The following is a 232,500-nucleotide window of genomic DNA, read 5'->3' as shown; positions in this document are numbered from 1 at the left end:
ATTGTAATTTTTATGATTAAACGAGGAAGCTTGTTTCCAGAATAAATGTTTTCAGAAGCATTTCACAGCGCGCATATCTTACCAACGTTTCCAAGTTTCACAAAACTGGAAACATTGTTTCCAGCGTCAATTTTGGTTCCAAGATGCAAATTATGCTTCCGCTACACGACAGAGAATCTTAACAAAAATCTGAGCATGCGAGCAGCTGTAAAACGTTTTTGAGCACGAGCAAGCGAGCACTCATCTAATTTTTGCGAGCAATTCGAGCAAAGGCTAAATTATGCAAGTACTTTTAACCTGAATGGGACCAATTAATACCCCTACTAAGAAAATCGCAATTTGCTATAATTTTTTTATTCCATATACCGCCATTAATTTTAAAAGCGTGGGTATCCTGCTTGCAAAGTGCATATTATACTTTGACGAAGAAGTTTCACTTCGAATCCCGCCTGGAAATTAACCCCATCCAGAATTCAACCAAAAACCTGCGTAAGATGTGATCCCTTTTCTCGGAATTTCAGGAAAGGCGTCGAGTGTTCTGTAGTTTTCACTTTCGACCCTTTTTAATGCGAACATCACAGTGGTAAGTACAACTTATCTCTCATTTTGTGGCTTTATGTGACATCTTGTTACAATTGAAATGGAGAAGAATAGCATTGATCAAATCGTGAAAACCACTTGATGTAGTGACTGGCACATATATTAAGTTTACGATCTTCCGAGTATGTGAGATGAGCCACTTTGAAAACTCACACTCTTGTTCTAAGTAACCGTCCCGCAAAGGACTGCGAGATGAGCCGTTTCTAAAGCGAATTGTCATTTAACACTCTGAAATTTAAAAGCTTGATTAACAAAAGTATGCATTGGTCAAGGCGAAATTATTTCAACCGTTTTCTTTTTTTTTTTAATTCTTCTAACACAGAAAAAGAAATCTCTTTCGTTGTTTCCGCTTGTGACGTCAGATACGGTGAAACTGAAATGGTTTTACAGAAAGATCATTAATTTATGCGTTCAACAAAATTATGAACAGTAACACGTAGATGTCCCTGCTTTCAAGTTTTTCGTGAGGAGGACGGAAGGCTGTGCAACGGTAAGTTAGTCGTTGTTTTGTTTCAAACAATGTATAATTTCGGCTTCTGCTGATAACACTTTTAAAATACATCCTTCTCATTCGGGATATCACGAAAACCTCTTGAAATAATTACATGGCATATTGGTTAAGACGCGAAGGTCCCGCATAAAATCCTCAGCTAGCAGTAATCTGTGATGTAGTTTCATCCCGTATCCCGCTTTATTTGAAGGCCTTCCCGCATGCAGCCATACGTATGCGTGATAGCAACATCTGCTTTCTCAAAATTTCGGGGAACAGCCGAATGTTCAATTCGTGGTTTTCACTTTTCAAAGGGAACTCTGCTTTGCTAAGTAGCTAGAAACTGGAATTGTTTGCCTTCTCGGTTGACAATAATATGTAGTTTAGGTGTTCATAAAATCACGAAGCGAAGATTAAATAAATCGTAAGCCCGAAGCTGTTTTGTTAATTCGCCGATCTGTCGCAAAAGAAAGGAAGAAGAATGCTATGGATTACAACGTGCAAACTATATTATGTAGTTACTGATGTGAACAGTGAAAACACAGACTTAAATATCTTGAAATGTAAATGAAGAAAATCGAGCAATATCAGTTCCTCTCAAGTTGTCTCATTTGTTGTAAGAACACGTTATTCTTTCATGATTTGAAATTGAAACTCGAATCTACCATCAAGAGTCCACAACAAAATGGAATAATTAATTTAAAAGCTGTTGGACCGCTTTCTTGTCTGCATTTAGAAAAGAATGAACATAGCAAAGCACATGTAAGTCGCCTTAATAGAAATTGTTTCTTTGGTTAATTTGCACATATCAGCTGGGATCCCTCTTTCATCAAACTAGACAATTTACTTCCGTAAGTAACACGTTACCCTGCCGGGGGAGGAGGGGGGTGGCGGGAGGGGCACTTTGGATAGCGAGCAGTAAAATCCGAACAGTTTTATTTTACACGGCTGGCTCTGGAGGCGTACTCCGTGCTCCTGGAGCTAAAGGGCGTTGCTAAGAGATATCAGTGTGATGAAACTGTAGAGTTCACAGAGGAAGTGCAATTTGCTGTTCCCGCCATTAACTTTTAAAGCGTCGAACCCGCTTCTCGCTTGACGATGAGTGCAAATAATGTTTCCCCCGAGATAGTTTCATCCCGTATTCATCGCTGTAATTATTTAAAACCCACCTCCCATACCGCCAAACACATGAGAAGAAGATATAGTTCAAAGATATAGTTCAAATATTTATTAAATCACAAAACAATGATAAATCGCAAACTTGAAAATGGTTGATTCTGTAATTTGCCTGTCGGTTACAAGGTAAATGAGGAAGAAAGCCGTCGAACAAAACTTGTCAACTACTTTATATAGCAACTGATGCAAACAGTAAATTCACAAACTTACGTGTGTTAAATGCAAATGGAAGTTTCAAAAGGACGAGCGATATCAGTTCTCTTTAAGTTGCGCTTATTTGTTGTAAAGCACCATGACATGAAACTGAAAAGTCAATTGTATCATTCATCAAGAAGTCTACAGTAAATGGAGTGATGAATTTGAAAGCCGTCGTATGGGTATCTCGGTTTTTGTTGTTGTTGTTGTTGTTGTTTGTTTTTTTTTCAGAAAAGAATGAACATGAGAACGGATGTAAGGCGCCTTAGAAATGATTGGTTCTCTGGTTAATGTGCCTAAATCCGTTTGTACATAGAACAAACACATACGACAAAGAACTTTGTCGTTTTTCATAACCATTCCCTTCCATTAACTATGTTTTGTATCAGTCCTTGTTTCTCCTGTGTCTTGCAGGGGAAGTCCCTCGTGTTATTTTAGTTGATCGCCTTTTGTTTGAAGTTAATCTTAAGATCGCACAACTAACACTGTAAGTTCATGATTGCTAGATCGATCGTCCTTCTGTGTTTTTGTAAAGTATTGCGTCTGCAAATCGCTGCCTTGCGTTTTATGGGGCGTACTTGCTGATAAATGTCTCGAGAGTTGTTTGCAGAAACCAAAATGGAAATTTGTGACATTTCGCATTCATGGGTACAAAATCTATTCATGAGCAAAGGTCATAATGCCCTTATGCAAAATTCACGTGCCCACGACAATTTCTTTTTCATATTTTTCTGTTTCCGCTTGTGACATCAGATGACATCAAATGTTTTGAAACTGAAATGGTTTTATAGATCGATAATTTATGCGAATAACACGCTATATATGCAATGACACATAAACGCCCCTGTGCAGTTTTTCTTTCGAAGAACGGACGATTCATTTTACACTGGCTACTGCGAAACGGTAAGTTCGTTTTTATTTTGCTTTAAACATTATATCATTTCGGCTTCCAATGTTAACAGTTTAATATCATATCCATATGCTTATTCGGTATATTATGAACATGGCCTCAAATGGGCTCCTGATATGGTATAGTCTAGTTGTTACGGTGTAGATATCCCCAATGAAATCCTCTTGCCAGCACTAATCTGCTTGCGGTCTATTAGTAACCTGCTTTAGCTAGTGCTTCATAATGGTATAAGTCTGCCAACCGGTAATTAAGGAATACATTCGAGGTTGAGATAAGACTGTCATTGATCAAGAACACACCTTTATGATAGTCACTTTACAAGGACGTTGCTCATCTCCAAAGCCAAAGTAGAACCAACTCGATCACAGAACGGGTCTCTTTCAGTTACGAAATGCTGTATGCATACTGGGCTCACTGTAACGGCGAAAACTAATACAAATTTGCTATGCGTTGCAGGCACAAGATCACCAACCATTTAAACTCGAATATAATCATGATAATCGTTTGCATATAACTTGATTTAGCCCCGGCTCGGCAGAGACAAGTTCGATTCTCTTCGATTGATAATTTGGGTGTCTTCAGTGGATCAGACGAAACAATTTACACCCGCGCATCACGTTACCCTTCTGGGGGAGGGAGGACCCAGGGAGGCACCGAGGATAGCGAATAAACTGTGAACAGTGGTAGTAATATTTCTGTTTATTTTATATTTTATTTTTCTGTCCTCTAGAGGAGTACTCCATGCTTATTGAGCTAGTTCACGCTCCTTAGAGACTTTTTAGGTAAAACTGTAGAGTTCACGAAGAGAATGCGATTTCCTGGTTTTTGAAATATTTTTCCGCATCCCACCATTAACTATAAAATAGCCACACATCCCGCTTACCGAAGTGTGCAAATTAAATCTTTCCACAGGGTAGTTTCATCTTGTATACTTTTTTAAACCCATCCCAAATACCGACAATGAAATGCGTGATATGATGATCTATTTTCTTGGAATTTCGGGAAACACCGGAATGTTTCGTAGTCTTCACCTTTAAAACTAGAACCTTTCTGTGGAAAGTATAGCAGTATTGTTTGCCCTCATGACCACAGAATAGCTGCAAGGATGTTTATAAAATCACAAGAGAAAGATTTATCCCAAACTAATCAATGTCATCGATCAAGTCGTGAAAACTACATTATGTAGGCCAGTTAGTGACGGACACAAATAAAAGTTTGCAACCTCTCGTGTCTTGAAAATGATAATCAAGAATTACACAACACCAAGCGTTACCTTTTTTCTTGCGTTCCCTTATCTGTCTTTAATTCTAGGTTTTTGGGTTTTGTCGGTTAAGCTGCCAAATGTATCGAGGTTGCCTACAGAAACCACAATCATAAGTTGCATTCAGCAAGTTGGATTTCTTTTAGTTTTTCGCTTTATTTTGTTTTGTTTTGTTTGGCTTTTTTAATTCAAAACCCGGATTCACGAATTAGTGCCGAGGAAATTATTGTGCAAGTGATTATTTTTTTTTATTTGAGAACATGGCAAAGGTCATAAATCAGCTCATGCAACGATCACGTAGACAATAGACAGTCGTTTGAAAATGGAAAAAGTGTAGTCAGGAGATGTCATAAGTTACATGGAAAAAGGTACTTCCAGAAGCCTACAAAGGCATCGCGCGAGCATGAATTACATGGTCACGCGCACAAGCTTGGCGTTACGTTACTTTAAGGTCATTCCACTGAAATAGAATCTGTACTGAGAGTTTTGTGAAACTTTGCCCATTGATTGTTTATATTATAGGAACTTAAATTTTGAAATAAAAATGAGGGGTCCCCTGTTCGTTTAGGAGCTACAGCACCTTGTTTATACCCATATAAATCCTTATAATAGCACCATGATTGTAGTCAGGATTGCCTGCTAAATTCACGTTTCCGACGATTGCTTTTTGTTCTACACTGACAATTGGTCCATATTTATTTTACACAGAGAAATTTATTACTCAATTCAAAACAACAGAAAAAAAAAATGATGGGTCACCATACTCGTTTGCGAGAAAATGACGATTTACCTCTATGGGGAGGTCCAGCTGTAAAGAAAAAGCCGCCATTTTTTAATACGCGCGCGCTAATCACGCGTGAAATTATGCGCAGTAGGGATGCGCAATGCATTACTGGGGAATAACCTTAAATAGCGTATGACAACGAATTTCGCTTTCATATCACTGATGAGGGCTTAAGCATTAGCCGAAACGTCTATTGAAAAATTTCAAGAGACAGTGGCAACCTTTCTCCATAGAACTTAAGAGAGTAGTTTTCTCTGTTGTTTCTGCTTGTGACATTGGATTGTGTGTATTGATGTACAATATGCTAGCAACACGATTATCGAAGCTCAAAGTCGAATTAAGAGGTCAGCAACAACATTCAGCAAAAAAATGAAGATAGCAAAGGATGTAACACACATTAGAAGAACTCTTTTATTAAGTTGTTTCGAGGCTATTCTATTTGTATGTGCCATTGTTTGGTGCTAACTCACAGGGAAGTTCTATCACTGATATATTTCAGTTTCTTGGTTTTGGTTTCATGTTGATGTCAAGATGGTGTAACTAAACACCGTAAATTTTCACCGTGCTTCAAATATGAGCTTATAACTCTGACAGAAAGATCGGTATTAATTACTGTTAAATATTATTGAATAATTTCCGCTGTAAGAAATTTGCATGGATCGCGTGACAAACTTTATTTGGTTTGCGAGCTTCAACAATGAGTCACGCGAGAAAATACATGCAATCAAGCAATTGAACGCTCACTAAAAGTAACGCTTGTCGATGTAAATCTTGCTTAACTTCTTCTCTTTTATCATTGAAACAGTTGCTGTTGTTGACGCGGTTTGATTCTGGATTCGTCCTGTTAATTCAGACGGACTGGTGAGTAGATATTAATTTATAGAAGGCGTAGATCACTAAGTTCATCCTATTTGCAACAAGCAAAAACTAGGCTATTGTAGAACGTGCTGCGTTCTCTATTCTAGGCTTCATTAATCTACCCTACTTCTGTACAAATTCAGACGGTTTACGATCTCCATTTTGTTTTTTGAAAGTGATATGAATTAAATGCTGTTTCGTAGAATGAGACAAACGAAAATTCTACAACGTCAATTCGACAGCGACTGCACAGAAGTTTCCAAAGATTAGTGGTATGGTTCAGGTCTTTCAAAACAACATTGTTAGCCATGACACTGTTAGCATAAATTAAAGCTATCAACTCTTCTTCTTGTAATGCGTGACACGTACAGGCGTGCTTAGTCATCATAATCACGAGAAAGAAAAAATACATACCTTGCTATTTTACAGTGGAACCCCGTTAATATGGTCTCCAACGGGCCATGATCATAAAAATTTGGCCGTATTAACGGGGTGGGGTCAAATTTCATGACTGGTCTAAATTTAACTAACGTCATAACATACATATCACAATTGCACTTCTAAACAACTGCTCTTTTAAAAACATCCCGAATGCAGATATAATTAAAAAATAGAGAGATTTCACTCAGTGTATACCATATTAACAATAGAAAGAAGAACATAACTCTTTGAGTGGCCGTATACTGAATGGGGTAAAATTATCAAGGATTATACATGTTGGGATTTCAGAATGTAGCTGTTGGTCGTATTAGCGGGCTGGCGCTTTCTTATAAAGAAAAGTATGGACGTTTCACCGAGACATAAAAAGTGGTCGCTTTAACGAGGTGACCATAAGTCGGAGTTCCATTGTACCGGGAACAATTTTGGCAAAAACATTTCATTTATCCCTCTGTAAACGAAGTGACGTACGTTCAATATGCCTTTAAAGCTACTGGACTATTCCCTTAGTATGTTGACAAAAAATGGATCGAGATAGCAAAAAACGTAATAACACACTTACAAAGAAGTGTTTTAATTCGAAAGTTTTGAGCCGCCTTTGAAACGTTTGTATTTTTCCTTGACTTCCTTTTGCCTTACAAGGAAACTTTCACAGTGTTTTTTTCCAGTTTCCGGCACTTTTGGTTTCACTTTTATCTTAAGATCGACAAACTGAATACGATAAGTTTATAAACTGCAACCTGTCCGTGACTGATTGCGTTGGGTGCACATATAACATGGAATTAGTTCATTATTCATGTTTTAAATTTACTCTGAGAAAGGTTTACATGAATCACGTGACTGATTTTCCCCATGTTGCTATAGCTAATAGTGAGTCACGCGAATAAATGTTTGCAAGCATTGTTTGCGCAGCAATAATTTGTTTAACTTTTCCTTCTCTTCCACTTTTCAGAAGAAAAGGTCCTGTTACTGATACGTATTCATTTTCATTTCATTCTGGTCGACTCATTAAAACCAGTGAGTATAAATCAATATTCTAAAAGCTTTATTATTCATAGTAGGTTGAAATCGTTAAGTAAACTGTTCACAGTCAACCTACTTTTTGAACGCAAAGAAGGAACCCGAGAGAATTTGTAACCGTAATGTCGACCTTAGTCACAAACGTGATAAAAAATTGCAAGCTTCATAGTTTGCTTTTACATAGCCAGTTTTTGGATCTGTCAGATCTGATGTCTGTTACCATGGGGAAACGATAGTTTGAAAACGACCAAATCGCACAAAGTACATCATAAAGTGGAAACTGACTAAAAGTTAATCCACGCCCTTCCACATGTTACAACAGAACGATGGCAAAAGTAGTTTTCAATAGTTGTCGTATTTCTCTTCAGAGTAATTCAGTCTCTCTATGACAGGAAGGCTTGGAATGTAAATTCTATAATCTCAGCCGACACAGAATTCAATAGTAGACTGGAGTGGCTTTTAATTTACCCAAGGCAGTTCAAAAGAGCGAACAAAGATGCCAAGATTTATGTTGGAAGGTCCAGGACTGTGATTAATCTTTCGTTTTGCGATCACACGCAGTGCGTTAATTGCATAACGAGGCCCCGTTAGGGGGGGTAACTATGTCCCCTGTCTGAAATTCGCCACCAGCCATGTCGGCATTTCGCAAGGTTCCTATGTCGCCTGTCGGAATTTCGTCTGAGAGGAGTTGTGTCGGGAAGTTTGACCTCGTTCGATTAAAACGAAACTACACGTATAACAAATCGTGATACCTTTGTTTATTTAAAAAAAGAAAACCCACACAGTGCTCTCAAGTCTCACGCGTTGAGCATGAGGCTCACGCAAACGAATTCAATCTTGCGCTCTCACACTGAAACTATTATTTCTCACGCATTGAAGGTTCCTTGCTGTTTTAGTCAAGTACATATATAATTAAGTATCTCTTTGGATATAATTTACTCCTTGTACGCTTTGCACTTGCTTCGAATACTTTTCAGCAGTAGGAATTCTTATGCAGAGCCAGCATTTCTCCGGTCAGTGAGTTTAATGATTACTTTATGGTTACTTTTAAAGCATCACATTTCGACTCAGAATGAAGGAAAAGACTCCTTAGCTACTTCAATTTTTCAAAATTTTCTAAAGGGCTGGGGGCATGCTGAAGGCCTATTGGGGCATGCCTTCTAAAGGCTTGGGCATGCTTTCGAGCGCTGAAGTTACTAACTTCCGAGGGGATGTGGGGGCATGCTCCCCGCGGGAAATTTTGAAATTAAGACGCTTGGAATTGCCAGTCAGTGTTTGGACCTAAAGTACAATTGAACCTATGATCATTTTTTACCATGTTTATGTTTAACAACCGTTCTTTAACTCAAAATCTCAACGGCCTCAATCAGATAATCTCTGCTATCTATAATCTTCCTTTGAATTTAGCGTAACCCTTATCTTCTGCTGAAGACGATAAGACCTTGGTAACTTTCCCCGGTCTCTCTTTTCCTTCTATAATGCCATTTTTGATAATACAGCTTACTGGTGACCCGCTAATAAAAGTATGAAGCAGACGGTCGAAGATCTCTTTCCTTTTTCCTTAAGCGTGTTTTTAGGCGTTTGAGGGCACTGCTCACTCAGCTGATAGTGAGAAAAAATGCTCAGCAATGACGGACTCGATTTATTCCACGTGGACGTTTTAGCAAATATAAGAAAGCCTGGGTTTCACGACCTGTCGACATCGCGCGTGAGAGAGGAAAACACATTTAAAACTCTGGAAATGCGTTTTCACTTCGACTCAGAGGTTTAAAACAATCACTGCATTCTCAATTCCGAAATTCGTTGTCGGTCTATCTTGCCATTGGTGTCGCTTTCCCTATTTCGCTGTAGTAGTCTGTCGTCCGTCGCCAATTCATAGCTCTCATGTCGCCGTTTCAAGGCCATGTCGCTTGTCGGAATTTACCCTTAACAGGGTCTCCAGAACCAAAACGTTTCTGTTGGTTAATCTTTGAGAAACATAAAACACAATACAACGCCTTCCAAACTAAAATGTGGTGTTCCAATTTGATAAAATTCATAGTAAATACTGAGAACCACTTCAAAAATGGCTACTTTTTCGGTAGGAATTAGCAAGGAGTGACAGGCCTGCACAACTTCTAACAATGGAAACTTTTGTACCATGTAATATATGACCCCTTTATAGTTTTGCTCTTACGAGTATGTCTTTTAGGGATTTACCTCTTTTATACGATATTAGTGGTGGCTCTTTGAAAATTTGCCGTAGAGAAGGCTGATTTTGTATCAAGTGCCATTTTTCCGTTAAAACATTTTTGAGGTTGGGCACTGATGGTTGATATTGTGTTACAAAAGGCAAGAGTTCTTTCCGGCTTTCATGTTTTTGTCTTAGCGCCGATTCCCTTTCTGTGAATTTAATATCTGAAAGGAGTGTTTCGATCAGATTTTTTGGATAACCTCTAGCAAGGAGACGTGATTTGAATTTGTAAATGTTCTCTTCAAATGTTGCTCTTGAAGAGTTAGTTAGTAAGAGTCTTAGAGCTTCGCCCTTCACGAATCCCTTTTTGACACCCGGTGGGTGGCTAGAGGAAAAATGAGTGTATTGAAAGGTTTCAGTTGGCTTAAAGTGTGTTTTTATATCCAGGATGGATTGATCTCTAAATCGTTTGCCTTTGTATACAACTGTATCCAGAAATGTAGTTTCAGTATTTGAAATTTCAGCTGTAAATTTGATTGTAGGGTGATGTGAGTTTGCTTGTTCGATGAACTTGTCTATATCAGGTTGGCTGACATCCCACAAAGAAAAAATATCGTCAATATATCGTTTCCAGATTGTGGGTTTTGCGACACTATTGCTAAGAATCTCTGTTTCGATATTGGCTATAAAAATATTTGCAAAAGCAACGGCCATTTTAGTACCCATGGTGGTACCGTGGATTTGTAGATAATTCTTACCGTTGAATTGGAAAGAATTTTCTTTCAGTATTAGGCTTAGCATTTCTTTGAGATATTGTGTGGGGATAGGAGGGTTATTTCTGTGAAAGTTTTCGTATGCTCTGCATACTGTAGTTATACCCTCTTCTTGTGGTATATTAGTGTATAGACTTGTTACGTCCATTGATACAAGGAATGTTTGTTTATTCACTTTCGTCTTTTCAATGAAATTAATAAAATCTGTAGTGTCTTTTAGATAAGACGCTTGTGATATGGAAATAGGCTGAAGTAATGTGTCAACAAATGCTGATATTCGTTCTGTAGGCCCACTGCAGCCTGAGATAATTGGTCTTCCTACTAGAGTAGGTTTGTGGATCTTTGTAAGGGTATAGAATTCCGGAATCCGCGGTGGATTTGGTGTTTGAGATAACCACTTTCTAGTCGTGTCATCAATGTAGTTGCCACGGTGTAGTTCTGAGATCAAGCGTGACACCTTCGTATGTGTTTCCTTAACTATAGGCTTGTCAAGAGGCTTGTAATTATCTAGGTCATTGATTTGGACTTGGCCCTCTTGTATTTTATCATTTTTATCCATGACTACAAGTGTGCTTCCCTTGTCCGCTTTTTTGAAATGAAGATCTTTGCTTTGCTGTAAAACATTTAGCGCTTTACGTTCTTTGCGTGACAAGTTTGGTTTTTGTCTGGTTATTTTTATCTCCGCGATTTGTTGTTTAACCTCTTCCAGGTAGGTTTCTAATGTGACTGATGGTTGGACTGGCGGTTCCCAGTTTGATTTGACATTGAAGGGATGTATTGATTTGTTTTGCCCGTGAAAAATGTATTTTAAGCGCATTCGTCTTGCGAAATCCTTGTAATCTCGCAAGAGTTGGCGCCGTATTTTAGTTTTCGTTACTGTGGCGGTTGGTATAAATTTTAATCCCTTTGATAGCAATTTAATTTGGTTGTCAGTCAAATTCGCTTTCGATAGATTTTTAATAAATCTATCGTTATTTTTTGTAAGAGAAGAGGTTGATAGTTTTCTGCTTTCATTACGCTGTTTGGTTTTTATTTGTGTTTTTGTGTTTTTTGATTTTCCCTTCCTTTTATTTTTTCTGTCTGTGTTAGCAGTGTTAGAACATTCAGTGAACAGAGGTGTACTTTTCAACATCTTTATTGTTTACAACTTCCTTTAATGTTGACAGTAGTGTAGGCACATTTTCAGCATCGATTCCTAGTATAGCTGCTAGGTTTTTTACACTGATGTCCGCCGATAGCGGTTTAGGTTTGGATTTGTTATTTAAGCCTCTCTCTGGAGTTCCTTTTCGGAGAGTTTTACCTTTTTCTTTGCGAAACTTAATTTTTTGTTTCTCGAGGCGGCGGTAATTAAACCTAGTGAGTGCTGATAGAAAGCCATGCTCTGCTTTTTGTTTGACCGCCTGAATGTCTTTTTTGAACTGTTCGTCCGGCGGGATATTCGCCCGCGCTCTGTATCGTAACGACTTTGGACAGGTCTTATTGTCCAAGTGTGTCTGTAGCTTCTTTATGGACTCCTCAGTTCGTTTGATTTTATCCTCCAGCGAGTAAAGGTTTTCTGGTTCCGCTTTTCTTTTTCCATTTAGAATTATAAATAGATGACTGTTTTGCTCTGACGGGTTGTGGACTAGGGATCAGTTTTTTGAAACTATTAAAGTCTTGGGGGATCAGAAATTCTGAATCCTTTTAGAATCATAGATGGATGACCGTTTTATTCTGATAAGTTGTGGGCCCGGAGATCAGAAAATCTGAATCTCTCAAAAAAGGAAAGCGCGATGGGTGCATCTTTTTTACATTCATGATCTTTTTTACATTAAATTGTACATTTTGGTGAAATTGGATGTATTGTCCCTGGCGGACTCAACTGAACACTTCTTTTTCTCCTTCCAATAAGCCAAAACCTTTCGGAAACACAAACTTCTTCGGCATCAAATACCAGTACCCTTCGGAATTTTTCCAAATTGGAATGCCACATTTTAGTTTGGAAGGCGTTATACGTTAACAGCTATAGGGTTTTATGCATGGTTAAGACAAAGAGCGAAAAACAGACGAGGAACTTTGCCTAGCTTGATAACCATTTCACTGATTACAAGCTATGGTCACCCAGATATGCTTTGAAAGTTATTGGACATCAAGCCGTCAGTATTTAATAGCGACTGGAAATAGAAAAAAATGTAATTTACTTCCCAATGTTTCTATTTGATTGTCTTTTGAAACATATATTAATTTCAATTTGTTTCTCGGACTTAATATTGAACCTCCTATTGGCTCACTTTTGATTTCATTTTCATCAGAACACGGTAAGTTTATAAACTGTCAGTTGTTTTTGTCTAATAGCGTTGGGTGCACATATAACAAGTATAGTTGATGCTAAATACTTTAAACTTACACTGAGATAGGTTTTCATGAATACTTGCGACTTATTTTATTCTTGTTGTAAGAGCTACTTTTGAATCACGCAAAAAGTTAGATCACGCGAATAATTGTTTGCAAGCATCATTTGCGCAATAGTAATTCGCTCAACTCTCCTTCTCTTCTACTTTTCAGAGGAAAAGGTCCTGTTATTGACGCGTATTCAATTTGGTTCCATTCTGGTCGACTAACCAAAACAAGCGATTGTAAATCAATATTTTAATTACTTTGTTATTCATAGTAGACTGGAATCATTAAGTCAATAAACTCTTTGAACGCAAAGAAAGAACCCGGGAGAATTTGAAACAGTAACGCCTGCCACAAACATGTAGTTATGGACTAATTTGAGTCAGTTGTAGTTAATATGTGACGCTGGTGTGATCGAAACGCAATTGGCAAGCTGTTTTAAAAACCCTTACTCTTTAACTCATCAGTGTTTACAAACATTACCGAAAGCTAAATCAATTCCTCCAGTCACTGAGTAACCGCGTTTTGCTGTTTTTCATCCCGCACGCCGCCCCTCAATGTCAAATCTATCCCGCATTTTTTTGTTGAAATAAGCGCACGCTGCTCCCGCCAAGAGTTTAATCCCGTATCCCGCATTCAATATTGCACCTATAAACTTCCATGCATGACGTATTATTATAATCAATATTTCCTCACAAAGTTGCGAACCCCTTAAGCGATTTTCGTAGTTTCACTTTCCAAAGCAAGTTCCGTGGTGGTAAGTACAGCTCCAGCTAACTTTGCATCTCTGGTTTTTATCTTCACGAGTTATAATAATATAGAGCTTGATTATAATAGCCAGGTCATTCAGAACATCATTATGTGACGGTTAATTGCAAGCTCAGTCCACCGCTTGCTAGTTTTCAAAAAAGCTTTTGGCTCTGTCAGTTCTGATGTTTGTTACCATAAAAAAAGGAGAGTTTGAAATCGACCAAATCGTGCAGAGTACATTATAAAGTAGAAACTGCGGAAAAGTCAATTCACCGCCTTCCATATTTTACAACAGAACGATGGCAAAAGTAGCTTTCGTTGATGTTTCACTTGTCTCAGAGCAAGTCAGTCTGTTTATGACAGGGACCGGCGTGGAATGCAAATTATATTAATCAGCCGACACAGAGTGAAATAGTAAACTGGACTAGTTTCTAAGCCCTAGAGGCTTCAAAAGAGCCAAAAAAAAAAAAAAGTGACAAGATTTATAGAGGAAGGTCTAGGATTGTGTAAAATCTTTCAACAGTGTATTAATTACATGGTAATAGATGTCCAACAGTAGCAATCAAATCATAAAAGATATTTTCCAGTAGTGTTATAGCTGCACTCGCATCTTTCATTCTTTCAGTGTATTAATTAGATACCCGAAACGTGTCTGTTGGTTAAATTATGAGAGAGAACTGAGTTAACAGCTACTGTGTTTTATGCACGGGTCAGCCAAAGAGCAAACAACAACAGACAACAATTGAAAGAACTTTCTCTAAGTAAACACCATTTTACTGAGTATTAGCTATGTTAAAAAAACCCACTATGCTTTAAAAACTTGTATCCTTTACCGTCAGTATTCAACAAAGTATGGGAATAGAAAAATGTAACTTACTTTCGAATGTTTTTATTCGTTTGTTTTGACTTCTTATTGGAACTCCTATTATCTTGTAGGGAAACTCCCTCAGAGCTGTTTCAGTTGCTATCACTTTGCGTTCCACTTTTATGAGAAGACTGACATACTGTACACGGTAAGTTTATGAACTGTAAGCTATTTGTGACTAGTCGCGTGCGTGTACACAAGATCTAGAGTGTACACTTAAAGAGACGACACGAATCGCGTGACTGATTTTCTTCCTGCTGTAAGCGCCGATAGCGAGTCACGCAGAAAATTAAGTCACACAAATGATTGTTTAGAATCACCATTTTCTGCAGGAACAATTCAATTAACTTTCCCTTTTTGCTTACTTTTCAGGAGAAAAGACCCTGTTATCGACGCATATTGGTTTTGGTTAACTCAGGTGACTCACCGAAGCTAGTGAGTATGTATAATAATTTTAGCTTTACAATACAATACAATGCAAACTTTATTTAGACACGTCACGTCAATTAGCTGTACAAGCTCGTTCAAAATACGTACGTGCATTCCTAAAATACAAAGATTTACCTAATTTAATTTTGACATGACATATTCGTAGTAGACTAAAATAGTGATGTAAACCGTTCACAGTCAATTTCCTTTTTCAACACAAAGTCAGAACCTGAGAGAATTTGTGACAACAACGTCGACGCTAATCCCTAACTACTTTTAACTCTGACGTCATGTGTTTAAAGACTAATCAAAAGCAGTTATAAGTAGCGACGTTGGTGTGACCGAAACACTTTTGGCAAGCTGTTTTAAAACCTCCTTCTTTTTAACTCATTTGTGTTTACAGACACACCAGAAAGCTAAATTAATTCCGCCAGTCATTAAGTAGCCATGACTTGCACTTTTCATCCCCCATCCCGCCCCTCAATATAAAATGTATCCCGCGTTTCCTAGTTGAACGGAACACATGCTGCTCACGCCAAGATATGTTCATCCCGAATTCCGCTTTCCACATCCCGCCTAGATTTTCAGCTTATCTCGCATCCCGTCAAGCTGACGTTTTGACACTCCAGAAACTTCGAAATACATCTCCCATCCATGACGCATCATGATAATCAGTGTTTTCTCGAAATTTCTAGGAACCCTTTAGCGGTTTTCGTAGTTTCACTTTCCAAAGCAAGTTCCGACGTGGTAAGTACAGCTCTAGCTAACTTTGCAGCGTCTGGTTTCTCTCTTAACTAGTTAAAATGATATATAGCAGTATTATGATAGCCACGAAATTCAAACAATCATAGAGTGATGATCAACTGCACGCTCTATCGTTTGCCAGTAAACAACAAAGTTTGTGGTTCTGTCAGTCCTGATGTCTGTTGTCATCGAAAAACAGAGTTTGAAATCAATCAAATCGTGCAAAGTACACTGTAAAGTAAAAACTGACGAAAAGTAAATTCACGGTCTTCTATATTTTACAACAAAACGATGACAAAAGTAGCTTTCATTAGTTGTCTTATTTCTCTTCAGAGTAATTCAGTCTGTCTATGACAGGAACCAGCATGGAATGTTAATGTTATTAATCAGGAAGCACAGAGTTAAACAGTAAACTGGAGTGGTTGTTAAGCAATAGAAGCTTCAAAAGAGCAAACAAAAATGCCAAGATTTATATGGGGAGGTCCAGGATTGTGAAAAATCCTTCAACAGTGTAATAATTAGATAACCGATACCTTCCTGTCGTTTAACTTATGAGACAGAACTAAGTTAAGAGCTATTGTGTTTAATGCACGGGTAAGCCAAAGAGCGAACAGCAACATACAACAATTGAAAGAACTTTGTCTAGTTAGAAAACCATTTTAATGAATATTAGCTATGTTAAAAAACCCAATATGCTTTAAAAACTATTAGACTTTACCGTCAGTATTCAACAAAGTATGGAAATTAAAAAATGTAGCTTACTTTTCAATGTTTTTATTCGACTGTTTTGGGTTTTATTCGATTGTTTTTGACTTCTTATTGGACCTCCTGTTGTCTTGCAGGGAAACTCCCTAAGTGCTGTTTCAGTTTCTATCACTTTGGGTTGCACTTTTTTGAGAAGACTGACAAGCTAAACAGGGTAAGTTTATAAACAGTAAGCTATTTGTGACTAATAGCGTACGTGTACACAGGAGCTAGAGTTTAAACTGAATGAGACTTCATGAATCGCGTGACTTATTTTCTTCCTGCTGTAAGCACCAAATAGTGAGTCACGCAAATTGCTAAGTCACGCAAAAGATTGCTTGGAGGCACCGCCATGTATAGGTAATCATACGGTTTCGAGTTCAGTTTGGAATTAATTTGCACCAATGAGTTTTTCAAAAAGCTGAAATTGCACGAGCCGCTTCTTTTTGAAAAACTCATTTGATTAGTTATTGACTCATTGATTACTTATCAATAATATAAACATGAAAAAATTCGCGTGGAGGAAGTGCCAGAGGATTTTTCGTCATCATTCGACGTCATATCATTGGCTTAGAAAATTTCCTATTGTCTTTCAGCCAATCATAATCCAGAATTATGACGTGCAATTTGCACTGGTGTTACACTTTTTGCACTGTTGTTACATTTTTTGCACTGGTGTTACATTTGAACTGCACTGCTCTCAGCCAATCAGAATCGAGTAATTTTTTCATGTATATTATTAGTACAGTAATATTTCGCTTAACTATCTCCCTTTTGCTTATTTTCAGAGGAAAAAGTCCTGTTACCGACGCGTGTTAGTTTTGGTTTCACTCTGTTGACTCACCAAAACTAGTGAGTATAAAACAAGTTTAGCTTTGTTATTCATAGGAGGCTTAAATCATGAAGTTAACTGTGCTCATTCGATCTACTTTTTCAACACAAAGAAACAACCCAGGCCAACATTTTGATGCAGCTTTGGGAACCTTTTTTTTTTTGACAGTAATCAGAACCAGTTTGTAATCATGCATATTTGCTCTACGACTCTGGTGTAACTGAAACAAAGAGATGGAGCGCGATTGAGAAGCCGTAAAGGGTCCTTGGTGTCTCATCAAGGGTTCCAAATTACAGTAATGGTATATTTCTTAATATGTTCAGTCACTGCGTAGAAGTGATTAGCTAGTATTCATCCTGCATTCCGTCCCTCAACATCAAATTTATCCTGCATTCTCTGATTACAATAAGTACATGCTGCCCAGGTCCAGACGTTTTATCTCGAATACGGCATTTCGCATCCCGCATGAATTTTCAACTGACTACTCTCGCCTCCCGCCAAGCTTGTGTTTTGACACTCCAGATCGAAATACTGCATTTTTCATGCATGACGTTTTATGATAATCAGTGTTTCCTCGAAATATCTAGAACCCCTCGAGCGATTTTCATAGTTTCACTTTCCAAAACAAGTTCCGTCGTGGTAAGTACAGCTCTAGCTAACTTTGCATCGTCTGGTTTTTATCTTAACCAGCTAGAATAATATATAGCTCGATTATGATGGCCGCGATATTCAGATAATCATAAAGTGATGATTAAACGCAAGCTTCATGGTTTGCCTTCACATAGCAAAGCTTTGGCTCTGTCAGTTCTGATGTCTGTTACCATGAGAAAAAAAGAGTTTGAAATAAACCAAATCGTACAAATAATATTATAAAGTGAAAGCTGACGAAAAATTAATTCAATGTCTTCCGTATTTGACAACAGAACGATGGCAAAAGTAACTTTCACTACTTGCCTTATTTCTCTTTAGAGCAAATCATTCTGTCTATGACAGAAACTGGCGTGGAATGTAAATTCTATCAATCAGCCAACAAAAGATTCATTAATAAACTGGACTGGTTTTTAAGGCGGAGAAACTTTAAAAGAACAAACAAAGATGCCAATATTTATGTTGGAAGGTCCAAGACTGTGAACAATCTTTCGATTTGCGATCATACACGGTGCATTAATTACATAACCGAAACATTCTATCGGTTAATCAATAACACAGAACTCGACTGACTCCTGTTGTTTTTATGCGCGGTTAAGCCAAAGGGCAAACAACAATTCACAACAAAGAACTTTGTGTAGCTTGATAACCAGTTCACTGATTATTAGCTGTGCTAAAAAAACCCAATATGCTCTAAAAGCTATTGAACTTTATCGTCAATGTCTAGCAAGGAATGGTAAAAGAAAGAAATGTAACTTACTTTTAAATGTTTTTAATTGATTGTTTTGCGCAACGTTTAAAACTCATTGCAATTTGAATTTGTTTTGACTTCCTATATATTGGACCTCCTATTGTCTTGCAGGGAAACCCCCCCAGTGTTGTTTCAGTGTCTATCACTTTTGTTTCGTTTTCATTCTGGTCGACTCACCAATACCATTGAGTATAAATCGAGATTTAAATAGCTTTGATAATCCTTGTTAGACTGAAATCTTTAAGTAAACTGTTCACGGTCGATCTACCTTTTGAACCCAAAGAACGAACCCAGGAGAATCTGTAAGCGTAATGTTGATGGCAATCACTAACTACTTTTAACTCTAAAGTCATGTAGTTAAAAACTAGTCAAAACCAGTTGTAGTCAATGACGCTGTTGTGACTAGAAACCAAAACATATGCGCGCGATTGGGAAGCCTTTTTAAAACCTCTTGATTAGGTGTCACATCAGGGTTTCCGAGGTAGAAGTTCAGTCACTTAGTAGGCCTGATTTGCTGGGTTTTTTTTACCCGCATCCCGCCCATAAATATCAAATTTGTCGCGCATTTCCTGGTTGAAATACTGTAAGCAGATTCTGCACAGGCAAAGATTTTTTTATTCCAAATCCGGTATCCCACATTACATATCCCTCCCGGATTTTCAGCTTTTCTCGCATCTCACCAAACGTATGTTTTGGCACTCCAGAACATCGAAATAGATCTTCCATTCATGACGAGTATTGTGATAATCAGTTTTTCCTCGAAATATCTAGAACCCCTCAAGCGATTTTTGTAGTTTCGCTTTCCAAAGTAAGCTCCACCGTGGTAAGTACAGCTCTAGCTAACTTTGCATCGTCTGGTTCCTATCTTAACCTGTTAGAATAATATAAAGCTCGATTATGATACTGAGCCAAGACATTCAGACAGTCATAAAGTGAGGATTAATTGCAAGCTGCATCCTTTGCTTCTACATAGCAACGTTTGTGGCGCTCTCAGTTCTGATATCTGTTGCCATCGAAAACGAGAGTTTGAAATCAATCAAATCGTACAAAGTACATTATAAAGTGAAAAGTGACGAAAACTTAATCCACGGTCTTTTATATTTTACAACAAAACAATGGCAAAAGTAGCTCTCATTAGTTGTCTTATTTCTCTTCAGAGCGAGTCAGTCTGTCCATTACAGGAACTGGTGTGGAATGTTAATTTTTGTTAATCAGCAAACACAGACTTAAATGGTAAACTGAAGTGGTTTCTAAGCCCGAGAAACTTCAAAGAGCAAACAAAGATGCTAAGATTTATATTGAAAGGTCCAGGACTGTGAACAATCTTTCGATTTGCTATCATACACAGTGCATTAATGACATAATTGAAACGTTCTATCGGTTGGTCAATAAGACAGAACTGAGTTAACTCCTATTGTTTTTATGCACGGTTAAACCAAAGAGTGAATAATAAGAGACAACAAAGAACTTTGTCTAGCTTGATAACCAGTTCACTGATTATTAGCTATGCTTAAAAACCCAATGTGCTCTAAAAGCTATTGGACTTTACTGTCAGTGTTTAGCAAGGAATGGGAATAGAAAAAATGTAACTTACCTTTAAATGTTTTTATTTGATTGTTTTGCGTAACGTTTAAAACTCATTGAAATTTTAATTTGTTTTGACTTCCTCTATATTGAACCTCCTATTGTCTTGCAGGGAAACCCGACACAGTGTTGTTTCAGTTTCTATCACTTTGTTTTCGTTTTCATTACAAGACTGAGAAACTGAACGCGGTAAGTTTATGAACTGCAAGCTGTCCGTGACTGGTACCGTTGGGTGCACATATAATAAGTATAGCTGATTTAAATCAACAAATTTTTAGAAAAGGATTTCCCTAAAAAAAGTTGACGTTAGAAAGCAACGACGTTTCGACCGTTCGACGGTCATTTTCAAGTTAAAGAGTATCTTTAACTTGAAAATGAACGTCGAACGGTCGAAACGTCGTTGCTTTAATTTTTAACGTTAACTTTTTTTGTGTGTGAAATAGATGATTGAAGCAGGAAAATTAACGTAAGTAAAATTACATGACGTTTGGACGACTTCATGTCATTATTGTCGAATGAATAAATTAAAAATAACGGTTTCCATTGTTTTACTTGTCAAAGCAGGTTCCGCCGTGATAAGTACAGCTCTAGCTAACTTTGTATCGTCTGGTTCCTATTTTAAAGAGTTGTAGTAATAATATACAGCTTTATTATGATACTGAGCCACGACATTTAGACAATCACAAAGTGATGATTAATTGCAAGCTCCATCGTTTGCTTTTACATAGCAAAGTTTTTGGCTCTGTCAGACTGTTGTAAAAAGTACATTATAAAGTGAAAACTGAAGAAAAGTTAATTTACGGTCATCCATATTTAAAACAGATCGATGGCAAAAGTAGCTTTCATTAGTTGTCTTATTTCTCTTCAGAGCAAGTCAGCCTGTCTATGACAGGAACCGGCGTAAAATGTAAATTAATTTATCAGCAAACACAGAGTTTAATAGTAAACTGGAGTGGCCTTAAGACCAAGAAGCTTCAATAGAGCAAACAAAGATGCCAAGATTTATGTTGGGAGCTCCAGGACTATGGACAATCTTTCCACTGTGCATTAATTAGATAACCGAACGTTTCTGTTGCTAAATCTATAAGACAGCGCCAGTAGGCTGGTTGTCCAGCGGCACTCCGCTGTAGTCGGTCGGTCAGCGGCGTTCATTGTTATATAAAAGCCCGCGCGATCAGTCTTCATTCGTCCGCCATCTTGGTTGTATCTAGTTCTCGTTACGGGGAGATTTCGCTTGCATTAAAGGTAAAGCTTACAGTTCGTCGGGACCTAGTGTGTGTCCATTTAGACTACTGGCGTGGTGGCAGCGGTAAAGATTCGAATCGTCACGTTCCCGTCAGATCCAACGCACTTTATCGACAGATTCGTCGGGATTCCCGAGCAGCCAAGAGTCGGTTGTCGATATCGTCTTGTTCCGTAAGCTGCGATGTCTTCTAACAGAGCCCCCAAACAGTGGTGCCTCTCAAAGAACGAACCTTTAACCTCCTTCGAGAGTTGGAAACAAAATCTTCTCTAAACCTAGTCTCTGGACGCCAATTTCGCGCCATTTTTGGGCGAAGGGTCGTCGTGGCTGAAAAAGACTAGGGCGAGCCCGTTACGTGGTTACACTGATGATGGGGAGTCGGTTCCAGCTGCTCGAAGGCGAGCTGCTACCCAAAAGGTAAACATGCTCGAACTCATGCTAGGCCAGATTGCAAATTATTGCCCAATTATCTCTCGTAATACGATTGTCAAGAATTCTACTTGTATTGGGGACATATGGCAGACAATTAGACTTCATTTCGGATTCCAGACTACGGGGGGTCACTTTTTAGACCTGGATGACATTCATTTGAACCTCGATGAGCGCCCGGAAGATCTTTTCCAGCGTCTTATGGCTTTTGTGGAGGACAGTTTAATTAAACCTCACACCTTGCTCCACCACGGTTCTGTTCTTGAGGAGGAAGAGAAATTGTCACCGACGATAGAGAATTTTGTTATTTTAACGTGGCTGAGATTGATTAACCCTGCTTTACCTAAACTTGTTAAACAACGATATGGAACTGAACTTCGGTCTCGTACTTTGGCGTCCTTAAAGCCTGAGATCTCCCCGGCGCTGGGCTCACTCCTTGATGAAATCCGTTCTGCTGAAGACACAAAAGTCATGCGTACAGGAGCCTCATTTGCCACTCAGAACTCCTCTTTTCGGAGGGGTACACCGACCTACAGCAAGTCGTCTGCGAGGTTCCTGGGACGCTCCTCTCAAAAGGCGAAAGAATGCCCCCTCTGTAAACAAGCTGGCCGCGCTTCTCACAGCCACTTTTTAAGCGAATGTGGGTTCCTTCCTGAATAGGACCCTTTGTACCTTCTGAAAGCTCGTCAGATTGTTTCAATTCTGGATGACGACAGCGTTGAGTTAGACCTTTTGTCAAGTAATGTTGACCCGTCGCGTCATCAGAATCTGGTTGAGCAAAGTGATCCATTTACGTCTGATGCATCCAGGAGGGTCCTCGTACGTCAGTTCCCGTACATTGACACGTTTTTCGGCCATCATCAGGCTAGAGTCATCATTAACAGCGGCGCCACAGGTAACATGATCAGGCTCTCCGCTGTACAGAGGCTCGGTGCAGAGATTTGGCACAGTTCACAGTCAGCTCATCAAGCGGATGGCTCCTCTCCTTTGAAAGTCCTGGGGGAAACTCGCCTGAGCCTCACCTGTTTCAATTGTCTATCCAATCTGAATGCGCGGACCTACGTCGAACGCATGCCCACCTAATACAAGGGACTCGTCCTTGCAAGAAGCTTACTAACATTAAGGACGTGAAAAGGTACTTGTCTGTCGCCTCTATCTCCAGTGATGGCCTCTTAGTCGTGAAAAAGACTGAACCTTTGGCTCCTTCGCGTGATTGTATCGTAGTGCCCAGACAGGTCTTAGATGGTTTACTAACCGCCCTACACCTCAGGTTGTCTCATCCATCGTGTCTCCAGCTTAAGGAAGTTGTCAGCCGCTACTTTTACGCCCTTGACCTAGACAAGGCCATAGAGCGCGTTTCTCTTGGTTGTCATCCTTGCGCTGCACTTCGCCACGTCCCCCACGCTGTTAGTCCCCGCAGTGGGTGTCTCCTTCGCAGCCGATATCCTGAAGCAGTCTCGCCAACTTATTTTGGTGCTCCGCGAGTGCGTTACCTCCTATACTTCGACCCTCCTCGTCGTAGACGAGAAGCATGGGACCTTACGCGATGGGTTAATCCAATTATGCGTCGGCCTGCGACCCCTTGATGGGCCTAACGCTGTCATTCGGTGTGATCCAGCGCCCGCCTTCAGAGCTCTCGTGAATGACCAAGTCCTATTGCAACACAAGATTAGCCTTGAGATAGGCCGCGTGAAGAATCAGAACAAGAACCCTGTCGCTGAAAAAGCAATCCAAGAGTTGGAACACGAACTCCAGCGGTTGCAACCGGAAGGTGGCCCTGTCTCTCCTAGGACTCTGTCCGTAGTCACTGCCCACCTGAACTCAAGAATCCGCTGCCACGGCCTATTCTCTAGAGAAATGTGGACTCAGAGAGATCAGTTTACCAACTCTCAGATTCCCCTAACAGATCAGGCGCTAATACGCGAGCAGCATCTACAAATACTGGTAAACCATCCCCACAGTGAAACGTCGAAAGCCCCGCGTAGTGACTTGCGCAGCTCTCCTTCAATAACTGTTGGTGACTTAGTTTACCTCTACTGTGATCGTAATAAGTCCCAAAGTCGTGACCGATACCTCGTTGTCTTAGTGGACGGTGAGTGGTGCAATGTCCGCAAGTTTGTTGGCTCACAGCTACGAAACGTTTCGTACCGTGTGAAGAAGAATGAGTGCTATAAGTTCACTCCCATCCGAGTACACACGCCCTGGCGCCCCAGTGAAGAAGAGTCCAGCGACTGCGATCTTGACATCGGTGTCAACCAGAGCCCTCCTATTGATGATCGAGGACTTCCTAACGACGAGGAACCTTCCCCAGAAAGCCCCCCGTTACCTCCACCTGCCCCAGGGATCCCTATCGAGTTCTCGCCCCCATCTTCCGCTTTTGTCCCGGCAGAAGATGTCCCGAGATACGATGAGGATAGCCAACCCGGTTCGCCGGATGACGTCGAGGTTATACCTGCCCCCTCTCCAAGTGTTAGCCCTGCAGTGAACAAACGTCCAACTCGGCAACGGCGTCTCCCGCAACGTCTTCAGGACTATGTAGTAGAGTTGAAGTAGCCCGGTCGATTCTAATCCTTTAGCCGTAGCCGGACAGTTCTAGACATTTAGCTGTCTCTCAACATTTGCTTAGTTTTTTTTTTCCTCTTATCTGGTCCGAAACTTTAAGACTGCTCTTCATACAGTACATTTCTCGTACATAACCTGTGTGTGTATTTCATACCGATTTATCGCCTAGTGTTTCTTGGTTTGAATGCTTATTTGTTTAAGAAGGGAAAAAAGAAGCCACGCCAGTAGGCTGGTTGTCCAGCGGCACTCCGCTGTAGTCGGTCGGTCAGCGGCGTTCATTGTTGTATAAAAGCCCGCGCGATCAGTCTTCATTCGTCCGCCATCTTGGTTGTATCTAGTTCTCGTTACGGGGAGATTTCGCTTGCATTAAAGATAAAGCTTATAGTTCGTCGGGGCCTTGCGTGTGTCCATTTAGATTACTGGCGCAGAGCTGAGTTAACAGTTATTGTGTTTTATGCACGGCTAAGCTCAAGAGCGAGCGAACACATACAACAAAGAACTTTTTCTCCCTTGATAACCATTTCGGTGATTATTAGCTATTGTCAAAGTCTCAGTATGCTCTAAAAGCTATTGGACTTTACCGTCAGTGTTTAGCAAGGAATAGGAATAGAAAAAAAAATGTAACTTACTTTCGAATATTTTACTTTATCGGTTTGCACGACGTTTAAAACTTATTTCGATATTAATTTGTTTTGACTTCCTATTGGACCTCCCATTGTCTTGCAGGGAAACTCCCTCAGTATTGTTTCAGTTTTTGTCACTTTTGGTTTCATTTTCATGAGAAGACTGAGCAACTGAACACGGTAAGTTTATAAACTGTAAGCTGCCTGTTACTGAGAGCGTTGGGTGCACATATACCAAGTAGAGCTGATTTTTAATACTTTAAATTTACACTGAGAGAGGTTTCTCTGAATTGCGCGACTGCTTTTCCTTTTGTTTTCAAAGCAGCTATTAGTGAGTCACGCGAATAATTGTTTGGAAGCATCGTTTGAGCAGTGATAGTTTGCTTAACTTTTCCTTCTCTTCTACCTTTTAGAGGAAAAGGTCTTGTCATTGGCGCTTATCCATTTTGGTTTCATTCTGGTCGACTCATCAAATCCTGTGAGTATAAATCAATATGTTAATAGCTTTGTTATTAATAGTAGACTGAAATCATTAAGTAAACTGTTTACAATCGATCTACTTCTTGAACGAAAAGAAAGTACCTGGGAGAATTTGTCACCGTAACGTCGACTGAAATGGCTAACTACTTTTAACTCTCACGTCATGTAGTTAAAAGATTAAGCAAAACCATTTGTCGTTAATAACGCTTGTGTGACCGAAACGCGATTGACCAGCTCTTTTAAAAATTCCTTTTCTTTAACTCATCAGTGTTTGCAAACAATCTTGAACATGAGGTAAATTATTTTCTTCAGTTACTGAGTAACCGTAATCTGCTGTTTTTTTATCTTACATCCCGTCCCTTAATATCAAAATTATCTCGCATTTCCTGGTTGAAAAGAACACAAGCTGCTCAGGCCCAGTTATCTTTATCCCAAAACCCGCATCCCGCATTCCACATCCCGCCGGATTTTCAGTTCATCATGCATCCCGCTAAGCTTATGTTTTGACAATCCAGAAACTCCGAATACATCTTTTATGCAATGTTTCCTGCAATATCTAGAAACCCTCAGGCGGTTTTCGCAGGTTCACTTTCCAAAGCAAGTTCCGCCGTGGTGAGTACAGCTCTGGCTAACTTTGAATCGTCTAGTTTCTATCTTAACCAGTTAGAATAATATATATGCATAGCTCAATTATGATAGGCACGACATTCAGGCAACCACTAAGTGAGGATTAATCGCAAACTCGATCGTTTCCTGTAAGAACGGGAACGTTTTTGGCTCTGCGAACTGATATTCCTACCATGAGAAGTTTGCAGAAGGAAATCAATGAAATCCTGCAAAGTAAATTACGAAATGATCACTCATAGATAATAAATATGAAGAATTACAACAGACCTGTGACAAAAGCCCTGCTTTTTTACTAGTCTTATTTGTCTTCAGACAAGGCAGCCAGTTTCTATGATAGGAAGGCCAGCAATGTAAATTCTATTCGACGCATTTTCAGTGGACGGGAATAGTTTAGAAGCCCGAAAAAGCTTTAAGAGTGAATGCCTATAAAAATGGACCTAAATCGCCTATCAATGGCACAGGTCGAAAAATTGATTTCGCTTGTATTTTGTCCATAGATAGGTCCTAGTAAGAATAGAAACGGACCATAGTTAGTTTCTGCTAATACAGCTTTCTTTGGTAGAAATACGCCAAAAACGATTTCGACCCGACTGGGCTCAAAATCTACTTCCGGTTTTGCTGAATTTTCCGAATATTTGATTGCTTCGCGCTCCGCAGAACAACTACTTGAGAATCTTTCAATGGATTTTATATTCAGTTCAGGTCTTGGTAGTATGACTGAGCGAAAAATAAAATAAATCAAAGTTAGTTTTGAGCCCGAAAAGAGGTAAAACTGAAACGCAAAATTTTACAGTATGTCGCAAGAGAATTATTGCTTAAAAACATCGCCATATTTTTCTATGGGCTATAACTTTAAATACCATAAAAACACTTTCTACGGGTTAAATATACACCCACCTGTTAGGATATCAAAAAATATCTCTGGGCAAATGGTTTCAAGTCGCCCGCCTTGGCCTGTGTTTCTCATAGATTTTGCCCAAAATCCGCCGTTGGAATGTAAGCAATTGCGTGACGCGGATAGCCACTCTCGAGTAAAATATTCGTTTCCAGCAATCCGATGAAAGCAATTTTTGAAACGTTGTGTGGATAAAATAATGGAAAATGTTTTTTTTGTTGTTTTTTGTTTTTGTTTTTTTTTTGTTTAACTTAGTATAAATATATATGTTTTTTCATTTGCATTGCGACACCCACGACATCCATGATAAAGAACGTTACTACAGTACTCCGGGAAATGATTTTAACACTTGTTTATTTTATTGATTTCACTGATAACTTACAACACAGTAGCAGTTTCAGAGATACACTTAACCAATCCTCTATGATTTATGGCAACTGAATCATTGACTGACAAATAAAGTCAAGTGGAAATACCATAATTTCTATAGACTACTAACTGCGTGACGGCATCTCAGCTCTTCTAGCTGTGTAGAAAATTTGTACCTACACAATATGCTCAAACTCAGCTAGAAAACCCGGAATTTCTTGAATTGAATTAGCCGAGGAAGAAATTGCGTTTAAGTTTCAATCATACTGGGAAAAAAATCCATCTTTTCTACTTTGGTTGTTTGATCAATTAACTGAAATTTGCAGATCAAAACACTGGAGACAAATAAACATTACAGTGGTCGATCTAGGACTAGGTTTACAATAAAGGAGTTCCCGAATTCATCAATTTTAGAGTATTCGGATTAGTAGGGGTTTACAGTGAAAGGATATTCGGATTCTTAATCGTTTATACACGACGATAACTCCGGGAACATTCATGATGGAATGGTTAACAAGCAGTTTGTTGCCTCGACAACGAGAAACAAAATGCCTCCGAAAATAAGGCTAGGGGTAGGTTGAGACAGTCTGAAGTTTTCTTTCAACTCGCTGACCACGGTACTGTTGTCCATCATGCCAGGTTCCTCCAGGTATTTACTTAGGGTTTAGGGTCGAAAACCGTCGAGGTTTTCGATCGTGCCATCGTCGTCATCTGCGCAGTAAAGTATAAATTGGGCACGGTTTCTGAGGAGTATGGCATTACCCATTATAAAAGTGATTACCTACACCTGAAACAGCACGAGGTAATCACCCAGCGACCGCCATCAAATGGCCATCAATGCGTCTACGACTCGACTACGACTGGATCATGTAATCCGCCATTTTCGTTCCACCGCAAACTCAAAAGATCACAGGCGGAAAAATATCTGGATTCGAGAGAAAATCGTTCACACGACAAAACTCTCCGGATTCAAAAGTTTTCGGATTCAAAGTTCCCACTTTAAATTCCGGATTCAAAATCTCCGGAGACACGACCAAACCGGGGGGTTTTTATTTCGGTTTCGTCCACTTTTGTGTAAATGGCAAAATCAATCCGGCACTAAAACATTCTGGATTCATCACGAATCCGGAACAATTTCCTCTAGTGTAAACCTGCAATCCTGGCCATAAGTTGTTGGGACACCTCCCATTTTTGCGCGCTGAAACCCACGATTTCAACTACGTCCTTAACGTTTTAGAACAAAAGATGAATGGAAGTAAGTACAATTGACCCCCCTCTCCCCTAGCAATGTTGCATGAAAATGAAGCTATTCTGAAGACTAGATTGGATGTGGGAAAAAAGGAAAAAGGGACAATAGAAAGTGGTTAGACAGTTGTGTTGGAACCAAACGCGATTGCTGAAAAATCGCTATTATTGGAATAAGACGTGAATATCTATCTTATCGTCTCTTTAGTTCGAGAATACTGTTCTAGGAGGCGAACAACTCTTGAAACGAGGCTATTCTGAGGCTATTGTCAAGGATTTTTTTTCTTCAAGATTTTTATCAACATTGACAGGGGGAGGGGGTAGGCGGGCTTGCGCGGTTTTGGTCTTAAGAGAGGCTGCCTGTGAAGTCATCTGCCGTAACTGTCCCAACACTTTTGACCAGGATTGTAGTCTTAAATGAACAGCGAACATCCATCTTGTTTTGTTCGCGGAAGTCGGTCACAGAGGAGCGAATTTCAATGAAATATATATATAATTTGATTAAGCAATTAGCCAAAAATAGGTTGGCCGCCAAAACAGTTTAGGGTTTAGCCTAACTTTAACCTTAAGTTTTAAGACTGAAGAAAAAAAGGAAAAAGCACTGAGCATTTCAGTTGTTTGAAACAGAAACATTCGCGCACAATGAACTATGTATAGTACGTGGGTAACCAGGAAAGCAATCCGTCCAGCACAGTAATTGTTCAAATTAACAGCTTACCGAGACACTCGCACTGTCGATGCCTCTTATTTATGACTTTTAGGATTTGTTTACTTTACTTTTTCCGACTTTTTAGCAGGAGAAAAAGCACTAAATGTGCTGGCACAAATAAAAAGGTTTAACCGAAAATCGATCCGTCGAAATCAACAAATACAAATTTAATCACTGTAGCGTTCCTTCAGATCACGTAAGGCTACAAACCAACAATATCAACTTTTCATTACGCTTAACAAATGAACTTAGAACGATTTTCTTTCTAGAACTCGTTCTTGTAATTAAAATGATCAGAGAAAGAACGACAGCCTAAAACGACATAGCAGTAACACCCGAACTCCGAGTAAATTGCTTTTAATTGGCGTTTTTAATTAACGAAATTTCCAAAGCGATGACTTTCAAAATATAAAAGTTAAAAGTGGTCCATTATGTTTTTCTTTTTTCACCCAAATGCTCTAAGATAGCCATCTGCGGTTTGTTGGAAACGAATTATGTATTCAGGGTGACCGCCCGCGTCACGCAATTGTTTACATTCTCACGGCGGTTCAGGGAAAAATTCATGAGAAGCACAGGCCAAGGCGGGCGACTTAAAACCATTTGCCCAGAGATATTTTTTGATTTTCAAACAGGTGGGTGTACAGTTAACCCGTATAAAGTGTTTTTATGGCATTTAAAGTTATAGCCCATAGAAAAATATGGCGATATTTTAGTGCTATAATTCGTTTGAAACACATCGTAATATTTTCCGTTTGTGTTCGATCTCGTTTCAGGCTGAAACGAAGCCTCGATTTATTTTATTTTTCGCTCAGTCATACCATGAAGACCTGAGCTGAATGTAAAGACCATTGAAAGATTCTCAAGTAGCTGTTCTGCGGAGCGCGAAGCAATCAAATATTCGGAAAATTCAGCAAAACCGGAAGTAGATTTTGAGCCTAATCGGAAAAAAATCGTTTTTCGCAAATTTCTCCCCAAAAAGCTGCATTAGCAGAAACTAACTATGGTCCGTTTGTTTACTAGCTAGGGCCAATCTATGGGCAAAAAATGAGCAAAATCGATTTTTCGACTTGTGCCGTTGTTTGGTCCATAATTATGGGCACTGGCTCTTAAAAGAGCAAACAAAGATGCCAAGATTCATGCATATATATGTTGGAAGGTCCACGACTCTAAATATTCTTTCGTTTTACCATCATACGCTATGCATAAGTCACATAACCCAACCGTTTCAGTTGAGTTACATAGTCTTTGAAAGAGAAATAATTATCTATTGTGTTTTATGCATAGTTAAGGCCAAAATGAGGAAAAAAAAAACATACAACGAAGAACTTTGTCGGGCTTCATAATCATTTCAATCAATAATTAACCATGGTCAACATTGCGATATGGTTTGCAAGGTATTGGCCTGCACTGTCAGTCTTTAACAATAAAACGGAGACAGCAAAAAATGTTACATACTTTTGAAATAGTGATTAAACTCGATTGTCTAGCACAACGATTGAAACTTTTTCAATTCTAATTTGCATTTGCTCTTGTTTTTCAGATTCTATCACTTTTGATTCAATTTCGTCCGAGGATCGAGAGACTGAACACGGTAAGGTTATTAACTCCAAACTGTTGGTGACTAATACCGTGTCATCCACATATAAGATGTACAGTATATGTAAGCGATGTTTAATACTTTTAATTTACACTGGAAGAGATTTGCATCAATGAATATCGCGTAACTTTTTTTTTTTAGTTTTTGGGCACTATCTAGAACTCACGCGAATGATAAAGTCACGTAAATGATTGACTGCAAGAGCCGTTGGTAGAAAAATCAATCTTCTTAACTTTTCCCTCTTAATTATGTTGACAGGGAAATTTCCCGTTATCAGCCCATATTGGTTTTTGTTTTCATTCTGGCCACTCAGTAAAAGTGTTGAGTGCAAATCAGTGTTAACTTTGTTCCTCGGGCTTCTGTAGGAAAGCCCGAGTCATAAAATGCAAACGTTTTGGTCGCCAAAAGGGAGTCATGGTCCAAGGCGTTCCATGCCTAGACCATGGAAACTGGCGACATTGCTCGCTCTTCGTTACAGAACGCGGTGTTTTGCGACGAATGTTTTGGTGAGAATCGCGCCTTATACGTTCATCTCGCATACAAAGATGTCGATTGTTTTCGGAAAGGGTCGGTCCACCATTAATATTGCTTGAAAGCCAGCCACGTAAGCAAAGGTCAGACTCGAAACGTTCTCGTGAGATAACAACTGAGCCGATCGCGATAGGAGTTCAAACTACGAAAACACTGACAAAAAATAGGCAGTCAATGACTGCATGTGGCTACTGTTGTTATTGTTTAGAACATTTCACTAAAAATCATATTGCAATAAAACGAGCTAAATACGAAAACTTTTTGGACTGGTAGCTCATTAAAAACATGCAATTTGTTTCTTGCGAAATATGTGGATCTCCAAATTTGTAAAGATAAGACTTTTGGTAACTTGAATTAAATATCTTACCTCCAAGTTAGCTGGCTCTCTAGTAGGGTGCAGGAAAAAAATAACGTGTGATTTTTGAGGCAAATTGTGCGGGAAAATTAGAACTTCTATTGTGCGGGGAATTGTGCGAGATTATTGACGAACCAATGTTTTTGCCAAGTCCTAAGGAAAATCTGCATTGACGATAGTTTAGCCAGATTTATTTCACTGGTGGTTCAAATATATTTAGCAGTCTTAGAAATTGTCAATTCTTTTAGAAAACTGTGTCTGACTGCTTACGAAAATCATGTTGCGTGACATCAACTAGGCGAGTATGAAACCAAATTAAATAGAAAAACAGAATGCCGGATCTGTCCTTATAAATGAGTTCCTTTTTGAAAATACTCCTGTCTTGATTCAATAAAAATTGTAGGTTAAATATTTCTTCATAAACTGCGTTAAAGGGCGCAAATGTTCGGAAGTTATCCGCAAAAAACACAACTTAACACTTTATGCAAATTAAGTGCAATGCAATTTGCGCCTTGCCTTAGGACTGTTGTTTTCGCGAAGGAGTTTATCTATTCGCTCTAAAAAGAAGATAACACTCTTGAAAAGGGTTAAAGATCGCAACACGGCAAAGATGTTCAGATGCACAATTCACTCGGATCGCCACGAGTAGTAAATGAACTTCGTAAAATTTCTGCTAACATGTACAATGTAATCGCCATAAGTTGTAACTAAAAAGACCTGGGAAATTCTTTGCAAACAAGTTCTCCCTAAATGCGTAGAAAGCTGTGATTCATTCTTAAACGAAAATGGTTTAAACTCACAACTTGCGACTGGATTAGGAGGATACTCAACGAAGCAACTTGAATAGCAAATATCTAAGCGAAACTGTCGTGCTAAAATACCCTGATTCTTTTGTTTCCATTGTGTCCAATACGCGTATTAAATTCGTAAAGTACGATTTGATACTGCGATACGAAGCCCGAGTAAACGCTCTAAGAGCGTCTAGTTATTCATATTTGGTTGAAATTATCTCACAAACTGTTAAGAATTGCTTTACTTTATCAACGGAAAGAAAGAACCCAGGAAAGTTTTTGCGAATTCGATGATCGAAAAAAAAAAAAAACAGGGAACATTGATCAGTCCAATCATCACCATCATTTCAGCAGAGTAGAACAAAACTGGAAATAGTCACACATCGGAAATATGCTTTTGACATATATTAGACTAATTAAACTTTAAATGCGAGACTGTGTTCGGTTGTGTTCAGTGTATAGCTCTTTTACTGATCTGATTTAATCTACTCGGACACTTTGAAATGGATTCATGAGTGTGCCAGAGAAAACTAAGTTGAGTAATAATGTTTAAATTTTCATATTGGCCTTAATTCGGTTTTTATCGTTGGTTTGCGTTTGTTGGGGTATCTATTTACTAAAAAAACAGTTCTGTTTCTTCTTTGTCCCTTCTTTTGGAATGGGTGTAGCGTTACAATCTAATTACTCTTTTAGTTCCCTAAACTTGGTGAGCATTTTTTATGTATTATTAGAGTGCTCATTCCCATCAGTCTGGTCTCAATTTAATTTTGATAGGAAACCAGGCGTCATATGTGGTTAACTTTGTTGTCCCGTCCCTGCTCAGGTAATACGACTCCAAAACAAAACTGCTCTTACTGCTCTGAGAGTTAGGCAGGTGCAGTTGTAATTGCGCCTTGAGTGCGCGCAAAAGCGCCAAAAAACCAAATTTGTCTTAGGACTTTTGTACATGATTGTAGGTAAGGGGACGTTTAACAGAATAATATTACTCTAAATAACTAAAAGCCTTTATTTGTGTTATTTTTATTAGGGTACATAGATGAGGACGCCATGAACAATATAGACGACATTTTACAAGCCATCTTTATTGGGTTGGTTGTTGCTATTTTCCTTCTCAACACTGGTCGTGCTCTAAAAGGCATTGAGGTCTGCAAGGAATGTTTGACCTTCCTAAATAATAAAGTGCTAAAAACGAAAGGAGAAATTTTCAATTCAGTTCATATTGGTATCCACAAAACAATATTCAAGGCGTATTGCCGTATCCCTGATCATTCAAAAGCACTAATCTACGGCAGAAAACTTCTTGACATTTTCCGCGAACGTGGTAAAAAAGATGAGGAATGGAATCTTGCGGTAAAACTGGCCGACATATATCGACAGCAGTATAAATACCTAGAAGCAAGAGAACTTTATGAGAAAGCGATTGATATCACGAAAGAAATAGGAGACAGAAAGAATGAAGTATACATTGATGAACAGGCTGGAATTATATCTTATTATCTCGGTGACTACGAAAAAGCCAAAGAATACTTTAAGAAAACACTAGCCATCACATTACAACTTGGTGATAAAAAAGGGAAGGAAAAAGCTTACGCAAACTTAGGAAGTGTGTTCACATCTCTTGGTGAATATGACAAAGCTAAAAAATATCTTAAGAAAGCACTTGCCATCACAATACAAATTGGTGACAAAGAAGGAGAAGCAGCAGATTACGGAAACTTAGGAACTGTGTTCGCATATTGTGGTCAATATGACAAAGCTAAAGAATATCTTGAGAAAGCACTTGCCATCAGAATACAAATTGTTGACAAAGAGGGAGAAGCAGCAGATTACGGAAACTTAGGAACTGTGTTTACATCTCTCGGTGAATATGAGAAGGCTAAAGAATATCTTGAGAAAGCACTTGCCATCAGAACACAAATTGGTGACAAAAAGGGTGAAGCCATCGCGTACGGAAACTTAGGAACTGTGTTTAAATCTCTTGGTGAATATGACAAGGCTAAAGAATATCTTGAGAAAACGCTCGCCATCAAAATAAAAATTGGTGACAAAAAGGGAGAAGCGAACTCTTACGAAAACTTAGCAACTGTGTTCTTATCTCTTGGTGAATATCGCAAAGCTGAAGAATATCTTCAGAAGGCACTTGCCATCAGAATACAAATTGGTGACAAAGAGGGGGAAGCTACCTTGTACGGAAGCTTAGGAACTATGTTTACAGCTCTTGGTGAATATGAGAAGGCTAAAGAAAATCTTGAGAAAGCACTTCCCATCAAAATACAAACTGGTGACAAAAAAGGTCAAGCAGCAGATTACAGAAACTTAGGAACTGTGTTTACATCTCTTGGTGAATATGACAAGGCTATAGCATATCTTCAGAAAGCACTTGCCATCAAAATACAAATTGGTGACAAAGAAGGAGAAGCCAACTCGCACGAAAACTTAGGAACTCTGTTTTTATATCTTGGTGAATATCGCAAAGCTAAAGAATATCTTGAGAAAGCATTGTCCATCAGAATACAAATTGGCGACAAAAAGGGAGAAGCAGCAGATTACGGAAACTTAGGAACTGTGTTCAGATCTCTTGGTGAATATGACAAGGCTAAAGAATATCTTGAGAAAGCACTTGCATTTAAAATACAAATTGGTGACAAAGAGGGAGAAGCCACCTCGTACGGAAACTTGGGAGCTGTGTTTACATCTCTTGGTGAATATGAGAAGGCTAAACAATATCTTGAGAAAGCACTTGCCATCAGAATACGAATTGGTGACAAAAACGGAGAAGCAACAGATTACGGAAACTTAGGAGCTGTGTTCAGATCTCTTGGTGAATATGACAAGCTAAAGACTATCTTGAGAAAGCACTTCCCATTAGAATACAAATTGGTGACAAAAAAGGAGAAGCAGCAGATTATGGAAACTTAGGAACTGTGTTTACATCTCGTGGTGAATATAAGAAGGCTAAAGAATATCTTGAGAAAGCACTTGCCATCAGAACACAGATTGGTGACAAAGAGGGAGAAGCAGCAGATTACGGAAACATAGGAACTGTGTTTACATCTCTTGGTGAATATGATAAGGCTAAAGAATGTCTTGAGAAAGCACTTGCCATCAGAATACAAATTGGTGACAAAGTGGGAGAAGCCAGCTCGTATGGAAACTTAGGAACTGTGTTTACATCTCTTGGTGAATATGACAAGGCTAAAGAATATCTTGTGAAAGCACTTGCCATGAGAACACAAATTGGTGACAAAAAGGGAGAAGCAGCAGATTACGGAAACTTAGGAACTGTGTTTGCATCTCTTGGTGAATATGACAAGGCTAAAGAATATTTTGAGAAAGCACTTGCCATTAGACTACAAATTGGTGACAAAAAGGGAAACGCCAGCTCGTGCGAAAACTTCGGAACTGTGTTTAAATCTCTTGGTGAATATGAGAAGGCTAAAGAATATCTTGACAAAGCACTTGCCATCGCAGTACAAATTGGCGACAAAGAGGGAGAAGCCAGCTCGTACGGAAACTTAGGAAATGTGTTTACATCTCTTGGTGAATATGAGAAGGCTAAAGACTATCTTGGGAAAGCACTTGCCATCAGAACACAAATTGGTAACAAAAATGGAGAAGCAGCAGATTACGGAAACTTAGGAACTGTGTTTACATGTCTTGGTGAATATGACAAAGCTAAAGAATATCTTGAGAAAGCACTTGCCATAAGAATACGAATTGGTGACAAAGAGGGAGAAGCCAGCTCGTACGGAAGCTTAGGAAATGTGTTTAGATGTCTTGGTGAATATGGAAAGGCTAAAGAATATCTTGTGAAAGCACTTGTTATCAGAACACAAATTGGTGACAAAGAGGGAGAAGCAGCAGATTACGGAAACTTAGGAATTGTGTTCAGATCTCTTGGTGAATATGAGAAGGCTAAAGAATATCTTGAGAAAGCACTTGCCATTAAGACACAAATTGGTGGCAAAGAGGGAGAAGCCACCTCGTACGGAAATTTAGGAGTTGTGTTGAGATGTCTTGGTGAATATGAGAAGGCTAAAGAATATCTTGTGAAAGCACTTGCCATCAGAACACAAATTGGTGACAAAAGGGGAGAAGCAGCAGATTACGGAAACTTAGGAACTGTGTTTTTATCTCTTGGTGAATATGAGAAGGCTAAAGAATATCTTGAGAAAGCACTTGCCATCAGAATACAAATTGGCGACAAAGAGGGGGAAGCCAACTCGTACGGAAACTTAGGTACTGTGTTTGAATCTCTTGGTCAATATCACAAGGCTAAAGAATATCTTGTGAAAGCACTTGCCATCAGAACACAAATTGGTGACAAAAAAGGAGAAGCAGGAGATTACGGAAACTTAGGAAGTGTGTTTGCGTCTCTTGGTGAATATGACAAGGCTAAAGAATATCTTGAGAAAGCACTTGCCATCAGGATACAAATTGGTGACAAAGAGGGAGAAGCCAGCTCGTACGGACACTTAGGAACTGTGTTTACATCTTTTGCTGAATATGACAAGGCTAAAGAATATCTTGAGAAAGCACTTGCCATCAGGATACAAATTGGTCACAGAAAGGGAGAAGCCAGCTCGTACGGAAACTTAGGAACTGTGTTTGCATCTCTTGGTGAATATGAGAAGGCTAATGAATATCTTGAGAAAGCACTTGCCATCAGGATACAAATTGGTGACAGAGAGGGTGAAGCCAGCTCCTACGGAAACTTAGGAAGTTTGTTTACATCTCTTGGTGAATATGACAAGGCTAAAGAATATCTTGAGAAAGCACCTGCCATCAGAATACGAATTGGCGACAAACAGGGGGAAGGAGTAGACTACGGAAGGTTGGCAACTGTGTTTACATTTCTTGGTAAATATGTCGTGGCTGAAGATTATATTCAGAAGGCACTCTCAATAACTCGAGACATTGAGGACTTAGAGACTGAGTTTAAAATTCTGTGTCTTCTTACAGTGGTGAAGTTATCCCAATACAAGATCCAGGAAGCGTTTGACTGTCTGTTGAGTAGTATGAATAAAAGCGAATCTTTGCGAAAATTTTTACGGGAGAACGACCATTTTAAGGTATTGTCTTCAGACGTTCACGATTTTCCCTATCGGAATCTTAGTGCATTTCTTTGTTTTACGGCAAATCCAAACTATGCCCTTTATGTTTTAGAGCTGGCACGGGCTAGAGCATTAGCAGATTTGATGGCATCTCAGTACTCTGTTGAAAGCCACATCTCAGCTGATCCGCAATCGTGGTTTGGTATCGAAAGTATTATGAACAAAGAAAGAAACTCTTCTTGTCTCTACATTTCTTATCATGATCATGATCTGTTTTTCTGGGTTCTCAAGACAAGTGGAATCATTCATTTCCGAAGAATAACAGTAGATGAGAAGCTAGTTGGTGCCGAACTAGTTGACAAGTTAGATGATTTCTTCGCTAAAAGCTTTCGAAGCTTTGGTATTGCACCCGAGGAGGATTGCGAAGATCGATCTTTAAATGACGTTCAGAGCGGCGCAGCATTGAGACTTATAGAGGAAGAACAAGAAGAAAGTGGAAACTCCAGATCGAGCGTTTCTTTGTACTACAGAATGTTAATCAGTCCGGTAGCTGATCTACTTGAAGAGCTCGAGCTCATTGTTGTTCTTGATCGCTGCTTAAACCAAGTTCCATTTCCAGCGTTAGCGGATGAAGGCGGCAGGTATTTATCAGAGAAATTCAGAATCCGCATCGTTCCTTCTTTGACGACTCTAAAGCTCATTCAGGACAGTCCGGCAGACTATCACAGTCAGACTGGTGCTCTGATAGTGGGGGATCCAGCTGTCGGTACTGTGGGTTACAAAGGAAAGAAAATGTCCTTTTCTAGGTTACCATGGGCAAGAAATGAGGCAGCCATGATTGGACGACTGGTAGGTGTTCAACCTTTGCTAGGAGAGAAGGCCACAAAGCAGGCGGCACTTGACAGGTTACATTCAGTGAGTCTGATACATTTTGCAGCCCATGGTAATGCTGACCGAGGAGAAATTGCCCTTTCTCCGGTACGCCCTTCTGACAGCACTCCAGAAGAAGAAGATTATCTTTTGAGGATGTCGGACATTGCACAAGTTAAATTGCGAGCTAAGCTTGTGGTACTTAGCTGCTGCCATAGTGCTTGTGGGCAGATTAGAACCGAAGGAGTCGTTGGGATCGCTCGAGCGTTCTTAGGATCTGGTGCACGGTCCGTTTTGGTGGCTCTATGGGCCATAAGTGACGAAGCAACAGAGCATTTGATGCTTCAATTCTACAAGCATCTTGTTCGTGGTGAGAGTGCCAGTGAATCTCTTCACCAGGCCATGAAGTGGATGCGAGGTAACGGCTTTGACAGGGTTTCCGAATGGGCACCATTTATGCTGATTGGAGATAACGTGACTTTTGACTTTGGAAAATAAGAGTAAGTTTCCTTAAAGAGGTACTATGACGAAAATCGCATCTTTCCTATTTAAACCATTTAAAACATAGACAAGCAGTCTGCACGAAAAGAAAAACTCTGTTTACTATTTTTAATTATCTCTTACCGTTCCAGAGGTATTCAAGTTTTTAAAATAGGTGCTCCGCATTATGAAAATAAGATTTTGTTACCATGGCAACATAATGGGTTTCAGACCTCCCCGATATTAAAGACTTTTCTGGCCATCTGTAACGTTCGACATTGATATTTGCCAATGATACCTGATTAGCATGATCCAGCAAGCGTATAAATACGTTAGGTCGAGTTCATGGCCTTGTTTAATATTTTTTGAGCATAAAATCGTTAAAATATTGAAATCAGGCTGGAGAGTACTTGGAAAGTATGGGTTACTTTGGGAACCAAAATTTTTCTAGCCGTAGGTGTGTTGCATGTAGGAATAATAGCCTACCAAGTTTCAATGGTTTCTACCACAAATTGACCGAGATAGTTGTATCTATATACTATCTATATTTTACGCTATTTTCAAACTTACATCTCCGAAACCAATGCAGATATTTGCAAACGGTCAACGGAGTTTTTAATCTCTCGTAGAATTCTATTTTATTAGAGAGTGTGCAGTATAAGTGTTTAAGCGTAATCTAGGTGATGCTCTACTTAACATATAATATCGTTAAAAGTGATTTATTGGCATTTTTTCAATTATACCTTTGAGCTATAAAAACGCCTGAAAGCTCATAAAACTGTTGGAGGTGCACTATGAGTGCCTTTGGAGGCAGAGACATGGCAGCACTAAGGCAGACACTCGAGTATGCTAAAACTCTACAGAGAGTTACCACTGATAACATATCACGTTATTTTGCTAAAGCTGGTCCAATGCGTACTCTTCTCGAGCAAAACAAAATCTGCTTTCTTAAAGAAAGAAGAGATTTCATACCTTGGTTAAATCGAGGAAACCTTTGATCTTTTTTATATGAAGAAGTAAATCGTTTTATTTCGTGAGCATATCTCAGTCAGAGATACAGTGATTCATTATGTTTCTACTTTTGCAGGCTTGCTTTTCACCAGCGTCATACCCAGGGCCTGACATTAAAATTCAAGATGACGCCCAGCTGTTCCCTGATTATAGACACAGTTTGAATCAAAGAGATGATTTAATTTTTGCAAGGAGTAACTCCGTGACAAGACTGGTTAATGAGAAACGAAAGTAGTAGTAAATGATCAGTGAGTAATCAGTAGTCAGTAGCAAGTACTCAAGATATACTTCCTCCTTAGCAGGGTTACCCCTCCTCCTCCTATCCTTTATCGGTTATGTCGAAAACTCAGGCCACCCCAGATCTCGAGTTTGCCCATGCTCTTTAAGTCCTAATGTATCTCTGGTAGGGGTGGTGTCTACAACCTCCCTGCATTCAAAGCAACTTGTTCTCTACCCAGGGTCACCCAAGATTTCTCATGTAAACGGTTCTCTGCTATTTAAGAACTACCAAACAATTTTTTCTATATACAAAGGCTCTAATTTTATTTAGGACCATTTGTCAATGATTTACGTTGCAGAAGCACGGCAGTAGAAGTTAGAGGGAGCTTAAAATAGACTATCGTTGATTATAATTATCGCAAACTTCCTCGCGCCGGTTGATCATGTAAATGACAGTTGATGATAGTTAGGGAAACCAATCATTTTTCTCGAAGTATCACTGACTAAGATGCACCGTGCGACCACAGCACAGAGCTTTGATTTCATTTTTTAGTGTTTAAGTAGCTTCAAGTGCAAGTTCAGGTTCTCACAATTGTTTAAATTACAATAATTTGTCGTATTAAATAACAAACAACCAGAAAAACAAACAAAAGAAAAACTTAATAGTGGCTAAGGAAGCGGACGCTTTCGAGTTGGCAACCAAACCAGTGAAATCGGTTAAGTAGTAAGTTAGTCGAGTAGGTGATAAGAAATAACTTGATAAACAATACGTAACTAAATAGAGGTGTAAATAAAGTAGCTAATACGAGTGTTTACACTATTCATGTCTCACTAGCAAGTACGGGCATTGTACAGAGGTCCTTTGAACTGATTAAAAGACGTGCATTTAATATCAATTGATTTTTTTTTCTAGATTTACGGGGAATTTTCTCCTTTTAGTGTTGTACTTTAATTTGGGCTTTTACCGACGGTCAAATCAGAAAAGTTCAGGGCAATGAAAGAGACTTTCACCAAAGCGAAAGTAAGACCTTGATAAGTTTTAATTATAACTTGATATTTTAGGACTCGAAACCAGATGACAAATAACTAGTTCACTTCTTCAAAGGCTCTGAAGGGGATCATAGAAAGGAGGGCGCGTCATGCACCGCGCTCCTTCCATTTATCCCTACCCAGGCTTCCAAAGCGCGCTTCGAGGTAAATACATCAGTAACCTCTGAGAAGAAGAAACATTAACTGGTGTATTTTTTTCTAGTCCCATATTCAACTCCTTGGCCGCGCTTATAAATAGCAAACTGGTGTGCCTCCTGTCAGCTTGGATTCCCCATGTTACTTCATTAACAATCACTGAGTTTAGGCAATTCTTTGAAAAGCCATTACATGTTGCAAAACTTCTTACTTCTATATTTCTGGACAATTATTGAATCACAAAGCGAAGATTAACTGTTTGGGTCTATGATGTCGTGGTTTTGTTACGATACAAATGACGAAGAATGTCATTTGTCAAATCGTGCAAACTACATTTATTATCATTCCATGCATTTTTCTTCCTTTTCATTGGCCGAAAGCCCACCACGTGACCTGCAAATAACTGTCTCAAATAATGGTCTGCTCATGCGTAATACCGTCTAAATGTGTTTTGCTGCAAATAATATTTTACGTATGCGTAATATCAACCAGGCTCTCGGGTGAAAAACTGGCAGATCGCTTCCGTGAGCTGCCAGAGGTTGACTTAAATATGAAAACAAAGTTGGCGATCGAATGACAAAACAATATTGTAGGCCATCTCCAAATTACCTTTAGCCTCTTTCTTAAAGCGAGTCTTGATGCCCATCCTTTGATATGAAAATGAGATTTCATTCACATGCAAAGTAAACTCATTTTCATATGAATGGTTGTGAACCAGGCCTCGTTTTGATGAAGAGGCTGAACTTGGTTATCGCAAATCATGATCCATCAAATGTTTTTGCTGTCGCACAATTGCTCCAAATGCTTCACGTGACTGAATATTCCCCAGCTAAAACTGGGGAAACTCCGAGTGATATTCCCCAATTTTCAAAACTGTGCGTTTGCGGAAAATATTTGAAGGATAATAAACACCACAGCCTCCATTTGGCTTCGGCAGATAATTGATCTGCTCGCCACTGACAAATCACAATATTTTGCTCAACCTCGTCCAACAATTGTTCATTATGTAGCGACTGAAACAGATGAAAATCTCTCGGGTCTTACGGAATATGGTAATGAAGAGTTACACAGCGCCAAGAATTCTCAGTTTTCCTATGTTGCCTTATTTGTCTTTAAAGCACTTTTCTCTTTCTATGTCAAAGTATTTTCTGTCAAGGAATCCACAAACAAAATAGAAATGTTCTTGAAAGCTATTCGACCGCTTTTCTTCTCCTTATTTAGCAAAGAATGAAGATACGAAAGGATGCAATACACCTTAGATTTGTTTTTCTTTTGTTTCAAGAGGAATTTCAGTCTCTCGTTTTTAGCTTTACGCTGATCCTAAACACCTTAATTATGATTGATTGGTTCATTGATCAACCGTTTGCGGCTCACGGTGTCACGCTTGGAAACTGTTCAGAACGAAGTGGTTTGGATTTTATAGGTCGAGGTGACAAAAGTCTCGAGAGTTGTCTTCAAAACACCTCAACGTGAATTCTTGATATTTACGTAACTATGAAGTAAGATTTACAATTAGTACTAGGAAATTCGAGTGTGAAAGTGTATAAAAGTAAAAAACCATTGGTCAAGAATATGCTACTGCGCGAGTGGTCGGCTATCTTTGTAAATGTCATAAACGGCCTTGAAACAAAATCACGTAAACACAACAATTTAGTTTTCGTTTCCACTAGGCACGTCAGATGCTCTGAAACTGAAATTTTTTTAATGGATGAATAATGTTAATTAATACGAGCGATCCTCTGCAGTTTTTCTGGAGCAGAGCAGACCACTAAACATAGAAGCGTAATTCACCATCTTTATTAACTTATCATAGACTACTAGCTACTACTGTGCAACGGTAAGTTAGTCGATATTTGTTTAAAACAAAGAATTGGTTCATGCTTAGCGTGCGTATATCGAGTTATGGACGCACGCGGGAAGTTTGGAGAGCACGAAAGAAGCGTAAGAGTTGCTCGAGGCGATAGCCGAGAGCAACTCTAGCTTCTTGGGTGCTCTCTAAACTTTCCAAGCATCCATAATTCGATATACGCACAGCTAAAAGTATAAACCAATTCTTTTATAACATGGCGACAACATATTGGGCGCTAAAACATGTTTTATTTGCGATTAACTACAAAGTTCTCACAATGCACGGAGAAGGAAAACAAAGGTCATTAGGATCCTAACGCGCCACGATCAGTTGAACGAAAACGCTGAACCTGGTTTCTAAAACTGTCAACGAAAAATTCGCTTCTTCGATTTAATTATAATGAAAATGTACGCAAACAAAGTCAAAAATACTCAATGAAAATGTAGACAAACAAAGTCAAAATACTCAAGTTTAAGTAAACATCTTAGTTCGGCAAAAGTCAAAGGCTCGAAGTAGGGTTTGGAGTGTTTAGAATAATCTTCACATTGCCGAACCTTAACCAAAAGGAACTCGCACTAAACTCGAAGGAAATTTCACAGCTGAAATGAAACTGCACACGTCATTATATTGAGCACGGCTGTGTCTACATAAAGATTTTGTTCATGATGGCTCAATAGGAATTAGGAAGGACTAGCGCGCGCGCCATGTTACAGCAAGGTTTAATTTCAAGTTTGACTAAAAGCAATTACAATACACATTTTGCTTATTCGGGATATCGCCAAAACCTTCTCACATAATAATATAGCCTAGTGATTAAGAATGGAGGCCCCAAATCAAATCCGCTTGCCAGCACTAATCTACTAGCAGTTTATTACTGACCTGCCTTAGCAAATGCTATGTGTCCCTTCCAACTGGTGTTTTGAATTTCCCACATTCAGAGTTGAGAATAGACCGCAGTGAATTAAGAACGCACTTTTTGACAAAGAAACTGTTCACCTTCAGCCCCGAGTAGAACGTTAATCTATTCTCAACGAAAGTTTCTTTCGGCCACAAACAGATGCTCTATAAACACTGGCCTCACTGTACGGAAGAACAAAGAAAAAATTGGTTTTCGGATGTTTTCTAAAGGTAGCATTACGCACCGATAAAATTAGTCTTGAATTCGTTGTTTCTTATGTAGCTTGATTTATTAGCTGCATTAAAAAAACTTCTTTCGGTTTGGTTCGATTGATAACTCAGCTGTCGACCACACTAAAACTAGACAGATGAAAATCATGCCTATTGCGATACCCTGCTGGAAGGAGGGAGATACTGAGAATATCAAGTAACAAATCAGGAAAATTTTATCGTAGGCGGCCTCTCGAGACATCTGTTTCGTTCCTTGAGCAACTAATATCCACTTGAGCACTAATATCCTTGACAGTATCCACCTGAGCACTAATATCCTTGAGCACTTCGTCAATTTTCCGCTGGCCGGAATCTCTCCTTTATTAGAAGGAAACGTTGTTTTGCACCAAGTAATCTAACACGCATTTCGAGTTTCGGATTCGATGATCGGCAAACTGGTTTCAAGTTGATTGAAGATTCAACGCAATGAAAATTCATTTCGAGGCTTTTAGGATCTAACCAATGGCAGCCATTTAGATCTGAGAAGCTCTGAAGGTCGATTTCTAATAATAATATTTCTCATGTACTCATGTCTCTAAGTTACTTTCTACCTTTTCGGGTGCCTTTCGCGAAGAATTCTTACGCGCGCCGACGTGAGTTTCAATAAAACGAATTAGCATGTTTCCAGAATGAATATAGCCATAAGCATTCATAGCGCGCGCATGTCTCCCCAACGTTTCCCAGTTCCACAAAACTGGAAACATAGTTTCCAGCGTCAATTTTGGTTCCAAGATGCAAATTATGCTACCGCTACACGGCGGAGAATTTTAACAAGAACCCGAGCATGCGAGCAGCTGCAAAACGCTTTTGAGCAAGAGCAGGCTAGCAGCTAGCACTCATCTAATTTTTGTGAGCAGTTCTAGCAAGGGCTAAATTTTGCGAGTACTTTTAAATTGAATGGGACCTTTCAATACCCCTACTAAACCATCGCGATTTGCTGTATTTTTTTTATTCCGTACACCGCCATTAATTCTAAAAGCGTGCGTATCCTGATTGCGCAGTGCATATCATGCTTTGACGAAGAAGTTTAACTCCGTGTCCCGCTTTGAAATAAAGCCTATCCAGAATTCAACCAAACACCTGCGTAATATGTCATCCCTTTTCTCGGAATTTCGGGAAAGGCGTCGAGTGTTCCATAGTTTTCACTTTCGACCCTTTTTAATGCGAACCTCACAGTGGTAAGCACAACTTTTCTCTTATTTTGTGGCCTTTATGTGACATCCTGTTACAGCTGAAATGAGGAAGAATAGCATTGATCAAATCGTGAAAACTATTTGATGTAGTGACTGACACATAATAAATTCACGATCTTCCGTGTGTGTGAGATGAGCCACTTTGAAAACGATGTCACAGTATTGTCCGTAGTAACCGTCCCGCAAAGGACTGCGAGATCAGACGTTTCTAAAGCGAATTGTCATTTAACACTTTGAAATTTAAAAGCTTGATTTACAAAAGTATGCGTTGGTCCGGAGGGGAAATTATTCCAAGCGTTTTCTTTTTTTTAAATTCTGTGAACACAGAAAAAGAAATCTCTTTTGTGGTTTCTGCTTGTGACGTCAGATACTGTGAAACTGAAAAGATTTTACAGATAGATCATTGATTTCTGCGATCAACAAAATTATTACCACTAACACGTAGATGTCCCGGCTCTCAAGTTTTTCTTGAGGAGGGCGAAAGGCTGTACACAAACTATTTAATTGTGCAACGGTAAGTTAGTCGTTATCTCATTTCAAACAATGTATAATTTCGGCTTCTGCTGATATTAAACACTTTCAAAATCCATGTAGTTACTGATGTTAACAGTAAATACACAGACTTAATTGTCTTGAAATGTAAATAAAGAAGATCGAGCAATATCAGTTTCTTTCAAGTTGCCTCATTTGTTTTAAGCGCACGTTAGTCTTTCCATGACTTGAAATTGAAACTAGAATGTACCATCAAGAGTCCACAACAAAGTGGAATAATGAAGTTTAAAACCGTCTGACTGCTTTCTCGTCTGCATTTAGAAAAGAATGAACGAAACAATGGAAATGGATTGGATAGCGAGCAGTAAAATCTGAACAGTTTTATTTTACACGGCTGGCTCTGGAGGCGTACTTCGTGCTCCTTGAGCTAATGAACGCTGCGAAGAGATATCAATGTGGTGAAACTGTAGAGTTCACAGAGGAAGTGCGATTTGCTGTTCCCGCCATTGACTTTAAGAGAGTCCCGCTTCTCGCTTGACGATGAGTGCAAATAACGTTTCCCCCGAGATAGTTTCATCCCGTATTCATCGCTGTAATTATTTAAAACCCATCTCGCATACCGCCAAACACATGCGTGGTGTGATCTTCTTTATCTTGAAACTTCGGGAAACACCGGAACATTTCGTAGTTTTCACTTTTCAAAGGGAATTCTAATGTGGTAAGAAGCTAATCTTGTATTGTTTACCCTGTCATTTTGAGAAGAAGATATAATTCAAAGATATAGTTCACATATTTATTAAATCAAAAAACAACGATAAATCGCAAACTTGAAAATGTTTGATTCTGTGATTTGCCTGTTTGTTACAAGGCAAATAAGGAAGAAAGCCATCGAACAAAACTTGTCAACTACTTTACATAGCAACTGATGCAAACAGTAAATTCACAAACTTACGTATGTTAAATGCAAATGGAAGTTTCAAAAGGACGAGCGATATCAGCTCTGTTTAAGTTCCGCTTATTTGTCGTAAAGCGCGTTAGTCTTTCCATGACATGAAACTGAAAAGTAAATTGTATCATTCATCAAGAAATCCACAGTAAATGGAGTGATGAATTTGAAAGCTGTCATATGGATATCTCGGTGTGTTTTTTTTTTTTTTTTTTTAGAAAAGAATGAACATGAGAACGGATATAACACGCCTTAGAAATAATTGCTTCTCTGGTAAATGTGCCTAAATCCGTTTGTACATAGTTCTTAATAGAGGACAATAGCTATAAAGCCCGGCAAATATCAAAGGAGCAAACTAAGATGCCAAGATTTATGTTGGAAGGTCCACCACTGGGCACAATCTTTTGTTTTGCGCTCATACACTATCCATGATTTACGTAACAAAAACGTTTCTATTGATTAGTTCTTCACTCAGTAGTAGACAACAACTTTGTTTTCCGCACTGTCAAAGCCATAAAAAAAAACAAACACATACGACAAAGAACTATGTCGTTTTTCATAACCATTCCCTTCCATTAACTATGGTTTGCACCAGTCGTTGTTTCTCCTGTGTCTTGCATGGGAAGTCCCTCGTGTTATTTAGTTGATCGCCTTTGGTTTGAAGTTAATCTTAAGATCGCACAACTAAACACTGTAAGTTCATGATTGCTAGATCGATCGCCCTTCAGTGTTTTTATAAAGTATTACGTTCTCAAATCGCTCAGAATTAACTGCCTTGCGTTTTATGGGGCGTACTTGCTGATAAATGTCTCGAGAAGTGTTTGCAGAAACCAAAATGCAAATTGGTGACATTTCGCATTCATGGGTACAAAATCTATTCGTGAGCAAAAGTCATAATGGCCTTATGCAAAGTTCACGTGCCCACGACAATTTCTTTTTCATATTTTTCTGTTTCCGCTTGTGACATCAAATGCTTTGAAACTGAAATGGTTTTATAGATTGATAATTTATGCGAATAACACGCTATATAAGCAATGACACATAAACGTCCCTGTGGAGTTCTTCTTTCGAAGAACGGACGACTCATTGTACACTGGCTACGGTGAAACGGTAAGTTAGTTGTTATCTTGTTTCAAACATTATATCATTTCGGCTTCCACTGTTAACAGTTTAATACCATATCCATATTGCTTATTCGGCATATCATGAACATGTCCTCAAATGGGCTCCTGATATTGTATAGTCTAGTTGTTACGGTGTAGATATCCCGATTGAAAACCTCTTGCCAGCACTAATCTGTTTGCGGTCTATTAGTAACCTGCTTTAGCTAGTGCTTCATAATGGTATGTCTGCCAACCGGTTATTAGGGAATACATTTAGGGTTGAGATAAGACTGTCATGGATCAAGAACACACCTTTATGATAGTCACTTTACAAAGACGTTGCTCACCTGCAAAGCCAAAGTAGAACCTAACTCGAACACAGAACCGGTCTCTTTTAGTTACGAAATGCTGTATGCATACTGGATTCACTGTAAGGGCGCAAACTAATACAAATTTGTTTTGCGCGCAACATCACCAACCATTCAAAATCGAAAATAGAAGCGTTCGCACTTAGCTTTATTTAGTCTCAGAAAAAACAAGTTCGATTCTCTTCAATTGATAATTTGGGTGTCTACAGTGGATCAGACGAAACAATTTACACCCGCGCTTCACGTTACTCTACTGGGGGAGGGAGGACCCAGGGAGGCACCGAGGATAGCAAATAAACTCTGAACGGTAGTAGTAATATTTGTGGTTATTTTTTATCTTTCTGTCCTTTAGAAGAGTACTCCATGCTCATTGAGCTAATTCACGCTCCTTAGAGATCTTTTTGGTAAAACTGTAGAGTTCACAAAGAAAATGCGATTTTCTGGTTTTTGAAATATTTCTCCGCATCCCACCATTAACTACAAAATAGCCACACATCCCGCTTATCGAACAGTGCAAATTAAATCTTTCCACAAGGTATTTTCATCCTGTATCCTTTTTTAGACCCATCCCAAATACCGACAAAGGAATGCGAGATATGATAATCTATTTTCTTGGAATTTCGGGAAACACCCGAATGTTTCGTAGTCTTCACTTTTGAAACTAGCACTTTTCTGTGGGAAGTTTAGCGGTATTGTTTGCCCTCGTGACCACAGAATAGCTGCAAGGATGTTTATAAAATCACGAAGGGAAGATTTATCTCAAATTCATCAATGTCATCGATCACGTCGTTAAAACCACATTATGTAGGCCACTTAGTGACGGACACAAATAAAACTTTGCAATCTCTCGTGTCTTTAAAATGATAATTAAGAATTACACAACACCAAGCATTACCTTTTTTTATTGCGTTCCCTTATCTGTATTTAATCCTAAGTGTTTTGGGTTTTGTCGGTTAAGCTGCCAAATGTATCGAGGTTGCCTGCAGAAACCACAATCATAAGTTGCATTTAGCAAGTTGGATTTCTTTTAGTTTTTCGCTTTATTTTGTTTTGTTTTGTTTGGCTTTTTTAATTCAAAACCCGGATTCACGAATTAGTGGCGAGGAAATTGTTGTGCAAGTGGTGAATTTTTTTTTTTTTTTTATATTTGAGGACATGGCAAAGGTCATAAATCAGCTCATGTAAAGATCACGTAGACAGTAGACAGTTGTTTCAAAATGGAAAAAGTGTAGTCAGGAGATGTCATAAGTTCTATGGAAAAAGGTACTACCAGAAGCCTACAAATGCATCGCGCGAGCATGAATTACATGGTCACGCGCACAAGCTACGCGTTACGTTATTTTAAATACTGTATGACAATGAACTTCGCTTTCATATCACTGATGAAGGCTTAAGCATTAGCCGAAACTTCTTGTGAAAAATATCAAGAGTCAGTGGCTAACCTTTCTTCATAGAACTTAAAACAGTAGTTTTCTCTGTTGTTTCTGCTCGTGACATTGGATTCTGTGTTTCGATGTACAATATGCTAGCAGCACGATTATCGAAGCTCAAAGTTGAATCAAGAGGTCAGCAACAACATTTAGCAAAAACATGAAGAACTGAAACGGTTTACGATTTGCATTTTTTTTTTTGGAAGTGATATAAACTAAATGCTATTTCGTATAAAAGACAAGCGAACTTTCTACAACGTCAATTGACAGCCACTGCACAGAAGTCTCCAAAGATTAGTGGTATGGTTCAGGTCTTCCAAAACAACATTGTTAGCCATGACACTGTCAACATAAATTAAAGCTATCAACTCTTCTCTCATTTTTTTCTTGTTTTCGTAATGGGTGACACGTAGAGGCGAGCTTAGTCATCAAGATCACGAGAAAGACAAGAAATTCCGAGGATATCAATTTTCATATATACCTTGCTATTTTACAGTGGAACCCCGTTAATATGGTCACCAACGAGCCATTAGACTGTCCACAGTCCCCTATTTTTCCGTGAGATCGTAGATGTCAATCGTCGAGTTCGATGGGCGGCCATCTTGGTCTCTTGATGCGAGCGAAACTGTTGGAAGGTCCAGGACTGTGATTAATCTTTCGTTTTACGATCACTCGCAGTGCGTTAATTGCATAACGAGGCCCCGTTAGGGGGGGTAACTATGTCCTCTGTCTGAAATTCGCCACCAGCCATGTCGGCATTTCGCAAGATTCCTATGTCGCCTGTCGGAATTTCGTCTCAGAGGAGTTGTGTCGGGAAGTTTGACCTCGTTCGATTAAAACGAAACTACATGTATAACAAATCGCGATACCTTTGTTTATTTAAAGAAAAGAAACAGACACAGTGCTCTCAAGTTTCACGCATTGAGCATGAGGTTCACGTAAACGAATTCAATCTTGCGCTCTCACACTGAAACTATTATTTCTCACGCATTGAAGGTTCCTTGCTGTTTTAGTCAAGTACATATATAATTAAGTATCTCTTTGGATATAATTTACTCCTTGTACGCTTTGCACTTGCTTCGAACACTTTTCAGCAGTAGGAATTCTTATGCAGAGCCAGCATTTCTCCGGTCAGTGAGTTTAATGATTACTTTATGGTTACTTTTAAAGCATCACATTTCGACTCAAAATGAAGGAAAAGACTTCTTAGCTACTTCAATTTTTCAAAATTTTCTAAGGGCTGGGGGCATGCTGAAGGCCTATTGGGGCATGCCTTCTAAAGGCTTGGGCATGCTTTCGAGCGCTGAAGTTGCTAACTTCCGAGGGGATGTGGGGGCATGCTCCCCCCGGGAAATTTTGAAATTAAGACGCTTGGAATTGCCAGTCAGTGTTTGGACCTAAAGTACAATCGAACCTATGATTATTTTTTACCATGTTTATGTTTAACAACCGTTCTTTAAGTCAAAATCTCAACGGCCTCAATCAGATAATCTCTGCTATCTATAATCTTCCTTTGAATTTATGTAACCCTTATCTTCTGCTGAAGACGATAAGACCTTGGCAACTTTCCTCGGTCTCTCTTTTCCTTCCATAATGCCATTTTTGATAATACAGCTTCATATTCTTTTACTGGTGACCCGCTAATAAAAGTATGAAGCAGACGGTCGAAGATCTCTTTTCTTTTTCCTTAAGCGTGTTTTTAGGCGTTTGAGTGCACTGCTCACTCAGCTGATAGTGAGAAAAAATGCTCAGCAATGACGGACTCGATTTATTCGACGTGGACGTTTTAGCATATATAAGAAAGCCTGGGTTTCACGACCCGTCGACATCGGGCGTGAGAGAGGAAACCACATTTAAAACTCTGGAAATGCGTCTTCACTTCGACTCAGAGGTTTAAAACAATCACTGCATTCTCAATTCCGAAATTCGTTGTCGGTCTATCTTGCCATTGGTGTCGCTTTCCCTATTTCGCTGTAGTAGTCTGTCGTTCGTCGCCAATTCATAGCTCTCATGTCGCCGTTTCAAGGCCATGTCGCTTGTCGGAATTTACCCCTAACAGGGTCTCCAGAACCAAAACGCTTCTGTTGGTTAATCTTTGAGAAACATAAAACACAATACGTTAACAGCTATAGGGTTTTATGCATGGTTAAGGCAAAGAGCGAAAAACAGACGAGGAACTTTGTCTAGCTTGATAACCATTTCACTGATTACAAGCTATGGTCACCCAGATATGCTTTGAAAGTTATTGGACATCAAGCCGTCAGTATTTAATAGCGACTGGAAATAGAAAAATTTACTTCCCAATGTTTCTATTTGGTTGTCTTTTGAAACATATATTAATTTCAATTTGTTTTGACTCAATATTGGACCTCCTATTGTCTCGCTTTTGGTGTCATTTTCATCACAACACGGTAAGTTTATAAACTGTCAGCTGTTTTTGTCTAATAGCGTTGGTTGCACATATAACAAGTATAGCTGATGCTAAATACTTTAAATTTACACTGGGATAGGTCATGAATACTTACGACTTATTTTATTCTTGTTGTAAAGGCTACTTTTGAATCACGCGAAAAGTTAAATCACGCGAATAATTGTTTGCAAGCATCATTTGCGCAATAGTAATTCGCTGAACTCTCCTTCTGTTCTATTTTTCAGAGGAAAAGGTCCTGTTATTGACGCGTATTCAATTTGGTTCCATTCTGGTCGACTAACCAAAACAAGTGAGTGTAAATCAATATTTTAATTACTTTGTTATTCATAGTAGACTGGAATCATTAAGTCAATAAACTCTTTGAACGCAAAGAAAGAACCCGGGAGAATTTGAAACACGGTAACGCCTGCCACAAACATGTAGTAATGGACTAATCTGAGTCAGTTGTAGTTAATATGTGACGCTGGTGTGATCGAAACGCAATTGGCAAGCTGTTTTAAACCCCTACTCTTTAACTCATCAGTGTTTAGAAACATTACCGAAAGCTAAATCAATTCCTCCAGTCACTGAGTAACCGTGTTTTGCTGTTTTTCATTCCGCACGCCGCCCCTCAATGTCAAATCTATCCCGCATTTTTTGTTGAAATAAGTGCATGCTGCTCCTGCCAAGAGTTTAATCCCGTATCTCGCATTCAATATTGCACCTATAAACTTCCATGCATGACGTATTATAATAATCAATATTTCCTCAAAAAGTTGCGAGCCCCTCCAGCGATTTTCGTAGTTTCACTTTCCAAAGCAAGTTCCGTGGTGGTAAGTACAGCTCCAGCTAACTTTGCATCGTCTGGTTTTTATCTTCACGAGTTATAATAATATAGAGCTTGATTATAATAGCCAGGTCATTCAGAACATCATTATGTGACGGTTAATTGCAAGCTCAGGCCACCGCTTTCTAGCTATCAACAAAGTTTTTGGCTCTGTCAGTTCTGATGTTTGTTACCATAAAAAAAAGGAGAGTTTGAAATCGACCAAATCGTGCGGAGTACATTATAAAGTAGAAACTGAGGAAAAGTCAATTCACCGCCTTCCATATTTTACTACAGAACGATGGCAAAAGTAGCTTTCGTTGATGTTTCATTTGTCTCAGAGCAAGTCAGTCTGTTTATGACAGGGACCGGCGTGGAATGCAAATTATATTAATCAGCCGACACAGAGTGAAATAGTAAACTGGACTAGTTTCTAAGCCCTAGAGGCTTCAAAAGAGCCAAAAAAACAAAAAACAAAAAAAGTGACAAGATTTATAGAGGAAGGTCTAGGATTGTGTAAAATCTTTCAACAGTGTATTAATTACATGGTAATAGATGTCCAACAGTAGCAATCAAATCATAAAAGATATTTTCCAGTAGTGTTATAGCTGCACTCGTATCTTTCATTCTTTCAGTGTATTCATTAGATAACCGAAACGTTTCTGTTGGTTAAATTATGAGAGAGAACTGAGTTAACAGCTACTGTGTTTTATGCACGGGTAAGCCAAAGAGCAAACAACAACAGACAACAATTGAAAGAACTTTCTCTAAGTAAACACCATTTTACTGAACATTAGCTATGTTAAAAAACCCACTATGCTTTAAAAACTTGTATCCTTTACCGTCAGTATTCAACAAAGTATGGGAATAGAAAAATGTAACTTACTTTCGAATGTTTTTATTCGTTTGTTTTGACTTCTTATTGGAACTCCTATTATCTTGTAGGGAAACTCCCTCAGAGCTGTTTCAGTTGCTATCACTTTGCGTTCCACTTTTATGAGAAGACTGACATACTGTACACGGTAAGTTTATGAACTGTAAGCTATTTGTGACTAGTCGCGTGCGTGTACACAAGATCTAGAGTGTACACTTAAAGAGACGACACGAATCGCGTGACTGATTTTCTTCCTGCTGTAAGCGCCGATAGCGAGTCACGCAGAAAATTAAGCCACACAAATGATTGTTTGGAATCACCGTTTTCTGCAGGAACAATTCAATTAACTTTCCCTTTTTGCTTACTTTTCAGGAGAAAAGACCCTGTTATCGACGCATATTGGTTTTGGTTAACTCAGGTGACTCACCGAAGCTAGTGAGTATGTATAATAATTTTAGCTTTACAATACAATACAATGCACACTTTATTTAGACACGTCACGTCAATTAGCTGTACAAGCTCGTTCAAAATACGTACGTGCATTCCTAAAATACAAAGATTTACGTAATTTAATTTTGACATGACATATTCGTAGTAGACTAAAATAGTGATGTAAACCGTTCACAGTCAATTTCCTTTTTCAACACCAAGTCAGAGCCTGAGAGAATTTGTGACCGCAACGTCGACGCTAATCACTAACTACTTTTAACTCTGACGTCATGTGTTTAACGACTAATCAAAACCAGTTATAAGTAGCGACGTTGGTGTGACCGAAACACGTTTGGCAAGCTGTTTTAAAACCTCCTTCTTTTAAACTCATTTGTGTTTACAGACACACCAGAAAGCTAAATTAATTCCTCCAGTCATTAAGTAGCCATGACTTGCACTTTTCATTCCCCATCCCGCCCCTCAATATAAAATGTATCCCGCGTTTCCTAGTTGAACGGAACACATGCTGCTCACCCCAAGATGTGTTCATCCCGAATTCCGCTTTCCACATCCCGCCTAGATTTTCAGCTTATCTCGCATCCTGTCAAGCTGACGTTTTGACACTCCTGAAACTTCGAAATACATCTTCCATCCATGACGCATTATGATAATCAGTGTTTTCTCGAAATTTCTAGGAACCCTTTAGCGGTTTTCGTAGTTTCACTTTCCAAAGCAAGTTCCGACGTGGTAAGTCCAGCTCTAGCTAACCTTTCATCGTCTGGTTTCTCTCTTAACTAGTTAAAGTAATATATAGCTGTATTATGATAGCCACGAAATTCAAACAATCATAAACTGATGATGAACTGCACGCTCTATTTTTTGGCAGTAAACAACAAAGTTTGTGGCTCTGTCAGTTCTGATGTCTGTTGCCATCGAGAAACGAGATTTTGAAATCAATCAAATCGTACAAAGTACATTCTATAGTGAAAACTGACGAAAATTTAATCCACAGTCTTCCATATTTTACAACAGAACGATGGCAAAAGTAGCTTTCACTAGTTGTCTTATTTCTCCTCAGAGCAAAGTCAGTCTGTCTATGACAGGAACTAGCGTGGAATGTAAATTTTATTAATCAGCCAACACAGAGTTTAGTAGCAAACTGGTCTGGTTTTCAAGCCCAAGAAGCTTCAAAAGAGCAAACAAAGATGCTAACATTTATATTGGAAGGTTCAGGACTGGGCACGAACTTTCGATTTGCGATCATACACAGTGCATTAGTTACATAACCAGAACGCTTCTATGGCTAATCTATAAGACAGAACTGAGTTTACAGCAATTGTGTTTTATGCACAGTTAAGCCAAAGAGCGAACAACAACAGAGAACAAAGAACTTTGTCTAGCTTGAAAACTATTATATCGATAATCAGCCATAGTGAAAAGCCCAATATGCTTTGAAAGCTATTGGACTTTACCGTCATGCATTATTTAACAAAGAATGGGAATAAAAAAAATGTAACTTACTTTCGAAATCTAGCATTTGATTTATATGCACAACATTTGAAACCCTTTGTTTTAATTTAATTTATGTTGACTTCCCATCGAACCTCCTACTGTCTTGTAGACAAACTGCTTCAGTGTATTTTTAGTCTCTACCTCTTGTGGTTTCACTTTCATCAGAAAACTGAACACGGTAACTTTATAATCTATAAGCTGTGTGTGACTTATAGTGTAAATGTACATTTAGCGTGATCTAGTTTACACTGGAAGAGACTTGCATGAATCGCGTGACTGATTTTCTTCCTGCTGTAAGCTTTAACAATGAGTCACGCGAAAATTTAAGTCACGCAAATGATTGTTTGGAATCACCGTTTTTTGTTTTTTTTTTAGTAGTAACAATTTGTTTACCTTTCCCTTTTTGCTTACTTTTTAGGGGAAAAGGTACTGTTATTGACGCGTATCGGTTTTGGTTTCACTCTGGTGACTCACCAAAGCTAGTGAGTATAAAAAATAATTTTATCTTAGCTACAATATATTGATAGCAGACTGAAATAATGATGTAAACTGTTCACAGTCAATTTCCTTTTTCAATGCAAAGCCAGAACCTCAGAGAGTTTGTGACCGCAACGTCGAAGCTAACCACTTACTACTGACGTCATGTATTTAAAGGCTAATCAAAACCAGTTGTAAGTAGCGACGTCGGTGTGACCGAAACACGATTGGCAAGCTGTTTAAAAATATTCTTTCTCTTTAACTCATTAGTGTTTCCGAGCACTCACAAAAGGTAAATTAATTCCTCCAATCACTTTGTAACCGAGATTTGCAGCTTTTCATCCCGCATCCCGTCCCTAAATTTTAAATGTTTTTAGACTAATCAAAACCAGCTATAAGTAGCGACGTTCGTGTGACCGAAACACGATTGGCAAGCTGTTTTAAAAACTCCTTCTTTTTAACTCATTTGTGTTTACAGACACACCAGAAAGATAAATTAATTCTTCCAGTCATTAAGTAGCCATGACTTGCACTTTTCATCCCCCATCCCGCCCCTCAATATAGAATGTATCCCGCATTTCCTAGTTGAACTGAACACATGCTTCGCAGGGTAAGATATGTTTATCCCGAATCCCGCTTGGATTTTCCTGTCAAGCTGACGTTTTGACACTCCAGACACTTCGAAATACATCTTCCATCCATGACGTATGATAATCAGTGTTTTGTCGAAATTTCTAGAAACCCTCAAGCGGTTTTCGCAGTTTCACTTTCCAAAGCAAGTTCCGACGTGGTAAGTCCAGCTCTAGTTAACTTTGCATCGTCTGGTTTCTCTCTTAACTAGTTGAAATAACATATTGCTGTATTATGATAGCCACGAAATTCAAACAATCATAAAGTGATGATCAACTGCACGCTCCATTGTTTGCCGGTAAACAACAAAGTTTGTGGCTCTGTCAGTTCTGATGTCTGTTGCCATCGAGAAACGAGAGTTTGAAATCAACCAAATCGTTCAAAGTACATTATAAAGTAAAAACTGACGAAAAGTCAATTCACAGTCTTCCATATTTTACAACAAAACGATGACAAAAGTAGCTTTCATTAGTTGTCTTATTTCTCTTCAGAGTAATTCAGTCTGTAACAGGAAGGCCTGTAATATACATTCTATTCACCAGCGACACAGAATTTAATAGTAAACTAGTGTGGCTTTAAACTAATCCAAGAAACTTCGGAAGAGCAAACAAGGATGCCAAGATTTATGTTGGAAGGTCCAGGACTGTGATTAATCTTTCGTTTTGCGATCATACACAGTGTGTTAATTACATAACCAAAACGTTTCTGTTGGTTAATCTATGAGAAACATCAAACACAATACGTTAACAGCTATTGTGTTTTATACATGGTTAAGCCTGAGAGAACGAAAAACAGACAGAGAACTTTGTCTAGCTTGATAACCATTTCACTGATTATAAGGTATGGTCACCCAAGTTTGCTTTGAAAGCTATTGGACTTTACCGTCTGTGTTTAGCACAGAACTGATATTATTCGATTGTTTTGCACAACTTTTGAAACTTATTTCAATATTAATTTGTTTTGATTCCTATTGGACCTCCCATTATCTTGCAGGGAAACTCCCTCAGTGCTGTTTCAGGTTCTATCACTTTTGGTTTCATTTTTATTAGAAGACTGAGAAACTGAACAAGGTAAGTTTATAAACTGTAAGCTGATTTTTAAGACTTTAAATTTACGCTGGGAGAGGTTTGCATGAATCGCTTGACTGATTTTCTTCTTGTTGTGAGAACTATTAGTAGGTCACGCCAAAAATTGAGTCACGCCAAAAATCAAGTCACGCGAATAATTGTTTGGGAGCATCGTTTGCGCAGGAGTCTATCTTTTTGTCGAGGGTCGAGGGTCCCGTGTCGAGGGTCGAGGGTAACATATATTTTTTTTCTGAGTTTTTTTTTTGTCAAATGTCATAAATCGTAGGAGTCGTGAATCCAAGGCTTGTCAACCCCATTTTACATGACCATTCAGTACATTTGAATGTGTATTTGCACATTATATTTGCTTTGTCATGACACACAAACGAAGAGCCCGGTGGGGGAAAGGTTTTCTAGTTCTTACCGTCGCTTGCAACTTCCGGTCAATCAATCACTTGGGAACGTTTTGGCGCCACTCCGCAAACACTTGAAGAGAAACAAAGTCAGCAACGCATACGGGCATTTTGTCTTTTGCAGTTTTGAAAATAAGAATGAGTGATAGGAACTTAGTAGAGGATTTTCTGTCGGATATCAGTTACTTAGCCCATGTGAAAGGTTCATCGAAGAAAAGAGGCAAGAATTAAAGTTCAAGCTTGAGGAAGCAAGCGCTAAAAGAATTAACAAATAAAGAAGCCTCGACTGTGCTCTGTTCTGTTGTAAAGCATGCAGGAACCGGTAGAGCACGAAAGAAGTGTAGGGGAAAACACGAGACGTAGTCGAGTGTTTTTCCCTAATTCTTGAGTGCTCTACCGCTTCCTAAGTGCTTTACAACAGAACAGAGCACAGTCGAGGCTTCTTTATTTGTTTTATGATAAAGAATCCGATAATTTCCCCACGCATTTGGCTGAATTTTCAAACCAAACTTTATTTTCCAAACGAGCAAAAGTGGCGTCAGCCGTGAACTGTTCTCCGATAAAGGACGCTAAAATAAGCCAATCATAATCCTTGTTAGAATTGTTCATATAATTTGATTGGCTAACGAAGCGACAGCTATCGATCATAAACTGGACTTCAACTAAGCTTACAGTTTCGAGTAGTTTGAGCGGCTTTCAAGAGAAGAACGATGCCTTCAAAGTTCGCTTTTAAGTTAATTTTTAAATACGGATCTAAAGGCAGGTCAAGGTTTATAGTCCAGAGGAATCCGGCCGTATCGTGGCCCATGAAAACGTGCACTTTTCCAGTGCAAACGCGGAGCTCAAAGCTTGCGGATGAAAATGCAAAATGCCGATTTGAATTTGAAAGGAGCCACAGTTATTTACGGCTTGTAGGCGCATGCAACAAGATTGCCCGAACTAGCTTAGAAGTTAGAAAGACTAGACGGCTCCCAGCACCACTACTCCGAGCACAGAAAAGAATATCCGAGCAAGCTTTGCACTGACCACTCGTCGGTTCACTTCACTGAGATGACCGGAGAACGAGCGTTACTACACTACATGTAAGTGTTGTTTGAGCAATTGAGCATGTTTACAAAAGTAAAGCTTCTCATCGTAAACAGAGACAGTTCAGTTGTTGTTTTCTGCCGTTGTTTTACTTCTTAAGTATAATTTCTGCCTTCGTAACAAATATAATGTCTTTTATCGAAGCACTGTTTAGGTTGAGAATTTGTTTATTTCGCTGTGTTTTGTTGGCGGGAATCTAGCAAAACTTGTTATTTTCGCGCAGTTTTAACACTACTGTTGCTAACAATGGTCTCTGTGAGCCATATTTACAACAGAAAAATAGCTCGTTTCCATTGATGCGTTTGTCTGAGTCACAGGGGATGTTTTATTTGGGGCAAATTTGTCAAAATTCCGAAGCAAAAATTTGAAAGCCAACTTACCGTCATCAACCCGTGCTCTGTTCTCTGATAAAGCACGCTCTTTCAGCCAATCAGAGCGCGCGTTCTATGGAAACTTTATTATAAAAGAACTTGAAGAAACCCCTGCCAAGGTAAGAGACGTAGCTTTCGCGCTTGGAAATACCGGTCAACGCTATGTAATTGTCATGTAAGAAAGCACACAGTGCGCACCTGCCGAATGATAAAATGTGAGTCAGTGTTTTTCTGCGGAGAGTTGAGTAGGCATCCAGATGAAAAACAGGAGTCTCAGGCGAAAAAAAGGGAAATAGCAGCATTAGAGACGGCCGCCGCGAAAATAGAACTGGATTTGAACTGGCTTTCTCCCGAGTAAAAATAGTTCTTGGAATAAACACATAGAGGAAATTTTACCCGAAAAGTTTCCCCATTGATTTCTATCATTCATTCTGACTAGGTATAAAATACTAGGTGGAAGATTGTATTTAACAAGTTTGAAGGATGTAGCTTAGCTAGAAGACGCTCAGTTAATTTGTATAATTTTCCATGCATTTGTCTTTTTTTTTTCCCGCGAACCGCGTCCACCCAGCCAAATTTACAGACAAATGTATGGAAAATTAGAAAAATAAACTGAGCGTCTTCTAGCTAAGCTACATCCTTTAAACGTGATGAATACCATTCTCTAGCTAGTATTTTAACGTTACGATCCACAAATTCTGTAAAATTCAATTTTGGAAAAAGTTATTTGCCATCGGATTCCCATACAAACACTGCAATTTCTAATATGTAGTCTATTTAAGCTCGCAAAACTCACAGATATTTTTCATCGCGACCCATCGCAAACACCTGCAAGTTTACCGAAAGAGAGTGGTAGTTTAGATCGCAAATGAGATTTTTTTTTTAACAGCGAATTTAGCGGAGGAGGAAAACAGCCTTAAATTTGCTCCCATCGCCTCCCGGAGGGGGCGGGGGGGGGGGGAATCCCTTATATGGGCTATGTAGGTATGTGCGGCCCCAAGGGGTATGGTTTTTCAGCCGTTTTGGTCATAAATACGGTATCGATTTTAGCCATTTTGGTCATAAATAGGGTATGGATTTTGCACTCTAGCCTTGATATGGGTATGTCTTTAAGAATAAGCCACTTTTTCATCATTATCGAAAAGAAAATCAACCACCCCTTCACAAATTATGTTTAAAGTAACTTAACATTGGTCTGAACTAAGGAACTAATTGTTAGCAGGTCTGAAAAAAGGTTTTGATTTAAGGGTCAGGTCATAAATAGGGTTTAAAATTTATGGTCGGGTCATAAGTAGGGTAGGGAATGTCGCAGATTTTGGTCATAAATAGGGTAAGGGTTTTGGGAAGCGGGCTGCACACCCCCACCCAATTTTTCCGGGTGTACCCTCCCCCTCCTCACCCCCGGGCATCGCCTCCAGATTTCACCTACAGTTCCTGTTTGATAGATGGCAAACGAATATTTCTCATCGCGCCCGTCAATATCACTGGAAAACAATGAAGCCAACACTCCACGAAATCGCATTGGCAGTAACACGACCTAAACCATTACAACGAGATAGAAAAAGAGGTACACAAACGAAGCCAGGGAAGGCGTTTTTATTTGTTTTCCACAATGAAAAATTTGAGTGAAGCTAAAAATGTGAAATTCGAAGCGAGTGGGGTACTTTGACACAACATTGTCATGATCAATACAAATGTTAACGCGAATCACATTCCGTTATCCCTGTATGTTATCTTTTTGTTGAAGAAATTAGAAGTGTAAAACTGAATGCTTGGATTTATTTCTACGCGGATAGCCACTCAAAAGTTGATGGCATTAGTACATCGGCCAAAGCATCCAGCGTGATGAAGTCACATGAAAATCGGACTTTGAATGCTATAGAAGGTTATAGATAAATAATCAGGGCTGTGATATATTATTAAAACCTCGACATGGGACCCAAAAAGATATCTGAATCGAGTAGACTACATAAAATATCTTTCTCGCTGTAGCAGAGACGTTTGTGATATGAAGTGCGATCATGTTAGCAGACATTAAACTAAATCGGGGAGGAACATGTAGACCGGTTCGACTAAGCGGCGGAAATTTAGCCTACAGTAAAGAGTAAAAGAACAAACCCAGAAAAAATATTACCCTCGACCCTCGACATGGGACCCTCGACAAAAAGATAGACTCGAAAAAAATATATATTAACCTCGACCCTCAACCCTTGACCCTCGACCCTCGACCCTCGACATGGGACCCTGGACCCTGGACCCTGGACAAAAAGATAGACTCTCCAAAGAAAGAACCCAGGAGAATTTGTAACCGTAATGTCGACCGTAATCACTGATTACCTTTAACTCTGACGTCATGTAATTTATGACTGATCATAATCAGTTCTAGTTGATGACGCTGGTGTGACCGAAACGAGATTGGAAAGCTGTTTTAAAAACTCCTTGTCCCTTTCACTCATCAGTGATTCCAAACACTCCCGAATGGTAAATTAATTTCATTTCTCAAATCACGGTGTAACCGTGCTGTTTTTGCTGTTTTTCATCCCGCATCCCGTCCCTCAATTTCAAAGCTATCCCGGATTTGCTGGTTGAACTGAACACATGCTGCTCAGGCAAAGATATGTTCATCCCGAATCCCGCTTTCCACATCCCGCCTGGATTTTCAGCTTGTGTCAAGCTTGTGTCAAGCTGACGTTTTGACACAGTAGAAACTTCAAAATACATCTGCCATGCTTGACGTATTATGATAATCAGTGTTTTCTCGAAACTGATCGAGAGTTCCTCAGGTGGTTTTCCTAGTATCACTTTCCAAAGCATGTTCCACCGTGGTTCATACAGCTCTAGCTAACTTTATATCGTATAGTTTCTATCGTAACCAGTTAGAATAATACATAGCTCTATTATGAAAGCCACGACACTTAGACCGTTATAAGTGACGGTTAATTGCAAGCTCAGTCAGTGTGTCTATGACAGGAACCAGCGTGGAATGTTACTTATATTAATCATTAAACACAGAGTTTAATAGTAAACTTGAGTGGGTTCTAAGCTCGAGAAACTTTAAAAGAGCAATCAAAGATATTAAGACTTATATTGGAAGGCTTCGGAAGGAACACAAGCTTTCGATTTGCGATCATACACAGTGCATCAGTTACATAATCGGAACGTTTCTGTGGACATTCTTTAAGACAGAACTGAGTTAACAGGTATTGTGTTTTATGCACGGTTAAGAATAAAGAACTTTGTCTAGCTTAGTAAATATTTCACCGATAATGAGCCATAGTAAAAAACCCAATATGCTTTGAAGGCTATTGGACTTTACCGTCATGCAGTATTTAACAAAGAATGGGAATCGAAAAAATGTAACTTACTTTCGAATGCTTGCATTTGATTGTTATGCACAACATTTGAAACTTTTTGTTTTAATTTAATTTGTGTTGACCTCCCATCAGACCTCCTATTGTCTTTTAAATAGATTCATGAGTGTATCAGAGAAAACTAAGGTAACTTTGTGGCTACCCTTGGTAATGATGATACTGGCCTTGATTTGGTTTTTATTGTTGGTTTGCGTTTGTTGGGGCACCTATTTACTAAAACAACAGTACTGTTTCTTCCTTGTCTCTACTTTTGGAATGGGTGTATTGTTACAATCTAATTACCCTTTTAGTTCCCTAAATTTGTTGAGCATCTTGTATGTATGGTTAGAGCGCTCATTCCCATCAGTGTGGTCTCGATTTCATTTAGATAGGAAACCAGGCGCCATATGTGATTAAGTTTCTTGTCTCGTCCTTGTTCAGGTAATGTAACTTCAAAACAAATCCTCTGACTGCCAAATTGAACTCTAAACAACAAAAATGAGAAGTTAGAGAAAAGATTTGTACGCGGCCTAAACCTTAACGGTGACTCCTGAAGGAAAAAAAACGGAACAACAAAAAATTATACGCTTACAAACGGAAACGGACTCACTTCGGTCGGCACGAATAACTCTGAAGTCATGAACTAACTGTACTTAATGACGCTTGTGTGGCCCAATAGATAGGGCGTGATTGGGAAGCCATTCAAAAACTCGCGTTCCGCGTTTTATCAGGGCTTCGAGATACTAGAAAACAATAGCAGGACTCAGCTAACGAACTCGTCCTTTCATCATTAATTTCTCGCGTTTGGATCAGCACTATTTGTACAGACGAGATACTAGTCCAAAGCAGGGTTACCCTACCGTTGCATTTTCTAGTAACCACTTATACACCTACCTCTATAATCATGGACAAAAGTCCTTGGGACACTTATGTAATTTAACGAATCGTATTTTTTTTAGCTACGGAAGTTTGAAAAATGCGCTGTTTCCAGCTTTTGAAACCACGTTACTGTTCCCCCTCCCCACCCAATAAAATGTTGAAAATCAGAAGAAATTGCAGGTAGTATTTTTCAACATTGTATGGGTGGGGGTGGGGCGGTAATTGAGGGGGAAGATTTAGGCAGGTGAAGTTGTATTCGCGTCTTGGGCAAGACTTTTTTATCTGATGGTGGGTAAGAGGACTTACGACCGACTATTATTACTTTAAATAACTAAAAGGCTTGATTTGTGTTATTTTTATTAGGGTACATAGAGGAGGACGCTATGAATAACATATATGACATTTTACACGCCATCGTTATTGGCTTGGTTGTTGCTACTTTCCTTCTCAACACTGGTCGTGCGCAAAAAGGCATTAAGGTCTTCAAGGAATGTTTGATCTTCCTAAATAACAAAGGGCTAAAAACGGAAGGAGAAATTTTCCATTCCCTTCATATTGGTATTTATAGAACAATCTTCAGGGCGTACTGTCTTATCCCTGATCACACAAAAGCACTAATCTACGGCAGGAAACTTCTTCACATTTACCGCGAGTGTGGTAAAAAAGAAGAAGAAGGGAATCTTATGGTAAAACTGGCCAAAATATATCAACAGCAGTATAAATACCTAGAAGCAAGAGAACTTTACGAGAAAGCGATTCCTATCACAAAAGAAATGAGAGACAAAAAGAATGAAGCATACATCGATGAAATGATTGGCGTTATATCTTATCATCTCGGTGACTACGACAAAGCTAAAGTATATCTTAAGAAAGCCCTTGCCATCAGATTACAATTTGGTGACAAAAATGGAGCAGCCAGCTCGTACGGAAACTTAGGATGTGTGTTTCAATCTCTTGGTGAGTATGACAAGGCCAAAAAATATCTTGAGAAAGCACTCGCTATCAACATACAAATCGGTGACAAAAAGGGAGAAGCCACCTTGTACGGAAACTTAGGAGCTGTGTTTACATCTCTTGGTGAATATGACAAGGCTAAAGAATATCTTGAGAAAGCACTTGCCATAAGAACACAAATCGGTGACAAAGATGGAGAAGCAGCAGATTACGGAAACTTAGGAACTGTGTTTCAATCTCTTGGTGAATATGACAAGGCTAAAGAATATGTTGAGAAAGGACTTGCTATCAAAATAGAAATCGGTGACAAAAAGGGAGAAGCCAGCTCGTACGGAAACTTAGGAACTGTGTTTAAATATCTTGGTGAATATGACAAGGCTAAAGAATATCTTGAGAAAGCGCTTGCTATCAAAATACAAATCGGTGACAAAAAGGGAGAAGCCAGCTCGTACGGAAACTTAGGAACTGTGTTTACCTCTCTTGGTGAATATGACAAGGCTAAAGAATATCTTGAGAAAGAGCTTGCCATCAGAACACAAATCGGTGACAAAAAGGGAGAAGCCACCACGTACGGAAACTTAGGAGCTGTGTTTGAATATCTTGGTGAATCTGACAAGGCTAAAGAATATCTTGAGAAAGCACTTGCTATCAAAATACAAATCCGTGACAAAAAGGGAGAAGCCAGCTGGTACGGAAACTTAGGAACTGTGTTTACATCTCTTGGTGAATATGACAAGGCTAAAAAGTATCTTGAGAAAGCACTTGCCATCAGAACACAAATCGGTGACAAAGATGGAGAAGCAGTAGATTACCGAAACTTAGGAACTGTGTTTCAATCTCTTGGTGAATATGCCAAGGCTAAAGAATATCTTGAGAAAGCACTTGCTATCAACATACAAATCGGTGACAAAAAGGGAGAAGCCACCTCGTACGGAAACTTAGGAACTGTGTTTACATCTCTTGGTGAATATGACAAGGCTAAAGAATATCTTGAGAAAGCACTCGCCATAAGAACACAAATCGGTGACAAAGATGGAGAAGCAGCAGATTACGGAAACTTAGGAACTGTGTTTAAATCTCTTGGTGAATATGACAAGGCTAAAGAATATCTTGAGAAAGCACTTGCCATCAAAAAACAAATCGGTGACACAAATGGAGAAGCCACCTCGTACGGAAACTTAGGAACTGTGTTTACATCTCTTGGTGAATACGACAAGGCTAAAGAATATCTTGAGAAAGCACTTGCTATCAAAATACAAATCGGTGACAAAAAGGGAGAAGCCACCTTGTACGGAAACTTAGGAGCTGTGTTTGAATATCTTGGTGAATATGACAAGGCTAAAGAATATCTTGAGAAAGCACTTGCTATCAAAATAGAAATCGGTGACACAAATGGAGAAGCCACCTCGTACGGAAACTTAGGAACTGTGTTTACATCTCTTGGTGAATATGACAGGGCTAAAGAATATCTTGAGAAAGCACTTGCCATCAGAAGACAAATCGGTGACAAAGATGGAGAAGCAGCAGATTACGAAAACTTAGGAGCTGTGTTTCAATCTCTTGGTGAATATGACAAGGCTAAAGAATATGTTGAGAAAGGACTTGCTATCAAAATAGAAATCGGTGACAAAAAGGGAGAAGCCAGCTCGTACGGAAACTTAGGAACTGTGTTTAAATATCTTGGTGAATATGACAAGGCTAAAGAATATCTTGAGAAAGCGCTTGCTATCAAAATACAAATCGGTGACAAAAAGGGAGAAGCTAGCTCGTACGGAAACTTAGGAACTGTGTTTACATCTCATGGTGAATATGACAAGGCTAAAGAATATCTTGAGAAAGAACTTGCCATCAGAACACAAATCGGTGACAAAAAGGGAGAAGCCACCTCGTACGGAAACTTAGGAGCTGTGTTTGAATATCTTGGTGAATATGACAAGGCTAAAGAATATCTTGAGAAAGCACTTGCTATCAAAATACAAATCGGTGACAAAAAGGGAGAAGCCAGCTCGTACGGAAACTTAGGAACTGTGTTTACATCTCTTGGTGAATATGACAAGGCTAAAAAGTATCTTGAGAAAGCACTTGCCATCAGAACACAAATCGGTGACAAAGATGGAGAAGCAGTAGATTACGGAAACTTAGGAACTGTGTTTCAATCTCTTGGTGAATATGGCAAGGCTAAAGAATATCTTGAGAAAGCACTTGCTATCAAAATACAAATCGGTGACAAAAAGGGAGAAGCCACCTCGTACGGAAACTTAGGAACTGTGTTTACATCTCTTGGTGAATATGAGAAGGCTAAAGAATATCTTGAGAAAGCACTTGCCATAAGAACACAAATCGGTGACAAAGATGGAGAAGCAGTAGATTACGGAAACTTAGGAACTGTGTTTCAATCTCTTGGTGAATATGACAAGGCTAAAGAATATCTTGAGAAAGCACTTGCCATCAAAATACAAATCGGTGACAAAAAGGGACAAGCCAGCTCGTACGGAAACTTAGGAACTGTGTTTACATCTCTTGGTGAATATAACAAGGCTAAAGAATATCTTGAGAAAGCACTTGCTATCAAAATACAAATCGGTGACAAAAAGGGAGAAGCCACCTCGTACGGAAACTTAGGAACTGTGTTTCAATCTCTTGGTGAATATGACAGGGCGAAAGAATATGTTGAGAAAGCACTTGCTTTCAAAATACAAATTGGTGACAAGCAGGGAGAAGCCACCTCGTACGGAAACTTAGGAACTGTGTTTAGATCTCGTGGTGAATATGACAAGGCTAAAGAATATCTTGAGAAAGCACTTGCCATAAGAACACAAATCGGTGACAAAGATGGAGAAGCAGTAGATTACGGAAACTTAGGAACTGTGTTTCAATCTCTTGGTGAATATGACAAGGCTAAAGAATATCTTGAGAAAGCACTTGCCATCAAAATACAAATCGGTGACAAAAAGGGACAAGCCAGCTCGTACGGAAACTTAGGAACTGTGTTTACATCTCTTGGTGAATATAACAAGGCTAAAGAATATCTTGAGAAAGCACTTGCTATCAAAATACAAATCGGTGACAAAAAGGGAGAAGCCACCTCGTACGGAAACTTAGGAACTGTGTTTCAATCTCTTGGTGAATATGACAGGGCGAAAGAATATGTTGAGAAAGCACTTGCTTTCAAAATACAAATTGGTGACAAGCAGGGAGAAGCCACCTCGTACGGAAACTTAGGAACTGTGTTTAGATCTCGTGGTGAATATGACAAGGCTAAAGAATATCTTGAGAAAGCACTTGCCATAAGAACACAAATCGGTGACAAAGATGGAGAAGCAGTAGATTACGGAAACTTAGGAACTGTGTTTAAATATCTTGGTGAATATGACAAGGCTAAAGAATATCTTGAGAAAGCACTTGCTATCAAAATACAAATCGGGGACAAACAGGGAGAAGCCACCTCGTACGGAAACTTAGGATCTGTGTTTCAATCTCTTTGTGAATATGACAAGGCTAAAGAATATCTTGAAAAAGCTCTTGCCATCAACATACAAATCGGTGACAAGCAGGGAGAAGCCACCTCGTACGAAATCTTAGGAACTGTGTTTCAATCTCTTGGTGAATATAACAAGGCTAAAGGATATCTTGAAAAAGCACTTGCTATCAAAATACAAATCGGTGACAAAAAGGGAGAAGCCACCTCGTACGGAAACTTAGGAACTGTGTTTACATGTCTTGGTGAATATGACAAGGCTAAAGAGTATCTTGAGAAAGCACTTGCCATCAGAACACAAATCGGTGACAAAAAGGGAGAAGCCAGCTCGTGCGGAAACTTAGGAACTGTGTTTAAATCTCTTGGTCAATATGACAAGGCTAAAGAATATCTTGAGAAAGCACTTGCCATCAGAACACAAATCGGTGACAAAGATGGAGAAGCAGCAGATTACGGAAACTTAGGAACTGTGTTTACATCTCTTGCTAAATATGACAAGGCTAAAGAATATCTTGAGAAAGCACTGGCTATCAAAATACAAATCGGTGACAAAAAGGGAGAAGCCGCCTCGTACGGAAACTTAGGAACTGTGTTTCAATCTCTTGGTGAATATGACAAGGCTAAAGAATGTCTTGACAAGGGTCTTGCCATCACAATAGAAATCGGTGACAAAGATGGAGAAGCAGCAGGTTACGGAAACTTAGGAACTGTGTTTACATCCCTTGGTGAATATGACAAGGCTAAAGAATATCTTGAGAAAGCACTTGCAATCGAAATAGAAATCGGTGACAAAAAGGGAGAAGCCACCTTGTACGGAAACTTAGGAACTATGTTTACATCTCTTGGTGAATATGACAAGGCTAAAGAATATCTTGAGAAAGCACTTGCTATCAAAATACAAATCGGTGACAAAAACGGAGAAGCCACCTCGTACGGAAACTTAGGAACTGTGTTTACATCTCTTGGTGAATATGACAAGGCTAAAAAATTTCTTGAGAAAGCACTTGCCATCAGAACACAAATCGGTGACAAAAAGGGAGAAGCCAGCTCGTACGGAAACTTAGGAAGTGTGTTTCAATCTCTTGGTGAACATGACAAGGCTAAAGAATGTTGTGAAAGAGCACTTGCCATCAGAATAGAAATTGGTGACAAAGAGGGAGAAGCAGCAGATTACGGAAACTTAGCAGCAATTTATCAATCAGTTGGTGAATATGTCATGGCTGAAGATTATATTAAAAAGGCACTCTTAACTGCTGGAGAAATCAAGGACTCAGAGAGGGAGTTTCAAATTCTTTGTCTTCTTACTGTGGTGAAGATTTCTCAAGACAAGATCCAGGAAGCGTTTGACTGTCTGTTTCTGAGTATGAATAAAAGCGAATCTTTACGAAGTTTTCTAAGGGACAACGACGATTTTAAGGTATGGTCTTCAGACGTTCGCGATTTTCCCTACCGGAATCTTAGTGCATTGCTTTGCTCTTGGGGAAATCCAAACCATGCACTTTATGTTTTAGAGCTGGCACGGGCTAGAGCATTAGCAGACTTGATGGCAACTCAGTATTCTGTTGAAAGCCACATCGCAGCTGATCCGCAATCCTGGATTGGTATTGAAAATATTATGAAAAAAGAAAGCAACTCTTCTTGTCTGTACATTTCTTATCAGCATCACAATCTGTTTTTCTGGGTTCTCAAGAGAAGTGGAATCATTCCTTTCCGAAGAATAACAGTAGATGAGAAACTAGTTGGTGCCGGACTAGTTGGCAAGTTACATGATTTCTTCGCTTCAAGCTTTCGAAGCTTTGGTATTGTACCTGAGGAAGATTGCGAAGATCGATCTTTAAATGACGTTCAGAGCCTCGCAGCATTAAGGCTTATAGAGGAAGAAGATGAAGAAAGTGGAAACTCCGAATCGAGCGTTTCTTTGTACTACAGAATGTTAATCATTCCGGTAGCTGATCTACTTGAGGAGCCCGAGCTCATTGTTGTTCCTGATCGCTGCTTAAACCAAGTTCCATTTCCAGCGTTAACAGATGAAGGCGGGAGCTATTTATCGGAAAAATTCAGAATCCGCATTGTTCCTTCTTTGACGACTCTCAAGCTCATTCAGGACACTCCTTCAGACTATCACAGTCAGACTGGTGCTCTAATAGTGGGGGATCCAGCTGTCGGTACTGTGCGTTACAAAGGAAAGAAAATGTCCTTCTCTAGGTTACCATGGGCAAGAAATGAAGCAGCCATGATTTCACGACTGCTAGGTGTTCAACCTTTGCTAGGAGAAAAGGCCACAAAGCAGGCGGTACTTGACAGGTTACATTCAGTGAGTCTGATACATTTTGCAGCCCATGGTAATGCTGACCGAGGAGAAATTGCCCTTTCTCCGGTACGCCCTTCTGACAGCACTCCAGAAGAAGAAGATTACCTTTTGAGGATGTCGGACATTGCACAAGTTGAATTGCGAGCTAAGCTGGTGGTACTTAGCTGCTGTCATAGTGCGTGTGGGAAGATTAGAACCGAAGGAGTCGTTGGGATCGCTCGAGCGTTCTTAGGATCTGGTGCACGGTCCGTTTTGGTGGCTCTATGGGCCATAAGTGACAAAGCAACAGAGCAGCTGATGCTTCAATTCTACGGGCATCTTGTTCGTGGTGAGAGTGCCAGTGAATCTCTTCACCAGGCCATGAAGTGGATGCGAGGTAACGGCTTTGACAGGGTTTCCGAGTGGGCACCATTTATGCTGATTGGAGATAACGTGACTTTTGACTTTGGAAAATAAGAGTAAGTTTCCTTAAAGAGGTACTATGACGAAAATCGCATCTTTCCTATTTAAACCATTTTAAAACATAGACAAGCAGTCTGTACGAAAAGAAAAACTCTGTTTACTACTTTTAATTATCTCTTACCGTTCCAGAGGTATTAAAGTTTTTAAAATAGGAGCTCCACATTATGAAAATAAGAGTTTGTTACCATGGCAACATAATAGGTTTCAGACCTCCCCGATATTAAAGACTTTTCTGGTCATCTGTAGCGTTTAACATTGATATTTGCCAATGATAGCTGATTTACATGATCCAGCAAGCATATAAATACGTTAGGTCGAGTCCATGGCCTTGTTTAAAATTTTTTGAGCATAAAATCGTTAAAATATTGAAATTAGGTTGGAGAGTACTTGCAAAGAGTGGGTTGCTTTGGGAACCAAAATCTTTATAGCCGTAGGTGTGTTGCATGTAGGAATAATAGCCTACCAAGTTTCAATGGTTTCTGCCGCAAATTGACCGAGATAGTTGTACTTATATACTTGATATAGTTTTTGGTTGAGTGTATGATGTCATCAGCCCTCTCATTTGCATATTTTACGCAATTTTCAAACTTATATCTCCGAAACCAGTGCAAATATTTGCAAACGGTCAACGGAGTTTTTAATCTCTCGTAGAATTCTATTTTATTAGAGAGTGCTGTATAAGTGTTTAAGCGTAATCTAGGTGATGCTCTACTTAACATATAATGTCGTTTAAAGTGATTTATTTGCATTTTTTCAATTATACCTTTGAGCTATAAAAACGCACGAAAGCTCATAAAACTATTGGAGGTGCACTCTGAGTCCCTTTGCAGGCAAAGACATTGCGAAATTTTTCCAGCACTGACACAGACACTTGAGTATGCTAAAAATCTACAGAGAGCTACCACTAATAACATATCACGTTATTTTGCCAAAGCTGGTCCAATGCGTATTCCTCTCGAGCTAAACAAAATCTGCTTTCTTAAAGAAGAAGAGATTTCATACCTTGGTTATATTGAGAAAACCTTTGATCTGTTTTATATGAAGAAGTAAATCGTTTTATTTGGCGAGCATATCTCAGTGAGAGATACAGTGATTCTTTATGTTTCTACTTTTGCAGGCTCGCGTTGCACCAGGGTCATACCCGGGGTCTGACATTGAAATTCAAGATGCCGCCCAGCTGTTCCCTGAATACAGACACAGTTTGAATCAAAGAGACGATTTAATTTTTGTAAGGAGTAACTCCGTGACAAGACTGGTTAATGGGAAACGAAAGTAGTAGTAAATGATCAGTGAGTAGTCAGTAGTCAGTAGCAAATCAGGATATATTCCTCCTTAGGAGGGCTACTCTTCTCTCCTATCCTTTACCGATTATCTCAAAAACTCAGGTCCCTAGATCTCGAGTTTGCTCATGCTCTTCAAGTCCCAATGTATCCCTGGTAGGGGTGGTGTCTACAAGCTCCCTGCCTTCAAAGCAACTTGCTCTCTACCCAGGGTCACCCAAGATTTCTCATGTAAACGGTTCTCTGCTATTTAGAAACTATCAAACAAGTGTTTTTTTTCCATATACAAAGGCTCTAAGTTTATCTAGGACCATCTGTCAATGATTTACGTGGCAGAAGCATGGCAGTAGAAACTACAGTGAGCTTGAAATAAACTATGGTCGATTATAATTATCGCAAACTTCTTCGGGCCGGGTAATCATGTAAATGACAGTTGATGATAGTTAGGGGAACCAATTATTTTTCTCGAAGTATCATGAGTAAGATGCACCGTGCGATTAGGGCACAGAGCTATGACTTCATTTTTTAGTGTTTAAGTAGCTTCAAGTGCAAGTTCAGAAAACAGAAAAACAAACAAAACAAAAAGAAGTCTGTAGTGGCCAAGGAAGCGCACGCTTTCGAGTTGGCAACCAAACCAGTGAAATCGGTTAAGTAGTCAGTTAGTCGAATAGGTGATAAGAAATAGCTTATAAATAATACGTAACTAAATAGAGGTGTAAATAAAGTAGCTAATGCGAGTGTTTACACTATTCATGTCTCGCTAGCAAGTACGGGCATTGTACAGAGGTCCTTTGAACTGATTAAAAGACGTGCATTTAATATCAATTGAATTTTTTTTTCTAGATTTACGGGGCATTTTCTCTTTTTAGTGTTGTTCTTTAATTTTGGCTTTTACCGACGGTCAAATCAGAAAAGCTCAGGGCAATGAAAGAGACTTCCACCAAAGCGAAAGTGAGACCTTGATAAGTTTTAATTATAACTTGATGTTTTAGGACTCGAAACCAGATGACAAATAACTAGTTCACTTCTTCAGAGGCTCTGGAGGAGATCATAGAAAGGAGGGCGCGTCATGCACCGCGCGCCTTCCATTTATCCCTACCCAGGCTTCCAAAGCGCGCTTCGAGGTAAATACATCAGTAACCTCAGAAAAGAAGAAACATTAACTGGTGTACTTTTTTCTAGTCCCATATTCAACTCTTTGGCCGCGCTTGTAAATAGCCAACTGGTGTGCCTGTTGTCACTTTGGATTCCCCATGTTACTTCATCAACAATCACTGAGTTTAGGCAATTCTTTGAAAAGCCATTACATGCTGCATCACTTCCTACTTCTGTTTTTCTGGACAATTTATTGAATCACAAAGCGAAGATTAACTGTTTGGTTCTGTGATGTCGTGGTTTTGTTACGATAGAAATGAGGAAGAATGTCATCTATCAAATCGTGCAAACAACATTTATTATTATTCCATGCATTTTTTCTTCCTTTTCATTGGCCGAAAGCCCACCACGTGACCTGCAAATAACTGCCTACAGATAATGGTCTGCTCATGCGTAATACCGGCTAAATGTGTTTTGCTGCAAATAATATTTTAGTTATGCGTAATTGTAACCAGGCTCTCGGGTGAAAAACTGGCAGATCGCTTCCGTGAGCTACCAGAGATTGACTTAAATATGAAAACAAACTTGGCGATCGAATGGTAAAGCAATAATGTAAGCCATCTACGAATTACCTTTATTCTCTTTCTTAAAGCGAATCTTGATGCCCATCCTTTCATATGAAAATGAGATTTCATTCACATGCAAAGTAAACTCATTTTTATGTGAATGGTTGTGAACCAGGCCTCGTTTTGATGAAGAGGCTGAACTTGGTTATCGCAAATCATGATCCATCAATTGTTTTTGCTGTCGCACAATTGCTCCAAATACTTCACGTGACTGAATATTTCCCAACTAAAACTGGGGAAACTTCGAGTGATATTCCCCAATTTTCAAAACCGTGCGTATTGCTAAAAAATAATTGAAGGATAATAAACACCGCAGATTCCATTTGGCCTCGGCAGATAATTGATCTGCTCGCCATTGACAAACCGCGATATTTTGGATAACCTCGTCCAACAATTGTTAATTACGTAGTGACTGAAACAAATTAAAATCTCTCGGGTCTTACGGAATATGGTAATGAAGAGTTACACGGCGCCAAAAATTATCAATTTTCCTACGTTGCCTTATTTGTCTTTAAAGCACTTTTCTCTTTCTATGTCAAAGTATTTTCTGTCAAGGAATCCACAAACAAAATAAAAATGTTCTTGAAAGCTATTCGACCGCTTTCTTCTCCCTATTTAGCAAAGAATGAAGATATGAAAGGATGCAACACACCTTAAATTTGTTTTCCTTTGGTTGCAAGAGGAATTTCGGTCTCTCGTTTTTAGCTTTACGCTGATCCTAAACACCTTAATTATGATTGATGTAATATATCAACCACGAGAGACAGTGTTTCATCGGGATATCGAAACACCGAGAAGAGAGTTGAAAATACGACGCGCAGCGGAGTATTTTTGACGAAACTCGAGGTATTTGGATAGCCGATGAAACACTGTCTCGAGTGTTTGATATATCTTCTCAATCGAAACAAAAACTAAGGAGTAAAATCGTCAAAATCTATGCTAATTAAGACCTGGTATCCAAACCTCCTTCACGGTTGTGATTTTCTTTGTTTTAACTTTATGAATTATTAATGAGTTTGAGAATGGTTGATCAACCGTTTGCGGCTCACGGTGTCACGTCTGGAAACTGTTCAGAACGAAGCGGTTTGGATTTCATAGGTCGAGGTGACAAAAGTATCGAGAGTTGTCTTCAGAAACCTCAACGTGAATTCTTCATATTTACTATGAAGTAAGATTTGCAATTAGTACTAGGAAATTCGAGTGTGAAAGTGTATAAATGTAAAAAAACCATTGGTCAAGAACATGTTATTGCGCGAGTGGTCGGCTATTTTTGTAAATGTCATAATCGGCCTTATATAAGAAAATCACGTAAACAAAACAATTTAGTTTTCGCTTCCACTAGGCACGTCAGATGCTGTGAAACTGAAATTTTTTAATGGATGAATAATGTTAATTAATTTGAGCGATCCTCTGCAGTTTTTTTCTGGAGCAGAGCAGACGGCTAAACATAGACTACTAGCTACTACTGTGCAACGGTAAGTTAGTCGATATTTTGTTTAAAATAAAGAATTGGTTCATGCTTAGCGTGGGTATGTCGAGTTATGAACGAACACGGGAAGATTGGAGAGCACGAAAGAAGCGTAAGAGTTGCCCGAGGCGATAGCCGAGAGCAAATCTAGCTTCTTGAGTGCTCTCCAAACTTTCCAAGTGCATCCATAACTCGATGTACGCACAGCTAAAAGCATGAACCAATTCTTTTATAACATGGTGTCAACATATTGGGCGCTAAAACATGTTTTATTTGTGATTAACTACAAAGTTCTCACAATGCACGGTGAAGGAAAAAAAAAAGGTTGTTTTGCACCAAGTAATCCAACACGCATTGCGAGTTTCGGATTCCATGATCGGCAAACTGGTTTCGAGTTGATTGACTGAAAAAGATTCAACGCAATGAAAATTTATTTGGAGGCTTCTAGGATCTAACCAATGGCAGCCATACAGATCTGACAAGCTCTGAAAGTCGATTAGTAATAGTGATATTTCTCATGTCCTCATATCTCTAGGTTACTTTCCACCTTTGCGAGTGCCTTTCGCAAAGAATTCTTACGCACGTCGACGTCAGTTTCAATAAAACGAGTTAGCATGTTTTCAGGATGAATATTTCCAGAGGCATTCATAGCGCGCGCATGTCTCCCTAACGTTTCCCAGTTTCAGAAAACTGAAAACATTGTTTCCAGCGCCAATTTTGGTTCGAAGATGCAAATTATGCTTCCGCTACGCGGCAGAGAATCTTAACAGGAATCCGAGCATGCGAGCAGCTGCACGACGTTTTCGAGCACGAGCAAGCGAGCACTTATTTAATTTTTCCGAGCAATTCGAGAAAAGCCTAAATTTTGCAACTACTTTTGAATTGACTGGGACCATTCAATACCCCTACTTAGAAATCACGATTTGCTATATTTTTTTATTCCGTATTTCGCCATTAATTTTAAACACGTGTGTATCCTGCTTGCGCAGTGCATATCATGGTTTGACGAAGAAGGTTCATTTCGTATCCCGCCTCGAAATTAAGAGTGCCTGCCTGCAAAAATCAGACAAATTCTTAATTTCGCGGGAAGGGTCGAAAATTCGACTTCGCTCATATTCCTATGGTAGATAGGCTAGGGCATGACAAAAACTACTGGGTAGTTTTTTTTGGCAAAATATCCTTTTATTTCAAAGAAATATGCAAATTACCAAATTCCGTTAAAATCGTCATTTGACGCACCATTTTATTGAACAAGTTTGAGAGCCTCGCATGCAAAACCACATCATTCTTCCGTCTTTAAAACACTCAAATATTTTTGTGCAATATTTAATTGTGTACTGGGTTGATTTTAGGGAATGTTGCTGTTTTTGTTGGGTGCAAAATAATTAAATTTCTAAGACATGTATTTCATTCACTTAAAAGTACTTCGTAAAAATAATTGATTTTCACCATGTGCGAAAACTTCAAATGGATTAAGCTTCTGGTGGTTGAATTGCAGAAGGATGGTCTACAGATTCCTGTAAAAATTTCCTTGGGCAAATGATTGTGAGCGACGCGAGAGCTTTTCAAAGTACGTTAAAAATGCAAATATTTGACCGTCCGTCGTCAAATTTCAATTTACGGGTTAGACATATATTTTAGCACGCGCCACATGTCTTGAGCTATATTAAGTTGAAATGGACACAGAGCTGATAATTTCGAAATGTTCTAACCTTATTTGCTGTAAAAGGCAGGTCCAAACGCCGATTTGACGTGTTTCCGTCATCATTCGTCGCACATAAAGCAGAAGTTTGCTTTTGTTTACACAACGTCCGATGTACATCGCAAACTGTCAACTTATTTAATGGTCGAATACCATGAATCAATGACCCTCTTTCGACACATATGATCACCACTGCATCAAAGTCAAAAACGGCGAAGTGATTTGTAGATAGTTGCTTGCTTTGCACTCCACCAAAACATTACGTTTGATCATCGTTTGATCTATTGCTGCTTGAATCCTTGCTTGCAGCGGTTCGTTGTTTGTTCGTCACGCAATGCTGTCATCCCATTTTAGTGGGTAGGGGTAGGACAATTTCTATCCTAATACGTAAGGGTCCGAAAGGCTTGGAACCACAGGGAGCACACAATCTTGTTGAGTAGGAAGAGAGTAAATTAAGCAATGAAAAGAATGAATAGTTAACCATTGCCCGTGTTGTCATCTTTTACTAGACAACCGCTACCTACACGCCCTGCCCTGAATTGACTCCATGTTCACTAAGAAATTTATAACCCGATGGTGAAAAAATATTCAAGGTACACAAACCTCTATGAAGTGGCCAGCCCCTATTAAGCGGCCACCTCCCATTTCCCCGAGGGCAGCCCAAAAATAATTGCACAGCGCGAAAAGACCTAGGTACGAGTTGAGCGTTACAGTATTTACGCAGGGCGTGCAGGTAGCGGTTGTCTAGTAAAAGATGACAACACGGGCAATGGTTAACTATTCATTCTTCTCATTGCTTAATTTACTCTCTTCCTACTCAACAAGATTGTGTGCTCCCTGTGGTTCCAAGCCTTTCGGACCCTTACGTATTAGGATAGAAATTGTCCTACCCCTACCCACTAAAATGGGATGACAGCATTGCGTGACGAACAAACAACGAACCGCTGCAAGCAAGGATTCAAGCAGCAATAGATCAAACGATGATCAAACGTAATGTTTTGGTGGAGTGCAAAGCAAGCAACTATCTACAAATCACTTCGCCGTTTTTGACTTTGATGCAGTGGTGATCATATGTGTCGAAAGAGGGTCATTGATTCATGGTATTCGACCATTAAATAAGTTGACAGTTTGCGATGTACATCGGACGTTGTGTAAACAAAAGCAAACTTCTGCTTTATGTGCGACGAATGATGACGGAAACACGTCAAATCGGCGTTTGGACCTGCCTTTTACAGCAAATAAGGTTAGAACATTTCGAAATTATCAGCTCTGTGTCCATTTCAACTTAATATAGCTCAAGACATGTGGCGCGTGCTAAAATATATGTCTAACCCGTAAATTGAAATTTGACGACGGACGGTCAAATATTTGCATTTTTAACGTACTTTGAAAAGCTCTCGCGTCGCTCACAATCATTTGCCCAAGGAAATTTTTACAGGAATCTGTAGACCATCCTTCTGCAATTCAACCACCAGAAGCTTAATCCATTTGAAGTTTTCGCACATGGTGAAAATCAATTATTTTTACGAAGTACTTTTAAGTGAATGAAATACATGTCTTAGAAATTTAATTATTTTGCACCCAACAAAAGCCGCAACATCCCCAAAAATCATCCCAGTACACAATTAAACATTGCACAAAAACATTTGAGTGTTTTAAAGACGGGAGAATGATGTGGTTTTGCATGCGAGGCTCTCAAACTTGTTCAATAAAATGGTGCGTCAAATGACGATTTTAACGGAATTTGGTAATTTGCATATTTCTTTGAAATAAAAGGATATTTTGCCAAAAAAAACTACCCAGTAGTTTTTGTCATGCCCTAGCCTATCTACCGTTAAAATATGAGCGAAATCGAATTTTCGGCCCTTGCCGAGTTATTTTCCATATTTATGGACAGGGACTCTTAAGCCCATCCAGAATTCAACCAAACACTTGCGTAATATGTCATCCCTCTTCTCGGAATTTCAGGAAAGGTATCGAGTGTTCCATAGTTTTCACTTTCGACCCTTTTTAATACGAACGTCACCGTGGTAAGTACAACTTATCTCTTATTTTGTGGCTTTATGTGACATCCTGTTACAATTGAAATGGGGAGGGATGGCATTGATCAAATCGTGAAAACCACTTGATGTACTGACTCGCACATATAATAAATTTACGATCTTCCGTGTATGTGAGATGAGCCAGTTTGGAAACGATCTCACAGTCTTGTCCCTAGTAGCCGTACCGCAAATGACTGCGAGATCAGGCGGTTCTAAAGCGAATTGTCATTTAACACTTTGAAATTTAAAAGCTTGATTAACAAAAGTATGCATTGGTCAAGGCGAAATTACTCCAAGCGTTTTTATCGTTTTTAAATTCTGTGAACACAGAGAAGAAATTTTCCGTTGTTTCCGCTTGTGACGTCAGATACTGTGAAACTGAATGGTTTTACGGATGGATCATTAATTTATGCGATCAACAAAATTATTACCAGTAACACGTAGATGTCCCGGCTCTCAAGTTTTCTCTTTAGGAGGGCGGAAGGCTGTACACAAACTATTTAATTGTGCAACGGTAAGTTAGTCGTTATCTTATTTCAAACAATGTATAATTTCGGCTTCTGCTGATATTAAACACTTTCAAAATCCATGTAGTTACTGATGTGAACAGTAAATACACAGACTTAATTGTCTTGAAATGTAAATAAAGAAGATCGAGCAATATCAGTTTCTCTCAAGTTGCCTCATTTGTTTTAAACGCACGTTAGTCTTTCCATGATTTGAAATTGAAACTCGAATGTACCATCAAGAGTCCACAACAAAATGGAATAATGAAGTTCAGAGCCGTTGGACCGCTTTCTCGTCTGCATTTAGAAAAGAATAAACATAACAAAGGATATGTAAGTCGCCTAAATAGAAATTGTTTCTTTGGTTATTTTGCACATATTAGCTTGGATCCCTCTTTCATCAAACTAAACAATTTACTTCCGCGCGTATCACGTTACCTTGCCGGTGGAGGAGGTGGGGAGGGGGCACTTTGGATAGCGAGCATTAAAATCTAAACAGTTTTATTTTACACGGCTGGCTCTGGAGGCGTACTTCGTGCTCCTTGAGCTAATGAACGCTGCTAAGAGATATCAATGTGGTGAAACTGTAGAGTTCACAGAGGAAGTGCGACTTGCTGTTCCCGCCATTGACTTTTAGAGAGTCCCGCTTCTCGCTTGACGACGAGTGCAAATAACGTTTCCGCCGAGATAGTTTCATCCCGTATTCATCGCTGTAATTATTTAAAACCCATCTCGCATACCGCCAAACACATGTGTGGTATGATCTTCTTTATCTTGAAATTTCGGGAAACACCGGAACGTTTCTTAGTTTTCACTTTTCAAAGGGAATTCTAATGTGGTAAGAAGCTAATCTTGTATTGTTTACCCTGTCATTTGAGAAGAAGATATGGTTCAAATATTTATAAAATTACAAAACAACGATAAATCATGAAAATGGTTGATTCTGTAATTTGCCTGTCGGTTACAAGGTAAATGAGGAAGAAAGTCGTCGAACAAAACTTGTCAACTACTTTATATAGCAACTGATGCAAACAGTAAATTCACAAACTTACGTGTGTTAAATGCAAATGGAAGTTTCAAAAGGACGAGCGATATCAGTTCTGTTTAAGTTGCGCTTATTTGTCGTAAAGCTCCATGACTTGAAACTGAAAAGTCAATTGTATCATTCATCAAGAAGTCAACAGTAAATGGAGTGATGAATTTGAAAGCCGTCGTATGGGTATCTCGGCTCTTGTTGTTGTTGCTGTTGTTGTTTTTCTCAGAAAAGAATGAACATCACAACGGATGTAACACGCCTTAGAAATGATTGGCTCTCTGGTTAATGTGCCTAAATCCGTTTGTACGTAGTTCTTAACTGGATGAGAATAGCTATAAAGCCCGCAAATATCAAAGGAGCAAACAAAGATGCCAAGATTTATGTTGGAAGGTCCACGACTGTGCACAATCTTTTGTTTTGCGTTCATACACTAGCTATGCATGACTTACGTAACAAAAACGTTTCTATTGGTTAGTTCTTCAGTCAGTAGTAGACAACAACTTTGTTTTGCGCACTGTTAAAGCCAAAAAAAAGAACAAACACATACGACAAAGAACTTTATCGTTTTTCATAACCATTCCCATCCATTAACTATGGTTTGTATCAGTCCCTGTTTCTCCTGTGTCTTGCAGGGGAAGACCCTCGTGTTATTTTAGCTGATCGCCTTTTGTTTGGAGTTAATCTTAAGATCGCACAACTAACACTGTAAGTTCATGATTGCTAGATCGATCGCCCTTCTGTGTTTTTATAAAGTATTACGTCTGCAAATCGCTCAGAATTAACTGCCTTGCGTTTTATGGGGCCTACTTGCTGATAAATGTCTCGAGAGTTGTTTGCAGAAACCAAAATGGAATTTTCTGACATTTCGCATTCATGGGTACAAAATCTATTCATGAGCAAAGGTCATAATGCTTTTTAGCAAAATTCACGTGCCCACGACAATTTCTTTTTCATATTTTTCTGTTTCCGCTTGTGACATCAAATGTTTTGAAACTGAAATGGTTTTAAAGATCGATAATTTATGCGAATAACACGCTATATAAGCAATGACACATAAACGTCCCTGTGCAGTTTTTGTTTCGAAGAACGGACGACTCATTGTACACTGGCTACTGCGAAACGGTAAGTTCGTTGTTATTTTGTTTCAAGCATTATATCACTTCGGCTTCCATTGTTAACAGTTTAATACCATATCCATATTGCTTATTCGGCATATCATGAACACGGCCTCAAACGGGCTCCTGATATTGTATAGTCTAGTTGTTACGGTGTAGATATCCCGAATGAAATCCTCTTGCCAGCACTAATCTGCTTGCGGTCTATTAGTAACCTGCTTTAGCTAGTGCTTCATAATGGTATAAGTTTGCCAACCGGTTAACAGGGAATACATTCAGGGTTGAGATAAGACTGTCATGGATCAAGAACACACTTTATGATAGTCAGTTTACAAAGACGTTGCTCACCTGCAAAGCCAAAGTAGAACCTAACTCGAACACAGAACGGGTCTCTTTTAGTTACGAAATGCTCTATGCATACTGGATTCACTGTAAAGGCGAAAACTAATACAAATTTGCTATGTTTTGCGCGCGCAACATCACCAACCATTCAAAATCGAAAATAGAAGCGTTCGCAATTAGCTTTATTTAGCCTCAGAAAAAACAAGTTCGATTCTCTTCGATTGATAATTTGGGTGTCTAAAGTGAATCAGACGAAACAATTTACACCCGCGCTTCACGTGACCCTACTGGGGGAGAGAGGACCCAGGAAGGCACCGAGGATAACGAATAAACTCTGAACAGTAGTAGTAATATTTGTGTTTATTTTATATTTTACTTTTCTGTCCTCTAGAGGAGTACCCCGTGCTCATTGAGCTAATTTACGCTCCTTAGAGATTTTTTAGGTAAAACTGTAGAGTTCACAAAAAAAAAATGCGATTTCCTGGTTTTTGAAATATTTTTCCGCATCCCAACATTAACTATAAAATAGCCACACATCCCGCTTACCGGAGAGTGCAAATTAAATCTTTCCACAAGGTAGTTTCCTCCTGTATCCTTTTTTAAACCTGTCCCAAATACCGACAAAGGAATGCGTGATATGATAATCTATTTTCTTGGAATTTCGGGAAACACCCGAATGTTTCGTAGTCTTCACTTTTGAAACTAGAACTTTTCTGTGGCAAGTATAGCGGTATTGTTTGCCCACATGACCACAGAATAGCTGCACGAATGTCTACACAGTCAAAAATGGAAGATTTCTCCCAAACTCGTCAATTTCATCAATCAAGTCGTGAAAACTACATTATGTAGGCCACTTAGTGACGGACACAAATAAAAATTTGTAATCTCTCGTGTCTTGAAAATGATAATTAAGAATTACACAACACCAAGCATTACCTTTTTTTCTTGCGTTCCCTTATCTATCTTTAATTCCAGGTTTTTGGGTTTTGTCGGTTTAGCTGCCAAATGTATCGAGGTTGCCTACAGAAACCACAATCATAAGTTGCATTTAGCAAGTTGGATTTCTTTTCGTTTTTCGCTTTATTTTGTTTTGTTTTGTTTGGCTTTTTTAATTCAAAACCCGGATTCACGAATTAGTGCCGAGGAAATTATTGTGCAAGTGGTTACTTTTTTTTATTTGAGAACACGGCAAAGGTCATAAATCAGCTCATGCAACGATCACGTAGACAATAGACAGTAGTTTGAAAATGGAAAAAGTGTAGTCAGGAGATGTCATAAGTTCCATGAAAAAGGTACTTCCAGAAGCCTACAAAGGCATCGCGCGAGCATGACTTACATGGTCACGCGCACAAGCTTCGCGTTACGTTACTTTAAGGTCATTCCACTGAAATAGAACCTGTACTGAGATTTTTGTGAAACTTTGCCTATTGATTGTTTATATTATAGGAACTTAAATTTTGAAATAAAAATGAGGGGTCCCCATGTTCGTTTAGGAGTAACAGCACCTTGTTTATACCCTTATAAATCCTTATAATAGTACCACGATTGTAGTCAGGATTGCGTGCTAAATTCACGTTTCCGACGATTGCTTTTTGTTCTACACTGAGAATTGGTCCATATTTATTTTACACAGAGAAATTTATTACTCAATTCAAAACAACAGAAAAAAATGATAGGTCACCATACTCGTTTGCGAGGAAATGACGATTTACCTCTATGGCGAGGTCCAGCTGTAAAGAAAAAGCCGCCATTTTTTAATGCACGCGCGCTAATCACGTGTGAAATTATGCGCAGTACGGATGCGCAATGCAATACTGGGGAATAACCTTAAATAGCGTATGACAACGAACTTCACTTTCATATCACTGCTGAAGGCTTAAGCATTAGCCGAAACGTCTGTTGAAAAATATCAAGAGACAGTGGCAACCTTTCTCCATAGAACTTAAGAGAGTAGTTTTCTCTGTTGTTTCTGCCTTTGGCATTGGATTGTGTGTATTCATGTACAATATGCTAGGTCAGCAACAACATTTAGCAAAAACATGAAGATAGCAAAGGATGTAACACAGATTAAAAGAACTCTTTTATTAAGTTGTTTCGCAGCTATTCTATTTGTATGTGCCAGTGTTTGCTACTAACTCACAGGGAAGTTCTCTCACTGATATATTTCAGTTTCTTAATTTTGGTTTCATGTTGATGTCAAGATGGTGTAACTAAACACCGTAAATTTTCATCGTGCTTCAAATATGAGCTTATAACTCTGACAGAAAGATCGGTATTAATTACTGTTAAATATTATTGAATAATTTCCCTGCAAGAAATTTGCATGGATCGCGTGACAAACTTTATTTGGTTTACGAGCTTCAACAATGAGTCACGCGAGAAAATACATGCAATCAAGCAATTGAACGCTCGCTAAAAGTAACGCTTGTCGATGTAAATCTTGCTTAACTTCTTCTTTGTTATCATTGAAACAGTTGCTGTTGTTGACGCGGTTTGATTCTGGATTCGTCCTGTTAATTCAGACGGACTGGTGAGTAGATATTAATTTATAGAAGGCGTAGATCACTAAGTTCATCCTATTTGCAACAAGCAAAAACTAGGCTATTGTAGAACGTGCTGCGTTCTCTATTCTAGGCTTCATTAATCTACCCTACTTCTGTACAAATTCAGACGGTTTAAGACCTACATTTTTTTTTTTTTTGAAAGTGATATGAACTAAATGCTGTTTCGTAGAATAAGACAAACGAAAATTCTACAACGTCAATTCGACAGCGACTGCAATGAAGTTTCCAAAGATTAATGGTATGGTTCAGGTCTTTCAAAACAACATTGTTAGCCATGACACTGTTAGCATAAATTAAAGCTATCAACTCTTCTTCTTGAAATGCGTGACACGTACAGGCGTGCTTAGTCATCATAATTACGAGAAAGAAAAAATATATACCTTGCTATTTTACAGTGGAACTCCGTTAATATGGTCACCAACGGGCCATGATCATAAAAATTTGGCCGTATTAACGGGGTGGCAGTATTAACGGGGTGGGGTCAAATTTCATGACTGGTCTATATCACAATTGCACTTCTAAACAGCTGCTCTTTTAAAAACATCCCGAATGCAGATATAATTAAAAAAATAGAGAGATTTCAATCAATGTATACCACATTAACAATAGAAAGAAGATCATAACTCTTTGAGTGGCCGTATACTGAATGGGGTAAAATTATCAAGGATTATAGATGTTGGGATTTCAGAATGTGGCTGTTGGTCGTATTAGCGGGGTGGCGCTTTCTTATAAAGAAAAGTATGGACGTTTCACCGAGACATAAAAAGTGGTCGCATTAACGAGGTGACCATAAAGCGGAGTTCTATTGTACTGGGAACAATTTTGGCAGAAACATTTATCCCTCTGTAAACGAAGTGAAGCACGTTCAATATGCCTTTAAAGCTATTGGACTATTCCCTTAGTAGGTTGACAAAAAATGGATCGAGATAGCAAAAAACGTAATAACACACTTACGAAGAAGTGTTTTAATTCGATTGTTTTGAGCCGCGTTTGAAACCTTTGCATGTTTCCTTGACTTCCTTTTGCCTTACAGGGAAACTCTTACAGTGTTTTTTTTCCAGTTTCCGGCACTTTTGGTTTCACTTTTATGTTAAGATCGACAAACTGAATACGGTAAGTTTATGAACTGCAACCTATCCGTGACTGATTGCGTTGGGTGCACATATAACATGGAATTAGTTAATTATTCACGTTTTAAATTTACTCTGGGAAAAGTTTGCATGAATCACGTGACTGATTTTCCTCATGTTGTTATAGCTAATAATGAGACACGCGAATAAATGTTTGCAAACATTGTTTGCGCAGTAATAATTTGTTCAACTTTTCCTTCTCTTCCACTTTTCAGAAGAAACGGTCCTGTTACTGATACGTATTCATGTTTATTTCATTCTGGTCGACTCATTAAAAGCAGTGAGTATAAATCAATATTCTAAAAGCTTTATTATTCATAGTAGGTTGAAATCGTTAAGTAAACTGTTCACAGTCGAGCTACTTTTTGAACGCAAAGAAGGAACCCGAGAGAATTTGTAACCTTAATGTCGACCTTAGTCACAAACGTGATAAAAAATTGCAAGCTCCATAGTTTCCTTTTACATAGCAAAGTTTTTGGATCTGTCAGATCTGATGTCTGTTACCATCGGGAGACGAGAGTTTGAAATCGACCAAATCGCACAAAGTACAATAGTTGTCGTATTTGTCTTCAGAGTAACTCAGTCTGTCTACGACAGGAAGGCTTGGAATGTAAATTCTATAATCTCAGCCGACACAGAATTCAATAGTAGACTGGAGTGGCTTTTAATTTACCCAAGGCACTTCAAAAGAACGAACAAAGATGCCAAGATTTATGTTGGAAGGTCCAGGACTGTAATTAATCTTTCGTTTTGCGATCACACGCAGTGCGTTCATTGCATAACGAGGCCCCGTTAAGGGGGGGGGGGGGGGGTAGCTATGTCCCCTGTCTGAAATTCGCCACTAGCCATGTCGGCATTTCGCAAGATTCCTATGTCGCCTGTCGGAATTTCGTCTGAGAGGAGTTGTGTCGGGAAATTTGACCTTGTTCGATTAAAACGAAACTACACGTATAACAAATCGTGATACCTTTGTTTATTTAAAAAAAAAAACCGACACAGTGCTCTCAAGTCTCACGCATTGAGCATGAGGCTCACGCAAACGAATTCAATCTTGCGCTCTCACACTGAAACTATTATTTCTCACGCATTGAAGGTTCCTTGCTGTTTTAGTCAAGTACATATATAATTAAGAATCTCTTTGGATATAATTTACTCCTTGTACGCTTTGCACTTGCTTTGAACACTTTTCAGCAGTAGGAATTCTTATGCAGAGCCAGCATTTTTCCGGTCAGTGGGTTTAATGATTACTTTATGGTTACTTTTAAAGCATCACATTTCGACTCAGAATGAAGGAAAAGACTTCTTAGCTACTTCAAATTTTCAAAATTTTCTAAGGGGCTGGGGGCATACCTTCTAAGGGCTTGGGCATGCTTTCGAGCGGTGAAGTTGCTAACTTCCGAGGGGATGTGGGGGCATGCTCCCCTCGGGAAATTTTGAAATTAAGACGCTTGGAATTGCCAGTCAGTGTTTGGACCTTAAGTACAATCGAACCTATGATTATTTTTTACCATGTTTATGTTTAACAACCGTTCTTTAACTCAAAATCTCAGCGGCCTCAATCAGATAATAATCTGCTATCTATAATCTTCCTTTGAATTTAGCGTAACCCTTATCTTCTGCTGAAGACGATAAGACCTTGGCAACTTTCCCCGGTCTCTCTTTTCCTTCCATAATGCCACTTTTGATAATACAGCTTCATATTCTTTTACTGGTGACCCGCTAATAAAAGTATGAAGCAGACGGTCGAAGATCTCTTTCCTTTTTCGTTAAGCGTGTTTTTAGGCGTTTGAGGGCACTGCTCACTCAGCAGACAGTGAGAAAAAATGCTCAGCAATGACGGACTCGATTTATTCGACGTGGACGTTTTAGCATATATAAGAAAGCCTGGGTTTCACGACCCGTCGACATCGCGCGTGAGAGAGGAAAATACATTTAAAACTCTGGAAATGCGTCTTCACTTCGACTCAGAGGTTTAAAACAATCACTGCATTCTCAATTCCGAAATTCGTTGTCGGTCTATCTTGCCGTTGGTGTCGCTTTCCCTATTTCGCTGTAGTAGTCTGTCGTTCGTCGCCAATTCCTAGCTCTCATGTCGCCGTTTCAAGGCCATGTCGCTTGTCGGAATTTACCCCTAACAGGGTCTCCAGAACCAAAACGTTTCTGTTTGTTAAGCTTTGAGAAACATAAAACACAATACGTTAACAGCTATAGGGTTTTATGCATGGTTAAGACAAAGAGCGAAAAACAGACGAGGAACTTTGTCTAGCTTGATAACCATTTCACTGATTACAAGCTATGCTATATGCTTTGAAAGTTATTGGACATCAAGCCGTCAGTATTTAATAGCGACTGGAAATAGAAAAAATGTATTTTACTCCCCAATGTTTCTATTTGATTGTCTTTTGAAACATATATTAATTTCAATTTGTTTTGACTTAATATTGGACCTCCTATTGTCTCGCTTTTGGTTTCATTTTCATCAGAACACGGTAAGTTTATAAACTGTCAGCTGTTTTTGTCTACTAGCGTTGGTTGCACATATAACAAGTATAGTTGATGCTAAATACTTTAAATTTACACTGGGATAGGTTTTCATGAATACTTGCGACTTATTTTATTCTTGTTGTAAGAGCTACTTTTGAATAACGTGAAAAGTTAAATCACGCGAATAATTGTTTGCAAACATCGTTTGCGCAATAGTAATTCGCTGAACTTTCCTTCTCTTCTACTTTTCCGAGGAAAAGGTCCTGTTATTGACGCGTATTCAATTTGGTTCCATTCTGGTCGTCTAACCAAAACAAGTGAGTGTAAATCAGTATTTTAATTACTTTGTTATTCATAGTAGACTGGAATCATTAGGTCAATAAACTCTTTGAACGCAAAAAAGAACCCGGGAGAATTTGAAACAGTAACGCCTTCCACAAACATGTAGTTATGGACTAATTTGAGTCAGTTGTAGTTAATATGTGACGCTGGTGTGATCGAAACGCAATTGGCAAGCTGTTTTAAAAACACCTACTCTTTAACTGATCAGTATTTACAAACATTACCGAAAGCTAAATCAATTCCTCTAGTCACTGAGTAAGCGTGTTTTGCTGTTTTTCATCCCGCACGCTGCCCCTCAATGTCAAATCTGTCCTGCATTTTTTTGTTGAAATAAGCGCATGCTGCTCCCGCCAAGATATTTTAATCCCGTATCCCGCATTCAATATTGCACCTATAAACTTCCATGCATGACGTATTATAATAATCAATATTTCCTCAAAAAGTTGCGAACCCCTCAAGCGATTTTCGTAATTTCACTTTCTAAAGCAAGTTCCGTGGTGGTAAGTACAGCTCCAGCTAACTTTGCATCGTCTGGTTTTTATCTTCACAAGTTATAATAATATAGAGCTTGATTATAATGGCCAGGACGTTCAGAACATCATTATGTGACAGTTAACTACAAGCTCAGCCCACCGCTTGCTAGCTATCAACAAAGTTTTTGGCTCTGTCAGTTCTGATGTTTGTTACCATAAAAAAAGGGAGAGTTTGAAATCGACCAAATCGTGCAGAGTACATTATAAAGTAGAAACTGAGGAAAAGTCAATTCACCGCCTTCCATATTTTACAACACAACGATGGCAAAAGTAGCTTTCGTTGATGTCTCATTTGTCTCAGTGCAAGTCAGTCTGTTTATGACAGGGACCGGCGTGGAATGCAAATTATATTAATCAGCCGACACAGAGTTAAATAGTAAACTGGACTAGTTTCTAAGCTCTAGAGGCTTCAAAAGAGCCAAAAAAAAAAAAAAAAAGGTGACAAGATTTATAGCGGAAGGTCTAGGATTGTGTAAAATCTTTCAACAGTGTATTAATTACATGGTAATAGATGTCCAACAGTAGCAATCAAATAATAAAAGATATTTTCCAGTAGTGTTATAGCTGCACTCGCATCTTTCATTCTTTCAGTGTGTTAATTAGATAACCGAAACGTTTCTGTTGGTTAACTTATGAGAGAGAACTGAGTTAACAGCTATTGTGTTTTATGCACGGGTAAGCCAAAGAGCAAACAACAACAGACAACAATTGAAAGAACTTTCTCTAAGTAAAAACCATTTTACTGAATATTAGCTATGTTAAAAAAGCCACTATGCTTTAAAAACTATTATCCTTTACCGTCAGTATCCAACAAAGTATGGGAATAGAAAAATGTAACTTACTTTCGAATGTTTTTATTCGTTTGTTTTGACTTCTTATTGGAACTCCTATTATCTTGTAGGGAAACTCCCTCAGAGCTGTTTCAGTTTCTATCACTTTGCGTTCCACTTTTATAAGAAGACTGACATACTGTACACGGTAAGTTTATGAACTGTAAGCTATTTGTGACTAGTCGCGTACGTGTACACAAGATTTAGAGTGTACACTTAAAGAGACGACACGAATCGCGTGACTGATTTTCTTCCTGCTGTAAGCGCCGATAGCGACTCACGCAGAAAATTAAGTCACACAAATGATTGTTTGGAATCACCGTTTTCTGCAGGAACAATTCAATTAACTTTCCCTTTTTGCTTACTTTTCAGGAAAAAAGACCCTGTTATCGACCCATATTGGTTTTGGTTAACTCAGGTGACTCACCGAAGCTAGTGAGTATGTATAATAATTTTAGCTTTACAATACAATACAATGCAAACTTTATTTAGACACGACACGTCTATTAGCTGTACAAGCTCGTTCAAAATACGTACGTGCATTCCTAAAAATACAAAGATTTACGTAATTTAATTTTGACATGACATATTCGTAGTAGACTAAAATAGTGATGTAAACCGTTCACAGTCAATTTCCTTTTACAACACAAAGTCAGAACCTGAGAGAATTTGTGACCGCAACGTCGACGCTAATCACTAACTACTTTTAACTCTGACGTCATGTGTTTAAAGACTAATCAAAAGCAGTTATAAGTAGCGACGTTGGTGTGACCGAAACACGCTTGGCAAGCTGTTTTAAAACCTCCTTCTTTTTAACTCATTTGTGTTTACAGACACACCAGAAAGCTAAATTAATTCCTCCAGTCATTAAGTAGCCATGACTTGCACTTTTCATCCCCCATCCCGCCCCTCAATATAAAATGTATCCCGCATTTCCTAGCTGAACGGAACACATGCTGCTGAGGCCTAGATATGTTCATCCCGAATCCCGCTTTCCACATCCCGCCTAGATTTTCACCTTATCTCGCATCCTGTCAAGCTGACGTTTTGACCCTCCTGAAACTTCGAAATACATCTTCCATCCATGACGCATTATGATAATCAGTGTTTCCTCGAAATTTCTAGGAACCCTTAAGCGGTTTTCGTAGTTTCACTTTCCAAAGCAAGTTCCGACGTGGTAAGTACAGCTCTAGCTACCTTTGCATCGTCTGGTTTTTCTCTTAACTAGTTAAAATGATATATAGCTGTGTTATGATAGCCACGAAATTCAAACAATCATAGAGTGATGATCAACTGCACGCTCTATCGTTTGCCAGTAAAAAACAAAGTTTGTGGCTCTGTCAGTCCTGATGTCTGTTGTCATCGACAAACAGAGTTTGAAATCAATCAAATCGTGCAAACTACATTGTAAAGTAAAAACAGACGAAAAGTAAATTCACGGTCTTCTATATTTTATAACAAAACGATGACAAAAGTAGCTTTCATTAGTTGTCTTATTTCTCTTCAGAGTAATTCAGTCTGTCTATGACAGGAACCAGCATGGAATGTTAATGTTATTAATCAGGAAACACAGAGTTAAACAGTAAACTGGAGTGGTTGTTAAGCAATAGAAGCTTCAAAAGAGCAAACAAAAATGCCAAGATTTATACGGGGAGGTCCAGGATTGTGAAAAATCCTTCAACAGTGTAATAATTAGACAACCGATACCTTTCTGTCGTTTAACTTATAAGACAGAACTAAGTTCAGAGCTATTGTGTTTAATGCACGGGTAAGCCAAAGAGCGAACAGCAACATACAACAATTGAAAGAACTTTGTCTAGTTAGAAAACCATTTTAATGAATATTAGCTATGTTAAAAAACCCAATATGCTTTAAAAACTATTAGACTTTAGCGTCAGTATTCAACAAAGTATGGAAATTAAAAAATGTAACTTACTTTTCAATGTTTTTATTCGACTGTTTTGGGTTTTATTCGATTGTTTTTTACTTCTTATTGGACCTCCTGTTGTCTTGCAGGGAAACTCCCTAAGTGCTGTTTCAGTTTCTATCACTTTGGGTTGCACTTTTTTGAGAAGACTGACAAGCTAAACAGGGTAAGTTTATAAACAGTAAGCTATTTGTGACTAATAGCGTACGTGTACACAGGAGTTAGAGTTTACACTGAATGAGACTTCATGAATCGCGTGACTTACTTTCTTCCTGCTGTAAGCGCCAAATAGTGAGTCACGCAAATTGCTAAGTCACGCAAAAGATTGCTTGGAGGCACCGCCATGTATAGGTAATCATACGGTTTCGAGTTCAGTTTGGAATTAATTTGCACCAATGAGTTTTTCAAAAAGCTGAAATTGCACGAGCCGCTTCTTTTTGAAAAACTCATTTGATTAGTTATTGACTCATTGATTACTTATCAATAATATAAACATGAAAAAATTCGCGTGGAGGAAGTGCCAGAGGATTTTTCGTCATCATTCGACGTAATATCATTGGCTTAGAAAATTTCCTATTGTCTTTCAGCCAATCATAATCCAGAATTATGATGTGCAATTTGCACTGGTGTTACACTTTTTGCACTGGTGTTACATTTGAACTGCACTGCTCTCAGCCAATCAGAATCGAGTAATTTTTTCATGTATATTATTAGTACAGTCATATTTCGCTTAACTATCTCCCTTTTGCTTATTTTCAGAGGAAAAAGTCCTGTTACCGACGCGTGTTAGTTTTGGTTTCACTCTGTTGACTCACCAAAACTAGTGAGTATAAAACAAGTTTAGCTTTGTTATTCATAGGAGGCTTAAATCATCAAGTTAACTGTGCTCATTCGATCTACTTTTTCAACACAAAGAAACAACCCAGGCCAACATTTTGATGCAGCTTTGGCAACCTTTTTTTTTGACAGTAATCAGAACCAGTTTGTAATCATGCATATTTGCTCTACGACTCTGGTGTAACTGAAATAAAAAGATGGAGCGCGATTGAGAAGCCGTAAAGGGTCTTTGGTGTCTCATCAAGGGTTCCAATTATACAGTAATGGCTTATTTCTTAATATGTTCAGTCACTGCGTAGAGGTGATTAGCTAGTATTCATCCTGCATTCCGTCCCTCAATATCAAATTTATCCTGCATTTTCTGATTAAGATAAGCACATGCTGCCCAGGTCCAGACGTTTTATCTCGAATATGGCATTCCGCATCCCGCATGGATTTTCAACTGACTACTCTCGCCTCCCGCCAAGCTTGTGTTTTGAAACTCCAGATCGAAATACTGCATTTTTCATGCATGACGTTTTATGATAATCAGTGTTTCCTCGAAATATCTAGAACCCCTCGAGCGATTTTCATAGTTTCACTTTCCAAAACAAGTTCCGTCGTGGTAAGTACAGCTCTAGCTAACTTTGCATCGTCTGGTTTTTATCTTAACCAGCTAGAATAATATATAGCTCGATTATGATGGCCGCGATATTCAGATAATCATAAAGTGATGATTAAACGCAAGCTTCATGGTTTGCCTTCACATAGCAAAGCTTTGGCTCTGTCAGTTCTGATGTCTGTTACCATGAGAAAAAAAGAGTTTGAAATAAACCAAATCGTACAAATTATATTATAAAGTGAAAGCTGACGAAAAGTTAATTCAATGTCTTCCGTATTTGACAACAGAACGATGGCAAAAGTAACTTTCACTACTTGCCTTATTTCTCTTTAGAGCAAATCATTCTGTCTATGACAGAAACTGGCGTGGAATGTAAATTCTATCAATCAGCCAACAAAAGATTCATTAATAAACTGGACTGGTTTTTAAGGCGGAGAAACTTTAAAAGAACAAACAAAGATGCCAATATTTATGTTGGAAGGTCCAAGACTGTAAACAATCTTTCGATTTGCGATCATACACAGTGCATTAATTACATAACCGAAACGTTCTATCGGTTAATCAATAACACAGAACTCGATTGATTCCTATTGTTTTTATGTGTGGTTAAGCCAAAGAGCAAACAACAATTCACAACAAAGAACTTTGTCTAGCTTGATAACCAGTTCACTGATTTTTAGCTATGCTCAAAAACCCCAATATGCTCTAAAAGCTATTGGACTTTATCGTCAATGTCTAGCAAGGAATGGTAAAAGAAAGAAATGTAACTTACTTTTCAACGTTTTTAATTGATTGTTTTGCGCAACGTTTAAAACTCATTGCAATTTTAATTTGTTTTGACTTCCTATATATTGGACCTCCTATTGTCTTGCAGGGAAACCCCCCCCAGTGTTGTTTCAGTGTCTATCACTTTTGTTTCGTTTTCATCAGAAGACAGAGAAACTGAACACGATAAGTTTATAAACTGCAAGCTGTAGGTGACTGATACCGTTGGGTGCACATATAACAAGTATAGCTGATTTTTAATATTTTAAATTTACTCTGAGAGAGGTTTGCATGAATCGCGTGACTGATTTTCTTTTTGGTGTAAGAGTTATTAGTGAGTCACGCGAAAATTTAAGTCACGCGAATAAATGTTTGGAAGCATCGTTTGCGTAGTAATAATTTGTTAAACTTTCCCTTCTCTTCTCTTTTTCAGAGGGAAAGGTCTTGTTATAGACGCGTATTGAGTTTGGTTTCATTCTGGTCGCCTCACCAATACCAGTGAGTATAAATCGAGATTTAAATAGCTTTGATATCTTTGTTAGACTGAAATCTTTAAGACCGAGTTTAGCAGAGGACCAGGCAGGAGTGATACATGCCATCTCTCCTTTTTGGATGAAACTTTGCCAGATTAAAGGTACTACCCAACAACTCTAAAAGACAAAGTGGGCCGGCTTTGTGATTTTTCTCTTAGGAGTTAACAAAGCTGTTCAAACAACATGACAAGAGGCTAGTTTTAACAAAGAGACAAGGGCGAAATCTAAAAATATTAGATATTATAGAATCAGTTTATCAAAGTTATTTCTATGTTAATGTCATTAACAAAGTCTTTGAATATTATTTTGGGCAGTGGAAGCTCAATGAATGCAAAACTCTTTGCAATATCCCTTAACCCTCGGACGTACAAGGCGGGGGGTTGGGTGGCTGCCATCCCACTAAGAAGGTATTTTCAAAATTTTGAAAAGACGGTTTACTCTAAGGGGCTGAAACTTTCATTAGCTGTTCATTCATCCTTCGCGGATATTTTGATATGTCAATTGTGTGTCCATCATTTTTTATGTTTCCATGGCAACCACTAGTTTCATGTAGGTTTGGCCAAAAATCAACTTTTTTGACATAATTCTGTACTTTTTCCTGTTTTCTTTATCAAATTCCGGAAATTCACCAATTTGTACATTTCATAAGCATTCTGGCTTGATTTTGTATCAATTTCCATTATTTCTTGACTTTTTAAGAAAAAAGTAAAATCCAAGATGGTGGATCCACAATGGCGGGTCAAATGACGTCATTTGGCATCATATGACATCACAACCAACAAAATTATGGTATCATTTTGTGGAACAAGCTCAGAGCTATCTAATCAATGTAAATTTATTTCGCTGTGCCTAAACAGAGCGCAAACCCAAGAGGGTTCCATGCATTTCCCCCTTATAAGACAGTGGGGGTACGAGTTAGCTTGTACATCCGAGGGTTAAAATAACAGTGCAAAACACCTAAATTCTAATTTGTAGAATTTAAATATGGGAATAAAGGGCCGTGATGTTTACATTCTAAAAAATTGACTAGTTAGATGAGAGTTTTTCGGGGCAAATCTTACTTTTTAGATTACCCTTGAAACCCTGCTCGAGCATCATGGGCGGGTCACATGCTTGATGTTGCAATTGATTATTGTCAACTCTTACTTTACACTTGGCATACAAACTCATCAATCCTGAGAGGTATTCTTTGCTGACATTCTTGTTTGCCCTCATATATTAACTCTTGAGCTCAACCAATGAATATCCATTTCATGCGAATCGAGTTAAAAAACATCTATGGTTTTTTTACTTTGCTGCATCAGGCAGGCAAGTAAATCTTAATTAGTATAAAGATAAACATTGTGCATATAACTTTGAAAGCATGGGAACAAGAACCAAAGACCTTGATCAGCAGCAAATAATATCACTAAGTGATAATTAATAGTCTGTTGTTGTTATTGCTATTATTTATTATATTTATTTATGTTTATTGCTGTTATTATTTATTATTTATTCCCACTGCGTAAGGAATTTCAATCTCTATTTATAGATGTGCACACTCCAATGATAAGAATGGCTTCAATGATTTGCTCAATTGTAACTTTTTTGAAAGAAAAGCTCGACAATACCGGACGTTATCTTTGTTCTCATTTCATCCACTCACTTGCCAGCCTTAGAGAGCGCACAGGCATTAAGATCGTCAGATATGATTTCAGTGATCCACAGGCTGGAAAGGACCTCTGTGACAGAGAAATTGCCACAGTGCAGAGCCATGTGCGTTGTAACATAAATGAAGGCCACGACATTAAAAGTGCTAGTGATATCCTATGGCGGGTCAAGGGTTGTCAGGCATCAAAAATATTGTTAAGACTCAAGAGTCAGGCCAGAACTTGAAGCACACAATGTTCGGAATCTGTCTCTAAAATTTTTTAGCTTCAAGTCCGGAGGTTTGAAAGTGTAGAAGGCTTATGATATGGGCCCTGGTAAGCGTTTCACACCTGCACACGAGGAATGGATTTGAAAGACCTCAAGAGGCTACAGACTTATGCATAGAGCAGCCCTCAAATGTACTGCAAGAGAGACTGCTACTTTTACAGCCAGGGGTTTGACAAGTGTTAGCTCCAACAGCCTCAGTCTAGGCATAGTTAATAGAAGGGGATTATTATGAAACTCAACAAAGTTCTTTGTTGTATATTTTTGTTCTCTTTTTTGGCCTTGACCGTGCACAAAACATAATTGTTGTATACTGCTGACCGAGTAACTGACCAATAGAAACGTTTTGGTTACGTAATTCATGCATAGCGTATGAGTGCAAAAAAAGATTTTGCACGGTCGTGGACCTTCCAACACAAATCTTGGCATCTTTGTTTGCTCCTTTGGTGTTTGCCGGGCTTCATAACCATTCCCCTCTATTAACTATGGTCTAAGACCTTGCAATCTATTGAAGAAGAGTCCCAAGTTGTTAAAGCTACAAGAGTGTATTCCTCCTACCCTGAAGAGGGATTCATAAAAGCATAGCAGTCTTTTGCATTCTGCAGAGACACTTGGATGCGGGCAAACACGAAATGAAGTTAGAGAGGGAAACGACGTAGACAGCATCAAGATAAAATGGGTTGAAATCCCAAACATCCTTTAGTGATCATGATCCACGTGAGTAATCTCAAAGGGATGGGTCTGAAAAGATCATGAAGAGAAACCCGAAAAGAACATTCTTGGAAGGTGAGGGGACAGGACGAAAGTGTAGTGAATGAGTGCAATAAGATGAGACTGTGCAAGACAGTAGTGGCATGAAAATGTCCAGCAAAGAAGGGTAGCTTGCTGCAGACCAAATAGCCCAGTACTTCAGCATCTTGTCTGTAATGTACAGAAGTGGCCGACTAGCTATACACCAGGTGTATCTGAATCCGTCTCAAGATGAAGCAGAAGAGATCTTGAGCAGGCTTGCAGTACGAAGACAGTACTACTTGCCAGCTACTTTACCATCCACCATATAGAATATGTAACATAGTCTTGTGACCAGAAAAAACAAATCACTTATTTCACAGCGCCATGGAGCTATGGATATACTCAGGAGGTTACTGAGCAGAAAAGAAAACGATAGCCAAGAGCCACTCAAGTTTGTTGAGTGCCTAGAAAAATTTAAAAAGTTCAACTGGGCCAAACCTTGTTAAACCTAAGACACTGGTCGGCCGTGTATGTTGTCATGTGTGCTCGCTTGGACGCTAGGTTTCAGATAATTTCAGCTACTAGATCTTCTCGAGGCTCAATTTTTCCTCAGAATTGCAATTTTTTCAGACATCTTCTTACTCGCAGACATGCAATCATTTACAATGTGTTGTGCTAACATCTTTGAGGTATAACCATTATCTGCAGTTAATACAGTATAGGAACTTTCAGAAGAAAAACGCATTTTCATAAAAGCTAGCTAAAGCTAAATCTCACAGTTGAAGTATTAAATACAAACTGTACGTGTTTACCAAGATTTACTTGCATGCCTGATGCAGAAAAATGAAACTTTCAAGGGGTTTTTGAACTCGGGATGGGGGCAAACAATAATTTCAGCGAAGAATACTTCTCAGGATTGATAAGTTTGTATGCTGAGTGTAAAGTAAGAGTTGACAATAATCAATTGCAAGATCAAGTATTTGACCTGTGATGATTGAGCAGGGTTTCAAGAGTAATCTAAAAAGCAAGATATGCCGAGAAAAACTCTCATCGAACTAGTCAATGTTTTAGAATTCAAACATCCTGGCTGTTCATTCCCATATTTAGATTTTACGAATAGAATTTAGGTGTTTTGCATTGTTATTTAACCCTTGGACGTACAAGCTAACTCGTACCCCCACCGTCGTATAAGGGGGAAATGGAAGGAATCCCTTCTTGTTTTTGTTCTGTTAATGCACAGCGTACTAAACTTACATTGATGGATAGCGCTGAGATTGTTCTACAAAATGATACCATATTCAATGGCTGTGATGTCGTAATGTCAAATGACGTCATTTCACCAGCCATCGTGGATCCGCCATCTTGGATTTTACTTTTTTCTTAAAAAGTCAAGAAATAATGGAAATTGATACAAAATCAAGCCAGAATGCTTATGAAATGTACAAATTGGTGAATTTCCGGAATTTGATAAAGAAAACAGGAAAAAGTACAGAATTATGTCAAAAAAGTTGATTTTTGGCCAAACCTACATGAAACTAGTGGTCGCTATGGAAACATAAAAAATGATGGACACACAATTGACATATCAAAATATCCGCGAAGGATGAATGAACAGCTAATGAAAGTTTCAGCCCCTTAGAGTAAACCGTCTTTTCAAAATTTTGAAAATACCTTCTTAGTGGGATGGCATCCACCCAACCCCCCGCCTTGTACGTCCGAGGGTTAAGGGATATTGCAAAGAGTTTTGCATTCATTGAGCTTCCACTGCCCAAAATAATATTCAAAGACTTTGTTAATGACATTAACATAGAAATAACTTTGATAAACTGATTCTATAATATCTAATATTTTTAGATTTCGCCCTTGTCTCTTTGTTAAAACTAGCCTCTTGTCATGTTGTTTGAACAGCTTTTGTTACCAAAAAATAACAGATGCCAAAGATTTTATTCTTGATTTCATCAGACGAAGGGTAACTCTAAACTGTGATGAAATTAGTTTTGATTTTGAAAGTTGGACTTAAGCAATATTTGAATCAGAATTTCAGCTAATTTGCCTTATAGCTAAATGTTGCGTGACATGGGTAAGAAATGACATTCTTTGATTGGCACCTCTCACTTCAAATGACTTGAAATTCCTGGTGTAAACTAGGATGGGTCTAATCTTTATTTGTGTGAAATACCAATAAAATGCAATGTATTCTGTAAGCAGGAGCAGTGTTTAAATTTGATGCTTATTTTAGTGACATTTTGGGGATTTGGGACAAAAAACCAGGGGGGTGGTCTTACTCCTAAGGGAAATATCACAAAGCCGGCCCACTTTGTCTTTTAGAGTTGTTGGGTGGTACCTTTAATCTGACAAAGTTTCATCCAAAAAGGAGAGATGGCGTGTATCACTCCTGCCTGGTCCTCTGCTAAACTCGGTCTTAAGTAAACTGTTCACGGTCGATCTAACTTTTGAACCCAAAGAACGAACCCAGGAGAATCTGTAAGCGTAATGTTGATGGCAATCACTAACTACTTTTAACTCTAAAGTCATGTAGTTAAAAACTAGTCAAAACCAGTTGTAGTCAATTACGGTGTTCTGACTAGAAACCAAAACATATGCGCGCGATTGGGAAGCCTTTTTAAAACCTCTTGATTAGGTGTCACATCAGGGTTTCCAAGGTAGAAGTTCAGTCACTTAGTAGGCCTGTTTTGCTGGGTTTTTTTTACCCGCATCCCGCCCATAAATATCAAATTTGTCGCGCATTTCCTGGTTGAAATAAGCAGATTCTGCACAGGCCACGATTTTTTTATTCCAAATCCGGTATCCCACATTACATATCCCTCCCGGATTTTCAGCTTTTCTCGCATCTCACCAAACGTATGTTTTGGCACTCCAGAACATCGAAATAGAACTTCCATTCATGAGGAGTATTATGATAATCAGTGTTTCCTCGAAATATCTAGAACCCCTCAAGCGATTTTTGTAGTTTCGCTTTCCAAAGTAAGTTCCTCCGTGGTAAGTACAGCTCTAGCTAAGTTTGCATCGTCTGGTTCCTATCTTAACCTGTTAGAATAATATAAAGCTCGATTTTGATACTGAGCCAAGACACTCAGACAGTCATAAAGTGAGGAATAATTGCAAGCTGCATCCTTTGCTTCTACATAGCAACGTTTGTGGCGCTGTCAGTTCTGATATTTGTTGCCATCGAAAACGAGAGTTTGAAATCAATCAAATCGTACAAAGTACATTATAAAGTGAAAACTGACGAAAACTTCATCCACGGTCTTTTATATTTTACAACAAAACGATGGCAAAAGTAGCTTTCATTAGTTGTCTTATTTCTCTTCAGAGCAAGTCAGCCTGTCCATGACAGGAACTAGTGTGGAATGTAAATTTTATTAATCCGCAAATACAGACTTAAATGGTAAACTGGAGTAGTTTCTAAGTCCGAGAAACTTCAAAGAGCAAACAAAGATGCTAAGATTTATGTTGAAAGGTCCAGGACGGTCAACAATCTTTCGACTTGCGATCATACACAGTGCATTAATTACATAATTGAAACGTTCTATCAGTTAGTCAATAAGACAGAACTGAGTTAACTCCTATTGTTTTTATGCACGGTTAAGCCAAAGAGTGAATAACAACAGACAGCAAAGAACTTTGTCTAGCCTGTTAACCAGTTCACGGATTATTAGCTATGCAGCTATGCTCAAAAACCCAATGTGCTCTAAAAGCTATTGGACTTTACCGTCAGTGTTTAGCAAGGAATGGGACTAGAAAAAATGTAACTTACCTTTAAATGTTTTTATTTGATTGTTTTGTGCAACGTTTAAAACTCATTGAAATTTTAATTTGTTTGACTTCCTATATATTGAACCTCCTATTGTCTTGCAGGGAAACCCCACACAGTGTTGTTTCAGTTTCTATCACTTTGGTTTCGTTTTCATTACAAGACTGAGAAACTGAACACGGTAAGTTTATGAACTGCAAGCTGTCCGTGACTGATACCGTTGGGTGCACATATAATAAGTATAGCTGATTTAAATCAACAAATTTTTAGAAAAGTATTTCCCTAAAAAAAGTTAACGTTAAAAAGCAACGACGTTTCGACCGTTCGACGCTCATTTTCAAGTTAAAGAGTAAAATTTTACTCTTTAACTTGAAAATGACCGTCGAACGGTCGAAACGTCGTTGCTTTTTAACGTTAACTTTTTTGTGTGAAATAGCTGATTGAAGCAGGAAAATTAACGTAAGTAAAATTACATGACGTTTCGACGACTTCATGTCATTATTGTCGAATGAATAAATTAAAAATAACGGTATGGCATATTTATAGTACTTAGGATGTGAGAAAATGAAATTAGCAAACGTTACGTGAAAACATTCATCTAAAAAGTTTCGCGCGAATGGAATCCGCTTGCGTGTTCAGTTTGGGTCTTTTGTCCTTAGTCAACAGCGTTTCAAAGATTAAACATTCGAGTTTACCACGGAATTTCTTGAGAAGTTTAAAGTTATTAATTAGCTGATTTGTAATACTTTAAGTTTACGCCGGGAAAGGTTTCCATAAATCGCGCGACTGATTTTCTTCTTGTTGTAACAGTTATTAGTAAGTCACACGAATAGTTGTTTGAAGTATCCTTTACGCAGTAATAATTTGCTTAACGTTTCCTTCTTTTCTACTTTTCAGAGGAAAAGGTCTTGCTACTGACGCGTATTCAGTTCGGTTTCATTCTGGTCGACTCACCAAAAACCAGTGAGTATAAATCAATATTCTAATAGCTTTGTTATTCATAGTAGACTGAAATCGTTAAGTAAACTGTTCACAGTCAATCTACTTTTTCAACGCAAATAAAGAATCTAAGAGAATTTGTAACCGTAATCACTAACTGGCAAACTGTTTTGAAATCCCCTATTCTTTAACTCATTAGTGTTTCCAAAGACTCCCGAAAGGTAACTTAATTTCTCCAGTCACTAAGTAACTGTGAATTGCGGTTTTTCATCCCGCATCCCGTCCCTCATTTTCAAAGTTATCCCGCACTTCCTGATTGAAATGAGCGCAGTCATCACAGGCTAAGATATTTTTATCCCCAAATGCCGCATTGCACATCCCGCCTGGATTGTCAGCTTCGCCTTCCACCTAGCATATGTTTCACACCCCAGAAACTTTGACATACATTTTCCATGCTTGACGTATTAGAATAATCAGTGTTTCTTTGAAATATCAAGAACCCCTCAAGCGATTTCCATTGTTTTACTTTCCAAAGCAGGTTCCGCCGTGATAAGTACAGCTCTAGCTAACTTTGTATTGTCTGGTTTCTATTTTAAACAGTTGTAGTAATAATATACAGCTTTATTATGATACTGAGCCACGACATTTAGACAATCACAAAGTGATGATTAATTGCAAGCTCCATCGTTTGCTTTTGCATAGCAAAGTTTTTGGCTCTGTCAGACTGCTGTACAAAGTACATTATAAAGTGAGAACTGAAGAAAAGTTAATTTACGGTCTTCCATATTTAGAACAGATCGATGGCAAAAGAAGCTTTCATTAGTTGTCTTATTTCTCTTCAGAGCAAGTCAGCCTGTCTATGACAGGAACCGGCGTAAAATGCAAATTAATTTATCAGCAAACACAGAGTTTAATAGTAAACTGGAGTGGCTTTAAGACCAAGAAGCTTCAATAGAGCAAACAAAGATGCCAAGATTTATGTTGGGAGCTCCAGGACTATGAACAATCTTTCCACTGTGCATTAATTAGATAACCGAACGTTTCTGTTGCTAAATCTATAAGACAGAGCTGAGTTAACAGCTATTGTGTTTTATGCACGGCTAAGCTCAAGAGCGAGCGAACACATACAACAAAGAACTTTGTCTCCCTTGATAACCATTTCGGTGATTATTAGCTATTGTCAAAGACTCAGTATGCTCTAAAAGCTATTGGACTTTACCGTCAGTGTTTAGCAAGGAATAGGAATAGAAAAAAAAAATGTAACTTACTTTCGAATATTTTACTTTATCGGTTTGCACGACGTTTAAAACTTATTTCGATATTAATTTGTTTTGACTTCCTATTGGACCTCCCATTGTCTTGCAGGGAAACTCCCTCAGTGTTGTTTCAGTTTTTGTCACTTTTGGTTTCATTTTCATCAGAAGACTGAGAAACTGAACGTGGTAAGTTTATAAACTGTAAGCTGCCTGTGACTGATGGCGTTGGGTGCACATATACCAAGTAGAGCTGACTTTTAATACTTTAAATTTACAGTGAGAATTCGTTGATCGAAAAAAAACAAGGAACATTGATCAGTGCAATCATCACCATCATTTCAGCAGAGTAGAACAAAACTGGAAATAGTCACACATCAGACATATGCTTTTGACATATATTGGACTAATTAACCTTTAAATGCGAGACTGTGCTCGGTTTTGTTCAGTGTATAGCGCTTTTACTGATCTGATTTAATCTACTTGAACACTTTGAAATGGATTCATGAGTGTGCCAGAGGAAACTAAGTTGACTTTGTGGCTGCCTTTGCTACTAATGATGTTTAAATTTTGATATTGGCCTTAATTTGGTTTTTATTGTTGGTTTGCGTTTTTCAGTACTGTTTCTTCTTTGTCCCTTCTTTTGGAATGGGTGTAGCGTTACAATCTAATTACCCTTTTAGTTCCCTAAATTTGGTGAACATCTTGTTTGTATGATTAAAGCGCTCATTTCCACCAGCCTAGTGTTAATTTAATTTATAATGTTAATTGAACTGAGTGGAGTGCAATTTGGTCTGAAATCATACGCGTGATTTCAAAATCGAACGAGCGCGCAGCGCGAGTTCGATTTGAAATCACAAGTATGATTTCAGACCAAAATTGCACGACACGAAGTTCAATTGCCACTTTATTAGATCTATTTTGAAATCGCACAATTTTATCGCCTAACATTTTAGATTTTGGTGTATCGTTCCAGTATCCGGTTTGTTGAAAATAACGGTACCGGAAACGCCTTTACGTCTCATTAGTATGCAAAACGATGTCATGTGAAGAAAACTCCTTCAAGCATGACAAAGAAACAAGCAGTTCTGAATTCCGAACGAAAATAGTCTACTTCAGGCATAAAAGTTCAATTCTCTTCCCCTGAATCAATGATGGAAGGCCTTCCTTTCTTCTGTGGTTGAGGCTGAGACTTTTCGTTGTCTTTGGAGAAGGAATTTGAAGGTGCATTCTGTGTAATTCTGCGAAGGATTTCACTCCCTCGGTTCCCACGAGTGCACGATGCCCAGCGGATAGTACGTTTTGTTTTCTTTTAATACCGTTCAATGGCATGATTTTAAGAAGTCCAGCTCGTTATCATGCATCTCCGTTTCTTTTTGTGACCTCGGCGTAGGACTCATACTCGGGACCTTGCCAAGTTCTTGCGGCGCCATTTGTTTTAAGATATTTTCAAGATATTTTCAAGATGGCGGGACTGGCAGCTTCGTAAGACATTTGTTCATTCACTGTTTTGGGGCGTATTTTGACTATGTTTATTCACAGCGCCAGAGCTGAGCTCTTATGTTGCTTCGTCTGAAACTACCGGAAACCTGGAAACATCTACGTTCTTGAGATGGCTCTGAATTTGTTGTTGTGTGGTTTTCGTTTGTTTACTGATGTTTTACTGGACTCGGTATCATACGGATCTTGAGCAGATGTTAGAAGAAAAATCGCCAAAATATTCGTCAAAATGAAAGTGGGAAACTCCCATTAAGGTAGGTCTTCAGCCTGGAGAAGCTCATGTTCGTCATTCAGAAACTGTAATTAATTAAATTTGTCAATTTTTTTTGGAACAAAACAACAATAACAACAAATAGTGGTTGCAAAATTCTCCACACAATGGCTTTTTCCCTTTCATTTTCCTGAAATTTTATTGATTACTTTAAACTAACCTTGAAATCTGATTGCTTGTTTCGTTTTACTGTTCCATTCTTATTGGCTGAGAAAAAGATGCGATTTAGAGCAAAAAATAGTGCGATTCGTGAATGAATCGCACCACTGAGAGCCAATAAGATTGCACGGATAACCAGTGATTTCAAAATGGATTTAAAAAACATACGAAACCAGGCGTCTATGTGGTTAAGTTTCTTGTCCCGTCCTTGCTCAGGTAATGCGACTCCAAAACAGAACAGCTCCGACTGCTCTGACAAATAGGCAGGTGAAGTTGTAATTGCGTCTTGAGTGCGCGCAAAAGCGCCAAAAGTGCAAATTTTTCTCAAGACTTTTGTCCGTGATTTTAGCAAGAGGACGTTCAACAGAATATTATTACTCTAATTAACTAAAAGGCTTGACTTGTGTTATTTTTATTAGGGTACATAGAGGAGGACGCCATGAACAACATATACGACGTTTTACAAGCCATCTTTATTGGCTTGGCTGTTGCCACTTTTCTTCTCAACACTGGTCGTGCTCTAAAAGGTATTGAGGTCTGCAAGGAATGTTTGATCTTCCTAAATGATAAAGTGCTAAAAACGAAAGGAGAAGTTTTCAATTTACTTCATATTGGTATCCATATGAGAATCTTCAGGGCGTACTGTCTTATCCCTGATCACACAAAAGCACTAATCTACGGCAGAAAACTTCTTGACATTTTCCGCGAGCGTGGTAAAAAAGATGAAGAAGGGAATCTTACTGTAAAACTGGCCGACATATATCGACAGCAGTATAAATACCTAGAAGCAAGAGAACTTTATGAGAAAGCGATTAATATCACGAAAGAAATGGGAGACAAAAAGAATGAGGCAAACATTGTTGAAGAGCTTGGAGTTATATCTTATTACCTCGGTGACTACGAAAAAGCTAAAGAATATCACAAGAAAGCCCTTGCCATCACATTACAACTTGGTGACAAAAAGAGAGAGGCAACAGTTTACGCAAACTTACGAGCTGTGTTTATATCTCTTGCTGAATATGAGAAGGCTAAAGAATATCTTGAGAAAGCACTTGCCATCAAAATACAAATTGGCGATAGAGAGGGAGAAGCCGGCTCGTACGGAACCTTAGGAACTGTGTTTACATCTCTTGGTGCATATGACAAGGCTAAGGAATATCTTGAGAAAGCACTTGCCATGAGAATAAAAATTGGTGACAAAAAGGGAGAAGCAGCAGATTACGCGAACTTAGGATCTGTGTTGACATCTTTTGGTGAATATGACAAGGCTAAAGAATATCTTGAGAAAGCACTTGTCATCGGAATACAAATTGGTGACAAGGAGGTAGACTCTAGCTCGTACGGAAACTTAGGAACTGTGTTTACATCTCTTGGTGAATATGACAAGGCTAAAGAATATCTTGAGAAAGCACTTGCCATCAAAATACAAATTGGTGACAAACAGGGAGAAGCCAGCTCATACGGAAACTTAGGAACTGTGTTTACATCTCTTGGTGAATATGACAAGGCTAAAGAATATCTTGAGAAAGCACTTGCCATCAAAATACAAATTGGCGATAGAGAGGGAGAAGCCGGCTCGTACGGAACCTTAGGAACTGTGTTTATATCTCTTGGTGAATATGACAAGGCTAAAGAATATCTTGAGAAAGCACTTGCCATCAAAATACAAATTGGCGATAGAGAGGGAGAAGCCGGCTCGTACGGAACCTTAGGAACTGTGTTTATATCTCTTGGTGAATATGACAAGGCTAAAGAATATCTTGAGAAAGCACTTGCCATCAAAATACAAATTGGCGATAGAGAGGGAGAAGCCGGCTCGTACGGAAACTTAGGAACTGTGTTTATATCTCTTGGTGAATATGACAAGGCTAAAGAATATCTTGAGAAAGCACTTGCCATAAGAATACAAATTGGTGACAAAAAGGGAGAAGCCAGCTCGTACGGAAACTTAGGAACTGTGTTTATATCTCTTGGTGAATATGACAAGGCTAAGCAATATCTTGAGAAAGCAATTGCAATCAGAATACAAATTGGCGACAAACACGGAGAAGCAGCAGAATACCCAAATTTAGGAGCTGTGTTCAAATCTCTTGGTGAATATGACAAAGCCAAAGAATATCTTGAGAAAGCAATTGCTATCACAATACAAATTGGTGACAAAGCGGGAGAAGCCAGCTCGTACGGAAACTTAGGAAGTGTGTTTACATCTCTTGGTCAATATGACAAGGCTAAAGAATACATTGAGAAAGCACTTGCCATCAGAATACAAATTGGTGACAAAGAGGGAGAAGCCAGCTCGTACGGAAACTTAGCAACTGTGTTTGAATCTCTTGGTGAATATGACAAGACTAAAGGATATCTTGAGAAAGCACTTGCCATCAGAATACAAATTGGTGACAAAAAGGGGGAGGCAGTAGATTACGGAAACTTAGGAACTGTGTTTACATCTCTTGGTGAATATGACAAGGCTAAACAATATCTTGAGAAAGCAATTGCCATCAGAATACAAATTGGTGACAAACAGGGAGAAGCAGCAGATTACGGAAACTTAGGAACTGTGTTGGCATCTTTTGGTGAATATGACAAGGCTAAAGAATATCTTGAAAAAGCACTTGCCATGAGAATACGAATTGGTGACAAAGAGGGAGAAGCAGCAGATTACGTAAACTTAGCAGCCGTGTTTACTTTTCTTGGTGAATATATCATGGCTGAAGATTACATTCAGAAGGCACTGTCAATTACTCGAGACATTAAGGACTTAGACAAAGAGTTTCGAAGTCTTTGTCTTCTTACAGTGGTGAAGTTATCCCAATACAAGAGCCAGGAAGCGTTCGACTGTCTGTTTGTGAGTGTGAAAAAAAGCGAATGTTTACGAAGATTTTTAGGGGACAACGACGATTTTAAGGTATTGTCTTCAGACGTTCGCGATTTTCCCTACCGGAATCTTAGTGCATTTCTTTGTTTTGGGGCAAATCCGAACCATGCCCTTTATGTTTTAGAGCTGGCACGGGCTAGAGCACTAGCAGACCTGATGGCATCTCAGTACTCTGTTGAAAGCCACATCTCAGCTGATCCGCAATCGTGGATTGGTATCGAAAGTATTATGAACAGAGAAAGAAACTCTTCTTGTCTCTACATTTCTTATCATGATCATGATCTGTTTTTCTGGGTTCTCAAGACAAGTGGAATCATTCATTTCCGAAGAATAACAGTAGATGAGAAACTAGTTGGTGCCGAACTAGTTGACAAGTTAGATGATTTCTTCGCTAAAAGCTTTCAAAGCTTTGGTATTGTACCCGAGGAAGATTGTGAAGATCGATCTTTAAATGACGTTCAGAGCGGCGCAGCATTGAGACTTATAGAGGAAGAAGAAGAAGAAAGTGGAAACTCCGGATCGAGCGTTTCTTTGTACTAGAGAATGTTAATTATTCCGGTAGCTGATCTACTTGAGGAGCTCGAGCTCATTGTTGTTCCTGATCGCTGCTTAAACCAAGTTCCCTTTCTCCGGTACGCCCTTCTGACAGCACTCCAGGAGAAGAAGATTATCTTCTCAGGATGTCGGACATTGCACAAGTTAAATTGCGAGCTAAGCTGGTGGTACTTAGCTGCTGTCATAGTGCGTGTGGGCAGATTAGAACCGAAGGAGTCGTTGGGATCGCTCGAGCGTTCTTAGGATCTGGTGCACGGTCCGTTTTGGTGGCTCTATGGGCCATAAGTGACGAAGCAACAGAGCAGCTGATGCTTCAATTCTACGCGCATCTTGTTCGTGGTGAGAGTGCCAGTGAATCTCTTCACCAGGCCATGAAGTGGATGCGAGGTAAGGGCTTTGACAGGGTTTCCGAGTGGGCACCATTTGTGCTGATTGGAGATAACGTGACTTTTGACTTTGGAAAATAAGAGTAAGTTTCCTTTAAGAGGTACTATGACGAAAATCGCATCTTTCCTATTTAAACCATTTTAAAACATAGACAAGCAGTCTGTACGAAAAGAAAAACTCTGTTTACTATTTTAAATTATCTCTTACCGTTCCAGAGGTATTCAAGTTTTTAAAATAGGTGCTCCACATTATGAAAATAAGATTTTGTTACCATGGCAACATAATGGGTTTCAGACCTCCCCGATATTAAAGACTTTTCTGGCCATCTGTAGCGTTCTACATTCATATTTGCCAATGATACCTGATTTGCATGATCCAGGAAGCATATAAATATGTTAGGTCGAGTTCATGGCCTTGGTTAATATTTTTTGAGCATAAAATCGTTAAAATATTGAAATTAGGTTGGAGAGTACTTGGAAAGAGTGGGTTGCTTTGGGAACCAAAATCTTTATAGCCGTAGGTGTGTTGCATGTAGGAATAATAGCCTACCAAGTTTCAATGGTTTCTGCCGCAAATTGACCGAGATAGTTCTATTTATATACTTGATATAGTTTTTGGTTGAGTGCATGATGTCATCAGCCCTCTCATTTGCATATTTTACGCAATTTTCAAACTTATATCTCCGAAACCAATGCAAATATTTGCAAACGATCAACGGAGTTTTTAACCTCTCGTAGAATTCTATTTTATTAGAAGGTGTGCAGTATAAGTGTTTAAGCGTAATCTAGGGGATGCTCTACTTAACATATAATGTCGTTTAAAGTGATTTATTGGCATTTTTTCAATTATACCTTTGAGCTATAAAAACACACGAAAGCTCATAAAACTATTGGAGGTGCACTCTGAGTCCCTTTATAGGCAGACATTGCGAAATTTTTCCAGCACTGACACAGACACTTGAGTATGCTAAAAATCTACAGAGAGCTAGACTAATAACATATCACGTTATTTTGCCAAAGCTGGTCCAATGCGTACTCCTCTCGAGCTAAACAAAATCTGCTTTCTTAAAGAAAGAAGAGATTTCATACCTTGGTTATATTGAGAAAACCTTTGCTCTGTTTTATATGAAGAAGTAAATCGTTTTATTTGGCGAGCATATCTCAGTCAGAGATACTGTGATTCTTTATGTTTCTACTTTTGCAGGTTCGCTTTGCACCAGGGTCATACCCGGGGTCTGACATTGAAATTCAAGATGCCGCCCAGCTGTTCCCTGAATACAGACACAGTTTGAATCAAAGAGACGATTTAATTTTTGCAAGGAGTAACTCTGTGACAAGACTGGTTAATGAGAAACGAAAGTAGTAGTAAATGATCAGTGAGTAGTCAGTAGTCAGTAGCAACTCAGGATATATTCCTCCTTAGGAGGGCTACTCCTCCCTCCTATCCTTTACCGGTTATCTCAAAAACTCAGGTCCCTAGATCTCGAGTTTGCTCATGCTCTTCAAGTCCCAATGTATCCCTGGTAAGGGTGGTGTCTACAAGCTCCCTGCCTTCAAAGCAACTTGCTCTCTACCCAGGGTCACCCAAGATTTCTCATGTAAACGGTTCTCTGCTATTTAGAAACTACCAAACAAGTGTTTGTTTTTTTTCCATATACAAAGGCTCTAAGTTTATCTAGGACTATCTGTTAGTGATTTACGCGGCAGAAGCATGGCAGTAGAAGCTAGAGGGAGCTTAAAGTAGACTATCGTCGATTATAATTATCGCAAACTTCTTCGCACCGGTTGATCATGTAAATGACAGTTGATGATAGTTAGAGAAACTGATTTTTTTTTCTCGAAGTATCATTGACTATGATGCGCCGTACGACCAGGGCACAGAGCTTTGACTTCATTTTTTAGTGTTTAAGTAGCTTCAAGTGCAAGTTCAGGTTCTCACAATTGTTTCAATTACAATAATTTGTGGTATTAAATAACAAACAAACAGAAAAACAAACAAAACAAAAAAGAAGTCTGTAGTTGCCAAGGAAGCCGACGCTTTCGAGTTGGCAACCAAACCAGTGAAATCGGTTAAGTAGTAAGTTAGTCGAGTGGGTGACAAGGAATAACTTATAAATAATACGTAACTAAATAGAGGTGTAAATAAAGTAGCTAATGCGAGAGTTTGCACTATTCATGTTTCGCTAGCAAGTACGGACATTGTACAGAGGTCCTTTGAACTGATTAAAAGACGTGCATTTAATATCAATTGAATTTTTTTTCTAGATTTACGGGGCCTTTTCTCTTTTTAATGTTGTTTTTTAATTTTGGCTTTTACCGACCGTCAGATCAGAAAAGTTCAGGGCAATGAAAGAGACTTTCACCAAAGGTAAACTAAGACCTTGATAAGGTTTAATTATAACTTGATGTTTTAGGACTTTAAACCAGATGACAAATAACTAGTCCACTTTTTTAGAGGCTCTGGAGGGGATCATAGAAAGGAGGGCGCGTCATGCACCGCGCGCCTTCCATTTATCCCTACCCAGGCTTCCAAAGCGCGCTTCGAGGTAAATACATCAGTAACCTCTGACAAGAAGAAACATTGACTGGTGTATTTTTTTCTAGTCCCATATTCAACGCCTTGGCCGCGCTTGTAAATAGCCAACTGGTGTGCCTCCTGTCAGTTTGGATTCCCCATGTTACTTCATTAACAATCACTGAGTTTAGGCAATTCTTTGAAAAGCCATTACATGCTGCAATACTTCTTACTTCTATTTTTCTGGACAATTCATTGAATCACAAAGCGAAGATTAACTGTTTGGTTCTATGATGTCGTGATTTTGTTGCGATAGAAATGAGGAAGAATGTCATCTGTCAAATCGTGCAAACTACATTTATTATCATTCCGTGCATTTTTTCTTCCTTTTCATTGGCCGAAAGCCCACCACGTGACCTGAAAATAACTGCCTAAAAATAGTGGTCTGCTCATGCGTAATACCGTCTAAATGTGTTTTGCTGCAAATAATATTTCAGTTACTTATGCGTAATTGTAACCAGGCTCTCGGGTGAAAAACTGGCAGATTGCTTCCATGAGCTGCCAGAGATTGACTTAAATATGAAAACAAACTTGGTGATCGAAGAGATAAAACAATAATGTAGGCCATTTCCGAATTACCTTTACCCTCGTTCTTAAAGCGAGTCTTGGTGCCCATCCTTTCATATGAAAATAAGATTTAATTCACATGCAAAGTAAACTCATTTTCATATGAATGGTTGTCAATCATGCCTCGTTTTGATGAAGAGGCTGAGCTTGGTTATCGCAAATCATGATCCATCAAATGTTTTCGCTGTCGCACAATTACTCTAAATGCTTTGCGTGACTGAATATTCCCCAGCTAAAACTGAGGAAACTCCGAGTAATATTCCCCAATTTTCAAAACCGTACGTATTGCGAAAAATAGTTAAAGAATAATAAACGTCACAGCCTCCATTTGACTTCGGCTGGTAATTGATCTGCTCGCCACTGACAAATCACGATATTTTGCACAACGTCGTCCAACAATTGTTGAAATGAAAATCTCTCGGGTCTAACGGAATATGGTAATGAAGAGTTACACAGCGCCAAGAATTATCAATTTTCCTACGTTGTCTTATTTGTCTTTAAAGCACTTTTCTCTTTCTATGTCAAGCTATTTTCTCTCAAGGAATCTACAAAAAAATTAAAATGTTCTTGAAAGCTATTCGACCGCTTTCTTCTCCTTATTTAGCAAAGAATGAAGATACGAAATGATGTTACACACCTAAGATTTGTTTTCCTTTGGTAACAAGGGGAATTTCAGTTTCTCGTTTTTAGCTTGACGGTGGTCCTAAACACCTTAATCATGATTGATTGGTTGATCAACCGTTTGCGGCTTACGGTGTCACGTTTGTAAACTGTTCAGAACGAAGTGGTTTGGATTTTATAGGTCGAGGTGATAAAGTCTCGAGAGTTGTCTTCAGAAACCTCAACGTGAATTCTTGATATTTACGTAACTATGAAGTAAGATTTAAAATTAGTACTAGGAAATTCGAGTGTGAAAGTGTATAAAAGTAAACACCCATTGGTCAAGAAGATATTATTGCGTGAGTGGTCGGCTATTTTTGTAAATGTCATAAACGGCCTTATTAATGTTAATTAATACGAGCGATCCTCTGCAGTTTTTCTGGAGCAGAGCAGACGGCTAAACATAGACTACTAGCTACTACTGTGCAATGGTAAGTTAGTCGATATTTTGTTTAAAACAAAGAATTGGTTCATGCTTAGCGTGCGTATATCGAGTTATGGACGCACGCGGGAAGTTTGGAGAACACGAAAGAAGCGTAAGAGTTGCTCGAGGCGATAGCCGAGAGCAACTCTAACTTCTTGGGTGCTCTCTAAACTTTCCAAGCGCATCCATAATTCGATATACGCACAGCTAAAAGCATGAACCAATTCTTTTCTAACATGGCGACAACACATTGGGCGCTAAAACATGTTTTATTTGTGATAATCTAAAAAGTTCTCACAATGCACGGTGAAGAAAAACAAAGGTCATTAGGATCCTAACGCGCCACGATCAGTTGAACGAAAAACGTTTAACCTGGTTTCTAAAATTGTCAACATAAAATTTGCTTCTTCGATTTAATTATAATGAAAATGTACGCAAACAAAGTCAAAAATACTCAATGAAAATGAAGACAAACAAAGTCAAAATACTGAAGTTTAAGTAAACATTTTAGCTCGGCAAAAGTCAAAGGCTCAAAGTAGGGTTTGGAGTGTTCAGAATAATCTTCACATTGCCGACACTTAACCAAAAGGACCTCGCACTAAGCTCGAAGGAAATTTCGCAGCTGAAATGAAACTGCACACGTCAATAACAATTACCATACCAATTTTGCTTATTCGGGATATCGCCAAAACCTTTTCATATAATAATATAGCCTAGTGATTAAGAAAAGAGGCTCCAAGTCAGATCCGCCTACCAGCACTAATCTGCTAGCAGTTTAATATAAGTGACCTGCCTTAACAAATGCTACGCGTCCCTTCCAACTGATGTTTTGAATTTCCCACATTCAGAGTTGGGAATAGACCGCAGTGAATCAAGAACGCACCTTTTATCAAAGAAACTGTCCACCTTCAGCCCTCAGTAGAACGTTAATCTATTCTCAAGGCAAGTTTCTTTCGGCCCCGAACAGATGCTCTGTGAACACTGGCCTCACGGTACAGAAGAACAAAGAAAAAATTGGTTTTCGGATGTTTTGTAAAAGTAGCATTACGCACCGATAAAATAAGTCTTGAATTCGTTGTTTCTTGTGTAGCTTGATTTATTAGCTGCATTAAAAAAAAACTTCTTTCAGTTTTGTTCGATTGATAACTCAGGTGTCGACCACACTTAAAACTAGACAGGTGAAAATCATGCCTATTGCAATCCTCTGCTGGGAGGAGGGAGATACTGAGAATATCGAGCAACAAATCAGGAGAGTTTTTTCGTAGGCGACCTCTCGAGACATCTGTTTTGCTCCTTGAGCTAATATCCTCTTCTTACAGACCCTTTTAGTGATACCGTGAGTTCACTAACAGGAGGATCGAATCAGGGCCTTTGTGAGCATGCGAGCTGTGCGTTTAGTTTTGCGAACACTTTAGAAACTACAAATGGCGAGTAATGAGCACTTCGTAAATTTTCCTTTAGCCGGAATCTCTCCTGTATTAGAAGGAAACGTTGTTTTGCACCAACTAATCCAACACGCATTTCGAGTTTCGGATTCCATGATCGGCAAACTGGTTTCAAGCTGATTGACTGAAAAAGATTCAACGCAATGAAAATTCATTTGGAGACCTCTATGGTCTAGCTAATGGCAGCCATACAGATCTGACAAGCTCTGAACGTCGATTAGTAATAGTAATATTCCTCATGTCCTCATTTCTCTAACGTACTTTCTACCTTTGCCGGTGCCTTTCGTGAAGAATTCTTACGCGCGTGGACGTCAGTTATGGTAATAGGACTGAGTGGAGTCCAACTCGGTTTGTTATCATAAGAGTAATAACAAAATCGGACGACCGTGCAGCGGGAGTCTGATTTGTTTATCACGTTTATGATTACAGACCGAATTGGACAACACGAAGTCTTATTGCCAATTAATCATAAAAATTACAATTTCCGAGAAAAGAAGAATAGCCAAGTTATGAAAGAAAGGGAAAATTTGCATTAAAATACTTACAATGGAGATGTAAACATTCTAAGGCCACCGCACCTCCTACCGGTAATTAGGCATCAAAAACACAAAAGCAAGCGCGCGCACCCACGCACGCACGTAACTACAACTTTGAATGTGACTGGCTTATTGAACTGTTAAATAACAAACTCTCTAATAACAAACTTTATTATATGGCTAGCTCCGTGAGCGGGCAAGATGAATCAAATCCTGCGCTGTGATTGGCTACCCGAACGGGCAAGATGGAGCTATCTTGCCCGCTCGGCACTACCCGCCGTGTCCCGCAAGAAAAATTTCCCCGAAAGTCATATAATAAATCCTTTATTGACCAAGCTTGTTCGGTCAAGATGGCTGGATATTGGCCTCGTTCTTTTTTTGCGAGTTTATGGACCTCGACTCCGTCTCGGTCCATAAACACGCAAAAAAGGAACTTGGCCAATATCCAGCCATCTTGACTTCACACTTGGTCAATAAGCCATACGTCCGATAACAACTTGGCAAGTGAATTAGTGGAAAATAGGAGTTGTTTAAACCAATCACAATCGAACAAATTGTAATTTTTATGATTAAACGAGGAAGCATGTTTCCAGAATGAATGTTTCAAGAAGCATTCATAGCGCGCGCATATCTTCCCAACGTTTCCCAGTTTCACAAAACTGGAAACATTTTTTCCAGCGTCAATTCTGGTTCCAAGATGCAAATTATGCTTCCGCTACACGGCAAAGAATCTTAACAAAAATCCGAGCATGCGAGCAGCTGTAAACGTTTTTGAGCACGAGTAAGCTAGCATTCGTCTAATTTTTGCGAGCAATTCGAGCAAAGGCTAAATTTTGCAAGTACTTTTAAACTGAATGGGACCAATTAATACTCCTACTAAAAAATCGCAATTTGCTATATTTTTTTTATCCCGTATACCGCCATTAATTTTAAAAGCATGGGTATCCTGCTTGCGTAGCGCATATCATACTTTGACGAAGAAGTTTCATTTCGTATCCCGCCTCGAAATTAAGCCCATCCAGAATTCAACCAAAAACCTGCGTAATATGTCATCCCTTTTATCTGAATTTCAGGAAAGGCGTCGAGTGTTCTGTAATTTTCACTTTCGACCCTTTTTTATGCGAACATCACAGTGGTAAGTACAACTTATCTCTTATTTTGTGGCTTTATGTGACATCCTGTTACAATTGAAATGGGGAAGAATAGCATTGATCAAATCGTGAAAACCACTTGATGTAGTGACAGACACAAATAACAAGTTTACGATCTTCCATGTATGTGAGATGAGCCACTTTGAAAACGATCTCACAGTCTTGTCCCTAGTAAACGTCCCGCAAAGGACTACGAGATCAGACGTTTCTAAAGCGAATTGTCATTTAATACTTTGAAATTTAAAAGCTTGATTAACAAAAGTATGCATTGGTCAAGGCGAAATTATTCCAAGCGCTTTTTTTTTAAAAAAAATTCTGTGAACACAGAGAAGAGATTTCTTTTGTTGTTTCTGCTTGTGATGTCAGATACTGTGAAACTGAAATGGTTTTACAGATGGATCATTAATTTATGCGATCAACAAAATTATTACCAGTAACACTTAGATGTCCCTGCTCTCAAGTTTTTCGTGAGGAGGGCGAAGGCTGTACACAGGCTATTTAATTGTGTAGCGGTAAGTTATAATCGTCATTTTGTTTCAAACAATGTATAATCTCGGCTTCTGCTGATAACATTTCAAAATCCATCCGTATTCGGGATAACACGCAAACGTCTTGAAATAATTGTATGACATACTGGTTAAGACGCGAAGGATCCGAATCAGTAATAGGAGTAATCTGCAATGTAGTTTCATCCCGTATCCCGCTATATTTAAAAGCCATCCCGCATGCAGCCATGCGTATGCGTGATAGCAACATCTGTTTTGTCGAAATTTCGAGAAACACTCGAACGTTCAATTCGTGGTTTTCACTTTTCAAAGGGAACTCGATTTTGGTAAGTAGCCAGAAACTCGAATTGTTTGCCTTCTCGGTTGACAATAATATGTACTTTAGGTGTTCATAAAATCACGAAGCGAAGATTAAATAAATCGTAAAGCCGAAGCTGTTTTGTTTTTTTAATTCGTCAATCTGTTGCAAGAGAAAGGATAAAGAACGCCATGGATTACAACGTGAAAACTACATTATGTAGTTACTGATGTAAACAGTAAATACACAGGCTTAAATATCTTGAAATGTAAATGAAGAAGATCGAGCGATATCAGTTCCTCTCAAGTTGCCTCATTTGTTGTAAGAGCACGTTATTCTTTCCATTACATGAAATTGAAACTCGAATCTACCATCAAGAGTCCACAACAGAACGGAATATTGAATTTAAAAGCCGTTGGACCGCTTTCTCGTCTACATTTAGAAAAGAATGAACAAAACAAAGGATATGTAAGTCGCCTGAATAGAAATTGTTTCTTTGGTTAATTTGCACATATCAGCTTGGATCCCTCTTTCATCAAACCAAACAATTTACTTTCGTGCGTATCACGTTACCCTGCCGGGGGAGGAGGGGGCGGGGGGGAGGGGGCACTTTGGATAGTGAGCAGTAAAATCTGAACAGTTTTATTTTACACGGCTGGCTCTGGAGGCGTACTTCGTGCTCCTTGAGCTAATGAACGCTGCTAAGAGATATCAATGTGGTTAAACTGTAGAGTTCACAAAGGAGGTGCGATTTGCTGTTCCCGCCATTGACTTTTAGAGGGTCCAGCTTCTCGCTTGACGATGAGTGCAAATAACGTTTCCCCCGAGATAGTTTCATCCCGTATCTCGCTGTAATTATTTTAAACTCATCTCACATACCGCCAAACACATGCGTGGTATGATCTTCTTTATCTTGATATTTCGGGAAACACCGGAACGTTTCGTAGTTTTCACTTTTCAAAGGGAATTCTAATGTGGTAAGAAACTAATCTTGTATTGTTTGCCCTGTCGTTTGAGAAGAAGATATAGTTCAAAGATATAGTTCAAATATTTATTAAATCACAAAACAATGATAAATCGCAAACTTGAAAATGGTTGATTCTGTAATTTGCCTGTCGGTTACAAGGTAAATGAGGAAGAAAGTCGTCGAACAAAACTTGTCAACTACTTTATATAGCAACTGATGCAAACAGTAAATGCACAAACTTACGTGTGTTAAATGCAAATGGAAGTTTCAAAGGGACGAGCGATATCAGTTCTGTTTAAGTTGCGCTTATTTGTTGTAAAGCACCATGACATGAAACTAAAAAGTCAATTGTATCATTCATCAGGAAGTCTACAGTAAATGGAGTGATGAATTTGAAAGCCGTCGTATAGATATCTCGGTTCTTGTTGTTGTTGTTGTTGTTGTTGTTTTTTTCAGAAAAGAATGAACATGACAACGGATGTACACGCCTTAGAAATGATTGGTTCTCTGGTTAATGTGCCTAAATCCGTTTGTACGTAGTCCTTAATAGATGAGAATAGCTATAAAGCCCGCAAATATCAAATGAGCAAACAAAGATGCCAAGATTTATGTTGGAAGGTCCACGACTGTGCACAATCCTTTGTTTTGCGCTCATACACTAGCTATGCGTGACTTACGTAACAAAAACGTTTCTATTGGTTAGTTCTTCAGTCAGTATTAGACAACAACTTTGTTTTGCGCACTGTTAAAGCCAAAAAAAAAAACGAACACATACGACAAAGAACTTTATCGTTTTTCATAACCATTCCCTTCCATTAACTATGGTTTGTATCAGTCCTTGTTTCTCCTGTGTCTTGCAGGGGAAGTCCCTCGTGTTATTTTAGTTGATCGCCTTTTGTTTGAAGTTAATCTTAAGATCGCACAACTAACACTGTAAGTTCATGATTGCTAGATCGATCGCCCTTCTGTGTTTTTATAAAGTATTGCGTCTGCAAATCGCTGCCTTGCGTTTTATGGGGCGTACTTGGTGATAAATGTCTCGAGAGTTGTTTGCAGAAACCAAAATGGAAATTTGTGACATTTCGCATTCATAGGTACAAAATCTATTCATGAGCAAAGGTCATAATGCCCTTATGCAAAATTCACGTGCCCACGACAATTTCTTTTTCATATTTTTCTGTTTCCGCTTGTGACATCAAATGACATCAAATGTTTTGAAACTGAAATGGTTTTATAGATCCATAATTTATGCGAATAACACGCTATATAAGCAATGACACATAAACGCCCCTGTGCAGTTTTTCTTTCGAAGAACGGACGACTCATTGTACACTGGCTACTGCGAAACGGTAAGTTCGTTTTTATTTTGTTTTAAACATTGTATCATTTCGGCTTCCACTGTTAACAGTTTAATATCATATCCATATGCTTATTCGGTATATTATGAACATGGCCTCAAATGGGCTCCTGATATTGTATAGTCTAGTTGTTATGGTGTAGATATCCCGAATGAAATCCTCTTGCCAGCACTAATCTGCTTGCGGTCTATTAGTAACCTGCTTTAGCTAGTGCTTCATAATGGTATAAGTCTGCCCACCGGTTATTAGGGAATACATTCGAGGTTGAGATAAGACTGTCATTGATCAAGAACACACCTTTATGATAGTCACTTTACAAGGACGTTGCTCATCTCCAAAGCCAAAGTAGAACCTAACTCGATCACAGAACGGGTCTCTTTCAGTTACAAAAAGCTGTATGCATACTGGGCTCACTGCAACGGCGAAAACTAATACAAATTTGCTACGTGTTGCAGGCACAAGATCACTAACCATTTAAACTCGAATATAATCATGATAATCGTTCGCATATAACTTGATTTAGCCCCGGCTCGGCAGAAACAAGTTCGATTCTCTTCGATTGATAATTTGGGTTTTTTCAGTGGATCAGACGAAACAATTTACACCCGCGCTTCACGTGACACTACTGGGGGAGGGAGGACCCAGGAAGGCACCGAGGATAGCGAATAAACTCTGAACAGTAGTAGTAATATTTCTGTTTATTTTATATTTTATTTTTCTGTCCTCTAGAGGAGTACTCCATGCTCATTGAGCTAGTTCACGCTCCTTAGAGACGTTTTAGGTAAAACTGTAGAGTTCACGAAGAGAATGCGATTTCCTGGTTTTTGAAATATTTTTCCGCATCCCACCATTAACTATAAAATAGCCACACATCCCGCTTACCGGAGAGTGCAAATTAAATCTTTCCACAGTGTAGTTTCATCCTGTATACTTCTTTAAACCCATCCCAAATACCGACAAAGAAATGCGTGATATGATGATCTATTTTCTTGGAATTTCGGGAAACACCCGAATGTTTCGTAGTCTTCACTTTTGAAACTAGAACTTTTCTGTGGCAAGTATAGCAGTATTGTTTGCCCTCATGACCACAGAATAGCTGCAAGGATGTTTATAACATCACAAAAGAAAGATTTATCCCAAACTAATCAATGTCATCGATCAAGTCGTGAAAACTACATTATGTAGGCCAGTTAGTGACGGACACAAATAAAAGTTTGCAATCTCTCGTGTCTTGAAAATGATAATTAAGAATTACACAACACCAAGCGTTACCTTTTTTTCTTGCGTTCCCTTATCTGTCTTTAATCCTAGGTTTTTGGCTTTTGTCGGTTAAGCTGCCAAATGTATCGAGGTTGCCTACAGAAACCACAATCATAAGTTGCATTTAGCAAGTTGGATTTCTTTTAGTTTTTCGCTTTATTTTGTTTTGTTTTGTTTGGCTTTTTTAATTCAAAACCCGGATTCACGAATTAGTGCCGAGGAAATTATTGTGCAAGTGGTTATTTTTTTTTATTTGAGAACATGGCAAAAGTCATAAATCAGCTCATGCAACGATCACTTAGACAATAGACAGTAGTTTGAAAATGGAAAACGTGTAGTCAGGAGATGTCATAAGTTCCATGGAAAAAGGTACCTCTCGTCTAAATACTCTCCACATATTCCAGCCGAGCGCAACAGCAATAACGCCAAAACAGATCATAAAAACACAACTTTATTTGCTATCGTGTGCTCACTGGAGGCCGCACGGACAAGGACTCAAATATCTACAAAGGGAAAGTAAACTATGGTCACGAGAAAAATCTAGGCGAAAAACTAAGAGGGTACCAACGAGCATCCATAGGATGAAAAAACCTCGCCGCGCTCGCTGCGGTAATGCAGAGGAAAAACCCCAGCCCTATGGATAGAAACCCTCCGACCTGCTGGGCTCGGTCTTATTAAATTAGATTCCTAATGATTTCGAGACTGAAAGTAGGGACTGAACATTGTCTTTAACATAACCATCTTTGGCATTTTCACTCTGCCAACGACCGTGTCTCTTAAAAAGTCTATCAGCGATGCCTGCATTGGCGGCAGCTGTGGCTCCTCCGGCCCTAAGACTGTGAAGACTTATGCAGGAAACGTCAGTAATGTCTTTGAAAGCGTCCTTAACGATCTCCCTGGCTCTGCTGTAGCTTAAGCCTTGACGTCGAACTTTAGATGTACATCGAGGAGACAAGAGGGCTCTGAATAACGGTAAATCCTCACTAAGATCAATTTCAGCGGCAGCAATGTATTGCTCTAAAGCCTTTACGGGACAGGTTTCCAGGTCTGATCGCGCTATTGTTGTCCACGCCCCATCACGGTATTGGTCTGTCTTGGACGACTCTAAAAATATGGACACATAAGTAGGAAAAAAAAAAACTTTATGTCACAAGCTCGAATAGAGCATAGCTCACTGAAACGAAAAAACCCAGCATATCCTATGAGACATAAAGCTACTGTTCTCAAATCCGATAAGGAAGGAGACTTATCTGAAATCTTGGAGGATGCAAGCGCCCTCAGCATCTCGGGAGTGATGGGTTCTTTCTTCGATTTAGCCTTCCCCAGAATCCTTTGAGACGCGCTAACCATGGCAGAAACCATAGGATGCACCGAGACCTTGGGCAAAGCGGCCAGCTGTTGGGCCCAGTCGATACTGTAAACAGCATTAAGAACTGGAGAAGGAGAATTAGCTTCCAGGATTAGGTACTGCAGGTAAACTGAAACTTGAAAGGGGTTGGCGGGCATGTGGCGAATACAATTAGACGACGCCCAAAACTTCCAACGTCTAAAACCAGCCAGGTAAGTGCGAATAGTGCCATCGGCTCTGGAAGCGAGCACGGTTTCCTGGACTCGACTAACCAAGGGCTGGAGATGGTCGGGGATAGCGGCAAAGAATTCGGTCCACATCTCTGATTGAAACACATCTAAAATCAAAATAAAACTGACAAGCAAATTAGCAAAATAACAAAGAAAACATGACGTGAACAAAAAGGTAATAGCAATGCAAAAAAGACATAAACGGGCTCGAGAAAGAGCCCAAAAAATACGTCTCGGCTACACAAATAGCTACCCACTTTCGCCACAAAAGAGCTTCTATATATCGGGCACAGATCGTCCCATACTTCATGGTGGCACACAGCCCAACCATTTGGATACAGAAAGACCTTAATTCCCAGGGCGCAAAAAACAAAAGGGGGGCACAGATGGTCCCATTCATTCTCAAGGGCAAACAAAGGCCCCTAACATTTGGGCACAGATGGTCCCATTCATTCTCAAGGGCAAACAAAGGCCCCTAACATTTGGGCACAGATGGTCCCATACTTCATGTAGGCACACCGGCCCTAACAATTTAGATACAGAAGTTCCTGAATTTTTAGGGCGCAAAAAAGGCCCCATTCTTCGGGCACAGATGGTCCCACTCATACTCATGGGCAAGCAATCTCCCTAACAATATAAGCCCAGAACGTCTCATACTTTTCGGGGGTAAAAAACCTAAAGTTCAGGCACAGGTGATCCCATATTCCTAGGGAACAAGAAAGGCCCTACCTACTGGGCACATGTGGTCCCATACATCTCGTGCACAAATAGGCCCTGGAATCTAGAGCTCAAAAGAACGAACCCTAAATTTTTGGCCCTGATAGAAATAAATGATAAATAAATAAATAAACGATTAAATCATAAGAAAAAGAGAGTAAAAATAAAAATAAAATAAAAGCGAGTCACCTCCAGAAAAGAGCACCAAGAGGACGAATTAGCATAAAACCACTCCTAAATACCCTGTTCAAAACCCCTAGAGAGTTCATACCGACGAGAGAATATTTTTCCGCTAATTTCCAAACCGCGGAAAAATTCTATTCCAGAAGCCTACAAAGGCATCGCGCGAGCATGAATTACATGGTCACGCGCACAAGCTTCGCGTTACGTTACTTTAAGGTCATTCCACTGAAATAGAACCTGTACTGAGATTTTTGTGAAACTTTGCCTATTGATTGTTTATACTATAGGAACTTAAATTTTGAAAAAAAAAAAATGAGGGGTCCCCTGTTCGTTTAGGAGCAACAGCACCTTGTTTATACCCATATAAATCCTTATAATAGCACCTTGATTGTAGTCAGGATTGCTTGCTAAATTCACGTTTCCGACGATTGCTTTTTGTTCTACACTGACAATTGGTCCATATTTATTTTACACAGAGAAATTTATTACTCAATTCAAAACAACAGAAAAAAAAAATGATAGGTCACCATACTCGTTTGCGAGAAAATGACGATTTACCTCTATGGCGAGGTCCAGCTGTAAAGAAAAAGCCGCCATTTTTTAATGCGCGCGGCTAATCACGCGTGAAATTATGCGCAGTAGGGATGCGCAATGCAATACTGGGGAATAACCTTAAATAGCGTATGACAACGAACTTCGCTTTCATATCACTGATGAAGTCTTAAGCATTAGCCGAAACGTCTATTGAAAAATGTCAAGAGACAGTGGCAACCTTTCTCCATAGAACTTAAGAGAGTAGTTTTCTCAGTTGTTTCTGCTTTTGGCATTGGATTGTGTGTATTGATGTACAATATGCTAGCAACACGATTGTCGAAGCTCAAAGTCGAATTAAGAGGTCAGCAACAACATTCAGCAAAAAAATGAAGATTGCAAAGGATGTAACACACATTAGAAGAACTCTTTTATTAAGTTGTTTCGAGGCTATTCTATTTGCATGTGCCATTGTTTGGTGCTAACTCACAGGGAAGTTCTCTCACTGATATATTTCAGTTTCTTGGTTTTGGTTTCATGTTGATGTCAAGATGGTGTAACTAAACACCGTAAATTTTCATCGTGCTTCAAATATGAGCTTATAACTCTGACAGAAAGATCGGTATTAATTACTGTTAAATATTATTGAATAATTTCCACTACAAGAAATTTGCATGGATCGCGTGACAAACTTTATTTGGTTTGCGAGCTTCAACAATGAGTCACGCGAGAAAATACATGCAATCAAGCAATTGAACGCTCGCTAAAAGTAACGCTTGTCGATGTAAATCTTGCTTAACTTCTTCTTTGTTATCATTGAAAAAGTTGCTGTTGTTGACGCGGTTTCATTCTGGATTCGTCCTGTTAATTCAGACGGACTGGTGAGTAGATATTAATTTATAGAAGGCGTAGATCACTAAGTTCATCCTATTTGCAACAAGCAAAAACTAGGCTATTGTAGAACGTGCTGCGTTCTCTATTCTAGGCTTCATTAATCTACCCTACTTCTGTACAAATTCAGACGGTTTACGATCTACATTTTGTTTTTTGAAAGTGATATGGACTAAATGCTGTTTCGTAGAATAAGACAAACGAAAATTCTACAACGTCAATTCGACAGCGAATGCAAAGAAGTTTCCAAAGATTAGTGGTATGGTTCAGGTCTTTCAAAACAACATTGTTAGCCATGACACTGTTAGCATAAATTAAAGCTATCAACTCTTCTTCTTGTAATGCGTGACACGTACAGGCGTGCTTAGTCATCATAATCACGAGAAAGAAAAAATATATACCTTGCTATTTTACAGTGGAACCCCGTTAATATGGTCACCAACGGGCCATGATCATAAAAATTTGGCCGTATTAACGCGGTGGGGTCAAATTTCCTGACTGGTCTAAATTTAAGTGACGTCATAACATACATATCACAATTGCACTTCTAAACAGCTGCTCTTTTAAAAACATCCCGAATGCAGATATAATTAAAAAATAGAGATTTCAATCAGTGTATACCATATTAACAATAGAAAGAAGAACATAACTCTTTGAGTGGCCGTATACTGAATGGAGTAAAATTATCAAGGATTATACATGTTGGGATTTCAGAATGTGGCTGTTGGTCGTATTAGCGGGGTGGCGCTTTCTTACAAAGAAAAGTATGGACGTTTCACCGAGACATAAAAAGTGGTCGCTTTAACGAGGTGACCATAAGGCGGAGTTCCATTGTACTGGGAACAATTTTGGCAGAAACATTTATCCCTCTGTAAACGAAGTGACGCACGTTCAATATGCGTTTAAAGCTATTGGACTATTCCCTTAGTATGTTGACAAAAAATGGATCGAGATAGCAAAAAACGTAATAACACACTTACAAAGAAGTGTTTTAATTCGATTGTTTTGAGCCGCGTTTGAAACGTTTGCATTTTTCCTTGACTTCCTTTTGCCTTACAAGGAAACTCTCACAGTGTTTTTTTCCAGTTTCCGGCACTTTTGGTTTCACTTTTATCTTAAGATCGACAAACTGAATACGGTAAGTCTATAAACTGCAACCTGTCCGTGACTGATTGCGTTGGGTGCACATATAACATGGAATTAGTCAATTATTCATGTTTTAAATTTACTCTGGGAAAGGTTTGCATGAATCACGTGACTGATTTTCCTCATGTTGTTATAGCTAATAGTGAGTCAAGCGAATAAGTGTTTGCAAGCATTTTTTGCGCAGTAATAATTTGTTTAACTTTTCCTTCTCTTCCACTTTTCAGAAGAAAAGGTCCTGTTACTGATACGTATTCATTTTCATTTCATTGTGGTTCACTCATTAAAACCAGTGAGTATAAATCAATACTCTAAAAGCTTTATTATTCATAGTAGGTTGAAATCGTTAAGTAAACTGTTCATAGTCAATCTACTTTTTGACCGCAAAGAAGGAACCCGAGAGAATTTGTAACCGTAATGTCGACCTTAGTCACAAACGTGATAAAAAATTGCAAGCTCCATAGTTTGCTTTTACATAGCAAAGTTTTTGGATCTGTCAGATCTGATGTCTGTTTCCATGAGGAAACGAGAGTTTGAAATCGACCAAATCGCACAAAGTACATCATAAAGTGGAAACTGACTAAAAGTTAATCCACGCCCTTCCACATGTTACAACAGAACGATGGCAAAAGTAGCTTTCAATAGTTGTCGTATTTCTCTTCAGAGTAACTCAGTCTGGCTTTGAAAGGAAGGCTTGGAATGTAAATTCTATAATCTCAGCCGACACAGTATTCAATAGTAGACTGGAGTGGCTTTTAATTTACCCAAGGCACTTCAAAAGAGCGAACAAAGATGCCAAGATTTATGTTGGAAGGTCCAAGACTGTGATTAATCTTTCGTTTTGCGATCACACGCAGTGCGTTAATTGCATAACGAGGCCCCGTTAGGGGGGGGGGGGGCTATGTCCCCTGTCTGAAATTCGCCACCAGCTATGTTGGCATTTCGAAAGATTCCTATGTCGCCTGTCGGAATTTCGTCTGAGAGGAGTTGTGTCGAGAAATTTGACCTTGTTCAATTAAAACGAAACTACACGTATAACAAATCGTGATACCTTTGTTTATTAAAAAAAAAGAAACACACACAGTGCTCTTAAGTCTCACGCATTGAGCATGAGGCTCACGCAAACGAATTCAATCTTGCGCTCTCACACTGAAACTATTATTTCTCACGCATTGAAGGTTCCTTGCTGTTTTAGTCAAGTACATATATAATTAAGTATCTCTTTGGATATAATTCACTCCTTGTACGCTTTGCACTTGCTTCGAACACTTTTCAGCAGTAGGAATTCTTATGCAGAGCCAGCATTTCTCCGGTCAGTGGGTTTAATGATTACTTTATGGTTACTTTTAAAGCATCACATTTCGACTCAGAATGAAGGAAAAGACTTCTTAGCTACTTCAATTTTTCAAAATTTTCTAAGGGGCTGGGGGCATGCTGAAGGCATATTGGGGGCATGCCTTCTAAGGGCTTGGGCATGCTTTCGAGCGCTGAAGTTGCTAACTTCCGAGGGGATGTGGGAGCATGCTCCCCCCGGGAAATTTTGAAATTAAGACGCTTGGAATTGCCAGTCAGTGTTTGGACCTAAAGTACAATCGAACCTATGATTATTTTTTACCATGTTTATGTTTAACAACCGTTCTTTGACTCAAAATCTCAACGGCCTCAATCAGATAATCTCTCCTATCTATAATCTTCCTTTGAATTTAGCGTAACCCTTATCTTCTGTTGAAGACGATAAGACCTTGGCAACTTTCCCCGGTCTCTCTTTTCCATCCATAATGCCACTTTTGATAATACAGCTTCATATTCTTTTACTGGTGACCCGCTAATAAAAGTATGAAGCAGACGGTCGAAGATCTCTTTCCTTTTTCGTTAAGCGTGTTTTTAGGCGTTTGAGGGCACTGCTCACTCAGCTGATAGTGAGAAAAAATGCTCAGCAATGACGGACTTGATTTACTCGACGTGGACGTTTTAGCATATATAAGAAAGCCTGGGTTTCACGACCCGTCGACATCGCGCGTGAGAGAGGAAAATACATTTAAAACTCTGGAAATGCGTCTTCACTTCGACTCAGAGGTTTAAAAAAATCGCTGCATTCTCAATTCCGAAATTCGTTGTCGGTCTATCTTGCCATTGGTGTCGCTTTCCCTATTTCGCTGTAGTAGTCTGTCGTTCGTCGCCAATTCATAGCTCTCATGTCGCCGTTTCAAGGCCATGTCGCTTGTCGGAATTTACCCCTATTAGGGTCTCCAGAACCAAAACGTTTCTGTTGGTTAATCTTTGAGAAACATAAAACACAATACGTTAACAGCTATAGGGTTTTATGCATGGTTAAGGGAAAGAGCGAAAAACAGACAAGGAACTTTGTCTAGCTTGATAACCATTTCACTGATTACAAGCTATGGTCACCCAGATATGCTTTGAAAGTTATTAGACATCAAGCCGTCAGTATTTAATAGCGACTGGAAATAGAAAAAATGTATTTTACTCCCCAATGTTTCTATTTGATTGTCTTTTGAAACATATATTAATTTCAATTTGTTTTGACTTAATATTGGACCTCCTATTGTCTCACTTTTGGTTTCACTTTCATCAGAACACGGTAAGTTTATAAACTGTCAGCTGTTTTTGTCTAATAGCGTTGGTTGCACATATAACAAGTATAGTTGGTGCTAAATACTTTAAATTTACACTGGGGTAGGTTTTCATGAATACTTACGACTTATTTTATTCTTGTTGTAAGAGCCACTTTTGAATCACGCGAAAAGTTAAATCACGCGAATAATCGTTTGTAAGCATCATTTGCGCAATAGTAATTCGCGAACTCTCCTTCTCTTCTACTTTTTAGAGGAAAAGGTCCTGTTATTGACGCGTATTCAATTTGGTTCCATTCTGGTCGACTAACCAAAACAAGTGAGTGTAAATCAATATTTTAATTACTTTGTTATTCATAGTAGACTGGAATCATTAAGTCAATAAACTATTTGAACGCAAAGAAAGAACCCGGGAGAATTTGAAACAGTAACGCCTGCCACAAACATGTAGTTATGGACTAATCTGAGTCAGTTGTAGTTAATATGTGACGCTCGTGTGATCGAAACGCAATTGGCAAGCTGTTTTAAAGACCCCTACTCTTTAACTCATCAGTGTTTACAAACATTACTGAAAGCTAAATCAATTCCTCTAATCACTGAGTAACCGTGTTTTGCTGTTTTTCATCCCGCACGCCGCCCCTCAATGTCAAATCTATCCCGCATTTTTTTGTTGAAATAAGCGCATGCCGCTCCCGCCAAGAGTTTAATCCCGTATCACGCACTCAATATTGCACCTATAAACTTCCATGCATGACGTATTATAATAATCAATATTTCCTCAAAAAGTTGCGAACCCCTCAAGCGATTTTCCTAGTTTCACTTTCCAAAGCAAGTTCCGTGGTGGTAAGTACAGCTCCAGCTAATTTTGCATCGTCTGGTTTTTATCTTCACGAGTTATAATAACATAGAGCTCGATTATAATGGCCAGGTCATTCAGAACATCGCTATGTGACGGTTAATTGCAACCTCAGTCCACCGCTTGCTAGTTATCAACAAAGCTTTTGGCTCTGTCAGTTCTGATCTTTGTTACCATAAAAAAAGGGAGAGTTTGAAATCGACCAAATCGTGTAGAGTACATTATAAAGTAGAAACTGAAGAAAAGTCAATTCACCGCCTTCCATATTTTACAACAGAACGATGGCAAAAGTAGCTTTCGTTGATGTCTCATTTGTCTCAGAGCAAGTCAGTCTGTTTATGACAGGGACCGGCGTGGAATGCAAATTATATTAATCAGCCAACACAGGGTTAAATAGTAATCTGGACTAGTTTCTAAGCCCTAGAGGCTTCAAAAGAGCCGAAAAAAAAAATGACAAGATTTATAGGGGGAGGTCTAGGATTGTGTAAAATCTTTCAACAGTGTATTAATTACATGGTAATAGATGTCCAACAGTAGCAATCAAATAATAAAAGATATTTTCCAGTAGTGTTATAGCTGCACTCGCATCTTTCATTCTTTCAGTGTATCAATGAGATAACCGAAACGTTTCTGTTGGTTAACTTATGAGAGAGAAGAGAGTTAACAGCTATTGTGTTTTATGCACGGGTAAGCCAAAGAGCAAACAACAACAGACAACAATTGAAAGAACTTTCTCTAAGTAAAAACCATTTTACTGAATATTAGCTATGTTAAAAAACCCACCATGCTTTAAAAACTATTATCCTTTACCATCAGTATTCAACAAAGTATGGGAATAGAAAAATGTAACTTACTTTCGAATGTTTTTATTCGTTTGTTTTGACTTCTTATTGGACCTCCTATTATCTTGTAGGGAAACTCCCTCACAGCTGTTTCAGTTACTGTACACGGTACGTTTATGAACTGTAAGCTATTTGTGACTAGTCGCGTGCGTGCACACAAGATCTAGAGTGTACACTTAAAGAGACGTCACGAATCGCGTGACTGATTTTCTTCCTGCTGTAAGCGCCGATAGCGAGTCACGCAGAAAATTAAGTCACACAAATGATTGTTTGGAATCACCGTTTCCTGCAGGAACAATTCAATTAACTTTCCCTTTTTGCTTACTTTTCAGGAGAAAAGACTCTGTTATCGACGCATATTGGTTTTCGTGAACTCAGGTGACTCACCGAAGCTAGTGAGTATGTATAATAATTTTAGCTTTACGATACAATACAATGCAAACTTTATTTAGACACGTCACGTCTATGAGCTGTGCAAGCTCGTTCAAAATACGTACGTGCATTCCTAAAATACAAAGATTTACGTAATTTAATTTTGACATGACATATTCGTAGTAGACTAAAATAGTGATGTAAACCGTTCACAGTCAATTTCCTTTTTCAACACAAAGTCAGAACCTGAGAGAATTTGTGACCGCAACGTCGACGCTAATCACTAACTACTTTTAACTCTGACGTCATGTGTTTAAAGACTAATCAAAAGCAGTTATAAGTAGCGACGTTGGTGTGACCGAAACACGTTTGGCAAGCTGTTTTAAAACCTCCTTCCTTTTAACTCATTTGTGTTTACAGACACACCAGAAAGCTAAATTAATTCCTCCAGTCATTAAGTAGCCATGACTTGCACTTTTCATCCCCCATCCCGCCCCTCAATATAAAATGTATCCCGCGTTTCCTAGTTGAACGGAACACATGCCGCTCACGCCAAGATATGTTCATCCCGAATTCCGCTTTCCACATTCCGCCTAGATTTTCACCTTATCTCGCATCCTGTCAAGCTGACGTTTTGACACTCCAGAAACTTCGAAATACATCTCCCATCCATGACGCATTATGATAATCAGTGTTTTCTCGAAATTTCTAGGAACCCTTAAGCGGTTTTCGTAGTTTCACTTTCCAAAGCAAGTTCCGACGTGGTAAGTACAGCTCTAGCTACCTTTGCATCGTCTGGTTTCTCTCTTAACTAGTTAAAATGATATATAGTTGTATTATGATAGCCACGAAATTCAAACAATCATTGAGTGATGATCAACTGCACGCTTTATTGTTTGCCAGTAAACAACAAAGTTTGTGGCTCTGTCAGTCCTGATGTCTGTTGTCATCGAAGAACAGAGGTTGAAATCAATCAAATCGTACAAAGTACATTGTAAAGTAAAAACTGACGAAAAGTAAATTCACGGTCTTCCATATTTTACAACAAAACGATGACAAAAGAAGCTTTCATTAGTTGTCTTATTTCTCTTCAGAGTAATTCAGTCTGTCTATGACAGGAACCAGCATGGAATGTTAATGTTATTAATCAGGAAACACAGAGTTAAACAGTAAACTGGAGTGGTTGTTAAGCAATAGAAGCTTCAAAAGAGCAAACAAAAATGCCAAGATTTATATGGGGAGGTCCAGGATTGTGAAAAATCCTTCAACAGTGTAATAATTAGATAACCGATACCTTCCTGTCGTTTAACTTATAAGACAGAACTAAGTTAAGAGCTATTGTGTTTAATGCACGGGTAAGCCAAAGAGCGAACAGCAACATACAACAATTGAAAGAACTTTGTCTAGCTAGAAAACCATTTTAATGAATATTAGCTATGTTAAAAAACCCAATATGCTTTAAAAACTATTAGACTTTAGCGTCAGTATTCAACAAAGTATGGAACTTAAAAAATGTAACTTACGTTTCAATGTTTTTATTCGATTGTTTTGAGTATTATTCGATTCTTTTTGACTTCTTATTGGACCTCCTATTGTCTTGCAGGGAAACTCCCTCAGTGCTGTTTCAGTTTCTATCACTTTGGGTTCCACTTTTTTGAGAAGACCGACAAGCTAAACAGGGTAAGTTTATAAACAGTAAGCTATTTGTGACTAATAGCGTGCGGTACACAAGAGCTAGAGTTTACACTGAAAGAGACTTCATGAATCGCGTGACTGATTATCTTCCCGCTGTAAGCGCCAAATAGTGAGTCACGCAAATTATCACGTCACGTAAAAGATTGCTTGGAGGCACCGCAAGGTATAGGTAATCATAGGTTTCGAGTTCAATTTGGAATTAATTTGTACCAATGAGTTTTTCAAAAAGCTGAAATTGCACGAGCCGCTTCTTTCTGAAAAACTCGTTTGATTAGTTATTGACTCACTGATTACTTATCAATAATATAAACATGAAAAAATTTGCGTGGAGGAAGTGCCAGAGAATTTTTCGTCATCATTTGACGTGATATCATTGGCTTAGAAAATTTCCTATTGTCTTTCAGCCAATCATAATCCAGAATTATGATGTGCAATTTGCACTGGTGTTACAGTTTTTGCATTGTTGTTACATTTTATGCACTGGTGTTACATTTGAACTGCACTGCTCTCAGCTAATCAGAATCACGTAGGGGCCAAACCACCCCCCCCCCCCAATGTTTCATGAAGGCTATATTTGCTTGGTTAATATATTTCTGAACCAAGTTTGGCAGATGAGCTTTCTTTGTTCTCCAGTTTATTTTAATTTAGAAGTTGTGACAAAATGTCAGATTATGACGTCATAATTGATGACGTCACCAAAACGTGTTATAAGTTTTTGTAAAATCTGATGTAAAGATTATGTCATTGGAAAGGCCTTGACTTGAGAAGCAAAATGCCGGAAACCGTTTTTTGCTATGATGATTATTTTTTGAGATATGGTAAATTAAATATTTTTTTGCTGTCTCCACCGGAATTTGCTTAATCATACTGTCCTTCTTAAGTCAGTGTCTCTGGTTTATTTTTTTCAGTTTTTTTCTAGGAAGGCTAATAATCTAGCAAAATAGAAAGCTTGATGTTGTCAAAAATCGTATGGTTTTAGAAATTTGATTTTGGGTTTTGTTAGGATGGTATTAACAGTAAAAAAAACGGGTGGTGTCACAGGTTATGACGTAACAAAACTAATTTTAACGCAACAACACTAGAGGGATAATTTTTTATCCCGATTTTCTTCTTTATTTTTGCTTTAGTCATCTGGCACATTACATGTGCAACATAGCTGCATTTGCTGAGACAAAATTGCGGCTCCAATTTCGGGATTTTTCTCAAGGGGGGACCCCATATTTGCAGGGTTATTTTTCATATTTAAAAATGCCATATTTCATTTAATTTTTGTGATATGGACAAAATTTTTTCAGATTTCAACTCCCCTAGATGTGCTCTTTCGAACACATTGTAAAACATACATATTAAAAACTTCAAAAGTGGCAAAAAAACATGACGTCATCACTGTGACGTCACAACTTTGACATTTACTGACATTTTTCACGCAATTTAATTTACAATAGGTCTTCTGCCCATCTGCCAAGTTTGGTGTAGAAAGAGTCAATACTTTTTAAGTAATGCGAAATAATGTGAAATACCGAAGAACTGACGAAACATTTGGGGGGTGGTTTGGCCCCTACGTGATCGAGTAATTTTTTCATGTATATTATTAGTGCAGTAATATTTCGCTTAACTATCTCCATTTTGCTTATTTTCAGAGGAAAAAGTCCTGTTACCGACGCGTGTTAGTTTTGGTTTCACTCTGTTGACTCACCAAAACTAGTAAGTATAAAACAAGTGTAGCTTTGTTATTCATAGGAGGCTTAAATCATAAAGTTAACTGTGCTCATTCGATCTACTTTTTCAACACAAAGAAACAACCCAGGCCAACATTTTGATGCTGCTTTGGCAACCTTTTTTTTGACAGTAATCAGAACCAGTTTGTAATCATGCACATTTGCTCTACGACTCTGGTGTAACTGAAACAAAAAGATGGAGCGCGATTGAGAAGCCTTAAAGGATCCTTGGTGTCTCATCAAGGGTTCCAATTGTACAGTAATGGTATATTTCTTAACATGTTCAGTCACTGCGTAGAAGTGATTTGCTAGTATTCATCCCGCATTCCGCCCCTCAATTATAACCTGGGGAACGTCATTCACATTTTAGATGACTTCTTTATCGCCGAGGCATCCCGCTTGCAATGCTTGTCCAGTTTCAGCACCTTACTACGCCTTTTCATGTCGGTTCGTGCCCCTGTAGTCACGTCAAAGACCCTGGGCCCCTCCCAAGTACTGGAATTCATGGGTATTGAGCTCGATAGTACTCGTATGGAGGCCCGTCTTCCCGAGGACAAACTTCTTCGCACCCGGGTACTCTTAGATTCTTTTACGGGTCGCCGTTCAGTGCGTTTGATTGAACTCCAATCACTTATAGGTACCCTGCAGTTCGCATGCAAAGCAGTCGTTCCAGGGAGGACTTTCCTGCAACGTATGATTGACCTTACCAGGGGCGTACCCAACCGTTTCCATCACATCCGTCTTAACAAGGAATTTTTCAAGGACCTTAATATGTGGAAAGCCTTCCTTGCCGGGTGGAATGGGCGTTCCTTTTTCCTCGACTCTACCGTCACCCCGTCTCCGGACATGAATTTGTACACCGACGCTTCGGGTACTATCGGTTTTGGGGGATATTTTAATGGGAAATGGTTTCAGGGTAGGTGGCCTCCCCATATGCAACTTAACAAAGACCGGGGCATAAGCATCGAATGGCAGGAACTCTTCCCCATAGTTGTAGCTTGTGCTCTATGGTTTCCCCATTTTTCCGGGAAACGTATCCAGTTCTGGTGCGATAACGAATCAGTGGTCGCCATCTTGAACTCGGGTCGCTCAAGAGCTCCCCGTATTATGGACCTCCTGCGGTTTCTTGTCCTTATATCTATGAAACATAACTTCTTTGTCAGGGCCCGCCATGTTCCGGGAATCTCCAATGAGATTGCTGACGCTCTCTCACGCTTTCAGGTATCTCGTTTCCGGGCAGCTGCTCCAAGAGCCGAGCGAACCCCTTACACCATCCCGCCTTCGCTCATGACCCTCTAAAAGAAGAAGTTACGAAGTACGCAAACTGGGGCCTGACCTGGACTACTAATCGTACGTACGCTTCTGGGGAAAAGCAATTTATCCAATTTTGTCTCATGAACAGGCTCATCTCTAGCGATGGGGATATCCTTCCAGCCTCGGAGGGCACCTTAATATATTTTTCCACTTACCTGGCTAGAAAAGTTAAGCATAGCACCATAAAACTTTACTTGGCCGCGGTACGCAATCTTCACATTTCGTGTGGGTATGGCGACCCCCTCCTGGGTAAACTCTTACTAAAAAAGGTCCTTAGGGGCATTCTCCGCTACCAGGGTCATACCCGTGTTCTAAGGCAACCTGTTACCCCGAGGGTTTTATTAACCATACGCCCCATTTTGCTCTCCTGGTTGGGTGAGCGGGACTTTTCTATGATTTGGGCTGCCTTCACACTAGCATTCTTTTGTTTTCTTCGCTGCAGCGAATTTACATATCAAGGGGTATCTAAGTTTCGCCCTCAATTTGACCTATCGGCCGATTGTGTGGTATTTCATCCCTCTCTGGCCAGCCCGCGGCAGATGTCAATCATTCTTAAATCTTCTAAGACCGATGTCTTTCGGGAGGGTCACCGGCTTTTAATTGCGTGTTCACCCTCACCGCTCTGCGCAGTGACTGCCATGCGTTCATACTTCCTCGCCGCGTGCCCTCGGGGACCCTTATTCTCATTTCAGTCTGGCCGATACCTTACTAGGTCGGCGGTAGTACACCTTCTTAGGGACACAGCCCGGTACGCCGGTCTTCCTTATAAATCCCTTAAGGGTCATAGTTTTCGCATCCGCGCTGCCTCTACGGCAGCTGCTGCTGGTCTCCCAGACTGGTTGATTAAAGTTCTTGGCAGATGGTCTTCAGATTGTTACCAACTGTACATCCGTACACCTCAAAATGTCCTATTGTCCGCTGCGCCACGTATGGCCAGCGTTCTCTTTTCTTAATTTGGCACTTCTTTTGCTTGGGGGGATACCTGCTCCGCAGGTATCAGTGGCGGTTAAGTCTTGCAGCGACTTCCCCAAGCTTCGTTTTCGCTAATTTAGTGGCGCTATTTAACGCTCTTTTATGCCTCTTCTTGTCCGATCCAGCACGTGCCGGCGGAGTCGGCTCGTAGTGCTGGGGAGATAAGTAAGGCTTGAGAACTGTCTACACTCTAGCACGATGCTGACCGGAGGTCAGCTCGTAGTGCCGTTTAGAGTTACGCTACTAGGACGCGCAAGCTTTTGGCCTCGCCGACTTGTCCGATCCAGGGCAGAATTAACCGCTGGGGAGATAAGTTTGGCATTTGGTCACACAATGGAAGTTCGTCTGTCACGCCGATTGCGGAGCGGTGTTCCCCCCCTTTACGCCATAGAACGCGTGTTTATTGCTTGTGTTTGTCGGGATAATTAAAGCATTACTCCCTAGGAACTGCAACATTAATAAAGCTTTAAAGTCAATCGTTAAAGCGCAGTTAATGGAGCGTGACGCTATTTACGTACAGTCACTAGCTTACTGTTGTTAAACGTAACGCAATAGAACTGTTACGCGTTAGAACATTATAGAAGTCTTTCTTGTCTAGTTTAAACAATATTCACAATAGCCTTTCACGTATACATGTTGCAACAACGTCCGGTTTAACTATATCATGCTTTTTGTATGGCTAGTCTTTTAAATAGCCCCATTCTTGTTTCGTTCAAGGCCGCATGGACTCTGTACGTTTCATGGTACACGATTTTATATTGGTTTAAACCTAGACATCAGTCTACCTATAAAAGAGGCTTAGCTTGGACTTTAGCATCATTCGCTCGTTATATCACTACTGTAACTTTTAGTTAGCCCTCGAAATTGTAACTCCCACCCTTCCCTCCCTTTGGAGGTTTATTGTCGTTGTTCATTAATATAAATAATAAACTGGGGTTCACCTCTCGTGCCACGCTATCGGTTAAGTCTTGCAGCGACTTCCCCAAGCTTCGTTTTCGCTAACTTAGTGGCGCTATTTAACGCTCTTTTATGCCTCTTCTTGTCCGATCCAGCACGTGCCGGCGGAGTCGGCTCGTAGTGCTGGGGAGATAAGTAAGGCTTGAGAACTGTCTACACTCTAGCACGATGCTGACCGGAGGTCAGCTCGTAGTGCCGTTTAGAGTTACGCTACTAGGACGCGCAAGCTTTTGGCCTCGCCGACTTGTCCGATCCAGGGCAGAATTAACCGCTGGGGAGATAAGTTTGGCATTTGGTCACACAATGGAAGTTCGTCTGTCACGCCGATTGCGGAGCGGTGTTTCCCCCCCCCCCCCCCCCCCCTTTACGCCATAGAACGCGTGTTTATTGCTTGTGTTTGTCGGGATAATTAAAGCATTACTCCCTAGGAACTGCAACATTAACGTAATGTTGACGGCAATCACCAACTACTCCAAAGTCATGCAGTTAAAGACTAATCAAAACCAGTTGTAGTCAATGACGCTGTTGTGACTAAACACCAAAACATATGCGCGCGGTTGGGAAGCCGTTTTAAAACCTCTTGATTAGGTGTCACATCAGGGTTTCCAAGGTAGAAGTTCAGTCACTTAGTAGGCCTAATTTGCTGGGTTTTTTTGTTTTTTTTTTTACCCGCATCCCGCCCATAAATATCAAATTTGTTGCGCATTTCCTGGTTGAAAGAAGCAGATTCCAAATCCGGTATCCCACATTACACATCCCTCCCGGATTTTCAGCTTTTCTCGCATCTCGCCAAACGTATGTTTTGGTACTCCAGAACATCGAAATAGATCTTCCATTCATGACGAGTAATATGATAATCAGTGTTCCTCGAAATATCTAGAACCCCTCAAGCGATTTTCGTAGTTTCGCTTTCCAAAGTAAGTTCTTCCGTGGTAAGTATAGCTCTAGCTAACTTTGCATCGTCTGGTTCCTATCTTAACCTGTTAGAATAATATAAAGCTCGATTATGATACTGAGCCAAGACATTCAGACAGTCATAAAGTGAGGATTAATTGCAAGCTGCATCCTTTGCTTCTACATAGCAACGTTTGTGGCGCTGTCAGTTCTGATATCTGTTGCCATCGAAAACGAGAGTTTGAAATCAATCAAATCGTACAAAGTACATTATAAAGTGAAAACTGGCGAAAACTTAATCCACGGTCTTTTATATTTTACAACAAAACGATGGCAAAAGTAGTTTTCATTAGTTGTCTTATTTCTCTTCAGAGCAAGTCAGTCTGTCCATGGCAGGAACTAGCGTGGAATGTAAATTTTATTAATCAACAAACACAGACTTTAATGGTAAACTTGAATAGTTTCTAAGCCCGAGAAACTTCAAAGAGCAAACAAAGATGCTAAGATTTATGTTGAAAGGTCCAGGACGGTGAACAATCTTTCGATTTGCGGTCATACACAGTGCATTAATTACATAATTGAAACGTTCTATCGGTTAGTCAATAAGACAGAACTGAGTTATCTCCTATTGTTTTCATGCACGGTTAAACCAAAGAGTGAATAACAACAGACAACAAAGAACTTTGTCTAGCCTGATAACCATTTGACTGATTATTAGCTATGCTCAAAAACCCAATATGCTCTAAAAGCTATTGGACTTTACCGTCAGTGTTTAGTAGGGAATGGGAATAGAAAAAATGTAACTTACTTTTAAACGTTTTTATTTGATTGCTTTGCGCAACGTTTAAAACTCATTGCAATTTTAATTTGTTTTGACTTCCTATATATTGGACCTCCTATTGTCCTGCAGGGACCCCCCCCCCCCCCTCCCCAGTGTTGTTTCAGTTTCTATCACTTTGGTTTCGTTTTCATTGGAAGACTGAGAAACTGAACACGGTAAGTTTATGAACTGCAAGCTGTCCATGACTGACACCGTTGGGTGCACATATAATAAGTATAGCTGATTTAAGTAGGGAAATTAACGTAAGAAAAATTTACATGACTTTTCGACGACTTCATGTCATCATTGCCGAATGGATAAATTAAAAATAACGGCAAGGCATATTTATAGTACTTAGGATGTGAGAAAATGAAATTAGCAAACGTTACATGAAAACATTCATGTAAAGAGTTTCGCGCGAATGGGATCCGCTTGCGTGTTCAGTTTGGGTCTCTTGTTCTTAGTCAACAGCGTTTCAAAGATTAAACATTCGAGTTTGCCAAGGAATTTCGTGAGAACTTTAAAGTTCTTAATTAGCTGATTTGTAATACTTTAAATTTACGCCGAGAAAGGTTTCCATAAATCGTGCGACTGATTTTCTTCTTGTTGTAAGAGTTATTAGTGAGTCACGCGAAAAATCAAGTCACGCGAATAATTGTTTGGAAGCATCCTTTACGCAGAAATAATTTGTTCAACTTTTCTACTTTTCAGAGGAAAAGGTCTTGTTATTGACGCGTATTCAGTTTGGTTTCGTTCTGGTCGACTCACCAAAACCAGTGAGTATAAATCAATATTCTAATAGCTTTCTTATTCATAGTAGAGTGAAATCGTTAAGTAAACTGTTTACAGTCGATCTATTTTCTCAAGGCAAATAAAGAACCTGGGAGAATTTGTAACCGTAATCACGAACTACTTTTAACTCATGTAATTAAAGACTATTCAAAACCAGTTACAGTCAATGACACTGGTGTGATTGAAACGCGATTGGCAAGCTGTTTTGAAATCTCCTATTCTTTAACTCATTAGTGTCTCCAAAGACTTCCGAAAGGTAAATTAATTTCTCCAGTCACTGAGTAACTGTGAATTGCGTTTTTTCATCCCGCATCCCGTCCCTCATTTTCAAAGTTATCCCGCACTTCCTGATTGAAATGAGTACAGGCATCACAGGCTAAGATATTTTTATCCCAAATCCCGCATTGCACATCCCGCCTGGACTGTCAGCCTTTCTCGCCTTTCACCAAACATATGTTGCACACCCCAGAAACTTTGAAATGCATTTTCCATCCTTGACGTATTAGAATAATCAGTGTTTCATTGAAATATCGAGAACCCCTCAAGCGATTTCCATTCTTTTACTTTCCAAAGCAGGCTCCGCCGTGATAAGTACAGCTCTAGCTAACTTTGTATCGTTTGGTTTCTATTTTAAAGAGTTGTAGTAATAATATGCAGCTTTATTATGATACTGAGCCGAAATTTAGACAATCACAAAGTTATGATTAATTGCAAGCTCCATCGTTTGCTTTTACATAGCAAAGTTTTTGGCTCTGTCAGACTTTTGTACAAAGTACATTATAAAGTGAACGCTAAAGAAAAGTTAATTTACGGTCTTCCATATTTTACAACAGATCGATGGCAAAAGTAGCTCTCATTAGCTGTCTTATTTCTCTTCAGAGCAAGTCAGTCTGTCTATGACAGGAACCGGCGTAGAATGTAAATTTTATTTCTTAGCAAACACAGAGTTTAATAGTAAACTAGAGTGGCTTTAAGACCAGGAAGCTTCAATAGAGCAAACAAAGATGCCAAGATTTATGTTGGAAGCTCCAGAACTATGAACAATCTTTCCACTGTGTATTAATTAGATAACAGAACGTTTCTGTTGCTAAATCTATAAGACAGAGCTGAGTTAACAGCTATTGTGTTTTATGCACGACTAAGCTAAAGAGCGATCGAAAACATACAACAAAGAACAAAGACTCAATATGCTCTAAACGCTATTGGACTTTACCGTCAGTGTCTAGCAAGGAAACAGAATACAAAAAAAAAAAAAGTAACTTACTTTCGAATATTTTTACTTTATCGCTTTGCACAACGTTTAAAACTTATTTCAATATTAATTTGTTTGGACTTCCTACTGGACCTCTATTGTCTTGCAGGGAAACTCCGTCAGTGTTGTTTCAGTTTTTGTCACTTTTGGTTTCATTTTCATCAGAAGACTGAGAAACTGAACACGGTAAGTTTATAAACTGTAAGCTGCCTGTGACAGATAGCGTTGGGTGCACATATACTAAGTAGAGCTGATTTTTAATACTTTAAATTTACACTGAGAGAGGTTTGTCTGAATTGCGTGACTGCTTTTCCTTTTGTTTTCAGAGCAGTCATTAGTGAGTCACGCAAAAAAATCAAGTCACGCGAATAATTGTTTGGAAGCATCGTTTGAGCAGTAATAATTTGCTTAACTTTTCCTTCTCTTCTACCTTTCAGAGGAAAAGGTCTTGTCATCGGCGCTTATCCATATTGGTTTCATTCTGGTCGACTCATCAAATCCTGTGAGTATACATCAATATTTTAATAGCTTTGTTATTAATAGTAGACTGAAATCATTGACTAAACTGTTTACAGTCGATCTACTTTTTGAACGCAAAGAAAGAACCTGGGAGAATTTGTCACCGTAACGTCGACTGAAATGACTAACTACTTTTAATTCTCACGTCGTGCAGTTAATAGATTAAGCGAAACCAGCTGTCCTTAATAACGCTTGTGTAACCGCAACGCGATTGGAGAGCTCTTTTAAAAACTCCCTTTCTTTAACTCATAAGTGTTTCCAAACAATCTTGAACATGAGGTAAATTATTTTCTTCAGTTACTGAGTAGCCGTAATCGGTTTTTTTTTTTTTTTTGTCTCACATCCCGTCCCTTAATATCAAATTTATCTCGCATTTCCTGGTTAAAAAGAACATAAGCTGCTCAGGCCCAGTTATCTTTATCCCAAAACCCGCATCCTGCATTCCACATCCCGCTGGATTTTCAGCTCATCATGCATCCCGCCAAACTTATGTTTTGCCACTCCAGAAACTCCGAACACATCTTTTATGCATGACGATTACAATAATCAGTGTTTCCTGCAATATCTAGAAACCCTCAAGCGGTTTTCGCAGGTTCACTTTCCAAAGCAAGTTCCGCCGTGGTAAGTACAGCTCTGGCTAACTTTGAATTGTCTAGTTTCTATCTTAACCAGTTAGAATAATATATATGCATAGCTCAATTATGATAGCCACGACATTCAGGCAACCACTAAGTGAGGATTAATCGCAAACTCAATCGTTTCCTGTAAGAACGGGAACGTTTTTGGCTCTGCGAACTGATATTACTACCATGAGAAGTCTGCAGAAGCAAATCAATGAAATCATGCAAAGTAAATTACGAAATGATCACTCATAGATAATAAATATGAAGAATTACAACAGACCTATGGCAAAAGCCCTGCTTCTTTACTAGTCCTATTTGTCTTCAGACAAGGCAGCCAGTTTCTATGATAGGAAGGCGAGGAATGTAAATTCTATTCGACGCATTTTCAGTGGAGGGGAATAGTTTTGAAGCCCGAAAAGCTTTAAAAGAGCAAACGAAGATGGCAATATTCATGCATATATATGTTGGAAGGTCCACGACTCTAAATATTCTTTCGTTTTACCATCATACGCTATGCATAAGTCACATAACCGAACCGTTTCAGTTGAGTTACATAGTCTTTGAAACAGAAATAATTATCTATTGTGTTTTATGCATAGTTAAGGACAAAATGAGGAAAAAAAACATACAACGAAGAACTTTGTCGGGCTTCATAATCATTTCAATCAATAATTAGCTATGGTCAACATTGCGATATGGTTTGAAAGGCATTGGCCTGTACTGTCAGTCTTTAACAATAAAACGGAGATAGCAAAAAATGTTACATACTTTTGAAATAGTGATTAAACTCGATTGTTTAGCACAACGATTGAAACTTTTTCAATTCTAATTTGCATTTGCTCTTGTTTTTCAGATTCTATCACTTTTGATTCAATTTCGTCCGAGGATCGAGAGACTGAACACGGTAAGGTTATAAACTCCAAACTGGTGGTGACCGATATCGTGTCATCCACATATGAATATCGCGTAACTTTTTTTTTTAGTTTTTGGGCACTATCTAGAAGTCACGCGATTGATAAAGTCACATAAATGATTGACTGCAAGAACCGTTGGTAGAAAAATCAATCTTCTTAACTTTTCCTTGTTAATTATGTTGACAGGGAAATTTCCCGTTATCGGCCCATATTGTTTTTTGTTTTCATTCTGGCGACTCAGTAAAGGTATTGAGTGCAAATCAGTGTTAACTTTGTTCCTCGGGCTTCTGTAGGAAAGCCCGAGTCATAAAATGGAAACGTATTGGTCGCCAAAAGGGAGTCATGGTCCAAGGCGTTCCATGCCTAGACCATGGAAACTGGGTACGAGAAAGGCGACATTGCTCACTCTTCGTGACAGAACGCAGTGTTTTACGACGAAAGTTTTGGTGAGAATCGCGCCTTATACGTTCATCTCGCATACAAAGATGTCGATTGTTTTCGGAAAGGGTCGGTCCACGATTAATATTGCTTGAAAGCCAGCCGGGTAAGCAAAGTCAGACTCGAAACGTTCTCGTGAGATAACAACTGAGCCGATCGCGGTATGAGTTCAAACTACGAAAACACTGACAAAAAATAGGCAGTCAATGACTGCATGTGGCTACTGTTGTTATTGTTTAGAACATTTCAGTAAAAATCATATTGCAATAAAACGAGCTAAATACGAAAACCTTTTTGGACTGGTAGCTCATTAAAAACATGCGATTTGTTTCTTGCGAAATATGTCGATCTCCAAATTTGTAAAGATAAGACTTTTGGTAACTTGAATTAAATATCTTACCTCCAAGTTAGCTGGCTCCCTAGTAGGGTGCAGGAAAAAAAAATAACGTGTGATTTTTGAGGCAAATTGTGCGGGAAAATTAGAACTTCTATTGTGCCGGGAATTGTGCGAGATTATTGACGAACCAATGTTTTTGCCAAGTCCTAAGGAAAATCTGCATTGACGATAGTTTAGCCAGATTTATTTCACTGGTGGTTCACATATATTTAGCAGTCTTAGAAATCGTCAATTCTTTTAGAAAACTGTGTCTGACTGCTTACGAAAATGACGTTGCGTGACATCAACTAGACGAGTATGAAACCAAATTAAATAGAAAAACAGAATGCCGGATCTGCCCTTATAAATGAGTTCCTTTTTGAAAATACTCCTGCCTTGATTGAATAAAAATTGTAGGTTAAATATTTCTTCATAAACTGCGTTAAAGGGCGCAAATGTTCGGAAGTTATCCGCAAAAAACACAGCTTAACAGTTTATGCAAATTAAGTGCAATGCAATTTGCGCCTTGCCTTAGGACTGCTGTTTTCGCGAAGGAGTTTATCTATTCGCTCTCCAAAGAAGATAAGACTCTTGAAAAGGGTTAAAGATCGCAACACGGCAAAGATGTTCAGCTGCACAATTCACTCGGATCGCCACGAGTAGTAAATGAAATTCGTAAAATTTCTGCTAGCATGTACAATGTAATCGCCATAAGTTGTAACTAAAAAGACCTGGGAAATTCTTTGCAAACAAGTTCTCCCTAAATGCGTAGAAAGCTGTGATTCATTCTTAAACGAAAATGGTTTAAACTCACAACTTGCGACTGGATTAGGAGGATACTCAACGAAGCAACTTGAATAGCAAATATCTAAGCGAAACTGTCGTGCTAAAATACCCTGATTCTTTTGTTTCCATTGTGTCCAATACGGGTATTAAATTCGTAAAGTACGATTTGATACTGCGATACGAAGCCCGAGTAAACGCTCTAAGAGCGTCTAGTTATTCATATTTGGTTGAAATTATCTCACAAACTGTTAAGAATCGCTTTAATTTATCAACGGAAAGAAAGAACCCTGGAAAGTTTTTGCGAATTAGATGATCGAAAAAAAAAAACAGGGAACATTGATCAGTCCAATCATCACCATCATTTCAGCAGAGTAGAACAAAACTGGAAATAGTCACACATCAGACATATGCTTTTGACATATATTGGACTAATTAACCTTTAAATGCGAGACTGTGCTCGGTTTTGTTCAGTGTATAGCGCTTTTACTGATCTGATTTAATCTACTCGGACACTTTGAAATGGATTCATGAGTGTGCCAGAGGAAACTAAGTTGACTTTGTGGCTACCTTTGCTACTAATGATGTTTAGATTTTGATATTGGCCTTAATTTGGTTTTTATTGTTGGTTTGCGTTTGTTCAGTACTGCTTCTTCTTTGTCCCTTCTTTTGAAATGGGTGTAGCGTTACAATCTAATTACCCTTTTAGTTCCCTAAATTTGGTGAGCATCTTGTTTGTATGATTAAAGCGCTCAATCCCATCAGTCTAGTCTCAATTTAATTTGCATACGAAACCAGGCGTCATATGTGGTTAAGTTTCTTGTCTCGTCCTTGCTCAGGTAATGCGACTTCAAAACAGAACAGCTCTGACTGCTCTGAGAGATAGGCAGGTGAAGTTGTAATTGCGTCTTGAGTACGCGCAAAAGTGCCAAAAGTTCAAATTTTTCTCAAGACTTTTGTCCATGATTTTAGCAAGAGAATATTTTTAGCAACAGAATATTATTACTCTAATTAACTAAAAAGCTTGATTTGTGTTATTGTTATTAGGGTACATAGAGGAGGACGCCATGAACAACATATACGACGTTTTACAAGCCATCTTTATTGGCTTGGTTGTTGCTACTTTCCTTCTCAACACTGGTCGTGCTCTAAAATGCATTGAGGTCTGCAAGGAATGTTTGATCTTCCTAAATGATAAAGTGCTAAAAACGAAAGGAGAAGTTTTCAATTTACTTTATATTGGTATCCATATGACAATCTTCAAGGCGTACTGTCTTATCCCTGATCACACAGAAGCACTAACCTACGGCAGAAAACTTCTTGACATTTTCCGCGAACGTGGTAAAAAACATGAAGAAGGGAATCTTACTGTAAAACTGGCCGACATATATCGACAGCAGTATAAATACCTAGACGCAAGAGAACTTTATAAGAAAGCGATCAATATCACGAAAGAAATGGGAGATAGGAAGAATGAAGCATACATTGATGAAAAGATTGGAATTATATCTTATTACCTTGGTGACTACGACATAGCTAAAGAATATCTTGAGAAAGCCCTTGCCATCACATTACAACTTGGTGACAAAAAGAGAGAGGCAACAGTTTACGCAAACTTAGGAACTGTGTTTAAATCTCTTAGTGAATATGACAAGGCTAAAGAATATCTTGAGAAAGCACTTTTTATCAGAATACAAATTGGTGACAAAAAGGGAGAAGCCACCTCGTACGGAAACTTAGGAACTGTGTTTAAATCTCTTGGTCAATATGACAAGGCTAAAGAATATCTTGAGAAAGCACTTGCCATCAGAATGCAAATTGGTGACAAAGAGGGAGAAGCAGCAGATTACGGAAACTTAGGAACTGTGTTTACATCTCTTGGTGAATATGACAAGGCTAAAGAATATCTTGAGAAAGCACTTGCCATCAGAATGCAAATTGGTGACAAAGAGGGAGAAGCAGCAGATTACGGAAACTTAGGAACTGTGTTTACATCTCTTGGTGAATATGACAAGGCTAAAGAATATCTTGAGAAAGCACTTGCCATCAGAATACAAATTGGTGACAAAAAGGGAGAAGCCACCTCGTACGGAAACTTAGGAACTGTGTTTACATCTCTTGGTGAATATGACAAGGCTAAAGAATATCTTGAGAAAGCACTTGCCATCAGAATGCAAATTGGTGACAAAGAGGGAGAAGCAGCAGATTACGGAAACTTAGGAACTGTGTTTACATCTCTTGGTGAATATGACAAGGCTAAAGAATATCTTGAGAAAGCACTTGCCATCAGAATGCAAATTGGTGACAAAAAGGGAGAAGCAGCAGATTACGGAAACTTAGGAACTGTGTTTACATCTCTTGGTGAATATGACAAGGCTAAAGAATATCTTGAGAAAGCACTTGCCATCAGAATGCAAATTGGTGACAAAAAGGGAGAAGCAGCAGATTACGGAAACTTAGGAACTGTGTTTACATCTCTTGGTGAATATGACAAGGCTAAAGAATATCTTGAGAAAGCACTTGCCATCAGAATGCAAATTGGTGACAAAGAGGGAGAAGCAGCAGATTACGGAAACTTAGGAACTGTGTTCACATCTCTTGGTGAATATGACAAGGCTAAAGAATATCTTGAGAGAGCACTTGCTATCAGAATACAAATTGGCGACAAAGAGGGAGAAGGCAGCTCGTACGGAAACTTAGGAACTGTGTTTACATCTCTTGGTGAATATGACAAGGCTAAAGAATATCTTGAGAAAGCACTTGCCATCAGAATGCAAATTGGTGACAAAGAGGGAGAAGCAGCAGATTACGGAAACTTAGGAACTGTGTTTACATCTCTTGGTGAATATGACAAGGCTAAAGAATATCTTGAGAGAGCACTTGCTATCAGAATACAAATTGGCGACAAAGAGGGAGAAGCCAGCTCGTACGGAAACTTAGGAACTGTGTTTACATCTCTTGGTGAATATAACAAGGCTAAAGAATATCTTGAGAAAGCACTTGCCATCAAAATGCAAATTGGTGACAAAGAGGGAGAAGCAGCAGATTACGGAAACTTAGGAACTGTGTTTAAATCTCTTGGTCAATATGACAACGCTAAAGAATATCTTGAGAAAGCACTTGCCATCAGAATGCAAATTGGTGACAAAGAGGGAGAAGCAGCAGATTACGGAAACTTAGGAACTGTGTTTACATCTCTTGGTGAATATGACAAGGCTAAAGAATATCTTGAGAAAGCACTTGCCATCAGAATGCAAATTGGTGACAAAGAGGGAGAAGCAGCAGATTACGGAAACTTAGGAACTGTGTTTACATCTCTTGGTGAATATGACAAGGCTAAAGAATATCTTGAGAAAGCACTTGCCATCAGAATGCAAATTGGTGACAAAAAGGGAGAAGCAGCAGATTACGGAAACTTAGGAACTGTGTTTACATCTCTTGGTGAATATGACAAGGCTAAAGAATATCTTGAGAAAGCACTTGCCATCAGAATGCAAATTGGTGACAAAGAGGGAGAAGCAGCAGATTACGGAAACTTAGGAACTGTGTTCACATCTCTTGGTGAATATGACAAGGCTAAAGAATATCTTGAGAGAGCACTTGCTATCAGAATACAAATTGGCGACAAAGAGGGAGAAGGCAGCTCGTACGGAAACTTAGGAACTGTGTTTAAATCTCTTGGTGAATATGACAAGGCTAAAGAATATCTTGAGAAAGCACTTGCCATCAGAATGCAAATTGGTGACAAAGAGGGAGAAGCAGCAGATTACGGAAACTTAGGAACTGTGTTTAAATCTCTTGGTGAATATGACAAGGCTAAAGAATATCTTGAGAGAGCACTTGCTATCAGAATACAAATTGGCGACAAAGAGGGAGAAGCCAGCTCGTACGGAAACTTAGGAACTGTGTTTACATCTCTTGGTGAATATAACAAGGCTAAAGAATATTTTGAGAAAGCACTTGCCATCAAAATGCAAATTGGTGACAAAAAGGGAGAAGCAGCAGATTACGGAAACTTAGGAACTGTGTTTACATCTCTTGGTGAATATGACAAGGCTAAAGAATATCTTGAGAAAGCACTTGCCATCAGAATGCAAATTGGTGACAAAAAGGGAGAAGCAGCAGATTACGGAAACTTAGGAACTGTGTTTACATCTCTTGGTGAATATGACAAGGCTAAAGAATATCTTGAGAAAGCACTTGCCATCAGAATGCAAATTGGTGACAAAAAGGGAGAAGCCACCTCGTACGGAAACTTAGGAACTGTGTTTACATCTCTTGGTGAATATGACAAGGCTAAAAAATATCTTGAGAAAGCACTGGTCATCAGAATACAAATTGGTGACAAAAAGGGAGAAGGCAGCTCGTACGGAAACTTAGGAACTGTGTTTAAATCTCTTGGTCAATATGACAAGGCTAAAGAATATCTTGAGAAAGCAATTGCCATCAGAATACAAATTGGTGACAGAGAAGGGGAGGCAGGGGATTATGGAAACTTAGGAGCATTGTATCAATCGGTTGGTGAATATGTCATGGCTGAAGATTACATTCAGAAGGCACTGTCAATTACTCGAGACATTAAGGACTTAGACAAAGAGTTTCAAAGTCTTTGTCTTCTTACAGTGGTGAAGTTATCCCAATACAAGATCCGGGAAGCGTTTGACTGTCTGTTTCTGAGTATGGATAAAAGCGAATCTTTACGACGTTTTTTACGGGACAACGACGATTTTAAGGTATCGTCTTCAGATGTTCGCAGTTTTCCCTACCGGAATCTTAGTGCATTCCTTTGTTTTTGGGGAAATCCGAACCATGCCCTTTATATTTTAGAGCTGCCACGGGCTAGAGCATTAGCAGACTTGATGGTAACTCGGTATTCTGTTCAAAGCCACATCTCAGCTGATCCGCAATCGTGGATTGGTATTGAAAGTGTTATGGAAAAAGAAAGCAACTCTTCTTGTCTGTACATTTCTTATCATGATCATGATCTGTTTTTCTGGGTTCTCAAGACAAGTGGAATCATTCATTTCCGAAGAATAACAGTAGATGAGAAGCTAGTTGGTGCCGGACTAGTTGGGAAGTTGGCTGATTTCTTCGCTACAAGCTTTCGAAGCTTTGGTATTGTACCGGAGGAAGATTGCGAAGATCGATCCTTAAATGACGTTCAGAGCCTCACAGCATTGAGACTTATAGAGCAAGAAGATGAAGAAAGTGGAAACTCTGAATCGAGCTTTTCTTTGTACTACAGAATGTTAATCAGTCCGGTTGCTGATCTACTTGAGGAGCCGGAGCTCATTGTTGTTCCTGATCGCTGCTTAAACCAAGTTCCATTTCCAGCGTTAAAGGATGAAGGCGGGAAGTATTTATCAGAGAAATTTAGAATCCGCATCGTTCCTTCTTTGACGACTCTAAAGCTCATTCAGGACAGTCCTGCAGACTATCACAGTCAGACCGGTGCTCTGATAGTGGGAGATCCAGCAGTCGGTACGGTCCTTTACAAAGGAGAGAAAATGACCTTGTGTAGGTTACCCTGTGCATTAAAGGAAGCAGTAATGATTGGACGAATGCTAGGTGTTCAACCTTTGTTAGGACAGCACGCAACAAAGCAGGTGGTACTTGACAGGTTACATTCACTGAGTCTAATACATTTTGCAGCCCATGGTAATGCTGACCGAGGAGAAATTGCCCTTTCCCCAGTACGCCCTCCTAACAGGATTTCAGCTGAAGAAGATTACCTATTGACGATGTCTGACATTGCAAAAGTTCAACTGCGAGCTAAACTGGTGGTACTTAGCTGCTGTCATAGTGCACGTGGGCAGATTAGAGCCGAAGGAGTCATAGGGATCGCTCGAGCGTTCTTGGGATCCGGTGCACGGTCCGTTTTGGTGGCTCTATGGGCCATAAGTGACGAGGCAACAGAGCAGCTGATGCTTCATTTCTACAAGCATCTTGTTCGTGGTAAGAGTGCCAGTGAATCTCTTCACCAGGCCATGAAGTGGATGAGAGGTAACGGCTTTGAAATGGTTTCCGCGTGGGCGCCGTTTATGCTGATTGGAGATAACGTGACATTTGACTTTGGAAAACAAGAATAAGTTTCCTTAAAGAGGTACTATGATGAAAATCGCATCTTTCCTATTTAATAAGTAGTTCCTTAGAAATCGATTTTGAAATAAAAACTAGCGGTAAAAATTCACGTCTCGATCTCTCCAAGGTCATTTTCAAGTGAGTAAAATTTCCAAGTTAGCATAAATATGTTAAAAAAACAAGTTATAATAGATAAAATGGCGAAAGCTAAAATGTGATAAAATATGTGAAAAAGAGAAGGAAACATGTATGAACAAGTGGACGCTGTAGCTATGGGAACACCACTGGGTTCCCTCATAAGAAACGCCTTTACGTGCTAAATCAAGATACAGCTAGAAATATCTTCTACAAACGCTTTGTAGATGATACACTCAGCGCGATGTCGGAACCGTAAGCAGCCTCAGAATTTCTGGAGAGATTAAACAAAAGTCATCCCTCTATCGATTTTACAATGGAGCTCGAAGAAAATGGCAGGCTTCCCTTTCTCTGATGTTATCAGGAATGGCTGCCGCCTAGACACCACGGTCTACAGAAAACAGACGGCCAAAGGACTTTTGCAACACTACCACAGCCACGTTGACGCCAGATACAAACAGTAACTGCTGAACACCAAGCTTAACCGTGCGTTTCAACTCTCGTCTACGTGGAAGTTTTTTCACGAGGAATGTGAACGACGAAAACAGATCTTCTCCCGACTGCGCTATCCTGACGACCTTGCACAGTCAACCATTCGCAGATTCACTGAAACAAAAGTGTCCGAGGAGTCACATACCCGAGTGGCTGATAAAAGAGAAGCCCCAATCAGAATCGTGTTGCCCTACAAGGACCAGAAATCTGCAAACGTAGTACGCAAACAGCTGGCTGACCTCAGTCGGAAGATCAACGCAGATATTAGCCCAGGTTACACAAGTAGAAAGATCAAGGATGAAATTAAGGTCAAGGGAGACAAACCGCCTCTTGTGAGTCAACAATGCGTGGTGTATTCATTTCAGTGTGGCCTGTGTGATGCAGGCTATGTCGGCTACACGTGTCGACACCTACACCAACGAATTGAAGAACACAGAGGTTCTGTAATCGGAAACCATCTCAGAGAGCAGCACGATGTGGAGCCAGAAGACATCGCACAGAGCTTTCGAATCTTAAGAAAGTGTCAGAACAAATTTGATTGCCTTATTTTTGAAATGCTTTTTTTACCAAGGAACTGAAATCAACGCTAAACAAACAGTGCGATTCAATTCGCGCCAAATTATTTGTTTCAAGCAAGTCTTGCTAAGATTATTTTATTTTTCCATCGTATATTTTTAACACTTTTTCACATATTTTATCACATTTTAGCGTTCGCCATTTTTATCTCTTATAACTTGTTTTTTAACATATTTATGCTAACTTACAAATTTTACTCACTTCAAAATGACCTCGGGGAGGTCAAAACGTCGTGACTTTTTAGCGCTAGTTTTCCTATTTAAGTCATTTTAAAACATAGACAAGTAGTCTGTAGGAAAAGAAAAACTCTGTTTACTATTTTCAATTATTTCTTATCGTTCGAGATATATTCAAGTTTTTAAAATATGCAGACTAACTAAGCGATGACGTCATAAACTCAACCGGATCTTGTTTAAATATTATAAACAAAGATATGTCAGCCAATTTGAATCAGAAATGTTTAATTCTCGGCAGTACGATTCCAGTAGAGGTGCTCCATATTATGAAAATAAGATTTTGTTACCATGGCAACATACTGGGTTCCAGACCTCCCCGATATTAAAGACTTTTCTGGCTACCTTTAGCGTTCTGTATTGATATTTGCCAAGGGTACCTTATCTGCATGATCCAGCAAGCATATAAATATGTTAGGTCAGTTTATGGCCTTGTTTAATGTTTTTCAAGCTGAAAATCATTAAAATATTGAAATTAGGTTCGAGGGGACTTGGAAAGAGTGAGTTGCTGTGGGAATCAAAAGTTTTATAGCCGTAGGTATGTTGCATGTAGGAATAATAGCCTACCAAGTTTCAATGGTTTCTGCTGCAAATTGACCGAGATAGCTCTATTCTTGGCTTGCACGTGACGTCATCATTTTCTCAAATCGAAAACTAAAGAGCCACCAAAGTTGTTATCCTCATCAGGCATAAGAGGGCGAACATTTATATCTGTTTACAACTTTTCAGCTAGTAGCCTGCTTCGTCTGGAAACCAGTGCATTTTGAATTTCAGAGTTATGTTGGTGCGTGACATAAAGCTACCAACGCGTTTCTCGAAACATATATACTTATCTCGTGATTTTTAGCCTATTCAGAAGTTAAAGTATTAGAAAAAGTGCTTATGTAAATGCTTGTCTTTGTCAGTACAGATAATCAGTCGCCTTAATAGCCAAAGTAAGTTCCACGTGTTTACCCTATTTTCCGGCCGCCATGTTGGTGTCCCACGGAGGTACATCAACATGGCGGCTCCATACTGGACTCTAAAAATTTGTGCAAAATATTTCGTCAAATATTTGAAGTTTAGGAAAACGCGCAGACTTAAATCTTGGACAAGTGTCTTTTTTATCAATCTCCTATAGCATCACAAATTCTTAACTTTATCCGCTAAATGGTTTTCGCATTACGTTTAAATTGCGTGACGGTGCAAGCCAAGAATTTATACACTTCATGTAGCATTTGGCTGAGTGTATGACATCATCATCCCTCTCATTTGCAGATTTTACGCAATTTTCAAACTTAAATATCTCCTGAACCAATGCAAATATTTACAAACGGTCAACGAGTTTTTAATTTCTCGTAGAATTCTACTTGATCAGAGAGTGTGCAGTATCAGTGTTTAAGCGTAATCTAGACGATGCTCTACTTAACATATAATGTTGTTGAAAGTGATTTACTGGCATTTTTTCAATTATACCTTTGAGCTATAAAAACGCGCAAAAGCTCACAAAACTATTGGAGTCGCACTCTGAATGCCTGTGTGGGCAATCACACTACCAAATTTTCCCAGCACTGAGGCAGACACTTGGGTATGCTAAAAATCAGCACAGAGCTACCACTAATATCACGTTATTTTGCTAAAGCTGGTCCATTGTGTATTCCTCTCGAGCAAAACAAAAATCCGCCTTCTTAAAGAAAGAAGAAATTTTATACATTGGTTATATTGGGAATACCTTTGACCTGTTTTATATGAAGGAGTAAATCGTTTTATTTGGCGAGCATATCTCAGTCAGGGATAAAGTGATTCTTTATGTTTCTACTTTTGCAGGCTTGCCTTGCACCAGCGTCATACCCAATGTCTGACATTGAAATCTAAGATAGCGCCCAGCTGTTCCCTGAATACAGACACAGTTTGAATCAATGGGACGCTTTAATTTTTGCAAGGAGTAACTCCGTGACAAGGCTGGTTAATGAGAAACGAAAGTAGCAGTAAAGGATCAGTTGTGACGAAAGGTTTTTCCTGCAAGCACTGTAAATTTCGGACTAAACGGACACTTGAACTGACAACTGGGGGAATCTAACTCTGGAGAGCACTGCTTACCTGCGGGAACGGAAATTCGTCACGATTTCCTGGTACACGAGGATCTACTTCAATAGTCTTCACTACGGACGTCGAGGAAGAGACATAACTTGGTCCGACAATAGTTTAATCGTAATCCATGTAATTGATCTAATCGAAAGAGCTTTACAAACGTACTTGCTTATATATCATCCTTAACACGTCAAGTGTTTACAATATGATAATGCAACCTCTAGCGTACAATACGAGCGGAAAGTACTTAAGACTGAGTTTGCCAGAGGACCAGGCAGGGGTGATACATGCCATCTCTTCAATTTGGATGAAACTTTGCCAGATTGAAGGGACCACCAAACAACTCTAAAAGACAAAGTGGGCCGGCTCTGCGATTTTTCCCTTGGGAGTTAGACCCCCCCCCCCCCTTTCCACTGGTTTTTTGCCTCAAATCCCAAAAATTGCATTAAAATAAGCATCAAATTTAGACTCCACTCCTGGTTACAGAATAGAATGAATTTTATTGCCATTTCACACAAATAAGGATTGGACCTATCTTAGTTCACAACACGAGTTTCAAGGGATTTGAAGAGACAGGTGCCAATCGAGAGTTGTCATTGCATACCTATGTAACGCAAGATTTAGCAATGAGGCAAATTAGCTAGAATTCTGACTCAAATATCACGTAAGTCCAACTTTCTTTTTTAAAACTAATTTTACCAAGGTTAAGAGCCACTCTTGGCCTGATGAAATTACTAATAAAATTTTTGGCATCTGTTAGTTTTTGGTCACAAAGGTTGTTCAATCAACGTGACAAAAGACCAGTTTTAACAAAGAGAGAAGGGAGAAATCTAAGGAAATTAGATATTATAGAATCAATTAATTAACGTTGTTCCTACATTAATGACATCAACAGTGTCTTTGAATATTATTTTTGGCTATTGAAGGTAACTGAACGCAAAAGTCCTCGCAATAATCTTTAAAATAACAGTGTATCACGAGCATAACACCTGAATTCTATTCGTATGATCGAAATATGGGAATGAACTGCCGTGATATTTAGATTCTAAAGCATTGAGGTGTTAGATGCGAGTTTAACAGAGCATATCTTGTTGTTTAGATTGCTCTTAAAACCCTGTTCAATCAACGCAGGCCAAGAGCTTGACCTTGCAGTTTGTCAATGTCAACACTTACGTCACACTCTCGGCAGACGAACTCTATTCCATTCTGAGTTCAAAAAAACCTTGAATTATCAGGCATGCAAATTAATCTTGTGTAACGCCGTAGATAGAGTCCACCACGATTACATGAGCCCAGAAAGTTGGTCAGCGGTTTTATCAACTGGAGTAAGCAAAGACAATTTTTCATGTACCACAATACGTAAAGAGAGCACTCTGATTAACTCAACGTCTACCATTTGTCCTATTTTCCTACTCAGATACCTCCTCTGGTTGGAACATCTGTCGAAGTCGATGGAGCTCTCCAATGAACAAAATCATCATTTGCGTGCGGATGATGCAAATTTCTCGTCTTGCACGTGCGTGCATACTTTGGCTACCGTGAAACTTCATTACTTTTGAGCAATTATGAAAATACGTTTTTCTTCTGAACGTTTCTATTCTGAATTAGCAACAACAAAGATTGTACCTTATAGCAAAACCATTTTAAATAATCATGTCTGCGAGTAATAAGATGCTTGAAGAACTTTGAAATCAGCTGAGCCAAAAGAGGATTTAGCTGAGGTTCCCTTCGACCTGGCGCCCGCACAAGCGCACATGGCCGCATACACGTTAGCAACGCCTCCGCTCTGCTCAAACATTTTGAATTTTTCTGGGCACTCGACCTAGAAACTAGACTCGCTCTGGGCTATTCGTGACTGTTTAGCAAGCTCCCACGTACATGCATAACTGACGCTACATTGCTGCGAAATAAATAATTTGCTTTTTTTACAAGACTGCCTAATCCTGATTCTCCTGGAAGGACAGTAAGAAGTAGTAGAGGCAATATTACATATGTAATTAACTTATTCGTTGTATCATAATTCCAGCTGCCTTCAAATTTCAAGCCTGGTTGAGATCTCTTCTGCCTCTGCAACAAAGTCCTCCTCTATGGCTAGTCGGCCACTTCTGTACATCACAGACAATCTGCTGAAGTACCTAGCTATTTGGTCAGCAACAAGCCACTCTTCTTTATTGAACATTTTCCTGCTATTACCATCACGCAGAGTTTTAATTTTGCTGCACACATCCACAGCACTTTGCTTTCTCCCTGTCTCCTCGCCTTCCAGGAATGTTCTTTTTGGATATGTCTTCACCTTCTCGGAAAAGCGAGTTGCTTTTCGTGATGTTTTCAGAGCCCATCCTTTAGCAACTTCACATGCGGGATCAGCACAGGCCGTTTGGGAGCTCGACCCTGTTTCTTTGTGTATGTAGCTTCCAGACACCTCCTTGCACGTCTCGGCTCATTTTCTCTTGATGCTGTCATATGTAGTTTCTCTCTCTAATCTCACAAGGCGTTTTCCAACGTCCATGTGTTTCAGCAGATTTACAAAAGACTGATATGTATTTGTGCATCCCTCCTCGGGGAAAGCGAAATAAACTCTCGTAGCCTCGACATTTGGCAGCTTTTCTTCAACAGATTGTGCGGTGTTAGGCTGAGGCTGTCGGTGCTCACCTCTCAAAGTCGTGGATCTAAAAGCACCAGCCTCCTCTCGCAGTACACTGAAGGGCTGCTGAAACGCTTACCTGGGCCCACATCATAAGCCCTCCACACTCGCAGACCTCCAGACTCAAAACTAAAATTATTCAAAGACTGAATCCCAGACATTGTGTGCTTCTTCATGGTCTGGATTGACTCTTGAACCTTAACAACTGCTGCCTGGCACCCTTTAACCCCGCCATAGGGATCGATCACCGCCTTCATATCACTAGCACTTTTAATGTCATGACCTTCATTTATGTAACGCCGCAAATGGCTCTTCAGTGTGGCAATTCGTCGGTCACAGACGTCCTTTCCAGCCTGCGGATCGCTGAAATCATATCTGAGTATCGTAATGCCTGGGCGCTCTCCAAGGGTAGGAAGAGAGAGGATTAGATAAGCACAATGGTAACATCCTGCATTATCGCTGCGCAAAAATGCCTCTTGAATGTTTGGGTTTGCTGCTTTCAGTGTCGTCAGTGTGCGTTCTATGATTGAAGCGACTGCGAACCAGTTTTTAACGCAATCCTAAAACAAATGGATGTAAGTTCGGGCCTGGAACACAAGGAAAATAACACAGTTAGCTCTAAAATAACTAGAAACAACAGTAATATGTGTACAGTACAGTTTGACATACATCCCAGACCCTTTTGTTAATCCGGCTCTGACAGTTAGGATGTTGCCCTGCCTAAGGGACTACTCTGTTAGATTGACGGGGGTGCTCATCTTTCATTTTCATGTGCCGTCGATCGGTACCGCTAAAGTGACAGGGTTAGAGTTATCACGGCACCTTTTTAGGTAAAAGTGGAAAAATTCAGCACCTATTTGTTACTCAACTATTTGAAATTTTAAGTTTATGTGGGCATTTTTATTGCTTTAGAAATGTCAGTGTCAGCTGATACGTTCTCAGAGAATTGGTACCCATTAGGGGTTGAAATGTGTTTGGGCCACGCCCATAAAACGGGATTAGGGCATCGTTTCTAACGCGTCTTTTTGCTACATGCATTTTCTAAATTATAGCAAAACTCAATTTTGAAGTAATTACCTCAATGTCATAACAATCGCTTCTTGTCACTGCAACTGTCACATGCCATGATTTGCCCTTTTTGCCAAACCAGTCACGCTGGGTTTCTCGAAAGCTGAATGGCCCAATCCATTATCAGGAGAACCTGTCGTGGTGACAGATTATCGATTATCTCTCTTCGCAGAACCTGGTGAGCCGCTCTAAGGATGTGAGCTTTCCATTCGTCAAGTTTAGGGAGAGCTGAGTCTACATCGTGTATGATTTCTTCTTTCAGATCACTACCGCTTGACAACAAAACAACACAAAAAACGAATCTTACCAAAGTGTACAATGCTAATAAAAACAGGAACGAAAATGACAACCAACCGACAAGTCCTTACCTATAGATAACAGTAGGAGACGATCACGACATTTGTAGATCCACAACAGCATCCCTGTAATTATCACATCTGTCAGAGACTATGTTGTGCTCATGGTCGCAGTGCCCTTGGTAATCGGGGTCATCGGTGCTCAGCGCATACACATTGCAGTGATCAGCGCAGGGATCAGCTCTAGACACGTGAATTTTATAGTCTGTCTTAAGATAGGTTTTTGACGACTTTAGACGGACACTGATGTCTCTGGCTGTTAGCTCACACAAACCTGAAAAATGGGACAGACATACATGAGTGTGCTATAGTCTTGATTTACATTTCCTTTTTTTTTCAAACATGTATTATGGGCTCTAAGAAGCATTTTTTTAACAGTGAGACATACATACCCAATGTACAAAGTTTATTAGTTGCCTCATCCAGAGTACTGAACGCTGTTACTCCATCGGTTTGTGTGCTGTCTAATCCAGCTAACGATTTCTTCTGGGAAGCAGCGCATATCTGGGCAAAGCAGTTGAGAAATAGTTATCGATAAAAAGCCAGATAGTTTGTTCACACAATTCGTCCAGTTAGTAGGCTAATAAGATCTTAGCGAGCCCCAAAACCTGTCCACGTAACCATTTCTTAAAAATGAATTATTTATATCGAATCCTTTTCTTAGAGATAGAATCAAAGGCGTAAACATGTTCCGGGAGTGAAACTAGATATATTAATATTCGTCCTCGTTACCTTGAGGATGCTCAACAAGGTTGATCTTCCCATGGGTTCGAATCCAGACTCAGAGCAGTATGACTGGTACAAATGAGTAAGACAGGATCCCACAACTGTCCTCACCCCATTTGGAATTTCTATTGTCTCACCATCTGACAATCTTAGGGTCTTCGTCCCGTAGGCTGCGTCCTGGAGAAAGGAGGGGCTTGAAATAAAATCAAGAAAGTGATCCACTTTAACTGGATCACGCCTGCATCGCTGCAAAACAGGGGTTCAATAATGTGGCCTGGGCTAGTACGGAAAGCATGTTTTCTGGCCTCATCTATCCTCCACAAGGTCAGACCTGGAATAAAGCTCAGTAACTCTGTCTTAGAGTAATCGGCCACAAAGACAGAAAGAATTTGCTGTCTGGTATACCAATTTGTAGCTTTATTGTATGGGGTGACAAGCCTGGAACGTAATGTTTTCTCAGGGAGGTTCACGTCCGAGTCGGTGGACTGGCTGTACGCCTCTAGCACTTGCTGCAGAAGCCATTTAGACTGCCCTGGGGCTATAGCATCTAGACTCGCCTCAACAACGTGCATTCCTTTTCGCTCGTATTAGCGTGTAGTGGATGATGAGACACCTTCCGCGTTTGTGTTGAGCTGAGATCGTACTGGGCTCACTCTACCATCAGCTTGTCTTAGAAAATTGTTGAGAGAATGAAGTTTCATTTGTATCTGTGGCGTTGCCTGCCATTCCATTGATGTTTCTATGGCCGTTGAGGATTCTTGTGAGCCAGAGGAAAATACATCTGAGCCATCATCACTTAGCAGGGCTTCACCTTTACGCAAGGGCAACCCCTTACAGGATTTGGTTTCTCGCTGAAATTAGAAAATAGCAATAGAGTGTTAGTCAGACTACTAAATAAAGACTGTCTCAAGTACTTCTCCAACAAAGGGGAAAATGATTCTCCATGGAAAAGCTAATTAGCACTGATTCTTCTTTAATGTTAGGAACCTCAGCGGGAGCCTGATTGGTTTTCTGGGAAACATTTCTTTAGACTATGAATCTAAAAATAACTACGGATCTTTCCTTATTTTATAACTGACCACCTTACGTTTAAAAAGTCAGGAACACTAAACTTCCGTTGCAGCATATCTGTTTGTGTTGCATTCGACTACCCTTGACAGGACAAGGCTCAATTCTAGAATTTACGAGATTGTGTGTATCTTCACGGCTAGTAGAGGTTATATGGTTTAGCTTTTTCCTAACGATTCCGGCGTTTAGTGTCCAGGCCCCAGCTTGCGTCCTCAAACTCACCAAATTGGGTAACCAGACTAATTAGGCTGCAGCTGTACACCAAGAACGGAATGTCAGTGTTCTTATTTCTAGTACCTTAGTGAGTGTGCTTACGAATATCTAATTAATAACTCGTAGGTAAATAATCAATAACTCAGTGCAATGTTCGATGACATTGTATCTGGCAAGCTTCCGGTAGTGTATCCTTGGGGAAACAGATGAAGTACTTTAAACTCTGCAGTGAGTGTTGCGTTGGTTATGTGCACCTTATTCACAGCTGGAGTCCGCTGCCTTTTGGATTGTTTTAAAGATCCTATCGACAAGGCAGCAATGCGAAACATACCTCCAGCTGACTTCCAGAATCACTCGATGCGTGCAGTTGTTAAGGGAGGAACTAGTGTTTGGGTTCTGGGGCTCTAGTGAACTCTTCAGATTGCATTACAGCTGGCTCTTCAGATTGCAACGTGAACGAATCTTCACCTGGGTTCACGACTCGTACAGCGGCAAGGTGGTCATTTCTACAAAGTTTGCAAATTCCTGTAAACAGTCAAACATTAAGTAAATACAACATACGCGAAGTTTGAAAAATGTACAGTGATTAACGCATTTTCTTGAATATCCTTTCGCTCAAATAACGCCCACCCGCCCCAAAAGAAAATGAGTCCTTGTGCGATCAAAACTACTGCACCCACTTATGACGACGATACATTTTTATGTATTTGCGTTGCGCTTTGAGTTCCCATGGTTCTTGTCAGAGATCGTCTTGTTCGTTGCCCTCTTCCTGGTTGTAGCTAACCCTCTGATATAGGGATAATGAGAATTGCATCCCTTGAATAATAGCCCCTTTTGGGCCAAACAAATATCAGTCAGGGCGACCAACTTGGTACATCTGTTCATTTGCATAATTTAGCGGCCTCGTAACAAGATCTGTAAGTTGGAAACTACTCTTGATCCTGGTTTAAAAAAAATTTCCGTTTTATTCTAGATTTCGGCTTTGATCCATGATCCCATCGATGTGATTCCTGATCTTGAGCCTGGATTTACTGATTCCAGACTACAGAAACTTTGATGCCAAGCGAACGACACCTGGGTAACACTCGCTACAATGGACTAGTTTAGGGGGATTCAGCTTGAAATGGGTACTATTTTAAGATCTGAATGATGATTCATAAAAAGGAACGGTTTGTACTTCGGGCGTAGCCTCCTATGCAGACATTCTTTGAGCTCGTCTCGCAATCTTCCTTCTCCCCGTTGTAGGGGACGGAAGATTACGTGACGAGCCGAGAGAACGTCTGCGTAGGAGGCTACGTCGGAAGTTCAGACCGTTCCTTTTTTCATAAATCATCATTCAGATCTTAAAATGGTAACCTCCCCAATAAAACTCTGTTGATTACTTCCTATCCCCACCCACCCCTCACTCAGGTTACGCCCCCGACATAATGTTTGAACCAAGGGCATCGTGAAATTTTAAAATGCGGTAGGCAAGTATATATTCCTCCCTTACCTGCTCCGACTGGAACGAGTGTGTTCCACTTTGACATGATTTCTTTCCTCATCTCCAACGTCGCTCCCCTCTCTGGCTTGCCCTTGCGATTACCATGAAGAGGATACGCACATTTTTAATAATTAGGTAATTATTATCAGCTGCAAATTTTTATGTAAACTAGATTACATCTTACATTGTAAATTTGTTTTTAATTCTTATTTTGTAATTATTCTTTATTGTTTATTCACACACGACCCCACAAGCTGCAAGCTTAATTACTTATCGTGTTTAAATAAAGGTTACTTACTTACTTACTTACTTTTCTCATCGGTCGCCAAAATATGCCATGTTCAACTCGGTGTCTCGGACATATTGTCATGTTAGTACCATCTTCATTAAACTGACCCGTGCGAGCGAGAATCAAATCCTTCTCTGTGAGAATATTAGTCTGTGAAACTTTGACTGTCCTCAGATGGGACCGGATGTCTTTTTTACAAGAGGTCAAGGGAAAATATTCTGTGACCCCCAGATAGCGTGGAGATATATTGGACATTTTTTTTCGAAAAAGTTACAAACGAGCAAAAAAGCGAAGCCATGCTTAACTTTCCGATGTGTGAAAATCTATAAATAGAGATGTATAAATAGGGAAATCCCGCCCGTAAATGTTCTAAGCTATATCACGTGACTAGTTCAAGTGTCACGCATACGCAATTAATCCGAGTTATATAACATAACTTGCGATAAAGTGAATGCACATTCACTGAACTGCGCGCAACACAGTTTTCTGGACATTTCTACAACGCAATGTCCCTTTTCAGGTTAATATATTAACTAGCTAATCAACTACCGATTATCAATTTGGTAAATTTATTTACCGCTGACCAAGGTCTTCGGCTCTTGTTCCCACGCATTCCAAATTATATTGACGATGTTATCTGCCCGGGGGGGGGGGGGTGACTCTCATATGGAGTGGACGAGGATGCTCGTCGGAAATTTTGAATTTAACCCCTAAAAGAGACCAATCTGGGCGTGGCCGAAGCTTATGCAGACCCCTAAAAGAGATCAGTTTATAAAACAGACAAATAAAAAGTACAGTGACTTTTAATGATGGCGAAGACCTTATCATCGAATACTTTTGCCTATAAGTAGTCTATAAAAGTATTGTCATAAGTCTTCATCTTTACCATTTAACTAGTATCATTTCTTCGCGTGCAACCCTTAGCGAGACCTTGACGGCTGAAAATAATGACATTTTGCCCAGAACACCCTAAGCGAGACCAAAATCGGGTTATCTGAAGATCGGGAAGATTAATTTGCATGCCTGATGCGGGAAAATCAATAATTCAAGGTTTTTTTCAACTCAGAATGGAATAGATATCCATGTGTGAGCTCAAGAGTTAGCCCGTGAGCGCAAACAATAATTTCAGCGAAGAATATGACTTAGGATTGATGCGTTCGTATGCCGAGTGTGAAGTAAGTGTATAACAAACTGCAAGGTCAAGTTCTTGAGCTGCGATGCTTGAACAGGGTTTTAAGAGCAATCTAAACAACAAGATATGCCCACTAAAACCTCGCATCTAACACCTCAATGCTTTAGAATCTAAATATCACGGCAGTTCATTCCCATATTTCGATCATACGAATAGAATTCAGGTGTTACGCTCGTGATACACTGTTATTTTAAAGATTATTGCGAGGAATTTTGCGTTCAGTTACCTTAAATGGCCATAAATAATATTCAAAGACACTGTTAATGTCATTAACGTAGGAACAACGTTAATTAATTGATTCTATAATATCTAATTTCCTTAGATTTCTCCCTTCTCTCTTTGTTAAAACTGGTCTTTTGTCACGTTGATTGAACAACCTTTGTGACCAAAAACTAACAGATGCCAAAAATGTTATGCGTGATTTCATCAGGCCAAGAGTAGCTCTTAACCTTGGTAAAATTAGTTTTCAAAAAGAAAGTTGGACTTAAGCGATATTTGAGTCAGAATTCTAGCTAATTTGCCTCATTGCTAAATCTTGCGTGACATAGGTATGCAATGGCAACTCTTGATTAGCAACTGTCGCTTCAAATCCTTAAAACTCGTGTTGTGAACTAAGATAGGTCCAATCCTTATTTGTGTGAAATGGCAATAAAATTCATTTTATTCTATAACCAGGAGTGGAGTCTAAATTTGATGCTTATTTTAATGCAATTTTTGGGATTTGGGGCAAAAAACCAGGGGGGTGGTCTAACTCCCAAGGGAAAAATCGCAGAGTCGGCCCACTTTGTCTTTTAGAGTTGTTTGGTGGTCCCTTCAATCTGGCAAAGTTTCATCCAAATTGGAGAGATGGCATGTATCACCCCTGCCTGGTCCTCTGGTAAACTCAGTCTTAATTAAGATAGCGAAATCTAATTAACAACACGAAGTTTTCAAAATTAAAAATAGAGAGCTTAAGATTAAAATTGACAGGTTGGAATTAAGATAGAACAAACTTAGGAAATTAAGAGTGAGATACTTAATTTGAAATTCTAAATTGGTGTTACGGATAGGAAGGGAAAATTATCCGGTGAATAGAAAGTAATAAAACTTCATTACTGAAAAATAGTTCAGCTGGCTAACTTCCGAGGAAACTAATAAAACTTTGTTACTGAAATGTAGTTCAGCTGGCTAGCTCCCGAGGAAACGGAAGGTAGATTTTAATAATGAAAAGAAACTCAAATGACCCGATAATGAACTATTTGTTTTCTAAATGAAAGTTAGTGAAACGGCGTTGCACATGTTCAGGTGTACAAAGAATCGGCAACGTACAAAGTAGAACAATAACTTAAGGTTTCTAGTTGTTAACTGAAAAGAGGCTACTGTTGGCTTTTCCATATTTTTCTGTTGGTTACAGTGTTTCTTGAAAGCGATTACATGCATTCTAAATCCTAACAATGAATAAACTGGTGAACAAAACTGAGATCCACAAGTTCCCCATTACTAAACCAAATTACATCTTAAGGGCTCGGAAGCGAGCGATTTACAATATTTTCATAACAATACTCGGAGTGAACTTAAAATAACAATAATGCGGTCGCGGTAAAGAACGGTTGGGACTACTTCGCCCATTGTTCCGTAACGCAGTGAGTAGTCAGTAGTCAGTAGCAAGTACTCAAGATATAGTTTCTCCTCAGGAGGATTATCCCTCCCCCTCCTACCCTTTATCGGTTATGTCAAAAACTCAGGCTCCTCAAATCTCGAGTTTGCTCATGCTCTTTAAGTCCCAATGTATCCCTGGTAGGGGTGGTGTGTACAAGCTCCCTGCTTTCAAAGCATCTTGTTCTCTACCCAAGATCACCCAAGATTTCTCATGTAAACGGTTCTCTGCTATTTAAAAACTACCAAACAATTTAGAAGCTAGAGGTAGCTTAAAATAAACTATCATCGATTATAGTTAACGCAAACTTCTTTGCGCCGGTTGATCATGTAAATGACAGTTGATGATAGTTAGGGAGACCAATTATTTTTCTCGAAGTATCATTGACTAAGATGCACCGCACGACCAGAGCACAGAGCTTTGACTTCATTTTTTAGTGTTTAAGTAGCTTCAAGTGCAAGTTCAGGTTTTCACAATTGTTTTAATTACAATAATTTGTCGTATTAAATAACAAACAAACAGCAAAACAAACAAACAAACAAACAAACAAAAGAAGTCTGTAGTGGCCAAGGAAGCGGACGCTTTCGAGTTGGCAACCAAAACAGTGAAATCGGTTAAGTAGTAAGTTAGTTGAGTAGGTGATAAGGAATAACTTAATAAATAATACGTAAATACAGGTGTAAATAAAGTAGCTAATGCGAGTGTTTACACTAGCAAGAACGGGCATTGTACAGAGGTCCTTTGAACTGATTAACAGACGTGCATTTAATATTAATAATAATTGAAGTTTTTTTTTCTCTAGATTTACGGGGCATTTTCTCTTTTTAGCGTTGTTCTTTAATTTTGGCTTTTACCGACAGCCAAATCAGGAAAGCTCAGGGCAATGAAAGAGACTTTCACCAAAGCGAAACTAAGACCTTGATAAGGTTTAATTATAACTTGATGTTTTAGGACTCGAAACCAGATGACAATTAATTAGTTCACTTCTTCAGCGGCTCTGGAGGGTATGTTAGAAAGGAGGGCGCGTGATGCACCGCGGGCCTTCCAATTATCCATGCCCAGGCTTCCGAAGCGGGCTTCCAGGTAAATACATCAGTAATCTCTGAGAAGGAGAGACATTGACTGGTGTATTTTTTTCTAGTCCCATATTCAACTCCTTCGCCGCGCTTGTAAATAGTCAACTGGTGTGCTTCCTATCAGTTGGGATTCCCCAAGTTACTTCATTAACAATCACTGAGTTTAGGCAATTCTTTGAAAAGCCATTACATGTTGCAACACTTCTTACTTTTATTTTTCTACACAATTCATTGAATCACAAAGCGAAGATTAACTGTTTGGTTCTACGATGTCGTGGTTTTGTTGCGATAGAAATAAGGAAGAATTTCATCAATCAAATCATGCAAACTACATTTATCATTATTCCATGCATTTTTTCTTCCTTTTCATTGGCCGAGAACTCACAACGTGACCTGCAGATAACTGTCCACAAATAATGGTCTGCTCATGCGTAATACCGTCTAAATGTGTTTTGCTGTAAATAATATTCCACTCATGCGTAATTGTAACCAGGCTCTCGGGTGAAAAACTGGCAGATCGCTTCTGTGAGCTCCCAGAGATTGACTTAAATGTGAAAACCTACTTGGCGATCGAAAGATAAAATAATGTAGGCCATCTCCGAATTACCTTTAGTCTCTTTCTTAAAACGAGTCTTGGTGCCCATCCTTTCTTCTGAAAACGAGATTTCATTCACATGCAAAGTAAGCTCATTTTCATATGAATGGTTGTACACCAAGCCTCGTTTTGATGAAGAGGCTATTACTGAACTTGGTTATCGCAAATCATGATCCATCATGTTTTCCCTGTCGCACAATTGCTCCAAATGCTTCACATGACTGAAAATCCGAGCGATATTCCCTCAGATAATTGATCTGCTCGCCACTGACAAATCACGATATTTTGCTCAACCTCGGCCAACATTTGTTAATTATGTAGTGTTAGAAACAAATGAAAATCTCTCGGGTCTTACGGAATATGGTAATGCAGAGTTACACAGCGCCAAGAATTATCAATTTTTTTTTACGTTGCACGGAGCTTTGACTTCAGTTTGTAGTGTTTAAATGGCTTCAAGTGCAAGTTCAGTTACTCACACTGTTTTCAATTACAAAAATTTGCTGCAGTAAAAAAAGAAACACAAACACAAACCAAAAAAAGAGAAGTGTTTAGTGGCCAAAGAAGCAGACGCTTTCGATTTAGCGACCAAACCAGTAAAATTAGTCAAGTAGTAAGTTGGTAAAGTAGGTGATAAGGAATAACTTATAGATAATAAGTAACCAAATAGGAGTTTAAATAAAGTAGCTAATGCGAGTATTTACAGTATTCATGTCTCACTAGCAAAGAGGGACAGTGTACATTCTTTTTTGAATTGATGAAAAGGCATGTATTTAATCTCAATTGTAGTTTTTCCCCAAGATTTACGTGCATTTTCTCTTATTTTTTCTTTTATTTTGGCTTTTACCACCGGTTAAATCAAGAAAGCTCAGGACAATGAAAGGTACTTTTACTCAAGCGAAACTAAAACCTCCATAATTTTCAACAACTTGGTCTTGTAGGACTCGATAACTAGTTCACTTCATGGACTCGAGGGGATCATAGAAACGAGGGCGCGTCCTACACTCCGGGCCTTCATTCTATCTCTCTTCCCAGTCTTCTCAGACGTAATCTGCGTGACTATAGCAGATGCCCCATGTTTTTTCTTTATTTGCTCTTTGCACCATCAGCTATTTTTCGAATCTACAAATTGTTTGACTGACAGAATTTGCAATATGTAACAATCACTCAGTTTAGGTAGTGATTTGAAAAACTCACACATTTTAGAACACTTTTCGCCACCATTTTACTATTGATTAATAATTTGGGGACGGCATCATTTCTATGATTGCAATGAAGTTGCGATGATACGTTTGTATTTAATTTCGATCAACTTCTGCTTATCTCTGTTGCATATTGTAATATTCTTAATCCGTTTTATATTTCACTTTAGTTATTTGTTTGAGGGCCACTGATTTCTAGCGGAACTGTAATGTGTAGAATTAAGGTAAATAAAATTCATTGTTTTTATCACACACTGTGGTCATTATCTCTTTTCTCATTGGCTAAGAATCTACAGTTCACTCTGGAAGTCATTCACTCCCAGTATTTCATTACTAATATGATCTGCTCGCGCAAAGAGCAAATTAGCAAATGCATGCCGGGAAGGAATGCATGATTTTCAGGAGTTCGAGCCTGCCAGTAAATCTTGAAATGTTGTCTTGCAAATATGACAAAACCACAGAAAACACACAGAGGAAATGCGCGCAGGAACGCAAATTGCACATGGGGTAACGCGCGTTATCAGGGGTTCAAAATGCAGGGACGAATGCACAGAGTTAACGGACCAGGGGAGGCAATTAAGAAATATCACCACACCCAACCAAAGTGTAGAGGGCGTAATAACTTGGATTCACGACGAAACAAGCGAGGAAATGGGAAAGAAACGCAAAATATTGATACAGTGTAGCCCCCCCCCCCCCCCCCCCAAAAAAAAAAAAAAAATGGGGTACGAAATGCTTTGAGTAATCTACAGTGGCAGCATTACCGATTAACGGACCAGGGAAGGCGGGATAGAAACCACAAGGGACCCGTCCAGAGGGATAAGAAGGAAAATTAAATTATACCATGCTATTCATTTACAGCTGCAAATTACATGACAAACCAGTTTTCCTTTAATACGATTTAATTAACAAAATACTGTTTAAATAGAAAGCATAGACCCTAAACAGATATGAAAGCCCCTTCTCCCGAAAATGTATCATGACTTACACCCTTCTCTTAACCTAACAATAATAAGAATACTAAAGTTTGTTAGGTTAGGATATACTGCAAGGAAACGACGGCAGATAAGCAAAACACCGATACAGTGTAACTCTCTCGACAATGCGGGAAAACAAGGCACAGAAAGTAGGAGAAAATGAAGAGTGGCGAAATTACGGGTTAACGGACCAGGGAAGGCATGGGAAGAGTCTCAGCGAAATCGCAATAAGCTTTACCACTTGAGTTTAGGACCAATCGTACAAAGAAACGCGCACGAGGAGCGGAAAATCTCGATACAGCGCAACCCACAGAAAAAAAAAAAAACAGAAACAGGAGTACAAAATGCCGGTGAGGGATTGACAGTGACGTACTAACAGGTGAAAAGAACGTCAAAGTCACGTGACAGAGTGCCTCCGTATATACATACAGTAATATGAAAACACTCAAACTTTATCCGGTTTGTGCTTCACCAACATGACATGGTTAAGTCGACATAGTGCTTCACAAATTGCACTGCGCGGACAGTCTTGTGCTAAAGTGTATGTCAAGAAACCGTGTGTTCTGGAGTGTCAAGTTGCCGCGAGTTTTGATAAGTCGAGAGTGAAGCGGTCTGCATTGAAAGGTTTGTAAAGTCTATCAGGAGACAGTAAACTTTCTAGAGCAGTTCGTTTGTCGCAATGGTTAAGAATCCAAAGAAGCCGTTCCTAAAAAAAAAATACAAATAATAAATGGTTCTTCTGGATGGTTCAATATGGTAATGTACATAGGCATGTCATACGGTCTGATCCACAAATTTTTAGAGAAAACACCTTCCTTGGTAAGCTTTCCTGATCCAAGTCAAATAATACTGAAAACCATCCAGTTATCTGATATAAAATACGTTTTTTGAATTTCCACAGGAGAAGTAGAGACACTCCTATTCCCTTCATGCGACAGACATTAGAGTCTTGGGCAGCAACCGAGAAGGAAATAAATGCATCAGTTTTTTTGAAAATGAGAAAACAATGGCCTCACCTTTTGTCTTTCGTCGTTACCCTAGATGTACGGTGGCAATTCAGCGGAATTTAATATTGGGAAAACACTGTCCATGCAAACCTGCCTGAAGAATCTCCGCATGTGCGCTCCGTCCCTCTAAACAAAACAACAAACCACCGATTGGATATGAGAACAATATTAATAAAGAAAAGCACAAATATCTGTACGGGTGCCGTAAAAGAGAACGTACAGAGTGAAATACTATTTAACAGAAGTTAAACAGTAGTGTCTAACAAAAGAAATTGAATAAGTCAGAAAATAAATTGAGTACAACTCTTAGCGATATTGATTTGTAAGGATCCATTTCCTTCACTCAAGAGACATTTCCTCGTGGTTCTTAGTCACGTGTCGGGTTGTAGCGTGATAGATAGACGATAAATTAGCCACCAATTCTAAAATGAGGGACTCTATCACAAAAAGGCGGGCAAACTGCAGCATTTTTGCGGCATTACTTACTCGTTGTTGAGATCGCTTCAGCTCTCGATTGTTCTTCTCGTCCCAGCAGCGCTGTAAAAATTAAAGTTATGGTAATGTTTTTTGCAACTTTTCAAAGCTTCATATGAAGCCACAGTTATATTTCAATATTTATAAAATACATGCATCGTTTGGAAAACACGATTTTAAAGTTTGAGACTTATAGGGCGGAAAATTGACAATTTTGCCAGCCCTCAAAGTTGTGCCCTTCTGCCCTTACAGATGGTCAGGGGAATGATTCGAATTAAGCCAATATGTTGTATTAGTAGAATTTCTACCAGTGTACTAATGCAAATGCTGCAATCTGATTGGATGAGCTACTCCTATACTATCAGCCATTAGAATGCAGGGCTGGAGGGTCGTCTGTAAAATAGTGACGTTTTCTCGTTTTTGGCAGGGTCTTTTTCCGAATATCCTGTCACAAAATCACATTTCATAAACTGTAGCTTTCTACTATCCTTTTAATCTTGTACTTTTTCTCCAAATGCTTGCTTCCTTTGGGATTGTTAATGTGTGCTCACGTGATAGTCACGCGCGTACCTTCAGAGCATCCATGACGTCACTGGTATAAAGAATTTTGCAAAATGTAGATATCACAGGATCCACGATAAAGCCTGAAACACGAAATACAATCATTGCTTAGTAAAATGAGAGTTGAAATTAAGTTAATGCTTACTTTTAACTTAGTATAGTAATGTTTCTATTAAAGACTTCTACAATCTCGTATTAAATATTAATACCAATGCTTCCCTCATGGAAAGAACATGAAAGAAGCCAGAAACACGAGCAAGAGGTTTCGTTATTGCGCATGTACCAAACAGTCCAAAAATTACCTTCAACTTGTGAGTCGCGCCCTTCGCCCATTACAACCTCGGTCAGCAGTTGGTGGTACAAAGAAATGAATTGAGCGTACATGTGACATGTTAATAAAGTGTCCGGTAACATGCTGCAAAGAGATACAAAATAACAACTTATGAAATATTGTCACTGCTCAATGACAACAAATAGAGGAGAATAAAATAAAAATTAGGGCATTGAGATCAAAACTTGGATTCTCATTCTTGCATAGAACTTTAAGTCAAACATTAAGAGATATCATAAAACAAAGACAACTACTGTATACGACTGTAAATTGTGGAACCGATGAACCGGAAGTGAACCAACGTGACAAGCACCATCCTTGACAAACGTCATGTAAGCGAAACCATGATTCGTTGAAATTTGCATCTGAGTGATTGATAATCTTACTAGTTATAAATAATCAAACGCTGAAGAGTTTTTAAAGCTAATCGTTCAGCTCCTTTGAAAGTCAACAAAGTCAAGGAAAACAGTGTTTTATAACCTGTTGATTGGTAGGTCTAAATAAGATGCGGCGTCAGATATTAGTTATTTTATCGAAAAGACATGTACGGATCTCATCATAAGTAAATCTCAGTCGCATCAAATGAGGTTAGTTTAACAAGAAAAACGGATACATACAAAATGATGGGATTTACTCATATATTTCTCTTTTTTGATGGGAAATCAGCTTCACTGTCAGCCCTGGCTGGCGATTAGAACGAACAACTTGCTGGAAACGGCTACTGCTTGCTAAGAAGAAAAAACAACAAACAGAAACGATGTCAGAACATGAAAGAAAAAATAACACAAGACAAAACAAAAACAATAAAGAAATAAAACCAACACAAGAATTTATCGGTTTTTTTCCCAAGTTCCATTCAGGTCGAGGGAACTTTGCTTCCCTTGCAAAACAAGACGTGTTCCCATTTATGTAACAAGTCCATTTCTTAACGACCAAAGCTTGTTCACAAGCACGAGAAATACAAATACTGAGAATTTCAAACCCAAGCAGATATATCATATTTCTATGGCTGTCCTTTTGCAGGCATTTCGAAATGTACGTTTGGACTGTTGTGACTGGACCTAATGTTGATTAATATTTATTTTAGAGTCAAATAAGAACTCTCAGCTCTTATTCTTTCATATAAAAAACTGTTAGTAGAAGCCTCGTCCGCAGTTTTTCATCCTTTTTATTTGGTGTTCCTGTTTAACTGAAATTTAGTAAAACAGGATCCAGTTTACGTCACTTAAAGAATATGGACCTTTTTCGCTTGGGCGGTTTGTTTTGCCATTACAAACCACGTGATATTATCAAGAGAATTGTTTTTTAATTCATCTAAAAATTATTTATTTATACGCACGCGACTATTTGAAAATTTGAAAGGAAGAATTCTCAAGAGTATCATCACATGGTCTGAAATGGGGCAACCGCCCAGTCGAAAAAGGTCTATTGACAAGAGGGTGATTGGTTACCTTTTAAACTGATGGAGGGGTCCAAGTCCACACCAGTATCAAATGGAGTTCCTCCATTAAGTAGAATCTCAGATGTTCTGTCAAAGAACAAGCAAACGGTGTTTCGTCACACATAGCTAAACTTTTCAAACCAAGCCTCGTTTTAAATGATGCAGAATATGTGCCAACTGGACACACTACAGGCAAGCGCACTATCGGAGGGGGAGGGGGGAGGGGGAGGGGGAGGGGGAGGGGGAGGGGGAGAAGGAGAGAAATGTTCTTAGACCCACTCGTAAAATTTACGATATTTCTTACCCAATCTGAGAATAGCACGAGCACTCGAAAGCACTCCGAAAGTTATCGCGCCAACATGTCGCCAGCTGTTGCTTCGAAACTTCGAGACAAAAACTGCGGGCTTAATTTGGCCTGAGAAGCTGGAATTCGCCAATGCTAAATGGCATTCGCTATCATAACTGCATGTTATAATGGTGCGTTTCACTTTCATTTAACAGGGGTTTATACTCCATCGTCTACATGTTAAATAATAACTAATTTTATATATTTTTAATCGCCTTACTTGTTAGGTACTGGCGCTCCATTTTCTTCAAACAGTCTCACCACACACCAGCCACATGATACTTCACTTTTCTCGCCGGTGGACTGCAAGAAAAAAAAAAAGACAGGGAGGTTAAACAAAGACTACTGTTTAATCTATAAATCATGGAAAACTTGACGTTCAAGAGCAGTTTAACGACGTGTATGGATCAGCGTAAAGTAAGGACGAAAAATCCTGGCTGTACTTGTGAATAGGAGGGTCCAAAGACAGTACATGGTACAAAACAAGAAAGTTCAAGATTGAGGAATGTTACGACGGACTGTAAAAGGGTCTTCCACATAGATTCAATTCAGCATCCATGACATTGTTTCTTTAGACCACGGGTAACTTTAATTGCTACAGTTGACGTCCGCGGTGACGCAAATCTCGCGCTAACTAGAATCAAAATTTGGTTTACCTGGACCTGCTTCTAAAAATTAACGGTAATTTTACCCTGGATAACTCGAACTTCTGGCTAAGTCGAGGTAATTTTTTTTCTCCTCAGGTCATTTTCTTTATAAGTTTACCTTCGATAACTTGAACCTTATTTGTGAAAGTCAACGAGAATGACCCAAAGCCCCCCAGAATAAAGGACAGAATATGATTGGCTGTAAAAGGCTAGGGAGTATTAACGGACTACTTTTGAAAGAACAGTACATCGCTGCAAGTCTTTTTTACAGTAGCCCACCATAGAATTCTTCTACTGCTTTGTTTTGCGTAGTTTATTCCCTTCAGATCTGTTATTAATTTCTAAGTAGGAAAAGTATCGTTCACGAGCTGCTCCTATTTTATAATAAGCCTGATTGAAACGCCTGACGTTTTCTATCCTAATTTTCTGTCATTTAGTTTTCGCCAAGTATATTCGAATTATGACATTAAAAGCTTGCCGTCCCGTGAATGAACGAGAAAACTGAGGAAAACCAAAACTACTGAGTAAATTCAGGTTTAAAGTAGAATGGTATACATGTAGTAAAAGCAAAGTGGCACTATGATTGGCCAAGATTTGACATCACTTAACATTGTGAAAGTCAAAGCAACCAGACTTGTCAGATTGGAAGTTTCTCCTCAAAATATTACATTTTACGCAAAAACTCCCAGGCGCACAACTCGGTCAACGCCCATCCAGAAATGTAGGCAAGAAAACAGTACTTACCGTTCTTCTGTAAAGCATGTTCAACTCAAAAAGAATAACTAGGAGAAAGAAACGAAGATCAGTAAAACCATGATGTCGACTTATACATTTAGCCTCATAATTGTCTCGTAAAGTCTCGCTGGACCATTACTTATAAGTCTGATATCTCCTCTAAACGGTTCTATTTGGTTAAAACTACAGAAGCAGTCTCAGTCAGTATCCTACGTTTTCTTCTCCCCGACCCGACAGGGTGCAACATCTTATTGATCCTTATTCAGGGCGGCGCGTTTTTTCTTATGCAGACCGCAACACAAACACCCACTCGTCAATGAAACCATTAATACAATGCCACACTGCAATGCGGCAAAATTCACCGCCGTTGAGCTGACTAAAAAAATGAGGTTTTTTGGCGAAAACAATATAAACAGTACAACGGCACTCACCTAGAGAATCGTCACTAGAATTTATACGAGCCAGGCACTCTGAATCAAACACACTGGTGGCACACTACAAAGACAAAAACAACATGCATTCATTCTATGCCATCAGGTGTTTCTTAAAACTTAATTTACTCATTGTTACAATACAGTCAAACCTCTCCACACGGAACTGACCATAGTGCAGAGCTTTATATCAATTATTGGAAAAAGAGATGTAACCCCATCTTTGACTCGTAGGGCAAGGTAAGACTCAAGTTTTGCCACTAATGTAGCTATCATATTAAACTGACTTAAATAGCATTTTGCATTTCCTAACATTTTAACCGGACATTTTCTCTTCTGAAGCATAAAAATCAGCTTAATGATAAAGCAACGCTACATGTACTCTGTAATGGTTTTTAGAAGACACAGTGACCGAGTTCTTCTTTAGCTTAGAGGACTGGATGCTGAGTCACAAGACGTTCACTCAAATGCAAGCTTTTGAGTATCCTTTATTTCTTCAAGCAGTTTTTAACTATTTTTCTTGATAATTATCAGCAACATGCAAAGAAAGTAGTATCCGATAGCCCGCGGCTAGTGGATTTTGCAGTACATACATACATACATACTTTATTGGCTCGTCCCCACGGGGCTTTTCAGAGTCAATTTTACATCACAAAATTAAAAACTAAGTACATGACAATGATAAAAGAAGATAAAGGTTACTAAAATTAAATAAAGCAGTCATTAAGAAGCTTTTGCCTGAGTAAACGCTTGAAATCGTCACAGATGGGCTAAGTTTAAGCGCAGGCTGCAACTCATTCCACAGAGAAGTCGCTCTATATTAAAAGGTTCTTTGGCCTCTAGCAGTGCGGAAGAGTGTTATGTTCAAAAGTTGAGAGTTTCTGGTATTCCTTGTCGAGACGGCGGATCTTCTGACGAGCTTAGATGTCAAATACACCGGAGCACAACTCGTCATGCACTTAAAAACCAGAACAGCAAAACGGAAAAAGTTGTTGCCTGATTGGTAGGCAGCGCAAGTCTTGTAGCAAAAGAGTTATGTGATCGAACTTTTTAGCGCCGCACAAAATGCGACAAGCAAAATTCTGTACTGCTTGGAGCTTGTCCAGATTAGCTGGAGTAGTATTGCTCCAAACAGAAGAGCAGTAGGATAATTTACTAAACACTAGGGCATTTATAATAATAATAAAGGCGCTTTTACCAAAAATATGCTTAACGCGGTTAATTTGGCCTAATCGTGACATGCATGAGGATACAGTATGCTCATTATATGTTAAATTAGAGTCCAGTGTGACGCCAAGGTCTCTTGCAGCGTTAACGGGCTCGAGTTCCTTCCCCAATAGAAATAGCCTAAAGTCGCTAACCTTAACAGTCATTTACCGGCTGTCGAATATCACCAGTCTTGTTTATCTGGGTTGAGTAAAAGTTGATTATCAAAGCACCTATTCCGAAACCTAACAAGTCCTTATTCACCTTCGTGCTCATCGTGGAGTTGAAATGACATGAGTAGGTTGGTATCGTCGACGTAACACCGCGATGAACAATTTTTTGGCACAGAAGGGAGGTCATTAACATAGATGTTAAAGAGTAATGGGCCAAGGATGTTCCCTTGTGGAACGCCAGAGCTAACAGGTAGTTTGGTCGACAGAGTTGTATTTATTCGCACAAATTGGTATCGAGAGGTTAAGTAACTTCCGAACCATTCTATCGCAGGTCTGGACGCACCAATGTCCTGTAACTTAGCGAGAAGTATTTGATGGTCAATACTGTCAAAAGCTTTGCTTAGATCAAGAAGGACAACTGCAGTTAGTTTCTTTTTGTCAATGGCATTTAGGATTTCGTCAGTTGTTTGAATGACAGATGTTTCCGTTGAATGCCACTGTTTATTTCCGCTTTGTTAGGATGATAAACGGCCTCTCGAGAGTAGATATGACGTAAGCTGATTGTGAGCGACACGCTCACAGACTTTAGAGAGGACAGGGAGTAGTGAAATTGGTCTATTATTGTTTGGAATGTCGTGGTATCCAAACTTGGGTATCGAGGTCACTTCAGCTGTTTTCCAGGCCAAAGGGAAGGTGTCAAACTCAAAGGTAGCGTTAATAATAGACATTAATGATGGCAAGATAGCAGGTAAACGATTTTTGATCACATGGATTGGAATTTTATCAACCCCAGGGGCTTTACCACTCGCCATTGATGTGACTATTTTTTGTACTTGTTTGCACTTCACTGCGTTGAGGGTGAACTGCTCTGACAATGGGTAGATTCTCGGAATAAATAAACATTGATTAAGAGTATAACTCGATTCCTCTGCCAATTTAGCAATTCTATTGATGGTACTCTTTCCCACGCAGGAAAAGAAATTATCTTTGGAATAATTAATTCGAGCGAGCGGAGTACTTTTCGGGAATATTTTTGATGACATTCCAATTACAGATGTGCCTTAAGAGATTATATTCGTAAGAAACCTTTAGGGTCCAGTGGGAATGACAAAGTTAGTTTTCTTTGCACGCCGTTATACCGTTTCCTACGATTTCAAAGAAAATGAAAACACAAGCAATGGAAAGGTAAACACTTCTAAGGACGTTCGATATTTGTGAACTTCCAGTATCACTTAACATCCACAGAGAACTCAGCTCATAGATTAACAAGTAGTGTATAACAATTATTCACCTGTTTGTTGACGGGATCCCAAGTAATGTCTCGAAAAGCTACATTAGACTGACTTAGTTTCGGCATCACCCAAGAGCTAGTTTGCCAGTTTTCTATAAACAGAAACAAACAATAAGTCAGTCATGCAGCATTAGACAAAGTAAGAAACTACGGAATTTAAATATGGAAAAGGAAATACCACGTGGTAAATATCCCCTGGAATATAAGTCGAATAAAAGTTCCCCCACCCTCTAAAATACCGCCCCCACTCTATGACAGTTTCATGGAGAAATCAAAATTTTCTTTGCAGCGCTTTCATTTATTTTTTCAGATACAAGAACGATAAACAACGAACAGAATATCTGCTAATCAAGAGCAAGAATTACATTTCTAAAGTGGAGCTGAAATAGAGAGCAACTTGCCTTCTTTCGCCATTATTCCAAGCGCAGTTGAGCGAAATCCACTGGGCATCGCGCCCATGGCTTTAAGCACATCTGTGGTGCCTGTCTGAGAAGATAAAATTATCATACTTGCTTACAACAGGTTTGTTTTCCAACAGACAGTCAAGTAACAGATGATCAAACCGGTTTTGATATAACGCGAACTGAAAACCAATAACATAACAGGTTTTTATTTTTCCAACAACTTTGACGGCAGTTCTTCCCAACAGAAATTGGCATATAGAGATAAAATTTACTACAATCAAAATTGACATTTCTTTCAAAAGCTCGTTCACAAAAGAAACGGTCGCGACTTTACTTTGTTTTGTGTCTGTTTTTACAGCTGCTTTCGATGTAAATTAAATTCTGTCTACTCTTCTTGCAATTATCTCACAATATGGTTATTTGGATAAAAATCGATTTTTGTTTGCAGCATTTAGCACAAAATCCGTTTAAAATCCAACGCTTAAATACAATGCCAAAGTGGCAATCGACAAAGAGTTTTGCAAATGCAGATTTTACGCTTTGCAAAACAATTATTTCATTCTGATTTGAATTTAAAAGAAAACGTCTCAGTCGCTGATATTTTATTTGTCGTTTGATACAGGTGTAAATATCGCTGTAGAAAAACAAAATGCAATACACCATAGTAAAAATAAAGTTGTTTAAATTCATGACTAGACTAAGAAAACAGATTATTTAAAATAAAATAAACTGTCTCTGATCGTTTACATTGGCTCTCGTAAGTTGTATTTAATGGCCAGCGCAAAGCGATAGTGGTGATTTGTTTTCAGTTTAACGAGAGGAATTATTTTGATGTTTCACTTCGATAGGGCTAGCTTTAACTTAGTTTAAGGTAGTCCACGTTTGAAAATTTAGGAAAACCGATTTTTCAGTTCTCAAATATCGCTTTCATAGCCACTGAAAGTAGCGAACATCACATAAATACAAATTTTGGTTTCAAAGCAAGTTGAACTCCAGTAATTTTTTCGCCAACAAAATGTGGATCTTCTCGCTTCCCAGCATTTTGACAAACATATATTCTTTCGTTTTAGCACGAGGCTCAAGCTACAGACGGGCTTTATTCGGAAAAAGTGCAATAAAATTTGAACCAATCATTAACATAATTGAAAAGAAAAGAGCAGTTTTTATGACATCTGCGAGGAAAGCAACATAAGATTTGGGACGAAAACTGAGAGACAAACAACGACAGCGCTGCTGTCCCGTTACATAAAAGATTTGTACCCAGTTGATGTCAAAGCGTGCATAGCCGTTGAGAAAAGCCGACTAAATTCACTCCCAAACTTGCAGTTCATAGTGTAATAAAATACGGTAGCTTCTTAAGAGTAAGGTTTTCCTCAGACTAAACCCAAATAAATAAATTTTAAAAAAGTTGAAAATACCTCTTCGAATGTATTAATTGTAGCGCAATAAGCCATTTTCCGTTTGCCAGTGATCAGCTGCGGAAAGCGGAAGCCAGAAATGATAACCAGAAATATAGGAAAGAAAAAATACCGTTGTGTTTTGAAAGTAAGCGGTCGATAATATTACGTCACAATTGAACAGCTCGCGCAGATAATGAGCGCGCGCTCCAAATCCAGTGTGCACATAAACAACGTCCGAGTAACATGCACGCTGTCCTCAGAACACATCATCTGAACTAGTAAGAGAGTCTCAGGTTCGACACCTAGCTGGAGAAGTTGGAGTTCTTCTTTATTATTATTATTTTTTTTTTCTGAGCACGCATGTGTCAAAGACGGACTGAAAATCATCTTCTGATATCCTCCTTTGTCCTCGGAAAAAAAAAAAGTCATTTAACTTTTTCTGCTAAAATAATTAAAGCCACGAGAACTACGTTATTAGAAAGATCTTTTTCCATTTTCTTCGGTTTACATAGTCAGGCTACACGAACAGTTCAAGCAAACTCGCCCCACTTTGTCATCCAATGAGAAAAAGAATCGTGACTCGCTCGTTCGCACACTTTTTCGTGCGCTACTCTCCAACTATATCCATTCGCTTCAAGGTTTGATTAATTCACTGGATTCATATATGTGCCCTTTCTGATGGATCAGAGTGAGACTGACAGACAGAGACAGACAGGTAGACAGACAGACAGACAGACAGACAGACAGATTGGATTGCCACAAAATACATTCGTATAAACAACTACCATACCTCTTGAGTAGAATCTCTTGTAAGAGTTTTCCAAAGGGTTTTTTCCGCTGAACACCCAGGAGAAAAAAAACGAATTAAATTTTCCCGTCTTGTGCGAATAGCACCTTGGGTATCTTTACAAGGCGTAATGCGACCTAAAGAATGATTACAATATGATCGTCACGATCACTACATAAGATAAGAAACTCTCCGAGAGGATCGGGATCAAACAACCACCAGTGAAGTGTGGGATATTTATAATTGCAACGTTAGCTACAATCTTTCAGGAATCGTTTCCATGTTATCGCAACGATAGGTGAACCTTTTTTTCGGCGATCTCAACGATCAAAGCGGTAGTAGCGCTCCAATGGAAACCTGACAATCACAAACCGTTCCACAAAATCTACAAAAATAATTAAGAGTGCGGTGAAGGTAATGCTTTGATAACTGAGTTTCTTGACGAGTGGATTTGTTACTTTTAAAAGAACTGAGCTAACCTTCTTTGCCTTGGAAGCTAGGGAACTTTGTCTGCTGTCTCTGCAGAGAAAATAAAAACAAAATAAAGCAAACTAAGTATTTAATCGTACATCTTCACTTAGGCAGTTGCTTGGTGATTAAAAAACCACATCTTAAAAGGGATTGCTTATTTCTCATCTACCAGACCAACGCTGTCCATTGACAACTGCATACAAACTGAATAAATAAACTAGAACATGTCTCTTTTCTAGACCACAAGAGGATTTCTAACAGTTACGGTGTTTGCATTCGGAGCCAAGCGCGGGAAAACACGCGCTTGCCAAGTGAAGGTTGTTGCTGATTGGTTAGAAAAGAACAGCTTGACTGCCGTGAATGGTTACAGTGCGAGCCTTGAATTGATTTCGGCGAACAAATCACCCAAGCAAGACACACAAACAATCCGCCAACAGAAAATCAGCTAAAACCGTTCTTAACATTCTTCAAAGTGCTCCTGCTACCGCATCAAGCAAATACCTTTCTTTACTACAGTGGAATCTTCTCCGTCAGTCTTCTCTGGTGAGGTTTCTTCACTGCTTTCCTCGATAATCTAATCAAAATGAAAGGATATTAAACACAAGTCAACCATTACGATCCACAGATAGTAAGCAAAAAACTGTCGGAAAGGTGAACCAATAGTATTTTTTGCTATCATCATTCTTAAAGTATGTCACCACTGACTCGCTTAGTCAATCTACTGTTCTTCAGGTGAAGCGCCGACATATTACATACTGTCACCTTTTACACTCACTAAAGTACTTGAGTTCAAAAACAACGGACCCGTTTACTTGATGATTACACAAACCAACTCAAAACTTTCCAGTCTTAACCTTAAGAAGAGTTTTCGGTACAACGCCTTGTTTCCCGGCTGCGTTTTCAGCTTCCCACTAGCCACCCTCACTAGAATTTACAACAAAAATAGGAAAGATTTACAAGTTAAAATACTTCAACAGAAAAAAAAGTTCAACATTAAAGGTACAGTGACATCGCTTAATTCTAGCTCAGTCCTAGCTTAGTTTCCTTTACGGCCTAAAAAGAGCCCAGTCGTTTAAACACACAAACCACACATCGCTTGTTCATCGTAAACAAAACATCCTGCTGACAAGACTACGAAACAAACGTAAACTACGTCATCCTCAACGATCAACGCGCGAGCATTTCTAAACTGTCCAATCACGTATGATCTAGGCACGTACCTTTTCAAGTGGCGGGAAAAATCACTTCAAATCACAATGTTTTGAAAAACACGAGTTCTTTTTGAGGTGGAGTGGGACGACGAACTTCTGAAATGTTTCAGAGGTTCTCTTGGCCTAATCAAGTTCCCTCAGAAGGTCTAAGTTAAAATTCCTTTAGTTACAAAAAAAGCATAATTTTGATATTCGATTAGGGTTGAAATGTTTGCTTGATGCGGAAGATGAAGTCTGAAGGCAAAGATAGTAGTTCTATTACAATGCAAAATCAATTCTTCCTCAAAGCTTATTACTACGACTGCTGCGCATGACAAATACAAATAATATCAGATACCTCGTTTTGATAACTATTAAAATCTTGCCTTTCTTGAAGCTAAGATCACCATCTTGTTCGCCTGTAAAATCACTCAGCGCCTCAACTTTGAGGACCTAGAAGCATTTAAAGAAAACAAACGTTTACAATAATGGCAAATCTCCGATAAAAGTAGTGGAAGAGTTTCCGATTGTTATAGACCAATCAAAACTAAGCACGAACACTAGCGAAGTATCTCCGAAGTGTCATGGCGCCAGGACAATTTGTAATTTTGCTTAGCAACGGGAACTGTAGCCTGCGAACGCAGACGTAAAATACATCTGCGTTCTCACGCTACCAGAACTGCGGAAACAGATAAACTTTCAGAGATGGAACTCCGATCTTGCCTACATGGACGGGTTGAAACTCACGCTTCATGAAATGCCGTGATTCGGACTACAGTGTATCTGAAATAAAACTGACTCACCATAACTATGTTTGTCGTGGTTTCCTCTTCACTCTCGTCATCATCATCATCGTCTTCATCTTCGTCTTCACTATTTTGTAAAGAAGTAAATTAAAAACATAAATTAAGATTGCTCAGATCTACTGAGGTGAGCACCCAATGTTTCAGTCACCATTCGCAATATACAGGCGTTCCGAGCTCAGACTAAAAGCTCAGAAAAAAATTTTCAAGGGAATACCATTCTGTGTAAAAGTTTTTTTTCAACTTTCAACAGAGAGCAAAGAGCTTCAGCTTCAAGCGGTTCATATTGTTATCTATATACCCCTCCTGGCCTCTGTTAATCATCCTAATGGGTTCCTCTCATCTGCCTCGTTTCTCAAGTACTATTCTACAAAATTACACCATTCTTGTTGGTTTTCTAAGGTCTGGAAACATGTTATTGAGCTTCACCACGGAAAGCGCAGAAAAAAAAAAGAAACATGCATAATGAAATGACTAGACGGCCTATCAGTAGTGCACCTCCTTGAAAGTTTTCTGTAGAAAGCAAGGTCACATTCTCTCAACACACTTCTCTGGCATGTGCGTGCCATCGTCATCAGCGTTATCTGTCTGCAAGTCACTGTTGGATGCACCAACATCGCCTTCTTGCATCTTTCTGAAATGTTGCAACAAAGGAAACAGAGAAATGCAATACATTGTACGGTAGCTATGTAATGGTTTGGAGTGGTACATCGACAAATACTATCCCGCCAGTGACTTCACTTTCAGTTGACACAAGAGAGTGTGGATACAACGGAAAAATGGGGTCACTTAAAAAAAAAAAAAGAAAAAAAAAAGTAACTAGCTCTCTTTTCATTACATAGAGTACACTACACAGGTTTTGTGGAGCAAAAAGACACCTTATCCGTCAAGTGATTTCGCTGGTCCCTAGGAAAAAAATACTTATTTCAATAGTACAAACTACAAGTCCCGGGCCGAATTTATGAACGACTTATAAATTTAGGGTATCTGCTTTGAATGTTCATGTGAATGTTTATGTGGCTACGATACTAAAATCTTGAAGGCATAATTGAAATATCTTATTTCGGTTGGAAGCAAACGAAGAGACAAAAAAGGCAAGATATATGCATGAATAAATCTGGTGCTGAAATCATTACCTGAAATAGTCTTCCTCAACTTCATCGGGTTCTAGTTGTTCAGAAATTCTGTCAAGTTTGCTCTGTCAAACAGAAATGTAAATTAAAATAAGTCAGCTATGATGGAAAGTTCAAGAGGGGTTTACCATTATGTATGACGAACATCAGTCCAGCAGATACACACTCGATAGATATTCCTTAGCAGCACGTACGTTTGTACACTCAGTGAACACTGAATCAGCTCTTTATCTGATTTTACAATGCACTGCTGTGCGCTAATTAGTACAAACAATGTGAATACATGTAGATTGAAAGGAGCATTTTGCTTGTTATCAATTGAGATAAATTATTCAAGCTTCACTGATTTTTCGTTTGATTGAACTGAGAAAGATTTTGCATACATGTATAATGTAAGGTAGACTGAATATCTACTGGGTTTTTCGTTTCGTTTCGTTTTTGTTTGACGAAAGAAGTAGAGAATTGTCCCTTCCCAGAATTGCAGTTGTATTTAGTACGCTTCTTGTAAACCTCGATTAATCTATTAAACAATGTAAACCCGCCTCTAAGGATCACAGCAATCAACATAAGCAAAACAAAACTTTCGCTAAATCAAAACAGGGTTTATGAACCATCAGGATAACTTTAAAAAGCTACAAGTAAAACGTAAACTTATTGCGGAGAACATGGACAGTTAATTGTGACAAAAACGATGAATTAAACAACTACAGCCTGAAGGTATAAAAATGCATGGCTGGGTAATTTTAGAATTATTCCTTCAAAAGCACATGGCTTATGTTTTAAGGCACAGCTAATCTCGAAATGACTTGCATTTAACTTCTACTGCAGTCAAAACATTGTGGTTTTTTTACAATGGACACTAGCCCCGTGTTTCAGACTTAAAAAATCTTTAGTTGAGATCTAATTGACTGGCTTACCAATTCAACTGTAAAATGAAACTGTTAGTAATTATAAATATTATTAATAGTTTCTGTGAGGATCATATGTAAAAATCGAACGTTTAAAAAAGCAGTCATCATACAAAAAGTAATAGTTTTGCCTGGCTTTCGCAGGTAGACCTTAAAATATTCGCTAAGGGAACTCAGACCTCTGGTATATAAAACTATACGATTTAAAATTACGGATTCTCCACACCTCGTAAGCATGAAACAACGATTTTTGCATTCTTCTTCTTTGTAGACGGATAAACAAGGATTAAATTCCAGCTGCGATGTCCAGTATAGTAAGCCGTTGTTGATACAGTAGATCATTTAAAAACGTTGTTTCATTTGACACTATATGTCCATCAAACACCTTGATGTCAAAAAAAATTACTGACAGAAGCTGAACCCATTTGTTCCTGTTTGTGACAACAACCTGAAGTAACTCAGGAAACTAGCATGCAAATATTGAACTCTTAGTGACATAAATATATGTCTCCAGACATGTAAATGAGGCGAGATTTAGCAGCTGCTCAAGACAAAGGTTCTATAAGTTGCTTAAGGCAGTCCATTATCGTTGCTACTTCAATTGTGGACATTTTATACTTGAAAAAATATTTTTCTGCACATGTGACTAGCAAATACATAGAACATGACGGAATTTTGAGAGCACAAGATAAATTTAGAGAACACTGGACTCCGCAAGAGAGTGTGTTTTATGGTTTAGACATCATTACTTGTATATCAATTATCAAATTTAACACTGGCGAGCGAAACCTCTACATGTATGTTCTTCTATATGTATACTCTAATGAAACAACACTTTTAAGCCAATCAGAGGGTGCTCAAATTCAACTTGTATTATAATGTAAAGTAACATTACGTCCTACATATTATCAACTCTCATTATAACATCATCTACTCAAAGAAGAAGAAACAACTGCATGGTGCCAGTAAGTAAGGAAAGTAAAGACTTGCACAACACTGGTATGCAGTTCTGCACAAAAATAATGCAAAATTGTTAACGATGTGTCTTCCCACAAAACTGCAGAAGTCTCTGAATCACCTCAGAATGAAAATCCATCAAAAATTTGACACAATTTTTTAGATGACAATGAAAATTGCAAGTAGCATCAAAATCAAGTACATGTATATAAGCAAGTTCATAGAATTTCACATCAGTCTGATTTTTTAAAACCTCTTTTTTTTCTCAATGAGAAAAAAAACAGACAAGCGTTGTATTTTGTTGTAATGAACAAAACTTGTCTACAGTACTTTTGCACAGTACTCAATGTTCACATACACATATTTTTTATTTATTTTATTTATTTATTTATTTATTTTTTGCTATCTCTCTTTTTATTTTTTTCTTTACACTGGCCTTAAAAGTCCTATTGGAGAGTTGTCGAGAGAGATTCCCCACAGTCAAGCTTTGGGACTGAAAGTGTTCCTTTATAAGGAAGGAGTCTTGTTATGTCCAGAGGCGTGAGAGATATTTGTTTAACATCCCGGGAAAGGGGTAGGGGGGTACTATACAAAGTTCTATATGAGGAGGCTCCACCCTTAGCCCCAACCCCTTACCCTTTTGTATACCATTTTGACAGAAAAGCTACCCATTTTGTATAATATCTTTGTATTATGAATAAATTGCCAAAAAAGGAAATCTTGCCATTATCATGTAGAACTTATTAACTTGCATGATACAGCCATAAAGTGCAAAATACTTTAATATAAGGCACTTTTAAATAACTACATGTAAATGGCAGATTTCCCAACCCTTTCATATACATGTACCTCAACTTGTCTTGTGAAATCCCTACCCTTTCATATACCTCAACTTGTCTTGTGAAATCCCTACCCTTTCATATACCTCAACTTCTCTTGTGAAATCCCTACCCTTTTATATCTTTTATATATCTCAACTTGTCTTGTGAAATCCCTACCCTTTCATATACCTCAACTTCTCTTGTGAAATCCCTACCCTTTTATATACCTCAACTTGTCTTGTGAAATCCCTACCCTTTTATTTACCTGTGCCTGTAAAAGTACCCCTTTTGGTTGGAGCCTCCCTGTATAGGCCATTATAGAGAGTACAACCCTTCCCCCAATTCTTCTGTAAGAATAAACTTTGTTGAATATGTACCTTTATTTCTTCCACCTTTTACTGTTCTTTCCTTTTCTGCTCATTGAAATCTTGTAAAGAGCCATTACTTTTAGCCTGATAACGATGATAAAAATCAAAAAAATGTTGTTCACCTTTTACAATACCTAGCAAACAAAAATAAATAATTTATATGGTTTGTTGTACCTTCAACTTCAAAGATATATACTTTGCTCAGAATAAAGTTGTGAACTGTGTTCCGATGTTTGTAATTTTGCTAACAGGTATAACTTGCAACATGATTGGCTAATTTGTGGCATACTTTCCAATTTACTAAAACGCTTTTCAATGTACTTGTCATGGTTTGAGAAACTAACTTAATAAACAATGTAAAATGTTCATACCTCTGGGAGACTAGAGATCTCACTTGAAAGCAATTCAATTTCTGTTTTAAATGTGTCACAGCTAAGAGAAGGAAAAAAAATACTGTCTACCTCCAATCTAAAACCATTTTCTTGTTACCCTGCACAGTTCCTTACAGTATAAGAGTGCAATGCACTACATCTGTAGAACATGGGGACTAAAGATATCGATATCACAGAGAGTTCTGACAAATCAATGTACATGATGTCAGTGAATGTTTACAATGTTTGTAACAAGATCATTAGCCCTGAAACTGACATTAAGAGCACAAACATTCTACCAGCATTTTCATTTCAGGGCATGCACTAAACCCAAAACAGAAACACAAAACCAGTGAGACAAAACCAAGCAAAACATACAAAACCACTGAAACCAACAAAACAAACAAAAGGAAATAAAAATAGGTGAAACCCCTTATCACTATTGGGAACGACAACTGTAAAATGTTCTTTTCAGGCTAACTGAAGTGAAAGTCTGCAAGTCTGAAGTGATGATTGCACTCTGCTTAGCCTGAATATCAGTGCTTGGGTAGCTGTCTGTTTACAGTCAGCTCTCAGTAATGACACTGGAAGTGCTTTTGCTTACTTTCAGTGATTTTGTTGGGCTTAAGATATTTCTTTAAGATATTTTGGTGGTTCTTTTCCGGTCATTTGCTCATTTCCCTTTTCACTTAATCAGTGGATAAGTTTTAATGGTTTAGGTATAGTACATCCCTTTTGTCTGTAATATGTCATAACACCTGCCCAGCTTCACCAAGAACATTATTCATTTCTTTCAGCTGACTCCATGCAAGACAAAGTGGCAAGGACCAAAACATGACATAGATCGGTAATCTTTGCAACATTTGGAAGTGGTAGGAATGTCTTCTGAATCATCATCAGTAATGTTCAGAAATTCACTTGAGGTACATTTACACCTGCTTTCAGTGTTACATGCATAGGCGACATCTTTTGACCATCTTTCAACATGCCATCTTTCGACACGCTATGCAAATAACTGAAAGACCATTTAACTGTAACTGAATTGGCAAATTTTTTTGGTTATATTTACCAGAAGAAATGGATGACAATTATATGATAATTACTGACCTAAGATGGCTGAAGAAGATTGCGGACTTCGCATGTTTCCTGATTTACAGGATAATTCAAATGACTTTAGTGTAGTCGATGGGCTCTCAATAGTGACTTCCAGTAGAATTGGGCTGCTGCCACTTTTAATATCTGCAAGGTGTAAACATTCAAAACAGTCAATTTATTTTCCCAGAATGACTTCTTGATACTCCTTTAGAACCTTAGTTTGACATCAAATAAATCCATTGTTCATGACTAAAAGTAGAGTTCGACCGTAAAGAAGTCAGTTATGCTTACATTTTTGATGTAGGCCAAATTACACGGTATGTCGAAAGGTGCTACCTATGCATGTAGCACTGAAAGCAGGTGTAATATGGATACAAAAAACACATGCATTTGACTTAGGAATTGGCTGGTTTAAGATTCCAATTTAAGACAATGTATGAGAATGTTTCGGAAATTGCTCCAGATGCTATATGTGTAGAAAAGAATCTAAATGATGATCCATCCAGACGAGTGTAAAATTTGTCAACCTTCAAAAAAACAGATTATTAAGTATTGAGTAAGGACCATTCTATGTTATGTCCAACCCTCTCCCCCCCCCCCCCCCCCACACACACACACACACACCCTAGATGGCTTTTCTGGTGGAGTAACCCATAGACAAGATTTTCTGAGGTATTATGATAAAAAAACAATTATTTCTAAGGGGTACAATACCAAGAGTAAATTTCTGTCATCATCAACAGGCTGGATAGTGGGGATATATTTTTTCGGAAGAGGGCATCACAAAACATTAATTTCTGAAGCCCTACTGTTTAATAGGTTCTTTTCTGAGGGAGTCAGGAAACCTCAACTATGGGAGGGGGGTGGGTGGGGTGAATATTAACTGGAATGGCAAAAAAAGAGACCTGCAGCTGTCTGCCTAATTTGTTTTGACCTTAATTTGCTTTGGTAAAATACGTTTCCCTTTCTTCAATTATTTTCACTGAAAATGGTCTTGATGTGCTATATTTGAGAATCATTGTAAGCTTACCACTGATCACTGTATAAAGACTGACAAATGTTAAACATGGCGACATCAGCTGACTTACCCGTCTCGAAATAGAATTGATTCTCTTTTGCACATACGCAAGGCTTCCTTTCTTTGTCGATTTTTCTACTTTGCTACGAGACATTGAAAGATAAATAAACTGTTTTCAGTGTGTTGCAACCAAACGTTTGTTCAATATCTTGAAGCGAAACTCCATGAAATAATGTTGTACGCGATCGAACTTTCCGCCATTTTTTGGGTTATTGTCAAAATCATACCCAGGCTCCCGCATAATGCGAATTAGTAACCGCGCCACTTGTCTTTCAAGGTGGCGGCTGCTTGGTAAATTGAGACGGGCGCGTGTTACAAACAATATTTAGCTCTTAATAACCGAGCTGTAGGTCTGTATGGGAGAATCTTGACCGAGGTCGTAAGTACAGACCGAAAGCAGTGAGGTCTGTACACATGACCGAGGTCAAGATTCTCCCATACAGACCCACTTAGCTCGGTTAATAAGATGTTTATTAAATGCAAAGAAGAAAACTTTAATTCGTATAATGTAACTGGATTGCTGACATTTTGCTTGCGAACGGCGATGCCGAAATTTGCTTGTCCTCTTTACTTTTTTTTTGTCATCAGGCTTTTTGGAACTTCCATAAATGATCGAGAAGAAAATAAAAGAAACTGGTGAATATTTTTGTATTTTAGTTTGCTACTTTTCAAAACGAAAATGAAACCGGTCTAGATGTCGGTCTAGATGGGAAAATCTAGACCGCGGTCAATATCGATTTCAGCCAATCAAATTCGTGAATTCGGTAGTTCCCAGTCCTTGTGAGACACAGCCATATGATAATGATAACTTAAAGGACACAAAAATTAACAAATAGCAGAAAATACTCACCATCTACAATGTGGGCACATGTGCAAACACCTTCCAGTTTTGGTTTCATTTCGCTGTCACTCGAGCTTAGTTTACTCTAGATTTGTGGTCCGAAGTTCCTTATATATTGAGAAGGATTCCCGTAGCTCCTTGAGAAAACAACTAGAACAACAACTGCAACAAAACAATGACGCGTGGTACAAAAAACCGCAAAGTTTCGTAAGAAAGCTTATAATGAAGAAAGTTTCGGGCAACAAGAGAACATGACCATTTATTTTTAGGGAGCAAGGGATATTTTGGGGATTAATTTGAGGGAACAAGGGGTGTCAATACTATTAAAGGAACTTTGACAAAAACATTAGGTTCAAAGGAATTTATTAATAAGGAAGTAGGGAAAAAGTAAAATTTTAAGGGATCAAGGGGAACAGACTTCCCCCTTTCTTGGGAGGCAATCCATAATGTCCCGAGTAATGGTAAAAAATCTGGATGTAAGATAGAAAGATGAGGAAGTGTGTTATGTCTGTTATTCGTTATATGGCTGGTTTGCAGTGTCACGCCATCAAAAATAAAAATCGTAACCATTCAATAAATTAAGTCAAGAAGCTGAGATATGAAAGATGATTGATATATAAATAACCTCGCCAAGTTTTAAGTCTACACGGTTTTCCATCCGCGCGTTATTCGGAAAAGTGTAACTCATCTTTTGACTTACTCGACAGACTTATCGAGCCGCCATTTTAATGTCACGCAACGCATAAACTTGGAAATACCGACGTGCTCCATTACAAAATGAGGAACCCTGTTGGGCTTAAGCGTCGCAAAACGTCAAGTTATTAGAGGGTCTTACATCTGATGAAACTAAAACTTCGCAAGGATTGGTAATTTCTTATTTTGGAAATTGATGACGTCACATGAAAACCGGCAATACGATGTACCTGTCCGTTGGAAAGGGGGAAAATAGGCCTTAGTTTCAGTTTTCGAAGTAACTCTTAACGCACGCCTCTTAACTTTCTCAAGTTTCCGCTAGTCCGAAGATTTGGAGTAAAAACACAATGTGATAATACGTCAGGTGCAGCAAGGATAGATTACAGTAAAAAACAAAAGCCCTCTAAGCAAATCTCGAGAAATTTTCGGCCTCGCTTCGTGAGATCCGAAAAGTCGCGGACTATCTTACTTACTTACTAACGGACCAAAAACAAACAAACCAACCAACCAACCAAAACAAAGTACAACAAAACTAGAAGACAGGCACTGACAAATTAAACTAACTAACTAACAAGTTAAACTAACAGGTTTTTTATTATTATTCTTTTTTTTTTTTGGAAAATGGAGGAATACCCTGAACATCAGTTCTAACAATATGAAAACGTCCAATACGATATTCTTAAAAAAAATACCAACACAAAGTCAAAAAGTTAAGTAACAACATTGAAAATCTTAACCACGCTGGGAGTTTTTTGTTAGTGCGCTAGAGAGAAATAGTGTACACCAAATGTGTCCTTTTTCCTTGATCTCACAGGGAATTAATACATTCCCTGAAATACAGTGATACAGTAAAATTCCGCGTTTAAAAACCTAGCAGGTAACGAACCTACAGCCTGCATGAAACATGCCATTTAGACACCCATTTTTATATATATATAACAAAATAATAAATGAAAAAAACAACAACAACAAAAGAAAGCAAACAAACAATTCAGTCTGAAATTCGGGAAAAGCTTCTTCTTATATTTGGTAGGCAAGAAATAATACTGCTGTCTATTGGTACAGTGTTAGTTCTGTTGCGGTGTTCTTCATTGGAAGTTTAAATGTGTAGTGGGACAAAACCTACGAACATCAGGCTCATTTTTTGGAAGACATTAAACCTGTCTTGAACCTGATATTTCCAGTGTGCAGACATCAGTCTCCTGAAATACGACTCAATATTTACCGCTTTTTTAGTTTAAATTCACTATTTCCTAATATCCGATGAATCTAGTGTATTTGAGAACCTAAACAGGCTTATTTCTTCTTGCATCAAATATTTAAGAACGTATTTAGCCTGACCTGGAAAATCATGTTGAAGGTAATTATAGTGTACAAGGGATCGTACAGCATTACTCCAAGGAAGATTGCCAAGTTGACACGTCCCAAAAATTGTCATCTAACGACAAGCTTATTTTAACTTAGCAAAAAACGTGCAACACAAAATATGTCGGAGAGTAACTGTACAAGAGAAAAGTAAACATCGCAAGTATACTCATAACATGGTGAGCGTTTAACAAAAATTAAGAACTACCGTGGAGTCATTCTGTTTACAACCCGGGCCCATGATCCACTTGGATGTGGCAAGGGTTTAGGTATTCTGTGGTTTTATGACGAAATCTTCAACTTATACCAAGCAGCCACACGCAAAAGGTTGACCATGTATTGGAAGTAGCACCAAACTTTAAAACCTTTTCCTTAAAGCTTCAAATTGAGGCGACATGTATATGGGGTGACAACTGGCACTTTGCTGGTAGAAGGCGTGACTCAAGTTGGTCGTCAAAGGCTGGCTCAATTCACGCTTTTGATGTGAGACTGTTTGCAGCTCCCGCGGACCTTCCTATACATGGCCAGCCATCTGTAGCTGATTAGTTTAAGGATGTCACGCAGAACTCAAGGTGTGGCGTGATCAAGATTCTAAAATTACTGATTAATTATACTGAAATGACCATCCTCGAGTTTCTCTAAGGAGGACTAAAATATTTTTCACTTTAAACCACCAACAGTCCAAGGAGGCCGTCTAAGAATGTGAACCACAAGACTCTTAACTGACAAAGCTATAATACCGATAACCTTGGAATGGCTATCACAAGAACATGAAAATTATTAATGACGTTTAACTTTCATCCGTTAAAAATTGATGTCGAAAATATCACGTCAAGAAACGTTAAATATTAATTCCTACTGGGGCTAAACATGTCCTTTGCGCATTTCGAAATGACCGGTCTAAAAATACAATAGCATAACATTTCTAGGATGCCACATTTCCCCACCCTCCCGGGTGATTTTCTACTCTATACCCTATTTGGAGCCCAGGCCTCAGTTGCTCGAAGGCTGGATAACGCCATCCACCGGATAAATCGCTATCCAGTGGATAAGTGTTAACAAAACAAACCACGCTATCCACTGGATAAAGATTTATGCGGTGGATAACGTTGCCGACCTTTCGAACAATCCGGGCAAGTTTTTCTACTCTGGGTATCATTTCCTCTGGCCTAGGTTCCCTGTACTACACCTTAGGTATCCTGTATTCTAGAGGTACAAGCGGTTCTATATCGTACCCGTTTTGAACGGGGCAATTACGCTTTTGGAATCCACAGAAACTTTGCATACGATTGTGTTAACTTAAGTGTCCAGCGTAACCCCCTCCCTGCCCCGTCTTTTTGTTTACATCCCAGGGATATGGTTTACTTGTGAACCCCAAGGAGTATCCCTGAGATTGACAGCCGGTGCCCCTATTAAGTGAATTCCATATACATTGTTACTTCATACACAGAGTTCTTCACGTCCTTTCATTTACAGGCATCCTTAGCGAAAACGTTGCTATTGTACGGCCATTTCTCAGTAACGGACAGCCAAGTCTAAAAGAGCGCAATTATTACAAGAAAAAACTGCATGATTCTTGCTTCTCAGAGTTCGTCATGGTCCACAAATGGTTTGCTATCGTCAAAGTTCACTTCATCCCGGCTGTGATTGTAGTACAAACTTGACGGCTGCTTCTTACGCATAGTGTTCTTGACCCGTGTTCGAAGAGACGGCCTTAAAGAATTCCCATCCACTGCAAACTGGAAGGTTTCATTGCGTTCGTGGCAGTAACGGTACAACACGATACCCACAATGATAGCAATGATGACTACTAAAATTACCACGATAGCCACTATCGTTCCTGTTGAGATGGATTTCTTTTGAGCTAATGGCTGTGCAGAGGTTACTGTTCGGAGTAAAGTTTTAAAAAAATGGAAAGTGAGTTTTGTTTATGCTAACTGAATTCAAATCGTGCTTTTGCAAGCTTGTTTAGGGATTACATTTCGAATAAAAGACCTCGCCAAAAATACAATCGGGATACTTCCCCCCTCTCCCTTACTTCATACTACCTTACCAAAAGTTATACTCCCTACTCTTACTTAGGTGTCCTACCCTACCTTACTCCTTTGCTGGCTACCCCTATCCCATCCAAGTGTAGTTAACCACTACATTCTACCCACCCTTTTCTACCTTACCTCCACTTCCCTGCTACCCTACTCCCTCCATCCCTACTTTGCCAACTGCTCCCTTCCTTATCCTAACCTACCCACCCTACCCTATCCCAACTTACCACGTACTCCCAACCCTACACCACCCTGTTCTACCCTACACTACTCTACTGTTCCCCCTCTCCTCCCCTGCCTTATACTTTCCTACTGCCCTTCTCTCCATTCCTACCCTACCCTTCCCTATCACACCCTAACATACCCTGCCTTTCCCTACCCATTCAAACCCTCCCTTCCCTACCCTAACCTACCTTACCCTACGTTAATCTACCTGCACTACCCTACCCTGCACTACCCTGCCCCACTCGTCCCTTCCTCACCATAGGCTACTGTACTTTACCTCACTTTACCCTATCCGACCCTATTCTACCCTACCCATTTTCCACCCACCTTACCTAATCATGCCATACCCTATCCAAGGCACCTCTACTTTACCCTGCCCTACCCTACTCTTCTCTAGCCTATTATACCCTGATCTTCCCTTCACTGTCCTACCCTTCGCTATCCTTCACTGTCATACATGCTGCCTTACCCTATTCCATCCTTTGCTTTCCTACCCATTCTTACCTCACCTAAGCCTTCTTGGTATTGCAGCCCCACCCGTTACCATCTTACCCTGTTCCGGATCAATGCCATCCACACGAAGTACTGCCGACTTCCTGTCCTCGCCATATTTATTCTTATAAACGCATGTGTACTTTCCAGCGTCCGCGACTGTAACCACAAACAACTGAAGGGAACCGCTCTGAGCGTTAATGGTTACTCTCTTGGATGGCTTAATAGTCTCGGAATCCTTAAGCCATGTCAGCTCAGGCTCTGGAGCGCCCAAACCAAGACAGAAGAAAGTCACATTTGCTCCAGAGAGGACAGAAATGTCCTTCGGAGGACTGGAGATAATCGGCGGACCTAGACAAAACAACACATATTGCTGGTTTCACTGTTATGCCATCAAGAATAAACTTGGCAACCAATAAATAAATAAAGTCAAGTAACTGAGATATGATAGAGGATTGATTTATATAAACTACCTTGCCTAGATTTAGATCTGTGCGGTGTTTTGGCAACTACGTTATTCGGAAAAATATTATACATCCAAATTTAAAGAGCTTTGTTTGGAGAGACCATCTTGGTGTGTCTCGGAGGTGCACCAATATGGCGGCCGTGAAGTAACAGAAATATCTGCCATTTAGTTTTAATTATTATTATTATTTTGAAATATGACAGTGTCGCGCGATAACCAGCAATTACAATCGTTATTCATTGCACAATCTCTGGTCTTAGAACGTACAAATAATATAATAGGTTACGATCCAAATAGCAATCCTGGGCTACAGGACAAACCTCTAAATTTGATCCCTTTTCGGGGTTGAGGGAAAGATAATTTTGACCTAAACCCTCGGGGCCATGTTAGAATATTCGGCTATATACAAAGTGGACTATTCTGTATCTCGTGTCTTTTCGTAGAGCGCGGTCGCATAACTACAGGGGTATGTTGTCTTATGTAAAGCCTTACGCATGTGCACATGTCTGTAAGGGATGTCAGCTGACCATCGCGATTGCGAAAAATATGTACACGGTAAATACCGGCGGATAAGCCGCACTCGCAAATAAGCCACACCACGAGTTTGGCAACTCAAATTTCAGAAAAAAAAGTTTTAGGGAAGAAATCAAAATAACTCACGAGTGGAGTCTTAAGAATGATTCTATACATGTAGATTTCTTGACTTATTGAATGTAAACCGGCGTGGTGAAAGTAAAAAAACAAGATCTGAAGTAGCCGAGAGAGTGTTTGAAGAACATCAGGTGAAATCGATCAATAAAAAGTATTTCTGAACCGGCAAAATAAGCTAAATGATTGAAAATTGCATACAAATTATTGCTTCGCCCAACGTCTTGGTTCTGGTCAATGCGAAAATTGCATAATGTAGAGGAGGTAACGCCTAATGTATATACTGAGGATAAACAAACTAAAACAAAGTAAATAAATAAAACGAAACTTGCCAGTTAAGAGCACAGTTGCCAGCCACACACGAATGCTGCCACGATTCCATGCAATACAAGAGTACACAGCAACGTCTTCTTTGGTAACTTGCCGTATTTGTAATTGGCTCGCAGTGTAACCTCTGCTCGAGGCTGAGTATGTTGTGACAGTATTTTTAGTGCCATTCGTTACCAGTTCCCCGTCTTTCTTCCAAGCTATTTGAGGTCTGGGGACACCCGTTACGTTGCAATTGAGAGTAACCTGGTCTCCCTTAGTAGCAACAGTGCGCCTGGGGTAGTCTTCGAATTCAACAGTCACTAGAGAGGAAAAAAATTATAAATATAAGAACAGGTGAAAATTTGTTTACCGCAACAAACAACATTTGTTTGCTATACAGTTCGACATACAGAAGCTATTTAAACACCTGTCAATCAAATGCACGTCAGACACGCTGACATCATTCTTTGTACTGACTGGTTGTAAAGCAATTGAAACATTTTGAAATTAACGCGTATTTCGTGCAATGTTTACGCATTTATCAATGAAGAGAGTTTAGCTTTTGAAAACGCAAATGGAACGAAAAGAAGCCAACTTGTGAGTTAGAGAATCTGGCTCTAAATCACCCACGCAACGAGAAAAATCTTTACATGTTAATAAAATTAAGCAACCAATTTATCACTTTTACTGTACTCGAGGATACCACGTTAAAATCAAAGGGTATTTTACATTATAAAAAGTTGTCAGTGCAAAACGATATAATTATATTATTATTTTATTAATTGTCAAGACTTATGACATATTTTAGCTTTAGAGTAGTGTTTGAATAGCAAGAAATATTTCTTAACTGAAAGAAAAAAAAGCGACCGTTTATGAACAATAACTCCAACACTCACATCCGACGATAAGAGATGCATTAGCGCGGGCCTCCCCAAGCTCGTTGATCAGCGAACATTCATAAAGCCCTGCGTCCTCAAATTGAACGTTTTTAACCTTCATCATATAACTGCTGTCTATGAACTCGTATCTCGCAGAGCGAGTGAGATTCTTCCCTTTGAATTTCCACGTGATATTACTTGGAGGGTAACACGACACGATACAGCTTAAATTCGCATTGCCATCCCTGCTGACATCTGCAGACAGGACGCCGAGAATACGCGGTGCCTCTGTGAAGAAAGACAAAAAACGAGAAAACCATCAGTTGAGAAAAGTGAGTAAACTTGCTTTTTCTATTCGTGCACTAAATTCTCCTTCGTTGAGGAAATGTTCAAGATTCCACCCCAAACAGTCCTTCCTGATGACGTAACCAGTCTCTCTGTCCCTTATTGGTCGGTGCTCGTCTTTGACTTTTCCCGCGCAAATAACAACCAATCAAAAACATTTCTGTTGACCTGTATCATCAGTGTGAAATCCACCGTAGGAAAAAAGATGGCGGCTTTACATTCTACCGCAACGCCTTGTGAACCTAACACAGACTTTATGGCAAAATGAAAGCCAAATATTTATAATATTTGTTCCTGTACAAAGGACATTGTGCAGCCGAAGTTTGAAGATTTTACAACTTTTCTGTACGTTTTTATATAGTGGTTACAGTTTTCTTGCGCTAAGAGCTATGGGTATATGTACCAGTCACCACCTTTTTTCCCATGGGGGATTTTCCCGTTGCCCGCAAGAGAGGAATCAAGCACCGACCCTACTCTCAAACTAAATTGACCTACAGACTTAACGTTTTTATTTTTTTCGACTTTTTTCCTACTCATTCAGCGATAAAACACTACAATTGAAAAACCAACGTACTGCTTAAATGCAACAAAAATGATACTGGGCGCTTTCCCTGAGGAAAACAAAAAACTGGTAAAAACTTTTCGTCAAATGGAGTAGCGCAGTTTTCAACAAACAAAATGAGAGTGTACCATTTGACAACATTTCAAAACCTCCCAAAGAAACAGTGACTGTTCCATTTCATTTGCAAATGGAACGACCGCGTATTTCATCAAGGGGCATGGGAATAGCGCGAAAGAGCGAATGATAATTTTAGTGATTTTCTAATCACTACATTCTTTTCTAATGGTATTCCATTTATTCCGAAAAATGCTCAGTGAAAAGGCCGGTTTCATTTGGTTTTCCTTTTGGTTATTTTGTATGTGCATATGTTTATTTGTTCGTGTCCCTTGGCTAAACACGTGAGATATCTTTTCTTCTAACTGGTTGCCTGGCATTTTTACACTTACGTTATTTCGGGTAGCCAGCACTAATAATATTTTAATAAATTATTTCTAGCTCTGGGGTGAAATAAAAGTTGTTGTTGTTGTTGTCGTTATGTAAAAACGGTTTTTCTATAAAAACGGAAAGCACACACGGTTAAAATTCAGTCTAAAACAACATGTTACCTTTGACGATAACTTCAGATCTGTTGCTAGTAATGTTTCCGGCGCTATTGACTAAAGTACAGGTATAATTGCCACTGTCTTCTCTCGTGGCGGATTTTATCAACAGCTGACCAACGTTCGAAACGATTCGACTATTGACTATATCCTCTGCAAGGAGAGGCTTCCCGTCTTTTCGCCAGTCTTGCACGGTGGGAAAAATCCGAGGAGGCTTGGAGCGACACTGCTGGGTGATCACGTCTTGCGCGTTGACTGTCTTTTTAGTCGGCGTTCGATCGAATTCTGGAGGCTTGGAAGCCACGGCTGAAAAAGGAGAAATGTAAAACACTCCACTATTCAACAAGTCAAACACCTCACTTATATAACGCTAAGCTGGGAAATGTCACATTCAACGTCGTTCATGAATTTGTTCCGCCGTAGCAAGGCAAGTTACACAAAGCGTAGCTCGGTGTAACACTACCAAGCAACGTATAAAAAGAATATTCATCACGCTGTGTCGCCGCAATCGTTGCGATCGTTGCGAAAAGACGATCGTTGCGTGACACGTTGATAACAGCAATGTTTTGCTTCGTGCAACTCGTGTCGCGGGAAAGCTTTGTCATGCATGTGACCGTATAACCCAGAAAAAAAAAATAGGCAAATGGATACCAAAGAATGTAATTCCTGGCGATTGAGGGTCGAATTAGTCAAAAATCAATGATCTAACGGCACGATGGAGAAGCTGACAGGGCATCACAGGATGCCCAGGGACCATTTGAGGTTTTGCCGGGAGATTTACCTCTGCATTCTTTACCATCGCCAGCGGTACCATCTGGGCACTGTAAACAGACGGACCTCTGTTGACCGTTCTCATTCCAAACTTCATTAAAAACGTCTAGATCCACACATGTGACTCTATTGAACAAATCGCACTCCTGAAAATAGACAGAGTGAAAATTAGAACAATGCAAAGGAATCAATCCCGAAATATTGGCTTCTTTGTTTTCGTTGTTGTTATTATTGTTATTTATAGTGGCGCTAACTTAAATTGAAAAGAATCTAATATTGATTTTTCAGAAATAGTAAAAAAATTAAATCTAGACAAGTCACATCTACTCTTTCACGTCTCGTAGTTCTAGTTAGCATATTTAATCAAATACGTTTTATTTATGTTACATGCGTCTGTTATACTTTAGCTTGAAATCTTTGTGACTCATTAGTCTTTGTTAAGGCGTGAACCAACTTAGACTGTCTTAGCTAAAAATGCCCAAAATTGTAGATTAGTATGTCTCTTAAATAGATAAAATAAAAAAAATAAAATAAAGTAACATATGATGCTTGTGGTATAAGTAATGGTCATGATAGTGGTAGCCAGTTCTACAACATGAAATTCCTTTAGGAAATAGTGTTCCGTACACTATGATCAGATGGGTACGATGTACCATTTATTTTGGTTTGGACAGATAGTCAACGTTGAAACCGATCCTACATGGGGGTAGGGAGGTGGGTACTCCCAAAAGTTTTTGGTGGCGGTGTGAGGCCCGAACCTTGAAATTCAGACCTAACTTATATGACAACAGCTAACCAGAGTTGGCTTCCATGAGCGTACGCATTTAAAAATGTTACAAATTTGCCAATGTTGAAGCGGAGAAAAAAAATAGTTACTTGTAAACAAAACACCCAATGCCAAGACAGAGTGACAAAAATACTCTATTTCAGACCAAATGAACAACATCTGTGTCCTTTTTCAGACCAACATCGCTTAAAAACCATACCCATTTGGGAACACACAAACCTATATAGCCCATATAAGGAACAAACCCTGCTCCCCCCCCCCCCCCCGGGACCAAACAGCTTCCTCCAAGGAATGCATTTCATGAATATTAATATTCAGGTCAAAGTTGCTACCTGCAAATCTTTGCACGATCCACTATTCACTCTCCTGCAATAGTTATTGCTGACCTCCTCCACAGTAGTGTTATCACAGACAACACCCGCATCCTCCCTGTGTAACGGGTCACAGTTACCCAGTCCCCAGCCGACTTGACGACATTGCGTCAGAGAGGTCTCGTAACCAAAACAGTTAACATTATCCATCCAGATAATGCCATTTCCTACAATTAAGCAAAAAATACTCTTAGGTCTTGTCTTAATACATTAAGGTCATTCCCCAGTATTGCATTGCGCATCCCTACTGCGCATAATTTCACGCGTGATTAGCGCGCGCGCATTAAAAAATGGCGGGTTTTTCTTCGCGGCTGGACCTCGCCATAGAGGTAAATCGTCATTTTATCGAAAACGAGTACGGTGACCTATCATTTCTTTCTGTTGTGTTGAATTGAGTAATAAATTTCTCTATGTAAAATAAATATGGGCCAATTCTCAGCGTTGAGCAAGAAAAATCGTCGGAAACGTGAATTTAGCAAGCAATCGTGAGTATAATCATGGTCCTATTGTAAGGATTTATATGGTATAAACAAGGTACTGTTGTTCCTAAACGAACATGGGGACCCCTCATTTTTATTTCCAAATTTAAGTTCCTGCAACATAAACAGTCAATAGGCAAAGTTTGACAAAAATCTCAGTGCAGGTTCTATTTCAGTGGAATGACCTTAAGGCTTTATCGCGTGTGGTCCACACTGAGAAGCCAAGATACCATCGAAAACAGTCTTTGTTCACACGTTTTCTTTTCAAACGCTAAACAAGAAAGTGAGAGAAACAGCAAACAGCGAGTCAAGCGAGAGTGGAGCACGTCCGTATGGGGGTAGGGGCGGTGCGGGGGACAGGAAGATGGGACAATCACGATAAAAGGAGCTTCCTCTTTGCGTTCGCGATCAGTTCTCTCGCAATTGTCTTCTCGCGTACGATTGTAGAAAACATATGAGGCAACAGAGGGTATCAAACTCTCTATGCATACTTTTGAAAACGCAGTGTTCGAAAGTGGAGCCCTGTTATACTTAGGCAGAAAATAAGCGAAAGCGAATTCGGACGAAAAAGCCTCAGCGAAAACGTATTAGCTTATATGGGGCCTCAGTAGACATTCAAAGAAAACCTATATTGATGTTAATCCGCCAAAAAGAAGTCGCAACGTCAACAGACTTCCTTTTTGTTGTGTCAGGAAAGCAGACATACCTCTTATCTCTATAATTTACTTTTTCAAGGTCATAGAATGAATGTCTCTTCAATCCTCTTATTTTTGTTATTCTGCGATAGCTCGTGACGTATCTGCATACGCATTTGATAAGCGATGTCAAGAGGTGAAGTCCGCCTAGGTTTGATAAATTCCTTACTCGCATTCCTAGACTAGACGTAAAGCAGATATCAAGAAGATTTTAAAGCACTACAAAGGTCACGAGGAGAAGAAAATTCTCAGGCTGCATGACTTTTCTCGACTCCAATTTGCTGTGTAGAATATTTTAAGGTAACAACTCATCTCATTTAAGTTCTTCTTTTCTTTCCTTTTCCTTTTGGCATTCAATTAACATGGCCTGACAAATAAGACTGTCAAGCATGCAAACATTGGGTGTTCTAAAACCAGGTAAACTGTCGAAAGCCAGCCCCACGGGTAATCCAGTATCAAAAAGCTCCCACATCTTCACCGTCGCTCCCACGTCGTCACCGTCGCTCCCACATCGTCACCGTCGCTACCACGTCGTCACCGTCGCTGCCACGTCGTCAACGTCGCTCCCACGTCGTCAACGTCGCTCCCATATCATCACCGTTGCTCCCACGTCGTCACCGTCGCTCCCACATCGTCATCGTCGTTCTTGCCGCCGTTGTCGTTGTCGGCATCGTCGCCGTTGCCGTCGTCACCGCGTCGTAGTCGTCGTCATCGTTGCCGTCATCGTCCTCATCATCATCGTCATCGTCATCGTCATCGTCATCGTCATCGTCATCGTCATCGTCATCGTCATCGTCATCGTCATCGTCATCGTCATCGTCATCGTCATCATCACCATCATTTCTCTTTGCCTAATAGACGTAACCCTCGTGCAACGTGGATTACAAGAGCAAAATAGCAGTATTTATTCAAAATAGCAGTATTTATTCAGAAAGACTCACCTTTCCCAAATTTCGAGTGTTTAGGGGCTTCTCTAGCTCTTCCAAAGCCAAGTTCTTTGCAAACAATTGACGCTTCCTTCAGGTCCCAGTCGTCGTCGCAAACAGTTCCCCACTGGCCGCCGTAAAATACTTCAACTCGCCCTTCCTGTTTACTTTTTCCATCCACTAGACGAACCAACGGTTTCGTTGGCTTGGGCGGAAACAGCGCGGACACGGGCTGCATGTCAACCCCACAATCCTTTACGCATTTTAGTCCCACTGAAAACAAAAGAAAATTTGCGAGACGGGCTCGTTAGCGTGACGAATTTGTGTGACTGGGCAACCAACAAGTTTTTCTTTTCCAGTTTGGTCGCGAACCGACCAAAACTGCTTGCTGCCAACATGTAGAGAACTTTGCTCTATATATAGAGAGGAGGTTTAGCGTATCGAAATTTCCCGATTTCTCTGTTTCAAGACAGATTTAGCCTTCTCGGAAAAATCTTTCATGGCTTGTTTCGGCACGTACATGAACCATTACGCTAGTAAAACGTATGCTTAAAGGTTATGAAACATGCTGTCCTGGTAGTACTTACTCAAGAAGAGTCCTTCGCGACAAGACTTGCACAAATTGTTCTTTTCGCCGTTGAAGCACGTTTGGCACTGAATATCACAACGCTCGCACATCCTGTTATTGGTGTTGCCAAATTTACCCAACGGGCATTCTTGTACGCAACTTGCAAACTCTAGAAAGTATGGCGGCTTGCAGCTCGCGCAACGGTCTGGCTTCCCAAAGCAAGTCTTGCAAGTGTCATGACAACGCTTGCACGTGTTCTTGTCGTCATAGAAACCGTCCCCACAATCGGAGACGCACCTCGTGGAAAGATCGGGACCCGAGCACTTGACGCCGGCATCTTCGCTGTGACCACAATTATTGTTCCCGAAACCGCCTGAAAACAGTAAGCAAAATTGAGGTGGGTTACTTTAGTTTAAAGACGTTAAAAATGTAGGTAAACGTCAAAAGACTCTCTAAAGAGTATGGCTCTATCAAGTTCCCAAGGCGTTCTCCTCCCAATCTCTGAGGAAAAAGGCCTGGGAACAAGGTTGGGTACAGCTCTTTGGCAACCGTACAGGTTTCTTTCGCGCCTGAACAAAACTGATTCCTGTCTTTATTTAGTTCACCCTACCGGGATGAAAGCGACAGTCTTGAAGTCTTCGCTCGTTTCCAGTGCACTGGGTATCGTCCATCCAAATCTGTCCAGTCCCCTGACCATATCTCGCGGACGAGTACGCGGCCACAGCTTTTCCCAGCTTCAGCTGCCGACAAATAACCGTCGCTTCGTTTATATCGAAGCTGTCATCGCAGACAGTCCCCCACTCGCCATTGTACAGGAGTTCCACGCGTCCCTCGGTCGAGGAATTGAACCCCACGAGTTTGATGTCAGAAACACCGCTGACAATCTTGTTGGCCTCACGAGAGCAGTTAACGACGCAAGAATTCTTGAGAAGATGTTTGCCTTTGGGACATTCCGTACAGTGGTTCGGCTTGTTGACGCAGTCCGAGCAGTCTTTCGAGCAATCTAGGCATCGAGTCGTTGTAGGATCTCCAAACTGACCCTTTTTGCAGTCAGTCACACAAGAGCTCATATTCCCGGTTTTGTTCAAAAACTTGCCCATGTCGCAGACCGTGCAGTTTTCTGGCGATCCGTAGCATTCCTTGCAGTTCGGACTACACTGCCCACAGCTTCCGTCAACAGAGCTTATAAAGTACCCGAATGAACATTTGGACAAGCAATCACGTGACCTGTCAGGGCCCTTGCAGACCACGCCCGCGTCTTCGGTATGGTCACAATTTTCTCGGCCCCAGCCAATATGCCGACAAGCAATCAGCGATGTTTCATTCCCTAAAAGAGGAATTAATTAAAGCATCTTATAACGCGTTCACACCACGTCAAAATACCTTCAGTCTGAGCACGAATAAAACATTTCTCACTGCCAAATTGTTTACATAAGGGCATGAATCTATTGTGCGAATCTTGATCGAGACTGGTTTATTCTTGTATGAATAAGACTACCTCACGAGGTAGTTTTCATATCTAAGGCCTCGTTCGCGGTACGCCGCATAAATGTGAAAATGCAGCTTTGTTTCTAAGGTTTGGCCTACCGTCCACACTAATCCGTCACAAAAACGGAGCTTACTGCGCCTTCCAATAACATGCGGACTCTAAAATTCAAAGCTCAACCGACAGACGCGTTTTTCGCTACCGTCAATCAAATGTTCGGCGGCTCCTCCCAGCCTCCGACTATGTGAACTGTGCTCAACGATTTGATTTGATTACCGCACCCTCGGCAGTACTCGGAAGCTGGGAGGGGCCGCCGAACATTTGATTGACGGTAGCGAAAAACGCATTTGTCAGTTGAGCTTTGAATTTTAGAGTCCGCATTGAAAGGCGCAGTGATTAAATTAAGTCAAAGAAAACGTTAAGCATTGTTTGAACAGTCAAACTGTGGATCAGCTAGAACTGTTTACAATAATTAGCTATTACGGCCGTCACGTTACATATTTAACTAATATGGAAAGGGTCTGAAACCAGATTACTAAACAAACACATCTCGCAGGTCTGGAAAACACCACAGTATCGTAAATCAAGATTGAAGTTAGCGAAATACCGCATGAAAAATTGCCCAATACCACAAAACCGCATAACATACTGCTCCCCTCCTGATGTCAGATGGATTAGAGTCCAATCCAGGGGGGAGTAGCAATAGTCCTAACCCGTTCAAGAACGGAAACCCGAAAGAGCTTTGTCCAGCAGTTTGCGACCAAAAGACATTCCGTCTACGACTTACCGAAGCATTGGACTTCATCCAACCAAATCTTGTTTCTTCCTGATCCAAACCCTGCCCTAATGACTGCGCGCGATGCATTTCCCATGCTCAACATGTTGCAGACGACGTTGGCATCAAGTAGGTCCCAGCCATCGTCACAGACTGTGCCATATTCTCCGTTATGAAGAACCTACAACAAAAACGTCGAGTTGTTATGGAAAGTTCTTTTGAATGGTGCAGTAGTAGTAAAATGAGACAAACAGATTTTGAGAGGAGCAATCCCCCACCCTACCCCTGTAAGGGAGGGCCATCCTATTGTTCCTACCACAAAAATCAAAGCAAGGACTTGCGCTACCTTCGAAATTTTACGATATTGCAAAGCGTCCATATTTTATAGAAATGTTTTCTTTACAATAGGCCCACTTATCGCACAATTGAGTGACGCGTCCTTACAAAATAACCTTCAAGAGGGGATACGGAGGGGCGCTTTTTTTTGTCAAGGCGTTTTGATCCGATGGTTTATGAAACAAACGAAAGCGCACTTGTGACTTTTGCGAAAAATGTTTTCTTTGAAAATGTCGTGGTTAGTCGCTAAGAACCACCTTCGTATTTCTCCCAGAGGTCTGGATTTCTTGGTGCTAACCTAAAGGAACGCGGCCTCTGATAATAGGGAGTTTAAGAAACCAGGACGCGACGCCGAGGACAACGTCGATTAAAAAATGCTTTTATATTTTACCTGCGAATCTCGCGATACTCTCAAGTCACTTTCCTTTGCTTCTTAGCGTCAAAACTATCACGAAAATGATTCTGGGACAGGGCGAAACATTTGAAATAAAACTAAAAAAATTAGCCGTCGTGGTTCACGTTCTCTGGACAACGCAGAATTTGATTATTTCACGTTGTTGTTTTGCAGAGGACGGCAAAGAAATGTACCAAGAATTATAACGCACGTGCACAGCCATTGTTCCGCTCATTAAACCTTTTGTTTAGCGACGTTCCCGTTGCCGTGTTCGTCGTGGTTTCTTAAACTCCCTAATGACATTGACGGGAGCGCTATATGGAATCTTTACCGCAACTAAGAATCAAGTTCCCTTACCTCGACTCTGCCCTCGAGTGGCGTTTTTCCATTAACAAGCCTCACCAGAGGCCTCGAGGAGGGTTTAAAACCACCGGTACAATTTTCGACACAATCTTTCCCTTTCCTAAATAATGGCGGAGCACACGATGTACAGTTGTCGGTCTTGACCTCGCAATCGGCACAGCGCGAGTTGCAAGGTTTGCAAACCGTGTCCAGGTAATACCCAATGCCACAGTTTTTGACGCAAGTGTCATTTTTCTTAAAGAATCCTTCGGCGCACGTGAGACACTTATTTGCACTATCGCGACACGTGCTGCACGTGAAATTGCACTGTTGGCACGTGTTCCCCTTCGGAAAGAAGCCACCGGGGCACTTCGCCTTGCACGTGCGCACGCCCGGTCCGGTACATCGAAGGACAGTGTCTTCGCTATGCTGGCAGTTTGACTGACCCCAAGGACGATGGCGACAGTCCAGCAAGGATTTCTCGGTGCCGACGCAGAACATGTCGTCTAGCCACATTTTGCCAGTTCCCTTGGGAATGTGACCCAATGAAGCGCTGGTGTCAGCTTTACCAAGATGCAACTCCCTACAGACAACGTTCGTCTCGGCAAAATCCCACCCATCATCGCATACAGTCCCCCAGATGCCATCGTGGTACACTTCTAACAGGCCCTCCAGGTAATCCACACCGTGAGACAGTCTCAAATATGGCGAGGTACTTAATGTGAAGTTGATGAAAGGCACTGCATGTTTTCCAGTAGTGCAATTTACCACACATGTCCCGCTAGCCTCGTCTTGCACAAGAGGAGGATTACAAATTGTGCACACGGGTTTCCCCGACTTGAACTCGCATGCGATACATTGGTCAGGGCAAGGTAGGCAAGAGAAGTTACCTGGAAACTTGTACATGGAAATCCCACAATCTTCAACGCAGCGACCGTTTTTCTTGTACATCTTCGGTCCACAGTTGTCTGCACACTTGCCGTTCATAAGTGCCTTGGGTTTCTTGCATGAGGTACAGTTGCTGTTGTCAGAGCCATCACTGCAGGTGACGCAAATGTCCGTGTTACACTTCTGGCACTCGCGAGCGGGGATGTTGCCATATTCGTCCGCCGCGCACTTCTCAACGCAAGCATCATTTTTTAAGAATTTGGGCGCCATGCATTTTGTGCAACGAGTACTTGTTCCCATACACTCAAAGCACTGTGAAGCACAGGTCTCGCAGACGTCCATGTCATTTTTAAACCATCCTGAATTACAGTGTTTCACGCACTGATTGGTTATCTGTTTCATCACGGGTCCCGCGCATACCACGCCGACGTCGTTACCATGGTAGCAAAGCGAGCTAAAACTTCGTTTTACCAAGGGACAGTCATGAATTGAGCTTTCTCGACCGGTGCAGTTAAGAATATCGGTCCAAACGCGCCCGTAGCCTCGACCGTAAGCTGCTCTTTTGACAGCCTTGACAGCAGCGCCTAAGCCGAGCTCACGACAGACCACTGTGGCCTCGCGGAAATCAAATGTCTGGTCACATACGGTAACCCAGGCCCCAGAACGATACACTTCGACGCGGCCTTCGAGGGCGGTCGGCCGGTTTCCCGCCAAACGCAGGTGTCGCTTTTGAGCCACGTGGAGCGGAGAGCAGCTGACAACACACCGGGTTCCATTGAGGTACCGGTCGTCATGGCAACTTGTGCAAGCAGAAGGAGAAGTTCCATCAGCGCACGTGCGACATGCTGATCCGGGATCACAAGGTTTGCACTTCCGGTCAGTGGTATCTCCATAGAAACCGTCTCCACAGTAAGTTTGACAAGTATTACCTTGAAAGGAAATGAAAAGCGGTTTTTAGGCACTAATAATCTAATTAGGCACAAATTTATCCTAATTTCCTGAGATTTTCTCTCATTCGAATTAACAGTTAGACTTTGAGAGCGAGTTTTTTATAGGAGATGAGCGTAGTAACCTTACTGTTGTAACAGACACTCTAATGGATTGCAGTCCAAACCAAAACCAAACTCTTACAGTGCCTCCCTCCACTCAAGAGTATAAATGGATAGCGGTAAATTTAAGGCTGGGGGTAACCCTTCGATGGACTAGCATCCCACCGAGGGTGGAGTAGAAATACTCCTTGCCGCTTCATGCTACGGAAACCGGAGATAAGCGCCGATGTAGTTCTCCGTTTCGTGAACGATTGATACCGATTAATGCCAATTTTTAATAATCCACGAATTTTTCTCTACTAAATGAAAGAAAAAAGAAAATTTCTAAGTAAACGCCCAGTATCGAGACCGGAACCTCTGTTTCCTAACATCCCTCTTATACCACTACACTACCAGGTTGATCCGCCAAATCTCCACAAAATTTAATTTAAAAACATGACTCTTTTTTTGAATGTTAATGATAGAGTTGCCTCAACCATGAAGTAAAAGCTAACCGCTAGCAAACCAGTGTGAATATGAACAATTAAGCATTTGGTGAGTGCGTTTTAATCTATCAACAGTTTATAACCAGTTTCTACCTTGTCCACGCCTAAACTAATGCAGATATGGCATCGTCCATTCTGAAAGGCTTTGTTACCAATGATGGCATCAACCGTTAAAAATGGCATCGACCGTTTACGAAACGGAAATCAGCAGCGCTGATAGGTTACTGGGGATAGGTTACTGGGGTCGAACACAAACTTTACCTTACTGCACCATTTAATAACGTAGATATTGGCCGTGCGATAACTCTAGAGGCATTACACACCACTCTACAATCCACAGGCATTACCTTTTAAGAAGCGAGGTTTATCACACGATGTACAGTTGCTCGCAGAGTTGGCGCACTTTAAACACGAAGCCATGCACACTCCGCATTCCATTCTCCCCTTGACTTTGAAATAGCCGTCTCCACACTCGTCCACGCATTCTCGTGTCGTGTCCGGACCCACGCATCGAACACCAGCGTCTTCAAAATGACCACAGGAGTGTTTCCCCCACGGAGGATGGTCACAGTTTTCCAACCGCGTCTCGTTGCCCGTACAATTGACCTGTAAATAAGAAAGGCATGCAAGATAATTTAAAGGCGCGCCAGACAAGGCCCTGTCCTCACTTCGCCGGAGGAATTTGAAAACGGAGGTTTCACGCTGAAAACGTATCAAATGTTTTCCGTCCACACTACGCCGGAGTAATTTGAAAACCGAACAACCACCGTTCATTTTGGATTTGTGGTTGAGGAAAACTCGGTCAGGGAAATCACGTGATTATCGTGACGTCATCGTTTTTAAAAAGCTCCGTTTTCAAAATGTTTTCCGTCCACACGAATTTGAAAAGCCGGCGTTTTCAAATTCCTCCGGTCTGAAGAGCGTTTTTGAAAAGCTTCGTTTTCGTGACGGATTAGTGTGGACGGTAGGCCAAACCGTAGAAATAAAGCTGCGTCTTCAAATTTCTCCGGCTTAGTGTGGACGCTGCCTAAGTTGTTTGTCTTTAACCAGGGGGCAGGATATGGCGTTGTCTTGGTGTAACTGTATACATGCCCACACAGGTCACTTTGCTGATCACGGGATAATCGAATTCGTTAAAGCCTTCTCTCTGAGGGGGCAAATTGGCCGGAAATGTCCATGGCAGAATTACGGGAGGTAAAAAGCATGCATCACCAAATAAAAGCGGCCGAGGGCAGTATAGGACTACATTAAAGGTGAACGGCCACCTTGTCAGCCGCGATCGAAATGTTTAGACAAAATAGTTGGAGAAACACAATAAAAAGTGAACTGACGGAAAAAATAAAATAGGCTTCTGTTCATAGCTTGTAGATAGGATAACTCGAGTTTCCAAAATGATTTCGTCGTGAATATGCACTCGTTTTGGCTGACGATATCGCAGTTTCTTCAAAGTCTTATTACGGTTAGCATTTTTAAGCCATGGTTTTCAAGTCCCGTATTGATCCTTATCACAAGTTCACGATACCAGGCTTTTTTTCATTTTCGCCGTTCGGACTTCTAATTTGTTTTTGTACTTCTTTGTGTGAGGTGAAGAGGAAACCTCTCGGCAGAAATCATTTTCATAGCCATAACATTATTCAGTCGGTATACTCCTACATATAAAACTCGACAATCTTTCACTGCCTGCCACTCGACCTGATGGTTAGAAAGCTCGCACGTCTATGAAATACATAGGAAATAAAAGATTTGCTTCTAACATTTATAACTAATATAATGAAGGTAAATTTCCAATTTCTAACCTGTGACAGCCAAATGGGTTGTTCCGTCTTCCCTTTCCCCAATCTCCCAAATGTCACTGCCTCGCGGGCGTCTCCTAGCAACAGCTCTCTGCAGACAACTTTAGCATCGTTGATATCCCAGGAGTCATCACAAATCGTGCCCCATTTGCTGTCATGGAAGATTTCTACACGGCCTTCAAAATGGGTTTTTCCTTGCACAAGCCTCATTTGGCGATAAGGAGGCCCTTTTGATCGTTGCTTTCCGCAAGACTTCACGCATGAATTTCCTGAAGAAGAGCACATCACAAAGTTATGCTGAACACCATGGTAGGAATTTAACTTCATACCTCACGGAATGCGCTGCGGCCTAGCGAAGAAACAGAGCAGACTCCGTAATTCAAAATATTCAAGTTAGAGGCCTGGGGCCCGTTCCCTCAAAGGTTCCGAAAAGTTTTCGCAGCCGAAAAGCTCCAACAAAATCCCAAACCTTTTGATTACAGAGCTGTTTTATTCACATATTCTTAATATGAACAGAGTTTCCCTTCATACAAGAAGTTTCAGGCGTATACACCTCTCTGTTTTTAGATACAGATTAACTTACATTGGTTTTGCGGGCCCGAAAAGTTTCAGAGGCTTACGAGAAACGGGCGCCAAGCCACTATTTATAAGTCGTAGTGTCTCTACGCACCCTGGCCGCCTTGATAGAGAGTCGATTGAAATACCCAAACAAGACTAAAAGTTGGTAGAGGTTTTTCTGAAGTGTTTTCCCTGCTAGTGTTTTGTAGAGTTTGAGATAAGTTAATGTAAAAACTAAAGGACTGAATTTTTTTTAATCTTCATTGGAAAGTTGAAAACTAAAATCAAAATTCACGTTAATCCTGAACTAGATTCGTCGTCTGTGCATATGGCCGTTTTGAGGAAGGTTTTCCTTCAAAAGTGTATAAGCAAACGCGACAATGTCGAAAGGTTCTTTAAATACTGGTGGCTTACTGTTAGCTTGAGTATAGCTCAAGGTGTTTCAGCGTGATTGAAGGAACTACAGCACAAACACGTGTATTCATGCTTTCCCTTCCTTCTTGCTGAAACAACGTGAACTCAGCCAAGCAACAATTAATAAAATAATACCAATCGGCATTGTCGAGTACGCTTTTACGCTTTTGTGGGGTCTTTGTCGAAACAGCTGTATAATGGTCCTGGAGATCGCTATTTAGGGCAACATGGCGAAATTCTGCACCATTTATTCATGCAATACTCGTTACAATATCGTTTCGGTTCAAAAGACCAATTCAGTACTCTACTATACCAACACACACACTCGACCGACGGTACCGTAATCGGCTCAGACAACCAGTTAAACGTCGAATTTTAATTCACCCTTAACTTTTAGCTGATCGTTTAATAGTTGCACTAACATCTTTCTATGCGATCAAAACCAAGATTAAGCGGTGCTGTGGGGTTTTACTTTAAGTGTCGAAAGTAATTCGCGTTTACGTTACTTTAGTATATCTACACCTAGTAACTAGTTTAAAAGAAACTCACGCCACCTTTTCAGCCAATGAGAAGTTAATCCACTACCAATCCACCGTAGGAAAAAAAGATGGCGGCTGTACATTTTACCACAATGCCTTGCGAACCTAAAGCAGCCTATAAGGCACAAAGAAAGCCAAATTTTTATAATATTTTTCCCTGTGCAAAGGACATTGAGTAGCCTAGGTTTGAAGATTTTATAACGTTTCTGTACGTTTCTGTGAACGTTGTTATGGTTTTTGTGCGCTAAGAATTATGGGTAAATGTACCAGTCGCCATCTTTTTTCCTATGGAGGATTGTGGCTTGCTCACACGTTTTCGCGCGCTTCGCGTGCGTCGTACCTCAGGCTAATTGGTTCACTCAGGGGATTGTCCCTGTATCGGCCAAAGTGATTGCAGTCGAACCTATATTAAGTGGCCATCTCCTGTCAAGCGACCAGTTATCAAAGACCAGCAACCGTTGTCAGTAAAATACTGCAAATAAAACCCCTTTTAAGCGGCCGCGGCCACCTTTTGGTTGTCCATATATAGTTCGTACCCCTTTTAAGCGGCTACCCAAAATTTAATACACGTTTGGAAAAGGCGATGGCAGATAATTAAGAATCCGAAATAGAAAATGAACTCTGTGAAAAAACATTCAAATACACGTTCGTTATTGTCTTCACGTGATTCCATGTTGCCTTAATGCATGTTTGTATTTGAATAAATTGACATTTCTACTGTAAACCTCACGCTAATTCCTAATGAGCCTCTATTAAGCTGCCACCTCCCATTTCCCCGAGGGTGGTCTCTTAATAGGGGTTGGACTGTAGTTTGATTTGGTTTGTATGACACTCGATTAGAAAAATGTCTATACCACTTTTAGTTTAACTACAATACCTTGAATATACAGCGGCGAATTACAACTGGAGCATTTCGTGGGCACTTCACCATCAAGGCACGTTCTGCAACTTGATGAACATTTTTCACATTTTCTTGTGACGCTGTTGCCATAGAAACCAGGACCACACTCAGACACGCAGTGGTGGTTCTTCAAGAAATTTCCAGGCGTACACAAAGCTGGGATGATTTAAGAAAAGGTAACAAAAAATGAGAAATGACAGCTAAGAAATTGCCGAAAATTAAACGATAAGTGAGATTCTAATAACCCATTTCTGGCCCTCTAAGGCCTAATTTATACCAGCGAGATAACGGCATACGAAGGACGTTCATTTCGTTATGTTTGCAGTGTGAACATCCTGACATAATGACATGATAACAACATAACAGCATGAACATAACAACATAAGGGAAAAACTGATCTTTTCCTCAAGTTTTTATGTCGATGTTCACATTACCAACATAAGCGATTATGTCGTTATGTTGCTAGTATGAACCAGGGGCCCGTTTCTTGAAGGTCCCGAAAGTTTTCGCACCCGGAAAGCCGTAGCAAAAATCTCAAACCTTATGATTACAGAGCTGTTTTATTCACATATTTTTAATATGAACAGAGGTTCCATTCCGTACAAGAAGTTTCAGGCGTAAACAACTGTTTGTCTTTAAATACCGATTAACTCAAAATCGGGCCCGAAGAGTTTCCGGGGCTTTCCACAAACAGGCCCCGGGCCTCATTCTAGTCAAAAATAGCAAAAATTAGCTACGACATTTCAACTCCAACGATTGGATTTAAAAGTCTAGAGTTGAAAGCATCTTTTAGTACTGTTTTGTTTCCTTTTTGTGTGTGTGTTTTTTTTTTTCCTTTTTTCGTTATTCCAATCAACATAAGAAAATATGAACATAGATAATCTAATAAAACAGAATACGACAGATACTGATTCGATGTTAGAGCACGTTTCACTAGAAAGTCGAAAATAATTCACATTTGAGTTGACTTGCATTACTATGCTACACTGAACGAAATTTGCGTGACTTTGTCGTCCAAGCAGAACTAAAACGAAAACCAGTCGTGACTCACCGGCACAAATTTTCCCGCGCTTCGCGCCAACTAGTATTTCTTCGAGTTTTGATTGGTTCACTAGATTACCTACGTCCTTTGTGATTGGCCAGTGATTACTTGCTTTTGGTTTGACGTCATTAAAACAACCGCTCTAATTTGCATATTTTCTATTTGTTGTGAAAAATATGTATATATAATGAGACTAAAATGATAATTTTCCTTTACTATACTTTTCCATCTTTCGCAAAATAATATAAAAGACTCTGAAAACATTTTTAACGAGATTAGACATCAGAAGGTGTATATGTGTAGCTACGGCGTGCTTTTTCTAGGTTTTAAAACAGAAAACAAAACTTGTACTGGAATGAAAGGTTTATATTTCTCGATGTTTTTAGCCAGCGATTGACAGAACTGTCGAAAATACTCGGGTAAACCGATTTAACGGTAATATAAGCTCTTGTAAACAATTTCTAGAGAATTCCAGCTTTTCATATTAATAGCTCTAAGCAGATGTGTCGACTCGAAAATTCTATCTCAGCAAAAAATGCGTCGGAAGAAAATATTGGCTTATGTAATAGCTTCGAAAAGTTAAATAAGAAAACTAAGTTGTGTGTTAAAAGTAAGTACGTAATGAATTGGAGTTCTTGAAACACTGAGATAAATATACAAGTGGTCTTTGTGGAAATGTGAGTTCTCTCGCAGACGACAATGTAGTCGACAGAGCGAAACAAAACTAGGAACACGTGCGCGAAAAGGCAAATTAGAAATAACAATAAAACTTCAAAAATATATTTGCTTACCACGTTGAGAATCTGAGTCCACGGTGAAAACAAGAGGAAGTGTCAAGTAGCAGATGAACGAAAACTTCCGAGAAAGCAGCATTTTGTTCTAATGAGAAACCGTGATAACATTGACCCAGCGACTACGCACTGTTAAAATTGATGTTTCAGAGTGGATGTTCTCGAATGTTTCCTGAGCAAACTGCTCTCATAAATCGAAAAATAGCGTTGGTTTAGAATAACGAAGCGCAGCAATTCTCTTCCCGACTCGAGAATATACCAAAATTTACTCTACTTTCGTCGCTTGTAAACATTAACTGAAGATAAATTCAAGGATGAGTCATGTGACAACGTTAAACAATGCGGAATGATTAAACACACGTGGTCTACAACCTACGCAAAATAGAACTGACACGCCGGGAATATTTTAATGACAATGTCTGGTGGGGTTTCAGCAAACTGGTCGACTTGTAACAGCGTCAACAAGAATCAAAGTGACTTAGGTGTATATTTTGTAGCCACTGCAGTTATTGCCGGGTGTTATTGGGAGAAAAACACTGTTCAATCGTCGGGCTAACTGGAGGTTCGCCATAAAGGATATTGATCGCTATTAGTCTAATCGTGACCTGTAAATTAAGGCTAAATGTTGAAGCGTCGGAGTTTCAGTTTTCTGGTTTTGGTTTTTTTTTTTTCCTTATCGGTTTTTCGAATTTTGCACTTGAAATATCCGGTTTTTCGATTTTGATTTATTTTCATAGCGATTTTCCGGTTTTCAAAGACATTTTAAGTGCGCGTTTTCCCGTTTCTACATGTAGTAGGCCCCAATGTCCCCCGCGACCTCCCTTGCGAGGCAAAAAAAAGCATAAGCATAAGAATATCAAAACCTTGCGTTCTTCAACTGCTCGTGCTTATGTTTATGTCGTTATTGTGTCTAGTAATGACATGTTGGCATAAGCGTAAGCATAAGCGGAAGACTTTCAGCCAATCAGCGAGCACTTCATGTTTATGCCAACCTTTTCCTCACTAAATATAAGCATGAGCATAAGCAAAAGAAGAACGCCTACGCTTATGCTTACATTACGTCGCGGCCGTCCCCACTAGCACATAAGCTTCTCGTGCTTATGCTTGCGTGAAATATGTGAAGTGTTTTGATTTATTTAATAACCGTAAAATTATGAAGTACCATATTTAACAAATCGAATGTGGTTTAGCGCTGTCTGTACTCTTATCTACAACGAGTACGCGTCATCACAGTGATCAAAATGTTGTGGAACCATGAGGCGCAGCCGAGTGAGTCCACAACAAATTCTGACCACAGTGATGACACGTATCGTTGTCGATAAGAGTACAGACAACGCTAAACCACATTCGATTTGTTTTTCACCACAATATCAACGTCAAAGAAAATGGTTTTTTTTTTTGTTTTTTTTTTCAGGGCGCGAGCTGAACAAGGCATTGCGTGACACATTGACGCGAGCAGCGTTGTCTGGACTCTTGTCGACAACGGCAAATTAGCCAATCAGATCGCGAGATTAGTAGCAATTGTGACAAAAATACCAGTAACAACTTGTCTACTGCCCGACGTGAAATGGCGATGTATAAATTGGTCATTAGTAAATCCTGGGTTCTTCGAAAGGTGGAGTGCTATCCACCGGATAAATCACTATCCAGCAGCGGATGGCGTGGTTTGTTTTGTGAAGACGTGTCCACTGGATAGCGGTTTCTCCGGTGGATAGCGTTATCCACCTATCGAACAACGGTGGCCTGAAGGCTAAATGGAATCAGTACGTTACTGTCCTCAATTACTGGGTTAAAATTCTGCTGCAAGAGCTTCATTGTTGTTGCTGAAGTTGTTATAATTGTTGTTCTTTTTCTGTTGTTTTCTTTGTTGTTGTTGTTATTGTTGTTGTCGAGTTCTTCTGTTTTATGTTTTATATATTACTATTTCATTCATGACTTCATTTATTTTCGTACGATAATCGCCAATTTCCGCAATTTTCGTCGACACGTTTTCAGATCGTCGCAGTTTTATTTCAACTGATTCTATATCGTCTAAAATATGCCAGTTAAATAAAGCTCTTGGGTCACAGGTCAGCGCAAGCTTTTGTCGGCCGAATCTCTTATCTTGAAGCCATCAAACTATGACATGATATTTCTTAAGTTATTTCGCAAACCATTGTATATTGCATCAGACATTTTTGGATCTAAACATGCAAACTTTAATATATCTTGTAGGGGCGGCCCGAACTGAGGGTGCGCTAATGTTGGAGTTTTACAAACAACGTTATCTTTTTCTAAACATTTTTTGTGGCATTCTATGAACAAATAGACAATAAAATAAGTCAAAATAAACATGTCTGGAGCGTTTAACAACAATAATTACGTCCGACAATAAACACGGAAAACCAGAAAACCACCGAAATACATTTTCTGAATTTCACGAGTGCGACACAAACACTCAAATGGGTTCTTTTTTTTTTTTTTCAATTTTGGCGAAACGAAACCAGTTGAGGCTCACAAAGACTTACACAAATAAACAAAGAGATTTCTAATTTAAATCTGCAATAACTACTATTCAGGAGCAAGGCTGAAACAATATGGGGTTTTAGTACAACAAGATAGCTGAAGTGATAATAGTTCCCCGACCAGTGAGGGCGTGAAGGAATTCGGCAGAAGTTTCTTCAGTTCCGATGATCGAATAATTAACTCCGATTCACTTGGTCGATCAAGTATTTGATTAATGTTGACTTCATTGCTGCCATAAACGTGTTCATAACTTGTATCATTTCAGTGTAATTAAAAGAACACAGAGCAGTTTTGACCGCCGTTAAGAGGTAGTTTAAAGGCCGTTGAGGCAATGTTAAACGGCGTAACTAATGCTAAATGAGTCTGTGTTTCGCCGCACAGAATTAGTGATCGTGTGCTAAATAAGGTCGATGGAGCCACCTCAGTGATTTGCATAAGCATGCGGTAAATTGACGTGAGCGTTTCTCGCGTATTCTCAAACGCGACCAAACAGAGACCCGACTCTGCGTTATAGCAAATCAAGACAATTCAATTATCGATTTATCGACCGACAACTGATCGAGACTAGCTAGATGAATATTAATATTCTGTGAAGCATCTGCACTATAATTTCGAGTTTCGCTTCCATCGTTTATAACCTTCTAATCACTGAGTCACGAGAATGCTTCATAAGCTAACCCCATTCATGTCGATTTTTACTACAAAACACCACATGCAGCGATTCTTGAACTTCAAATTCTGTTAAACCTTAACATAGTTAACCAGTTGTATTCTGAAATCTTGCATAACAAATATTTATATTCCGTAAAGATATAAACCTTAACAAATGATTAGGAACGAGCTTAACTCACCATCTGTCGATAAACTCTCGGTCAATCCATAATCCACAAACATAACCAGCGCAGAAAATACTACCAGAGTTAATTGAGCAGTAACTAGACCCATTTCCATGTCTGCAACTTGGTACTGTACAAATTTAAAATTTCATCCGTGAGTTTCCCTCGAACCGCTCACTCTTGAAGCAAAAAACAATAACAGGGAACTAACAGATGTGTTGCAGCCCGAGCTATAAGCATTTAAGGCGATTATACCCGCTAAAATTCAGCGATCACTTCGCCTAAGTCGAACTGGAAAGAGCGATTAAGTTTAACCGCAATGGTGTAACCGCTGGTCAAATCTCTCTGTGCTTCAAAATTGTGGCGCGAAGTAGTTGTAAATATGTGTGCTCTCGCCTCAAAGTGTCCGTGTTATATAGTTCAAAGCCTGAAATATTGATTTATCTTAATTATCATAACTTTCTGTTAATATTAGTTCTAATTACCGCCGTACATCTAGGCAATATTATAACTCGCTTTAATTTCACGGCACCACTCTGCGAAACAAACGTTCACGGCGTATGTACGGAGAAGACAAAAGTTGATCACACTAACGAACGGCAGGGGTGTTTCTAAGACCTGTTATTTCGTGGGTACATATTACAAGGAATTCAAAATGTAACGTTCACTCCAGTCTATTAATGACGATAGTAACGGTATAGTAACAACAGCAACAATATATAGGGCGCATGGCGCGTTTATACCTCGTCCACTAGATCGGGCGTTTTTGCGGGGGCCCCACGACACCGGTCGACGCCCTCCTCAACCGGACTCGAGAGAACACATAATAATATAAAATGCATAAAATCTAATAGATAAAATGACTAATGACTAAATACTAAGTAAAATTGACTTAAGAACTAGAGAAATGGTCGAGCCCTTTGTATGTGACCCAGTATGCAATCGAGACCCTGTATCCAATAGGGCAAAGAACGGAAAAAAGAGCCGGCACTGGAACTGGCCGAGTGTGGTCGCTTTGCATTCTCGTCTTCAAGACAGCAGAGAGTCTCTCTCTTCACCAGCAACTCATGACACTAGAAAAAGGTATAGCTTTGGATACACAAGAGTTTGATTGGCTGGATTCTTGCCTGAATTAAGATTTTGAATAGTTCAACGCTGGTTTCCTTCCCGTAAATATTCAATAGTCGATCTCTTACTGGGGTCTTTCCACTTTTCTAAAAATGGAAGACCTCGGGCGGGTACTAGAATAGAAAACGAAGACCCGAGGACAAGGCGAAAACAAATGGCTGCTACTACAAGCCATGTTGCTACGAAAGGGAAAAACTTTGACGAAACGGTGTAAATTGACAACAACAAAATAATAAAATATAGTCAGGGCTCGTCACTTCTACTCGACTTATTACGTCTAGATTATGGAAAGGTGTTATGAAAATCTCGCTCTAGTCATTTCCCCTTACCGTGAGATATAAAAATTCAAACGAGTGTCTTTTTTTTTCCTTTTGTACTCACTTTCTTGTGTTCCTTTTTTGTGCTCTTCTACTTTCTTCTTCTTCTTTTCCTTCTTCTTCTCCTTCTTCTGAGTAGCACTGAATCAAAGTGTGTGGCTCGCTTGGTTCGAAGGAACCAATTTTTAATTAAAAAAATTTTCATGAACCTAGGCTGCCACATATAAAAAGGTACAAATGTTAATTCTGAAACTCACTTTTAATAAATAGTGACGAAGAAAAATGAGCAACGAGCTCTAAACGAGTTTGTTTTTTGTATTTGTTTTTACGAAAACGAAGGAAAACGAAGTCCCGCTGTAAATTTTTTACGTATGTGCGAAATCCGGAAATTTTAAGTCAATGCAAGGTTACCAGTGTTATCGATCACCACAGGCCAAATCAAATAGCTGCAATTGATTTGAAGTTTGTACACAGTGATAAAGGAAAGATACTTTGACGATATCACCACGCTTCACTTTGTTATTTTATTCCTATTATTTTGTGTGTCTATGTTTATTTGTTGATTTGTTTGTTTGTGTCCCTGACCTAAACATGTAAAATATCTTTTGTTTTGACTGGCTGCCTGGCTGCCGTGAATTCGGATAGCCAGCACCCCTATCATTTTCATCATCATCTCTTGATTGTACGTCATAAATTATTTGTAACTTGTGGGGTCGTGCAGCCAAGCCGTACATTAGCAAGCTACCGGTCCTCCAGAAACGTGACGTTCCACTGATTTATTTTGCGCCCAGTAATGCTCATGCTATTCTTCTTTTCACTGAATCAAAGATTTTACCTGTAAAATATGATCTATTTTGACACGGTTACGAATCTCATGCATGATATTTGGAAAAGATTAATTTTAGCCCCTTCGCCTATCACAGCTCTCTTCACTAGGGCAAATGAAATTCACTGGTACAACACAAGACATGCCGTAAAAGGAAGTTATCTTCGGAAAGAAGTTGGAAACTTTCAAACGCCCTTTTTCGAGAACTGGAGCGCTATTATGGAATCAAATTTCCCCAGACTGGAGAGATATATCTAAACCAATCCTTAAGTGAAAAAATTCGCGGATTTGAGACTCTTTCAGATAGGGATGACTATGTTGAAGTCGACAGTTCAGCAACCTGACTCAGATTCTTAAATTTAGTGCCTGATTAATTTTAACCCCTCGTTTAACTATGTCTAGTTAATCATAGCTCCTAGTATCAATAATTTGTTAATGATAACCAGTCAAAAATAGTTCGTAACGCTTGTAATAAACATTTTCGTCAATCTTCGTATAATTAGTTGGATGGGAAGCTCATTGCATAATAATGGTATAATATAAATATAGACACATGTGGCCCACCTAGATCAGCCTAGACTACCTGCGGGTTCATCTGTTATTTTATTATATGGAGAAGAGTGTTTTACCGGGAACTAAACCACTCGTAGATTCCATACGCCACTTCATCCGGGACCCGAGTGGCGTATTTTCCGTATGTCACCTTTGTGAGTGTCGTATCGTTCAATGACGTCACGATTCCCGCCTTTTGCTTTTGTTGAATTGGTTTCTCCATATAATAAAAAGAACATTACACGTTGGCTCGAAGATATGAATTTTATGTTCTTGCCACTCGAACATAAAATTCATATCTTCTCGCCACCGTGTAATATCCTCTATATATGTATCAAGTTTCTGACTAACTTAACTATTTTTAATAATAAAGAGTGGATGAAAGACACGGAAACAACTCATTAACCTAAAATTCATGGCTTTAAATTAATGAAAAAGGAATAAAAGTTTTGTTGTTGCTGTTGTTGTTGAAATAAAAGTTTTTGTTGTTGTTGTTGTTGTTGACCTAACTATTATCAACCTGCGTTTCCCTTACTTCACACGATCGACTACTTCATGAGTATCTCTAATGCGGACAACTCGCTAATACGGACAGTTTCCTATCCATGGATGTTCCGACAAAATTCTCATACACTTCCTATAAGCCCTCTATAATACGGACCCTCTCTAAAACGGACAAAGGACACTAAATCTAGGTCCTAGGGAGCAAATTCATACAAATTTAACCTCTTTATTACGGATAATCCGAGGACCAGGTGCTGATAATTCGCGGTATGTACCATTTCCTGTCCAAAATTCGTATGTACAGCATGTAACTGAGAAGTGCAATAAAGTTAATCAATTTAGATTCAGAAATTCACAACACACTCACTCTGGGCCTGATTTTAGTTGTTTTTTTTTTTATTTATTTATTTTCAGTTTATTTCCACACTAACATACCAAAAAAAAAAGTACTTACAATACAATGCTTACATTCCCCACATCAGTAATAGTTACACGAAACATCCTACATACAATTACGTTACATTCCTTACTTTACAGCACTTACAACGCAGTTACAGTACAACATTTATCTACTACTTATTTGGTTAAACTTACACCACTTGCATTCCGGTACTTTTTCCCTCCCCTTATTGTATATGATATTATTTAGGCACGATTGATCCCTTTTATAATTTTTACAATAGCGTCTTCGATTTCTAGTTTACTTAGAAAACAACAACAACAAAAACAAGAAACGCTCAGTAACATATTTCACATTACTTATATATTTCTACCAAAAGATAATGCTATTTATTACAATTGCTTTTTTTTTTCTGGTTACCACACACTGTTACATAATACTCGTGCACACTTTCATATATTTCTTAACCACTTAATGATTTTGTTTTTAGTTGATTTGAAATATTGTGTCTATATCTGGGGAAGCATGCTCATTATGAAAAGCGCGTAGAAGATAAGAAACAACAGAGAAAGGGGACAAGAAAAAAGGACAAAAAAGAACACAAACTACGAAGGCGGCCGCCAGTCATGGTGTAAGGTTTTGGAAAAATAGAGTAAAATTAGAAAGAAAATTGATAGCAAAAGGGGAGCTGCTAAAAGAAAAAGGTGGATTGAAGTCACAGTTCATTTGAGTAGATTTCACTTCGATTTGTATTTCTTAACAGTGTTTGTCTTATAAGCATAAAATGTTTCGATTTTATTTGCTAAACACTCTAAACTGTCAGTGGAGACTTAAAAGTGACGTCATCATAGTGATCTCTCCAATACAGACACTTCGCTCTGTCCCTTCGGTGTCCGTATTAAAGTAGTTCGACTGTTACACTTTCCTCGGCAACGATTTCAAAAGCCTTCGTTTTCACCTGTCCACACTAAAAACGGGGCGTTTTCAAAACGTTGCGTTTACAAAAGGCTCCACTTTTGAAACCGTTTTTGAAAGCCTCCGTTTTCATCCGCGTTTTTCGGTGTTCTGAATGTGAACTATAGGCCAACACCCGTTAAAAAAGTATGTGTTCTCAAACGAAAACGTATTAGTGCGGTCGGAGCCTTAGTTATTTTTTTTTTATTATTATCATTTTTAAAGCAGTTTCTGAATGATTTGGGAAAGATATCACAAAGGGTCCTGATAGTTTAGTTGCTGAGAATTGGTCAAGATGTAAACTGATAGCTTAGTTCTGAGTTATGTAAAATTTACTGTGGATAGCTTGGAAACAAGAGATTGTGATCCTGTTCTCTTGCTTGGAAACCAACTGAAATTTTATCTGATAGCCAAGAAATCGCCAAACATTTAATGATAACTGGTAACTGATGGAACACTTATTTCCTCTCTCAATATATGGGCTGAACCCAGCATTGAATAGTTTGGCCTAAATTTTAAAGCACGTTTGTCGTTTGTAATCCGTGTTAATCTTCTCCATCCATGTTCCTTTATGGTTTATTATTATCTCTTTGGTGTTTTTCTATCTTCGTCAACTTGCTATCATTCAATTTCAGGTTCCTTTCAATTTAAAGGCAAATTTGTACGTCGCCAAAATAACTCAAAACGCCTTGACTGAGCTTCTTTAACGTTGGCAGTCTTGCCGATCTCATCAGGCTTTTTCATTTTGTAACATCCTGTTTTAATTGGTACTATGACCATTTTTAAAAGACTTTGGTCACACGAAAATTAATTATAAGGATTCTGCAAAGGGCCTGTTTTCGATGGGCTGTTTTAACTGCTACCGGCCCTCGGATCTTATAGCCCAGGCCCACGCTTCCTGATCGACGCCTACGCATGGTTGACAGTTAGATGAATAGCTCTACCTTTTTATCGTACCATTGTTATTGAAAATCGTTTTGAAAGCCGGAAAGAGCTAATCAAATCAGTAAGATAGCGGCGCAGTTCGTCGGCCAACTTACGTATTAGCTTGCGACTGGCACAGCAGACAATGTTCCTTAATGTAATATTTAAATCAAAGTTATATAAAAACGATTTAGAAAGACGAGTTTATTCAGGCTGGCTAAGAGTGTTTTCATTTACTCACTAGTCAACTGAGCAACCTCCATTTCCCTTCATTTGTGTTAAATAGCGCGCGGTATTGAATAAATTTGCTTTACAAAGCGCTTTGAGTCAACATTTTTCTCGAGCAGTATTAAAAGCGCGATGGCAACGACGTCAAATTTCTTTTGATATGCACATTAGATGTTTGCTTTTGATGAAAAGTTTACACTTTTAGCACTATCTTGGGGGAAAGTAAACATTTTAAATCCAGTTAAATTCCCTTCAGAAGCGGCAGCCTGTCGGATCCACTCAAATGTATTTCATTCTGGCTGAACAAGAGTACCACTCCAAAGCCAGTTTCCTTCACTCGGTGATTGGTAAAATGGACTTCAGGCACTGAATCAGTTCAGAATTCATTCGTAGTATTCAGCCAAAAAGCAGGAATTATTAATTCAGTCTGTCTTCTGGGCTTTCCTTAATCACTTCTGAAGTACCCGCTTCGGCTCAGAAAATGATGCCCAACAGTGATAAATAAGAACAGATTCTACGCATTTGAAAACCATTGCAAAACTCTCTGTACCATCAATCGAGAATGGAAAGCAGCAACAGTTCTCCATCTTCCCAAAGAAGCTTGACAATGGAAGCATTCACAGATGAAGAAGAAGATGACAAACAGCCACTTAAAGACAAACACTGCGTTTCATACTTAGAAGAGACGAAAACGCCGAGTAATACATTTTTGCCGAAGAAGTTCCGTGAGAAGTGGAGTCGCGCCGCCTTCATGGTGTCCCTCGCTTCGTTGGTGGTCACTCTAGCATTCAGTTCCGTGTCATTTTTCGCTTCAAAAAGCACAGAAAGTTCGTCGATTTTTGCCAGCGCACTGGACGGGATACTGGGGGCTTTCAACTCGTTAGCTGTAGCCTGGAGATTCAGGGATGTATCCAACGGCGAGATTGCACCAAAACGCGAGAAAATCGCCACGTTAGGAATCGCGGTGACTTTCACCATAAGTGGAAGCGCGACCATTGCGATTGCGATCCTTCGCTTGATGGCACAGGACCATCCAGAAAAACCTGACCAACTTATCATAATTCTTGCTGCGAGTTTCGTATGTTACTTTTTTCTTGCTCTCGCACAAGACTGCATCTCCAAAAAACTGGACAGTTCTTCACTAAAAGCGTCGGCTATAGATTCGTGGCTGGCCGCAGCATTGTCTGTGGGGGTATTGATTTCGACCTTCGTTTACAGGCAAGTTGGAACAAGCGTTTGGTTTTTAGACCATTCCGTGGCAATTTTTATTGGTTTTGTTTCTCTCTTATATGGAATTCATCTGGTGGTGGAGATAGCGTTCTGTAGGAAGCTTTCGAAACTTTCCTGATGAGAAACTGGGAGACTTGCAAATCGTGGCAATTATCATAGAAATTGTTTATCGTGTTGCTAATGTTATTGCATTGTTCAAATACGGATCAAAAAAGCACATCGATATTGTAGTGATAAAATTATGTTTGTATTCAACCAGGATTTTAAGTGTGGTATCTGCCACTCGCCCGCTCTCTATATAGCCATGCATTTTGTTAGAAATAAGACTGTGGACAAACCGGTTAGAAAATATTGCACTCAAAAAGTATTGATAATGAGAAGGGTTTAATAACATTTAAGTACACACAATTAATATAAATCACACATTTCAGGTAAGACAATCCGCAGCAATTAAAACTCACCAAAAAGCTCTCAGTAGATAGCGCCCCGGTTTCTGTCGACAATGTTAAAGGAACTCAGTCACGGTTTGCGCACATCGAAAATTTTCGCCTCAATTTTTCAAATTCGTCGTCGTAATCCGTGTTAATCTTCTCCATCCTTAGCCATCCTTGTTCCTTTATGGTTTATCATTATCTCTTTGGTTTTTTTCTATCTTATTAAACTGTTATTTTCAGGTTTCCTACCATTTAAAGGTAATTTTGTATGTGGCAAAAATAACTCAAAATACCGTGACTGAGCTCCTTTAAATAAATCTTGATCCAAAATTCTGTTGGATGAACATTGTCAGATCCCATAACGGTACCTAATTTAAACAATGTTCATTTCTCTTTTTGCGTGACAAGCAATGCTTGATCGGTTTTAATATTCAGATCGATGGAAATGTTCATCATATCATCTAGCTGCGTACCTTTTGTTAGGAAAATTTGTGAAAGAAAAGCGCTACTTAGGAGCACCCAACTGTGATTGTTTATGCTTATGCTTGTGCGCCGGTGAAAACTAGCTTTTATCCCCCGAATAAACTACACAGAGCCCCAGTTCAGGATTCACGATCACGTGTTTTACACGCAAGTCGCTGCAAGGTTTGGCCCCTCTGAGAAAAAGCAAGTTGACACGGTTGTCATAACAACCAGGCATTACCCAATGAAATGCGTACCTCTCAGCGGGCTTTCATGTGACAACTTGGGTATGATCAATACGATCGCTGCTAAAAAAGGTTAGCTATCGTTGCGGTCATATGGAAGCCACTCTGCAGCGGACTATGCGAGCATTGAGACAACGCTCGCGAAATAGACTTAAGTTTTTAAATTATGTACATATTTTATCATATATTTTTAAGGTTTTTTACCCCCCACCCCCCACCCTGCTTTTTATTTTTTTTATTTAATGTCTTGCAGTGATGGGAGCATGCCTCCTTTTGCAAGACCCCGATAATGTGGATGTTGAAGTTCTATCTAAACAATCGTAGCGACTATAGCAATCGTAGCCAACACATAGAAACCGGTAGTTGCAATCGGGGTAACGATCATTACCAGCCGTTATGTAAGCCCTATGCGTGTAACGTATTTGACCATGCGATCATGCGTTCGAAAAGAAAAACGCCTGATCAAATGTTACTTGCTCAAAAAATAAATACGCCGGTCTTAACGCGCAATCCTGATAAACAAACAGCGCGTGCGCACCCTTGCCTGAGTAATTAACTCCTATGTTGATTTCGTACTCTCGGTCTTAGGCCGCTAGCACACTACACGGGAGACATTTGAAAACGCAGCTTTATTTCCACGGTTAGGCCTACCAACCACACTAATCCGTCTCGAAAACCGAGCTTTTCGAAAACGTTCTCCAGGCCAGAGAAATTTGAAAACGCCGGCTTTGCGTTTTAGTGTGGACTGAAAACGTTTATTCTTAGAAAACGGAGCTTTTCGAAAAGGATGACGTCTTGCTAATCATGTGATTAACCCTAACCCTGCCGCTAGCCTACGAACGCAGGCGTATTTCCGGTTGATGCTTGTCTCCGCCGAAAATAACGTGTTATTTTCGGCGGAGACAAGCGACAGCCGGAAATACGTCTGTGTACGCAAATTATTCTGTCGCCGGTGATTAGTGTGTTTTCAAATTTCTCCAGTGTAGTGTGGACAAAAAACATTTGATGCGTGATGAGACTGAAAACGCCGTTGTCCGAATATTAATTCTCCGGCGTAATGTGGACGAGGATTTAGACTTTCATTAAATGTAATAAAATAAAGGCTTAACTGTCGACCTTAACACAAATTTCCCATTTCTTCTTTTGAAGCGGAACATTCCTTTGCCAAAGGTCGTCGCAATTTGATAACGGGCCGTCGAAATGTTCACTTGTTCCCCGTCATTCTCGCTTAACGTCAACTGTACCTTTAGGTTATATAAACCCCTCCCTGCCCCCGTTCGAAATGTAAAGTGTTTCAGTGGGAGAAATGACACACTTTGCACACGGTAATAAACCATATTCGTATTCTCGGTAATGTACTGGAACTAGCTTACAATTAAGGCTCAATGAAGTGGACGTCTTTTCAAATGCCAATGACTTTAATTTCTTTGTATTTCTCTTGCAACACTCTTTTTTTATATATATATAAGAATATTGATTTCCAGCCGGGGCTGAATTTTCTTAGATTATAGCGCACGACATTTCTGTTTTCGAGTATTTGGTGTCTGGATGGTGTTTTAAATTAATGTAATTTTGGAGCCAGCCTGCAGGCGTTAAAGCCTGAAATGATGCACATATTGAGTCTTGCAGAAATGTTATTAACATAGAAAAGACGGCTAGTGCTGTTTATGCTGGTTTTTGCTAGTTTTGCCGTTTAGAGGAGGGAAGAATTCTATGCGGTTTATTTTAAAAACATATAATTGTATTGTATTCATAAATTTTCAAAACACTGTCGGTGAAACCACTGTATTCCGACCTTAATTCTCTCATCCTTAATAAAGGTTTCTAATTCATGTAAGAATTTATGTTTGGAAGCTTCTTTTTCCACTCTGGATCCGCCTCCCACAAATTGTCAACTCAGTCAAAATCAAAGAAACCCCTCACATAGAATGGAAGCGACCCTTGCTCAGTAAACAGCTCAAGAATGTACAGAATGTAAGTCCAGTATTATTTATCGCAGTGTGTACCGTTTCCCTCAGCTATTATGTAATTAATCTTTTTCACATATTGTTAGTACTTAGCTATGTTATTCTAGTATTGTAATTTTCTATCACCTTTTGTATATTTAGTCTTTGTTTTCCAAATTTGATATTTTCTTTAAAGTGTACAAAATTATTTCCTTTTCAAAATCTCAGCCTCGTGCTTATTCTTAAATATTCTTAAAATTTCACAAATTGCAGCCCCGATATTCTTATAAAATATATTCATATACAAAAAAAGAGTGTATGGGAACAAAATTTCTTTTCTTGCATTTTATTCCACACCACAAGAGTAAGTTTTAACAGAAAGACCTACATGTGCTTCTGAGAAACTAGGCCAATTCATTACAAAGTTTACTGACCGTGAATTTACATATTTTCTTTGCTGCCTTTCTTGACAAAATAATTCCAGTCTCTTTGGCCAACATCATAAAGTGCACAAAGCCCTTAAAAGATGGCTCCGGTGTTGAATATCATTTACAAACATCATACAAAAATGCAACTGATCCAATAGCGATATAGGCGTTAAATATCATGACATCAACAGCAAACGCAGTGATCGGAATTGAACGTGCAGTTAATTATGATACAAGAAACTGGTGCTATTCCCAGATAGTGAAAAATACAAGTTTTTGAAAACTGTGGCACTGTTGAAATTTGTTCGAATTTTTAAATCAGTTGCGTATTCCAATGAAAAAATAATATATATCAGGAGTTCTGTCATTTTTTCTAGTTTTCATCTTTCTTAAATTCTTTCTGAAACGATGATATGATTTTTTCCTTTATTTTGAACTGTATTATTTCTATTCCTAATGCAATGCCGTATATTAACGAAACAGCGCCTAATACTGTAGCCACGGCATGGTCCAGATACCAAAGTTTGTTGACTTCGGAGTAAATACCAGCCGAGCCAAGAAGTCCGATAGACATAGCCGCCGCTAGCGCCGAGTCAACTGATAAAGCCTTCATGGAGGAACTCTGCAACATTTTTGCAACATAGCACTGGAGAAAGGCCAGAATGGTATATATTACGAAACCAACGCCCAGCACGATCATCATTTCTCCTGTCTTCTCAGGGTGGTCCTTGATTTCGAGGTGGTATAATGCAATTACGATTGTCGCAATGCCACCGCAAATAAATGTTATGGCTATGACCGAAGTAGCTTTCTTCTCACGCATCGGGCCAATTTCTCCATTCAATTCGTCTCTAAACCTCCAACATACGGCAACTACATTGATAGCAGCAAAGAAAGCGTCGAAACCTGCCGCGAACACAGCTGAACTTTCAGTTGCCTGCGAAGTTATAAATGACGCTAAGCTGAAACCAACGGCTGCAATGAATGAAACCAAAGCGAGCAATGAAGCCGCTTTGGTCCAGCGCTGACGAAATTTATGCGGTAATGTCTTTTTGCCGTTCTCTCGCTCCTCAACCAAATACGAACTTGCACAACCACGAGAATTGTTCTCATCTTCGTCGTCGTCGCTTTGGGGCGAAATAAGTTTCTCTGTATTCAAATGCTTCTTTTCATCCATTCGAATTACTTAGTTAACGTTCATGGACCTACCAGCTGATAAATCAACCGCAACTTTTTCCTCGTGTCCTGAATTTTTGCACGCACAGTATGGTACTCCTATCTCTTTACTCAAAACCATTTGTTCATTCTGAAACTATAAGCTCCTCCAGGCGTACTTAAATGTTGCAACTTGGAATAGAGGCCTAATTCTGTTGCTATTTTCAGCCAAACGGTTCAAACCGTAGGGCGTCTCATTTAAATGTCCGTTTGAACTCTTTGCACTGCAGCGTATTGGAACTCAACAAATGATCCATGACCCGCGCGTTAATTACCATAAAAGACAGCTACGTTCATTTACGCGACACACTCAAAACAAAAAACAAAACAATTTGCGCTTAGATCTTGCTGCTATTTTTTGGCACATTTGCATTTTGTGCCTAGGTGTTATAATTTTGATACACGTTTAGTCAACAATAAACATCATCTCAGTTATATTGTCAGTACAAGAATTCTCTCATTGCAGCGGTATCATTTTAAACAATGGCTGCCCGCGAAAGACGGTTTCGCTTAAATTCTCGTTGCAGTTATTGACACTGGTCTGTGAATAAATCAAAGAATCGCCTGTCGTAAACAAACAAAACAGAAAGTGAAGCTCATTATTCTAAATACAATGGGTGATTTAACAATTGACCACATCATTAGCACACTTTCCTGTTTGCGAGTTGCCGCAGAACAATATTGTAAAGTAGGACTGGAGTGGACTAGAGTGGACTAGAGTGGAGTAGACTGGATTTGTAAAACATGGAGTGGATTTGTAAAAGGTGGATTTGTAAAACATGGATTTTTAAAAGGTGGATTTGTAAAACATGGATTTGAAAAACATGGATTTGTAAAAACATGGATTTGTAAAAGGTGGATTTGTAAAAGGTGGATTTGTAAAACATGGATTTGTAAAAAATGATAATTTAAAATTAAAGCGCGCGACGAGAACAGTACGGATTTTTTTTTTTTTTCGCGCAGATCAAATCGGAAACCGTGCAATAAAAGCTGTTCTCGTCGCGCGCTTTAATTTTAAATTATCAGTTTTTACAAATCCACCTTTTACAAATCCACCCTTTACAAATCCGCCTTCTACAAATCCACGTTTTAGAAATCCACCTTTTACAAATCCACCTTTTAGTAATCCATGTTTTACAAATGAACCTTTTGCAAATCCATGTTTTACAAATCCACCTTTTACAAATCCATGTTTTACAAATGCACCTTTTGCAAATCCACCTTTTACAACTCCACTCCATGCTCAATTACTATGATCATAGTTCCCCTCTACTAACTATGCTTTGATGAACTGATTAGAATGAAATCTTGGACAAAGCAAAGAACTTTTATACCATTCAAAGACACTTATTTCCTTACATAAATAGCAAATTTTGATTTGCGCACGAAATATTTCAGGGACAAATAACTAGTTTTCCTGCCAAATAGTTAATAAAACCAGACTTTCACCGCAGAATCGTGTTACAGAAAACCTAAAAAAAAGACAACAACAACAAAAAAAACAGCGTTGTGGACAAACAAGAATGAAAGTTATTCCATGGCAACTTCTAATATCAAATTCAAATATCCCAAAGAGCTAGCA

At 39.3% G+C, this 232,500-nt stretch overlaps 12 protein-coding genes, 1 long non-coding RNA gene and 1 pseudogene across 14 annotated transcripts; 9 read left to right on the top strand and 5 right to left on the bottom strand.

Moving 5' to 3' along the window:
* Window positions 1-6,988: 6,988 nt before the first annotated feature.
* LOC145500108 (uncharacterized) lies at window positions 6,989-17,559 on the top strand. Its single transcript, XM_081479624.1, has 7 exons — window positions 6,989-7,053; window positions 7,665-7,729; window positions 14,741-14,817; window positions 15,042-15,104; window positions 15,794-15,845; window positions 16,685-16,761; window positions 17,375-17,559. Exons 1-7 carry the CDS (start codon window positions 6,989-6,991, stop codon window positions 17,423-17,425), a joined length of 450 nt encoding a protein of 149 aa, XP_081335750.1. The 3' UTR covers window positions 17,426-17,559.
* Window positions 9,810-11,680, bottom strand: LOC145481524 (uncharacterized). Its single transcript, XM_081460019.1, has one exon. The coding sequence runs from the start codon at window positions 11,493-11,495 to the stop codon at window positions 9,891-9,893; it is 1,605 nt and encodes a 534-aa protein (XP_081316145.1). The 5' UTR covers window positions 11,496-11,680; the 3' UTR covers window positions 9,810-9,890.
* Window positions 17,560-33,889: 16,330 nt separating the features above from the next.
* Window positions 33,890-76,180, top strand: LOC145480888 (uncharacterized). The gene is given in 5 exon segments (XM_081459228.1): window positions 33,890-35,690; window positions 35,693-37,579; window positions 65,608-68,879; window positions 69,120-71,749; window positions 72,871-76,180. Coding segments are annotated over 4 exon segments (9,573 nt in total). The 5' UTR covers window positions 33,890-33,904; the 3' UTR covers window positions 71,748-71,749; window positions 72,871-76,180.
* LOC145482398 (uncharacterized) lies at window positions 52,841-58,392 on the top strand. The gene is made up of 5 exons (XR_014048771.1): window positions 52,841-52,944; window positions 54,406-54,482; window positions 54,707-54,769; window positions 55,459-55,510; window positions 58,376-58,392. It is a non-coding gene; the product is annotated as an uncharacterized LOC145482398 (long non-coding RNA).
* On the top strand, window positions 75,777-102,940 carry LOC145500009 (uncharacterized). The gene is made up of 8 exons (XM_081479546.1): window positions 75,777-75,897; window positions 89,398-89,460; window positions 90,920-90,996; window positions 91,221-91,283; window positions 91,974-92,025; window positions 92,865-92,941; window positions 102,037-102,113; window positions 102,830-102,940. Exons 1-7 carry the CDS (start codon window positions 75,777-75,779, stop codon window positions 102,106-102,108), a joined length of 525 nt encoding a protein of 174 aa, XP_081335672.1. The 3' UTR covers window positions 102,109-102,113; window positions 102,830-102,940.
* A 2,808-nt stretch (window positions 102,941-105,748) lies between these two features.
* LOC145480935 (uncharacterized) lies at window positions 105,749-155,737 on the top strand. Its single transcript, XM_081459281.1, has 6 exons — window positions 105,749-105,878; window positions 106,474-108,823; window positions 118,047-118,060; window positions 122,472-122,497; window positions 146,789-151,494; window positions 154,715-155,737. The coding sequence occupies exons 2-5, from the start codon at window positions 106,494-106,496 to the stop codon at window positions 151,478-151,480; spliced, it is 7,062 nt and encodes a 2,353-aa protein (XP_081315407.1). The 5' UTR covers window positions 105,749-105,878; window positions 106,474-106,493; the 3' UTR covers window positions 151,481-151,494; window positions 154,715-155,737.
* On the top strand, window positions 135,088-136,036 carry LOC145481956 (uncharacterized). The gene has a single exon (XM_081460535.1). It carries the CDS (start codon window positions 135,179-135,181, stop codon window positions 136,034-136,036), a length of 858 nt encoding a protein of 285 aa, XP_081316661.1. The 5' UTR covers window positions 135,088-135,178.
* On the top strand, window positions 136,121-138,319 carry LOC145482139 (integrase/recombinase xerD homolog). The gene has a single exon (XM_081460747.1). It carries the CDS (start codon window positions 136,132-136,134, stop codon window positions 137,002-137,004), a length of 873 nt encoding a protein of 290 aa, XP_081316873.1. The 5' UTR covers window positions 136,121-136,131; the 3' UTR covers window positions 137,005-138,319.
* Window positions 139,372-146,531, top strand: LOC145464405 (uncharacterized). Its single transcript, XM_081448285.1, has 7 exons — window positions 139,372-139,403; window positions 140,406-140,470; window positions 141,848-141,924; window positions 142,176-142,240; window positions 142,827-142,878; window positions 143,734-143,784; window positions 146,439-146,531. Exons 1-7 carry the CDS (start codon window positions 139,372-139,374, stop codon window positions 146,445-146,447), a joined length of 351 nt encoding a protein of 116 aa, XP_081304411.1. The 3' UTR covers window positions 146,448-146,531.
* Window positions 155,738-155,825: 88 nt separating the features above from the next.
* LOC145482236 (uncharacterized) lies at window positions 155,826-163,790 on the bottom strand. The gene is made up of 3 exons (XM_081460873.1): window positions 159,779-163,790; window positions 159,439-159,550; window positions 155,826-159,320 (listed from the first exon to the last, which is right to left on the bottom strand). The coding sequence occupies exons 1-3, from the start codon at window positions 159,809-159,811 to the stop codon at window positions 159,082-159,084; spliced, it is 384 nt and encodes a 127-aa protein (XP_081316999.1). The 5' UTR covers window positions 159,812-163,790; the 3' UTR covers window positions 155,826-159,081.
* A 5,442-nt stretch (window positions 163,791-169,232) lies between these two features.
* LOC145499915 (nephrocystin-1-like) lies at window positions 169,233-189,919 on the bottom strand (annotated as a pseudogene). The gene is made up of 24 exons (XR_014051010.1): window positions 189,882-189,919; window positions 188,864-188,902; window positions 187,757-187,817; window positions 187,395-187,469; window positions 184,335-184,396; window positions 183,746-183,832; window positions 183,199-183,268; window positions 182,754-182,848; window positions 182,060-182,129; window positions 181,707-181,779; window positions 181,221-181,253; window positions 180,738-180,790; window positions 178,545-178,629; window positions 178,144-178,235; window positions 175,474-175,537; window positions 175,052-175,089; window positions 173,881-173,963; window positions 173,325-173,401; window positions 172,508-172,601; window positions 171,845-171,957; window positions 171,552-171,625; window positions 170,994-171,044; window positions 170,517-170,633; window positions 169,233-170,206 (listed from the first exon to the last, which is right to left on the bottom strand). The product of XR_014051010.1 is annotated as a nephrocystin-1-like (transcript).
* Window positions 189,920-193,460: 3,541 nt separating this feature from the next.
* Window positions 193,461-219,489, bottom strand: LOC145482345 (scavenger receptor cysteine-rich domain-containing protein DMBT1-like). Its single transcript, XM_081460993.1, has 16 exons — window positions 219,141-219,489; window positions 213,928-214,107; window positions 211,543-211,808; window positions 210,094-210,352; window positions 207,340-209,141; window positions 206,265-206,433; window positions 204,602-205,318; window positions 204,011-204,364; window positions 203,439-203,696; window positions 201,285-201,490; window positions 200,176-200,311; window positions 199,401-199,700; window positions 197,907-198,176; window positions 197,034-197,330; window positions 195,648-195,938; window positions 193,461-194,713 (listed from the first exon to the last, which is right to left on the bottom strand). Exons 1-16 carry the CDS (start codon window positions 219,238-219,240, stop codon window positions 194,412-194,414), a joined length of 5,907 nt encoding a protein of 1,968 aa, XP_081317119.1. The 5' UTR covers window positions 219,241-219,489; the 3' UTR covers window positions 193,461-194,411.
* A 5,165-nt stretch (window positions 219,490-224,654) lies between these two features.
* Window positions 224,655-227,539, top strand: LOC145462613 (transmembrane protein 163a-like). The gene has a single exon (XM_081446183.1). It carries the CDS (start codon window positions 225,521-225,523, stop codon window positions 226,304-226,306), a length of 786 nt encoding a protein of 261 aa, XP_081302309.1. The 5' UTR covers window positions 224,655-225,520; the 3' UTR covers window positions 226,307-227,539.
* Window positions 227,540-229,250: 1,711 nt separating this feature from the next.
* Window positions 229,251-231,177, bottom strand: LOC145484578 (transmembrane protein 163a-like). Its single transcript, XM_081463171.1, has one exon. The coding sequence runs from the start codon at window positions 230,878-230,880 to the stop codon at window positions 230,077-230,079; it is 804 nt and encodes a 267-aa protein (XP_081319297.1). The 5' UTR covers window positions 230,881-231,177; the 3' UTR covers window positions 229,251-230,076.
* Between the last annotated feature and the right edge of the window lie 1,323 nt (window positions 231,178-232,500).

Source organism: Orbicella franksi, chromosome 1 (assembly GCF_964199315.1).
Source record: "Orbicella franksi chromosome 1, jaOrbFran1.1, whole genome shotgun sequence".
Lineage (NCBI taxonomy): Eukaryota > Metazoa > Cnidaria > Anthozoa > Scleractinia > Merulinidae > Orbicella > Orbicella franksi.
This window is presented reverse-complemented; position numbering and strand designations above follow the sequence as displayed.

What these genes read in the sequence shown, in the direction of transcription:
- LOC145500108 (XM_081479624.1), top strand. Translation starts at nt 6,989, where the DNA reads ATGTTGGGATTTCAGAATGTAGCTGTTGGTCGTATTAGCGGGCTGGCG. An exon ending in GCGCTTTCTTATAAAGAAAA is followed by an intron (nt 7,054 to 7,664) that starts GTATGGACGTTT and finishes TCCACTTTTCAG; the next exon opens with AAGAAAAGGTCCTGTTACTG. An exon ending in AGACTGACATACTGTACACG is followed by an intron (nt 14,818 to 15,041) that starts GTAAGTTTATGA and finishes CTTACTTTTCAG; the next exon opens with GAGAAAAGACCCTGTTATCG.
- LOC145481524 (XM_081460019.1), bottom strand. Translation starts at nt 11,495, where the DNA reads ATGCGCTTAAAATACATTTTTCACGGGCAAAACAAATCAATACATCCC.
- LOC145500009 (XM_081479546.1), top strand. Translation starts at nt 75,777, where the DNA reads ATGGTTGATCAACCGTTTGCGGCTCACGGTGTCACGTCTGGAAACTGT. An exon ending in TGGTCGTCTAACCAAAACAA is followed by an intron (nt 89,461 to 90,919) that starts GTGAGTGTAAAT and finishes ATTATCTTGTAG; the next exon opens with GGAAACTCCCTCAGAGCTGT. An exon ending in CAGGTGACTCACCGAAGCTA is followed by an intron (nt 91,284 to 91,973) that starts GTGAGTATGTAT and finishes CGAAATTTCTAG; the next exon opens with GAACCCTTAAGCGGTTTTCG.
- LOC145480935 (XM_081459281.1), top strand. Translation starts at nt 106,494, where the DNA reads ATGAACAACATATACGACGTTTTACAAGCCATCTTTATTGGCTTGGCT. An exon ending in TCAGTAATGTCTTTGAAAGC is followed by an intron (nt 122,498 to 146,788) that starts GTCCTTAACGAT and finishes ATATATCGACAG; the next exon opens with CAGTATAAATACCTAGACGC.
- LOC145481956 (XM_081460535.1), top strand. Translation starts at nt 135,179, where the DNA reads ATGTCGGTTCGTGCCCCTGTAGTCACGTCAAAGACCCTGGGCCCCTCC.
- LOC145482139 (XM_081460747.1), top strand. Translation starts at nt 136,132, where the DNA reads ATGAACAGGCTCATCTCTAGCGATGGGGATATCCTTCCAGCCTCGGAG.
- LOC145464405 (XM_081448285.1), top strand. Translation starts at nt 139,372, where the DNA reads ATGCTAAGATTTATGTTGAAAGGTCCAGGACG. An exon ending in TGGTCGACTCACCAAAACCA is followed by an intron (nt 140,471 to 141,847) that starts GTGAGTATAAAT and finishes ATTGTCTTGCAG; the next exon opens with GGAAACTCCGTCAGTGTTGT. An exon ending in AGACTGAGAAACTGAACACG is followed by an intron (nt 141,925 to 142,175) that starts GTAAGTTTATAA and finishes TCTACCTTTCAG; the next exon opens with AGGAAAAGGTCTTGTCATCG.
- LOC145482236 (XM_081460873.1), bottom strand. Translation starts at nt 159,811, where the DNA reads ATGGGAAGATCAACCTTGTTGAGCATCCTCAAG. An exon ending in CCTTGTTGAGCATCCTCAAG is followed by an intron (nt 159,551 to 159,778) that starts GTAACGAGGACG and finishes TGCTTTGCCCAG; the next exon opens with ATATGCGCTGCTTCCCAGAA. An exon ending in TAATAAACTTTGTACATTGG is followed by an intron (nt 159,321 to 159,438) that starts GTATGTATGTCT and finishes CCCATTTTTCAG; the next exon opens with GTTTGTGTGAGCTAACAGCC.
- LOC145482345 (XM_081460993.1), bottom strand. Translation starts at nt 219,240, where the DNA reads ATGGAAATGGGTCTAGTTACTGCTCAATTAACTCTGGTAGTATTTTCT. An exon ending in TAAACCTCGCTTCTTAAAAG is followed by an intron (nt 209,142 to 210,093) that starts GTAATGCCTGTG and finishes TTTCCTTTCAAG; the next exon opens with GTAATACTTGTCAAACTTAC. An exon ending in ATCTGAAGTTATCGTCAAAG is followed by an intron (nt 198,177 to 199,400) that starts GTAACATGTTGT and finishes CTTTCTTCACAG; the next exon opens with AGGCACCGCGTATTCTCGGC.
- LOC145462613 (XM_081446183.1), top strand. Translation starts at nt 225,521, where the DNA reads ATGGAAAGCAGCAACAGTTCTCCATCTTCCCAAAGAAGCTTGACAATG.
- LOC145484578 (XM_081463171.1), bottom strand. Translation starts at nt 230,880, where the DNA reads ATGGATGAAAAGAAGCATTTGAATACAGAGAAACTTATTTCGCCCCAA.